Source organism: Syngnathus acus, chromosome 10 (genome assembly GCF_901709675.1).
Source record: "Syngnathus acus chromosome 10, fSynAcu1.2, whole genome shotgun sequence".
NCBI lineage: Eukaryota > Metazoa > Chordata > Actinopteri > Syngnathiformes > Syngnathidae > Syngnathus > Syngnathus acus.
Window position 1 is genome coordinate 20014048 of NC_051095.1, and position 251641 is coordinate 20265688.

General features: G+C 40.8%; 16 protein-coding genes and 2 long non-coding RNA genes across 29 annotated transcripts; 7 read left to right on the forward strand and 11 right to left on the reverse strand.

The window, feature by feature from the left end:
- Positions 1–4639: 4639 nt before the first annotated feature.
- Positions 4640–12489, forward strand: mtnr1al (melatonin receptor type 1A like). Its single transcript, XM_037261058.1, has 3 exons — positions 4640–5181; positions 7789–7907; positions 8553–12489. Exons 1-3 carry the CDS (start codon positions 4878–4880, stop codon positions 9201–9203), a joined length of 1074 nt encoding a protein of 357 aa, XP_037116953.1. The 5' UTR covers positions 4640–4877; the 3' UTR covers positions 9204–12489.
- Positions 12490–17677: 5188 nt separating this feature from the next.
- Positions 17678–47500, reverse strand: slc36a1 (solute carrier family 36 member 1). 2 transcript variants are annotated; one of them, XM_037261049.1, is made up of 12 exons: positions 47319–47500; positions 44861–44968; positions 42244–42298; positions 42069–42159; positions 40963–41051; positions 39679–39768; positions 38774–38858; positions 36405–36632; positions 34065–34163; positions 33820–33986; positions 29986–30155; positions 17678–19283 (listed from the first exon to the last, which is right to left on the reverse strand). In XM_037261049.1, the coding sequence occupies exons 2-12, from the start codon at positions 44892–44894 to the stop codon at positions 19030–19032; spliced, it is 1362 nt and encodes a 453-aa protein (XP_037116944.1). In that variant the 5' UTR covers positions 44895–44968; positions 47319–47500; the 3' UTR covers positions 17678–19029. The 2 variants fall into 2 exon arrangements, with proteins under 2 accessions (XP_037116944.1, XP_037116943.1); XM_037261048.1 differs by having other exon boundaries at positions 42244–42358; positions 47319–47499.
- A 582-nt stretch (positions 47501–48082) lies between these two features.
- On the reverse strand, positions 48083–54113 carry tmem35 (transmembrane protein 35). The gene is made up of 3 exons (XM_037261069.1): positions 53891–54113; positions 51534–52183; positions 48083–50762 (listed from the first exon to the last, which is right to left on the reverse strand). The coding sequence occupies exons 1-2, from the start codon at positions 54008–54010 to the stop codon at positions 51800–51802; spliced, it is 504 nt and encodes a 167-aa protein (XP_037116964.1). The 5' UTR covers positions 54011–54113; the 3' UTR covers positions 48083–50762; positions 51534–51799.
- Positions 54114–54991: 878 nt separating this feature from the next.
- On the reverse strand, positions 54992–60519 carry arl13a (ADP-ribosylation factor-like 13A). Its single transcript, XM_037261051.1, has 10 exons — positions 60199–60519; positions 58998–59114; positions 58648–58718; positions 57955–58207; positions 56977–57082; positions 56697–56896; positions 56208–56316; positions 55844–56114; positions 55381–55497; positions 54992–55303 (listed from the first exon to the last, which is right to left on the reverse strand). The coding sequence occupies exons 1-10, from the start codon at positions 60216–60218 to the stop codon at positions 55248–55250; spliced, it is 1320 nt and encodes a 439-aa protein (XP_037116946.1). The 5' UTR covers positions 60219–60519; the 3' UTR covers positions 54992–55247.
- A 5441-nt stretch (positions 60520–65960) lies between these two features.
- On the forward strand, positions 65961–76989 carry xkrx (XK related X-linked). The gene is made up of 3 exons (XM_037261047.1): positions 65961–66759; positions 71282–71541; positions 73174–76989. The coding sequence occupies exons 1-3, from the start codon at positions 66431–66433 to the stop codon at positions 74022–74024; spliced, it is 1440 nt and encodes a 479-aa protein (XP_037116942.1). The 5' UTR covers positions 65961–66430; the 3' UTR covers positions 74025–76989.
- Positions 76990–77228: 239 nt separating this feature from the next.
- Positions 77229–84419, forward strand: nox1 (NADPH oxidase 1). Its single transcript, XM_037261038.1, has 13 exons — positions 77229–77350; positions 77430–77525; positions 77621–77731; positions 78009–78093; positions 78600–78745; positions 79423–79616; positions 79694–79817; positions 80695–80787; positions 80862–81103; positions 82029–82191; positions 82428–82574; positions 82673–82797; positions 82887–84419. Exons 1-13 carry the CDS (start codon positions 77306–77308, stop codon positions 83011–83013), a joined length of 1698 nt encoding a protein of 565 aa, XP_037116933.1. The 5' UTR covers positions 77229–77305; the 3' UTR covers positions 83014–84419.
- On the reverse strand, positions 84414–97874 carry cstf2 (cleavage stimulation factor, 3' pre-RNA, subunit 2). 3 transcript variants are annotated; one of them, XM_037261043.1, is made up of 14 exons: positions 97741–97874; positions 97472–97550; positions 96721–96890; positions 96098–96234; positions 95644–95763; positions 95448–95567; positions 94662–94767; positions 89840–89899; positions 87294–87393; positions 86918–87117; positions 86324–86448; positions 85472–85564; positions 85057–85207; positions 84414–84601 (listed from the first exon to the last, which is right to left on the reverse strand). In XM_037261043.1, the coding sequence occupies exons 1-13, from the start codon at positions 97829–97831 to the stop codon at positions 85085–85087; spliced, it is 1524 nt and encodes a 507-aa protein (XP_037116938.1). In that variant the 5' UTR covers positions 97832–97874; the 3' UTR covers positions 84414–84601; positions 85057–85084. The 3 variants fall into 3 exon arrangements, with proteins under 3 accessions (XP_037116938.1, XP_037116941.1, XP_037116940.1); XM_037261046.1 differs by lacking the exon at positions 89840–89899 and having other exon boundaries at positions 87294–87390; XM_037261045.1 differs by lacking the exon at positions 89840–89899.
- An 8123-nt stretch (positions 97875–105997) lies between these two features.
- bcorl1 (BCL6 corepressor-like 1) lies at positions 105998–127706 on the forward strand. Of its 3 annotated transcripts, none has more exons than XM_037261005.1 (12): positions 105998–106238; positions 113000–113078; positions 113160–115553; positions 116205–116304; positions 116478–116924; positions 119014–119195; positions 121444–121704; positions 121776–121942; positions 123236–123381; positions 125673–125750; positions 126248–126419; positions 126645–127706. In XM_037261005.1, the coding sequence occupies exons 2-12, from the start codon at positions 113073–113075 to the stop codon at positions 126994–126996; spliced, it is 4305 nt and encodes a 1434-aa protein (XP_037116900.1). In that variant the 5' UTR covers positions 105998–106238; positions 113000–113072; the 3' UTR covers positions 126997–127706. The 3 variants fall into 3 exon arrangements, with proteins under 3 accessions (XP_037116900.1, XP_037116899.1, XP_037116901.1); XM_037261004.1 differs by lacking the exon at positions 105998–106238 and adding an exon at positions 110438–110690; XM_037261006.1 differs by lacking the exon at positions 105998–106238 and adding an exon at positions 110438–110690 and having other exon boundaries at positions 116484–116924.
- LOC119128572 lies at positions 121364–121869 on the reverse strand. The gene is made up of 2 exons (XR_005099048.1): positions 121751–121869; positions 121364–121674 (listed from the first exon to the last, which is right to left on the reverse strand). It is a non-coding gene; the product is annotated as an uncharacterized LOC119128572 (long non-coding RNA).
- A 1272-nt stretch (positions 127707–128978) lies between the features above and the next one.
- On the forward strand, positions 128979–132151 carry LOC119128573. Its single transcript, XR_005099049.1, has 3 exons — positions 128979–129214; positions 129312–129359; positions 131942–132151. It is a non-coding gene; the product is annotated as an uncharacterized LOC119128573 (long non-coding RNA).
- Positions 132152–139728: 7577 nt separating this feature from the next.
- On the reverse strand, positions 139729–141137 carry mid1ip1l (MID1 interacting protein 1, like). The gene is made up of 2 exons (XM_037261068.1): positions 140988–141137; positions 139729–140856 (listed from the first exon to the last, which is right to left on the reverse strand). Exon 2 carries the CDS (start codon positions 140789–140791, stop codon positions 140273–140275), a length of 519 nt encoding a protein of 172 aa, XP_037116963.1. The 5' UTR covers positions 140792–140856; positions 140988–141137; the 3' UTR covers positions 139729–140272.
- Positions 141138–142376: 1239 nt separating this feature from the next.
- tspan7 (tetraspanin 7) lies at positions 142377–147839 on the reverse strand. The gene is given in 9 exon segments (XM_037261064.1): positions 142377–142435; positions 142536–142580; positions 142583–142625; positions 143100–143183; positions 143926–144081; positions 144582–144677; positions 144761–144835; positions 144920–145108; positions 147617–147839. Coding segments are annotated over 8 exon segments (753 nt in total). The 5' UTR covers positions 147704–147839; the 3' UTR covers positions 142377–142435; positions 142536–142557.
- A 673-nt stretch (positions 147840–148512) lies between these two features.
- srpx2 (sushi-repeat containing protein X-linked 2) lies at positions 148513–153789 on the forward strand. The gene is made up of 10 exons (XM_037261050.1): positions 148513–148901; positions 149338–149415; positions 149716–149907; positions 150313–150489; positions 151244–151367; positions 151444–151565; positions 151747–151926; positions 152508–152641; positions 152719–152840; positions 153420–153789. Exons 1-10 carry the CDS (start codon positions 148856–148858, stop codon positions 153601–153603), a joined length of 1359 nt encoding a protein of 452 aa, XP_037116945.1. The 5' UTR covers positions 148513–148855; the 3' UTR covers positions 153604–153789.
- Positions 153790–154212: 423 nt separating this feature from the next.
- sytl4 (synaptotagmin-like 4) lies at positions 154213–170466 on the reverse strand. Of its 6 annotated transcripts, XM_037261019.1 has the most exons (31): positions 170303–170466; positions 169045–169105; positions 168772–168940; positions 167618–167833; positions 167376–167485; positions 167097–167202; positions 165947–166186; positions 165775–165835; positions 165619–165711; positions 164229–164319; positions 164056–164153; positions 163394–163475; positions 163218–163315; positions 162878–162968; positions 162714–162811; positions 162399–162489; positions 162207–162298; positions 161876–161966; positions 161703–161800; positions 159830–159920; positions 159656–159753; positions 159314–159404; positions 159144–159238; positions 158956–159030; positions 158298–158464; positions 157968–158070; positions 157011–157172; positions 156272–156377; positions 156082–156190; positions 155796–156004; positions 154525–154730 (listed from the first exon to the last, which is right to left on the reverse strand). In XM_037261019.1, exons 3-31 carry the CDS (start codon positions 168888–168890, stop codon positions 154585–154587), a joined length of 3327 nt encoding a protein of 1108 aa, XP_037116914.1. In that variant the 5' UTR covers positions 168891–168940; positions 169045–169105; positions 170303–170466; the 3' UTR covers positions 154525–154584. The 6 variants fall into 6 exon arrangements, with proteins under 6 accessions (XP_037116913.1, XP_037116914.1, XP_037116915.1 ...); XM_037261018.1 differs by lacking the exon at positions 169045–169105 and having other exon boundaries at positions 154213–154730; positions 170303–170465; XM_037261020.1 differs by lacking the exon at positions 169045–169105 and having other exon boundaries at positions 159848–159920; positions 170303–170465.
- Positions 170467–171613: 1147 nt separating this feature from the next.
- Positions 171614–174831, reverse strand: trmt12 (tRNA methyltransferase 12 homolog). 2 transcript variants are annotated; one of them, XM_037261055.1, is made up of 7 exons: positions 174642–174831; positions 174465–174501; positions 174082–174280; positions 173846–173996; positions 173521–173630; positions 173186–173343; positions 171614–172788 (listed from the first exon to the last, which is right to left on the reverse strand). In XM_037261055.1, exons 1-7 carry the CDS (start codon positions 174707–174709, stop codon positions 172426–172428), a joined length of 1086 nt encoding a protein of 361 aa, XP_037116950.1. In that variant the 5' UTR covers positions 174710–174831; the 3' UTR covers positions 171614–172425. The 2 variants fall into 2 exon arrangements, with proteins under 2 accessions (XP_037116950.1, XP_037116949.1); XM_037261054.1 differs by having other exon boundaries at positions 174354–174501.
- A 2592-nt stretch (positions 174832–177423) lies between these two features.
- zdhhc9 (zinc finger DHHC-type palmitoyltransferase 9) lies at positions 177424–206269 on the forward strand. Its single transcript, XM_037261056.1, has 11 exons — positions 177424–177679; positions 177773–177872; positions 177953–178132; positions 188430–188590; positions 191714–191872; positions 194506–194643; positions 194951–194999; positions 195558–195660; positions 201164–201267; positions 202011–202131; positions 203137–206269. Exons 3-11 carry the CDS (start codon positions 177969–177971, stop codon positions 203317–203319), a joined length of 1182 nt encoding a protein of 393 aa, XP_037116951.1. The 5' UTR covers positions 177424–177679; positions 177773–177872; positions 177953–177968; the 3' UTR covers positions 203320–206269.
- A 408-nt stretch (positions 206270–206677) lies between these two features.
- sash3 (SAM and SH3 domain containing 3) lies at positions 206678–213421 on the reverse strand. Its single transcript, XM_037261057.1, has 8 exons — positions 213226–213421; positions 212060–212155; positions 210294–210422; positions 209632–209761; positions 209407–209564; positions 208582–208794; positions 208175–208319; positions 206678–207210 (listed from the first exon to the last, which is right to left on the reverse strand). The coding sequence occupies exons 1-8, from the start codon at positions 213280–213282 to the stop codon at positions 206966–206968; spliced, it is 1173 nt and encodes a 390-aa protein (XP_037116952.1). The 5' UTR covers positions 213283–213421; the 3' UTR covers positions 206678–206965.
- A 1856-nt stretch (positions 213422–215277) lies between these two features.
- xpnpep2 (X-prolyl aminopeptidase (aminopeptidase P) 2, membrane-bound) lies at positions 215278–226453 on the reverse strand. The gene is made up of 21 exons (XM_037261035.1): positions 226309–226453; positions 225855–225916; positions 224903–225013; positions 224760–224823; positions 224349–224453; positions 223259–223345; positions 222990–223133; positions 222121–222222; positions 221951–222032; positions 221653–221857; positions 221251–221340; positions 220516–220625; positions 220354–220431; positions 220078–220149; positions 219943–220003; positions 219739–219808; positions 219507–219611; positions 216806–216865; positions 216632–216708; positions 216469–216558; positions 215278–215835 (listed from the first exon to the last, which is right to left on the reverse strand). The coding sequence occupies exons 1-21, from the start codon at positions 226364–226366 to the stop codon at positions 215632–215634; spliced, it is 2037 nt and encodes a 678-aa protein (XP_037116930.1). The 5' UTR covers positions 226367–226453; the 3' UTR covers positions 215278–215631.
- Between the last annotated feature and the right edge of the window lie 25188 nt (positions 226454–251641).

Sequence of the window (251641 nt, forward strand, 5' to 3'; positions counted from 1 at the left end):
TTTGCGGTCTAACTATTTAATAAATGCTAGAAAGACCAAGACCTTCTCTGCCTCTGCTGCGCTAGCATTTGAGAAGTGGTAATGAGCCAAACAGCCAGCAGAAGGTAGTAATGCACCAATTTAGATTGTAAGGGGGGGGGGACATTCCTAACCAGAGATGGGAAATCCAGAAGGGGTATGGGAAATCAAGGTCCTGAAAATAAAAACTCTTGCCACAGTTTGCATTTAGTCACAGGTAAATGAGCTTGTTTTAGCTGTCCTGACAGACTTTTCTTTTAAAGGTGCCACGAGAAGTGTTTTTTAAAATAAATGTTTTTTAAAAAATAGTAACACTTGAAAAAAAAAAAATATTATTAAAAAAAATGTTTTTTTTCAAGAAAAAACTTTGCACAGACACATACACCTTGCTGGCATTCCTGTAAATAACGTTAGAAATGAGTGGACTGTTCTGGGTCGAGTCAGAACTGGTGAATTACATGTCTCACAAGCTTACATGTTATGAAAATGAGTTTGTTGAACGCTTGCATTTGGGAAACATCGGTATGGCGCTATCTATGGGTTACACACTAAACTGCATTTGACTTTTGCTTTCCGCCCACAGGGAGTTACGGTCCCCAATGGCCTGTAGCCTGGAAATCATGACTCGTTGCTCTATCAGCCATTCAGTCAGATGGGTAATCTCATCAAGAGCATTTTCAAGGTAAGGTGGGGCAAACCTGAGCAAATAATCAGCAAAAGGAACCCATCACCGAAAAGCGCCCGTGACGTCGAAAAAAAAACCCAAACGCTTTCAGAGCAATCGGCTTATAGGGTTTCAATGAGTCCGTGTTTCTGGTTATTTATTAAAAAACGATTTAATGCTGAATGATGTACGGAACTATCGTCTTTTGGTTCGTTTCGAACCAAGGCTCAGTTTGCCAGGCTAATGATTCAAATGATCCGAATTGTTATCAGGCTCCTGCAGAGCTTACTGATGTGCTGAAGATAACAAAGTCAAGATATAAGCAAAAAGTATGACGAAATTAAGGGCCTGTATCATCCTTAACATCTTGGTTGACATCTTGGTAGCAGTAGTTGCAATATCAACAGACTTATTTGACACACTTTGCACATGCTCAACTAGTGAAAACTAAAAAGGGGGGGGGGAATTATGGAACTGAATGTCAGAATAAAATATTAATAACAAAAAGCTCCTATTTTCAGTAAAATTGTTAACATCTTCATGACATTTCTTCATGTTACTTCTATAGGTTTTAATAGTTACCCGAAATCATTTAGAATTGAGGAGTATTTGGTCACCGTTATTGGTGTGTCTGACCTGATTTTATTATTGGCATGATGGGAAGCTTTTACAAAAATAATGAAAAAAACCACATAACATGACCTACTGATGTCTTATATGAGCTGTCTGAAATGGATTTAATGAAAGAAAAGTGTTTTAACCTAGAAATTTTGTAATGTGTTTTATTTAAAGTAGTACAGTCTTGGCATGAACAATCATAGTTATTAATCTAAACACTCATGATGTCATTATGACTGTGCTCTCTGTTTTATTCCTTGTTTTTATATTCGCCAATTAAAACATAAAAATCTGACATTTGGTTAACTGCTTTATATGACAATATGTGATTTACGTTGTTATAGGAGTTGGTAGCCCCCAAAATAACAACTGTCGGCATAACGGATTTTTTTTTCAACCTTTTATTCAAACACATTCGGTATAATAACACCGTGTGGCACTTTTCACTTTCAGTTAAGCTTTGACCATAATTTTTCCCGAATGAAGTGGCCTGTGATGAGGTACACCTGAAAATGACGGTGTACCTAATGGAGTGTCCGAATGACGTCACAGATCAAACAGCCAATCAGGAGGTGGGGGTGAGGGCGGGTGTGGCACTTTTCACTTTCACTTTTTCCCTAATGAAGTGGCCTGTGATTAGGTACACCTCATGGACACTTCAATAGGTACACTACACGATGTAAAACAACTAAATGAATAAATAAATAAGAAAGTGTAGTGAACGATTCGGTGAAAGATTCTTTTGAAGAAATCTTTTGAGTGAACCAATTCTAAAGATTCAGTTCACTTGAGAACTGGAATGCACATCACTAGTACAAAACAGTGCAGACGGCCAATTGATGCTAGTTCGAAATAGCTGACTGGTTAATGACACGCACTTTTGCTCGGTAAGAACTTGGTTCGAGCCTAGGTGTGAGCACATACCTAAATGTGCTTTTAGAATTGGAATCTCGCTTTGTATGGTGGTGCGAGGTTCCAAGTGGCCGTACACCGCCATTTTCAAGTGTACCTAATAACAGCCCACTTTATTAGGGAAATATCATGGTCAAAGGTCACAGGTGTCAAGCTCTAGTCCTGGGGCTGCATTCCAACATGTCTTCCAAGATTCCCTCGTTAAGTGCACCTGCGTGAAAAGTTTTAGCTCCTGCAGAACGTGAAAATGACCAAAATCTCCTATAACAACGTAAAACACATATTGTCATATAAATCACTTAACCAAATGTCTGATTTTTACGTTTTAATTGGCGAATATAAAAACAAGGAATAAAACACCAGACAAGCTTTAACATAAATGTTTATTTACAAAATAAATAAATAATAACAATAATATTAAAAGTAAATTTCAAACCAGCAATATAATGTGAAATTGCAGTAGATATATTGGATAACAATATTTAGGCGTATATATGCATACACGTTATTTAAAAACTACTATAAGTGTTATCAAATCAAGATTACCCAAAGAGAAGCATAATCTCCCCGTTGTTGCAATAACGGCGCATCCCTTCATTGATGTTAGCCGTTGGCTTGGAGAAAACGTGCATAAAAGAAGTGGTGTTTCAGTGAGTGGTTCTTTCTTTACATTCTGGCTTACATAGTTCACGCCAGGAGGGAGACGCAACACGTTCACTGACTGATCCGTTGATGCACGGGAAGGCAGTTCACCCATTAACTCGTTCGCGAACGGGAAAGTCAGGATTCGTTCCCTCACTGATCCGTTCTCGCGATGAACTGGAAATGCAAATCACTCACTCACTGACTCGTTCACTCACAGATCCGTTCAGTTGGTGAACGGGAAATGCAATTCACGACTCGTTCGTAAACAGGAAGGTACGTCATTTTCTTCGTCGTTTTGTTTTACGGCGAGGTGGCACCTAGCTTCAATGCGCATTACCGACACCTACTGGTTGAAGTCATATGAACTGAAAAAAGAACCAATCACTTTAGGAAGTGATTCGTTCACTCTCGTTCACTGAAGAAAATCTCGTTCTTTTGAACGAATCGTTCACTCACGAGCCAACACTATTTTGTACTTACCCACCGCGTGCGGAACGCAATACTGAACGGATAAGAATGACTCGAAGTGAAAGCGGGATGACCGCCAAGCTCGCCACTTTTGGCGAGTGGTTCCGTCGCTGTGCTCCATCACTTCAAATTTAGGGTTCGACTCCCCACCCCTGCGAAATATGCTAAGCATTAATGTACTAACGCTTGTCAAACTTCTCCCCGCAGCACTATCCGCATTGCATTGCGCGCTTCTCTCAACAGGGAAAAAAACAAGATAGTGACTTTTCAGAAGTTTAGCAAGTTGTTTTTTCTTTTTTATTTACTTGTCTAGGATGTTCTAAAACACCAGCTCGTATGCTCGATGCATATTAGATGAGGTAAAAAAATAAAATCCCGTCATTTACTTCATATGGTGTACCGACACAAAAGTTTGCAGTGCTGAAGACATGTGGAGCCATAGGTGGAAGTTATTTCGAAGCATCGATGGCCGAGCGGTTGGGCACATTGACGCCGTCAAGACACAGACTCTGTGTTACAATGAACACCATGATTGTTGAAATAATGAGAGTGTGAAGAAATGTCTGATTTTTCAACACCATCTAGTGGTATACTAACACTAATGCAACGACCTAACTTTGAAGCGTGTGCACTCTGAAGCACGCACACTACACGTTGCCTCACGTAGACCACACATTGCAAGCTTAACAGAAATTTCTTCAGAGGTGCAAGAAAAATGTCATGTTTTTTAGAAAATGTACGTTGATGTCATGCATAGAATAATTTTTTTCATATTGTGTAAGTTTCATATTTCAAATGAATGAAAAATCGACAAATAAAAAAATTCTACATTGTCTCTTTAACACCAGTATTACCATTATCATTGTCGTGCAGAAAATTAAGTGGTGACGTTGTTATAGTGCAGTGGTTCTTAACCTGGGTTCGGTCGAACATTAGGGGTTCGGTGAGTCGGTCTCAGGGGTTCGGCAGAGCCTCCACTGCGGAGGTACCTAACATACCTAATTTATCATGTAAATTCGTGATGACGCATATCTGAACTAGTCTCGCAAAGGCACACTGATTTGCACGTATGTAATTTGTTGTGAGTTCATGCATTGGGTTGGTTTTGTTCTTGAATTTGGAAAAAATATTTTTTTCACTAAAGAGGGGTTCGGTGAATGCGCATATGAAACTGGTGGGGTTCGGTACCTCCAACACAGTTAAGAACCACTGTTATAAGAGAGAGAGAGAGAGAGAGAGAGAGAGAGAGAGAGAGAGAGAGAGAGAGAGAGAGAGAGAGAGAGAGAGATGGGGGGGCTAAAAGGCACGCGCAAGACTCACCCAAACGCACGCATGCATCGGCGGGAGCCACTTGGCGGGAAACACCTGTGCGTGGGAAAGGAAAGCGCGCCAACATGGCACGAGTGGACTTGAGCGAGAGCGCCGAGCACATGTACCACCGCCGCCGCGCACAAAGTGACTCGAACGTGTGACTCCTCCAGGGCGAACCACTTCCGCCGCCGCTTCCACTCTCATGCCTCAAAACGCCGCGTAAAAGGGGTTTTCCTACGCCATGTCGCGCCTGCAACTAGACCCGGCGGCGAGATTGGTTGATCCTTTGCAGCTCCCGCAGCTGATGGCCGCCCAGCAGCAGCAGCGGCAGCAGCAGCCAGCCCCGGCGTGGCCCCCCGATCCATTGGGGGCCACGCCGGGGCCGCGCAACTCCACGCCGGCCGGTGCGCCGCAGCAGCAGCACGCCTTCCCCTGGACGATGACTGTCCTCGCCGTCGTGCTCATCACCACCATCGTGGTGGACGTTATTGGCAACCTGCTTGTCATCCTGTCCGTTTTCAGGAACAGGAAACTCAGGAAAACTGGTACACTACTTTCAGAACTTTCTCGACACTTGTGCGATAACTTTTACGCGTTGTTTTCATGTTCAATTTGACTAATTAGGCTACTTTTAAAACTACTTTTACACCCTTAAAATGGCTTGGTTTTTTTCAACATATCTTTTATAAAGGTGCATGCAGGGCTCCGAAATGCCTCTCAAGTAGCATTTTGCCCATAAACATTTGAGCCCGTGCAACTACTTTCCATTTACTCACACCAGTAAATGTTCAAGTTTTTTTGTTTATTTATTGATTTTTGTAATCACCTCTCCCCATTCATCAACAATTCAATGGAAATGAGGGATGATGAATATTTAATTTATAAGTGAATCTGTAAGTGGAAAGTGTGTCTTCTACTTAATTGCACCACTAAAATTTCGGGTTAGGGTGCACTATGCTCTTTGTAAAAAAAAAAAATCGTATTTCTACCAATGTAAGATGATGGATGGATAGATGGATATACGATTCATTCTTTTTTCTTTACCATTTTTGCTCGTGTTTTTAATTGACTTTATCGTTTGTCTAGTGTTGTTTGTAATTGTTCGTAATTTGTTAGTTTGTACCATTATTCTTTTGGTTTTCACTATTTTTCACCACTATTTTTTTCCAGCCATCATTGAGCTCTTTTACTAGTACTTTTTACATTTACTATTATTATTTTATTTACGTACTATATTCACATGCATTTTACCACTTTTAGTAATATTATTATTGTTTACTAGTATTCTTTTTATTTTGCCATTTTTACAAGTATCGATTTTTACTAGTATTACTGTATTTTATAATAGTATTACTGTGTTTTATCATACTTTTCTAAAAACTATTTTTACATGTAATTTGTCCTACTTTTAGTAGTATTGTCTTTATTTTTACCATTTACCATTATGTCGGTACAATATGTGCGTGGTGTTTTTGTCAGGATGTGTCCATCCTGTGATTGACCAATGAAGCGTGTCATAATAATCATGATATGAGGCTTGTATGCTGGTGCTCATTATGATCCATCTTCCCTTTGACACCAAACAAAATGAATGAGATGTTATCGAGTAGGAATGCATGACTCATTGATTGATTGACGTGTCACAGAGGAAGAGTAAAGATTACATTGCCACTTCACAAGTTAGTTTTTAATATCCGTGCCCAGCCGACATCTATCATGCAGCGTGGTCGTAGGCGGGCTACACAAAGTTGAGGTATTTCCGCAGTTGCACGTAGCTTGGTGCAGGTAGAATCAGGCGGTTTGCGCCATTGTGGGCGTGAACACAGTCGACTACTGTAGTCCATGCGGGAAGTCCAAGTGCGCAGTTTACATTTATAAGAAACTGAAAGCAGACATCTACTTGATAATAAGTTGGCCAGGGCGATCACAGATCACGACTGAGAACTGGGCACTTGAAGACTCAATCGTACATGCCTGCTCCTTTACGGCACTTCTGACTTTTTGTACTGCTCATGCTGCCATCCCCTCTGTCTTAGTCAAACTGAACGAGTTCTAAATCTCAATCCTTTTGGGGCTATCGTAACATTTTACTACAACAGATGGGATGGGGAGTTTCAACCAAAGACGCCCCACTGCACATCCTATTACCCACCTTCGCATTGCCATCTCTACATTCATCCTGTTCAAGGTTTTGGGGTGGGGATGTGCTGGAGCCTATCCCTATTGAAGTTTGCATTCTTGCTTTACGTACCTTCCCACCAACCCTACTCACGGCCACATAATTCTTTTCTTCTGTCTTCTTCACTCATCTCAATTTATTTCCTGACATTCCAATTTTTCCCTGTACTACTGCCATGATTCATCACCCCCTCACCCAGCCGCTTCCTCCACGCTCCTCTTGTCACCCATGGCAGCGCTCTACTTTTTCCAATTTTCCATCCCGACTAATCTCTTCCCGTCTCCATTATTCCGTATCCCGCCTCCTAGATCTGTCCGCCAGACCTCCTGCGGGGCTATTGTATGCAAATAACTGACTGCCATTGTTCAGAACTGAAAGTTTTCTCCTGGTCACGGTGCAGGGATCCTCACCCTTCCGACTCTGTAAAAGAGAAAAGAGAAACGAGTGACGGAGCATGAGCTGGACTGTGTGTGTGTGGGGGGGGGGGGGGGTGAATCCTACTTTTACTACTTTTACTTAGCCCCAGTTTGAAATGATTTGAAACCTTTACAGTCATGAAACCCTAATTTGAAAACATCATTTTGGAACCTAACCCTTCCTTGAAATCCTAACTCATTAACATTAATCTTGATTGGAATTTCCAGTTCCTAGCCTTGCTGTTTAATTTGAAACCCTAATCCTCGTGCGGAATCTTAATTCTGGCTTCAACCCATAATTGGAAACTTGAACCATTACCAAATCTTGAAACACTAATTGTGCTATGAACCTCTAATTATAAACTTTAACCATAGTTTGAAACCCTAATCAGACTTCCAACCCAAATTTGAAAGCTTGTTTGAAACACCAACCATGGCTTGAGACCCCAATTTGAAACACTCAAACTTTGTATGAACCTGAAACAGTGACTTTAACCCTAACTTGCTAAAGGTGTCATTCACAAGCCAAACTACCACAAGCCATGTCTTTCTTTCAGGAAACGCGTTCGTAGTGAGCCTGGCGCTGGCTGACCTTTTGGTGGCCGTGTACCCGTATCCGCTGGTGCTGACGGCAATCTTCCACGACGGCTGGATCGCAGGATACCTGCACTGCCAGGTGAGAGTCAAAAAATGAGGAGGACTATTGAGAATCTCTAAAAACCTAAACAATACTTGAAACAACAACCCTTAAGACCCTCATTTGAAACCCTAACACTTGCTACGAGCTTTAACTAAACCTGCAAAACCCTAATCTTTACTTGAAGCCCTAAGCCTGCAAATGAACCCTACCTGGTTCAAACCTAACTGTGGCTTGAAACTTACATTTGAAATCCCAACCCTGGTTTCAAATTGTAACTGGAAACCGAAGTACTAGCTTGAAAACCTAAACCTTGCTTGTAACCCTTAGTAACACTTGTTGAAGGCCTTAAAACTAACCTTGGAAAGTCTGATAATTCTGCCTTCAAACCATAAATTGAAACCCTAACCTTTGCTTGAAACTTCAGCGCCACCAACCAACCCTTAGGACCTTAACGCCTTCGTCTGAAAGCCTAACTTGTTTGAAGTCATAACCTTCTAGCCCTAATTAGCAAGCCTAACCTGAACCCCAAATCCTTGCTTGAAACTTTAATCCTTTTTTAAAATCCTACTTTGATTCCCTACTTTGAAACCGAGCCCTGGAATGAAACCCCGATCCTTGCAACATTATTTCAAGCTGGTTTTGAAAGGCTAATCTGAAAGCCTGCCTACCTACCCCCGGCAGGTGAGCGGCTTCCTGATGGGCCTGAGCGTGATCGGCTCCATCTTCAACATCACAGGCATCGCCATCAACCGCTACTGCTACATCTGCCACAGCCTGCGCTACGACCGGCTGTTCTCAGGTGCCAACACCATGTGCTACGTGGCGTTGGTGTGGGCGATGACCGTACTGGCCATCGTGCCCAACTGGTTCATGGAGTCACTGCAGTACGACCCACGCGTCTATTCATGCACCTTTGCCCAGTCGGTGAGCTCGGCGTACACCATCGCCGTGGTGGTGGTCCACTTTGTGCTCCCCATCGCCATTGTCAGCTACTGCTACCTGCGCATCTGGATGCTGGTCATTCGCGTGAGGCGCCGCGTCAAACCCGATTCGCGGCCCAAGCTCAAGCCGCATGACATGCGCAACTTCCTCACCATGTTTGTGGTGTTTGTGCTGTTCGCCGTGTGCTGGGCTCCACTCAACCTCATCGGCCTGGCGGTGGCGTTGGACTCACGGCTAGGCCTTGCCATCCCCGAGTGGCTCTTTACTGCCAGCTACTTTATGGCCTACTTCAACAGTTGCCTCAATGCCGTCGTCTACGGCGTACTCAACCACAACTTCAGGAAGGAGTACAAGCGCATCGTGCTCGTCATCTTCAAGTTCAACTGTTGAGGGCGGGTGGGCGCCGTTTGAGTTGAACGTTTGAGATGGACAATACTACTGGGAAGATGGAATCACTCTTGTTCTTAGAAATACCATCAAGCTGTGAGGATTTTTGAATGAGCCTTCCTGGCAAACCGAAAAAAAGAGATGTTTGAAAATGGCGGCAAAGTGTTGGCGCTTTTTTAGGAAATCATCAAGGTTCATTTTGAAACTGTCCGACCTTGCGAGTAAGGGAGAAAAAATTTGGCCTTTCTTTCAGCATGAGTTTTTCTTCAATATTAATATTAAAAGACAACCGGAACAAATGGGCTCATTGATTGATCAAAAGATTTACATTTAACAAATTATCAGTTTAACAATCACTACATTTCCCTCAAGCCTCACGTTCTGCATATCTGAATTCAAAGTCCCTTTCTGGAGTCTAATGCTACATTCAGGGGTACTGGGAAACAAAAATGTAAATACTATAGCAATGGGAAAACCACATAATCGCATTTCCCACAAGCATCAGTCGTCACATTCTGCATACTGAATGATTGCTGAAAAATTATCCAACAAGTCTCCTTACATCTCACTCTGCTGATTTAAGGAAACTGGGGAGGGCATTCCAAACATCTTGGTTTAAAAAATAAATCTAGTATTATAATAAAAAATCACTTTGTTCCGGGTTATGACAACATAGACTTCACATTCGCTTTCTGTAATTAGATGCTGGTTTGAAGGACACTGGGGAAACGGAAACTAAACTACTCGTGGTACTACAAGTAACACGTTATTTGTATCTTCACTACATTCCCCACAAGCTTCACTCGCTGCATCCTACCAAGAAACCTGGGAAAGCAGAAAATTCAGCTTGAGGTAATCAGACTTATATGAATGGACTATCAATAGGCCCGTTGCTGATTCCTGCTTAAACAATTCACGACAAGCATTTGCATAGTTGCTTTCTGATTTTGTCATTTTTTTAAGATTACAGTCAATTTTTGATTGTTTGATCCCATCAGCTTCTTCATGGGATTTCACATTTTTCCTTTGGCATCTGTTATAAAAGATATAACAGTGTATTCGTCATTGCGTAGTTTGCCTATGATCATTATCTCCACACTGACCCTGAACATGCACAGGACCCAGGTTGCACCACATCCTCCTCCCCCTCCTTCTTGTTTGTTAATTGGTTCCGACTACTATATTGTCAGTGTAATAAAAAGGGGGCAGAAATTACTGTGACTCATCAGACACACACACACACACACACACTTTACATGGTGACCACATCACTGTTACATAAAATGTGGAGGAGGCTTATGTATTTATCATATGCTTTTATTGTGTGTGAGTAACAAGTGTGTTTTCAAAAACAATTGTAAACTGTCAAGATGAGATACAGTCACAGTGCATCACCGCCGCGTGGAACTCTACCCAGGAACCAGGACCTCTTTGGGGACCATTTCTAAATGTAGTTTTGAAACCCTTCCGAGCAGGGTAGACAAGAATCGATATTTTTGGCACGGTCTGATCAAAGCTTGAAGATGGAAGGAACTACAAGTAGCAAGAACATAAGGTTACAATTTTTTTAGGTGTACCTATAACCAAATGATGTGGTTCATGGGCCAAAACGAGGTTGTATTTTTGAAAGGTGCAAAAACCTAACTAACAAGAACCTGGTTCTCTGAACTAAATCTGACTGGAACATTTTAGTTTCAGAAAGTTCAGTAACTGAGAACTAAAAGATAAAAAAAAAAGTGGAAATGCAGACTGTGAGCAGTCGCCATGGAAACAAGCGTCTGTGTGTTTACACGATTTTAATCAAACTTTTTTTCAGGAAAAAAAAAGCCTCAACTTTGGTCTAAAAAGTGAATATGGAATGTTCAAATAAATATAAAAGGTTTGTAAATAGGATTGTCGTAGGGACATTTTCAAATGTCAAGATTTTTGAAATGCTACTAGGTGATGATCCTCCCTCTGCCATACACACTGTGAAAAAGATGAACTTTTTTGTTGACAGCTGACGTAGTTTTTGTTAGCATGCTTAAATATGTTTTGTTGACTTTTATTTGCCATGCTTTCTTGCAATGCTGAAACAATGTCTTTGTTGGCATGTTTTTTTTAACATGCTTAAGTTGGCAATTTTTTTGACATGCTAAAACATGCGTGATGACATGCAAAAATGTTGAGCTGATATGAACGCTTTGTTGACATGCTGAAACACGCTATTTTTTATGTGATTAGTTGATGTTTTGTTTTTTTTTTTTACATTTTGGTTGATTACATTTTAATTGATATAAACAGGAGATTTTGGTTGATATAATTGAGTTGACATGCTGAAACAAAAACGTGTTTGTTTTTGTTGGCATGTTTCGTGGACATGTTTTTGTTGACATTCTAAAATATTTTTGTTGACATCCTGAATTGTGTTTTTGATGACACATTTCATTGGCACACTTTACTTTACAAAATGTTGTTGGTGCGCTGAAACATTTTTAGTTGACATGTTTTTCTTGACATGCTCAAACCTATTTTGTTGATTTCGTTGACATGCTGGAACATATTTTGTTGGCAAGTTTTCGTTGACACGCTGAAACGAGTTATTGATTTGTTGTTGGTTTCACGCCAAATGTGTACAAAATATTTATGATACAACTTCCATACAATACCTCACTTCTACCTTATAATTTTTACACTGCTTTACTTTGGCACTTTTCAGCTCGTAGCTGGCTGATAACTGGCTTCGCATTGTTCCTGCAGCCCAACAAGCGCACACTACCTATCACATAGTTAAATGACATACGACATACACACAATGCAGTACACGCACACAATACAACATACAACACAAAATGACAATGGAGGACAAATAGGTGTAAAATGAGTTGTAAACCATTGTGTTTTGTCTTCTTGTCACCTTGAAATGACCTCGCAACAGCAGTGTTGTCAAAAAGCCTCAAAAGATGGAAAATGTGAATTGCAATCAATGGTGCACTGAAGGGAGTGTGAGCAAGCTGACAGTGGGAAGCGTCACATGACCTTTTTGCACATCGCCATGTGGCACCCTTAAAACCTTTGCAAACAACCAAAGTTTGGGTCAATTTGACTCAACCTTTGGTTGTTTGCATAAATCAACCCAATTTTAGAGGGGGAGACAGGAAGTTAGGTCAAACTGACCCAAGTTCATGGCTCGTCCTAAATGTGGTTGTTTTTGACCCAACTTTTTTAAGTTCCCACTGAATGTTTTTGCCACACTGGTATGAAGATGCTAACGGAGCTGAGCTAATAAAACATTCACTGTGATAACAGGCCTGTTGTTCATTTACTACATATAGATACGCAGCATGTACTACTTGATTTGGTCCTGATAAGATTGAATAAATAAATTTAGTATCTCACAATGTAGTTAGTGTACAGCTTGTATAACTACATTTTATGTTCCCTCAAAACTACAACACCAACTTAAAGCAGTTCGGACAATGAATGAACTCTTAATCTATACATTGCCAGCAACAAAAGTGAATAAACATCATAAGTTTGTTTGTTTACGTTTTCAAGGTAAGTTCCCTTTAAAAAGAAAGATTAACCAAGGAACAAGGTGTGCACGCTCCAAAACTTTAGTACAGTGCACCATTAAAAACACATCCGTGTCCACAGAATTATCCCACTACTGTGCAAATGTGATTTTTACAGCTTAGGAAGGTGAACATGCTTGACTTCAATACATTTCACTCGTGTATATGTGTGTGTGATTTCTACATGTGCATTTCATGTAATGTGCCGTTAATGCCGCCTCTGCTTTATATTCAGCATACATCGCTTCTTTGATGTCCAACACAAAGTTAGCATACAAATGTAATTGCACGTGAACTACTTTCATGCATGCATTACATCAAAGCCATAACAGATGATTTGGCATTTATCAGCCTGTGCGTTACACACACAGCCAAGCGAGGCGAGATATGACGTCAACTGTGTGCGTTCACTCAGGAAATCAGCATCCCGCATTTTTTATATTTCAATGACATGAAAACAGAAATTATGTGTTTTGCTTTTAGTGGCCCTTCTACATCCCACCCTGGGGTCTTAAGCCAACAGCCTCGAACTCGGGTTTTATATTGGACAGTGATTTTAAGTTCAACTGGCAAATCAGTGGTGTTGTTAAATCCAGCGACTTCCATTTTAGGCAGCTGGCTTTGCTACAAAGACTATCACTATTTTACAAAAACCATCACAGATTCTACATTTGGCCACAAGGCTGAGATTCTACTTAAGGTAAAATGTTTGGAACAGAAAAATATAAACAAAAACAACAACACAATAATGCCATTGTTAGAAAAAAGGCAGCAATGTGTCTGCTTAATATGTCTTCAAATAAACTTTTTAAAAGGTGTGAGCAATGTATGATGTCGATAAAATCTGCAATTGTTTCCCGTTTCCCTCGCCGCCCCTCTGGAAATAATTCATCCACTCGGAAACCATGAGTGACATATGGGGATTACAGTATAGGAGCGATCCATTGTTTGTGCGTGTGTGCATGCGTTAAATACCAATTATGGCAAAGCACAACACTCATGCATTGTAAATGAGAAACTGTTGCCTTAACTTGTTAAACAAAGAATAAAATATTCTCGAGTTGCTCATTGAGTTAAAATCTTGCTGACGTCAGACATGATAAAACAGGCGTGCCCAATACGTCGATCACAATCTACTGGTCGATCGCGAAGGAAGTGTGGGTTGATCGCATGATATTAAAAAGTAGGGGATCTATCGCCACTATGACATTTGTCTTTTGATTGACATACACTGAAACCAATCTAACGTCTGAACTTTAGACACCTTCCGCATGCGCGTTAATCCACGTTACCTTGTTCGTTTACCTTGCTGCGTATTTAGCTTCCAATTTATTTAAACTAAATACAACAAAGGTTCAAGGCTCATGCCATTGTGAATTGTATTGTGCAAAGTGGGTTCATGCAATTATGCAAGACACATCAATATGTATTGCTGATGAATTTCAAATTCAATTTAAAATAATACTTTACTTATCTTAAAAGGGGGGAAAAGAACAAGAATACAAAATATTAAATAGTAATAATAACGTAAATAATGATAATATAGAATAAATAAATTCATATTTTCCATTTTTATCGTAGGTAGATCATTTTGACTTGGTCATGAGTAGCTCGCAAGCTGAAAAAGTGTGGGCACCACTGTGATAGAAGATAACAAAAAAGAACACAACAAAGAATTAATGATCACATCATTGATTTTCTTTCATTTGGTTTTGAGGCCTTTTCCCACGGAACCGTTTGTGTGAACCCTAAACTTTTTCTAAATTCTAAAAAAAAATACAGTTCTGTCTTCAATATCCTTTATTTGTTGGCAGGGAATTAGTAGAGGAAATGGAAATGCACAAACACTGCATTTGTCAACCAAAACAAATGACGTGCACTTCAACAGTTAAGAGTTATTACACTTTTACATGATTTGAAATGTTTCCCTCTGTCACAGTGCAGCGAAGGCTGAGTACACACAAAGACAATCAGTCTGTTTTTGTCCCGATTTTTCCCTTTCCCGAGTAGAGACGTCAAAAGCCTGCTAATTTTATATCTTAAGAATGTCCTGTAAGATTAGCTTTTGGTTGGAGATGTGTCGAGAGTAGATCCGTCTCAATAATAGGGTCTGTCTCAATTATTTGGGTCCAATGGGGTAGCAGATTCCTGTTGCCAATCCTACAGGAGTATGCAATTAATTATTGAATGATTAATTTCATTACGTATAATAAAACAGCTGCACACAGGACAAAAGAAGAGTGCTTCAAGTAACATTTAGTAATAGTTACAATTTAAGCAGTTTCTCTATCTGAACACTGTGTAACACTCACACAAAGATGTACATGACAAGACGAAGAACTCTGACGTGACATCAAGTCATATTGTGTAAACGTGAGTAAATAAAGAAATTGAAGACTGATTGTTGAGAATACTAAAGAAATCAAACTTGAATGTCTGGTACAAGTCCTGACAGCCATGCCATCTTAATGTGAAACTCTTTGCGGCCAATTGAATTTCCAATTCTGAGTAAAGTGCAACATAACTAGATGCTAATGCTAGTTTGTCACGTTCCCATAGAAGGCAAAGAAAATCCATGTGCATTTAAAGTACACCATACCTTAATTAATTCTCTAATGACTTTCATGAGTCTGAGTTTTTTTGTCAATGCCTGTTCAACAAATAGAGAACATAAACATTTGGGGTTTTTTGGAGGGGTTGACACCAATAACAATAAAAAGCGGCAATACTTTGCCGGTACATTGCTGTTAGCACATAGCATACGTATGTCATATCTAGCCACTCGGTTCCCAGAGCGCATTGCGTAGCGCAATGCACTTATTTAACGAAATGATAAGGATATTAATTATTGTCACGGAAGCATGATTGTGTTTTTATGTTACCAGTTGTTGAATCATTTAACGCTCACATTTGTCATTGGGAACAAACTGTCGATGTAACAAGCTGTTGTTGTCTCTGTAATACAACGTGACATTTGTTAATTGTTTGCATTTGTTGCCAAATGGCTTGACGACATAATCATTAAAAGAAATTGGCCACTTAGGGTGATCGATCAGCCATTAAAGGATGGGTTACTGCACGAAAATGGAAAAATCGAGATCGGTGGCTGATCGACTGGAGTTAGTTCTACCTCATTTTGTTTGAGAGGGTGGTAGTATAAAAGTAGGTGCCCCAGACGACAAACACTTGGTAAACGTCTTTGGGTTTTTGAAAAGCGCTATACAAATTTAATGAATTATTAATTATTAAACATCGGCGCATACACAGAAATGTGTTCTCAGCTAACCTTTCGGAGAACTGGATTCTAGACAGGGACCTTTATGTGTGGTGTTATGTAGGGGACACCACACAAAAACCCAAACTGTTAAATCTATTTTTGTGTGGGATCGATCATAGATAATTCATCTTTTAAGATTTGGGCGTGTACCAGGCCTAAGATGCATGTATGAATCTTACGGTTCTCACTTTGTATGTTACACAAACATAATGAAAAGTAAAATGACAGTGCCTTGTAATTAATTACACTTTCAACAAACCATCTACAATGTGCTGCTATGCTTAAAAGTAAAATCTTTATTCCCTACACTTTCATTAGTTAAAAGATAAAAATGCAAAATCAGACAGTCAAAAAATAGAAATGTAATAACAAAAAGAACTGATAGAATTTGGTCGTTGAAGGGGTTGGCTTTGCTTGAATTTTCATTGGGTTTCTTAATCCAGTAATCCCCCAATGGTACTACAATCCTAACCCCAAACCCTACCTAACCTTAAAGCAGTGGTTCTTAACCTTGTTGGAGGTACCGAACCCCACTAGTTTCATATGCGCATTCACCGAACCCCTCGTTAGTGAATTTTCTTTTTTTTTTTTAAATTCAAGACATAGATATTTTTTACTATTGCACAAAATGAGCTGTGGATGAACATCACCTTGTTCAAAGAACAAAACAAACAATGCATGAACTCGCAACAAATTACATACTGGCAAGGTTTGTTCGGACCTCCTCACGACTCACCGAACCCCTGGGGTTCGATCGAACCCAGGTTAAGAACCACTGCCTTCAAGGGACAGTAAAGCGAGGCCAACATTGGCACTTATTGGTAGGACTATTAAAAAAGGATGTCAGTGCTCCAATTCCCCCCTGAAAACAAACTCAGAATTGATTTGATTGATACAATCCAAACTATTGAAATTCACTGACATAGTATATTATCAAACAGCAATCATCATGTATAGGGCAAAAGCAAAACAACTACCAGACAATATCCAAAACGTATTTAGGAATCGGGAGGGAGGTTATAAGTTAAGGGTGAATCACAACTTCAAAATCTTAAACATAAGAACAACCTTAAAAAGTTTCTGTATAACTATAACCGGGGTCAAACTATGGAACAATCTAAGTGAGGAACTCAAGCAAAGTCCAAAGATCCACAGTTTAAAAGAATGTACAAAAATATGTTGTTTAGCGGGTACAAAGGCTAAAAGTGCCAAAGGGCTACACACAAGTAAAAATGAAACAGAACAATAAGTGTGAAAGTGTGTCTACTTGTATTCTGTTGTAGAATTACAGTATATGTTGAATCGTTGGTTTAATGGATAAAGTGAGAAAGGGGTAGGAATCTAAAAAGCTATGCTTCCTCCTACTCCTTTTCGAGCATTCTTTATTGATTTATTTACTTATATGTATTATTATTATTATTTAATTCATTTAATTTATTTATTTCTGTTTGTTGGTTTATTTTTTGTTTGTTTGGACTTATATGTGGCACTTTAGAGTGTTATTTGTTTTGTTTTTGTTTTTTGTTTTGGATGTTCGAAATAAAGATATCAATCAATCAATCAATCAATCAATCAATTTAACGGTTGTTTGGAACAAAGTGGCAGTGGACATACTGACGGCCACTTTTTGGGCGGGGCCTGCTTGATTTGACACATCAGCCAGACCACGTTACAGAAGGAAACAATCTCAATTTCTCGATTGGAAACCCATCACATCATCAACCAAGACATGGAGGGAAGGGGTGTGTGGCCCTAATCCTCATTAAAAGTGGGCGTTTTTAAAGGCATTTGTTATTTCATTATTTCTCCAAAATGAATGGATAAAATAGAAAATGCTCATTTTTTTTCATTTTCCTTAAACTGGGCTCGTTAGTGAGAAATGAACAATCTTCACTTTACTGTCCCTTTAAAACCTATCTATGCACCTGCCCTCAACGTTTGCTAAATGCCCTATAGTCCTAAAACTACTGAACCCAATTTCAACTATGAACCTCACCACTGATGAATTCCCCAAATCTTCAACATTCAACCGCTCATCTTAACCCTAACCTCTAAACCTCTCAAGTTTAACTCGTAACCTAAACCTCCAGATCCTAATGCTAAATTTTAACCTCAATGCAGACTGCTAAATTGAACCCTAATTCCTCAATCCACCCCTTAATCACTTAACCCTAACCTCAACCCAAACCTTCACCCAACAGTGTAGTTAAGTGTGGGGAAGCTAGAGAGACAACATTACAGGTGTATTGGCAAAAAACGTTACATTTGGTCGAACGGCAATGAGATCAACATTCTGTTTGAATTTCCAATATGTGGAAGTTGCAACGGTTTTCTAAAGTGCATTTTTAGACATTGTGGAAATTAAATTTCTGGAGATGCTCGCTTCATATGTGTACAATTAAGGGGAAAAAAAAGGTGCTGTTAACAAAATGGCCATTGGTTGAAACTACAGTACTTCAAACTCGCCCATGTTAATGAATTCAAAGCACAACATGTTTAATGTTAAAATACACACTAAAATGACGGCCTCTGCGTTCTTTATGTCCATTGTCCATTGTTTGTATTATTGCCAATGTTGTACGTGACTGGTTCGAGTCAATTGTTATTTTATGTTCTATACAGCACTATGTTAGGGCAACACATTTTGTGAAAGCCCTAAATAAATAAAGATATATTGTAATGGATAGTATTGTTTCCATGCTTTTTTACTGCATAAGGCAAAAAAAATCAAAGATCAACTTCAATTTTGTTGATTGGGTCTTGGTAAAAACTGTAAATAAAAATGAAATGTATTAGCAATCATGTCAGCAGATTTCAAAATAAAACATGCTGAGGTAGCTTGACCAAATGTCAACAAACTCAAAATGTATTTAAAAAAAAAAAAATAGCAAGCACCTACCTGACGGACTGAGTATCATACACCATGGTGGACACACGCACGACACAGCGATAATGAATAAAAACACCTCGTCCAAAATAAAAAGTCTCAACGCCGTGGCTACTGGAGCTCATGTTTGAGCGCATTGCGGGCAACGATCTGCTCGATGGCCACGTACGTGCCCGCCAGGAAGCCCACCAAGCCAACAAGGCTGATGACCAGGTTTTTGGCGACTGACGCTGGCGCCAAACCCTCGCTGTGGAAGGTGAGCATTTGCAGGATGGGTGGGAAGATAAGCGCCAGAAAGCTGCTGCTGACTGAGCCCACCAGCGAGATGACCAGGTCCAGCTCCGGGATCAAGATGGCGAGGGCGCCTGGTGATGACAAAAACGCAAGGATAATGTTCAAATGTTCATTTTGTTGAAAAAAAAATGCTCTGACCTAGTCACAACACATTATTAAGCGTGTGCAAAGCAAAAAGTATAGAATAGAATAGATCTTTATTGTCATTGTCACATGTACAACGAAATTTAAAAAGTGCCAACCGATCCGCGCATGCGATAAAAAATATATAGAATAAATAGAATCAAAAGATTACGATTACGACACTTGCTCATGCACACACACGCGGCCATTTCGTGGGTCTGGTCTGACAAAGGTGCTTTTGAACGCAATCAATGGCAGTCTGCTGCCAAATTAACCCGAGGGCCAACGCCAAGGTCGACTTTCATGTGACAGTAAGCAAAGGCGTCACTCAGCTGTGAAAGGACGCTCTTCAAAAAACATTTAAGACTTTCTCGCCAGTCAATCCAGGCGAGAGAGGAGGGGGCTGGGGAATTGGGAGACGGGCCTACCTCTGGAGACGAATCCCAACTTTCAAGTCAAAGCGCTAAAGTGCATGACTGCGGCTAAAAGACACAATTCATCCATACAAATGGCTTTCATGTTAGAAACAAAAGAAGAAAGATCAACGTCCTTTCCCCCTGTCCTCCAGCTAGCACCTCATGGAAGAAGACCACTTAATGCTAATGGATAATGATGCAGTCCTAATGGATGCATGACGTTATGAAAAGTCATTTAACCTTGTCTACGGCACAGGCCCTCCCTGATTGTAATAGCTGGCTAAAGCAGATGCTAAAGAAAGATGAAAAAAAAAAAGTGTACAATGGAGGTACGCTGTGGCTAAAGCTTACAGTTTATGTAAAAAAAAAAAAAACTGTCTCTTATAGGTACTGTGTAGTTCTGCTAGCTGGTTAAAGCTAACTTTGTATGTAAAATAACGGTGTTTGTAAATCAAAGTTCATATAAGGCTTGTTTGTAACTCAAGATTCCAGTTCCACCGAATCTTATTTGCCACCTAGGAAGCAAGGATTTGCTTCTTAGGGGGGGAAGTTATCTGCACCACAGAGGATAATGGTTTGCCAGATAATGTTCAGTTAGTGTGTTCAGTGTAGCTCGTGGTTTGTGCTTCGGTACACCAAATGTTAAGTATTACCTACAGTTTACGGGCAGCAGCCTGGACCTGTCCATCCATCCACCCACCCATCCCTGATGGTAGGAGAATAGGGATACTGCATTTATATGTAAAACAGTTGATACAACAGATTCTGGGTTAGTCGATTACGTGATTACGTTCTCTATGTATTGCTTCTGTTTTGATAAAAAAACAATAATAATTTGTTCAGCCCCAATAAATTCATAGATTGGTTTTATTCTAAAAGAAGGATTGAGCTTGGATCCTGAACCTGAGCTTTCAATGGCAAGCACAACTAAAGAAAAAGACAGTTGATAAGACGGGAACGTGGTGTTTCCAGACATGACATCTTCAGATTCAAATAACAACACAAAATAACACAATCAGTCCCAGGATGAGAGTGTATACTGAAGGAATGGGGTCGAAATACAAAAAGTCCTGCCTAGCTACAAAAACAGATATGCTCAAACCTCATTGAATAAAGTACATGAGCAGACAAGTATATTCACATATTAAAGCAATAAAAGAAATATTTTAAGCACATAATTATACCTACACACCAAATCAATAACGAAGACATAACTAGACATTTTTGATAGGTGGTAATGACAAAGGTTTTTATAACTTTATGATCTGATATATTTCTGAGCACTTTGAAATAACAAATGTTTTTTGATATATTGCCTGAATAGCTTAATGACCCTTAAGGAACTGTTTAATGCATGCCTGATGATTTTCTAAATCACGGACACTGCCAAAGTCGTCTAAAAATGTTCAGTACTTGCTTGTATCTTATGTTTTGACTAATGCTAGACGCCAGTTTTAGATTACTACTGAACGTTCTGGACAGAGGGAAATATTTTGCCTAACAAAGAAAAGATATGGTTGGAAGCATGATTAAACTAAGAATATGATGACGTAAGCAAGTACATGTAGTATCAAAAGAACAAACAAACAAAAACATGGTAAGTGGTGAGTACAAACTTTGCATAGTCAGGGAACATTAATAAATTGATGATGTCACAGCCAAAAGCTCACATAATTCCGTACAAAATGACAAAATTGAAAGAATGACAAATGGATGAGGTGCGACAGTGTATGTGCAAGAATGGAGCAGAATGTTTACAGGAAGGTCACTTGGAGATAAAACCAGCAGGTGCCAGAGGGAGACAGCCAAGAACCCGGTCAAAGATGATCGCCAAGGCCGAAAGACGGGATGGAAGACAACAGCCCCCACACACACCGAATCGCCCATAATCAGCACCCCCCCCCCCCACGGAACCAGCTCTCACTGAACCAGCACCCACTCCCATGGAATCAAAATCTCCTGCGAACTTGCCACACCCCCTGACTCATCACGCATCAAACTCGGCCCACACCGGCATGTGCAACTGAATATAAGCTGACCAAAGAACCTTGAACGTTGCCTTTTCGGAATGGAGACTTTCTGCTCTTGAGCATGGTCGCAGGAAAGGCCCAGCGCTGTATTGTACTTTCCTGAAAACAGAGCTTTCTTAACAAGAATTGTGATTGAACTCAACCAACCTGTGTAAGTCTAATTTCTGCTTCAGTGTCTTAGCATTTTCCTAAATCTGAAGAAATTGTGGACAAAATCCAACAATACAAGTCAGAAAAGACTCTGACACTATTTCAATTCAAAAATGTCTGTTGAAGTTTTATTTATTAAATTTTATTATTTATTTTCATACATTGTATTCTTATCCAAGTTGTGTTGTCAGGCAATGAAGGTCTTCTTTTCAACTCATCTTGTGAGTCATTAAGACAAATAAGAGTTATAAACTCGAGTTAACAAATAAGCTCTCCAAACCCAACATGAATGCAAGCTTTGTGGTTACTGAGTAACACAAAGGGCACTACATTTATTTTTATGCTTTTGAGAACACATTTCTTCTTGAGAAAAGCAAGAAAAATCCTGTCCAAACATAAAGGTTTGATTGCTCTGGAACACTGAAACAGATGACACTGCGTCCAGCATATTAAAACCAATGAGATGGCGTCCTTGCTCAGTACTAACAAATCACAAGCATATGTTAGCATCGGCATAAATAAGGCCAATTGGATCGTGCAAGTGTCGGTCCCAGAGGGCGATAAAACAACGTGTATAAGAACAGCAAGCCCATATGGTGCATTTAGTGGGAAGCTCTTACTGCAGATTGTAAATAACAGACATTGTCAGACTTTTTGGCCAGTGTTTTATGGTATAATGCACGAGAAAAAGAAAAAGCAGTGAAATGGAGGTTTGCGTTGGACGATTTACTTTGCCATGTAAACAGCTCACTCATATGCCATGATTGCCATAAATTGTAGGGCTGTGAGTGTGAAGTATGACAAATAAAGATGTTTTGCTGCTTGTTTAGCCCGCCTTTCATGAATAAATCCATATAAATATGGCGTGAAATGCCGATTTTTGTGTGCAGCTGCCCTGGATAGGAAAATGGATACATTGAAAGACGGGACACACGCTCAACCACCCAAATGTACCACATTCACTAAAGTGGATCTGGCAAAGTGCACGTTGCTTGCAAAGATTTTTACTATGAGCTTTAAGTATTTTTTTTCCACATGTGGATATGAAATTGTAAATTTATAGTATTGTTGTAAAACAAAATGTATTGTGTATACTGTAGTATTTATTCATTATACTGTATTTTATGGCTGCAACAATGAATTGATTTAGACAAAAATCGATTTTTATAAGAGTTGTGGCTCACGATTATTACATCAGTTATCTACTGTGTCCCCCGATTATGACCCTAGTCATCCGCTCTGCAAATGTGTAATTCAGCGCACAGCGCTATGGGAGCCAGAGCTCGCTTTCAAGCTACATCGCTAAATAGCTGAATATGTTCAATTTGAATAAAGCACTGCTGGTTAATGATCGGATTATGATCAACGCAATCAAATCCTGAATCTTCAAAGCGCAGAAGTGAGTACAGCGATTTCCTACCTTTGATTGAGATTGATTTGAGAATGAATAATGCGAATGTCCAACGGTCACTGTTGAAGCCCCTTTAGTAACAGAAAACCATACGTACCAAAATGAAAACACATCCAACACACTTGTATCGTTAACGACTCAGGAGCAGCGATAGAACTTAAAAAGCCAACCGGCAGCAGGAGGTGAAGAAGCTGGTTGTAACATTAAAGGTGAACAAAGGTCTGCAGAGCAAAAGGCTAGGAACATGACAGCCCCATTGAGCGGCGGCACAGGGATCCCCCGCGGCACCCCACCTTTGCACTGGAAGATCGCAAAGCAGTCTCCCGTCCTTTCTGGTTGCCGTCAACAACTCAACAGTGCATGCGAGCCTCCCTGGACAGGAAAACACCACTAAAACGAGCTGAAATCAGAGCGCACTCACGTCAAAACTGCGACAATCACGAAGCCACCTTATAATTCAACTTCCACTCTCATCACTCAAGACACAGTTGACAATCATTTCCCATTTCAAGTCAAAGTCAAAGTCTGCTTTATTGTCAATTTCTTCACATGCCAAGACACTCAAAGAAATCGAAATTACATTCCCACTATCCCACGGTGACGAGACATAGTACACAATATACATACAAGTAAACAACACAAAAAATAAAAACAAGAAGGCACAAGCAATGAATAAATAAGAGTGATGAATAAATAATAAATAAACAAATAACAGAATAAATAAGAGGAGCAAAAATAGAGCAAGTGTGCATACAGCAGACAGTCAGAATAGAGCGCAAAAGTACAGGACGCTACGCAGAAGGGGGGAGAGAGTTCAGGATCCTAACAGCCTGGAGTATGAAGCTGTTGGTGAGTCTGGTGGTGCGGGAGCGCAGGCTCCTGTACCTCTTCCCAGAGGGGGGAAGATCAAACAAAGAGTGAGCGGGGTGACTCACATCACTCACAATCGCGGTCGCCTTGCAGGTGAGACGGGAGGTGTAAATGTCCTTCAGGGAGGGGAGTGAAGCACCAATAATCTTACCAGCCGTCTTCACTACGCGCTGCAGGGCCTTCATGTTGTATTCAGTGCAGCTACTACCCCAAATAGCGATACAACTGGAGAGGACGCTCTCAATGGTGCCACGGTAGAATGTAGTCATGACGGCCGGAGGAGCACTTGCTCGCCTGAGTTTCCGCAGGAAGTACAGGCGGCGCTGAGCTTTCTTCGCCAGTGATGCGGTGTTGGTGGACCAGGAGAGATCCTCACTGATGTGCACCCCCAGGAATCTGGTGCTGCTCACTCTCTCCACCACAGCACCGTCGATGGTCAGCGGCAGGTGTTGGGTGTGACCCTTCCGGAAGTCAACAACAATCTCATTGGTCTTGTTGACGTTCAGCAGGAGGTTGTTGTCCCTGCACCACGTGGTCAGAAGGTCGACCTCCAACCTGTATTGAGTCTCGTCGCCCTTGGTGATGAGACCCACCAGAGTCGTGTCGTCAGCAAATTTCACTATGCGGTTGTTGCTGTAGGTTGCAGTGCAGTCATGCGTCAGCAGGGTGAAGAGCAGCGGACTGAGCACGCAGCCTTGGGGGGGGCCCGTGCTCAGCGTGATGCTGGCGGAGATTTTGTCGCCAACACGTACCACCTGAGGCCTCTGACAGAGGAAGTCCAGTAGCCAGTTGCAGAGGTAGGTACTGAGGCCCAGCTTGTCAAGTTTGCAGATAAGTCGCTGTGGTACAATGGTGTTGACTGCAGAACTGAAGTCCACAAACAGCAATCTCACATACGAGTCCCTTCTCTCCAGGTGGGTAAGGGCTGAGTGGAGGGCAGAGCAGATGGCATCCTCAGAGGACCGTTTGGCTCGGTACGCAAACTGGAAGGGGTCTATGGTGGGGGGGGAGAATGGATCTGATGTGTTCCATGACAAGCCGCTCAAAGCACTTCATGATGATGGGCGTCAGTGCCACGGGGCGGTAGTCATTGAAGCAAGACGGAGCAGGTTTCTTCGGCACAGGTACGATGGTGGCAGCCTTGAAACACGAAGGGACGATGGCCTGCTGCAGGGAAATGTTAAAGATGTCCGTGAAGACACCCGTCAGCTCCCCAGCGCAGTCCTTCAGCGCTCGACCTGGGATGTTGTCAGGGCCCGCCACCTTACGGGTGTTGATAGCGGCAAGCGCCCTCCTCGCGCTATCAGCAGAGAGGCACAGGGGCCGCTCGTGTGGAGGGGGAGAGGTCTTCAGCGGGCAAGTGCTGTTCTGAGCGTCGAAGCGAGCAAAGAAGCGGTTAAGATCGTTGAGCAGATGGATGTCGCCCTCACAGCTCTGAGGTGCGGGCTTGTAGTCCGTGATGGTCTGAATGCCCTGCCAAAGGCTCCGTGCGTCCCTGCTGTCCTTGAAGTGGGTGGTAATCTTGCAAGAGAATGCCCTTTTCGCTTCCCTGATGCCCCGGGACAGGTCGGCCCTCGCTGTCCTCAAGCCAGCCTCATCCCCCGCTCTGAAGGCTTTGTCCCTGGCCCTCAGCAGCCTGAGGACAGCCCCTGTCAGCCATGGCTTCCAGATAGCCCGAGTGACGATGATTATGTACTCAACCTTATTCACTCAAATTACATCTGCATATAGATATACGCTTTTTCCCATCAGGAACTGCACAGACGCTATTGTTTACATTCAGATAAAGTTAACTACACTGTTACTGGCCAAGAAAGACCCCAAGTACACTTTAGGTCATGTGAGTTTTCTGAATGCCCAGTGGCACCGTACTGCCTCTCACAGGTCAGTCTTGGTAATAAGGCAGACGCTGATGTGCATGCACTGTTGGTTATTTCAAGTATACAGTACACTATATTCTATTAGCAAAGTACGTAATCTGGCCCAGTCTTAGTCTTTGACCAGCCCAAAGTCTAAGTAAAGTCAAACGAAAAGCTAAAAATGCTTTCATGTGCATGTGTGAGGGCCATACAAGCAAGCAAGAGCTAAGAGCTCATGTTGCCAGCCAAGGAACTTTGTTGCTGTAGAGAATTAAACGACTCTTGCAACTATTTGTTTAAAATGGCAAATCACAACAATGCAAAAAGAGTTCATCATGAGTCATCATGTTAACATTTCTATTTCCTGCATGGTGAAGGGAAGAGAGGAATAGAAGAAAAAAAGCATCAACTGATTGATCGTCATGAATTTTATAACCTCTAAATCATTGATGATCAATGACTTTCAGTGAAAAGAGCACATACTTCCTAAAAGCTGCAGACATTATGGAAAGGCCGAATGTGGCCTACTTTCCTCAGGTATGTTGTAATAAGGTTGGTGTCTCGAGAGAGAGAAAAAAAAAAGAAAGTTTTAAAAATAAAAAAATAAAAATTAAAAATTAAACATGCTTGTTGAAATTTGCCCTGTTTTTCACTGTTTTGGTCAAGCACTTGCACCTTTTCTGTTTTGAAGAGTAGCGTGTACGGGGGGTGGAAAAAACAAATCCTTTGGATTTACTTACGTCAGCTTGGTTCGTTAAAATGTGATCAGAAATGGCAACTATCAGGCTGTCACGTTCAAAGCATGGAGAGTCATCTAATGAACTGCCTTTACAAAGTAAGCCAATATTTCAATATTAGTTTTGGATGGCGTTCTGTGTGTGATATGTTTTCATTCCAAATTAGAAAGGCAGGCAAGTAGTGCTCCAGTCTGACAACAGCTGCAGCAAAAAGACCAAAGCGTCTCCCTGGAGAATATCAGGGAACCAGCAAGCGCTACCTCATCCCCTCAAAGAACAAAGTCCTTTGAGGCATTTGCTAAGCCTGCGTTCAAAAAACGCCTCTCCGCTTCAGTCTTTCGATGTACTCTTGCAAAAGCATCTCGATATATCCTTCCGTTCTCGTTCCCCGGTTGCCTTCATCCCAACCCGAAGCCTGTCTTCGGAATTCCCCATTCAACACACGGCAGTGCTAATTAAATTATGGGATGCCTGCGGAATGACCTGCGGACGTGAAGTGGTGGATGTATGCATTTATTCCCTTTTATTGGCTTATCAACATGCAAGTGCGTAACGCTGTCCGCGTGAGTCGCTATAGGGTAGACTCAGGGGCTTAATGAAAGAAAGTCCTAAGGCGAACAGCGCCGGGACACGAGGATTCTGCTGGGACCTTCATTCAAGCCACAGGTTTGCCCTTGACTCGCTTGCAATGAATCCCATAATGCTGTGGTTTACAAACGGGGGGCACGCCCCCATAGTGGGGTCTTTGTGACGGGGGGGGGGGGGGGGAGGATGGTCACAGGGCTACCATGAACACTTTTCATTATTAAGTTATGCAACGTGCAGATCGAAGTCCTGTTCGCTGTTCCCGGCAGCACGTTTCCATATATAGTTAATGCAGTTCGCAACCCCGCCTGATCACCGACATGTTTGACCAGCGGCGTGTTTGAAGTGTTTGAAGCGGAAATTTTGCTCCTTCTCCCATTCCGCCCGCATCGGATGAAGTGAACTTTTGGCCGCGTCGTGTCGGCACCAGACGATTGGGGTTGACAATGTACTTGCTACGTCACATGCACTCTCATGAACGAGCAGACGCACAGCCAAATAAAGTTTTCATTTTGTTTGTTGTTTTTCTGAACACAATGAAATGAAAACAATGTGTGACAACAATTTCACTGCGGCGTTTAGGACCGAGGGGCATACAACAATGCCAGCTTCTTTTAACAGCCGGGACCGAGACAAAAAAGGAGCAGCAGGCTTGGAGAACTGGGAGAAAAGAAGTTGGCAAATTTTATGAGGCAGCTAAATTTTTTACAACTGTTTCGCCGTCAACCAAGACAGCATTATCTGGCTGTAGGTGTCTGGGGCATGCGAGTTGGCGGTCTCTTCTGATCAGATGTAGAATCTATTAGGGCAAACAACGACCTAACACGAGAACGCGTACGATGTCGTATCTGCAAAAAATGCGCCGGAAATTCCAATCTGATTTCAGTCTGAAAATTATTTTCCAGAGCCTTGCAAGAAGACCAGTTGTGAACAGCTAAAGTATTAATCTGCTATTTAGAACACGTGTGAGTCATAAAAGGTCAAATGAAAAGGCTATTGTTAACATATTTTAGGGCAAAATTTGCAGAGTGCAGCTTTAACTATACAAACGTTATCTGGATGCTGTCACCCCCTCTTTTTGTTTTACATAATCACATTTATTTAAATATTCATAGTTGTGATTTGTTGTGGGGTGATTCGGTGTTGATTCCCTTTCAATTTGTTTTGCCGGAAAAAGTTATAACCTGACACTATAAAATGTATTAATAAAATAGTTATTGACATTTAGCTTTGTTTCTAAACAAGCAAACTTTGTTACTATTCACCAAGGTGAATTTAAGAAACCTGTTGATACTATACGAATAGAACCAATTGTCCATTGGTTATATTGCATTAACCAGAAAAAAAAGTGGCACAGCGTAGAGAGCTACTCCTCAAATGAAGTCACTGATGCCTGCTTTGCAAAAAAAAAAAGACCTCGAGCTTTGAACAGTCCGAATTAATGGTTCATTTTCTTTTTTCCTCTGGCTTGCATGGTTACAGTGGCGTCCATGGTTACGGCGGTGTGTCACAACCTGCGTGATATCCGTCCAGCAATGCAGCAACCAATATATAGCAGTGGGGCGGATCTGGCCTCGGAAGCTGCTTTTTTTTAATCCTGGCAGAGAAGAAACCAAGAACCAAACAGACACAGGCACGCTGCCGTTTTGGTTTGAAGCAAGCTTCAAAGACAAGATTTGGGCAAATTTGTCTTGAGTACTACTGAATTCTCAAACCATATTCTGGACAGAATGGTGACACTAAATTGTGAAAATGCTTAACTTTTCCTAATTGTGTGTATGGAGCAAGGCAGCAACGTTTGGTGAGCCACTATTAAATATGAAACTAATAACGCAGAGCTCAGAGTTTGACCAAAACATCTCACGTGTGATTCATAGCCACCCCCTATTATCATAAGTGGGTAAATGCAATAATGCCACTCAAAACACTCGGATTTCATCTGCCCACATAAGGGGGTGCGAATTCCTATTCAACGCTCGTAGCTTTAATTAGGTTTCTACTCTGAGTCATACTGCATTGAAAGGAGAGAATTTTCTTTGAACTCCGATCAGACGCACAAATTAGCACAGGCGTCAAAACCAGACACCCCTTTTAAAGAGGATCGACACGACGTTTGTATAAAAGACAAGAAAAATGTGAGATTTTGACACGGCCATCTGGAGTGCATACGTGTCAACTCAACCAGAGGGAATGCAGATGTAAGAGTTATTGATTCATAATAAATATAGGAGCAATAACATGTCATCTTAAAAGTGGGGGGAAAGGTGCTCCAGTACTGATGCACTCACTGAATTAGGGAATGTTACTTACTACCTGAGTGGTCTGAATGGTGGGTGTTTACGGGCAAAACAACCAAGTCCAAGGCATAACGATCAATCAACGGTAACAAGAGGACTTCTATCTACTATCAGGAATACAAAGTTGCGGGGCTTGTTGGCAGAAAAGGGTTAGAAACTGTGTGTTTTGCTGTTTCTTTGGCTTTTGTGTGTGCCACTTGGGGGATGACCATAGAAAGGGAAGTTATGGCGATGACATGTGACACGTTGACAGCATGTTGTAAAAGTTGACTAACAGTGACATAATTTAACTCACATGTGAAGACGACAAGGATGGCGCGGAGCAGCAGGTCGACGGCCATCTCCCATTGCTCTGGCACGCGGGCTACGACCGATGGGATAAGAATCTCAGCAGGGACGTAAAACTGCAGAGCGAAGGTGATAAAGATGCCGAAGCAGTAGAGCAGCTTGACAGCCTGGTAGGTCCTGGATGAAAATGAGAGAGAAGAAAAAAAGCCAGAGCATGTATTGTGTCGTATAACAAAGCATCAGTGCCTTCTATTTTTTCCTTCTTGTGTGATGCCAACACAAAAGGGAGAAAGAAAAACACTGCATCCATCCATGCAGAAGAATATATATGGATGGATTATTATGATATTATTAGGAATGAGATAGAGGAAAATAGCTCTACTGTTTTAAACTTGCAGTTCTATGCCAGAGGAAACAAGCATTCAGTCTTTTCCAAAGTCAATCACTTAACCCTTTAACGTTTGAGCGTACCGAATGTTGGAGAGTTGCTATGTAGAGAACAGACTGGATGATTTGCATCACCAACTTGCACTTATGTCAAACACACAAAAAGATAATGCTGAAGGGTTTTAAAAGCAGGATGATTTTGAGGTGCTGGCTTCACACACCGGAGAACGCCATTTTTTTTAAACAAATGTTTCTGCTGGTAATACATCCACATTTCTTTATACAGTTGCTTCTTAAATCAAGAGCCTTTTTCTGAATAGTGCATAGAATAGAATAGATCTTTATTGTCATTGTCACACATGTACAACGAAATTTAAAAAGTGCCAACCGATCAGTGCATAAAATAAATAGAATAAAAAGATAAAAAAATACAAGATAAAAACCCACAGAAGAACATACACAGACATAATCTTTTTTTTAGCGGCATTTAATGTGACTACCGCTGTAGGGTAAAAACTGTTGGCGAATCTGTTAATCCTTGACCTAATTGATCTGTAGCGTCTGCCTGATGGCAACAGTTCGAAAAGGGAGTGGCCAGGGTGGGAAGTGTCCTTCAGAATGTTCTGTGTTTTTTTGAGACAGCGGGTTCTGTGTAGGTCTTCCAGTGTGGGGAGAGGGCAGCCAACGATCTTCTGTGCTGTGTTGATGACCCCTTGGAGCTTTTTCCTCTGAGCTGCAGTGCAGCTGAAGTACCAAACACATATACAGTACGTTAAAGTGCTTTCTATGGAGCAGCGATAGAAGGACACCAGCAGTCTTTGTGTAATGCTGTACCTCCGAAGCACCCTTAGGAAGTAGAGTCTCTGCTGGGCCTTTTTTAGCAGCTCGGAGGTGTTCACGCTCCAGGTGAAGTCCTCCTCGATGTGGACTCCCAGGTAGCGGAAGGAGGACACCCTCTTCACACAGACCCCGTCGATGATGAGTGGTGGAATGTGCGTTTTATTTTTCCTCCTAAAATCAATGACCAGTTCTTGGGTTTTAGCCGTGTTTAGGAGCAGATTGTTCTGTCCGCACCACTCCGATAGCTGGACCACCTCGTCCCTGTAGGCAGACTCATCCCCCTTTGAGATGAGCCCCACCACGGTGGTGTCATCCGCAAACTTCACAATGGTGTTGCTGCGGTGGGCGGGGGTGCATGTATGTGTGTAGAGCGTGTAAAGCAGTGGGCTCAGTACGCAGCCCTGTGGGGAGCCGGTACCAAGACTGGGAGGTGTGGATGTATGACGGCCCACTCTCACCCTCTGGCTGCGACCCGTCAAGAAGCTCTTAATCCACCTGCAGGTATTGTGTGGAAGTCCCAGGCCCCCCAGTATGTCCACCAGTCTGTGGGGGAGGATGGTGTTAAAAGCAGAGCTAAAGTCCACGAAGAGCATCCGCACATAGCTTCCCGGCTGCTCCAGGTGGGACAGTGCAGCATGGAGGGCTGTAGCTACTGCGTCCTCTGTGGATCTATTTGCCCTGTAGGCAAATTGGTGGGGGTCAAAACCTCTGAGCAGGAGTGATGTGATGTGACCCCGTACCAACTTTTCAAAGCACTTCATCACCACCGGGGTGAGTGCGACTGGCCGGTAGTCATTAAGGCTGGTGATGTGGTGCTTCTTGGGCAGGGGGACTATAGTGGAGGATTTTAAACAGGATGGGACGGTGGACTCGGTAAGGGACTTGTTGAAGATCTTTGTGAAGACTCCAGCCAGCTGATCTGCGCAGTCCTTCAGGACACGCCCAGTGACGCCGTCAGGACCCGCAGCCTTCCTCGAGTTGATGGTCCGCAGCGTGCGCCTCACCTCGTCCTCCTTCACTGTGAGGGTGAAGCTGCTGCGGACTGTGGGATGTGATGTGGCCGCTTCAGGTGGCTCGGACTCGAACCGGGCAAAGAAGGTATTAAGGTCCTCTGCCAGTGAGGCGTCCCCTTCAGCAGCTCCGATGGTGGTTCTGTAGTTGGTGAGATGCTGGACTCCCTGCCACACCTGCTTGCTGTTGTTGCTGTCCAGGTGATCCTCAATCCTCTTCTTATAGGCAAGCTGGGCCTCTCTGATGCCTCTCCTCAGGTTGGCTCTGGCTGTGCTGTAGAGAGTCCCGTCCTCAGACCTGAGGGACAGGGCGGTGTCCCTCTCCTCCAGCAGCCGAAGGACCTCCCGGGTCATCCAGGGCTTCTGGTTGGGGTATATCCGTATAGGTTTGTCCACTGTGACAGTGTCTGTGCAGTGCTTGATATAACACAGAACACTGTCTGTGAACACGTTCAGGTCCCGGTGTTCGAAGATGTCCCAGTTAGTCCTGTCGAAGCAGTCCTGCAACTGCTGAGAGGCGTCATCAGGCCAGGTTTTAACAGTTTTAGTGATGACAGGAGCTGATTTCCTGATGGTGGTATATGCAGGGATTAATAGCAGTGACATGTGGTCAGACTGGCCCAGGTGAGGAAGCTGTTTTGCCCTGTAGCCTAGCTTGATGTTGGAGTAGACCTTATCCAGAGTGTTAACTCCTCGAGTGGCACAATTAACATGCTGGTGGAAACTAGGGAGTGCTGCTTTCAAGTCTACATGATTAAAGTCCCCTGCTATGATGTGGACTGCGTCAGGATATCTGCTCAGCTGGCTGCTAATACTGCCATGTAATAGTCCAATAGCTAGCTTAGCATTAGCCTCCGGAGGTATGTAAACAACAGTCGTCATGACTACGGTAAATTCTCGAGGGAGGTAAAAGGGTCTGCATTTAATAGTCACATACTCCAGGTCCGGGCAGCAGTGACTGTCTACAGTCACCATATTAGTACACCAGTTGTTATTGACGTACATACAGAGCCCCCCCCTTGCTCTTGCCGGAGTTCTCAGTCCTGTCATGGCGCTGTGTGGTGTAGCCTGCTAGCTCGATAGCAGAGTCCGGTATGAGTGGATGAAGCCAGGTTTCGGTGATCAGCACCATGCAGCAGTCCTTTACGGTCTGGTTCGCAGACATCTGTAGCCTTAGTTCATCCATCTTGTTAGCAAGAGACCTGGCGTTGGTAAGAAACAGGCTAGGTGGTTTGAACGGCCGCTTCCGTAGCCTGGTTAGCGCGCCGGCCCTGCAGCCTCGTTTTTGCCTCCTCTCTATGCGCTGCCTTCGCTTCCTCCTAGCGGGGATGGTGATCCAAGGGGAGCCGGGGCGCCTGATGATATCCTCCGGTATGTTTTGCGAGCGGTGAAACTCCGCTGTGACACTCAACTCGCAGCAAACCCCTATCCTGAGGAGCTCCTGCCGGTTGTAGGTGGTGTATGATCGACATACAGTGGGTACAAACACTAACAAAAAACAAACAATGCGTAGATCGGGAGAGCACTGAGCCGCTGCAACTGCGTGCGCCGTCATCATGCACAGCGCTGCTCACAAAATGTGCCAAGACCTCTCAAATTCTTACCAGCAGTTAGGCAGGTTGAGGGTGATGCTGCCGCCGATGTCAGCGCCAAAGCACATATACCCGATGGTGCCCAGGCTGATGTAGAGGAAGGTGACGATGCCCATTCCCAGGTAGAGGACCAGGGAGAAACTCTGTGGCCTGTGCATCTTGTTCTCAAGTGGGAGGACCTAGAGAAAAAACAAGTGCGCATCTAAGTATTTGCTGTGTGTGCGTGTAAGGGCCTTCTTTGTTGTTCCTACACGTACCACTCCGATCCCTTCAAAGGCGAAGATGGCCGTACCGAAGAAGAGCGGATAGTTTTTGGCTCGGCCCACCATCGGAAGGTCGATGGGGAATTTTATGTGCTGGAAGGGGGAAAAAATGCAAGAGAAAACTATTTATTTGTACTGTTTTTTTTTTTTAATTATTATCTAACTAGAAAAGCCTCATTGAGATTAAAAGGTCCTTTACAATAGAATAACCACACTCAGGACTTGCATACCATGCATACCTAACCAGGTCTTAGAACCCAGTCAAAAAGTGCATCACAAAGAAGACAAAAACATTTATGTCACTCTGGAGTACAAGTCGCATTTGTGTAATTTATTTTACAAAAAAACAGAGTGACAAAGAATAGTACAGCTTGGAATCGCTTCCCAAAATTCCTCTTCTCTAATCGTTTCAGCCCCACAAGTTTTGTTTTTGCGGAGTGTCATTGAACTTCCCTGCCATGCTCTGTATACACGCAATAATGACGATTAATGCATCATCCATCTGTCTAGTATACAAGGTTCAAATATGGTGGCAAGCAAATGAAATCTCCAAGACGATGCCATCTTTGTGAAACCCCTGGAAATTGCCACTACACTCCAAAGCAAAATGGCAGCTCTGCTGTGTCTTTTCAAACATAGCTCCAACAAATAGCATCCGCGATAAGATTATAACTGGCCATTTTTAAACTGAGGAGCTGCCTGATGCATTTACGGCACAGCAATCCCTTCAGACCCAGTCTTCCAGATACTTGATCCAGGGCAGGATCACAGACCTGGTGTGATGTCATGTGGATATACCGTATTTTCCGGACTATAAGCCGCTATTTTTTGCTCAGGTTTTGAACGCTGCAGCTTGTCGTTTGGTGCGGCCTATTTATGGCTTTTTCGTGATGATTAATACACTTGTACGCTCGTAAAAAGGCTGTGGACCGCTGTTGTGCGGCACCGCTTTGCTGGGCGGAGGGATATGTGACACGGTCACTGGGGAGAATAGTGGTGTGTCGCTCGCATGTCCATCCGCCAGGCAAATAGTGCCGTACAATTGACACGAACAAGAGACAGAACGAGATCAAGACGGACGGACATTACTGGAGAAAGGAAGCTTTTATACACAAACCCTCATTATGGGAGTCAAAAGAGAAATGCATATGATGCCGCTTTTAAGTTAAAAGCAGTGAATGTGGCTCTTAACGAAGCAAATAGAGCTGCTCATGTACTGTGAAGGCCGGCCATTAGAGGGTACTGGGCTATTGTTGATATCTTGTTGCGTCACCCTTTTTCTTTATTTCCCGGTCACGTCTACTCTAGAGCTATACACGTAGCTCGTCTTGCATTGCCAACTTTGCCCCTGTAAGTGGTCCCATTTTATCTATTATTAGTTGTGTGTTGCTAGTGTTCCCCTGCACATTAAGTGTATGGTCGTCGCTGAGATTTATACGTTTGTATGTTTGCAGAGCTCCTTCATCTCTGTCAATGAAGGTAATGTTAATAAAAGGTATGCGTCCCCAAAGGAGCATCTCTTTCCTAACAATATTCTTTGTGTATATTCTCTAACAAATGGTAATTAAACATTTTAAAAAAAACTGCGTTTTATATGCAGTGCGGCTTACATATGAACAAAACAAGATTTTCCCCTAAATTTAGCTGCTGCGGTTTATAATCAGGTGCTGCTTATAGTCCGGAAAATACGCACAACTCACAATTGAAAACCTTAACACTAGATTGAAACCATAGCCCAAGTTTTTCTGTTATACTTACTGTTAAATTATTCTTCAGGTTTGGTCTTGAAACTCATATGTCTAAGACCAATAGTCCACAGATAAGACAGCTCTTTTTTTAAATAATTCAAATAGATTTGACAAGCAAGGGGGGGAAAAAAAAAATCAATCTAAAGTTTTTGTTGGACTTGTTGGAAAAATTCCCTTCACCATTCAAATGTTCAATCAAAGTTGTGATTCGCTGTCTGTGCCCAACCACTTTACTTTAAGTGCCGAAGTGGACGAATAGCTATTTATGCAAATTTACAGCAGGCATATCTCACAGGCATTCATAAAATTTAGACTCATCTGACCAACTCACACGTAGTGAGTGAGCATTGAACCCCCCACCCCAAAAAAATATATTATACTGTGTGTGTGTGTGTGTGTGTGTGTGTGTGTGTGTGTGTGTGTGTGTGTGTGTGTGTGTGTGTGCGCGCGCGTGCGTATAAACATCCACACACACAATATATATATTAAATTGTGTGTATACATGCGTGCGTATGTACGTCAGTATGTTTGTATGTATGCATGCATGCATGTCTGTATGTACCCCTAAACACTCGGTGCTGCTTACCGTGATGGAGTAAAAGTAGATGAGGACCAGGCTGGCGGCCATGACCAAGTTGGCGATGAGCGAGAGTGGCGCCAGGTACTTAAGGTTGGGCGTAAAGACCAGCAGGATGAAGGCAGGCAGGAAGCAAAGCATGTAGAGGCGTGAGTCAAAGCTGGGCACCAGCACCTGCGTCTGGTTGCCGCCGTCCACCTGGCAGTTGAAGGTTGTGGCGTTGGCCGCTTCCACCACCTGCCGGAAAGGAAAAACAAGGCAAATGCACTTACTACTTTTCTAACGATACAATACACCTACATTTCAATTTTAAGCAGATTTTGGGGTTCAGAATTTGGGAAGTGCGTCTTTTTTTATAAAGGCATGTTTTTAGGCAGCCGAAGGGGTCCTTTGTTACGTTAATTTAGGTCAATCAAGTTGTTGGACGGCCAAAGGGGTCCGTTTGCTCCGCACACATTGAAGTCTGTTGACATTTTATTAAAAGAGAAGCAATACGTAGATGACGGTATCAGACGGATTGAATAAGTCATTTTGATGCTATGTGAATTGGATGAGATTAAAGCAGCCACGTATTCCACTATACTGTGTCCAGCCACGCTCTTTGACTTGTGAGTGAGTGTGTGGATGAGGTGCTTCGTACGGTCATATCATCCATTTAAAGTTGAAAATGTATTTGACAAAAAAAAATTGGGGTCCATGACCAGACCGCGTTGGAAAGTCGCATAGGATTGAAGTGAATGTATAAATAATGAACGGTTCAAAAACCATGTCCAAAAAAAAGTTTTAAAAAAGCTTTATTGAGATTGAGTTGCGATGATGAATCGACATTTTACCCACAGTGCAGATAATGGATGGATGGATGCCAGTTCAACCGCAATTGTAACCAAAATGTGTTTTATTTTAATCAATATGCTTCATAATACACAAATATTTATTGAACATGCCATAAGGTCAATGTAAAACATTTTAGATTAACAACTAGTCAAACGGCATGTTTTTCCTAAGAGTCTTTACACGATCAGAATTTGTGGGGCAGATAACTGCTCAATGATCCCATCAGAAGATGGAGCAACAAGTCTTAAATAAGTTATTTTATTTATTCATTCATCCATGCATTCATTTTCAAAACGGACAGTGCATATTAATAAATATTTACACACAAATATGCCAGATTATAACCATTGGCTGTAGTCCCTTGTCGCGTTGATGTAAAATTTTAAGTCAGGCTGTGAAATTATTTTTAGAACTGATTATTCTAACAATCCCCTCCCTGAGCCATCACCTTATCGTGGTGGACAGGTTTGAGTGACCAATGATCGTAGGAGCTAATTTGCCTGGGGCAGTCGAAAGCACAACTCAAAAGACCCCTATGGTGAATAGGATACGTGTGCTTTGTGGACTTGGCGAACGCCTCGGTGGGGGGTGGTTCAGGAGTACGGGGTACCGCAATCCCCGATACAAGCGGTTGGATCCAATGTATAAACCAATGTATCATTGAGTGCAGATAGTCTGACTCATTGAGGGGGGTAACGAGTCACGGAGTATATACATATATGTATATATATATATATATATATATATATATAAATAAACATATATATGAATTTATATGCGTATAGCGGTCAACAAGTGGTTACCGCATCCACCTCACAGTTCAGCGGTCTTGGGTTCAAATATGGGCTCAGACCTTCCTGTGAGGAGTTAGCACGTTCTTCCCGTGTATACTATATATGTGTCCCCGTGTTTTCGCCGGGTTCTTAGGGTGCACATTCCAAAAACATGCATGGTGGGTTAATTGTCTGTAGGTGTTTGTCTACATGTGCACTGCAATTGTCTTGCGACTGGTTCAGGGTCTAACCCGCCTCCTCTTCAAAGACTGCTGGGATAGCCTCCAGTACACCTGCGACCTTTGTGAGAATAAGTATGGATGAATAAATGAACAAATTAATAATTTATTAATTATTAAATCGACAATTATAATCTTATACTGAAAAAAATAAAAAACTTTTGTTCCATTGAAATCTTAACCCTAGTTTGAAACCTCAACAGGCTTTTAATCTTTATTTGAGAGTATAAATTAAGACTTTTGTAAATTGTCGGTCAGACTTTGGAGATTTTGGTTCCACTTCACATTTGGCAACGTCTGAACCACCAACAACAGAGAGGCACTGCTACCTAGTGGCCTTCCAAGATACTTACATAAATCCTGTTTTGTATGAGGTTCAAGTGTAGCACTAAGCGTAGGTGTCAAAAGTGTTTTGCAGCACGGGTTTGAACAGACCATAGCATTGATTTGAGGCCAATGGTTAAAAGACACAGTGATCACAGATAAAATGGAGGTAGCTGTAGTGAGTACATATGTTGTGTGTTTATGTTACCTGCTTGACATTGTCACTTAGGAAGACAAAGTAAACGCAGCAGAAGCCAAGCTGGGTTATGATAAGAAACAAGTTGACTATCCGTCTGGAAAAAAAAAAGGCACACGGATTGATCATGACAAGCTTACACAAGTGTAGAATTGACTGCAATACAACAACAGTTATTATACAATACAACACAACACAACTTATTACCGTATTTTCCACACCATAAGGTGCACTTAAAAGCCTTTAATTTTCTCAAAAAACAAAGGTGCGCCTTTTAACAAGGTGCGCCTTTTGTGTGGACCGAATTCCAAAATCTATAAATGATGTTGTGTGGCTGCCGCCACATGCAGGGCCGTAATATGTACCGTCATTTCCGGACTATAAACCGCACCGGACTATAAATCGCACCGGCTAAAATTAGGGGAAATTAAGTTTGTGCAACGCAAACAGCATTAGGACCCTCTAAAATGGCAACGACAAAGAGACATATGCTTCCAAGGAATAATTCAAGCTTTCTGGAAAGCCGGGATCATTGCCAAAGTGCAACGTGACAATCACAAGACAATGACGAGATGGAATTTGGCATGTTTAATGGCGAACTTACCCAACTGTTTAATTTGGATACAGAAGATGAGGGCTTGGATGGATTTGCGTATGAATATCGATCAACAATGTGAGTACAGTACAGTACAGTACATGGTTAAATAGAATAAAGTACAACCAAACTCACTGCCTTGCTCCTGTGACGTTTTTCGTTTATTGTAAGTGATGCCATGCATGCGCCCTATAATGCGGTGCACCCTGTGTGTGAATTCAGTGCAGAACAACCACCGCAATTGAGTTTGCGCCTTTTAACCAGAAGCGTCGTATGGTGTGGAAAATACGGTACTCATACTGTAGAGACATTTTTAACTTACTTTCCCCAGTGCGAGTGTCTCCTGAGCCACGACACATTCTCCATGCCATACTGGACCGCCTCGCCATAGGTCAGAGACTGCCTGTTCATCCTAAAAAGGCAAAACAATTTTTACAAGGACATTTATGAAAGTCTAGACTAAGATTATTATAGCTATTGAAAAATAACTACAACTACAATTGGGGGGAAAAAACATTTTGTTAACAAAACAAAATAAAAACACTTTTTGAACAGGAAAGGGACAGCTCCTTTCATGCGGAATTGGTTCAGAGGTTAAATGATCTTCGCTTTTGTTGTTGTTTTTAATCTACAAAAGAAGCCACTTGGCAAAATTGGTGCCAGCAGTTAAAGGTTATAACAGTTTTTGATTTTTTTTATTTCAACTTGCTTGATTTTTTAACTTTGACTTCCATCCATCCATCCATTTTCTGAACCGCTTAGTCCCCATGGGGGTCGCGGGTGTGCTGGAGCCTATCCCAGCCGTCAACGGGCAGTAGGCGGGGGACACCCTGAACCGGTCGCCAGCCAATCGCAGGGCACACAGAGACAAACAACGATTCGCACTCGCACTCACACCTAGGGGCAATTTGGAGTGCTCAATCGGCCTACTGTTATTGGGATGTGGGAGGAAACCGGAGTGCCTGGAGGAAACCCACGCGGGCACGGGGAGAACATGCAAACTCCACACAGGGAGGGCCGGAGGTGGAATCGAACCCGCACCCTCCTAACTGTGAGGCGGACGTGCTACCCAGTGCACCACCGAACCGCCCCTAACTTTGACTTTTGTTTTTAAAATACAAATAATTTTAATTGAGATTGTGTGTTTTTATTAGTTTCTCAAATATGGTTTTATTAATTATTTTATGCCTGGTTTTAGTTTTCTTGGTTTTAATATTAGTATTAATTTTATCCTTTGTTTTTCAAGGTATTTGTTGGGTATGTGAATAAAAAAAAAAAGAGTTTTTAAAAAAAAGAAGTTTTAAAACAATTATTAACTTAAAATTCCATTGACCATGAAAAATTGGTTAATAAATAGAAAAAAAGAAAAACCTGAAAACTCATTTTTCGTGCGAAGTAGTAACGGTATATGCATTATTTAGAAATTTAAATACCAATGTTCGTATTGAAATATCAAACACAGTACTTCTTGTTGGCCGCTAGAGGGCACAGGTGTATTGAAAAACAATTAGGAGAGGTTTACTTTGCCAAGCAATGCAGTCAGTGTTCAACCTCAGAATTACCACACTACACTAACCCAAAAAAAAAAAAAAAATGTGCCACTTACTTGGCACTGAGGTGGTGGGAACAGTCGACCAGCACCCTCATACAGTGCACCGCAATGAGGCCTATGCACAGCAGGCTGAGTGGACCCAACTGGACATACACACCACAAGAAAACACACACAAAGACATTTAAAATGATAAATTTCAATACCCTGCAAAGACAACATTCTCTGGAGTCAGGTAGAAACGTCTTAAATCACAATTTGGTAAAATGCGTATTTAAAATAAAAAAAATAAAAAAAATCCACATCATTGGTCAGTCCACACGTGAAGGTGTTGTTTTTACTAAGTATTCATCAATCTCACGGTTTAAAAATGGCTTGCTCTTTGAAAGGTTTCCTGAAAAGTGACTATTTTGGAGTTATAACGCTTTCACCAGCAACTAACCAAAGGCATTAGTTTATCAAGAGAGGTCCAGCCCGTGAATAGTGAAATTCGGTGTATAACAGACGCCTATTCATATAAAGGGGGTGCTTCCAACCTCAATGGGAGACTGACTTCCTGTAAATTTTAGAGAATAGTTTCTTGATACTTTAGTGCAGGGGTCACCAACTATACAAGTCAGAGGGGCAGAATTTTACCAGAAAGTCCTCTAGGGAGCCGGACCCACAAATAAAAATTAAATAAAATTAAGTTTTGGCATAATAATTATTTGATGTTTATTGTCTATATATTCTTTTCCATTTAATTACAAAACTGAAGGCATTTTTAGCTTTTATAATCTCAGTTGTAGTTTTGAGTTGCTTTTGTGTTAACCACGTGATATTTCCTCTTTGAGCCTCAAAATGTTGGGTAGGCTTGCTGTCGGGCGATGATCACTGCTTTCCTGGGTCTGCTCACGACACGTCTATAGAATTTCATGTTGTTAAGTGAAACTAGGTAGGACAAATTTGTCTTTAAAGTAGAACAGGAAATGGCCATTTATAACTATGACTAAAAATGGACGCTTCTAACCAAAGTTTGAGTGCAATGGAGCCCAAATTGACAAGCTTCCAGTCAAAATGTGAGACTGTGTGTGTTCTCTGGCATGGTTTTGTCTACTCATGATAGACATGCCAAGTGAATTTCATGTAAAAAGCTTTGCGGGTTAATTTAAAGGGTGCTCACCACCAGGCCTGCATTCTTGACCGCCAAGGGCAGACCCAACAGCCCGGTGCCAATGTTGCCCTTCAGCAGGTGGATCAGAGTCTGACAGAAACTACACAAAAAAAGGGGGGGGGGGGGTCATTTGCCCATCACACAACGAGGCTATATGCGGACGCATTTCTATTGGGCTACATACGAGGTTCCCGTTTGCGTGCCGATCCTCTCGTAGTGACGCTGTGTTCTTGAGGGTCCTGGAGGGGAAGGACACAGAGCATCCAATTCGGATGGGTTTTGATCAGAGAACAAAGGCCCTGTAAAAGGGTGAGAAGACAGACCTCAGCAACACATCCTGCCGCCACTCATTATCTTGTAGACAAGAAATACAAATGCTTAAGAGTTACAAATTCTAGAAACTAAACATCATCTGACTGCTAGCAACACTGACTGTGCTTTTGTAAACTAGCTTCAGACTCTGTTTGCAACTATTATATGTTCTTAGAAGTGCTAGTGTACATCAATGGGAAAAACTTCAAACTACAGAAACTGCTTAATATGTATTACTGTATAATTAAATATACATGTACATACTGATTAAAAAATATCTTCCAAATAAACACAATTAATCACCCAGCCCTAACCTACAGACCATTGCTTCTGTCAATTTCCTTAAGTCAATTGTGGCATATAGACATGTGCTGATCAACGCATTTGCCACATAGAAATGTGCTGGTCAACACATTTGCCAAAATGCCGCCGTCTGATGCTCAAGGGGAAGTGAGCACTGACTGGTGTGAACGTGATAAGAGATGACTGCATATTTTCGCAACGGCAGGAGGAATATGCGCTCGTGATGTTAGACTTCAACGAGTCAAGTGAACACGAGGCCAAGAACATGTATGGTCACATGACATGGTGGTCACCTGTGGTCTCACTTAAAAGTGCTTCAATGAAAAACGTAGAACGATAATAAATGCACTATGAAACTCCGTACATGACAAGTAGTAAAGTTGTAGCGCCAGTACCTAAAGAAAAAACATGTAACTTATCAAACTCAGATAATTATAGGCCAATTACTTGAGCAAGTATATTATCAAAACCTTCAGAGCAATTTTTTTTCTCTCAAGATTCTGTTCTTGCTGTTCTGTTTCTATCTGTTTTGACACGACAAAATTAATTCTGAGAACAAAAGAAGTCGTGTTTGGCCTCAAACTAAAGACAGCACTCAGCAAATGTCACACTTGGTAGGAGAGTGGTAAATGTAGCCTGCCGCTGTGGTGTTATCATGCATATGTCGAGCTTTAACATCCTCATTTTAACAGTGCAGTGTCAGGCTTTTAACGACACCAACAAAATACCTCAATGGACTGTATGCACGCATCAATTCCACATTTGGGGAACTGAACACATGCTAATGTTGTGGCTATAGCGATAGCATCAAACTCTGTGAAACACACTCCCAATTTGCAGAAATTACATCAAATTACCATAAATTACGTTTTACTTCATTATTTGCTCGAGTTATCCAAGTGTCGACGATGTGATCTCTTTTCTGTTTGATGGTGCATGCAGGCTTATTTTGACACGCTCAACCCAGCTTTGTTTAGAGGGCACAAAAACAACAACAAAATAGAATAGAAAGCTTTAAACGTCACATTCGATGGTGCACTGCAGATGCAAATAAATTGTGCTCATGCAATAATAAGCGACCATCAATAATAACATAGTAATGACAAGAATATACTCCTAACCGCAGGATGAAGATACCTGTTTCCAGAGAAGGTGAGAAAGAGAAAGAGGGTGAGAAAGAGCGCAGCTTCGTGACAGACTACCTTCGTCTAGTTGATTACTAAATAGTTTGTTAAATAGTTCATTCAGAGTGTATAAACGTTATATTTATTCTACCTAGTTGTTGTGATTGTAGTATAACTCAACGTCCAAAATCCGTACGAAGTTCAACGTTATCGTCCATTCCCGGAATCATGTTATCTCAAGATGTCAAAGCTTAGGGCATCTATCTACAACGATTACATAATGTCCAGCATCCAACGTGTCCCATGGACCTGGTCCACATGACATAGATAGGCAGCTTGCTCACTGGTAGCACCCTTCAGTCTTTTTGAAAAAAAACACTTGTGTACTATTGTAAGTCATACAATATTATAAGTCAAGCGATAGCAATATGGCAGTGGAGTTGAAGTGAATACAAGTTCACTGTACCTGCATCCGGCATGTACGCAGAAAAGTCTATTTACTAATGGAGGCGCCAATAGCATGCTTGCAGTCCCCATATGGCCAGTCTTATCTGTTCAGCATTTGGCGCCTATGACTAGGGATGTCGCAATAATCAATAAAACAACGAATTACACGATAATTAAACATGAGCTCGATAAGTTTGTCAGGCTGGATAATTCTGTACCAAAGACAATTGGTGATGAGTTAACTTGTATCTGTCACAAGTTGCTACTGACCCCCTAGGCGCCTGTTTAGCGTAATGAATAAACATTCCTTTACAGTCACTTTGAGAGGCAGGGCACTTGGCGCATCAGAGTTCAGCGTGAAAACCCATGAGTAATGGAGACAGCGATTTGAAAAAAATAAAAATAGCATTGGTGTCTGCAGCATGGTTCACGCGGCAGGATATTCGGCACGAATTTAGCCCCGGATCTCCCCTCTCGACATTCGTAGTTCCGCCCTGATTCTCGTAATGGCTCCAAAGATAAACTTAACAGATAATATCAAGTAAACATCAAATAAGATTTCCTCTTCGATGAAATAATCTTATATCGTTTGTAAACATCCAAGACACTTCATACCTTCCCCTCGAACGTCATCGCTGGAGGACATCATGTTGGCAGTGTGTCTCCCAACCTCTCGGGTTCTAAAAACTTTCCGTCAGCGAGTTCAGCATGGGTGTCGCTTATCTGTGGGGAAGAATTCAAATGTATTTAACGTCAACAAACAAAGCTTGTTAATGACCACCTTTGCAATAAAGACCGACTAAGGCACAATTACATTCAAAGACTTGGAGCCAAACAGTGACAGCTTCAAAAGAACCTGCTTCATAGCCAACCAAATAAAATGAAACATCTATATTTTGCTGGTGTCTTGCCTAAGGCCTGGATCTGCACGCTACACACGTGGTGGCTGGGGAGTAGCGGTTGCGCGTGCACGTCTCCGAACGGAAACACCAAATAAACATTTTGCCCCAATTATATGAATTTTGAGATCGTCTGGAGCCAAAATTGTAATCATGATTAAAATTCCCAATGGAAAAACACATTTTCCCTGCCAGTAGGACTTTAGTCACAGTGTACCACCAGAGGGCAAAGTGTCTTTATGAGGATCAAATCAGCTCTTCGGTTTTATTCCACAATGAAACTCCGTCACAAGACTCTCAGCTTGTATCGAATCAATGGCAGTGTACTCCGTGAGATATATTAAAAGCAGTCCAGCAGTAAACGGGAGCAAATATGACTTTTAATAGGCTATATGAGCAAATACGTTGAATGTTTCCTATTATGATCACAGACACGAAAATAAAGACAGTATCAGTATTAGCACAATTTGGGACGAAAGGAAAAAAACTAAACATTAAATGTTTAACCTTGGTCTAAAGTCTAACCCAAAATTATATCTTAAAAGCTCTTGAATTATTTTAAAATCAAGTACTCCACCGAGTCTCTCATTTCAGTTTTCATACTTTTTTTAAACGATTTGTTTTTGTCCATTAATCATCAACGTACAAACATTCGTGGTAACCTCCGTTATTTTACCCTTTCTCCGTGACATGTCACGTAGAAGTTCTTGTAAACAAGTGAAGCTTAGCCTGGCAGGGGTGCAAGGAAAGCCTAGTGGCCCACCAGGATTGTAAAACGCTGAAGGAAACCCTTGTATGAAAATAAAAAAAATAAAAAATAAAAATAATAATAAATAAAAATAAAAAAACAACGAAAGGGTTGTGTGTTTAGTTTTATGTTAAATGTTTTATGTCAACTGGGATGTCATGAAACAGTCTTTAAAGCATGCGCAGGAGGAGTAGAATTAGTCACGCGCTTGCAGCAAGCAACACTGGTGTTGAACCAATGGTGTTCACACACCGCAATGCATGGCCTGTTGTGTTCTTGGGGGGCTGGAACAAACTAATGGCATTTCAGTTCATTTCAGTGCAATTTAGCTCGGAAATTAAGGCCCAACTTTAATGAAAATGTCTACCAATAATGTACATTTCTTTCTTCTATTCATTTTTTAAAATCACACGTTTATGGATGCACCTTTTCATCCTGAACAGTAGCTGTAATGCTACTTGCCAAGAGGAGTCTGTTTGCAGCCCAGGGTCATGTACTCATGACAAACAACTCATTAGTCATGTTTCATTCCAACACTGTTTGTTGTAAGTGAATTTTTAAAACTAGCCCAACCCAACTCAAAATCACAAAACAGACATGGTAATAACTGAGATTATAGCACTATTTATACAAGGGCTGAACGATTAAGTTTAATTGCCTCCCGCCGTCAATATAGTGATTGCAATTTAAAATGCTTTTTTTTTTTTTTATTCAAAGTCACCTTTTCGCATATTACACTAACAATACACTAACAATAAACAAATCTGTATGACAATAAATAACAGATTGATTAAACAAAACTGTTTCTAGGTTCTTCTATATTTGGTTGACGCCAAAATAAAGGCAAATGAACCACGAATTAATATTTTAATATTAATATTTATTTATCTACTTGAATTACAGTTTGAGTCAGACTTTCAACGCACCTCACGAAATTCTACACAAAAGTGTGGCAGCTACAATAATAAAACCAAATGTCTGGCATTATCACTACAATTTTACATGTTTCATGAAACTGCATAAACATGACTTGTTCAACATAAGTAAACCCAATCCGGTAACAGGCAGCCAGTCTTCTCCCATTGCCAAATCACCGGATGGGCACAGGCCAGGAATATTCCCCCGACGAGAAGGCTTCACCTTGGAGGTGGCTACGCGGACCAGAAACATTGAAACAGCACCAGGGCTACGACTAGCCAGTATTACGCAAAGATAACACGACTCGGGTGATCTAAAAATAGGATTCGTGACGACAGGTTACATGAAAGCGACAAGTTAATCGCGCCAATTTAAACCTGTTACGACCGTGCTAGCCATCAAATAGTAAAACAACAAAATTCAACGAAGCTAGTCGATGTTAGCCATCCTTGAGACAGTTAACGCGGATTGCCAGTGCGCCATACACAATATATTTTTGTTCTATTACCTCAGTAAAAGGAGTCGTCCACTCTGTCGACCGTCGATGCGGTGCTTAAGGGTCCCCGCTAATGTCTCCAAAAAGCTTTTGTGCTCATCTTGCCATTGTGGATTTGACAAATCGCAGAGAGCGTCTGCCTTCGCTCGGATGCCACGAAAAGTCGGCCAGAAGCCAGCCGCGAAGTCACGTGACACGAATCCGGAAGTAGACTCCCGTGTGCGAAATCGTACTGTTGCTATGGAAACAAAAATGTTTCTTTTTTTTACGGCCACACGGCCGCAGGACCATGTAACAAATACAAACACATTTTTGAATTCGCCAAAACTTTTTTTTTATGTGGCATTTGTTGTTTTTTTGTTTTTGTTTTTTCTTCATGAGCAATGTTTTGACTTCAGTTGCAGTTGCAATAATGAATCTGCGGAAGGCAGCAAAGCTCCATCAAACACCATTATGGACGCAACCCATAGGTTAGCATGAAGCTGTTAAGCTATGAATGAATAATAAAAATAGTATTACCATGAATTTCATTATTTTATTTGGACCACTTTGCAGTTACACAGTGGATTTGTGTTTCCTATGTTATGAAAGCAATTTAGTGACTTTTTGTCCGAAAAGCTGTTTTTCTTATTTGGGTTGTTTTCTCCTTCTTGAAATGGACATGCAGCTTTTGTATCTAGATCTACATTGTTTTTAGGCAACTGTAGCAGGGGTATTCCCCTTTCAGCAAGTGCACTATAAAATCACTGCATTCTTGTGGCGAATGAAGAAAAAAATGGAATCAGGGTTTTTATTTCAACATTTAAGACACATTTCAAAAACAAAAAATCCCGATGCAATACTCCTATTATAAAGAACAAGTTCACACATTTCCATTTGCAACCTATAATAAATAAAAGATAGGGTTGTAACAGGATTAATGGGTTATTCTGGGGCATTTACATTTAGTAACATGCACGGGTCTGTGAATACTAAAAAGGTGGCGAGAATAATAAGCCTAAAGTTTATGTTTAATGCTGAAGATATTTCTTGGATATTGGATTGGTGGTTGTGGATGTGTCATGAATGATTTGATGTTCATTTAGGAAAATCCTTTCATGACCTGAAAAGCCCATTGAGAGAAACATGCTCTTATTCAGTGATTCCCAACCACTGTTGGCAAACAAACAACGGAATAGTACCTTTGAGTTCAACTAAAGAGGCACACATTTCACTCTGAAAAAGTACAATTCTAAGTAAATCAAAGTTCCCAGCTACATCACGTTGTTGTTTTTTTGCAAGGGTGGGGTGACATCAGGAGTTGAGGTCCATCCTTGTGAGTGTTCTCATTATGGATTCATGTGTTTGACAGTTATGTCTCATTCAATAAATGGATGAAAGTGCGCCAACAACTATGTCTCTCCTTGGCCACATACCACGTGCTTAACACCTTCACAGCTGTGGATTTTTATATTACTACAGTTGTACTTGTATTTGAATGTTTTTTCAACTTGAAGATTTGTTAGAGGGTCCAACGCAGCTTGTCTGTTAAATTCACATTTGAAATCACTGTAATGACAAACAGTAGATCTGTGTAGACGGCGGTGTAGCATCACTTTGGATTTTAGGTGGGCACAGCTTTTGAGCAAAGGATAAAGATTAGATTGTGAATCTCTTCTTGTCACATCGATTATGGGGAAAGAAATGGCAACATTTTGGAAAATCAAAAAAGATGATGCAGTTCATGAAGTAAATTGCAAATGGCATTTAAAAAGCCACTGATGTTTGACTCGAGCCATGCAGTAAGTCAGCGTTTCTCACAGCACATTTCATAGTTGTATGATTTTTTTTTTCTTTTTAAAGCAAAATGTTTCAAAAACAAATAATGACACTAACACATGTAGTAGACGCAGGAAGCAATAAAGCAATGTCAGTCAGATGTTGGGTCAAAAGCCAAAGAATAAAAAAAAAAAGTAAGTTGTATTAAGTATTGTATTGTATTGTATTGTATTAGCAATGTGACTGACAAGTCAACATGGAATGAGCACGTCAAATGCCTCTACAATACTTCAAAACAAATATACCCCCGCCCCCCTCCACCCACACACAATATGGATTACTCAAAGGAGGAGTTTGCAGTTAAAAAAAATGTCACATAGTATGTTAAAACTGTACACAAGACCTCGCAGTAGATTATTTTCAAAATAATCTTTGGAGAAATCATCCCTCTCTGACCCCATCTAATGCCTCCACGTACATTTTATTTTCTGTTATTGTTTTACTGCGCCTGGAGAGACTGAAGGAGTGACCAAAGGGTGCTGTCAATCATTTGCTAAGCATGTACCCTCCCAGCAACACGCTAAAGACATCTCTTTTGGATTTTTAATTGACTATTAACAAATAAATAAATGAAAACAAAAATAAAATCACAGTGCATTGAAACAGAATCATTTGGATTTACTTAATTCAGAAATGTTCATCGGTTGCACGTGATTTAAAATGAGATGAACAGATGTAATTTTCCCGCGTTTTTGTCAAAAATGAACAAATGTCAGTTTAACACATTTTAATCTTGTGCAACCAAAAATCAAGCCAATGAGTTTTAACACACTCCATTACGAATAAGTGGGAATGAGACTTCTTCTACTGACCACACTGCTCTTCTCAAAAAGAAGGCTTCATTTGCTCCTTACACGCTGAGTTTTTAAATGACGTCATTTAAAATGTTACCGTTACTTTGAATCATCAACCTCTCAGAATTTCGGCCCATATGCACTTATTGGATATCAGAGAAGAAGTTCTCCAAGGAACTGACAAAACAAAATGGTCCAGGCGATATGATGATAAATTGTCAAGATATACAGTTTTACTCTAATTTGAAGGCATTTTTTGATCAGATTTTGCAAAGATGAAATCACAAATGTTCCACAAAAAGGGTATTTTGCCCAACAACAGAGAGACTTAATTTTCAACAGCCGATTTTGGTATTTTGTGCTCAGGTGTAAGTAGCCAGGCCTATCAGTCTCAGCATTTTTATGAAATATTGCCACAATGATGGCTTTTGTTTTTTTTTAGATATTTTAGAAGCTTTTTATGGCTGTAAAAAAAAACATTTTGCCATGATCTAAATGTTCCCACTTCATGTTTTAAGTCGTCACAAAAGCAAAAAATGTTAGCATCAAAGTCACTATCTGTTTGACAAGATTAGTTTTACAAAATCAAATTTCCTCCAGTTTTTAGTCGGAAATCAGTGCTTTTGGTGAAACTGTTATTTTTACTGATTTCTAAAGCCTCTGTAAAAAGATAGAAACTAACCGTGGTCTTTAGGTAGGTTGGTCACTTGTATTGTCACGTAAAACAGTTTTGTGGTCATGAAAGATCAGTCAAAATGCTCTAAAATTCTGTAAATAGCCTCGAGAAGTCTAAATTGAAAATGGCTGCCATTGAACCAGTTGATTGATTTTTTTTGTGTCACAACTAGGGGTGTAACGATTCATCGATACACATCGATTAATCGATATAATGCTCTACGATTTATTGGCATCGATGCTAAACATAAACATCGATTTATATCGCCGTGTTTGACCTCGGACATTAGACGCGACTTTATTTTGAAATCCAGTTCATTGTTGCTTGCTTCCTCTTTCCGGGAGCAGTACGCGGCGTGTTGTGTTGTGAGCAGAGCAGGCACGTGAAAGGGGAGCCGACAACTACGCGGCTCCTGGGCTGGTGCTATGGCTAGTGTCCACGAAGACGAGGAAATTCGCTCCCCTTTGGGCTTCAAGTCATTCGTTTGGAAGCACTTTGGATTCCAAAGAAAAGATGGCTCAACGGACAATTACAATTATTGTAAATAAATAGTTCAGTACTGCACTTTAAAGTTAATGGTATTACAAAAAAAGAAAGAATATTCATTTTTCTTTACTTATGAGAAAAAATATAGGAATTTGATAAAGTTCAGTGTTAAAATAAGCACTTTGTATACTACAATACTCTTGTAATTTCCTAAATAAAGAGTTTGCAGTACCTTGTTGATTTTGCGTATGAATTGTTATAAATCAGGATATTGTTCTATATTTTTTATTTAAAAAAAATATATATATATCGATCGTGGAGCACTATATCGTGATGTATCGTGAATGAATCACAGCAGGCTTTAAGATATTGGCAAATATCGTATCGTGGTTCTTTGTATCGATATGATATCGTATCGTGACAAAACCCGCGATTTACACCCCTAGTCACAACCAAACAAAAGCTTGGAAAACCTGCAAGTTGGGGTGCTCTCAAGTCCAGGTACCACTGTAAAAACTTGATCCCTTAAAAAAGCTACAATGTAACGGGGGAGCACTGAGACTGAATGTTAATTTTGGAATGGGACAAAACAAAAGTTCCACACTGATGACTGTCCACAGTCAAGTCAAGGAGATGAGTAACCACCAGTTCCAAGTATGTGTGTTAAAGATATCAAGGACTCGCTTCACTGTAGCTGGGAGGGGGATTAAAAAATGCTTTTAAGACTGCTTGACCTTGTTCTTTTCCTGGTCATTGACATGCTGCTGATGTTGCGGCTGCTGCTCCTCCCTGCTCTCCTCCCTCTCCGGTCGCTCGTCGCTCTGCCGGGCTATGAGCAGCCGGCAGGTGAGCAGGATGCCGAAGACCAGCGCGTGGGCGTAGCGCTTGAGGGGGTCGCCGACCAGCTGGTGGAAGAACAGCACGGCCAGCATGACCAGCAGCAAAATAAAGTTGGCTACATCCTTGGGCCTGCCCGGCACCAGGGTCAGGACCACGCCGCAGGCCACCTCCAGGGAGCCGATGATCTTGCGGAGCAACACGGAGGTCACACCAATCTTTTTCAGGCCAGGCAGAGCTTTGGCATAGCTCTTGTACGCCCGTTTCTACAGGAAAGCACATGGAACAAATTAAAGTATACTGACTTTTTTCTTCAAACACTACTTCGACATGATTATTGCTAAAAAGATCCACCAATAAGCTCATATAGGCCAACATTCCAAAGTGTTAACTCCAAGTTGACACATCCAAGTTACCGTCACCGTCGGAAGTGCTTATGTTATGTTTTTCAGATGGAGCAGCACACTGTGCATTTAATTACCGTAATGTGCAAACTAATTGGCATTTTACATTCTATTTCAGTAGGCTATGTGGTTACACGTCGCATTTATAAAGCTCTAAACAGGTTTGTAACATAATTTGCTTGTACAGTGAACTCCTGCACATTTGTGGTTCAGCACTGGCACATTTTGGGGTCGACCTATCTTCAAGATTTCACCGACTTGCTCGTTTTGTGCTCAGGCCACAAATAAAAGTTTGCTCTGGCGCCCTCTTGTGGTATCTTGATGCCAAACTACCATGTTAAAATAGGTTGAAGTGCTTATTTACGACAAAATATGTGCTTTTCTGCCATATTGTGGCATCCCAAAGTCAAAGAACTAGGTTGAAGTGAGTTTAGGAGCATTATTTAAACAAAAGGGGTGCTTTGCCATCGTCTTGTGGCTTCCTGGTGTCATAGAACTATATTGAAATGAGTTGATGAGCTTCAATATGACAAAAAGAAGTTCTTTACCACATTCCTGTGGGCTCTAAATATGATTGGAAACCTCTCTGGTGTGTCATTCACGTGAGGACTCCTCTGGTAGGGCTCAGTCCCTATTCCCTGCGAATGTGGGGGTTTTCTTATTCTGCTACATCCCCCAAAACAACCAAATTTTTGCACTGTACAGTTAATATGACAACATATAAAGAAAATGGTTTGTGTTTTTAACTCGCAACACAACACAAATTAAATCTTAATCAAAAACCGTTGGGGCACTCTTAAGTCAATGTACCACCACTGTACTTGTTTTATAGTAACACTTTTTTGAGGTAACAATATAATTTTGTTGTCACGTTTTATATACACGGCGGCACGGTGACGCACTGGTTAGCACGTCCGCCTCACAGTTCAGAGGGTGCGGCCCTCCCTGTGTGGAGTTTGCATGTTCTCCCCGTGCCTGTGTGGGTTTTCTCCGGGCAATCCGGTTTCCTCCCACATCCCCAAAACATGCATGGTAGGCTGATTGAGCACTCTAAATTGCCAGTGAGTGTGAGTGCGAATGATTGTTCGTCTCTGTGTGCCCCCGTTCATGGTGTTCCCAGCCTACTGCCCGATGACTGCTGGGATAGGCACGCCCGCGACCCCCGTTGGCACAAAGGGTACAGAAAATGGATGGATATGATGGATGGAGATATATATATATATATATATATATATATATATATATATATATATATATATATATATATATATATATATATACACACACACACACAATTATGTATGCTGCAGTTATTTGGTCAATTGATTAATATTAGTGAGGCTATTTTAATCTATCTTCGGCCTACTTTGTGCGCTGATGTGTTGGCAGCAGCCATACAACACGTTTATGCCATTTTACAGCGAGGATGTTTCAGAAAGGATCTAAGTGGAGGATATTACGAGATAATGGTGAAATAAAAGAGAACGTTGAGAGCTTATTTTGCGGTTAGTTTAATATTGGGTCAGCATTCACAGAACAATGGCCTCCCCCCACCTCTCATTCACTCACCATCTCGCTGTACGCGTCTTTGCTGAGCCTCGGCGTCAGCTTAATGGTCCCCATGAAGACGAAGAACAAGCCGAGGGCGAAGGAGAGGGCCACGATGGTGATAGTCCTCGGTGAGGGCATTTTGGATCCCGCTGGAGTTTGCGACGAATGGGAATCGGTTGACCGGATGCTGCTGCCCGAATGCCTTGCCAAATAGTGATCCAGCACCTGCAACCTGCTCGTCTTCCGCGGGAGGGCGCGCAGCCTCTTAAAGGGACAGTTGCCGATTTACGATATAACCCGCGGGTGTCCTCGTTTTACGACGCGGTTGCGAATATTAGTAATACACACAAAAAAGTCTTTATTACAGTAGTAATTGCGTAAATACACTTTGAAAAACATTAAAAAAAAAACGGTAATTGAGCGTGCCTTCCTGCTACTTAAAAGTTAAAAGTTAAAGTCCCAATGATCGTCACACACACACCTGGGTGTGGTGAAATTTGTCCTCTGCATTTAACCCATCCCCGTGTGATTTTAATCCATCCCCTGAGGGAGAGGGGAGCAGTGAGCAGCAGCGGTGCCGCGCTCGGGAATCAGTTGGTGATCTAACCCCCCAATTCCAACCCTTAATGCTGAGTGCCAAGCAGGGAGGCAATGGGTCCCATTTTTATAGTCTTTGGTATGACCCGGCCGGGGTTTGAACCCACAACCTTCCAGTCTCAGGGCGGACACTCTACCACTAGGCCACTGAGCTGAGCTTGATGATGTATGTAGCTACACTTGCGTCTTTCTAAGCCTTGGGATGTCGAGACCTTCGCATTGTGTCCCTGATGACCTACTGTACCAACAGACCTACCAATTTTTCACTCATCCATCCATCCATCCATCCATTCATCCATTCATCCACCTACCCAGCTAAACAGCCACCCATCCTTCCATTCATACAGCCATCCACCCTTCTTCCATCATCCTTCTGTCCATGAAAACCAAACAAGCCACCAACCATTTATACATACATTCATACATACATCTATCCACTCACTACTCAAGAAATTCATACCAGTAGCTATTTCTTCTTGTCTGTGCCTTCGAAAAACAAAATAATACTGTTACTGTACGTAATGCATTACAGGGAAATGATTTTATTAGAAATGGAACAATAAAAAATTACACATTTGGCCATACATACATTTGGATCATTATTATTGTTATTAAATAAACAATGTGTCTCCACTACATGATGGAATGTCAAGAAAAACCTATGAAAGACTCATGCATCCGATGGGAAATCGTCATTTGTGCATTGATATACATATGTTCTGTCCATTTTTGTGAGGAGAGGGATGACGTGATAACAAGCAGGGCTCTTTTTTTTCTCTCATTGTCCCTGATCTTGACGCTCCTTAAGCGCCAGTATGGCTTTTCGGTAAAGATCTAGGAGGAGACAAGGCCTTTATTATGAAATCCAACATGTTTAATCTGCGTATGGTGAGGGAGTGGTTAATTCTCACCAAATGTAGTAGAGAGGTCAACAGATTGAGCAGATGCTCCAAATGTTCCTTCAGTGTTGATTTTGTTCCTTCTTTTAACTTTCACACCCTTCTTCCTTTTCCTCTTTTTTCCCGTGGCTTCACAGATAGATTATTACATGGAAAACAAGGTTATAAATGCTAAAATCAATATGCTGCAGGGCGACATTGTATTGTAAGCACTAATCAATTTAATATAGTCTACTGACAAAAGTGAAAAGAAAAAAGATATTAATATAAAGTATGATATCAAAAGTTTTTGAAGCATAATGCCTGGTTTCTTGTCATATTTAACTCGTTTTTGTCCATTTAATTTAAAAAACATTTAATTAAAAAAACATTCAAAAATATATAAAAATAATGAACAATATCTTGTCAAATTCAACTGAATATTAATTCAATAAATTGTTCCATATTAATTAAATAAAAACTATACTGGCCATACCTCTGAGGGGCTTCTCGTCATCGTGTGGTGATTCAGGCACATCCCATGTCTTCTCTTTCACCTTGCCCTTTTGTGTGTGTTTCCCTTTATTAGGGGGGATGAGCGGACTGCTAGTTCGCTCTTGGTGGCCAGCGTTTTCTGTCTCATCTTTACTGGCCTCCTCTTCTTCCTTCTCACTCGCCGCTTGTTCATCTTGTTTGTCTTTGCTGGCTTTGGCTGGCTTTTTCCTCCTTCTGGTGGTTTTCTTCAGCTTCTTTTTTAGAGTGTTCTCCTGCCAATTACAGTTCATCTTGTCTATAATTCATGTATACGACCTAGCAACAATAAAACGGAATTGAAGTGGCCTAGTCCAAAATCTATTCACCTTCTGCATTATGTTCTGAATGGGCTGCAACTTTCTTTCCCCATTGCTTATGTTTTCCATGTCCTTTGGCCTGTGAACCTGGCGGAGGCCTGACTTGCTGGTTCTCACGCTAGGGTTACATGGAAGGATGGATAACATCAGGTCGTATTAAGGTTTCAGTTCATTCAAGCATTATCATTACAAGTTGATGTTTACTGACAAAATCAACATAAAACAAAGAGAATTACACCTTGCGTATTTAAAACAACCTTGTCTTTGGATAGCCAGTGTCATGCTAGCAATCACAATTTCAAAGCCAACGAAAAAGTTAAAAAGTCTAAATACTGAAATGGATAGACAATGCCCCAGGGAATCCTTGAGCTTTATTTCTTAAATTGTGCACTTCCACAACCGCATTTACTGTTACAACAATACCTTCTTCAGGCATCAATAAAAACTTCATCAGAATGAGGAGGTATTCATAACGTAGCAGCACAAAATGTGACTCACCGTTCACTCTTGTTTCTTCCTCTTGTCTTCTCTGCTTTACCGTTCCTCTCTCTGGGCTCCAGAGGCGTCTTGCTGTCCTGGGCCACGCGGATGCACAGCCCCGGGTAATCCAGAGAGACGGCTCGCAGCAGCCAGCGAAGGCCTCGTAACGCTTTCCTATCCGACCAGCGCCGCAGGTCCATTAAGGCTGAACAAGGCTCCTTGTGAGGAGAGGGGATCATATAATGGTAGTTTAATGTGAAACTGTAGTAGTCAGAAATCATGTTATTGTTGCACTCACGATATGGCACACAGAGCGGCTCTGGTTGACTAGCTTCTCCAAGGAGAGCATCTCGATCAGTTCACTTCCCAGCAGGGCATTCATTTTGTCTTGTTTGTTTGCCAAGCTGTAAAGACAAACACCGATGCATGCTTTGAGTCTCAGAAGTCAGTTGTTTTCAAGTCACACGTGGCCTCCTGGTGTCATTGAACTGGAGTCGGGGAGTTTTTACATCAGAACAATGGAATCACACGGTTCGGGTGGCCAGGAAATACGTCGGCCGTTGGGGAAAATCCAGACATTATATAGAAATTCCCCATGGCAACCACGCCATTGGTTATTGTGAAAGTGCTATATAAATAAAGTTATATAATCCATGAATGAATGAATGAATGGATGGATGGATGAATGAATGAATGAATGAATGAATGAATGAATGAATGAATGGATTCATTCATTCATTCATTCATTCATTCATTCTACTAGTACTAGTACTAGTACTAGTACATTTATTGTACTGTCAGTCAGTTAGTTAGTTAGATACTTTCTGAAATATAAGAATTAAGATAATTAAGTTATATTTTTTGTATTCATTTGTTAAAATGACTTTCTTCCTTTGTGAGACTTTAAATTTGATGTTATAATCCAAAATTTACAAAAATAAACCCTCATAAGATAACTTTTTAGCCTGACAAAATGTATTGTTCCTGTAAATCTACTTTTTGTGTTGTATACGACAAGTTTATTCTCATAAGATTACAAATATGTTTTATCTGTAAAAATATGTTGTTAAAATAACATGACCTTTTTTCCTCAAAATGTGGGCTATCTTTTAATTCAGGTACACACGCTAGTCATGTTTAATAGTCTGTTATTATGAGGTATTCCTCAAGAAGTGATAGGCTGACAAAATGGACTCTGAGTAGCCATGTAGGTATAGTGGTGTCCCCCTAGAGGGCAGTGTTTGTAAAGTTGTGCTCTACTAATGAATATACTTACACTAGGATGGGTTTTCCTGCCACTCTGGGCTGCTTGAGTAGGTCAGCCAGGACCTCCTTGACCTCCTTGATCCTTGGCCGGTCGCTGGAGTCCACCACGAAGATGACACCGTGTGCTTCCCCATAATACTCCCTCCAGGCCCCCTGTGACTCCACCGAGCCCCCCACATCCAGCAGGGTGACCAGGTAGTTCTCCACCCTCAGCTCACTCCTCATGCACCCTTGGGTGGAGCCTCCTTCCACGGAGTGGGACACTGGAGGACATAGAACAACCACACAAGAATTCGGCAGCTCCAAAACAAGACGATAGAAACTGAAACTTTTTCGATGGGATTAAATGAAAATTGTGGTTTCCAGTTCAAATCTGTTCAGTTCACTTAGAAAATAGCACTGCAAACAATCATAAAAAAAAATGAATCATGGGAATCACTGAGGGAAAGCAATAAAGACAGCAGGATGGACAAGTTCTCGGTACGAATCCTAACTGGGTAAGAAAGAAATAAACTGATAAAAGAAAAAAGGTAGGGACAAGTAGATACAGTACATGTAAAAACTAACCCTAACCCTTGTACAAATGCTTCTAGTGCAAGAAAAAGAAAACATTATGTAAGTCACTCACACATCCATGGGAGATTTTGAAAACCGACATTTGCCCATAAATCATTAAGATATGTTTTGCATCAAAATTGGATACCTCTTGACATGCTGCGGATGGAGGACGTCTTTCCTGCTTTGTCAAGACCCACCACAAGAACAGTCACTCGCCTGTGAGATGAATATGTTTTTTAGTATATTTAATAAACCTAGTTTTTTAAGGATTGTTCACTATTTGCCAGAATTCTGAAGTAAGTTACATTCACTGCCAGCATTCAGCACCAGCAAATTGAAGCAAAAAATAAAATAAAGACTTGGTTCTCATTTAAAAAAAACTTGCAACTTGACTCGCTTATATCTTAAGCGTAATCTCACTGTATTACAAACACTGCTCAGTATCATGCCATTTACGTCAAAAACAAGCAATTTTAGACATGCAATTAAGATGACCTGATTGGCTCCTGGATTTTGGAGAACCAAGTGCAGAAGTTGCTCATCAGGTTGAACATGTTGTCTTGAGGTGAGCAAGGTGTGCACAGCGGCCACCATTTTCTCTGCGCGTGGTGTCTGGCAACCCAAGGGGACATAATTATTACTACTACTACTACATAACAACTCATTAAATGGTCTCATATTGTATGATCAGGTGAAAATGTGTTTCATCACCCAAAATGAATGACTTCCTGTTCAATTTGGGGCATGTGTTTTTGAGGGTCTTTCATGTCTCCTGTTAGCATTCACGTGTTCATGCAAGTTTGTGTCGATTGGTCAAACTGATGTTGGGGTTTAATTTTGTCTCACTTTCCAGGGGGTTTTGGCAGGAAGAGGTACTGCTATAAAACCCATAAATTTTCCCCAGGATAGACATGCCTAGCAAAAGAACTCCTAATGAATATGTATATTTCCTGACATATACTTGCGCTTTATTTTGCCATGTGGTCATGTAGTGTGTGTACTAAACAGCAGGTGTCAGAGGTCAGCAGACAACAACAAGAACAAAAAACACACATACACAATCTGGCTGGTCTTTCACTCCAGTGCATCTGTTCTGTCTTTTTATAATCTGCTAAAGCCAGTTCAGTATGGCCTGCTTTTCCCGTGTTAACAAGTCGACCCATATTTGCTTTGATGCTAGGTCACCGTACAAGTGACAATGAACAAGTTCTGTGTCGCAGCATAATAAATCCTGGTTTTTGTGTCACCTGGATAAAAAAAGTTTCTTATTCCTTTGAACAAGATGTAAATACTTAAGCACATACATGCAAATGATTATGTATAAATCTCTGTTGTTTCCGACATCAATTGGTTATGTCATGTTGACATAGCTTGACTTTTTCAATCGAAGGGAAATGTGTGAAGCATTAGCTCAAACAATGATCATTCACTTTTCTGAAATAGCTGATAGCAATTGAAGATAATTGTGTTGTGGATGAGCCTAACCTATCTATTTAATTTAATCAGAGCTATTCTATCTATCTATCTATCTATCTATCTATCTATCTATCTATCTATCTATCTATCTATCTATCTATCTATCTATCTATCTATCTATCTATCTATCTATCTATCTATCTATCTATCTATGATTGTGGACCCCAATGTAACATCAGCAAATGATTGTCACATATACGATAATAATATTAATACTTACAGAAGTAGGTCTATATCCATGCAATTGTTTGCTTACAACTGTGCACTAACATATTGCACCTACCTGCAACAACACTTAATCAGGCTCACCCTAAGCCTCTGCTCACCCCATGTGGGAGGTGCGACCTTTGTTTTGGTCTCGCAGCCAATCACAGGGACATCGCATGAGGCATTAGATCCGCCTATTGGATTAAATGGTTTCTCTGCTTAACCGGACTAAAGTATCTGATTGGGGATCCTCATTAGTTTAGTTATGTACACAGTAGGCTAAATGGGTCCCATGGTGTGATCAGTGATGTCTGAAAGTGGCACCATGTTGGGTTTGGGCACATCCTGGCTGGAAGGACGACGAAGATGTCTGTGTGGCACCTTACAGTGCACATGTGAGGCTCTCTAAATATATGGAAAAGTAAGATATAGTGTTTGAATTTATTATGCATATTCATCCTAAATAGAATTGGGAAAATAGTCGGACCCGAGACTAAACTGCTACTTTGAAGTCTCAGTGACTCAATTAAAAGCTTCAATAATACGGGTTGCAGTGTTGGCATAGTTCACTTTCTACATGAAGTCGTTCAAAGTTCAGTTCACAACTTTTAAAATGAACTTGTTCGTTTCATAGTTCATAATTGAAAATGTATTAACTAGATTTGAAGAAAAAAAAGTTAATCTTTCCCCCAATCAAAAAAAAAGGTTGCTGTGAGCTGTTACCCTCCGGCAGATTGGCATTTTCACCCATTCTATTCACATTAGTATCCAGGTATCACATGCTATCACCTTACAAGAGAAAATTGCTTGAATTGTTTTTTTTCTTTAATGAATTGAAACAAAACCATAACTGTGGCCAGAATGTGCAAACACAAACAATCTGCTGTAGGTGCCATGCTGAGATAGGACACAAAAGATGTACCAATGAAATGCAAAATATTTAAAGTAACATTATATTGCTTTAACTTTTAGTTCACAGTCAATCTATTATTTCTTAACTTGTTTGCTCAAAGAACCAGAAAACGTTTATAATTTGGGACATAAAAGTGCAAAGGGTGCAAAGCCCGAATAAATTACTAAAACAAAAAACAATCTCATCAAGAGAAATTTGTGGTTCAATGCCATTGAGAGCACTACTTCTAAAATTCCTGAACGCTCTCACATGATGATTGCCATTTGACAAGAAAGGGCGTGTGGGGATGCTCGTCGCGCGACACTTGTTTACATAGACTGGACGAGCTTTCGTCGCATTTTGATGACCCGTGCAACTTTGTTTGTTGCCAGGGTTACCAAATCCCCCGTCTATTTTAGCCTCGTTTGCAGTGTGTTTAGCAGGGGTTTATTTTGAAGTCTAAGAAGAGAAAACCTGGCAAACTTGAACGCAAGTTTTTTGTTGTTGTTTTTTTAGGCCATTAAAATACACATGCAATTATATTCGTTTTATGTTTGCTTTGACAGTAAGCAGTAAACAGCTTGTTCACTTATTGTTGAATTGCTGCTTGTGAAGTGAGTTGTGCTGAGTTTGTAACAAATGACACCTAAGATGAGCCCACAAGTGAATGAGATCGAATAATAAACATTTGTTCAATTTTTGCGATACAAAATTATATTTAGACTTTATTAGGTTGTATAAAAAGATAACATACCCCTTGCTGACCCTTTGCTGAAAACGATTAAAAAAGCAAATTATTCATCTATTTTCTTTACGTCATGATTTTATTAAAATAGTTTAACAATCTTCTTTAAAACACTGCAGTGTATTTATGGAAAGCAGCATTGCAAATCACAGAGAGGATAAACTGGTTTTCTAATTCCTTTAGCATACTGGAATGCAGAAGACTACCGCTAGATGGTGGCACAATCACAATGGTTTTTTTTTTTCTTTCTTCAATGGACAAAATGAAAGCAACCTACATTTTCCACCAACTTTTTTTCCACACGTAGAGCAAGTAAGTCGCTGATGGTGTAGAGGTATGTACACTCGTCTGATGTGTGTGCAGAATGCGTGGAATCGATTCCTGCTCAGTGACAGTGTGCATGTGGGTGTGATTGGTTGTTTCTGTTTGCCCGGGGCCGTGACTGGCTGGCGACCAGTTCAGGGTGTAGCCTGCCTTTTGCCTGATGTCGTCAGTAACACTAATGTCCAGTCAGCTCCCACCCTTCTCTTCTGCAAAGCACTCACGCCAAAAAGAGCTGAGGTCAAGCAGAGTCACCCGCCCCTCCTTCGATTGCTACACATGACAAATATGCCTCAAAGACCCCTGACAGTTGATTTTGCACTCTAGGCTTACCGTCTGATTCAGAGGCGGATCTGAAACAAAAGTTGCACCCTGCAAGCCTCATGTCTGCTACGTAATGATATTTCCATCTTCCGCTTTCTGCCAGGCCCCACAGGCGCACACCAACTCTGCCGTCTGGAGTCAGTGACCCACAGCAAAGCATCCATTAGTAATGATGAGCCTAGATTTGTGCTGTCTGCCGCTTCCACCTCCCTCTCTTTAGTAGGTACCAGTCGCAACTCATTTACTGAGATTAAATCTGACAGGAAGTAGATAGCGTGTTCGGAGTGAGCTCTGAGCTTTCAGAGAAAACAATGGAAAATTGAATAATATGTTGGATATGTTGAATGTGTATGGATCAACATGTCACAACCAGCATTTCTTACTGTACAGGTAACCTGTTAATATACCTGTAAAGTGAATATAAATAAATTTGAATATTGTTAACAACCCTGCAAAATTTGAATTTAAAACAATGCTATAATTCCGTAATTGCGTTCTACCGTAGCCTCAGTCTTTGCATACGTTTTCAACAATTATCTTCAAACATGCATAAAGACAAAGACAAATCTTTGAAGACACTTTCAGGATCTTTAACTGTCATACAAGTGTGAGACGTTTAGTATTGTATCACAAAAAAAATTAAACCCAAAATATTGTGCTTAAAACGTCTTTGAAATTCCAAATGTGAGACTTGTAAAATGTAAAATGATGACATATAGTATAATGAGAATAATTTAAATTGGTTGAGGAATGTTGAAGGGGGTAAAAATGAAAAAAAATCTGCATTGATTTGGTAATCTTGTTTTGGAAAATGTAGAACAAGGGTTGGAATCATTTGAGAAATATGTCGTGATATGAAAATGAAGCTTCAAATTCTCTTTATGAAGCAGTTGTTGACTCCTCATGATGGCACTGTTGGTTTGAATAAAATGGGCTTAAGAAATAGCAGGTCAGTGTACTTTCAGCCTAATATTGAACAGAGAATTCCCATGACTAGAAATATGTCAGGATGAGTTAATTTTGGAAAACATCATTCATTACGGTTTCTTTTTTTTTTTTTTTAAATTGGCCGCAATATGCTGTCAACGCTACAAGACCATTTTCTTAGTTTTGAAAATGTCTGGCCTTTACAATGTTTGACAATGTGCATTTGACTACAGAACAATAGAATTATCTCAGCAAACAGCAGCTCATTTGCTTTCCATGCTAAAACCAAACTGTCAGACTGATTCTCTTAACAGCAATTTTAACATGTGTCCCATAAAGCCAGTGTGACCCGAACAAGCAATGTGACAAATGAGGACACGTCCGTGTAAAAAGTCAATGAGTTACAGAATGAGTCACTCTTTGTTATTGTTTCTCTCTAGTGTACAGTTCCCAGCGCAACAAGTCCTGGGACAACCAGTGGGTGAACTCTAAAAATGGAAGTGCAAAGCAACTGAACTCTCAGTGCTAAATGTGTCCCACTGCTAAGCGGCAGTGTGTTCCTGTTCTGTGCTTGTGGTAAAAAATAAATAAATAAATAAATAAAAAAATCATTAAGGAGACAAGGATTGAAATGAAAACATCATGATAACATTTGAAGGAGTCATCTGTATGGAACTGACAGAATGCAGCTGCTAGTTGTTCCCTGGAGAGCCTGCTGCCAAAAAGCACATTTTTCTGTTAAAGTGAAAGTCAACCCCCAAATTTTCTTTGTAGTAATCTAGTCAGTGTTCTAATTAATGTTTCGTTTGTGGAATATGAATGAAACAGGCAAAATCCACATCTTGGGGGCAGTCATTTTGTCAACTGAAAATGATATCACATTTGCCAGGTCTCAGGTCACAACGAATTTTCTGAAGCTGAACAACCATATCATTTTCTTTGTGAGAGAATACATTTATAAATTCACCAGAAGAACAAATAATAAGTTCGCCCTCTTTATACACTTCACACCAATGCTGAAAAACCCAATAGACACGAAATTACCAAACAAAACTGGACTTGTTTCCCAAGAAAATGTGTTCCTGTCTGAATGAAACAATTCAACAATAAGCAACTTAACAAGAATAACCGACTTGGAAAAGGCTGCTCTCCAGGAATGTGCCTGAAGGGCTTTGTTATCGGACACCCATCTAACTACTGTATTTACCTTTTCCAGCTACGTCCAAAAAGAAAAGGAAAATAAAAAGGAAAGTGTCAAGTGACACACCAATTGTTACTGTAAACGTTGACTGTATAATTTGGTGTGAAGAAGTATAAAAAAACAGCATTTAAGTTTTATACACATTCATCCACAATTATTTCTCATCACACAAAAGGCCATTGTACACCATCGCAGTAATTTTAGACTTTAGCATGAAATTGCTGTTTTGTCGCGATTTATTTATACAAAACAAAGTCAATTTTAGGCAAAGTTTTAATGTATCTGGCCCGGTAGCTAAGTGGATGCAAAGTTAACCAAAATCTAACAGCAAGCAATCGTGTTTTAAAATGTGAGTACTGGTGAACTGTACTTCTATTATGCCTCATAATAAGAAAACTATAGTCCTGCCCATCAACATATATTCATACATGCCCGTGGAATACTAAAAGATCTGCCTTATTGCTTTATGATACCATTGGTTTGGGCTGTGGTTTGATTTTTATTTATCTATTGTTTTTTTACAGCACCAACATTACAACACATATAGCACAACTTTGGTGTCCACAAAATAATTTGCAATAAATTATTATGTCATATATTTTTTGAAGTGCATACCAAGACCCTTGTGTCTCATCATCATATAAATACGACATCCCTGCATGAATAAATTTGTTTTTTCGTTTTTTTATTTATTTTTTTACTTTTTTTTAATAATAGGTACAGTACCAGTAAAAACACTTAATGCACAGATGTGAATTGAAAGACAGTCAGGTCATAAAGAATCAGCCACATCATAAAGCTGACTGACAAAATACTAAGATGTGCAAAGCTGTTATCTGGGTAAAAGGTGAGCGCGATGAAGACTAAATTAAAAAACGTATTCTGTTTTGATTCTGTAAAAAAGCAAATAAATAAGTAAATAAAAAAATAAAAAAATAAATGAATAAATAAATAAATAAATAAATAAATAAATGGGAAAAACACTTAATTGGGGAGTGTTTCCGAACTTTTTAGTGGTACTGTTGTATATTATTATAGGAAATCAAAATGTGATGACAAGATTCCCTATCCCCGAGAATATAGGCTTTTTTCTTTTGTCTTTTTGTTTCATTTTCTTTTTCTTTTTTTTAAGAATAAATGGGATAGGCTCCAGCACCCCGCAACTCTGACCAGGATAAGTGGTGTTGAGAATGGATGTTGGTTCATGAAAAAATAAAAATAAAAAAAACCTCAAAGGTAATAGAGGCGTATAAAAATATGCAATTAGTACGGAAGGACCCAAACCGGATATCCACGATTGGTTTAATGCTCTTGTTTTAAATGTCACACATTTTCACTTCCGGTGTCGTGTTTATTTTGTACGCCAGCTTGCGTGTTCTTTTTTGCACAGCCACCGAGGAGGGTGCATGCCATGAAACAGCTGAAGAAAACACATGCAGCCGCCACAATCACGCCAACCGCCGCCACCACTAAGTTAGTGTCATGAGTCCCAAATTTTAGACGAGGCAGGAAAGAAGACATTTGAAGCTTTTAACAATGATTGAGCTGACGACGTGACGAGGCGGAACTTCCACGCCGACAGTCGGACTGAGCGAGCGCACCCACAACACCGGCTCAGGAACGAAGACAGCTGCTTACCAGGCGTTTCCTCCGGTTATCAGTGTTTCAAAACTGGACTATTTTGATCGGTGGAAGGAACAATGGTGGCAGGTTGGAGAGATGGAGCCGAATTAAGCATTGAATTAATGGACGCTAAGATTTTTCCATTTAAATACGCGCGTTCCATTGGTGGTTAAAGCGTGAAGAAAAAAAGTTGGATTTTTACTGTTGTCTCCATGGAGGAGCGGGAGAGGGAGATTTCCTACGCGGATCCCCCGGCGTCGGACAGCGAAGTTGTAGTCGTGGTGAATCCGAGTCGAGTGCGCCCTCCGCTGGGCGTGGTGCTCGCCACGGTGCTGTACTGCGCGGAGCTGCTCAACGCCGCCGTGCTGTGCAGCAGCTACTACCGCACGGACGACGAGCACTGGCTGGCTTTCACCATCACCTTCATTCTCTTGCCGGCCGTGCTCATCCAGATGACCCTCATCTTCATCCACCGGGACGTAGGCCGAGACCGGCCGCTGGTCCTTTTGCTGCACCTGCTGCTCTTGGGGCCCATCATCAGGTAGGTTTCCAATACTTGGAAACAAGACCAAAACAAAATATACAGTGATCAACGAATTTACAGGTTGCAACTTAGCCGCTTACGTACATCATGTGGAGCAATTCAAATGATCAAAAATCTCATTTAAAAAATAAATGAAATATAACATTTACTCAACAAAGATGCTGATTAGAAAATGTATTATGTGTGCAGATAGGTACAGGTATGTTTGTAACAAGTTTTGCTCCGACCAACCAGTCACAGATGGGAAATATCTTGCCTCTCTGAATTTGTTGCATCATTGTTATCATTGCTCCCTGGTTCATGGTGAGCTGTCCCTGTTTTTTCCTCTCCCCAAGATCTTGGTCAATAGATCAATCAAGATCATTGCGTCATCATCCATAGAGGTTGAAAAGAGTAATAAGCCTATTTGGCAAATTATGGAGTAGAATACAGATACAAGTGACCCAACTTACGAGTTTCCAAGATACGAGCTGTCATTTTGCCAATTGTTAACATACATTTTTGCAAACTTGACATACAAGCACTTCTCACAAATTAGACTCAAGTGTTGTACATGGCTTAAATGCACTCACGTTTATACAGTTAACACAAGATAAATTACCAAATCAAGCCCCTAGTCTCCTTTGTCTCCCATTTCCTCTCTTTTTGACAATCTACTTCTCCCGTCTCCCTCGCACCATGTTTTCACTGTTCAATAAAACACTAAATTGTACACGATACTTTATGTGCAGCCTTACAACAGCATCTTTGTTTATATAGCGCTTTCGCAATAGCTTTTACAATTATAATGTGCTTTAAGTCAAGTCCAGTTTATTTATATAGCTCTTATAATGTGTTCAAAATTGACATTTTTAATCGTGAAGAGATGCAGTGGTACGATCAAATTATTACTGCACAACAAGAGTTGTATCTAAAACTCTGCACTTATAAAGATAATAATCCCAATATAATGTAAGTATGTGTTTGGACTCTGTCATATTCTCCCATTGCAAATAGACTCACAGTCCAGATGGAATTAACAGAAGGCCTCACACTGGATAAAAGGTTCTCCCACACAATGATATATTGGAACCGTCGAAGCTGAACACAATCTGTTGCGTTATACATACTGTTCAACCACCAACCAATGAAACAGTGACAAATAAGTGAAATTGAATTAATCAAACTGTCCCCATCACTATGTGAAACATTTGGATAGCCTTAACAAATGTAAAGCTAATGTAAACATTGTAATATTATTACCTCTTTCACTGCCATGGACGTTGAAAATCATCAACTGGAATCCAAACGTTGACTGCTCCAATTGAATTTACTTTTTACAGTGACCAATTAATATTTTTAATGATCATGTCCAGGCTCTGTCAAGCGAATATGAGACCGGCTGCCAATATACGTCACTACTTTTATACAATACAACACAATACTTTTTTTTTTTTTTTATCTTTCAGCTTCAGTGTGTTGCCATGTCCACTTATTCGCTTACAGAATCGGTAGTGCTGGCAGATACTGTATAACTTAAACTATACTAAACAATAGGACTATTGATTTTACTAATCAGCTTCCAGAGCAAATCAACTAGCAAAACATGTCTATAGTAATCTGCACACAGTACTACTCTATAATCAACTCTGCTGACTGTGATGTATTTAACTGAAAGGTTTTGTATTTTTGTCATTATTGTTGTCTGAATTGTGAAATTACATTTTGTATAGTATTAATGTTTCTATCACATGTGATAGGGATGAATGTACAGCCCACCACTGGGTTCCATGCGATTGATTTTCTTTCTTTTTTTTTTATATCCCCTCTCCTTGCAGTAGCTTTTCATGCCTTGCAAGCACACCGTTCTTCAGATTTATTACAGCTTGATCTTGGCCAATCCTTTCACAGTGTCCTGTTCATGCAGCTGATCTTAAAGTTAAGGAGCGATCAGAGAAGTGTCTAGAACTAGCCCTGTGCACTTTTATTCTAGCGGTATTAGGAAGAAAGATAACCTGTTTAGCAGCCATGGGGCGAGGGAGAGACTGTGGCACTCTCAAATTCACACCCCCTGCAAGAAACCCGTTCGACATTGTGTGCTTTGATTCACCAACCTCGACATTTACATGTGTGGAAGCAGTTGCGTCCTTTTGGAATTTGCACCAAAGGGTGGTGATCGGTTTTTGAGTGCGATAAAACCAAGCGCGACAGAAACAGAGAAAACTCAAGGGATGGCACTTGTCAAGACATGAAGCAAACATACTCCAACCCATTTTTCGGAACACCCATCAATTTCAGTTGCAGAGCACATAACCAGAAGCAGCTGTTATCTCTTATCTGCTCTAGGCTCCCACTGCTCACACCGAGGAGTGCGCTCCCCGCGTCAATGACTTAAATAGACAATGAGCATGTGACCACCTTTGAATATCACACTGAGGAGAATGTAAATGAAACAAAGGCCAGAAAGAGCACACACACACACACACACACACACTGAAGCACAGTAGCATTAGTCCTGCGTTGCGCTTCCTCTGTGTTATCTCAAGTCGATGTAAACACATTGCCTCTGCTGCCTGTTGGCTTCCTGTGCAACACTCAGGGAGGCTTTAATGGCTGAGCTCATGACCACGCAGTAAAACATCTTCTTTCGCAAACAACTGGAACGTTATGCCAGAAAAAAATAAAACCAACCTCACAACCTACGACATAGTGATATGTCGATTTGTCCACTGGTTTGGGCAAAGTCTTGGTTCTTTACTGAGTTCAATAGCATCAAGCAGCATATCATGCACTGTCTGCATGGTCACTCAAAGCCAATATAGTGCCCCGGTTGGCTGAGCTCAATGAAGCAGTATGCAGCGTATCAGGACTGTCTGCGTGGTCACTTGAAGCCAACATACCGGCACCTATGTGTGAATTCCAGGTATTCCGTCTCATTTCTGTGGTTCAGTGAGGAGCACGGCGTCATCGTATCAATTCTGAATGTTTTTTTTTTTCCAACAGTCAGTAAAGTTGTCGATCTTGTCTCAACTTGTCTTTTCAAGTGCATTCAAGTCACTCGTCCCAACATGCGCGGCTTCTTGTGGTTGCTGCACACCTGAATGTATACATGGTCTTGCCAGAGGCATGGCCGCTTGATTGTGGGCAGTCCCAAACAGGATGATCTCGCTGTCGAAAGAATTTCCTGAGGGAGATCGGTGTCACAGTTGCTCTGTGTTCCCGGCTTGAACCCCAGCAGACACGGCCGTAAAAGCAAGTCACCATATTGATTCCCTTGCCTAATTTATTCATCAATATTTCCAAGCTGGCTCCCAAGAGCTTTGGCTGGAGCACACAAATGCTCATATCACTATGTGAGGGGGGATGGTGGTGATAAGAGTTTGCTTGCTGCCAGCTGACAACATTTGGGTCAAGGACCAGCGTGTCACGTTTACGCGGTCAAATTAGCAGCCGGTCAGCACCCTTGCGAAACATTCCAGCACAGTGACGTGAAACGCCAAGATGCACTGAATCCTCTTTTTAGAATTGTGTGCTTGTGAATACCTTCCTTCTACCCAGGAGACTCGTGGAGGCTGCAAAACGAACAGTGCGCTGTTTGTCCTGCAACTTAACACAGACAGCATTCACCTTGGAAAAGTTTACAGGACCACACCCTTGAAAGGTTCTGTTAAGCCTTTCAGCCCTCAGGGAAGGAAGCATGTTTTCTTTCCTCAGGCTGCCCTCTGGTGGGGCCTCAGCTTTCCTTTTGTATTTGTTCAATATTCATGAACTGACCCGTGTTTAGTTACTATAGAGTAAACACTCTTAGGATCTTTTAACCCTCAAGTCCATTTAATTGATAAAAAAAATGTTTTAAATACATGTAGGGATTATCATCCATCAAGGGGAAATCCTCATTACACTGCAGCGTAGAATTTATGGACAAGATTAGGAATAGGGGATCATATTACGTCCTCTTTTATTTTTTATTTTATTTTTTACAAATGACTAGCCATTAGTATTAAGTAAATCAAGTGTAGGTGTTCATACTGATGGTTGTACAAATTTGAAAGCCAAATATACATGCAGTGATGTGGTTAACCTGAAGACGGCGCCACACAGTCTTGTTTTCCCAAATTCAAGTAACAAACATGCACTATAATTTCATTTATGCAGTTTATCAGCAAAAAAAAGATATATATTTGTGGGTAAGAATTCCTTTAAGTTGGAGTTTATATCAGAACATCAGTCCAGACTACGCTGTTATATTGCCAACATGACTAAGCAATTTTATTCACACACAATGTCGGGGTTGCTGGGGAAATGTGATGTTTTGCTATTTTACAAGATGGTTTTGAGAAATGCATGTTTGAAAAGTTAAGTTCTTATCCGAGAGATGTACCAAAGCGACTGAAAAATATATATAATTAAAAAACATTTTCTCAATCCTTTCAAAGTTCCCATTGACTTCTAAATCAGGTGTGTCCAAACCCTCTGTAGCGTTATCAGGCTTCTTCTTGAAAGTAAAGTTGTAAAGGAGTACTCCGTGTTTGTCTTGTAGGTGTTTTGATGCCCTGATGGTGTACTTCCAAGCCGGCAGGAAGGAAGAGCCTTACGTGACCATCACCAGGAAGATTTACTTGAAGAAGGGCGAGGGCACGCGCACAGAGTGCGAAGTCAGCCGCTCCGAGCGCATGCTGGCCACGCACAGAAACGCCTTCAAGCGCACCACCGTTATCCAGGCCTTCCTGGGCTCCACTCCGCAGCTCACACTTCAGTTGTATGCCACTATCCAGGAGAAATGCATCCTCCCCATCCGACGTAAGATCATTAAGGTTATTCAAGTTGGAATTCAAGTCATTAACTATCATATTGGAATTTGGGTAGGCTTTCTCGTCACCTGTCCTTCCAGCTACAGGTAAACGTCTATACAGATCATTGTGACAAGTGACCACTTTTTTCTGAGAACATCGTATTTGAAGTCTTGCAACACAGTTTTAATGCATTTGCGGTTCCCCTGATATTTCATCCCAAAATTCAATATTAGGCCTATCTTGATAATTACTACCGTAAATGGACTTATGATACAAAATGGATACCATAGTTTTAGCTGACTCTCTCAGTGGTCATTTACACGTGTGTTGTTAATGTTTATCGTCATCAACATTCAGTCAGCTAACAGCTATTGTCAAACTACGGCGATATCTTTTTGTACAATTTCATTGCTTGTTTATGCACTAGTGTCTGAGTTTTTGCGTGAATGTTGGCAGAAGCCACATTCTGCTTAGCCAGCTCTTACCCATCAGCTGCTCCCAGAGTCCCGCAGGCCCAAAAGGTCCTGGACTCAGCTTGACGGCACCCCTTACTGCCCGTGTCCACCAGCGGGTTTGGGGATTGCCGCCACGACAGGCACCACCATCTGTGACGAGCAAACGTGTCCAATATCAGAACACTACTCGGGAGTCCCCCCCAATCACAGAAATAACAGGACGAATAGTACAGTTTCTGCGGAAGACCGTGTTTGCCCACATGCATGAAAGAGGAAGTGTGTGCCAATTAAATGATGTCATGACTCGGTTCACCAAGTTGTTGTGAAAGCTTAGTGTTTTCTTGTTGAGTCTCTTTTAGTTGTTGCGAATTCTCGGTTAGATGTGACGCACTGTAACTTGTAACACTTTGTCAGCATATTTTGTTGTGAAAGCCTGACTTGTCAAGTGACTTGTTACTCGTTCAACTTGAAGGTTGACAGATGTTGTTTACATACGACATCTCTCCCGCCACAGAGACGTCGCTAATTGACGGCTAGCTTAGCGTGCTGGAGTTTTTTGTCCCACCTTGGCTCGAGATCTGAGGAGCTGCTGAGTATGTCAAACTTTTAAGCAGCACAACAATCTCAATTTGAGCTGCTAAATTATCTTCTTGGCATGTCGTATTTTTAAATCAGGCTCAGAGTGATTGCAAGGAATGATTCTAACGCTCATTCAATTTAACGGGGGCACGGCAGAATGGAGGCGTCATTTTGACAAAGTGTGCTAACTTAAGGTCTGAACATATGATAAAAATGTTCTGAGTGAAGGAAGTAAAGATGAGTACAATCGGCTGCATGCCTCGCTGTTCTGAGGTGCAGGGTTCAAATCTCAATTGTCTCGAATTTGTCTGTCCCGTATTCCTTAAAATGTCATGATTGGGTTCATTGAACTCCAAAATGCTACATCCTTACTTATTTTAGCCCCTTTTCTCTAAAATTGGTGAAAAAAATATATCCAATCCTATTTTTATTAATTCGTCAAATAAAGTTGTTGAGTTGACTAAATAATGATAAAATGGAAAGAGGTTAGTACAATAAAAGAATTGGCATGGTTTGGCTTAATGGGGCTTGATAAGGCTTTTGACCGAGACATACTGTATGAGGAAGATGTGCTCTGCGATTAACACAATCTTTTCTTTTTGTAGTGACTTTGATGATCATTACCAAGATCTCCATCATATACGGGGCCCTGGTGTGCAGTGTCCTGGCCGTCCAGATCCGTTATGACGACTACAAGGTGCGCTTCCGCCCGTCCGCCTACCTGTGCATGATCCTGTGGCGGGGCCTGGAGATCACCACACGCATCGCCGCCCTGGTTCTCATGAGCACGGCACTCACCGACTGGGTGATCCTAGTGGGCATGGCCAACCTGATCTTCTTCTTCTTCCTGCCCTGGGCCGAGTTCTGGGCCAAGAAGGGCTCACTGGCCAAGGACGTGGAGAAGAACTTCTCCAAGCTGGGCACAGTGATAGTGCTGTGCTTGTTCACGCTCCTCTACGCATGCATCAACGTCTTCTGCTGGTCGGCCGTGCAGCTGGACCTCAGCCACGGAGAGCTCATTGACCGCAAGCAGCACTGGGACCGGCTAGCCATTTATTACAGTGTCCGCTTTGTCGAGAACCTGCTCCTCATCACGCTGTGGTACTTCTTCAAGTCGGACTTCTACGAATATGTGTGTGCGCCGCTGCTCGCCGTCCAGCTGCTCATCTGCTACAGCCTGGCCGTGCTCTTCATGCTGCTCTTCTATGAGTTCTTCCACCCGTGCCGCAGCCTCTTCCGGCACAACATCCACGACTTCCTGCGTTGCATCTGCTGCCGTCGAGGAGCAGGCCAGGGCGCAGGCCAGACGAGGAAGATGGCCCCGTCCTACTCCACGGCCCCCACCATGGTGCTGATGCCCGACGAGCCCCGTGAGCTGCTGGACCCGCGGAACCTCAACAGCGACACGGAGCAGCAGGAGACGGCCATCCTGGATGACATCACGGAATATGCCTGAGATCACAATCGTAGGAGCACCCGCTAGTGGCAATGATTTCCAACCCGGTGCCGCGCTACATTGGAGAGCCGTGATAGCTCATCAGGCGCGCTGCAACAAATTATTCCATTTCACTCAAATGCTCTGAAAATGACCACAAATCATGTCTATGACAGTGACATAGAGTGAGGGTGGTGCAACAAATAATACAGTAATCTTTCATACAGTGGTGCCTTGAGGTACGCATGTAATTTATTATGACCAGGCTCATAACTCAACTGTAACGTAAATATTTTTTCCCCATTGAAATGAATGAAATTGCCATTAATTTGTTCCAGCTTCCCCAAAATAAACTCAGATGTTGTAATCTAACTTTTAAGGAGAAGAATGCTATTACAATACTTTATATATTAATTAGATACAATGAAACCAGCAGACAGACAGACAGATGTCCCGTACATGGACGACTAGGTTCTGTGAATGTCTACATGTGTTGCTGTACGGTTTGTGTTCAAATATCAGTTTCTTGCTTTTGTTTCCCATTGAGATTAGCCTAATCTGAGAGTGGCATTAGCTTGAAAACTTTTTTTTTTTGAAGAATTGTGGACCATTAGCCAAAGTGCTACTAATCGTGCAGTGAGCTACGACTCATGCTATGTATCAAGTTGCTGCTCACAAGTCAGTCAAAAATTCAATTGAGTCACTTGTAAATCAAGGCAACACGGTACTGTTGTTTTAGTCACAATTAGACTAACATTTAAGCAATATTAAGAGCCAATTTTCAATTACTGTAGTGGTTTATTCCAATAAATTCCCAGTAAATCCCGTGAAAGGTACATACAGCGTAAACTCTTAACATCTTCCGCTAATGACCCATGTTTAGCTCCTCCCCATCATACAAAGCTTGTTCTCTGTTATTATCTATCACTTAAAATTATGTCCTAAAAATAATTTGGCTGGATTGGATTTGATAATTTAACAGCGCTTTGGCGCCATCTTGTGGCACCTCATGTCATACATGCAAATGTTAAAATCATGATCTCAATCTGTATTGATTTAGCACAGGTAAAACCAGTCCGCTTAGTTCAACACCAGCTATTTTTGAATGGCAACCAGTGGATATAAAGCTTACTCGCAGAAAAGTATTTGATTATTTTGTCACTTAACGTTGCTGGCATAGATAGATGGTGATATTATATGAATGCGAATAATGGAAAATATATTTGTAGTAAATTAATGATATGAATTAAAATGTTCGGACCATTTGAGTGAAACTTCTCCCAACACACTTATGTGCCTTGGCACAGTGGTTGGGAATCACTGAATCAAACCTAGGGAAAAATGCTCAGTGGCAAGTATGTAGTACTAATGTAATAATGTGGTCATTACTGTCATAGCATACTGAGAGCTGTTTCTAATATTTTAAATGACATCATTAACTCCCATTTTGTTCAAGTCATATTTAGATGTATGTTTTTTAAAGGACTCATTATACACTACTGCACTCGGGCCAATTTGTTTACCTTAAATGTTGTGTTATAGTCACAAATGAAATGTTTAATAGACTGATACCACTGTGTTGCACTGGATAGGTATTTCTCGTACATCAATAAATTAGCATATTGTAGAAAGGTATCATAGTAGATTCAATAAAAAAGTGAAGGTTTTTTTGTATGGAGTCATAAAATGTATAAAAAAAAATACAATTATGAAGGCAAATTTCTACCTAATTTGTACATTAGTGATAACGCTAATGGTTACTTATTTCATATTGTATTTGGGGTTTTGATGAGCTCTCATCTGTAATCATCCAAATTCTAAATGATAAAAAGTTGGTGTAATGTGGGTGGGAATTGTAGTATTTTGACCCTCTTTGTGTAGCTGCCAAAATACTCGGAACAGCTCTGTGTGATGCAGTGCAAGATGCCACAACCACAATAATGTTACTTTACATCTTGTTACTTGACGTCAAAAGTGAGCATTTTTATCTGTGTAACTCTTTTTATTATACAGATGTACCTATCCAAAAACACAAATCAGTGAACTATTTCTGTTGCCTTTCCCACCGAAGTCGATTTTGCAAGAATGTACACTACACGGGACAAAGAATGCTTTCACAGTGGACCGCGTCCAAAGCAGGTGTGCGGGGGATTGTGCGCCAAAAAGTGCAGCTCAGTCGTATTGCACAAACTCTGTAAGAGGTCAGATTCTAAGAAATTAACCTTTCTTGCCTGCTTGTCGAACTGCTTGGACCGGCTGCGACGCATTCCTCGCCTTGTTAAAAACTGGTTTATTGTTCGGGCAAAAGTGACAGCAAGATCTGTGGGAAACAAAAGTTGTTCTGAGTTAAAGAAGCGAACACCATGAAAACAAACATGATTGATGAGCAGAACAGCAAGAAAATACACTACTTGCAAAAGGTTTGGGATGTTTGGGTTCAAGGTGAACGTTTCAGAGGCACAACAACCCGCAAAGGTTTCCTCAGAAAGTTACAAAAGAGATACCGGAAGACAAGTGAACGTCGATGAAAATTCTCATCAATTAAACACCATTTGTGAAAATTTGACTGCTTGTTAGAAAAAGAAAAAAAAAGTCTGAAAAAAGACCTGAAGCATAAAATTGTTAGACTTCCAAAGACTTAGAAAAGGTGACCTCTTAACGGTTAGATTGAGTTTTAAGTCCATTGTAAATCTTCACTCCAGAAAGTCAAGTATCATTAACATTTTGTGAGTAGTGTAGACTGAATGTCAATCAGGTCGAAAAAGATAACCATCTTAAAAGGTTATTATTATGGTTTTGTAATGACAAGTCCACTTGTCACAATGTAGAACAAAGTTAATGTGACCTTTCTGCCACTGAATGAGCTTCTATTTTGATTTCTCACCATTTTACCGATAAATGTTTATGGAGTTTTTTTGCATCCAGTGCCTTGACTACTTTATTGTTGACTTGAAACCTTAATAAAATAAACCCTCTATATTTAAAACAAGTTGCTTCGAGTATAAAATCCTGTTGATGTGACGTTTCAGCAGCTATTTTTAAACATCTTCCATTCATTAAGGTTTCTCACACTTCCTCATTTCTCCACTGTCGGACTCCCTGTCTTATCGGAATGCAGTCCTGCACCTTTTAAGTTTCCTCAATTCCACTCTGCCTTTTTTGTGTAAGTGTGTGTGTGTGTGTGTGTGTGTGTGTGTTTTACTTCCTTGTATGTCAGATCACTGACACTTGGGGGAGGAGCCTGCAACCTTTAAAAGTGGAGTGGTGTCACGTCTGATGTGATCCCACTGCAGGTGTTCAACATGGCCAACTGGATTATTAACAATGGCGTTACTTGTGTCACACTGGTGAGCTGCATCATATTTGCACTACAAATGACATAAATGAGCATGTTTGACCAGTTTTCTTTTGTTGTTGTTGTTGCAGGTGGTGTGGATGGGCATCAACATCTTCCTCTTTGTCTGGTTTTATCTTTTCTATGACCTGGGAGATCAGTTCTTTTACACGCGCCATCTCTTAGGGGTGAGAACTTCCCAAAGAAATTGTAATTCCCCATATTCTCCCAAGTGCCTGAGAGTCTGTCTCATGACATTTTATTTTTTTGTGGGTCACCGCAGTCAGCTTTGGCCTGGGCCAGGGCCCCCGCTGCCGTGCTCAACTTCAACTGCCTGCTGATCCTCCTTCCTGTGTGTCGTAACCTGCTGTCCCTCATACGTGGCTCACTCGTGGTAAGATGCACATCTTATATACCAGTTGTTTTGTTTGTTGAGCCCTATAGATGGCAGTGCCACCTAGAGGAATAAAAAAAAATACAACTGGTTCATGAAGCAAATTTGAAGCTTCATTTTCCAATCGCAAATTTTTAATGTGCGTCATCACTCATACTTGCACTAAAATTAGGGTTGGACATTCAATATATGATTGACGTTTTGTGATTATGTCACTGCTGTACATTATTCATTTTAAAGCTAAAATGAAATATTTGGGTTCTTTTTTCTCATTCAGTGTTGCAGTCGGAGCTTGAGGAAGCAGCTGGACAAAAATATCGACTTCCACAAGTTGGTGGCTTACACAATTGCTCTGATGACAGGTGAGATTGTCGGGCAGGAAAAATAACAAGATGTACTGATAACAGATGATTAGGTTATGGGAAACAGGACATTCAATTGCTTACTGTGTCATCAGGTCATCAGGCGTGTCCATTATCTCTTTTGCTTTATCAAGGAAGTGCACAACTGATGGACTGATATTTTAGGAAATACAAATCATAAAAAGCTGTATGCAAATGAGTTTATAACAGATTTTTTTTTTTTAGGTTTAAAAATGATGAAATCTTATAATATGTCAGAGTCTTATTACACAGTGATGGTCAGACAGAAAAGAGGTGAATGACCATTTAAATATTGACCCAAGGTGATTCTACTCATCAAGCGTAACTGCTCAAATGCTTTTAACCTGATGATGTACGTACTGCATAATCAAACTTGTGGTCATACACTGCAAAAACTGGCTTTAATATTTGGTACCTCAAAACAAGTGTGTGCTGTTGTTTGTCATAATCGAACCATATGGCTTCTCTGTGTGGTGTCCCGACAGCCGTTCACGTCATCGCCCATCTTCTGAACGTCGAGTGGTACAACAACAGCAGACAAGGCGTTTACGATGAGCTCAGCACGGCGCTGTCCAATCTGGAAGACACCAAAAACACCACCTACCTCAACCCCATTCGCATAACAAGCCTCGTGAGTCACACTCTACATTGCTTTTTGCATTAGTTTCTTCTCATAATGATTCGATTCTTTTCTTGCTGAGTGGTTTAAGGGTCTAAATATGGTTTCGTGCCCGGTACAGCAAATGAATGAAAATGAGATTCAGAAAAGTGTGAAATTAAAATTAGGTGTGTGCATGTGTAAAATCGAATTTAAAATAATGACATGTAAAATATTTTTAAATTCAATGTTTTTAAATAAAGAAATAAAATAAAAAAATACTATTTGGTATTTTCTTCAATTTGTACTAAATATTATTTAAACTAAACAATAAAAATCCAGATAAATACTCGATTATATATTGCTGAATTTATTTTATTGTTTATGTATTCAGTTTAAATCTTCAAGATTAAAACGTCATATTTTAAATATAAACACCCATGCTTAAAATAAATAAATATTGACATAAAATGCATTTTTAATTATCCTGTACTGTGTGTAATTGTATAATTATTTATTTGTATTTATTTATACATTATTCATTTATATATTTTTTCAAAATACGTTGTGAACAATTTATTTGTTTGGGAGCCAAATAAGAAATATGTATTTATGTGTGTATATATATATGTATATATATATATATAGATATATATTTAGCTGTTGGCTCTTTTACGGGCGTTCCTAATGAAGTTGTGTTTGTGTGTCAGGATCTGCAGCAAATTCCCACTTATTTTGTGTTCACCACCATTGCCGGCATCACGGGGGTCATCATCACCCTGGCCCTCATCCTCATCATCACCTCTTCCATGGAGGTCATCCGCCGCAGCTACTTTGAGGTCTTCTGGTACACGCACCACCTCTTCATCATCTTCTTCGCCGGCCTTGTCATTCATGGTGCCGGGTAGGTGAACGCCCGCCGTGCCCTCCCTTCTTCTCTTCTGTCTCGTTTGCCAATAACTCTTTGCGTGTCCTCTTCAGGCGCATTGTCAGGAGTCAGCAAGACAGCCCATCGCACAACTTTACCATCTGCAAAGACCGCAGCGCTGAGTGGGGGCGAATTCCCGAGTGCCCAGTACCACAGTTTGCAGGGGGCTTTCCACAGGTTGGTCTCTTGATTTGGAGAACTTTGTGAGAACAGTGTGAGGGGTGACTGTCTAACGAACTATACTCACAACATGTTAGGGATGAAGCAGCTGAACTTTACAGGGTCAGTCAGAGACACTTTAAATTCTGCTCAGCAGACTCCCATTTGTCAAGATGTTGAATGGCTTCACTTATTTGTAGCCAATGCTACGGTGACGCGTCGATGATTAATCACTGACATTGGTGGTATGTTTTTCAGTTGTCAAATCGCTCCAAATACAAGCTTGTTCACTGACTGTATTTTTTTGCTTTGACTTACAAGCATAAACTTCAGACGTGATGTGGCAGTGACAATAAGCAGCAATTGGGCAAATTGTGAACAATCTATCAAAAAAGACGTTTCAAGCTGTAATGCTACTCCCAGTTTTTTCAAACTCAATCGAAAAATAGGATTGCACGTTGTGTATAAAACAACCACTGGTTATTTGCCTTAGGAAAGGCCGCTTAGCTTACTGCTAACTAAAATGCAAAACACCATTGGCATGCTAATAGTTAGCATCGATAGTCGTAGAACCAATATATCGATGAACACGAACGGTGGTGCGACTCCGATTGACAGAAAATATAAGCAGGGGTGCACAGCAACAACATTTTGCGGAGGTGGTTGTGAAGTGCTCATTTTTTTTCCCCAAGCCACCAACCTCATGGATGAATTTAGACTAGCTCATCATTCATAAAAGTAGAAATGACATTTTCATATACTGAATAATATTTTGATTTTCTTACCCAATTATTTTTTATTTCCTAATTACATTGGCATAGCAGGGCTATACAATGGCAGCTTATCAAAGCCGTATAAAACAATATAATAACAATGCTCCTCTTATTTCCCCCAGACATGGATGTGGGTGATCGGGCCAATGATCCTGTACCTGTGTGAGAGGCTGTTGCGTTTAGTCCGATACTTGCAGACAGTCCGATACCGAAAGGTAATGCTTGAAGTTTCCACCGAGCGATCTTGTTCCAGCTCACCTTTCATTGTTCTTGTTTTTTTTTTACCTAGATCGTAATGCATCCGTCTAAGGTGCTGGAGTTGCAGCTAGTCAAGAGCGGCTTCAAAATGGCCGTGGGCCAGTACGTGTTCCTCAACTGCCCGGCCATCTCTCAGCTGGAGTGGCATCCGTTCACCATGACCTCGGCCCCCGAGGAGGACTTCTTCAGCGTACACATCCGTTCGGCCGGAGACTGGACCGAAAAACTCATCAGCATCATGCAGCAGCTGCCCGAGGGCGGGCAAGGGCCCAAGTCAGTTCATTTAAAATGTTTTGCTACCATTATGTGAGAGGTGCTAACTGAGCCGCCAACTAGTTACTAATGTGGAGAAATGTAATTGGTGCTAATGCTGCATTGCATTAGCCGCATTTATGTTACTACCAAGAGAAAGAGTTGTTCACATTAATTGCTATTTTGTCCAATCCAATTTTATTCGAACAGTAGTCTCGAATATTGTGCCTGATTGCCGAAATGAGCAAATTCCGGCTCAAAATATTTACCAATGCCGAGACAATTAATTGTGTTAGTGCTGAGAGACAAGCGTTATTGCAAATCAAAAATGATTATGTGAATGCGAGGCAAGAATTTAGCATTCGACTGTATTACTATTGTGTGTCTAAAATCTTTGGTTTGTAAATACTGAAAGATAATTATTCACAAGGTAAGATAATACTGACAAATGAGATTGCTTTTGTGTTTACTTAGCACTGGTGTGGAACTTTCACTGCATCATACAAGGAGCTGTCTAAAATGAAGCATCAGGGTCAAAATTCAGTGCTGCCCTGAGATATGAGTTGAATATGTTCTGTGACCGTGTCACAAAATGTGTCACAAATCATTTTTCCTTCTTGAAATAAATGTGACTACAAATTATTTGTTCCACCCTGCTACCAAAAACAACTTATTTTTTAACAAAGAGAATAGCACTTGATTGTATCGTACTTTAGAATTAGAATGTGTTGGCCAGTTGTGGACAGAGTAATTCAGACAGTGTTGTACGATCAATTGAATTGCAGCATTAAATTTGTTTAATTCTTCATATTTTAGTGTTATCACAACTTGAAAAGTGTGGTCACGAGTATCTCAAGGCACCATTTAGTAGTAGCGGCATTTATTGGCTTTGTAGGACGAAATAGGATCTTGACATTGGTGCGTGTTTTTTTGTTGCCCCTATCAGAATGGGTGTGGACGGGCCCTTCGGTACGGCCAGTGAGGACGTGTTCGACTACGAGGTGGCCATGCTGGTGGGCGCGGGAATCGGCGTCACTCCCTTCGCTTCCATCCTCAAGTCCATCTGGTACAAATTCAAGGAGTCTAACCCAGTTCTGCGCACGCGAAAGGTAACTCACAACCGCAACACAATGTTGCTCGTTTTTGCTGACCATATATGTCACACAAATCTATCATTGCCTGTTGATCCTTTTTTGTTCGGGCTGAGTTACTTGGTCCCACGCTGACATTTTCAGTTGTCTAAATGAAGCAAAGTGCCCACATGGGCACACCTTGATCCTCATTAAGTCATTAAAACAAGTGCCTCATTGTTGTTATTCATTCCTCCCTTACTTCCTGGTTACAGATCTACTTTTATTGGCTGTGCCGAGAGACAAATGCCTTCGAGTGGTTTGCCGACCTGCTACAGCACCAAGAGAGGGAGATGGAGGAGAGGGGCATTGGAGATTTTCTCACCTACAAGCTCTTTCTGACCGGATGGGATCAGAGTCATGTATGTGCTTGTCAAAGTGAAAACTGTTTGTGCCCGTGGATGATTGTTATCTTACTGTTATCTTGCGTGCTCATGTAATCTCTTTCTGTTTCCACAAGGCCAATCACGCCATGGTGCACTTTGACGAGGAGACCGACGTGGTCACTGGACTCCGACAGAAAACTCACTATGGAAGACCCAACTGGGATAAGGAGTTTGAACAAGTCCGCAAAGAGAACCCCTCGTAAGACATTCATTTATCTTCGCCCTCTGAATCAGCAAACAAAATCATGCATTGCCTACAATGTTCCATCTTTTACATTTCATCTTCAGGGCCGTGGTGGGAACATTTTTGTGTGGCCCGTTGGCTTTGGCCAAGGTCTTGGAAAAGAAATGCGCCAAATACTCAGACGTGGACCCGCGCAAGACAAAGTTCTATTTCAACAAGGAGAACTTTTAAGATGTGGAAAAACAGAAGCAGCGATTTCCTTGAAGCAAGACCTGTTGGGGAATGTTGCTCATTGCTAATTAAGGCAGACTCACCCCCGTGTCGAAAGCACACACGCAAAAAACAAAAAACAACCTTTCATGACAATGCTGGGTGTGTTGCTCCACTGGTCTATTCTCTCTTTACCACTTGGTTTTGATTGTTTATGCAAACATATTTAAGAACAGGGTTTTCTTTATAAAATGAGCGCGCGGTTATTACAAAAGCCAGAAAATTGTGTGTGAAGTCAAAGCCAGAAGTTGCAGTTTTAGTTGTAATAGTAACAGGATAAAGTCACGCTATTGCAAGCAATAAAAATAGTCAACATTTTAAAACATAACCATGTCATCAGGGAAAGGTTTTCATTTTTAAAGTAATAAAATTGCACTTGAGAAAAACAATCAGAATTTTAAGATGAGAATGTTTTAAATGATAAATTCCTTACTATTATGAAAAAAGTAGTATTTCTAAAATATAATGAGGCAGGTGTCACATTATTGGGAAAATCTAAATTTAAAAGATTGAGGGGAAAAAAAGTTGGATATTTAAAACAATAGTCACAATATTCCGTAAAAGATAATTAGTATAGTCCCAATATTACAAGAAAGGTCGATTTAAAAAGTATAACGACTTAAGATACATTGGGAAAGTGGTCATTTAAAGAGTCAGAATATTACCTAACAGTGGTAATTTAAAAAAATAGTGACATTTAAAATAAAAAAGTATTGAAAATGATATACAATCAGAAAAAAGTAAAATATAACAGTCGCAATATTACTAGGGGGGGAAAAAGCAATTTTAAAGAGTAGTTCCCAAAATCTGTTACGAAAAGTAAAATTATTGCAATTTTAAACAAACGTAACGCTAACACAAAAAATATTTTTTGGCTGTGCCGCTTAATTGAACAATAAAATAAAAACTTCTAAAGAATTGCCCCAAGAGCCGTTTGGGGCCATGAGCTTTGTTCCCTTTCACACCAGAATTTGAAGTAGTTACTTTTTTATTGTGTCATGAATGTTGCATCAAAGTACAATACCTCTGTATCTTTTGCCAAATTTTCTACTTTAGCATTTTGACATATGTTCAATGACATGTGAAGGTAAACTTAGGCACTTTGTTTTTGTAAATAAGAGCACTGATTTCTAATAAGTTTTTAATTCATGATTGGACACTGGCGGTTCCTGACAGATAAAACCAATGATTCACTGTGCGTGCTGTCAAAATAGTTTTGTACAGTTCTGAGACAGAAGTAGTGCACCGGGAAAAAGGAGGCATCATATGGCGTGCGCGTGCGGTTAATGATCTACTGAAGTCAAGAACTCAAGTTCTATTATTGTGTCTTTATGCTTCTGTTAAATAAAGAAGTGCTCATGTTTTAAGTAGCTTTGTTTTATTGATGAGAAGTTGGGGGGGAAAAAAAAGGATGATGTGGTAATATTTGTGGTCACACATTTTGGGTTGGATGTCATCAAAAAAAAAAAAAAAAAAAAGACATGAGAAAAATGTTTAACTATACAACCATCTAAACTAATGAGACAAATTCAGGTGGAGGTCAGAAGTTCTAAAAGAAGAAGAAAGTCAAAACATAATAGATCATTAAACTGAAAAATACAGAAGTGTGAAGACGCCAATGTGGAGTAAATATTTTTCTTAGACTGGCAAATTTATACCTTGTACAATCCTTGTACATCATGAGCTTTTGTTTTAAGCACTTGGCCTACATGAAACCAATATGTTCAAAAATAAAGTAAAATGATTTATTCGTATGGATTTATTATGGCTGCAGCACATGATTTTTGTTCAGCATTTCCCCTCATAATGCATTATGGAAAAAAAATCATGCTGAATGAAAATTATGCAATGCAGTCACAATAAAACCATCAAATTATGAATAAACAATTTTACTTGAGTTACTTTTTGAACATATTGGTATATTGTGGGCCAAATGTTGAAAACACAATAAAATTTTGTCAGTGAATATGGCACGCATGTCAAGGTGCCAGCTGCAGCACTTACCTGCCCCCTTACGCACCGCAGGTGGCAATCAAGGTGCGCCGGTGGTTTTCTGGATCTGTTCTTTGAGGATGAGGATGCTCTGCCTCTGCTCGGGGGGCAGCATGGCGATCTGTTCTGGCGTCAGCTGGAGAACTTGCATGATCAGGGCAGCCTGAAAAAGGGGGCGCAAAGCAGATGTATAATAATATGGCAGCACAATGCACTCGATAGGCAAGTGCTTTTAAAACTTGGAAAAGCTCCACGCCAGCTTTCCAGTTTCTATATTAGTATGACCTAAGAAAAAGAAGATGGAAGAATAATACACATGAATGTAAATTACAGGGAACAATTGTTTCTTTGAGCCAGTGGCGGACTAGCAACACTACCACCTGTGACTCATTTTGCGCCCGCAAGATCATCCCTATGCAACGCCCACCTTCTCCTGGTCTTGTGTGGAAACTTGGTTTTGAGCCGGACTGAAGCCGCCACCTCCTGCTCCCGAAGGAGGAACTCCCGAAATTACGGGACCCTGTGGAGACAACCAAGGTGGACATTTGCAGTGTTGATCAGCCGTGTAATGATTCGCCAGGCTGGACAGACGTCTCATTGGGGAGGTCAACTATCCACATTAAACACGAGTTACTTTGTTCGTGGCACTATCAACCACAGTACAAACCAAGCATGTGCAATGCAACAACCCGCATACATATACTGCGTATGATTTAGATGGAGAGAATGTTCGTGCTATTTGACCGTTGCCGCTTGACCGCCACAAGGCATTGATGATTTCTTGTGCCTGTGATGAGCAACATTTTTCACAGCCCTGTTGGTTCAGCCATGTTGGACAGTCGGATTTGGTACGGACGGACGGAGGAGCTGAAGATGAGGAGAGAGGAGCATCGTGTACCTACAACTTGAGTTGGTGTTTGGAACTGAAGCGGATATAAATGTGGCCTTAATCTCTGTATTCGTCAATGGACGCTACAGCCGATTGTTTATTTTTCAAATCTTGCTTACAATCCTCACAATGGTTTTGGGATGTGCTGGAGCCTATCCCAGCTGTCCAATTGGTACAATTGATGAATAACTATTTTTCTAATATTATAAAACAAAATAGGACATTGTCATTATGATTGTTGGCTGGCTGGACATGTTCAGTGTTCATGTCATATTGTCTTAATGAGCTAACAATCGAGACTGAGCCTTAAAGCTGATCACAATACAAGATGACTTTAGTAGGGAACCACACAAAAAAGAAGCAAAATGACAGAGAGGAACAGACGTTTACCGGCCGGGTGGGCAGGGGTGCGTTGGGGCCCATGTTGTGGGGGATGGGGCCTTGCATTGCTCCCGCCATGGGAACTCTCTGGCCTGCCACGGGGCCGCGGGCGTCCATCGCTCTGGGATCGCGGCCTGTCCGAATTTGCCGAAACACAAAAACACAATTAATGCAAATAATGCTGTGCGACCAAACAAGCCATTATTGGCAGGCTTTTCTAACAGACTTTCTTTGAATGCTACTACTTAGGTGTGAACACATAAGATACGAGCAATAAATGGGTTTCCTGATATGTAGTGTGAAAAGTTTTATTTAGCCAAAAGCAATGCCATCCTCATGCAGCATTTAGATGTCAAATAACTATGTTGAAGTAAGTTTTATTAAAAGGTATCGCTATCTATGCCAAGTATTGTGCTAAAGTGGAGGTTCCTTTTTTTCTTATTAATTCTCAATATATGTGTGGGGCTGGAAAAGGTATTTGTCCTAATGGATTATTATGTGCGGATTTTTGAGGGAATAAATCCCTTCGATCCATTTAGCAGTAAGGCTTTTGCGAGTAATGAGCAGTGAATACTCTCGAATGCAAAAGACACTTCGGCTGACCTCTGGCTTCCATCGGCAGTCCCCGCTGCTCCATCATCGGAGGCCCTCTGGGGTCACCCATCATACTGCGTGGTTCGCCCATTGGCGGCCCTCTCATGTCTATTGGTGGCCCTCGCATATCCGGCGGCGGTCCGCCTCCCATTGGGCCCATGTGCACCGGAGGTGGGGCGTGGGGCGGAGGCGCTCCCATGTAGCCTCGGCTAAATGCAAAGTTTTGATAATGATGAAAAAAAAACTGGAAGTCTTATCAGTGAAAGACTCAGAATGGGCAACTCATACAAACTACAGTAGAACCTCAGATCTCAACGCAAATTAGTTCCAGAAGGAGTGTTGAGGAGCTCACTGTGCTGCTTGCCTAACGCGCCTGCATACTCACTTGGGGTCAATGGTGTCGCCTGTGACCGACAGCAGGCTGCCTCCTCGTGGATCATTGGGTCCGTCACCCAGAAGGCCTCTGGGAGGGATGCCGCCTCCTCCTCGGGGAGGAAAAAACGACATGAAAAATATGCATAAAAGACATGACGACACTGGCTGGACAACAGAAGTCACCACCATGTTAAAAAAATAAAATAAAAAAATGTATGGATAAGCAATGTTATATTGAGTTCATACAGCGCTCGTAAGACAAGCTGGCGCTGGCAAGCCTAAATGAATATAGAAATAGATAAATAAAATAAATACATTTTGAAAGGCTCAGTACTTGAAAAACCCCTAAGTCTTGTCATTTGTATTTAAAAGGACCATTTACTTGATGTGGAAAAGCAGACTTTCCAGACTTGCATACACAAAGATGTGTATTTCTTCAACTTTAATTTGCTCCGTAGTTGAAACGAGAACTAAAGATCCAGGTAAATCACATGTAACAATGTAGGGCTGTTTGATTAGTCGTTTTGATCGATCAATTCATGCTTGTTGGGTTTTGAGAAGATGGTTTCTTTTATAGCTAATTTTTGGTGACTTTTGTAATTGAAAGCACACCTCGGCTGACGTGTGCTACTTGCACTAACAAACATAGCTGTGAACAGAGTGGAGAGAGTTGACCAAAAGCAGTCAGCCTTGCCAAATTAGCGACTTTGGCGTTTGTTTTATTTACCAACTTATAGGAACACTTTTTTAAGTGACTAACGACCGGTTCTTACTAAGAAAGACAAGATGAACGGAATCATTTTTTAATTTTTTTCTGTATAACAAGAAAGGAGCCTGGTGGAAGGCAATCATTGAGTCAAGCGCGTCGAAGACGCCCAAAAACAAAGCAAAGGCAGTCATGTTGCAAAGATTAGACTTGAGGTGTGTTTCCAAGCCGCAAATATTTTGTCCAGGTCGTCTTGCCTCACCTGTTTGACTCCAGATGAGAAAAGAGCTCGCAAGAGTAGGAATGGGTGCAAAAACATGCTAACCTGTGTTTTCAAGCAAGGCCGTCACATGGTTTAAAAACTCTAATGGGGTCGATTGCACAGAAATTGTGTGCATTCATGAGGCCGATTTTGACCCACCGATATGTCAATAGAGACTTTAGTGGTCATTCCAACTCACTGGAAGTCAAAGCAAAATAGAGCATAAAAAAACAAGTTTGGCTTTTTTGTTTTCAGCAAAGCAGTGCATTTTCCAACTTATTCAGAAACCAGGCATCAGTCACCATGACGGATAGGTTAAAACCAAAGAGAGTGGAGGAACAATTGGGCTTGGAAAAAGCACAGCAAGCAACCTGATGTCACAACACACACAAATGAAGAAAGAGCTCAATTATGGTTGAAACACCTCTTCCGAAGACAGGTACTGCATTATTGGGTGATGGAACATTGCTGCTAGAGGTATGCATGCAAATGTGAAACGACGGGTGTGTCGTGTGTTGTTTGCTTTGTAAGATTACACCTTTACTGGCATGAATGCAATAACCAGAAGCAAGCTGTCAAGAATGTGGTCGCACATTGAGATGGCTTTCAACAATAAAGGTTTAAGGGGTACGTTTGCAGCCTTGATAAAGCCCCAAAATACTGCCAAATTCAAAAACGCACACCTGGATTTTATGAATCCAGCAATGGAAGGAAGTAATTGTATTTTGGCACAAAAATTTGAGGAAACGTGCAGATTTGGAAATGATGTTAATTTCTCAAAACAATAATGTCAGACAGTGGTTGATTCCTAGCAGAGTGTTTCACGTAATATGTGTAGGTGAAATGGAGCTTGGTCTGTAAATTTATTCGACTGTTGATACAAGTTTGGAGAAGAGCTGAAGGTTGCCATGAGCAATTTTGCACTCTGATCCTGTAGGTGCTGCTAACAAGTAATACGAAGTACAATACTTGAGGGATATTCACATAAAAACAAAAATCTCTTCATTGATCTATATAAAACCAATTAACACAGTAATCGGATGAATGTTATGTTTACGGAATATAAACTAAGCAGCAAAATCCACCCATTTATCCATCACAGGGGGCCATTTTGTCACGAGATATCAACTGAAAATGGCATTACAGTAACTCCGGGATCATCTTACATTCATCACACAACCAAACCTAGAAAATAGGTGAACCATGACAATTACAACCTACCAGATTAATGTAACAATTTCACATATACAGTATATTTAACTTATTTAAGTCAATAATTGAATTAATTTATTTATAAATAAAAAGTAGTAGTCATATTGGTGAATTATTGGTACAATCAGTTTGCTTTCAGAGTACTACGGAAATTGGATAATATTTACTGTTGAGAGGCTGAAATTCTTTTCATTTGTAAAATCTCTCTGGTTCCATTCTCAGAAATAATTACTGTTGAATTTGATAATCAGTTGATTGTCAATTAATCAATTAATTGTCACACCTCAAAATAAATACACAAAAAAAGTTTGCACTGTTGAGCATTTTCCACTCCAAACCTGACTGCTGTACTGACTGAGGGAAGGGATGGTGATACCTTGAGGCCGCTCGATAGCAGCTTGTGCAGATGATCCTGTGGGGGAATGCTGGAGGTTTCCTGAGCCAGCGTTAAAGATGGAAAAGAACAGGAGACAAGACTCAAGAGAGCAAAGCGGCACTTTAAAAGCAGTGAGGAAGCGTGCAAAGGATGTGATGAATTCCATGTGGTGATAGAGGATAGGTTAAGTGACAAGATGTGGCGCTATTATTAAAGGCTGTGGCACCCCCTGGGGATCTCAGTGAAGAATGACATGTGCAAAGCATGGACTAGATGAGTCACGGCAGAGCGCCATACTTTCCCAAAACAGTTTTAAAAAGACAAAATAAACAAACAAATAAATAAATACTCGACCCCAAATTTCCCCCAATGTATTTTAATATTGGACATTATGGTGAGACTTAGAGAGCGGAATAATTTTTTAGGCAGTATTTGGTTTAAAAAAGATGGCGAAGCACTGATGCATGGAATATTCTACGGAATAGTCATTCCATGTTTTTCCTAAATAACAAGGGCTGGGTAAGCACCGAATCACAATTATCCGTCCGATACCAGCCTTACATCAAGGTAAGCGGGAGGACTGAACGATTATAGAAAAAAATCACGGAAATTTTGATCATGATTTAAACCATGATTATTTAAACGATCATTCATTGATTTAACTTTTTTTTTCTTTTAGTCAGGTACAAAATGACATGTGAAATTCAAAGACTCTTTCCATTCCGCTACATTCATACCCTTGATGCCTTGCATCTTGGCACACCTTCAAACGGTGACTTAACATCTCCCTCACTTCTTTATCTAATTTATATTATATTTTCACAAGTCTTAGGACTTACTGGCCTAAAGGGGGATCTCAGGGATTGTATTTTATGGTAGGTCATGTGGGAATGTGTGTTGGTATGAGAAAAGAAATTGAATCTTTGCATTCTTGAATTTGAAATACGGAAAATTCCTTGAATCTTGTAAAACTCAATTTTGTGACTATAAATATAACTACAATACATCCATCCATCCATCTATCTATTTTCGATACTGCTTGTCCCCACGGGGGTCGCAGACGTGCTGGAGCCTATCCCAGCGGTCATCAGGCAGTAGGCAGGGGACACCCTGAACCGGTTGCCAGCCAATCGCAGGGCACACAGACAAACAACCATCCGCACTCACACCTACGGGGAATTTGGAGTGCTCAATCGTCCTACCAAGCATGTTTTGGGGATGTGGGAGGAAACTGGAGTGCCCAGAGAAAAGCCACACGGGTACGGGAAGAACATGCAAACTCCACACAAGGAGGGCCGGAGGTGGAATCGAACCTGCACCCTCCTAACTGTGAGGCAGACGTGCTAACCAGTGCCCACCCTGCCGCTCTATAGTGTAATAACTATAAATAAAATAAATTTGTAAGAAAGTAGAGTCAGAACATACAAAAAAAAAATAGCAATTGAAAAAATGCCAGCTGTTTACAAATATCGGCTGGTATCCAACTTCAGTGTCATGCTTAACAGTTGACAGTCGAACCGATATTATTTTGCAATTCATTTTGTTTTGATCAAACATTAAAACTCAAGGAGTTGTAAATTTAATTTTGCACTTTTGTTACTTTATTAAAAATGAATCCTAAAATAGAGTAAGCTGTTTGCGTTTTATTTTTAGCTTAAATTATCGATTGCAAAGAGATTGTCCTGCCTTTTGTCAGAAATAAACAAATTGGTATTTCTTTATAATTATCTATTATTGGTTTAACAGAAGGTTTATGTATCAAAATCACTAGTAGTATCTCAAGATGTGTACTCGTATGGTGATTGGTGTAAAGAAAAAAAAAAAGTGGCAGTATACATCGCTATAAATAACTATAGTGACACTAAAGTCTTTTTTTTTTTAAATCTCTGATTTTTGGTTGATTTTAAAATGAACTTACCGTATTTTCCGCCCTAAAAGGCGCACCGGGTTATAAGGCGCACCTTCAATGAACGGCCCATTTTAAAACTTTGTCAATATATAAGGCGCACCGGCTTATAAGGCGCATAAAATAGAAGCTATACTGCATCAAACTGAGGTTGACTAGGGTTGCGGTATGCATCTACTAGCCAATAACCAACGAGCCCTCTGTAAACAATCGCGTTTCTCAAACGATCTCCTATAAAATGATCAGAACTGACTAAAGTTCGATCTAACGCATTGGTACTACTTACCTATGTTTCCCTTCCATATCGATCCGTAGATTTACTCGAAACATTAACAGAGCAGCCTATTTTGACATGAAATAGCCTGGTACGTATAGCAGCTATCGCAATAGCATTAGCCATCCGCAAAGTCTCACGAGCCTCAGCGAAGTGTAAACAATCGCGTTTCTCAAACGATCTCCTATAAAATGATCGGAACTGACTAAAGTTCGATCCAACGCATTGGTACTACTTACCTATGTTTCCCTTCCATATCGATCCGTAGATTTACTCGAAACATTAACAGAGCAGCCTATTTTGACATGAAATAGCCTGGTACGTATAGCAGCTATCGCAATAGCATTAGCCATCCGCAAAGTCTCACGAGCCTCACCTCGCAATCTCCCATGAGCCTCAGCAAAGTGTAAACAATCGCGTTTCTCAAACGATCTCCTATAAAATGATCGGAACTGACTAAAGTTCGATCCAACGCATTGGTACTACTTACCTATGTTTCCCTTCCATATCGATCCGTAGATTTACTCGAAACATTAACAGAGCAGCCTATTTTGACATGAAATAGCCTGGTACGTATAGCAGCTATCGCAATAGCATTAGCCATCCGCAAAGTCTCACGAGCCTCACCTCGCAATCTCCCATGAGCCTCAGCAAAGTGTAAACAATCGCGTTTCTCAAACGATCTCCTATAAAATGATCGGAACTGACTAAAGTTCGATCCAACGCATTGGTACTACTTACCTATGTTTCCCTTCCATATCGATCCGTAGATTTACTCGAAACATTAACAGAGCAGCCTATTTTGACATGAAATAGCCTGGTACGTATAGCAGCTATCGCAATAGCATTAGCCATCCGCAAAGTCTCACGAGCCTCACCTCGCAATCTCCCATGAGCCTCAGCAAAGTGTAAACAATCGCGTTTCTCAAACGATCTCCTATAAAATGATCGGAACTGACTAAAGTTCGATCTAACGCATTGGTACTACTTACCTATGTTTCCCTTCCTTATCGATCCGTAGATTTACTCGAAACATTAACAGAGCAGCCTATTTTGACATGAAATAGCCTGGTACGTATAGCAGCTATCGCAATAGCATTAGCCATCCGCAAAGTCTCACGAGCCTCACCTCGCAATCTCCCATGAGCCTCAGCAAAGTGTAAACAATCGCGTTTCTCAAACGATCTCCTATAAAATGATCGGAACTGACTAAAGTTCGATCCAACGCATTGGTACTACTTACCTATGTTTCCCTTCCATATCGATCCGTAGATTTACTCGAAACATTAACAGAGCAGCCTATTTTGACATGAAATAGCCTGGTACGTATAGCAGCTATCGCAATAGCATTAGCCATCCGCAAAGTCTCACGAGCCTCACCTCGCAATCTCCCATGAGCCTCAGCAAAGTGTAAACAATCGCGTTTCTCAAACGATCTCCTATAAAATGATCGGAACTGACTAAAGTTCGATCTAACGCATTGGTACTACTTACCTATGTTTCCCTTCCATATCGATCCGTAGATTTACTCGAAACATTAACAGAGCAGCCTATTTTGACAGGAAATAGCCTCGCGGGTACAACAGCTATTCGGTGACGCCCCCTGACTACAGTTGCCGTAATGCTGGGAAGCGATGCGACCTTGTAATTTATTAGTCGTACTAAAACGTACTGAAACATTTTGGCAGAGCACTGTGTACAACCAGTATGGATCAACAAATTCATCAGTTGATCCATATATAAGGCGCACTGGCCTATAAGGCGCACTGTCGGCTTTTGAGAAAATTTTAGGTTTTTAGGTGCGCCTTTTAGGGCGGAAAATACGGTAATCACAGTTATATGGACATTCTCTCTGTATGCAATGGAGGTGTCACGTCACTTAAGATGATATGACATTAAGTGAGCGACGGCTGGAAAGCATGTGGCCCAAATTAAGGGAACAAGCTTAACTATAAATAAAATAAATTTGTAAGAAAGTAGAGTCAGAACATACAAAAAAAAAATAGCAATTGAAAAAATGCCAGCTGTTTACAAATATCGGCTGGTATCCAACTTCAGTGTCATGCTTAACAGTTGACAGTCGAACCGATATTATTTTGCAATTCATTTTGTTTTGATCAAACATTAAAACTCAAGGAGTTGTAAATTTAATTTTGCACTTTTGTTACTTTATTAAAAATGAATCCTAAAATAGAGTAAGCTGTTTGCGTTTTATTTTTAGCTTAAATTATCGATTGCAAAGAGATTGTCCTGCCTTTTGTCAGAAATAAACAAATTGGTATTTCTTTATAATTATCTATTATTGGTTTAACAGAAGGTTTATGTATCAAAATCACTAGTAGTATCTCAAGATGTGTACTCGTATGGTAATTGGTGTAAAGAAAAAAAAAAAGTGGCAGTATACATCCCTATAAATAACTATAGTGACACTAAAGTCTTTTTTTTTTTTTTTTTAAATCTCTGATTTTTGGTTGATTTTAAAATGAACTTAATCACAGTTATATGGACATTCTCTCTGTATGCAATGGAGGTGTCACGTCACTTAAGATGATATGACATTAAGTGAGCGACGGCTGGAAAGCATGTGGCCCAAATTAAGGGAACAAGCTCAGTGTGAAATACGCGATTCTTCGGCTCAGTACCTGGAGGGGCACTGGGACCCGGGGCTGGCACTGGTCCAGGTCCAGGCACAACACCCATGTTGGGAGGCTGCATCATCGGAGGTGCTCCATTGACGTGCATCCCTGCCTGATCACGTGATAGGGAGAAATGTAAAATAAAATGAATTACCAAATAGGGGTGATAAGTGGCCACAATGTGGAGTTGGTGAGTAATAAGAGGTAGTTAACTTAAATTTAATATAATAATAATAATAGCAATTTCCATACAGTATAAATTCAACTAGCTATAATGTATAGAATCAGTCTCAGGAGGCCATCAAAAAAGTAACTTAATATCGTTCAAATAAATAAAGATTTGCTTCAGTGCATCAATAAGATTACAATGGATAGGGGGTAGGGTTTAGGGACAGGGCTATCCCACAAGTAGCAAAAATCCACAAATAATTTGCATTATAAAAAAACATTTCTAGCCCCCCAAATTATTGGATAAGCTCGGATATATTGATAATAAGCACCGCTCAGCTCGCCGAGAAATGTCGCTCGTTGTGTCATCTAGTTAGTTATTCCTACTCTTTACCTGTGCAGTGATGTATTGATGATTACTCTAGTCTTTCGCATATGGGTAGTACTGGAATTTACTAACTCACTTAACATTCGATTGAACGATTTAGCATTCATTTAACTCCGTTGTAACCATTTCAAGTTTTCAAGACTAAGTGTAAATGAAGACAAAACGAGCATTGGGGGACACAGATATTGAACATTTCAATAGAATAGAGTGCAGGTGTTCACATTGGTTTTGCTTACCACAGGCTGCTGCTGTGGGGCGGCCATGTTGGGCAGGGCAGGTGGATTGACCGGAGCGGCTCCTCCCCCTTGTGCACTTGAGATGAGCGGCTGGGGTGTGTTTTGGCGGTGAAGCATTTTCTGTCAAAGTGGCACATTTATTAATACCTCCACAGACGAGTAACTTGGGAAGACTTGCGGCTGGTTGGACAATCACCAAGGCAATCTCCGGATCCACGATGCGCATGACCACTTGTGCCTGTAACAGGGCATAGGCCAGCTGAGGGTTCTGCAGCAGCATGTTCCTCGCCTCCTGGGGACTGTTTTGGACACATAGCTACACAGAGAGAAAACACATTTTTATGACACCATATGGACTACAGGTTATAAAAGTTGCGATTCCCAACCTTCATCGAGCTTCAAATGTTTTCAAACTGATGTCGGTGACTAGTGAAAACGCCCTCAATGACTATTTTTTCAAAACTTTTTAGAAGGTACCACTGAGTGCCTTTTTCAGGGGGTTGTGTTCAGGACCAATAAAATACAAAACTTGCTTGCAAAACTGTTATGTTTTTACATATCGAGGTTCCCAAAAAAGGAAAATCGGAGAGCAGAGGTTAGGAATTTTCATTCAAGCTTAAAAACAGCAAAGCAGACAAAAAGAAACACACCTTCATCTGTTTCATAAGTTCAAACATCTGTTCTGGTGGCAGACTGGCCACAGCTCGGCTAATGGACTCAGGAGCCTCCTCTGTTGCCACGCTGTCCCCAAATGGCGATTCAATGACGGGGGCTCCTGTTCCCAAACCTGCACCCATACATATTGACACTATCACCTCACAGCATAACGTTATAGAACTACCTAACGTGGGTGGAAATTTTAACAGAGGTGGGCATTCCGTCAGTCAAAGTGACGAAAGGTCCATCAATCGGTCACTGACGAACGCACATTTTGCAGACGAAAATGGGCAAAACAACAATTGATACCAAAGTTTATAAAACAAAAACAAAAAAAAATGGAAAAAAAGAAAAAAGACGGACAACGTACTGACAGAAGTAGATTTTTGTCCGTTAGCGTAATCATCACTAAACGAGTCAAGGAGTCTCTGGCACTCACTGTTGGGAAAGTTGACGATTGATGAACCGAATAGTAATGGTGGACTGATGATTATCATTTGGCTTGGAATAAATGACAAACTGACGACAATGGACGGGTGCCCAGGCAGTTGTTGAATGTTACTGACGGACCGGCAAACTTAAGTAAAATGCCTCCTCAGAATTTTTAAATACATACTTTTAAGCTCTTCCTTGTTTTTCTCACTGGCTGCGTTGTCAACACGTAAGGCGCGTCCGTTGAACTCTCTGCCATTGAGATTGCGCATGGCACTGAGCGCAGTCTCCTGGTCCTGGTACTCACAAAAGCCATAACCCTTTGGTTTTCCCGTCTCCCTGTCATACACCAACCTGAAAGCAAAAGCAGTGTTGACAATCAGCACTAACACGCTCATATTAAAGCACATATATTTTGGAATATTATCTTTTTAAAGTTTTTATACAAATACACTGGTATGTTCCCATTTGAGTTTAATTCACACTGATAACACATTCATAACTCAAAACACTCCTATCTTTTCGCAGGGAATCTTTTGTCTTAAAAGAAATGGATGGAATTTGTATTTTAACAAGGAAAAATAGCATACTATTATACTGCACACCAAAGCAATAATTAATTGGAATCAATGTAGTTGTGTTTGTTTCGAACTTGACTTTTGGCTTACAACTATAAAGCAGCATAAAAAAACTTAAAAAACAGGTAAAAGTTTTCTGAATGGGGAGAAAACTAAATAAAACCAGAATAAATATTGGGTTCTGATGGTGTTAGGTATAAACATGGGAGCTGTTATTAATATTGGGGGGAAAGCATATAACATCTCCTTTATTCACTGTTGTGCTTTATTTATGAAAAGGCCATATAAACAGTGTATATACAAAAAAAGATTAGATAAACAAAGCCTAAAAGAAACGAATGAATGAACGATACTCACCTGAAGCTAACAACAAGTCCGACTTCAGAGAAGATGTCTTTTAACTGTTCTTCGGTTGCTTCATAAGGAATGTTTCCCACTAAAACATATACATATGTATATGTTATTACTTTGGCAACGTAAGCGACTGTTTTTTTCCGCGTAAAAAAGGACACGAGCCTACTGCTTGTGTTAGCTACCTAGTTAAGCCAGACCTTTACGAACGTAAAATTATGTAGGAAAAAAGCTTTTTCAAAACAGCAAAATTCAGGAGAGGAAAAAAGACTTACCAAACACCGAGCGTAATGAACGGTCGACCGCGGGGTCTCTGTTAGCAGCCGCGGCAGCAGCGGCGGCTGCAGCGGCGGCAAGACTCGCCATTTTTGAAGGGGACAAAGATGATTGCAACACCCGGAAGTTTCAAGGGGATGGTTTCCGATTTCTGGTCCGTTGAAAGTTCGTAATCCCTCGTTTTTCGCTGGGGTTACGTTCCCGAAAATAACGCGTGATAGGTGAAATGCGTGAAGTAGAAACCTTAATTTTTTTTACCATTATTATACAGGTATAGCATTGAAACCAAAGGACGAAACATGTTTTCAGGTCCAAGCATTTGTTTAACAAAGAGAAGGAGACACTTTCTTCCAGATAACTACAGTAAAATAATCATTTTAATCATCAATACATGCTATATAGTGCGCTTCTGCAGCCTGACTCCGCTCTGTAGTGTCTTTTTCATCTGAAGCCATAACACAATCCATGAAGCAGCGAGACCGTGAAATGTGAACCGTGATATAGCAAGGGAAGACTGTGGATAAGTGAGCTACAGAAGAGGATTAGGGCCAGTGAAGAAGACAAAAAATGGGGGGGGGGGGGGGTTAGGGGTGAATGGATTCTGATTTTTTTTTTCTCAGAATTCTGACTTTAAAGTGAGAATTCCCACTTTCTGACTTTAAAGTCAGAATTCTGACTTTATTCTCAGAAGAAGAAGATAAGCGGCTCAGAAGATGAATGAATGAATGAATGAATGAATGAATGAATGAATGAATGAATGAATGAATGATACAAAACGTTTTTTTTTCCAAAAGGTAAATTACCCTTCAGTGTGATCAAGGGCTTCCCGTGATGGAAGCTGCATTAGGGGGGGGGGGGGGAAACTGCCACCGTTTTATCTTGTGGAATGCAATAACACACCGCCTGACCTTGTACATTAATGCAGGCTCCAACACAGCAGACTGGCGTTATTAAACAAGACAGATTCATATTCAAGATTCAAGAGATTCAAGAGTTTTTTATTCGCCATGTTTGAACGTGCCAAACAAGGAATTTGACTTCGGTAAATCACAGCCTCTGTTCAACATTTAGGTGACTAACAACACTCAGGACATGTGAAAAATGGCAAATATTCTCAAACATCCCCTGATCTTAAACTCCCAAGAGGGCAAGGAAAAACTCAAAACTCCAGCTAGGGGAAATGAGAAACCTTGAGAAGAGACCACAGATGGGAGGGTCCCTCTTCCAGGATGACCAGGCTGCAATGGATGCAGAGAGGACACATAGTACAAACAGTGTAGACAATTCAAAAAAGGTGTGCAGAGCAGGATGTTATTGCACAGTAATGACTCTGAGACTCTAAGAGTGGTGTGAGTTCATCAGAGCAACAGCCTGGGCGAAGAAGCTGTCTCTGTGTCTGTTGGTTTTGGCGTACAGAGCTCTATAACGCCGTCCGGAGGGCAGTAGTTCAAACAGACTGCAACCTGGGTGAGAAGGGTCTGTAGAGATGTTCCTTGCACGTTTCCTGGTCCTGGACAGGTACAAGTCTTGGATAGATGGGAGGTTGATTCCAATTATCTTTTCTGCAGTCCTGATTGTCCGTTGCAGTCTGTGCTTGTCTTGTTTGGAGGCCGATCCAAACCAGACAGTGATGGAGGTGCAGAGGACAGACTGGATGATGGCAGTGTAGAAGGTCTTCAGCAGCTCTCGCGGCAGGTTGAACTTCTTGAGCTGTCTCAGGAAGTACAGCCTCTGCTGGGCCTTCTTCCGGACAGAGTCTATGTGGCCGGTCCATTTCAGGTCCCGAGATATTGTGGTTCCCAGGAACTTGAAGGTGTCTGTGGAGAGAATAGTATTACTGCGGATAGTGAGGGGTAAAAGTGAATATATGAGCTGAATCAAAATTCAAGGCAAGCTAAAGTTTTTCCTTGGGCACGCAATTTGATTGACAGTATGAGCAAGTAATGCCGTGGTGCCATATATAATAGTGTTTTCCATGAACATTTGGCCACTTATTTATATGGTGGGTACTACAAAGTTGACGGTAATTGATATGAATGAGGTAGAGTGAGAGAGATGTGATGTATTAAAGACAAACCTCAATGTTACCTGGATTTTGGGGGATTGAAACACCACTTTTAAATATACAAGGACAAGAACACAATCGTCAATACTTTCTTAATAAACTATATTACTCTCTTGTGTCATCATGCTACGGTTTTGTCCCGAGCCATGAATTGTACATTATAAACCAGAACCTGTAGAGTCGAGTCCCCCTTGAATTTTCAACAGAAAAAAACCCACACCTCAGTAGTCTCTCAAAACAGATGGACTTGGATATCAGTGTACCTCACGGGACCTCACTCCGACAAGCATCAAAGGTTTGACTGTGCACGTGTGTTTTGCTTTTTCTTTGGCTTTATTGCAAGAAAAGTTGCAGCCTCCACAAAGGGTTACAAAGAAAAACATAAGAATAAAAGAAAACATGCCAAACGCCGACCGATGTGTAAAGTGAGCTCTCGTTGAGCTCCGCATTTCTCTGTGCACCGAATGGCTTGGACCTTTTCCTCACCTTATTCGGACGAATAACTACGTTTCCCATCATTCCTAAAGAATGACCCCCATACATACATACACCCGCCATCTCTTCTATTCTACTTATGGAAGACAACGCCACAAGAGGGCACAAATTCCCCATACAAACGTCACAATGCCACAAGTAACCCGTTTCACACTTTCATGAAAATGCTGAACTGTGCAGCAGCTCATATTGCACCCACCAAAAACACCCACTGCTCCATAGTATCAGCCAGGTTGTTACTTTTTTGACAGTTGACTTGAGGTTCAGTTGTATTTACACTACTGTGAAAATGAAGTATGTTAAAAAAAAAGAGGTGTGAACCAACTAGAACCACCTGAAGCAAACTTGATGTACCTTAAGGTCTCCAGAGCGTGCCTTTGGTGTCCTCATCAGAATCACTTGAGAAAATGTAGCGTCATCATGAAAACTCTGAGCACTATGTTGACAAACTTACACTCTAAATTGCCCATAGGACTGACTGAATGTTCGTGTGTATAGTTGTTTGTCTGTTTGTGCCCTATGATTGACTGGAAACCACTTCAGGGTGCACTAAGATCGGGTCCAGCTCATCCATGGCCTGACTGAGGACAAAAGCCATAGTAAATGGAAGTAGTTCATTTCTTATATCCACACCAAACTCCAGCTCCCAAACCTAATTAAAGTCTCAAATGTGAAGGCTGTGTAGAACAGTGAAAAGTATAATAGGAAGAGATTCAAGTTTGCATGCATCCTTCATAGAATTTTTTTTATTTTTTTATTAATAAAACCTATGATATTGCCAATTATATTAATTGTTACTTTACAAAATAAAGGTTTATATCTTTAGTCAGGTTTACAGTTAATACTGCGTCTAATAATATTGTCCAGTTTTTTAGTCATCTGCCATAAAAACAGTACAAGAATTGGAAAATGTTCAAAATAAGGCCCCAAGATCGGCTCTAACTGAAAATAAAAATCTAACATTAATAATCATAACATTATTATTTGGTTTTATAGTTTAGACATTTTTTGCATTTACCGTAATTTTCGGACTATAAGTCGCGTTTTTTTTTCATAGTTTGGGTGGGGGGGCGACTTATACTCAGGAGCGATTTATATACATATATATATGGTTTTTTTTCACTTTTTTGGGCATTTTATGGCTGGTGCGACTTATACTCCGGTGCGACTTATAGTCCGAACATTACGGTAATTACAAAACTGAAGGCATTTTCTTTAAGCAGATATTTTCTCTTTGACCGTCATGATTAAGGAATCCAGTCGCAGGCCAGATTGAACGGTTCAGCGGGCCGGTCTCATGGGCCGCCAGTTGAAACTGTACTGACTGCTGTACAGTGTGTAAGGCGAAAGGATTGGACGCTAAATATGTAACATTTACTGGATGGGGGTTTTGTTTTTTTGTTTGGTTGTTTTTTTACTGCATGTATTATCTGGTTTCTTTTTATTAGTATTTATTCGTATTATTGTTTTATTTGTCTTATTCTTTATATATTTTGTAATCTTTTATTTTTCACTTTTATGGACCTCGCAGGTTGTTTAGCTTTTGTATAATGCAAGCTAGGAGCTAATGAAGATTTGCTTTTGTATAATGCAAGCTAGGAGCTAATGAGATCCATCAAACGATAAGAAATGAACAACTAAAACTAGTTTGAAATGGATGGCAGAAATGGATTTCATTTGAGGCTAAAACTGCTGCCTTCATGAAACATTCAAACATACACGACCAAATCAAAATCTAGTGGAAAGAATCAGTAGTCTTTAGTCCTTGAGCCGATACCACATTCTGCCTCCAAAGCAGCACGCTTTCTTACCATTCTCTGCCATGTGTGCGTGTGAAACAGTGAGTGGCATTCTGTTTACCTGCACCACATTGTGCAGCCATGTGTGTGTCACACATACTGCTAATTATTACAAAGGAAATTGATCTGTACACTGTATTACAACATACTCACTGTTCACTGTGCACTCTCACTCGCCACTATAGATAAGTCTCCAATCCATGTGATGTAAATCTGAGCCTGCGCTGAACACCAGCCCTGATTTGCTCAGTCGGGTTAAGCCACTTTAACAGATTGCCAAGATGTCCTGACCTTCTGTGCCATGTGCTGGCATCCAAGAAACGCGGCTGGGAACAATAAAGACATCTGTAAAGTCATTTGTAAATATTGAACCCTGGTAAATGCATAGCTTCCCCAGTGCGCACACACACACACAAACACACATTTGAGGGCAAAATCTACAAATCACAAGGCAGCTGTCACCAAATCACATGACCTTATTCAAATCATTGGGATTGTCATCAGGCATTTGCAACGCTTGCTGATGAACTGATCATTTGAATTGGGTGTGTTGTAGTTGGGTTACACCTGGATGGCGTCTCTGTTATTAACATTTCTGGTAGTGGAGCGTGAGTTTACTCACATATTCACTCAAATGACCGTCCAGTCCTACGTAAACCCTCTTAAAAAATGCTAACCTGCTTATGCAGTGAGCGAGTTGGATCTTTTTGCCCCCAGCTAAGCCCCGCCCCAAAAATAACACCACATTGTTTACAAACCCTAAAGAGGTCTCCAAAAGGAGCTTCCCTGAATTGCTCAGTCATTCACGAGCAAAGATGGGAAAGAAAGACACTGCGAACAATTGCGTGAGAAGATAGTTGAACAGTTTAAGGACCTCAACGTACGTACAACGGCAAGGAATTTAGGATTCATCTACGGTCCATAAGACCATCAAAAGGTTCAGAGAATTTGGAGAAATCATTGCACATAAGTGGAAAGACCGAAAACTGAAAACTGCCCGAGCATGACTTTTCATCCCTCAGGCGGCATTTCATCAAAAACCGATCAGTGTGTATAGCATACCATCACATGGGCTCAGGAGCACTTCAGAGAACCAAATAAATACAGTTTGTGCAACTTAAAACTCTACTCTGCAAAGCAAAAGCTGATTATTGACAAGACTGCTAAAAAAGGCCCAGCAGAGACTCTACTTCCTAAGGGTGCTTAGGAGGTACAGCATTACACAAAGACTGCTGGTGTCCTTCTATCGCTGCTCCATAGAAAGCACTTTAACGTACTGTATATGTGTTTGGTACTCCAGCTGCACTGCAGCTCAGAGGAAAAAGCTCCAAGGGGTCATCAACACAGCACAGAAGATCGTTGGCTGCCCTCTCCCCACACTGGAAGACCTACACAGAACCCGCTGTCTCAAAAAAACACAGAACATTCTGAAGGACACTTCCCACCCTGGCCACTCCCTTTTCGAACTGTTGTCATCAGGCAGACGCTACAGATCAATTAGGTCAAGGACTAGCAGATTCGCCAACAGTTTTTACCCTACAGCGGTAGTCGCATTAAATGCCGCTAAAAAAAAGAGATTATGTCTGTGTATGTTCTTCTGTGGATTTTTAGCTTGTATTTTTTATCTTTTTATTCTATTTACTTTTTATTTTATGCACTGATCGGTTGGCACTTTTTAAATTTCATTGTACATGTGTGACAATGACAATAAAGATCTATTCTATTCTATACCCACAAACGCCGCCGGCTTCTCTGAGCTTGAGCTCATCTATAATGGACTGATGCAAAGTGGAAAAGTGTTCTGAGGTTTGACGAGTCCACACTTCAAATTGTTTTTGGGAAATTGTGGAGGTCATGCCGTATGGTCCAAAGAGGAAAAGGAGCATCTGGATTGTTATCAGCACAGTTCAAAAGCCAGCCTCCGTGATGGTATGGTGGCATGGGTATTGGGTAACTTGTATATCTGTGAAGGTGCTATTAATGCTGAAAGGTTGGTACAGGTTTTAGAGAAACATGCTGCCATCCAACGTCTTTTTCATGGACCTCCTCACTATTTCAGCGAGGCAATGCCAAACCAACATTCTGCACATGTTACAACAGCATGGCTTTGACGGCTGGACGGATGGATGGAGGGAGGGAGGGGGGGCAGACAGACAGGCAGACAGGTAGGTACTAGGTAGGTGGATGGATGGATGATGGGTGGGTAGTTAGATAGACAGACAAACAGTAGACGGACAGACGAACGGATAGACAGACAGACAGACAGACAGATAGATAGATAGATAGATAGATAGATAGATAGATAGATAGATAGATAGATAGATAGATAGATAGATAGATAGATAGATAGATAGATAGATAGATTGATAGAGAGTGAAGAAACGTGACTCGTTGAATTCTATTTGGATATTTTAAGAGGCCATGACCTCTGAACTGTAACATGGACTTGCTAACCAGTTGACTAATGCCATGCCTTTTGCGATTTAAAGGGGAAGTCATGTCAAAAATGTACTTTACAGGACTATTTTCCATGTGCCACCACAATCAGGGCTCACACGTTTTCTGGGTTCATGTGACGTTCGTAAGCTGAGCCCTTCGGCACTGTGATGTCATTTGCAGTCGACAGGAAGTGGCAAAATGCTTAATCCATCATGATTGTTTCGAGTGTCCCCCTCCCTACTCGTGCAATGGATTATTCCATCATTTTACCGCACAATTGCAGACTTGAATCAGAAAGAGGTAAGAAAAAAAAATGTTTTAACCTTTTTTGCAGTGATGCTGAATATGCATAACAGACTACAAATAAAGGCCAGATGTTCTTGCCAGTTGCAGTAGCATTGCTGTCAGTGTCAGGTGAGGAGGATGCAGTAGGGATAAAGAGGAGACTCAGACGAGTGACAGTTTTTATCAAGAAGATTTGAGTATTAAACTGGCCGAAATGCTCTGAATCACCCCTGTCGATGTAATGTCCTTACGCCATCACATTCCTTCGTGTTTCAGCCATCAAAAAAAACAAAAAAACATATATGTGTGTGTATATATATATATATATATATATATATATATTTTTTTTTTTTGAGCACCTATTTGTGCTTAAAGCTTGAGCTTTACTGGAATATATCACACTGGGTCATCCCGGGACTTTCCATGCCATGACAACAGGCACCAGCCTCCACCTAGCTCTCAAGTTAACAAGCTTCCGGGGCATTTCTTGGCCCGGCGGACGGGCTCATGTGCAGCGTCACCTTCTCTCACTTGGGATTTTAAATGATGTCACCCAGCTGTTGTGTAAATTTTTGCATCCAGTGAAAATGCATTGTTAAAGTGTGAGCATAGCTTGCTAGCTAACTGCATGCCGTGGTTGTAGGAATGGGCCTAGTAAATAATTATAAAGTAACTCACAGTTGCACCACTAAAGCGGACAAAGGCGCTCAAGTGAGTCACTTGGATTGGCACCCCCTGAAAAATGAGGGAAACTGAAATGGTGAAAAACAGTTTCATGTTATATCTTTACAATTTGTAACCTCATATTTCTCAGTCTGCACAATAATTACCTTTACATGTGTAATGTATCCTAAAATAAATCTCTGAATTCACATTATTGTACTTATAAATGACAGTGAAAGTGTTGAGAGCATTCACGTTAGCCAGATAACAATCATCAATGCTTGCTGTTGATGAGAAATATTCAAAATCTTTGCAATGCCTACATATGCGCTTCCAAACGACAAAATAATGAACTTCTCATCGGGTAAGCACTGCATGCAATTCTGTGCGGTCCACTGTGACGGGATTCCCCCTCCCACGAACATAAGCACAGAAACCCACTGAGCTCTGTTCAATTCACCTGTAGGGCTCGTGTCCGGCGCTAGGACCCAGGGTGCGCGATTCTCATCTCCAGCTGCTGCAGACCCAAAGCTCGGGCAATAAGCGAAGATCGCGAGGACAAGCAACAACAATAACAACAAAAACATTTTCGGAGGAAATACCACCTCGTTTTATCCTTAGCAGAGAAGCAACCTCAGCGGGACCCCCGGCTCATAACCCCCACCCTCCCCTCGCTCTACACGGACGAAGGCTCGCTTGTTGCGCCGTGCACACGCAGGCTTTGCGGCTGCACACAGCTCGGAGCGCCAAGGTAAGAAGACGGCGCAATAGCGTGCGATTACTAATAACAAAGGCGTTACGGGTAGAGGAGGTGGGCGCACGCTGCACAAGGAGTACGAGGACGAGCCCAAACTCTGCCAAACTTTGACCTGGATGTCTTTTTATTGTCGTCGTCACCCCGGTTTTTATCTTCTCCCCGGCGACGTCTCGCTGCTATCCCGCGGCATTGTGTGGAGGGCTCTCACACACGAGCAAGTTGGGATGACACGGCGTGTGTCTGCAAAAGCAAATGCATTTGGAGGTACGCGGTTAGGTTAGGGGGCGGGGAGGGGATACCCAAACTAAACGAGAAGTGATGCATTCAGGTGCCGAATGCATGTCGACGAGCAATGCATTATTAACCCCGGCGAACATCAACATCAAGATCCCTTTCTGATGTATTTAATGACTTGAGCCAAAATGGATACCCACATGCCCAGCTCCAGGTGAACTTGGACGGGACATCCTCGTTTGGTGAAGCCATGGCGGCCTAAAATAGTCTCCCAAGAAGGGGGGGGGGGGGGGGGCGTACTTTGAAGGCGAGTGTCTTGTCCCTTAAACACAAACAGGCCTTAGCAATAAACACAATTAACGCGGAATGCGTTATTTTTATTTATTTATTTTCGCACTTCCGACGTCGTTATCCGATGCCAAGTCACAGGTTCGCCCAAGCCCCGGAGTGGGCGCGCACTACCGGGAAGAGTGCTGCCGCTTGCCCCGGTCCGTGGCAGCGAAGCTCTCGATCCGTGGTGTGTGCGCGCGCGCGCTTGTGTTTGCGTGAGTGCGTGTGTGCGCGCGCTTGTGTTTGCGTGAGTGTGTGTGCGTTTGCGCGTGTGTCAGTGTGTCACTCGCGAGGCTTCCACCGTGCTCCGTTTTTCTGTCCCCGTCGCCCTCTCCCCTTTTCTTTCGTTTCGTTTCCAAATGCCCCTTCTTGTTTAGTTTTATCATCAAAGCGATGGTTGCCATGTTCACATTGAGCAATCTGTTAGCGATGTGGCCGCCTGTGCGCAGCCATTACTAGGCGAATGGCGAAGGGCATGTCGAAAAGGCTCCCACATGCCGATGATCCACGCAGCCAAATAGTTTCAGGCCGGACCGCTGGCTTGAGCATTGCCTCCCTCCCGCCACCAACTGCACCGCCTGACACCAGGCTGGATGGGAAAAGGAAGCAAGCCCCCGAGCATTTACACCGTGTGTATATTTTTCTAGTTCCTCACTAGCACAAGTGTTGAGAAAAGTAGCAAATGCCTTGAAGAAACCGATCCAGCCAGGCCTTTGGTATAATAAGACAAGTGGCCTAATTACAGCGAGGGCTGCTTAACTACCGAGACAAAATGTGATTATGGAGAAAGATGAATGCATGGGCATACATAGTGCTAATGCCTGTGTTCCTTATGATTACAGTATTATTATTATTATTGTTATTAGTGGGTGTGCAGGGGGAAGGGACACAACCTGATAGTGCAACTTTTCTCTCCAGGTGTGTGTTGAAGACTTGCTGTCACAAACAATCGAAAGTTATGCCTTTTCAAAGATGATACTTCCCACTTTAGACTCTTTATATAAGGGTAGCACATCTGACAGCGTTTTAAGGTTTGAGGTTTGAATCACTCATTTGGTTTCAAGATCTGGTGTGAATCTGAATTTCAGAAAGAAAACAATTGCAATGATGTTAACAGACGCAGATCGATCAACCCCATTTTGCAATCCCCCACCTTTTAGTGATTCGTAAAACAAAACATGACTAATTGATGCATTCCCTGAAATTTTTTATCTTCAGCTGTCTAACTATTGGCTAACACAAGCGATTACCCCAAAACATTTTGATGTAATTTGAAACTCATCTTACAACACAAACGGATTAAAGGTGGGTTGCTTTTGAAAAAATAAAAATGCACTTCATGTGGTGAAGACTCTCCATAAATCCCAGGAACAACCCGGACTAAACTTAATTTCTCTCTAATGTGCAAAGCTCATTTTTAAGTTGAAAATGGGTGTGTAAATGAAATATCTTATAATAAATCACACTTTGCCCAAGCGTTACCATTACCACATTTTACCCAACAAATGTCGATCGAAAAAAAAGGCCTTAGTTTGTGAGCTGATTAAAATAGAGCTTGTTCAATCACAGCCAGATCACTTCTGAAATACGCAACATTTCCATAGTTCCTTTTCAGATGTTTCAATGCGGCATTTTCCCTACATTAGCCCAAAAACATGACACGCGATGCACAACATAAGGTAAAATTGTAAAGTAATGTTCATGCATATTCATAATATTAACACTTTCAATGATTATTTCATATTTAGTGTCTTTACACTGCATTATTTAAGCATTCCAAAAAACAGTTCTTCTGTCATTCATTGATCTATTTAACTGGTTAAACAGAAAACCTAAGACGCAACAATGTGTTGATTGTATTGTATTTATTCGTGACAGTTGGCTGTCTGGTAGAATTGGGCTGCATCATACTGAAGAGATGCTTCTAATGCACAGATACTCACTCAAAAAGGGCCACAAATGATTTTTTGTATGAGTCCATGTATTGAAGTCGGTCAGGCCATACAAAGTCGCACTTTAACCTTAAAAAAAACAATATCCTTTTTATGTCAAACAGCAAAACTACAAACTAAAATAACAGCCCATCTCTTATTTTGCCATGCCAAACTCCTCATAATACCTCACAAATACAATTAGCTGTGTCAGTGGACTCATTTGCAGCAAATCCAAAGCTTTTACCCAGCGAATCACCGAAATATCACTCGTGCATATCGTGCATTTACTTTTAGTCATCACCCCTTGATAGTAGCCCAAATGCGTGATGCTAATCGTTCCCGTTGTTTTGAGGCTTGTGCTCCAACGTCTTCTTTGCGCAAAAGGGTGTAAATTAATGAGAAACTGAATTTGTGACTTTGTTTCCAAAAGCCCTTGGACAACCAAGACATTATAAATAATATATGTTGGAATTTGGGGCTCTGGCCTTCCTATGTGGAGTTTGCATGTTCTCCCCGTGCCTGCATGGGTTTTCTCCGGGTACTCCGGTTTCTTCCCATATTCCAGAAACATGCATGGTAGGCGGATTGAGGACTCCAAATTGCCCCTAGGTGTGAGTGCGAGTGCAAATGGTTGTTTGTCTATGTGGGCCCTGCGATTGGCTGGCAACCAGTGCAGGGTGTCCCTCGCCTGAAAGTCAGCTGGGATAGGCTCCAGGGCGCCTGCGACCCTCGTGAGGAGAAGTGATTTAGACAATGGATGGATAGATGGAATTTGGGGTCTGTGGCGTTCCACAGCTGAGTTTGATGAACAAACACATCTGAAACACTAGTGGGATTTTTATCCAAACAAACATTTGGAGTAACTGCTTGAGGTTTGGCAGCGCCGTGTAAAAAGTAGATAGATGCTAGTTTTCTAAGTGTCTTCTTTAAATCCGTGTTTCTTGGACCTTGGGATCCACAACCAAAGCAGGTCCCAGTTGACATGTTTTAGTGTTAATTGTCAAGCTCGCACATGCGTTCCTAATCATCTTATTTCTGTTATTTATTGTAAGATGATGTGTTAATACATAAAATAACTTGACCTGCTTATTATGGGATGAAATATGGATGGTGAAAACCCAATACAAGGAGAGAGAATGATGCAAACTCCACACAGGAAGATTCAAACCCAGAACCTCAGAGCTGTGAGGCAGATGTACAAAACAAATCACCATGCTGCTGCATGTAACCAATTTTCTGATTTGAGTCCAGAGGTGGAAAAAGTATGACAAAAGTACACAATAACAGTCGCAGGTGAATCTGGTTGGATTTCAGTGAATTTAAAGCATCAAGTTACGATTTACGTTTGGAAAGCCTTCATAAAAAGCGCATGTGCTTTTTTTCTTCACCCCCCCCCAAACACACTTGCTTCCTTATCTTCACCAACGAACCTGTCCCACACTTTATTTCCTCGTTTTACTACATTTCCCTTTGGCTTCCTGTCAAAAGTCTTAGCTTTTAAATGACAGTTTGTGCCTTGGTGACCTGCTCACATAAAGACTTTTCCCCCTTCAGTTATTGACTCGCACCACCAACACCGCCGCCGTTACGCTGTGGTCGCGATCCCCCCTCGTGCCTCCTGAAGCGGCTGTGACGCCGCGGTGCATGCCGGTACCCGTAGTCCTCATCCCTCCCTGCTCCCCCAGCGTCTAATCCTGGGCGTGGATCGCCGAGCACTACATTTCCCATAGGCTTCCCCCCCACCTCACTCGCTTTCTCGCTCCCACCAGACTGGAGATACGGAACGGACAGTCTTGACGACCCCCCCTCCCCTTCTCCCTCCCTAAGCACCCCCCCTCCCCGGACTTTGAGAACCGAAAACCGTCGAGGTTAGTGAAGAGACGCGGACCGCCGGAGGCCCGGGAGGCAGCCGCGGAACGGAGCCGTGCAACGTTCACGCACCATCCGGGTGAGCGGGGCTGCTCGTGTCATTGGACATCTTTTATGTGGCGACTCAGAAGGGGAGAGAGGAAAAATAAGGTGGAGGGAGGGGGTGGTGCGTGTTGGAAGGGGGGGCAGTGGTGCTGGTAGCTGGCGGTTTCGTGGGGTCGGGGTCCACGTACGGAAGCCTCGCAAGTGGCGAGAGAGGACGGGACACCCGCCGCTGCTCCCGTCGCTCCGTGCTAGGTCGGCTGAGGATAAATAACAGCAGCCCGGCTCTGCGTGCGAGCCGGCGGGGGAGCCTCGGTCGCAGTCGCCACTGCCCGGCCGCGGAGTTGTCGGGCTCCGTCTTCTCCTCCTTCCTCCGTGACAGCGGTGACCGCTCCGGAACACAAGCTTGCGCATTAACTTGTGTCGCCCACCCCCCGTGTCTGACTTTATCCCCGCTTGGCTTTAATATTGATTCTGTGCAGACAGGCGTTTGGGGTATTGAATAGTTTTTTGTTGTTGCTTTCCTTCATGTGGCATCTAAATGAGCCGTTTTGGAGGAAGTGGAGGGGGGGGGGGCGGTGGAGCACGGAACCCCCTTTGCTTCCACCACCCCCGTGTCGTTGCGGTGCTTCTCATCAGACTTGTGACTGATGGTCGCAGCATTAAGACGTTCCGATTGCACTTGCCCGCGCTCACTCGTCCTTCGTGCTGGACAGTGAAAGCCGAAAGTAGGCTGCGAAGCTGCGCGCTGCATTCACAATAAACTGCACCGCTCAGTGTGTGCATCTGTTGGCCCACATAGAGCGAGGAGAACGAATGCACCGTCCAGTGGAGATGGTCTTTTGTGATTTTCTTACTTTATTGGCTCACTCCAATGTGTTGTATTTATCCCTCTCACCCCGAAAAAGATTTCCTGCCTCGTTCTAGAACAGCTCCCAGAACTCACCCCTACTTGCTGTTTGCTTACTTGTGCCGCTGTTTTCCCAAGTGTCTTTTTATGAATGTTTTCCGACCTTTATTGAAACAAGGCACACATTTTACGTTAGTCAAACCAATTGTCTTGGTTTGACTGAACCATTACATGTTGTGTGTTGTTTTTAACCAAGTCATTATTTTTAACTCAAGAAAAATGCCACAAAAAGTGAATCCTGGGGATAATGCATTTTGTGCTATCTAGTGTAAGAACATTCAGGGGGGTTCCTGGCTCAAATTGAGGCAGAGATTGCACCAGTTGTGGTCATTAGCATGGCTCCAACAAACATTCACACTGAAGTGTTGTTTGCCCGTGTACTTCATTGTTCATCGATATTTCGTTTTAATGAAAGAGCTAGTCGCTACCTCATCTTGAAAAATATTTGGCAATTTTATGATACTTCCATGTTCAGCCAAAAACATAAGGCATTTAATCCCCCGAGGAATCAGGTGAGCTTAGTTACACAACAAGATGTATCTGTTTGAAAATGAACAGAATTTTTCACAGTTTTAGCAGTGACTTCCATGTTTTTTCGGTACATCCGTCGGTGCGATACTATACTGCAAATGCAAGTTAAAAATAACACCAAACTAGCACAACTCTGATCGGATGATGTCAGACGTCATGTCAGACCTTCAAGAGCCACAGATAGCCCAAAATTATTCGGAGGTGACAACCTCCAAACTATGCAGAAAACATAATAATATTTCATTGTTCTGTTGCTATATGTTGCTAATGTAGACACATTATTTGTTGTAAATAATTAACACACCTGCACACTCTTCCAAGGCATACATTGTTTGCAGGACACCGGTTAGAAATCATATTCAAATGTGCTTGTTTGCAATTCTGCTTAACATTCTGACAATCTGCACAAATCTGTTCACTTTCCATGCAAGGCTTCATTCACGCAGGGAGCCTTGAGGCTATCTGTTTGTCAAAATTTAATAGGGGACAGAAACATACCCAAAAAAAGAGGCTAGTTTTTAAAGCAATTTTCCGCAGCCCTGCCCGGATTCTGAATAATTCTGTATGGCGATATCTCTGTTAGTAGTATGTGGACAAAAAATACGTTTCATTCTCCTTCACAAGTCTAGATGGCTTCAGTACATATGTAATGTCAACGAGTAGCGACACTTTGAAACTGGACTTTTAAACATTCAATTTTGATTTACACGAGGATGGAAGAGCACAGAAATTCCTGTTTTGTGTGTAACACTTAAAAGTGGACAAACGTACAGCGTGTTTTTGTCTATTTTGAAATACAAGGCTCTCCTTTCTTTTATGCTCAGAAGCATTTTGGTAGAAAGGAAGTTCTCTCATTCTGAATCAAACATGATATATGTGGTCCTGAATTGGTTTTCTCCTTGCAGCCTGTCATTGTATTTAAAGAAAATCAGACTGACACAGCGACCCTTTGAAGCATGTTGTGCTAAAGAAACACCTATGCAGGTACGCATTCTTTTTATTACGCTGCTATATGGGAGTATCTTATTAAAAATGGCTGCTGGAACTCTCTCCTCTATTACCTAGGTGGATTCTTCACTAATGAATGTAGGGGATGGAGGCACGGTGAGCAGAGAGATCAATGCTCCAAATAACGCGTCCATGAGCATGGTGGGAAATCCTCCCCAAACGCTGCCCCTCGAGTTTCGAGGCGACGTTACCCTCGGTCAGCAAAACAAGACCACTCCGACAACAGACTGTAAGACAGCGAGAGCCTGCGAGGACACCAGTAATTACAACCACAGCCCGGAGCTTTCTCCACCCCGGCAGCTCAACAATGAACCAATGTCGAGCTCAGCCCCCGCCGGCGCTGAGAAGAGGACAGACAAAAGAGCGGTAGAGGCCGCTAAAATCAAGGCCGACGGCGCGGGGGCCTACCCCGCTCCTCAGCGATCGAGTGGCATAAAAGTCAGCCGGGAGGACTCGGCCAATCCCTGTCACAGCAAGAAATCGCATACGCAAACACCATCTGCTCCACCTGGTTTCCAGTGCTCCTTGTTCAAACCAGCCCAGCCAGTTGCCTTCCTGCCTTCCACTGAATTCTCCTCCCCCCTTTGCAAAATCACTCTCCCACCAGCATTGGGCCAAATCGCGGCTCTGAGAGAAGCCACCGCCAGCCAGGTTCCAAAAGACATTCAACCTCAAACCTCAGGTGTAGCAGGGACGCCCCTCATGCGGCCCTATCACTATCCCTTCTCCGCGGGTCGGACTCCGGCTTCCGAGAAAAAAGCCTCTAAACTCAAGGCCAACCACTCGTCCAGCAAGAACGCCAAATCTGTCGGGGAGCATAAGTCCCTGGCCTCGGTGGTGGCCTCGCCGGCCATCGCCCTCCCGCTGCAGCACCCGTTGCTGAAATCCTCGCCACCGACCCACTACACGTTGTCGCCCACTGCTGCCATTTGCTGCGGCTCTGCACTGGCCAGCATTGCCTCGCAGAGTCGACTTCTTAACCACGTGGAAAAGAGCCTCAGCTTAGACAAGAGCGCCGTGGGCACTCTGCAAACAGAAGAGCATCGAGTAGCGGGCTCGCAGGAGCCGAGGGACCTACCCCTGGATTTGTCAGCCAAATCAAAACGTCCAAAATGCACAAATGAGCCTCCGGTTTCGACAAAGGAGCCTCAAAAGAGCGAGTCAAATAAAACGGACTTTGTGAACTCAAAGAGGACGCATAGCGCAGCTGGGAAACACCCCATTTTACCCAATACACACCGAAACGGATCCCATCAAAAGCAATCCATCCGGCCACAGAATCAACAGGTCTCTGATCTCAAGACGGCATGGAGCAAGGAACCTTCGCAAGAGCCCATTAAAAATGTCCCAGGAACATACGTAGGTGTAGCAAGTCCCATACTGGCCTCTACGCTTCGAGGCAAAGATGGAAAAAGGACTTTTGCGGATGAGTTCCAGAGTTTTGCTAAGCAGGAGTTTATATCCATTATCGACCAAGGAGAACAAGTGACCTCGGGAGGAAAGAAGCCCACCCCGCTGAAGCAGAGTATCAAGCACGCTAAAAACACGAGCCCAGCCATCACCAAGAACTGTCCGGCCAAAGGGGCCCTCATGACGGCCCTGTCAAGCGCCACCAACATGCATCTGAGGCCTGGCAAAGCAACGGGTCCTTACTCAGCGTGGCAACAGTCCTCTCATCCTCCCCACCAAGCATCCTCGGCTCAGAGAAAAATCTCACCAGGTTCACCAACACCCAAAGGGAATGTGGAAAGTTCCAAGTTTCCGAGTCCATCCGTTCCTGCAGAGAATTCCTGGGAGAAACTGTCTCCGCTCTCTAACCTCGCGTCCATCGTGAAGCAGCAAGACGTTGAAACAAGTGCACCGGCAAGTGATGCTCATGCTGTGTCAAGAAAAGACAATGTTCTGACTCTTCTCAAAGAGACCCCGCCTAAACCGTCCTCTCCATATGAACCCCCAGCATACTGGTCCACCGAAAAGTGGCCTGGAGCCTTGTCTCAAGGGGGCTTAACTCCATCCAGAAAGAGGCTGGAAAGGTTGAAGCCCTCTGAGATCTCGGAGAATAACGCAGAGCACCGCAGCCATCAGGGAGAACACAAACATGCTTTGTCCAAGCCCTTTGGACAGTCTCATAGCCTCAGAAGCAACGCATCAACAAATGGCAACAGGCTGGAGAGCAAACTAGCCCAGGTGTTAGAGGGGGAAGTCCTGAAAAAAGACAGCAAAGAGTCAGATGGTCCCCCGGATGAAAATCTGGGAGGTTTAGTTGCGTCCATTCTGTCGGGCCGAGGTGGCGAGAAAAAAACAAATGGAACCAAAGAGGAGTCGCCAACCAAAGCTGTTAAACAAAAGAAAGTTAGTCCCAAGAAGCTCTCAAAGGAGAAGTCGTTGGCAGAGTCGCCAAAGAAGACGGCAGGAGAGAAAGAAAAAGACGCGACATTCGTTTCCCGAAAGGTTAAGTATCTTTACATGTTTGCTTTTTATCATTGTATTACGCTACTCACAAAATGTTTTGCTTCGGGTGAACATGAACCTAAAATGCACCATAACCTTCAAAAGATTGGCTGATGCTGGTCTCATGAAACTCAATTCATTTTGGAAAATGGATCCACATAGCAACACTTTACAAATTTGGCCATTTTCAGAAAATGACCTAGCCAAGGATTTGTTTTAACATCATTTCTTTTGGTGTTTCTGTTTTGGGCCTTGGATTGTTTGTATTTCGTTTTTGGTTCCTGCTGAGAATTTTTGTTTCGGTGCATCTCCAAAGGTGAGGCTTCAAACAGGAATTTGTCAAAGGGAAGTGGTGACTGAATTCAAAGTGTCATCAGCAGGAAGAGTCACAAAAATGCGTAGAAGTGGATGTCCGTTGAATTTTGGATGGATCTGTGGTGAATTTTGCCTGTTGTGCAAAAATGTACTGAAACATTCAACACATTCAAAACCTACAGCGGGAAGAATAAGTGCATTCTAGGTTCATTCAGAAATTTAGCTTGAACTCCAAAATCTCTAATCATTAGTGGGTAGTGTGTGTCTGTGCTAGAATGTATGAAGTTGTCATTTGGATCCACAAATAACATTGATCACGTCCTCTGGGCCCTTCAGCAAACGAAACAAAAAACATCCGAATTGGAGCAACGACTTTGCCCACAGAGTAAAGAGCAGACAAAGACGAAGAAAGACGACGGACTCCACAACAAAACCGGTATGGTCTTTGCTCAGATTTAATTCCACTTAGGTTTGTGTTGGCTTTTATTGAGCTGCTTACTCTTACTCTTCAGGTCAATAAGCTGAGAATGCAAATGGTTCCGATGTGTCACCTGCACCTGTATGCACGGGCGCTGGTGGGAGAGTGACGTTCAAATGTGATTTAATCAGTTACAGATGGTGGCAGCAGGCCCGACGGTGAAGAGACCCGTGCCTTGAAATCCGCTGCGGCCACCAAGGAGGCCTCGGCTAAGGACGCCTCCTTCCCGAGGTTGAGGAGAGGACGGCGGCGTGCAGACGAGGCCAGACTGGACCTCTGGGGCTTCGCGACACCTTCCCCCCCTCCGCCGCCCCCGCCACCCCCTCAAAGGGCCCCTTCCCCCTCACCCCCACAGACGCCGGCCCGCCGTCCGAGAGGTAGGCCTCGCTCCAACCGACTGTCGGAGCGGGACGTCCGGGACAAGGGCAAGGCAGGCGACGCGGAAGACGATGCTCCAGCACATAAAAAGAGGAGGCACTGCCGTAACAGAAAGTACCAGACAGGGGACTACATCACAGAGAAGGACAAAGTGGAAGAAGAAGAGCACCTTGATGAGTCAGACGGTGGAGTTACAGCTGGTAGGTTTATCCTTTTCTTTTAAGAGGAGCATGTTTTGTTACCTGCCACCACATCAATCCATGAGGTTTAATTTAAGCGTCTATACCATGGGTGGGCAAACGTATGTGTTCACATTTGACTTTTTACGATGGAGCTAGATCATTCTTGGATGAGGTTTTTTTTTCAAGGTCAAAATATAGTAGATGTAAAATACTGCATTTAAACAGAATAATTTACGCTCATTTCAAAATTTCATGCAGAATCCACTTTTTTAGCTTTTATATACATTTTATTGTCTCCAGGATTGTAGAAATTTTTCATCTAATCCCTCCATGTGCTGCAGAGATACTTTTGGAATCTGTTTGGGGTCGTTTTTTTTAATCCACTTAATTTCATCCATTCCCTATTACGTATTTTGAACAATTGAGTCACAGTCTTGGCAGCGGGACTGCCAAACAAGGTAATGGGTGTGGCCAAACTGTTTCACAAATCTGCCACTGTATCTCTGCTAACAAACTACAAATATGTCCAACCGCTAACATTGCGGGCTGCAGGGGACGGGGTTTGAAATTTTCATTTGCATTTAAAGTGACCTCACCAAAATGACTCGCGCTCTGCTGCTTCTCAGAACGGGTTAAAGAGGGGCCCGTGATACTTTAATAACAAGGAATTCAGAGAAAAGCGTTGCTGTTCCACTTTATATAGACCACCACTGAATGATTAAAATAAAAAAAGGAATGATTTATAAACCTATGTTCACTTAAAGAACTGTAAGCTAATTATTGGTTACTGATTATTGTGATGGATACCAGTTTGATACACGCATGCACGTATGCACGCTCACACACTCACACGCACGCACGCACGCACGCACGCACGCACGCACGCACGCACGCACGCACACACTCACACGCACCCCCCCCCACACACACACACACCTTTAGCTCAAGATGCCCACATAGTTATTTGTCAATGTTTCATCGTCCTTGTCCTGCGTGGGTGACTAAGCGCACCCCTCCCTCCCCCTGAACGCAACTGTTTACAATTTGGCTTCTATGGCTCAATTTACTGACTCAACGGCACATTTGAATAATGGTCTGAGTTCCCGAATAGAACGCTGTTCTAAAGTGCCGTTCGGTTATTCAGCGTGCACCAAAACCAGAGTGCCAGTGCGTGCTGTAGATGCTCCTCCAAACGACGACACGCTGCGTCAGTGTGTCAGGCAGGCCAGATGAAAGTAATTCAAGCATGAGCTGCTGCTGGTATGAATGGGTGAATATGAGACTTTGTAAAGCTCTTTGAGCACCATGCTGTCAATAAAAGTACAATATAAGTGCGCTCCATTTGCTGTTTACGACTCGTACGCTATAAATAAATAAATAAAACCGTTCCACCTTTTCTTCTTAGTTTTGTGGTTACGGTTTTCTGTTCGATACACTTGGAGTTTTGTTCGGTAAAAAGTGAAAGAATGACCACATGCAGGATTTTCAAAGAATTATTAATAAACATTACTTGTTGATACTGTAACATTATATATTTTCACGAATCAGAAATGTATCTTTTGTTGTCCATCCATGCCAGCTGCATCTAGAGTCTAGAGCAGTGGTTCTTAACCTTGTTGGAGGTACCGAACCCCACTAGTTTCATATGTGCATTCACCCGAACCCCTCTTTAGGGAAAAATACAAATTTTTTTTTTCTCAAATACAAGACATAAATGGTACTGGTGGTGTACTGGTGCACAAAATGAGCTGTACATGAACATCACCTTGTTCAAAGAACAAAATCAACACAATGCAGGAACTCACAACAAATAACATACCTGCAAATCAGTGTGACTTCTGCGAGACCAGTTCCGATATGCATCATCACAAATTTACACGATAAATCAGGTGCTCGGACCTCCACAGTGAAGGCTCTGCCGAACCCCTGAGACCGACTCACCGAACCCCTAGGGTTCGATTGAACCCAGGTTAAGAACCACTGGTCTAGAGTCTAGATAGACTCTCGACTGACAAATTGGGGCACCTTGGAAAAAATTCTCCACTGTAAAGAGTCCCTGGAACTAAAATGTTTTAAATGGTAACAAAATACAACCTGATCATTGCAGATTCGCAGAAGACTCAAAGTCCTGCCGCTTCCAGTCCAGAGCCGCCATCACGAAGACCCTCCTTCACACGTTCGGGCTCGCTCCGCTATCAGGCTCGGGACACATCGCCCGAGTCCAATGACAAGCCTTCTGGGAAGAGGAAGTTCAAAAGCAAACACTTGTGTGACAGCGATGAGCAAAAGGTGAGCTGCTTTGCTTCTAATTTCAACGAGACCTCGACTCGGAAGTTGAGTGGTACTGAAGTTACACTTAGATACCTTTAAAAAAAAACACACACACAGCAGCTCAGTACACCAGTGGTTAACACGTGTGCCGTTTGCGGTTTTGAGTCTCGGCTCACGTCATCTTTTAGGACAGGGGTCTCAAACTCAATGTAACTGGGGGGCACTGGAGGTATAGTCAGGGATAAGGTATTGGGGTTTTTTTAGACTCGGATAAATATTTTCAATGTCATCAAATGTAAGAAAAATAATTATCAAACAGTAATAAATAAATACAATGATAATAGTGAAAACAATAATAATACAGCAGATGTAGAAAACTGAAGAAACCACATATAGTAGTTGCTGACCTGAGAAATTTATTATTATTATTCCCATGTCTGTATTAACAGTTTTTTAACCTTGGAAGGAACATTGTTCTGAACATGGCTTCTGCCTGCTTCTTGCTGCTAGAGACCTGGCAGCGCTTCCTCTCGCATAGCTGAGCCACATTTGGCGTGAGGGAGGAAGCAGTTGAGACCCTCAGTAGGGCTTGAAGATGCTCATCAATAAGTCTGGACCTGTACTTGGACTTATTGAAGTTCAAGATAGAAAAAAGCTTTTCACACAAGTATGTGCTCCCAAAAAGACGCATTCGAATCAGCACCGCACACAAGCATTCATATCAAAATCGCGGGCCACACTAACTTTAAACTTTCATATTAAGGCGAGGGCCGCGAGTTTTGAGACCCCTGCTTTAGGAAGTTTTCATGTTCTCACAGTACTTGCCTGTGTTTTCTCCGACTTTCTCCCACATTCAAAAAAAGGCATGTTAAGTTCATTGAGTCTTCAAAATTGCCCATGGGGGTAAATGGTATGAGTGTGAATGATTGTTCACCATATCAAGCCAAATTTTGCTGTGGTTACCGTGTCACACCTCTGCAAGTCTACCTGAGGGAAAAAGGTGTGCGAGAGTTGGGGTGGAGGTGGGGGCACTCATGTACTGTTAATCAGACGATCTATGCAGTTTAATGGTTAATTCTTTTGTTAAAACTGTTGAATGTTTAAAATAGCTTCATGCTAACAGCGTACAATGTGGGACTCCATCGATGGGCTAACAAATCGGCATATATGTTACAGTAATTATAAAAACTTCAAGCAAATACTACTGTAACGAACATGGTCACGTCCAAATATACCATACATCAAAGTTCATATTCTCTATGCTCTGTAATGCTAACTAGCATGAGATATGCTTCTTCTTGCTGTTAATTATGCTGCATCTCTTCCAGTAAATTGTTGTTTGTTTCAGCACAGCATGGTACTACATTGAAAACGCACTTTTCTAAATTCTGAATTGTCAAACTAATGCAAAAAAAATAAATTGATTGCTTAAAAATCTGCAATATAGCAGCGGTGCAAATGATGAACTTCACTCTAGCGTGGGTTTACTCTATCTGTAAAGAGAAAAATTTATTTTTTCCTTTGGAAACTGAGGAAAGTTAACGTGGGAAAATAAAGCTGGTTTTCAAGGTTGTTTGGTATCAGAAGAAATAAAAGGTGAAAAAAAAATCAAGAACAAGGAAAAATCAATTCAAGTGAATTGGATTATATTATTAATTAGAAAATTACAATTCAAAATTGGTGAAAACAATTAAGAATAGTCAAATCAAAATGGCGCAAGTCAAATCTCCATGTATTACCATTACCATCTGATGAATACCAAATCATAACGAGGGCAAATTTCTCCATTCGCTCCACTGTGCAGCAAATAAAATGAAATAACATATAAAACAACAAATAAAATAACAAGATTGTTCTTAACATGAGGACCACAGTTGGTGTTGGAATTGTTATTATTATTGTTATTATTAAAGTAATTGCCAGGATGGTCCTTGATTACACCAACAATATATTTAAATTGAAGCCAAGTCGCTGCTCTTGCTTGCTTGCATTGCTGACACACACATGTACTTAAAAATAAAAGCAGCACATCCTTGATATTGTAGTTTGACTTCCCAAAGGCTGCAGGGACGCAGGTCAACTTAGGTTGCATTCCAAGTCCCGTTTACGTTTGTATTTCTCAATGCAGCTGTTTGATGAATACGATATATAATCCAACAGTGCCCCCAGGTGGCTCAATGTCTGTCTTTTTTTAATCCGTCTATTTCTTTGTTACAACGAAATCACAATGCATTCCATTTGACTTGAGTCATCACTCTCCTTTTAGACGAAGACCAAGCGTGGCAGCTTGGGCAAACGCGGCGTCCCCGCAGCTCTGGATGAGGACGCAATCACAGAGAACAGCAGCCCCCCGCCCCTCTCCAAGAGTGTGCCCTCGTCTCCGTCTGGCAAAAGGAGCTCGTCAGGGAAAAACAGCAGCCCGGAGACTCCTGCCAAACGTCCAATTCCTCCGGAGGTGCGACGGCTGATCGTCAATAAAAACGCTGGGGAAACGTTGCTGCAACGCGCCGCCCGTTTAGGCTATCAGGTAAAAAGCTCATTCAATTAAATGTTAAGTCAACCAGTAATTTTACCTTCTTTGGGGGGTTGTTTTATCAGGAAGTGGTGCAGTACTGTCTAGACAAAGACATCAGGGAGGTGAATCGGCGAGACAATGCGGGCTACACGGCCCTCCACGAGGCGTCCTCTCGTGGCTGGACTCAGATTGTACAGATGTTGCTCAAACATGGTGCTGATGTTAACTGCAGTGCTCAGGATGGAACAAGGTAAATAAAAGGAAATGGACAGTATTCTCCGCATTTAATGGTTCATACCCCATTACTATAAACATTTTTTTTTTTAAAAACACACACCCTCACATGTTAACATGTCAATTGTATTACGCAGCATTCAAGCCTAAATATAAGGCCAGCACAAACTGAGGTGACATCACATGTGGGTGAACAAATATGCTCGCGAGCATTTTGCACAAATTTACACCCAAAAAGAAATGTAATGGAATACAGACTTACTGTAACGGCAAAATATTACATTTAATGGTGCAGAAGGACCACGATGCACTGACAAAGGGAAACTGAAAGTGAAAGTGAGTTTTTGCTCTTGTCTTCATATCGTTTGTGTAAAGTGCTCCTGGGCGCAAATGTGAACGCAACTTCTTTGTGTTGAATCATTTTATTATTGAAGAATTGTCTATGTAATATGGGTTCATGATTGTGGATATGCTGAATGCATGGTGTTAATGCTTTATGGTCTTTTTTGTTTTAATGATATGCCACCATCCTTTGGTATCAAATGTGCAATTACAAAGACTTATTGGGATTCTCTTTAAGGCAAAGGCGTGTGCACAGACTACATGCAGTATTTTTTTCTCCACTTTTTATTCTATAGTTAGATAATTGTGGATTCAAATATGCGTGTAATGTGTTGAAAAGTGCATGTTTTTAGTTTTTTTTTTATTTAAAGAGTGTGTGAGGGGTAAACCTATATACCGTAATTTTCGGACTATAAGTCGCGTTTTTTTTTTCATAGTTTGGGTGGGGGGGCGACTTATACTCAGGAGCGACTTATATACATATATATGGGTTTTTTTCACTTTTTTGGGCATTTTATGGCTGGTGCGACTTATACTCCGGTGCGACTTATAGTCCGAAAATTACGGTATATAAAAAAAATATATATATATTTTCATATCTTTTTGCTGTATCACAGATTTTTACCCAATGTGGTTGAGTCTGGAAGGCATTGAACACAATAAACGTGTTCACGGCACATCACAACAGGACAGTGTTGAAACACTACAGTATTACTAATTGAACATTTGAAATTTGATGACATTTATCAGTTCACGAAACGGTTTCATCTGTAGGAAGATCTCTGCCAATTCTGAGGTTTGAGGTCACTTGAGTCAACGTGTTACTGCATATTAACGGGCAGATGAAATTACATTTGTTGTCCTTCTCCAACTTAATGCTCACATTTTGGTGTTAATGTGAGACTGATTATTTTTGCATAATATTTTTTACATCATATCCATTTTTGATTGTTTTCATCCCCGACAGGCCACTTCATGACGCGGTGGCTAGCGACAACCTTCCCATCGTCTGGCTGCTCCTGAACCACGGCGCAGACCCGACTCTGGCCACCTACTCGGGACACACGCCGGTCAAACTGGCACACAGCACCACCATGAAGACCTTCCTCACGGGTGAGCGCCACCAGCCTTCTGCTTCACTCTGATGACATTTCAGGTTTATTAAAGGAATGCACATTTCACCACCACATGAAACAGAAGCTAATTGAATTGTTAAAATGTTGGTCAATCGCATATGAAAAATCTGACATTAGCGGCACTGCATCCCACATGAACCTTTTTTAGCCATCTTCTCACAGAAGTATTTTCTGCTGCATCTTGTCATTATTTGCAAAATAATTACTCCTTCCAGATGAACTTCAATTACTTTTCATTTGGAAATTTGCTCGTTTGTGATTGGCAGTCAATGCAGAGTTCTATCAGGCAGTATTTACCAATTTATTGAGCCAAACATAGAATTTACGTGTGAAATATCTCATGTTGCACCACCCAAGAAAATTTGAACAAGGAGCATATCTACTGAAATAATAATGATCTCATCTCTATTTTCATACTCTCAATTTCCAAAAGCACTTGCGCCGTAAGAAATCTGACCTTATTTAGTTGAACACAAAACTACTTTAATATTCTGCTGTACAACTGACAACAGCTGCATACATGAATTTGTTGTGCTGTTTGTCATCTTGAGTACCGTTTTTTTCCGTGTATAATACGCCCCCATGTATAATACGCACCCTAACAATGGCATGTTGATGCTGGAAAAAAGCCTGTACCCATGTATAATACGCACCCAATTTTTTTTTTTTTCTTTTTTTTTTTTCTTTTTTTTTTTTTAAGTCCCAATGATCGTCACACACGCAGGGAGGCAATGGGTCCCATTTTTATAGTCTTTGGTATGGTCTTAACTAGGCTGGATGTATTTTTTTTGTTGGCGTTGATTTCTCCGACTGCCCGTAAAGGCACCACCGCGATCAGATGAAAAGAGAGGAAAGTGACGTGCGGACATGTGAAAAAGGCGGCTCTGTATGGGAGAGACGTTGAAGAGGAATAATAACACCCTTGGAAACCAAAACTTGCCCCTCGTCGTGACTCGGAGCCGCAACAAATGTTTCGGATTTGTGTAGGGTACATTGTGACAGCAAACGAGCAGGTGATCGAGCAAGCGTCTGATACGAGAGCATTGCGTTCGTATGGAGCGTGTTTGAAGTGAACAGCAGAGACGAAAGGAACAAGGCAAAGTGTTGTGAAATAAAATATTACCTGTAATACGCATTTTGTTATTTGCTGATTGTATTAAACTATCACATTCATTGTCAGTCAAGAAGAGAAGAGGACTATTATCCCTTCTTTGACGAAATGACCAGAGCACAGTACAAACACACTATTGTTCTTTCGGTATTTATTCAACCCACATTCTTTCACAACATGACAAGAAGAGAACAATACATAAATCAATACTCGTACCAGTACCATGATTTTCTTAAAAAAAAAAAAAAAAAAAAAAAAATTAAAAAAAAATTTTTTTAAAAAAATTTAAAAAAAAATTGTACCCATGTATAATGCGCACCCCAGATTTTAGGACAATAAATTAGTTAAATTTTGCGTATTATACACGGAAAAAAACGGTATATTGGATATAAGCTGCAAACTATTTTTAGCTAGTTGTTAGCGTCGGGATCTCAACAAGCTGTGTTAGCAAGCGTTAACAACAGCTAATGGGCGGATATCGTATTCAAATGATGGATAGATACTGCTGGATGGACATTGAAAGGGAAAGTGCTGACATTTTTTATCTAGCAAATTAGTTTAGTGCTGTGTTGAAGCTGGCTGTTCACATTGCACAGTGTGCCAACTCTAGCCCAATCATCACATGAAGTTACACTATACCGAACAAAACGGCTCATTTTAAGCACCGTGACCCGAATGAATTGCATGATTAAATCATGCTTCACAAACCTCTCGTCAGTCATGTGGCTGCTGTTAGGGTTCACCATGGACTGGTTTCCAACTAATTGCAGAGTATAGATAGTATAGACAAACAACCATTCACACTCACATTGAGGGCGATGCACAATTTGGTCATCAGTGAACAAAACGTCCAAATTTAGGGATAGTAGTTGTTTAGTGTACAGTATACTAACCGTATGTATGTGAGGTAATAGCCATGGTCAAATTAATTTCAAATAACAATTAGTGAGGCTCCACATTGTCCCATAGTGCTTAGCACGTCTGACTCAGTCTTGAGGTTCAGCGGTTAGAATCTCTGCTCCGACTGTAGTACATTTTGCACTTCATCTCATTTGTCAGTGCCCCCCCCCCCCCCCCCACACACACTCGTATCCATACTTGTCTGCTTGCAGAATTCAGTTGGCATGACATCACTGTTGCCTCCGTTGTTTTCACAGAGTATTTCACCGACCTGGAAGGGCGCGGTGAGCAGGATCCCACCTTGTACTGGGAGTTCTACAGCAGCTCCTTGTTCGGTAAGTTCTGTACCAATGTTGAAAAACAGGAAAACGCTCCTGTTTGGCGGTTTGACGCACCTTCATCCTCGGAGAGGAAAACAAGTTGGGGCATGCAGGAGTAGGGATCGTGTGCGGGGAATGTTGAGACAATTAAAATGTTTAATTTTAACAAAAGTAGAGGGAAAGAAATTTTGTCTGTTTTTTGTTTCTATCATTTCACAAGTTAGTAAGTACCACTGCACTAACCACTTTTAATATTTAAAAGGAAAAAATCTGAGCCCCAATGGCAAAGGTACAACACGATTGCGGGTTGTGTTGCAGATGTGCTTCCTACTTTTTCTGATTCATCAGTGCAACACGACGCAAACAACCCTTTTTGCAATGTATTTTTCCACACATTTGATTGAATCGAATTCAGGGTGTTCCATCATGTTTTGGGGGAATTGCGACTCGAGGCCTCCACCCCACTCCCTTTTTTTTTTTTAATCATCATCCAACACTTGTCTCCCACGCAGAGACAGGTGAAGAGCCCTGCTGGGATTTTTTGCTGTCGGAGAAGAGCCAGGAGTCTGCGGAGGGCGAGAGCGTGAATGCCGACGAGGAAACTAACAAAGACAGCCTGGTGTTCGAGTTCTCCTCAGAGCCCCTTTTGCCCTGCTACCATGTGCAAGTGTCTGTAACACAGGGGTGAGTTAACACAGCATGCCAAGGTGTTCTTCTAAAGTGGTTTAGGGAAATAAAAGTGAAATAAATATTTTGTTCCTGTGTGTGAATTGAAAAAAAATGCAAAAACCTTCAAGTTGAACATATAAGTATAGCCATTTTTTGCAAGGAGAGAAATATTTTTACTGTGGAAAAAAAAGAGCATTTTTTTTCAAACTTTTCTTGCTGTCTTGGTTGTCGTCAATGCAGCTTTTGCAACTGGTTCCTGCTGTCAGACGTGCTGAAGCGTCTGAAGATGTCTGCGCGGATCTTCTGTTCCCGCCACCCTCACTTGGAAGTGGCCAGCCTGCCTCGCACCGAGCTCAGCCGGCAAGTTCTCGTCAGTCAGGTGGGCTTGCCTCCAGATTCCCCCAGCAAGGACAAAGAGGAGGAGGATGAGGAGGACGTGGATGAGGAGGGGGGAAACGAGGAGGAGGATGGGCTGGTGGATTTGGTGCGGTGCGTTCCAGACCTTCAGAGACTGCTGGGCTCCTCCATTCACATCCTACAAGATGATGGCGAGGAGGAGGAGGAGGAAGAGGAGAAGCCGCAAGGTCGGTAGCCCCCCGCAAACGACGAACTCGAATACCTCCGTCCAAGCACTCACTTTTCAGGTTCCTAACTTGCCTCGACTCGAGGCTTTTCAAGAGAAGTTGGTGGTCCGCGGAGACAAGACCGCCGCACAATAGTCAGACATTGTTCCCCCGCCCCCCTTTCCCAAATGCCTTTACTCCCCTCTCCTCTTCCTCATTCTCTCTGTGGTGGATGGACCTCAAAGCTGCAATGACACAGCCCCCCCAACTTTCCCTCGAGGAATCACTTTTTTTTGGGGACTTTTCAGGGGCGGACACGTGCGGCCGTGTTCTTTGCATCCGTTGACACCTCGTTTTGTCGTGCTTTATTTAATATTCCTTAATATATTTGACCTCTTGTGTATGTATGAAAAGTTGCTTTGTATGGTCGGTGCTTCACGTACTTATTAGGATCCCTTTATTCCACCTGACCTTGGTTTGAGAACAGTATTTGAGCAAGCGAAAGTACAGTTTTATTGTACTGGTGCTATAATAGATTTTTTTTTGTGTGTGTATTGACAATCAAGGAAGTTTTGGTTTGGAGTCACAAACTTAATAAAAAAACTAAAAGAAAAAAGATATTTAAGAGGCGTAAAGGTGGAGTGGTGTCGAATGGGGGGAAAACAAAGAGTGTGTTATGAGAGACTTTAATTTGATTCTTTTATAAGGAATTAAAAATAAAGCATGGTTATAAATCATATTTTTATTTTTTTATGTTTTGTTTAGCGGGTTGGCTCACCAAACTTTTAAACTGCTAAAAAATACTAAATAGAAATACTGAATAAAAAAAACTGTCCAACAAATATTCACTAAATCTTTTAATAAGAAATGGAACTAAGCTTTTCTCAATATTTTTTTTTTGTGCTGATTCAGAATCTGCTCTCCTTTTTTTCCTCAAATGAGCTCATCACATTGTGATAATAATAACAAATTCACAATAATAATAACAACAATAATAATAATAATAATTAGACCTTTATAGATACGCAAAGCAACCTCTGATTACAATTTACTGTTGACAAGTGTAATTTGGAAGTGCAGCACGGTGCCCTAGTGGTTAGCACGACCTCCGCACAGTTCCAATCTCACACATGTTCTCCCCATGCTTATGAGGGCTTTTTCTGCGTACTCTGGGTTTCTCCCACATTCCCTAAATATGCATGTCGTTTGAAATCATCCATCGCCTTGAATGTGAGTGTGAATGCCTGTTTGTTTATATGTACCTGGCGACCGTTTACACCACCTCTCATCAAAAGTCAGCTCGGCTCAGCACACCCACGACCCTGAAAATGAGCGCAATTAAAAAAAGAGAAAGTAGAAATAATTAGAAGGGGAAACTTACGAAATTATTTATATGTTGTGACAAACAAAAATAAAATAAACTGCAATATATTATGTTTTGATTTAAAATGTTGAAAATGTTAGTTTATTTTTAAATCTGTTAAAACAATCAAGCTAAATGGTATTAATAGTTTTGATTACATCCAACAGAAATGATGTCAACTGGAACATTTTAAAATGTCTAACTTTATTTTTGAGCACTGATCAATACTCATATTTTTTAATTCCTTAATTGAAAAGAGAACAATTATTATTCTAGTCTTCGTCATGTAGTCTTATGGTGAGAAAAATAGATTAAATAAAAGACAAACAGAAACAAGGAAAAGCAGGTTGAAACTACATTACTTGAGCTCCTTCTAATAAAATACTGTAATCCTAAATGATTTGACTATCATAGGTGGATAACTGCAACAAATTGTGTTTTGCTTTATTTTGTCCACTAGAGTGAGCCAATATCAAAGCTTTTTCCACCACCTTCCCTTCTCGTGGCTAAAATGCATTTTGAGCCTCTAAATTCTTCACAGTGGTTACAATTACCACTACATAATTAAATGTATACACATAGGCAATCAAAAGGTAGTGTGACGAGTTCTAAGGAATGAAGGGATTTTTCTGTGCATTCGTACAATCTTGGCTATGCTTAAAAAAAAGGGGGGATGGTTGCATGCAGGCTGGATGTTGCATCATGTGAGATGTTGCAAATGAACTTTTTCTTGCCTGATGAGCAGCTGAGCCAGAAGAGGTTGAGCCACACTGATGAAATACACCACATGGATTGCCCGCTCTTCAACTTTTCTAAAGTGGTAAAGAGATTTTCAGTTTGACTGCACAACATGACATGCCAAGGTATTTTCATGTACTACTCAGGTGAGACATTGTTAAAAACGACATTTAAAGACTTATTGATCAATTCTGGAATGGGCAAGTACCGACACAAGGTATCATTATCGGCTTTATTTTAAAGGTATCGGGTACTCGTGGAGGCTGCCGATTCAAGCTACTAATACCCAAGGTAAATAAGAAAATCTGATTAAGTCATCCGAAGAAGTACTTGGTGCTGTCGCAGTTTAACACATCTGTGAGTTATCGGTATCAGATAGAAAAGTATTTTCTCACAATCTTTTGTCCTCATGTCAGATACGTACTCAAAAGAGTGAATACTGTGGTATGGAATATCCCTAGTATACAAGTGTGATTCACCTGCTGAGGCCATCAACTTGTCTTTTAATGCTTCAAGAAAAGGTTAGGAAGGTGATGACTTTGTAAGCACACTTTGACCTTTTGGTGTGAAACTGTGATGTTGAGATATTTAAGTGCACTGTACAGATGAGCCATGCCTATCTTGGCTCCATGAAACTCTTGAAACTGAACAAAGATGACATGGGAAAGGTATTTAATGTATGATTTGATACAAGGCTCAACATTTTAATCGATTTCTCTAAACAGAATTTGATGATTTCGGCATATTGAGAAAATGTTGCTAGTGAAAGGAAATTCAAAGCTTTCAAACACATACTTTTGGCAGCACTACTTATTTAGCCTCTCGGTGACAAAGTATGATGTTGAGATATTTCCGTGCATGGCACAGACGTGACATACCCACCCGTCTAGCCCCTTCACCGGGCCCCAATGTACAGTTGCATTTGAGCACACTGTAACAGCATGGACTTCCTCCCACACCCCTCCCCTCACACAAAAGGTTACAGGAGTTCAGACACATCTTTATCTTCTCGCATTGATAACACGCTGCCCGATTTGAAGTTTTTTTCTGTGTTTGTGTACACGGATGCTAGCTCTCATTTACTTTCCTAAGTTCGGTTCAAAAGATCAACTGTGTATGTGATTTTAACGGAGGTGTTTCGGTAGGGATCTACTCTACTTCTTTGAGCGATAAAGCGTCTCAGGGCGATTTGGATTGTGTCCTCGCGTCCATCCTGTAAGTTAAGACCCGATTACATCATACGAGGTCTGCGCCTCCTCCTTGCCGAGCCCCCGCCGGGCCTAGCTGCTCATTGGAGGCCTGCCTCGAGCCGGCAGCCACGTGATTGGCTTAATGTCTGCTCAAGACCTACTAACAGACTGACATAAAGAGGAGAGAGAGGCTGCTCTGTTGTTATGGCTTCCTCGTCCTTCTAGGTGCACACCAAGTGGAGGACAAAAGGTTGAGCATAGTGGACATACGTTGGAGGTCAAATGTCAAAGTTGACACTCGGGCTGGACCGACATGAATTTTTTCAGACCGATGCCAATATTTGAAAAAATAAAAAACTTATTACCAATTAAACGGACGATTGATTCTACGAATACATATTTCCAGTTTTTCTTTTATTCTCATTGGTGACTCACAGTCACCAACAAGCAAACTAGAACCTCTCTAGCAAACTTGGGATATGAGCGCCGTATGGTAGCGGTGTCATAAAAAAAGTGGCATAAAGCTGTTTCTTGCCAGTCAAACTGAACTTAAAATGAAGAAAATCACACATGTATTTTAAAAACCACATTGCTTAGCCTGCTAGCCTAGACTGCTAGTTTAAGGCTGATGCAGACACAAAACGTGCAGTAACATGTAGAAAAATAAGAACACCACTCAGTGATAGACTGTGTCCTTTATCCTATGCAAAAAAAAAGACATTAAAAATGTTTTTGGGTGGCTGAACTTGTAACAAAAGGTCAATTCAATTCACTTCGAACGGGAAAGATGATATGAGATAAGAGTGATTTGAGTTATACGTGCGGTCTAGCTACTCATATCTCAAGGCACCACAATATAGTGATGCAATCAATGCTCTCTGCTTGTGTGTGTGTGTGCGCGCGTGCGTGCGTGCGTGTGCGTGTTCCTGTGCGCGGAGTTCACAAGGGACATCTGTTCACGGCAATGAGATTGCCTTATGTAACAGCCTGCTCTGGGGAAAAAAAAAAAGAAAACGAAAAAAGAAACAGGGGTGGTTTAGTTCCCTTGGCCAGATACATTCTATTTTCCCTTCTTAAGCTGAGCCTCTGAGCGGAATGTTAAGTTAGTGTTAACAAAACCTTGAATGTAAAAAAAAACAAAAAAAAAAAAAACGTGGGTTTTATTGAAAGCATTCTTAACTTGCTTTGCAAAGAGCTCTCTTGAGTCCTTCCATTCACGTTTGCTCTTTGGCAACGTCAGCACGCACTAACGAATCAAACATGTCAGCCTCACGATTAATGCCTTGAGTTTGTGCAATGTCAGCGCATCAAATGGTGTGGAATCTCTCACCATTTTTGACGCCTGATGTTCACGCCTTTAAATAAATCCCCTGGCACACACAAGACACCCAGTGAGGTGGTGTCATGTCTTGTTGTGCTCCCTGTTACAAGAAGGCGCCTTGACCTTGTACAAACAACACAATTAACACAGTTGGTGCACAGTTGGAATCAAGCCTGAATGGACTATAATGGAAATACGAAGGATTTGTTCCAGGGTCAAATTGTCATCATCATAAAACATTCATTGACAACTAGTTACATCTTAATGTTAATAATAGATCCTGGTCAATATATCGTTTTTTAGGCTGTTATTCATTCATTCGTTCATTCATTCATTCATTCATTTAATCGTTTCCTGTTGAGGAGCTGAGCCAGAAGAAGTTGAGACACACTGATGAAACACACCACATGGATCGCCCGCTCTTCAATTTTTCAGATGTGGAAAACGTATTGATCAGTTTGATTGCAAAATTTTACATGCCAAGGTATGTTTGTGTACTCGGTACATCTTGGACTGGTCACCAGCCAATGGCAGATTACATAACAAAATATTGTTTCATGATTTCATCTGTGAGTTACGAATGCTGGTTTCCTCATATTGGAAAAATGACAGCAGCTATCAGCCTGTCAGCTTCCTGTCCTTTTTTGTCTTTGTGTTACTGATTGGATTGAGTCTACACAATGTGCAGCTGGTTTATACTCAGTCAATTACGCAATGTGTTTTTTTCTGGAAGATTGAAAGCAGAGTTTTGATTTTCCTATTATTTCCACACAATGTCTGGAGGAAATTGTGTGCTGCTGAAATGTTACACCAGGGGAGGACGGGCAGCTCTGCTGGACTATCCACGATCGAAGCACTGGCAGCAATTTGCAACCTAAATTGTTATATCTGTTTCATGAAATAGTGTTCAATTATTCCCACTATTTCATGTACTTGGTGCATCCTGACTGGTCACCAGCCAATGGCAGATTACATAACAAAATACGTATTGTTTATTGATTGTTGTTTTAACTCATATGTTGAGTTTTGATTAAATACGAGGTAAATCAATGAATAATCTGATTGTCATTCCAATTTCACTTAAGAAATAATATTTCTTACATGATTGCTCAGCTCACCCAATTTTTGCACATTTTGTTTTCCACTCAATGTGAACTTCTCAGTTTAAAGCCAACATTTGGCTACAAGCAGAAAAGTCAAAATGGGTGGGGTTTGTTCAACAAGTCCTTGGACAAAACAGGCCTTGCCATTCATCCACATGCCCACACGCATACACGCTCGTACACACACACACACACACACACACACAAAGCCGTGCTATTGTTTCCTTGTTGTTGCTGCAGATTAGATTAAAGTGTGCAGCTGCCATGGAGAGGAGACCATTGTCCTGTGGTAAACTTTGTGATGTTGCTCATAAATGTCTGACAACACGTGATCACTGTGAAAGAAGCGCACGCTGGAACAGAATCCAAACTGAACGTGTTCATGCGTGCTTTCCAAAGCCTCCTCACCCGTCTAGCATGTACGCCACACCCAACATTACATAACCATGTACAATTTTTACTTCCGATGTCCTGAATGCAATTTACAGAACCCAGGAATATGAACCTCGGAGAATGAGATGATACTCTTGTTTTTTTTTTCCTCGAATGCTAAACTGATGGTAACAACCAATGCATACAGGCTAAAAGGCTGCCTTGTCTTCCCACCGCAATGCTGGATAGTAGACCGTTAATAGCCCACACAGATCCATCCAAACAAAAACACATACCAGCCACACCAACATTATGTCAAAATAGGAGCGAGAGAGATGGTGCAGTTGGGATTCGCCGGGATGGAGGAGAACACAGTGTTCCAGCATTCTCCAGCTGCTGTGAGACTCATATGTATGTCATTCTCAGCACAGTAAAGACTAATAGAAACCAGCCAGTTTAGCAGCGGCAAGAAAAAGTACTTGGACCCTTTTATTTTTTGCAATTTAATGTTTGGGATTATCAAACAAATGTGAATATCGGTTATTAAATGATTTGAATTATGTGAGAAAAAAAAAAGTACTTGCCCCCTTGGTAAATCGTGAATTCTCCATGCCTAATCACATTTTTTTAATCACAATTTTCCATGCCTAATCACATTTTCTGTGACCGCACCCAAGCCTGAGAACCCGCCTGTGAAGTTGGATCTTCAAAAGCTGCAACAAAATGTCATGATCCAAGGAAATTCAAGAACAGATGACAAAGTAAGTGTCACGTATTGTCACGGAACGGATGGAGCAGGGCGACCAAGTGCAGCTTGGACCAGGGTTCATTGGAGAAGACAAACCAACAGACTTCGCAAACAGACATGACTCAAGAAAACAACAAGAGGACTAACCGACAAGGACGTGAAACAAAGGTGTGACGACATGACGACAACGACACAACAATGATCCGACGGGGCGTGAGGGGCAGACAGGACTTATATACACGACAGGTAACAAGAGGCAGGTGAGAATAATCAAACTATATATATATATATATATATATGAAATATCATGGGCACACAGGAGGGGAGGGGCGAGCACATAGCACATAGGCACACGGACAGAAACCAAGACAATATGCACATAAAACAAATGGGGACGAGATGTGACACGTATCAATCGGGAAAGGTTTACAAAGCAAATGGAGAAAGTATGGAACAGTATATCCAGCCTCAATCACAACAACAACTCATCGAGGAGGTCACAAAAACTGCTGACCTATTTTGCCTCGGTTAAGGGTCATGACTCAATAATAAGGATGAACAAATGTGGCAGATGTCCAAATTCTACATGAATAACTCCATAAATGTAAACACTGGAAAGTGGCGACACAGAGCTCAGTTTATGTTAAAAAAAAAAAAACATCGCAGCAAAATCCTAAAATACAGAAAACAAGATTTTCTGATACTGTTTATGGATGTCATTAGATTGTACTTCTAATAAAGTCAAGCGATTCATTCGTCGTTTGGCGCATTGGAATCGAACCTCTCATATTTGAGTGTCAGATAAATTGTTTGAGAAGTGTCTGGAGTGACAAACAGCAACGTTAACGACATCAGTGCCGGTCTTCGTTATGTCTGCAGCACAAGGCGGCGTATTGTGAGGCCCGGCCGGGCGTGCACAATGACGCGTTCTTCCTCCATGCTATGAGACCATTTGGGTTGAACCATGCTACTGGCATGCACTGTACTTATTACTTAACACTGGACTGCGAGCTACCTTTGGAATAACTGCTGCACATGCTTTTATATTAAAACACACAGTCGGGTATTGTTTACTCAAGGAGCTGGTTACCAGAGTAACTGGCCAGGGCTGATAAATACAACGAGATAGTGTGCCCGCAATGTAAACCTGACTGCTCCAAAGGTATTGATTACTAGTCACACCTGCAGCAGGTTGACCTGACTTGACTCATAAAGTCATCATGTCTGCCTCATTCCAGGCCAGTCCAAAGCCCATCACGTGGACACAGTAAGGTTTGACAGTGGCTGTTTTGCTTTTGGGGTTAAACAAGTACATCAGTGACACAGAAATCAATGGACCAGCATATTTCACTGCCCTGATTCCTAACTGTCAGTTCCATGGGCCTACTGGAATTTTTTAAGACTAGTGGCAACTGGTGAGGCTCAGCGTTTTTCTCACCCACCACTCACATATTTTGGACCAAGCCGTCTTGAAGTCTATGAAGACTGTGTTGCTCTGTTTGACGGACCTCCCATTGCTCCACAAAGAGTATGGACTTCTCAAAAAATCCTCTGTAAATTGACCAATTAGAGAACAAGATGCGAAAACAACCTCCACTAAAGGGGCAAGAGGTGGAGTGCCCCACCAGAGCCAGCTCTTTCTGATACAGGAGGTGTTTAGATTACAATGAAGTGCTGTTTCTTGAGCAACGATACAACCCCAAGTTACAACGCGCTGTAGTCTATCACTAGCTAGCTAGCTAGCTAGAACCGTGGTAAGTACATAATACTGTATTGGCCCGAATATAAGACGACCCCGATTATAAGACGACCCCCTCTTTTTCAAGACTCAAGTTTGAAAAAAGCCTTTGTCTAGACCCGAATGTAAGACACCCCCCCTTTTTCAGTTTTATTTCAATGAAAAAAACCTCGTCTTATATTCGGGCCAATACGGTATATTCATATTGTCGCTGTCAGGCATAAAAACATAATCACACCCTATAGATTGAAAGGATGGGTGTTTTTTAGGCAATAACAACTGAAAATAAATAGATTAGATACGCTTGAGTAAGCTTGTTTTGTGGAAAATGAATGTCTGTCCATTTTCTATGCAGTCTTTGGAGAAAGGGCAGGGAAGACATTGGACCAGTTTGGTGTCTATTGCTCGACTCTCCCAGTCCTTTCTCTGCTTAGAGTGGCAAGCAACTTGAGTGTGACTGGTGTGTGCTAATTTTTTACTGGGCCACGCATTTAACCCAAAGACATTGCGACAGAGCCATTGCAATATCCACAGAGAGCGAGCTGCAGATGTGAGGAAACATGTCTCAGTTTCCGGCGACTTCACACTGCTGCTGCTGCCGTGGTGCCGACTGACTGCTAATGTTTGCCCTCTGGTTTCTCAAGACATGAGCTTGGGAGCCTCGTGCACAGACAATTGGTGTCACGCTACTTGGAGGGCTGTTTTGTCTGGGCATGCAAGGGGGTTTATGAGGCATGTTGTTTTTATTCACCAAAGATTTGGTGTGGCTGCAACAACAGGAAAAGAACCTCAAACACGATTTACCAAACTTAGCGACTCAAACGGGCCTCCGATATTTTAATGACTGAATGTTATGTCACTGATCATCAAGCAAGCACACAACTTCTTAGCAAAGGAGTTTTTAATCGATGTTTATCGTAATAAATTTATGTCTCAATGCTTTATGTAATTGTGAGAATCAGTACGGTCAACATCATTACGTTATTATTTTTGTATCTGGTTCAATGATTACTAAATTATCCAGCGTTTTTCTAAAGTTAGGATTGACGCCAGCCCACCTTTGACCTTAAGGAGAACAAGTGCGATGGACAAATGGCCAGATTGAGCCTCTTGTTCATAAGGAAACTGCCCTTACACCTGTCTATGGACCCCGTGGAGGCTATTTTGTGTGTTTTGGGGTGTTCTCCTGTATTGAGGGGTGCTGGTTGGCCGCTGTTACTTTTTTTCCTTTGTCTTTTAGCTTTGTTTTGCTTGGATGGCCTTTATCTTGTGCACTTTCTGGCTTTCTTTGTGGCGCCGTTGTGTGGCAGCCTTATGAGAGCCAATTGAGTTGCGCTCATGCCATCTGTGTGTCTTTGTATACCCACTCTGTGGTATGGGTACTGCTGGGGCCTGAATTTCCCCACCCCTGGGGATCAATAATCAATCAATCAATCAATCAATCAATCAATCAATCAATCAATCAAAAGGTATTTTGTAACTTTGGCGCCAGGGTTTGATGAATGTAAATGCTTAATTTAATAAAGTAGGAAATAGCCAAATTTGTGTTTTGGTTGTTTATTTTAGTTGAGGATACTGCTTTAAAATATAACTGAAACTCAAATAGTAAATGTACCAGAATTGTTCAGATGCTTGTTGCTATTGCTCTGCACCAAAAGAAATATTAGTAGCTACATATTCAACTTAGGTCTTCGAAAGACAAATTTGAGGTTATTGACTGACTTTTTAATGAATTCATCCTTTTTACAACTGCTTCCCTGTATTAAATATAAACCGCATCCACGAATGCTGCCTTCCACTCATAATGCAAAATTTGCTTTGATGAATAACTGTTGTGGCGTTTGTTCAACAGCTTTGTAGCTTTGACATCAAAGATTTGGTGGATTTACTATAGTTGTAGCTGTTGAACGGAAAATTGGGGGAAAGGCTGCTTTACAAAAAAATGTAAATCAGAATTGCTCAGGTTCTGCATTTTGTTTTGAGGCTCAATTCTTACAGATCAAACGGGAATCAATCCACCCCGACTTTTTGAATAACAAACTCATTGTAATTGCTTCGCTGTATTCAAATTATAATATGAACTAGAAAAACAGCACTGTGTGGTGGGATGTTGCCTCCCTGTCTTGAATGCAAAGTTGTCTTGTTATTTTCTTATGTCTGTCATACAGTAACTCTATTTTGTACATTTGCTGTGAAATGTTGGTGGATTTAATGTTAACCTAGATTACAATTGTGAAAGAATACAAAAGCCCATCTCTATTCTGGTGCAGTTGGGCCAGCTGTCCCGAGTCTGGTTGACCCAGTTAACTTGAACAAGGTGGCTTGAGTGGCGCCGCCATTTTGCCTGGCTGTGCACACCAGAAAGACGAAGTGCTAAGAGGACTGCAATAATGCTAGGCCGCTCCAAAAGGCCGCAGATGTGTTCGTCCTGACTTCCTGCATGCCCTTCATCAGACGGCCGTCATTGTCGCCCTTTCGGAGGGGAAAAGCAGCCCCGTGTGAGCCGATTGGCCGGCTGTGGCAAAGCTGTTGCTAAGGCACTTTGAGCACCATACTTTCTATTTTACCAATCAAACCTGTCATGTTTCATTGTTGAATTTGTATCGATGGTGACAAAGGGCTAGACATTTGTTATTCAAAAAACAATGTCAGGCTGCCTTCAAGACCTATTAAAGGTCATGTTTATCCCTCCACATGCACAGCATTTATAAACCAATTTATTGCAGCTCCAAAATAAAGCCTTATCAGCGCTGATGTGTGGAGGCATTTCGTCTTTATGACAGTGCAGATTATTTGATCAAGGCGGGGAAAGATCTCAAAGATACATATTTGACCTGAAGCTTTGAAAGTTCTATTTGATTAAAAGAATAACCCTAGGACACAGTACAAACAAGAATACATCAAAGTCATACAAGGAAATATGCTCACTCAGCATAACATTGGTTACAACTGTAAACATTAATCTTGTTAAATTTGTCAGAAACAACAGTAATGTGGCAAAAATGCCGGTTATCGCTGCCCGAAATATTTAGTGTTATGTCTGAAAAAAATCTGACAATTCATTCGTATTTTTAAAAACTAATTCAGGTTATAACTTTTTGGGTCGTATTTTAATAACAGAGTTGTACGTTTTGTATGTAGTATAGTGAAAAGCACTGCTTTGTTCTTTCGACTTGGATGACTCATTGTGGTTAGAACCATGAATTTGGCTTTTTTTCAACAATCCAGAGGAAGAATGTTTGGCCATCAGTTTGTGTTGCCCAAGCTCAAGTTTACCTTAGGTTATGCAGCAGCGCAATGATCCATAACACACTAGCAAGTCAACATTTGAATTGCTTAAAAAGGCCGCTCATGCTTGAAAACCTGTTACCTTAATTAAATTCTGCAAATAGTGGGCCAACATATTTCAACCGAGATGTGACCCATTGCGTCATTCCCTATAGAAGATATTTCAGTGCTGCTTAGAGTAGAGATTATTTGATTAAAGGGCGTTGTAGTTTTTCCATTCATTTTTTTAGGTAAAAGATCAGTTTGTATTGTCTGATCTTTAAGCATTAAATTGGGGAATAAATGCAAATCAAATAAAAGGTAAAGTGACTGGCTTTGAATTTGAGTCAGGTGTACCTAATGTAGAGTCCAAGATGCTTCTTCACTTCTAAGACAAGCCAAGTCGTGTTAAGTCAGTATGCTAAATTAAGAGGCATCTTTCCTGTCCTGTAATCCTCTAATTTCCCCAATGAGCGCCACACAAAGCTGCTATACCTACCCCACATACAGTTTGAAAGCACTTTACATAACTTAATAGTCAAATGCAGTTAGAGGCGCAAACTTTTACACCAGCACTACTTTGCAAAAGAAAATACTTTACAGTCTCTTATGGCTAACATGAAATTCAGTACTATTGAGCCTTATATCTTATCTAAACATTTGGTACTTTTAAAGTGCTTTCGTTTATTTAAAAAAATTGTAAGCCATTAACATTATGCAGTTCGAACATTAACTGTGAAAAAATAGTTTAAAACATTTGATTGAAAGATACAGTACATAAAAAAATATGAATGTTATAAAATAAGTTCCAAGTTCAATTACTACGACTGAATTAAAACAAGTGTACTGAATAAAAAAAAAGCCACTTTTGTAGCTATAAACACATTTTGTGAACCACCACTACAAAGAAGAAAAGAAGTCAAGGGTTCCAATTTATTTATTAGCACAATATAAAAATAATTTCAGGACAATAAGATGAGCCGCTAAGACCTTGAAACCACTGAGCAGTTACACTACGGGCAAATGACGGGGTCAAAATAGTCAAGGCACGCAGTTACAATCACACCGAAGTGAAGAGAGCCCTTAAAGCTCGGCCTTTAAATTAAAAAAAAAAAAAAAAAAAAAAGGAGGGACGAATAACCAGCATTCAACTTCTCCTACAGTCAAACATTTTATTCATACACGCACGCACGCACACAAAGAAAATGGTGAAATGTGCAGTAGAAATTAAGCAGAACTGCTGTGCTTCATCAGGACAATTAAACCTCCACCAAGCACTGAACATTGGGAGTCCTGCTCAGGCAGGACGGCAACGTGCAGCAGGCCTCACCGGTTTATGTCGGGAGGGGAGGAAACGGGGAGGACGTAGAGTGCTGACAGCCCCGCTCAGTTGCCAAGAGAATTCCCGTGACACATCCCATCACGTCAAGCAGTCCCGAGGGAGAGGAGGAAGAATAAAGGCTTTCTATCTCATGAAGTTTCCGCCTCCGATCTCTCGCTTGTATCTGTTGGTGAGGTGATCTGCCTGCATGGTGAGCTTGGACAAAACCCCAAAGAGTCCACGCAGATGAAAGTGAAACTGGCGCTCCAAGTCGGCATTGTCGTCCACGGGCAGCGCCCCTTTGATGGGTTTCTGCTGCTGCTCCTGCTTGACGGCCATCTCCAGGAAACTGGAGCCGCTGCTCAACTCCCGCTTGAGCGGACCCCACTCCATGTCGTTCTTGATGGACTTGAGGAGCAGGTAGTGCTCGTACATGTCCCTCTGCTGTTTGCTGGGACACTGCACCTCCTCGTCGTCTTGGTGGTTATTGTAATTATTGTTGGCTTCCGTCTGGCTCACAGCCTGCTCCTCCAGGGGCATGTCACGCAGCAGGCTCGGCACCATGATGGTCTCGTCCATGTTGTTGGCCGCCGCGATGAAGCGGTGCATGACGTTAATGAGGGAGTGCTTGTTGGTGGCTGAATCGCTGCTGAGCTGCATCATGGCTGAAGGCTTGGTTAGGTTACAGTGATGTGGTGTGGCTGGCAGGTGGCGTTTTAAGGCGCGAGCTGCAATCAGACATTCGATGTACGTATTACTTTCAAACGATCATGCTTTTAATCCCGTTCAATGTGCAGCATGACCTTGACTTCCTGTATCGAACTAGTATGAATGATTCAACCCGGAAAATATGACTTACCTGAATTTGGAGCCTGCGTGATGAAGTGCTTGTGTGTGGGGGTAAGAAAATAATCTTGTCTGATTTTTCGGATGAGCTCCGGTGTCCACCTGCCTTGAAGGAAACGTAAGTATTTCCTCGTCTGACTAACGCTGAATTCCGTTTATATACCTCACAGCCGACGGGTTGCAGTGCGGAAAGCCAAATCCTGCCCATCCGTCTGTTTCCGGCAAGCCCATTGGCTGGGGAGCCGGATAAGGGCGGGCCAGGAGAGCGTATGATCCAGTTTGAGCCAATCGTGAGTCAGCAGATGCGGGTCAATCAAAATGTCTTTGTTGCGCGCAATTAATCGTCAGCACCTTTGAACATCGAACGCTTTGACACCGGCACATATGCATTTTTCCTCCCCAGTTGTTATTTTGATTATTCAGACTATGGAACAAAACGCCTCTTTGTCACACAGGATGATTGTTGCCCATAATCGCTTCAAATGTTACGTCTCACGGCTTTGTAGGCCTCTAGCGCCACCTGGTGTTTTGCTGATCGTTTTCAAAGCTAAGTCCCGTTTAAATTCAATTGACATTTTTGAAATTACTCGATCTTAATCACAAAATACGAGGCGTGTCGTGGTGTCTGTTCTCAGACAGAACAGTGCAGTACAGTTGAATGTATTTAGGGATTTTTAAACGTGGCGTCATTAAAAGCTAAACTCTTTCAAAGTGACTGATGCTACTAACTACTACCAATACATTAGATTAGATTGAGCTCCATAGTAAATTATGTATTTAAAACAAACAGACACTTTCGTCTCTACATAGATAATATTGCTCGCATTTGAATTGGAACCCTTTGGAACCTCATGTTTTGGACCGCGAGTTGAGTTATATATATATACGTATATTTTCTCCATGTATTTATTTGCAGATTAATTAAAGATGCTGAAGACATGTGACTTCACCTTTTATTAGTTTTTTCCGTCTACATTTTTCATGCATCCACAGGAGAAAAGCATTTAAACTGATGACTGATATGAAAATGTGGGTTATTGTAGCTGGCCTTTTATGTATGCCATTCCCCTCACAAGTAACCTCACGCACAATCCTTTGTCAGTTTGTCTTCTTACCTACGCACATTTGATCAAAATTATAAAATAAGGCAATGGCATTATTTAAAAGCAAAAAAAACAGACATCAAACGAGTACTGAAGCACAAATAAAGTGATAATATTGACACAATGACGTCTACTCTTCATCATCGTTTTTTTCTATGAAAACAGAAAACAACTTAATGTTTGGATCAAACTACACTTTCCTTTTGAGGTTCATTTGGAATTTTCCCTTTTGCTCCTCTGCTGTGTCCTGTGAGTGGATAATAATAATACAAAAAAAGTGGCGAGGTTGGTTTTTCTAAAAAGTTTAAAAATCACAGGAGCGTCAGTCGTTTAGGTTGGGAGATGCACACTGAGTCACCTGGTAAAACAAAAGAGAAAGAAAGAAACAAACAAAATCCCCAAAATGCTGCTGAAATATTTTTTTGCTTAAACTGGATGTAATATAGGTAGCTTTTTACCTGCATGAGGCAGTGGCTGTCTTTACACCATCTCGTACTGGTTGTGGTTATGTATCGAGACAAGCAGCAGGCCAGGAATATCCCAATGAGCTGAGCACAATTGAAAACACGCAAAATACAGGTGTGTTCTATTGTTTAATAATAAACATGTACTTCCGACAATTTGTACCTTGACTTACAAGTTGTTATGTCAATCCATTTCCTCATTGAAATGCATTACAATGCCATTTATCGGTACAGCTCTCACCCAAACCCAAATTTCATTTTGTGTGTTTGACCGTTTGTCCTTTTCAATGAAGCGCTGCAAGTACATCAGCGACTGTAGCTCTCCTTCCCCACGTCCCAGGGCATTTCAGTACCTTAATTACTCCATGTTATTCTCTAAATTTCCCTGAAGTGTTTGAAATTGGTCTGCAACTCAAATTTTAGCTGATGACAAATAATAAATTCCATCATACAACGGCTCATAACTTGACAAAAAATCATGTAGGCCAGGGCACTCGTGAGTATAAATACCACTGTACTCATTTTGTGGGGAGTGTCTACCAACTCATTATCACATACCTGGAAAAAGGCAATTCCAAAGGAGATCCCAGCAATGATGCCCAGGTTGGATTCCATCACATTAGTCACCAGTAAGAAGCAACCCTGCACACAAGACAAATAATAAATTTATTCCTTATCCAACACTACCAAGAACGTGACGATTGCTTGGTAAAGCATCCATCGTCCATTATCTATCACTATTGTTTTAAAGGGAGATTAGGTCCTAAAAATACCTATATCTTAAATCTGTGTTGTTAAAAGTGAAGAAAATTTGCAAGAAACATGAACCCAACCGACATGACTTGCCTTCGCAGATCACATAAATAAAATGCTGTTGAGAGCTAGATAAAGTCCCCTGGCCTTTACTTTTGAAAGCTGTGATTTAGACAATGTTTTCAAGACACACAGAGCACCTAGTGGAAGCCCATACATACAAGGATGTGGAGAAAATACAAAGTTTGACACAGGAAGGCCGGCGTGGACAAGTAGAAGAATTATGTGGTGGACATACTAATTTGCTACTCTACCATGCAACCACCAGAGGGCACAAGTGATTCAGGCCTGAATACTGCACAAATCCTTACGTAAAAAAAAAAAAAAAAATCTTTAAACTAACACATCTTTTTAAGGTATCTCTAACATAGAAATGAAAGTAAACAACAAAAAAATCTCTAAAAGGGGGCGCTGCCCAATAAAGGTTTGGGAGCCTGACTACTGTGCAAACTGACAGAAAGTGAATGGCGTGAGGTTCTGCTTGGCAGTCAATAGTCAGTGTTCCAACGCTGTCCGTTGTTCGCTTGTTGGATTAAAACAATGACACAATTTAGTCGAAGTAGAAACTCACAGTGTTGTACACTTCGTTGCCAGCCTTGTCCAGGTCCTTGAGGGTCTCCGGAGAGCAGTTGGTGTCAACTTTGCAGCAACTGGCAGGAATGCCCTGGTCTTTGAAATAGTCGGTTTCTGCCCAGTCCGTGTAGTTTTTCACGCCACAGCATTGCAACTGTATTTACCCAAAACAACAAAGCAAACAAGTTACGGTCATTCCAAACTATCATATTTCTGTTATTTTACATCACTGATTGTGTTCAAACAGGCTCAGTCGTGAAGTCAATAATATCTATGTAGGAGCCATAGGATCAGTCAAATCGTGTGTTTATATATTTACTACCCGATTTTTTTTCTCTAAAGAGATTTATTTCGATGGGGAGGAAAATTTTCACGGCACACCGCTTAACAAAACGATACAAAAAAAAGAGGATACACAGGTTATTTATGTACCTTCTGTAATCTAGTGGAAGATTTGTTTGGTCTACATTTTACTAAATGTGGTTGGCACATAGCAATTAATCCCTCCTCACTTTTTTTTAATAGAAAATAATTGTTCATCCAAATAAGTGATATTGGCTGATTTCCTGTGGCACACTGTCGTGCCATGTCCCAATCTATGTGACTCACTCAAGATGCTTGGTGGGCCAGATTAAAAACTCGACGACTACTTACAGTCCTTTGGATGGCATCCACAGCGGTTCTGCTTGTCTCAGTGCTGTTGTAGGACTTCACAGCATTTTTGTATGCAGTGCCTAATTTTTCCTTTATCTGTAAAATCCAAACACAAAAAAGTAATTCCATAATTGTCTTCTGCTTTGTTCTATGTAGTGGTTTTGCCACCAATAACTCACCTCATGCCTGAAGATGAAGCCTGATATTCCGGCTACCAGCTCGGCCAGGAAGACCACAGTTAAGAACATGGCATACTGTACAAAGAGAGCGATTATGTGGAACATTAAAAGCAATGTGTTGGTTGGGTTAGGAGTTGAGGAGGGGGGTTCGCCACTGACCAGTTTGAGCATCCACGGGCTGCCCCGGCATGTGGCAAAGCAGCCAAAAAGGCCGAATATGATGATGGCGGCGCCGGTGCCGATGAGCACGTACGGCGCGTTTGTGGTCTCATCGGAGGCTAGTGTGATGTACGCCTCTAGGTTGACCTTCCCCCACACGCCCACCGCCAGCAGGATCATGCCTGTGAACTGAGGAAGAGCAGCAGCAGCCAATCAGCATCACCAAATTTGGATGCACCACTTTTTCCAGCTCGAGTACATGTACTTAATTACCGATACCAAGACACAAAATTCCGTTACCTCCGTCACCGTGGGATGGAGGAAACGGAATTTCGGTTTCTTTGTGTGTCTTGACATATGAAGGGATTGACAATAAAGCTGACTTTGACTTTGACAATACTTGACTGCCATTACATCTGGCAATTTATAAACGATTTTATCTCTTACATATCGATAGTCCACTAAGTAAGTACCGTACTTTCTATGTGGGGAAAAAACGTTTGATTCTAATTAACGTTAGGTTTTAAAAGTCGGTTTTAAGAATTATAAGCGTTTTAATCAATATAAATGTTTAAAGTTGTTGGAGATTCTATCTTGAAAATTTTAACCATATGCTGGTGGGTCTGGAACATGTGATAAAAGAGAATCCACTACATTGAGAAATACTTCCAAAGTGATTCATTCCAACGCTTCCAACTCGGGCTGAAATGTCATCATTGTTATTGTCTATACGTCACGTGTGTGTGGATGTGTGTGTGTGTGTGGGGGGGGGGGGATACTGACTCCCATAAACAGCGAGGACAGATAAAAGCATTTTAGCGTGAACTTTGTGTTGGCTACAAATGGCTGACACAAAGATAAAAATCAGCAGCAACAGCACTTAATCATTATCTTTAGTGTAAGTATGAGGGCAAAATATTCGAGTAGAGCTCTGAAATTTGTGATTGATAGGTCCTGTTTTGTTTTTTTATATTCAAGTGTCTGTAAAATTATTTTCTTTAAATTGTTTTTAACTTGTCTTCTACTAATGTTAACTGGACTAATCGGGGTAGAAGGGTAGAGCTATACCATCCATCCATTATCTAATGTAATTTAACAGCTTAAAGCACCCTCATACTGAATTCGCTTTATTTAAAGTTGCTTTATTTAAATGTTCTGTATTCATAGCCCAGGCGATGGCACTGACAAAAGAAAAAAAACAAAAGAATGAAAATTGTTTTGAGACATGAGCAAGTTATCATCAAAACCATCCATTTTCTGTACCGCTTGTCCCCACGGGGGTCGCGGGTGTGCTGGAGCCTATCCCAGCAGTTTGATTGATTGATTGAACATTTATGAGTCATCAGGCAGTAGGCAGGGGACACCCTGAACCGGTTGCCAGCCAATCGCAGGGCACACAGAGACGAACAGCCACTTGCACTCACACCAATGGGCAATTTGGATGTGGGAGGAAACCGGAGTAACCCACGCAGGCACGGGAGGAACATGCAAATTCCACACAGGGAGGGCCGGTGGTGGAATCTTACCCACACCCTCTGAACTATGAGTCGGACGTGTTAACCAGTGTTCCACCGTGCTGCCTGCAAGTTAGCATTTGTTTACAATATACTTGTATTGCATTTGATGGAACGCCACCCCCACCAATATGGTCTATGCATGTCACATATCGCGTGCTGGCTCTTCTATTCATATCCATGGTTGTCCCTGATAAGGTCCCTGCGTCCTGCACCAAGGTGAACACCAAGTGTGGAAACTAAAAGGCCTTAACACTTGAGAACAACAACATTTTCAACTTTTTGGTGTCGCCAATTCATAGGGCTAAACAATTTTGAAAAATATTCTAATTGTGCTAAGCTTCCGCTCCCTCCAGATTGCAATTTAAAATATGATTATTTCTTCAAGGTCCTCTTTTCAAGTGTTTGAAATAAACCCGAGAAACAAATTAAAATGTAATAAAATAAATTGTATTTTTAAAAAAAAAATACGATTATTTCTTTAAGGTCCTCTTTTCAAGTATTTGAAACAAAATTCTACCATACAATTATACGTGTATAATTTGTTACCAGGTGATTTTCAGATATGCTTTATGAAAGAAAGGGAGGTTATAATTTTCAGGGTAAATTAGATTTAAGATACTTCAGAACAACCATGGGCACATTTTTAAGTTTGTAAAAAAAACAACTTTGTTGCTAAGAACTCCCAAGGTGAAAGATCATGACATTCATTTGCAGTACATTTGTGATTCTAAGTGCAATTGATACATACCTGTTTTGGTTTTGGAAAAAATATTTTTGTAACTACGAAGGGTTCGGTGAATGTCGGTCTCTTTGATCAATCACTATGGGTAGTATCCTTTTTTTATTTGCCTTACACGTTCTACTTGTAATGCCAGCATAAACATTAATATCATTGAGTTTGAACAAAATAAAAACAGTAGGACTTCGAACGTGTGAGTAGGCAGTGACGTCATTTCAAGTCTTATCTTTGATTAATCACCGGAGGCTGTGCTCGCAAATAACGGCAACAACGGAGTTTGTGGACGGGCATTATATAAAGGTTTATCTTCTTAACTTAACAACAACAAAAACGACCTTGTTTTATTTAATTAGTGCGTGTTACCCTCTTTTTTTTCCCATCCCATTGTTGGTATTAGCTTCTCGCCCCCCCTTTCTCCACATCGACATGGTCGCAGCTCACCCAGAAAATGAGACTGTAGGAGATGAGGAAAGTCTTCAGGCAGGTAATGACCGGCTTCGTCTGAAGCCGACGTGAAGGCGGCGACATGTTCGACTTCTTTCGTTTCTCTGTGAAGTAAAAAGAGAAAAAGCTCACTTCAAAGGACGGCCCAGAGAAGAAAAAGTTGATGGGGGGGACGCGGGTTACGCACGTCCTAGGAGAACTCAAGAGGGAAGTGACGTCATTGTCCAGATTTACTTTTCCCGTGGGAATCAGCGACAATAATATAAAGTTAACTATGTTCAAACTTGTTGATCACCGGCCCCGCGTTCAGAACAAGATACTCGATCTGAATCATGGCAAACTAGATACATGTAATTTGAATTATAATCACGAAGAAAGTCTGGTGGGAATAACCAAAGAAAAGCGTAGTAAGAAATTCAGCCGAATTTTATTGAGATAATACTGCATTAACTACAACAAGAACAACAGCATGAACAACAAAAACAAAAAAAAAAGATTAGCTAAGTGGAAAAGAAATCTTTTTACTTCAAAGAAGTGTCAATTTTTTTCCTCCTTGAAAAAGTCTCAATGAGTCGTCATCGTTCATCCTTTCTCTCCGACGATGCTTTCAAAATAAAGTGATAGGCAAGCTCATACTATTTAGTACAGTTTTATTCATGCGTTGTATTGAGGGATTCCTTAGAAAATGATAAATTCTGAAATCAATTCAGTTGTATTATCAATGAAAATATCGCAACAAACATACTGAAAATGAGCAATCTTTCTGTTTTTTATTATGAAAGTTCTCAAACTTTTTGTTGAATCTTCGCTATAGTTTCGCGCGACTGTCATATAATCACTCAACTGAAACACAGTAATTCCGTAAATTATTGAGAGAAAATGTACATTTGACTATTAACGCACATAGGAGTATTAATTATTTTAAGAATCACTTTTTGTCTTATCGACACGCTGGAACGTCATTGAGTGACACGAGACAACAGCCCCCCCTAGTGGGTTTGTACTCGTCACTGAAGTAACAAGGAGCTTTTCGGCTGAGCACTCCCGAGAAGACAGAAAAGCTTATTTTTCACCGGAAACAAACCAGTGGGGCTTTTTAAAATTCGTTTGAGTGTCACTTGTCAAGGTTTTGCAAAGTTTGACATTGTTGGGAGTTAGACTCCAGCCAACGGGAAGCTGCGCACAACGTTTTTCCTCCCAGCAGTGTCATCCTTTTTCCCGTCCAAAGGTTTGACTATGACTCGACCACTGGTGTTCTTTTTGTTCTCTTTACTTCTCGCAGGTGAGTCCGTGAAGCTCTCATGATGATAATAATGGATAGTTTACTTTTGTGCCTGTGAATAAGGTCTAGCATTGTCTCCCCGTGATAAGCCAGTCAGCTATTTTTTTTTTTTTTGCGGTATTCAGTAATAAGATGTGCATTAGATACAGATGTGGTTCACATTTAGACCTCACTCACACTTCAGGAAAACAACATTTGGGATTCCCCAGCATGTCATAATTAATTATAACTTAACCAGTGAAAATGATGACCCAAAAAAGTTTTTTTCCCCCAAGTATATGCAATGTGTGAATGCTGGAATGTTATTAAGCTCCTGCTAAAGAAAGCTTGTGTTGCTGAGATTCCTCAGTATCATCTTAACTGTTTCTACACCTCTTCCCAGTTTAAAGGAGTTTTGTTAGTTTTTTTTATGCGTTTCTTTTTTTCCTTGTTCCAGCTGTGTGTGCGACCATAGAGGATGGTGGCTATGATGATGTTGCCGAGGAAGATGATGAGCATCATCTCGACTACACCAGTACGTATAATAATAATGCACAGATGGGCCAGACTTATCTCTAAAGATCAAAATCACAGTATACCAGTGTTATAATACACTAACAAAATACAAGTAGATGTGTTTATTACAAATGTGGGGCTCTTAGTCATTCCTAGAGTTTGGACACATACCCACGGCGAGGTGTCTTTTCGGCAGGGCCACAGAGAACGGTAATGTTTTTAAGAGCAGGCTCAAGACCGACCTTTTTAGTTTAGCTTTTAGTGTCCCTGGCCTTTATTACACATACCGTACATACGTTACAAATGTCCTTTCCACCAGAACTTCACTGGTGTCACTCTCCACGTCTCGTCAACGGGGAGCTGTCCTGCCATTCCCCACGAGGTCGAGCATACCGGACCACCCAGGGCACCCGCTGCACCATGAGCTGCGATCGAGGCTACCGCCTGATTGGTCGGACGTCCATCCAGTGCCTCGCCAACCGTCGCTGGTCAGGGGTCGCCGTCTGCCGCAGTGAGTGGAAGTTGCCGTTAACAAACGTCACAGTTCGTCTTGGGGGATGACAAGTTAATTGGAGATTGTAGCTCTGCTTTCCCACAGGCGAAGATATTACAGTAATTAAGTATAAAGCAAATGCTCGTCATGCATGATGGAGCCGACAAATAATAATAATTGATGCCCCGCCATAAAAGGTTTGGGGTTGTAATTGCATGGTGTTATGTCTAGAGGTGTTTTACCCATCTAGATATACTGTAAATGCCTTTTCTTACTGTAAAACATGTTTGATCTGAAACTGTCTTCTGTATACAGCAGAAACAAAAGAATTGACCTTCCCTTTCCAATATTATTGGAGGGAACCGTAGAATGGACACAATCATTCCATCAGAGTATCAAGTTGATCTTAATTTTGTCCTGCAGAGATGCGATGCGGTGTGTTGCCTCTCATTCCGCACGGCAGATACACGTGCACTCAGGGCTTTGTGGTGGACTCCAGATGCGACTTCACCTGCACCCCCGGCTATCACATTGAGGGGGAGTACACACGCACGTGTCAGCACGGGGGGACCTGGAGCGGGGCACAGCCCATTTGCTTAGGTACGCTTCAGAGGTGCTCGCACTCTGTGCTTAAGTAGAGGTACAGATACAGTACTTAAGTACTGATAACTGAAAATTATGCTTAAGTACAGTCACCAGAAGTCACACATTGAAAAAAACGCAGTGATGAAGAATTTTCTTACATTTGATAGCTTCAATCTGCAGCCGTAAAATGGAGCTAAACTTGGTACATCTGCTTTGCTGACTTGCGATTTTTTTTTTTTTTTTTCCACCCACAAGCACAGCTCTCTTGGGGTTCACTTTCACCAAAGTAAACATATTTTCTCTCATCCTGCTAATGGAATCCAAAGCTGTGGTCTCTTCAGCTTCATGTTTCCTTAAAGTAGTGGTTCTGAAGCCAGGGAGCCTAGACTATTGTTCTAACTAAATAAAGAATAAATACAGTTACTCATCACTTGCCCTGTTAAATGTAAAAAAAATATGTCCTTGCGTATATAACCCCCCCACCCCACACACACACAATCATAACCTCATCCACTATTTGTTTTTAAATGCTAGGACTGGGATGGGCAACTGGCGGTCCACACAAAACTAATGCTTGGACCTCACATGTGTATATATAGGTTTGGTTTTATGAAAAAAATATACAAATCATGTGGTCACTATTTAGCAAACTTGCTCACGGCGGTGGTGTAGACTGTAACCCTCGCAAAAAACGAGGGATTGCTGTATTTGTCTACAATGAAAGATCAGTTTTCCATAAAATGTGTTGTGGGTCTCCAACTGATTTCAGACACAGAACCTCCAAAAATCAGATGTCCGCGATCCAGAATCAGTGTGGCAGAACCTGGTAAACTGACTGCCAGAGTAACTTGGGATGCACCGGTTGCCACAGACACAGCTGATAAAACACTTGAGTATGTCTCTGCTTAACTTTAGGACCTTTTTCTCGTTTCAAATGGAAGGACGAGTTCGACTTTCTTGTCTTTGTAGTGTGATTCTAGTTGGCCAGCAGCCCGGCACGGACTTTAACGAGGGAGCCAATATAATTCGCTACAAAGTGTACGATCAAGCCAGAAACAGAGCTGCCTGCAAATTTATCGTCCGTGTTGAAGGTGAGCAGATGTATCACTTGGAGCATGTTCTGCCTATACTGAATGTGTCATTGAGATAACTCACTACATTATTTGTAGTGAGTTAATAATTTTTGACAAATTAAGCGTAATTGGATCATTTTGGTGACTCAGTGGTTGTGAATCATTGAATAACACCACACTACTCTTTTTTTCCTCCCAGTGAGGAGGTGCTCTGCCTTGTCTCCGCCTTTGCACGGTTCCCTCACCTGCTCCTCCGATGCCACCAACTACGGCGCCGTCTGCGAGTACCACTGCGATGGCGGGTACGAGCGCAATGGCGTGTCCAGTCGGGTTTGCCAGCAAGACCGCAGCTGGAGTGACGACCCTGTGGAGTGCGTTCGTGAGTACGAAATACAAACTAGTGGGAATTATTACATTCAGAAATAGCATCCAAGTGGTTCCACAAAATCAAGTCATCTGGATCAAGATTATATATTTTTTGGGGTAGATTTATAGTCTTCTTAAAAAACTGTTGCTGGAGTCATATGATTTTATTTCCTGCAACAGCTTGACAAAATAAAATAAAATAAAATTCAATACACCATTTTATTTATTGTCAATATTAGCCCTGGGTTATGAAACCTCTTAGCCGATGTGGCTAAACATTATAAAAATCTCATAGCCACGCCTGAGTGTAGTTAGCCACAACCTGCCTGTAATTATCTTTGGTGTAAGTGTTGAATAAAAAAATACATTTTATTCATTAAATAGGTTTTGAATCAACAGGCCTATTATGTTAAATAATTTTTGTCTGCCGAATATTAGAATCAGGATTGACCCTAATCAATAACAAAGTGACCCCATTTAAATATAGGTCGCAGCTCAATTGTCTTGGGTTATTTGAATAAAGAAATACCCACTGGTAGAATGCAGACAAAATACGTATGTCTATCTTGCTGACAGTGATATTGTGTGTTGTAGCCATGGCGATCGAGACAAATGTGAAAACGGTGTCGGCTCTACTACGTCAATTTTTCCAGACGAGGCGACTTCTCATCCTGTCTGCGCCCGACATAGCCGACCCAGACTACCAGCTGCAGAACATCATGATACAAGTGAGGAGAACTTTGAACAACTTGAAAGCCCCCCACAAAGGTGGTCAACAATCTCTCTGCTTTCGTCCCACCCCCAGAAAGCAGACTGCGGATTACAACTGCGCCACGTGACGCTCATCGAGCTGCTGGACTCGCCCCCGCGTGAGATAGGACGCATCAAGGATCACAACTTGACCTCGCTAGTTGTTGAGGAACTGAGGTGATGTTGAGAGAAATTTCAAGTGATTTCCACCAACTTTTGATTCGGGAAGTGCATTCACACTCAAACGCTGAGATTCAATACAAATAGGTTGTAAATCGTCGAGGCGTCCCAGTCTTGACATTCACCAACTGAACAAAACGCATCGTCAGTGCCCCGCCCGTCCAGTTCAGACATCAGCAAATCACAAATCAACCTTACCTCTTGCTAATAATACACCATTAGTTATTGCACTGAACTTGTTTTATCAACATATACATATATATACACAAAGACAGACTTACTATTCAAGTTACATCATTCTGTAACAGAGCAACAACTATGAACAGAATCACACCAGACAGACACTCAGTCATCTAAGTAGAGGCAAATATATATATATATATATATATATATATATATAGTGGATTTTCCAACGGAGAGTCCAATTTGTGTAAAGCCTCGGTTTTCCAGACTGGAAAATGCTTTCATTGAGTTCCCTCACAAGTCACACTCACACACATGAATCAGACATCTGACTCAGTGCATATTACCACCTAATAAGGGACCGCAACTGGATTTCAACGATTTCCCAAACAGGCTCACATTCCGAATCTCCAGGCAATACTTCAGCATGGTGCTGGTGGACAAGCTCGGGCAGGATCGGGAGCGCTTCATCACCCCCATGGCGTCCGAGGAGCTCTTCTCCTACATTGACGGCTTCTTGCTGGACGAAGAGGAAAGGGAGAAGCTGGATCGCCACAGGGACTTTTGCGAGTCATAAAATAAATAATAAACAGAGTGGGAGAGAGGGACAAGGTGACATAAGGGCCAAGAAAGCCCAGATGGACGCAGGAGGAAAGGTGCACAAACCTCCTACGCTTGAGTGTTTCTGCTGATCATCAGTAAAGCCTACATGAAAAAACAATGGAGCACAAAACACATTGTCGCATGCGCACACACACACACGACAACGTGTTTGTGTTACACTGCATTTAGTTACATTCATCAGTAATTTTTGGCACAAATTGTACTTGTAAAAGTAGTTTCAATGCAACATTTTTTTTAAAATTTAGAGCATTTTGTTAAGAAACAGTTTAACATTGAGTTACATTCCTATTAATCTACAATTGCTCACATTATAGTTGGCCAGAGACTTCAGTGTTGGGCACTGCCACATAGGGTCATCAATCCACTAGAACTAACAGGTATTTACAATCACATGCAAAGGCTCTGAGGCTGCGCACAAAAGCAAAATTTTCAAAGAGAAAATTCCATTAAATGTCATATAACTTCGTTAAAAACAAAGAATTGCGATTTAATTGCTGCTTTAAATAGATGTTCTTAATGCATCGTGGTTGGGTGTGATACGATGGTGTAAAATGAAACAATCTAATTTTAAATCAATATTTATTGTCAGAAGAGCATAGTCGAGGCAACTTTGAGGTAACTATGGAAGTAAAAAATGTCATCTGCAACAAAGACTTCATAAACCCTCTACAAATACATTTGCTAAGACAGTGACAAAGCTATAAAACATTTCAAAAACAACAATTTGTTGTACATGGATGTATATCAATATAATTTGCGTTGACACCATCATGACTGACACTATTTCTGTGCTGTGTAGCTGTGGTTAAAAACAAGTGAGTGTTTCTAACTTAACTCCATCATTTGAGCATTCTTTTGCACATTATTCATCAAAAAACATGTCAAAACCTGAGCCATCCCCCTCCCCGGCCCTCCAAAAAAGAGCCAGGCGTCCTCATTTGCCCTTCTTTTTCATGGTGGTGCGCAATGGAAGGGTGCCCTCTGCCCAAGAGTCTGGGTACTGCATCATTTTCTGCCACAGACTGACCTCTTCTCCAACTGAATCCATCCCCACTTCTTCATTTCCAATTTTGACAGAGCCTAAAATGGAGCACATTTTAAGACCATATTGAAATGTCACCAGTACCCCAAACTTTTTTTTAAGTACTGTAGTGTATATACAGGTGCTTCTCAATAAAGTGAATAATGTAGAAAAGTTTTTGCATGGTGTCAATTCCCATGATACAACAGGGAAATTAAATTGAAATGCTGCCACAGGATGGGAGCAAAGCACCACAAGAAGTGCAACTCACCTGAGCATAGTTACTTGGCACAGAGATGTCAAACACTTAGATCCTCAGTCTTCTTTTCAGATTGAAATGAATGGTAATGCCTTAATCCCTTCCAGCCCCCCCGACACACAAACTGTCCTTTTGTTTAAAAAGGTAAAATGGCAATATTTATAAATTCTAAAATATTGAGCATTATAAATATTTGAAAATCAGATATTGTAAGTGAATTGAGCACTCTAAATTGTCCTTTGGTGTGATCGTGTGAATTGTTATTTGTCTATGTGCCCTGCGCTTGGTTGGCAACCGGGTATACCCCGCCTACTGCCCAAAGACTGCTGGGATAGGCTCCAACACGCTCACAACCCTCGTGAGAAGTTCAAAAATTGGATGGATGGATGGATTCAAAACAAGAGCGATTAAAAAAATCTCAGAAATTAAACTGTTTATCATTGTGCATAATGATTTAAGGCTGTAAATTTCAACTAGCTCCTAAAATGTCAACTACGTTAACCGAGTATGTCAACTGCGTTCTGCACTGTTTGCTAGCATTTCCTAAGGCAAAGGTATGTAGTTGTTTGAAATACACAAAGTGTTTGTTTTATGTTAAGTTTGACAGTAAACATTAACTGGGAGTACCATTAAACAGCCGGAAGCCTCTTTTTGGAAGAACTGTTTGCCAAAGTGCTACATATTGTGGAGTTAGTGGTCGCATCTCAAGTCTGCTGCTTAGAAAATAAAGTCAATAAATAGATATATCTAAAGAAAAACTTGAATGTGCAGTTATTCATATCTCAAGGTATCACTGTACAGACCTAAATGAAGTTATCCACAATATTCCGATTGAGATGCACGTGCACAAAAGTCAGTGTTTTACCTTCACCGGAGCTGAGGCGCACTCCTCCAAGGAATTCATTGCTCAACATGGGTTCTCTGTCCCACACGGTAAGTTCCAGACACATGGTACTCAGTTGCTCCAGCGTTAGCTCCTTGTACACAAATGTGTGGCCATAGTGAGGATTCAAGTTCTTCTTCACGACGGGCGTCTTTCTCTTGTTTGTCTTGGACTTGGATGGAAACAAGTAGCTGTGAAATCACAGTGAAAAGGATCTTCAAAAAGAGTTTTAACCATAGAACGCCTTGGAGCTTTGTTTCAGTCTTACCCTTTCACAAAGCTATCAGACATGCCTCCTCCCTTCATGGCCATCAAATTCTTTGCCTCCTTAATCAGGATGTGGAGCTCCCCACCTTTCACCTCAACTACCTTTTTGCCTGGAGGAGAGAGACAGATTTTTTTATTTCACATCAGCAAAGTGTGGCTATAAATCAGATCTCCTCGTACTGTAGCTTTACCTTTGAATTTCTGTAGTGGAGGGCCTTTTGGTGTGACATATTTCAAGGAGATTACCAGCTCTCCTTTTAATTGGGTGAACGCCGACGTTGGTACGCAGCACGGAGCCTTGAATGGAGAATGTTACATGTATTATGTTCATGATGTGTAGATTTTATTACTATTTACAGACACACTGCAGATGTTTTCAAACTAATACAGTTTGATGAGAATTTTTTAATACGGTTGTGATTTGAGGAACGACTCCCATTCCATAACCACGCTCGTAATTGAAATAAATGGAAATGGCATTGTATTTAAATTTGTGTTTGCATTTGAGAAAAAAAAACACTAGCATGACAATTAAATAGCAAGTACTGTAATAAAAGTTGAAGGGAGAGTCAAATTAAAATTTTCTTTAAAATATGTTCTATGCTGCTCCCAATCAGAACCCAACATTCTGATTAATATTGCATTTGTGGAATAAGAATTAATCAGCAAAATCTACTGATTTTTTGGTGACATCCCCTTTAAAAAGGATTAAACAGTTTGTCACACAGAATCAATTGAATGGCCAATGTCTTGCTAGTTCTGGTGTGCCTGCCCGGGCCACCTGAGACGGATATACAGGTACTGTTAATCGTGATGTCAAATCCTTTTATCACTGCACTTTTGGACACAACATCAAATTTGATGGTGATGGAAATGACATGACATGAATTTTTACAAGGTGATAAAATGCTGTTTACTGAAATAATTTACTTTAGTCATGAGGGCCATGCATTCTTCCTGTGGGGAGTCCAGGTCAAAGCAGTCCAGAGCGATCTCCACCTCTCCTAAGAAAGGGTTGCTGGTGAGGTGGCCGTGATGCCACACCGATATCAGCATGCTACGAGTTAACAGCTGATTGCGGCGAATGGAGTACTAAACATGAAGGAGACAATAGAACAAATGAGTACACATCCCCAAAAAACATGCTTGGTAGGCTGATTGGCACTCCAAATTGCCCCTAGGTGTGAGTGCGAGTGCGGATGGTTGTTCGTCTCTGTGTGCCCTGCTATTGGCTGGCAACCAGTTCAGGGTGTCCCCCGCCTACTGCCCGATGACGGCTGGGATAGGCTCCAGCACGCCCGCGACCCCCGTGGGGACAAAAGCGGTACCAAAAATGGATGGATGGATGTTTACCTCGGAGTGGACATGCGGTTGTGTAACTTAAACCAGTTGTGGTTTGCAAAAGGCAAACTGCACACTTTGGCTTCTTTAATATGATCCAAAAGTTTGGATGTTTTATGTCTTTTATACACTCTTTTCTCCTGGCTCGTGGTTGTTCCTCTGCAGGTGTGGAAAAATGATCAATACAAAAGCCTACTTTTTAGAAAAAAAATGCACGATACAAGTACGATTAAAAAAAAAAAATCTGACAGACAAGAACATATTTCACCAAAGATGGCTGCATTACAGTGTGGGCGCATTATTTATTCCATGATAATGTGGTGCGAGGAGGTAGCACTTGGATTGTACGTATGGCGCAATTGAAACAGATGCCCCCCCCCTCCCCCCACCACTGCAAATCAGGAACAGAGTCAACATTGACAAGCGCTACCACAAATCAATAGACATCCTAAAGGCCTCAGTGGGTGTGTTGATGTCGAGTCGCATGCAAGCCAGACCAAGTGTCAATGAAAGCTAAGGAACAGGACGTGTTTGTCTCAAGAGTACCTTGAATGTTTCTTCGTAGACCGGGTTACAGGTGTGCCTCTTGATTGTTGTCTTCCTTTTACTCTGACGAGATTTGTCCGGGAGGAGGTAACATTTGACGTAACTGGAAAAAAAAAAAAAATGAAGCAATAACTCTGTTTTCTCCTTGCAAATCTCTCACATGACTCGACTAGTGGACGTGTTTGTTGACATTAAATTTCCCATGCAGCACACTTGAACACAAAGTAGCAAAATGTGTACATAAAAGGGAAGGTGCATACATTTGCAAATACTGAACACAAACAGTACAATGATCACGCTCGTGGAGTGAAATGAAAAAGTGATATTTACGGGTTGGAAAACTGCCGTAGGCTATCGCCGCAGGCCAGCTTGCGGCACTCCTTGATTAAAACCTGCAGACTCTGGCTGGACTCATCGTAGAACATGGAGAAGACCACCTCCCCTCTCACATCCATGCTGTAACCGTCTCCAGAGTCACTGTAAATACTAGTCATGCTCTGTGAAGAAAAAGATTTTATTGGGCGATTTCTGATCAAAACTTTCATGTCTTCAGGCACCAACTACTCATTAATAGTGCAAACTTCAAATATACCACAACATATGATCATGAAACATTGGCATTTGAAACTCATCTTACAACATTACCATTAAAAATAAAAGGGTAATGGAAGAAAAATGCCCCCAAAATAAAACCCTAAAAGTAATTTCCACCAACAACTCAGACCAAAATTAGTTTCTCCTCAACATCCAAAGATGTTAGTTTCTGAGTTCAGATGCATCCCTTCAACATACAGTTGCGCCTAGAAATGCGAGTTTGGGTGAGGTGGGGGTGCTTGACAGCCCAAATGGCACTTTACTTCCTGGCAACGATGACTACTCGCAGGACTTTGGCACCATCCTACCAAAAGCACCCAAAAACTTCACAGTTCCTAGCAGAACAGTTCAAAAGCTTACTTTAAATTATGAAGAAAGAAAAAAAAAAAATTACCATTGAACTTGCAGAGCTGACCATCGAATTTCTATGAAAGTTAACCAAGCTGTCAATGTCCTCTTCTTCATCATCCTGTAAGTATAAACAACAACATTACTATGCAGATTGAGGTTCACTTGATAAAGGTACTTGACCACACTTTCTCATTTTACATTTAAACATTAGCGTTTAATGAAAATACTCACTTGCATGTCTAACTCTGGCACAGATTGGCTCCTTTTTCCCATCGGTACAGTCAACATGTCCTGATTCTCACGCAAATCTAGTGTTGATAGGTGTTCTGTCATCAACGCAAAGAGAATTACTCATGAACTAATTGACTACAAACGAGGAAAACTTACAAGAAGATGCTTACCAGGAGGATTTTGAGTACGACTGACGCTCTTCTTGAAAAGTGTCTGAACATCCAACTCTGGGCTGGGAGACACTGGCTTTTTTTCTGGGGCCTATTGCAGCATACACAGGCAAAAAAGGCAGCGTGAATTGCTGTGCTGGTTAACATGAACCACAAGTTGCCAATTACACAAACAGCATGGCAGAGGTGATGGAGACCTTAAAAACTGGATGAAGTGCACCAATTTTTCAAAGCCTTGCGGTAGTTTGTTCAAAGAATAGAACTAACGTGTTATTAAAACGCCTGGGAACTGTTTCATATTGTGGAAACACGCATTAAAATGTCACCTAGTGTCCGACTTACTTGCGTGTCCAAACTTTGGACAGATTGGCTCTCTACATCTCTTAGGATTTCAAACGCGTCAGGTTGATCACAAATATCCAGCCCGCATTTGACACTTTCTGAAATAAACATGAGTTATGACCAAATTCGCTCTGCAGTGTGGGTAAACAAATTCCAGGACAACAGGAGGCATACGAGGAGGATTCTCATTATTTGTGACGCTCTTCTTGAAGAGTTTGTCACCATCAAGCTCTGGGCTTGAACTGGCACGCTTCATTTCTGGGACCTAAAACAACATACACGGCTAGTCACGTTCAAGAAAAAGTGAATGGAGAAAGCAGAGACAAAAACGGACCAACGTCTACTTGACAGCTCCATGACAGTTTTATCTCCTTATTCCCAAAAGAGTGAGGGCCAAACGTGCACACACACATTCTTTTCCACTGCATAGTACCAAATCGGCTCTACTTGACTCACACTGGCGAAGTATTTTCTACGTCAAACTACAAAACCATACTCCAATCAAAATAAAACAATGGTTTCCTGCATTCACTTCATTCAGTCAAGAGGACAAAGAGGACACCAAGAAATTGGACAACGCCAACAGCGCCACGTAGCACCTGCTTTTACCGATTGGAAAACCATCAATGGGGCGTCTCAAGCCGCTTTGACAACAGGTAACCATGCAGTGGAAAACGTCACCAACTATGTCACCTAGGCTTGTGTTAAATAATTGAGGATTTTTAATTTAACAGCCAATCTAAGAACCCACATTACTGATCTACTTACTTGTACAAGTTGTCTCGGGGCAGGCACGGGGGTTGCATCAGGTTGATCACAAACATCCGGCCCATATTTGACACATTCTGTCATGAGCATGAACTACAATCAAATTATTTTTGCTTTGTGGGGAAAGGCTATGTCAGAACAGTATGGGGCTTACCAGGAGGATTCTCAGTGTTTGTAACGTGCTTCTCCAAAAGGTTCTCAACATCAAACTCTTGGCTTGGACTGACCTGCCTTATTTCTGTGACCTATAAGGACACACACAACTAATCATGTTCAAAGAGGAGTAGATGGAATAGTGCTTGAAGTTCTGCCTCTTTTTGGAAAACACAATTACTCACTTGCATTAAAAAAAAAGAACCTTCCCCTAAAAACAAAGCTGACTTACTTTTATGGTCAAACCTTGAACAAACTTGCTCTGAGTGTCCGCCAGGTTTTGATATAATTGCGATTGATCATCCAGCTCACAATTGACATGCTCTGTAATTAATACAATATGTTATAACCAAATACACTCCGCTTTGTGGGAAAACAACAGCAGGACATAAGTGACTAACCAGGAGGATTCTCAGCATTCCTGACGCTCTTCCTGAAGAGCTTGTCAACATCAAAATCTGAGCTTGAACTGTCCCGGTTTATTTCTGGGACCTTCAGTACAAGGACAAAAGGCTAGTCAGGCTCGAAGCGAGGTGGATGGAGAAAGCTGAGGCAGAAACAAACAAGTCTATTTGACAGCCATAGCTTCGATAAGAGTCACAGAAAAACACCATTCTCAGAATTATCACCAAAACACAAACACCACAACATTGCGTAAACCTGGCTTTTCCATTGAAGAGCACTGCCTCAGTTCAGCAGTCCTTGTCTTGCTTTGGGAGCAGCTGGTTTTTTACTTCAAAATAAACCCAGGAAAAAGTGCAAAAACAATGCAGCTTTCAATGGATCGGTCAGAAGAAGATCAGGCTTTCTTGGCCTTTACTTCTTAAGAGGAGACAGAGGGCAGCAAGCAAATTAATATCAGCAGCAAAATGGACACTGCTCAGAGGCCCCTGCGAATGATATCAGCTCAGGATCCCTAGAAGCACCACTAACCAGGTAGGAGAGACACCACCTCCTCCGTACCTGCTTTTACTAATGGAATAGCATTAAGAGTGATTAGTCACTTTAAGCAGAATGGCTGGCTACTCAAGTAATGGGAAAGATCTCACCAAAGATAGGTTGAATAAAAAAAGCAAAGTTGAAGCTCCCACCAGTCAATTAAGAATTAACTTACAGATCTACTTACTTGCATGTCCAAACCATGCACAAATTGTCTTTTGGCAGCAACTGGGACCTCATACGAGTCAGGCTGTTCACAAATATCCAGCCCATATTTGACACATTCTGTCATGAACATAAGTTACAACCAAACTCTCCCTGCATTGGGGGAAAATACAATGAGGACAATGCGGGGCTTACCAGGAGGACTCTCAATGTGTTTTAGGCTCATCCTGTAGATGTTCTCAACACCAAACCCCAGGTTTAAACAGGCCTGCTTTATTTCTGGGACCTAAGGACAAATGGCTAATGATTTTCAAAGAGGAGCAGACGGGATAATAGAAGGAGTGCTGGTTTTGAGGAAAAAGATTTAATGGTCTTTATGGGAACTAGCTTTCCCCCAACATTCCACAATCTTCATGGTCGCGAAAGCAGAACTCGCCATTGGCACGGGAGTATTTGTGGCAGCCGATAGAGATAATTGAGCACTTACATGAGTAAGAGCCGGTCCCTAAAAGCAGGGCTTACTTACTTGCATTTCAAAATCTTGTATAAATTGTCTGTCAACTGGGACTTCATACGAGTCAGGTTGATCACTCACATCCATCCCATATTTGTCACATTCTGTAACGAATATGAGTTATCACCAAATTCTCTCTACTTTGTGTGGGGAGAATAACTTGCAGGACCAAAGGCATACCAGGAGGCTTCTCCAAAGGCATACCAGGAGGCTTCTCAATGTGTTTCACACTCATCCTGGAGAAGTTCTCAACATCAAGCCCTGGGTTTAGACTTGCCAGCTTTATTTCTGGGACCTATAAAGGACAAACGACTAATCGTTTTCAAAAAGGAGAACATGGAGAAGTGCATGAAGTGCTGCCTTCAAGGACATTTTTTTAAAAGGGCTTCATGGGCACCAGTTTCCCCCAACATTCTGTGACTGACATGGTAATGGAAGCATAACTCGCCATTGACATGGGAGTTTTTATGTTGGCTTACAGAAGAACGAGCCACCGCTCCCCAAAAAGGGCTTACTTACTTCTGCTTCCAAACCTCGGGAACGTTGTCTCTTGATGCCCATTGGGACCTCATGCAAATCAGCTTGTTCACTAACATCCAGCGGATATTTGTCAAATTCTGTAACGAACATGAGTTACAACTAAATTCTATATGCATTGTGGGGGGTAAAAAATGGCAGCATACCAGGAGGATTCTCAATAGGTTTTACGCTCTTCTTGAAGAGTTCATCAACATCAAACTCTGGGCTTGGACTGGCTTGCTTTTTTTCTGGGACCTAAAAGGACAAAGGGCTAAGCGTGTTCAAAGAGGTGTAGATGGCGTAGTGCTCGAAGTTCAGCTTCTCAAGCTAAAATACTTTAATGTCCTTGAGGGATGGACACTTGCTTTTTTCCCCTGACATTCTGGGCTCTTTATGGAAATGCAAGCAGGACTCGCCATTGACCCAAAGGTATATGGGGGGGACAATGTTTGCTCACTTGGATGAGAACGAGCCAGTATCTGAAGGTGGGGCTTGCTTACTTACTTGTGTGTCCAAACCTTGGACAGATTGTCTTTCGATGTCCAACAGGGTCTCATATAAGTGATATTCATCACAAACATCCATCTCATTATTGACACATTCTGTAATTAACATGATGAGTTATGACCAAATTCTCTCTGCAGTGAGGGAAAACAACAGCACAACAATAACAGACTAACCAGGAGGATTGTCAATGTTTTTCTTGAAGAGCTCATCAACATCAAACTCTGGGCTTGGACTGGCCTGCTTTATTTCCGGTAACTTCAGTTCAAGGAAAAAAAGGCTTATCATGTTCAAAAAGTAGATGGGAAAAGCTGAGGTAGAAATAAACCCTATAAAGTTTCTGTGACAACATCGTAACTGTGTTAGCTCCTTATTAGCAGTAGCGTGAGAAGGAAAACATTATTCCCAGTTCTATTGTCAGCACACTGGTTTTCTACTTCAAAACAGTACAAGTAAAATCTTAAAAAATGTCGCAGTGAAGGCATCTGTCAAAATAAGACAAGGATTTCCTGCATTCTCTACTCAAGGAGGCACCTTTAGTTATGAGTCGAAAATGGACAACACCAGCAAAGCAATCACTGCACGGATCACCCAAATGACATCAGTTGCGCACACCCAGAAGTCCCCCTGACTATGTATACAAAATGGTATACCATATTTTGCCAATGGAAAAGCATCAATAGCAAGGTTATCTGCTTTGAGCAGAATTGTACTCATGCAGTGGAACAGATGTCACCAAGATGTTCCCTTGAGTTCCAAAGTTAAACATTTGAAGCTTTTATTAGACAATCTATGTGATAATGTTAACGCTAATGAAGTACATCACTGTTCTACTTACATGCGTGTCCAAATCTTGGACAAATTGGCTCTTGAAGTCATCCAGGCTCTCATATAAGTGAAATTGATCATAAACACCCAGCTCATCTTTGACACATTCTGTCATAAACATGAGTTACAACCAAATTCTTACTGCATTGTGGTATAACAATATCAGGGCAATATTGGGCTTACCAGGAGTATTCTCAATGTGTTTTATACTCTTCTCCAAGTGTTTCTCAACATCAAACTCAAGGTTTGGACTAGCCTGCTTTATTTCTGGGACCTATAAGCACAAACGGCTAATCATGTTTAAAAGAGGACTAGCTGGAGTAGTGTATGAAGTGCTGCCCCCTTGTATTTATGGGAGCTTTCTTTTGTTCCCCTCCATGTGCTGGTCTTGTCATGGTTACTAAAGTACAACATTGGCCCAGCATTAAATGTGATGAAAAGTGTGACAAAGTGTTGGCCCCTAAAAACAGGTTGATTCAGTACAACAAGAACTAGGGCATGAAAACGGCACTATAACTCGAGTTATTTTGATGAAAGCATGTTGTACACAGTTCCCAAGTGTTTTAATGATATGTTTTAAATTATGGAAGTAAAAAAGAAGATAATAAAATGTCTCCTTAAGCCAGTGCTTCTCAAATGTCTTTTACGCCAACCCCCAAGAAGAAGAAAAAATCCTGCACCCCACTACTCTCCTATACATACCATTTGTCTACACAATTGTATAAGTACACCTAACATTGTAATTTAAATATCCGAACTAATCCGAATAAATATGAATTACTCAAATAATCGATATGGATTTATAAAACTTGTTCAACCTCTATGGCATGATTGGATATGTTAGAAGAAATAACTAGTGCAATTGATAAGATGTTTGCAGTATTTATTTTTATAGATTCAAAGAAAGCCTTTGATACGATAGACCAAAATATTTTGTTAACCAAATTAGAGCCTATTGTAATCATAGGGTTAGGGTTTCAGTGGTTGAAAAGTTTAATGGAGAGGAGACAGCAGTTTGTGGGGATAGGGGAACACAGGTTATCGCTTTTAGATATCACGTGGTGTACCACAAGGTTCGATATTAAGACCAAAATTATTTAAACTGTATTTAAATTACATATCTAAAGCATGTTATTTTCACAGATGACACAAATGTTTTCTGCTCTGGAGAGAATCTCCACCAGCTAATAAAAGTAATTTCAACTGAGTTGGCCAAATTGAAATTGTGGTTTGATATACTATATAAATTATCTTTGAATCTTAAACAAACTAAATTTATAATTTTTGGAAATCGGGAAATCCCGGCAACTATAGAATTGAAAATAGACACCACAACCCTGGAAAGGGTATATGAGAATAAATTCTTAGGAATCCTTATTGACTAAGCCTTGCTGGAAACCACAAGTAAATTACATTAAATGGGCAAATGGGTTTTTCGAATAAAGAAATCAAATCTAATTACCATGTTCCCTGGAGTCACACACTCAGTGGAGTCACACACACTCAGTGTCCGCCCCACTATTTGAGAAGCACTGCCTTAAGCGCTAATGAAACACATAACTACTGCACTTACTTGAGAGTCCAAACCTTGTACAAACTGGCTCTTAACTTCCCCTGGGACCTCATCCGAGTCAGGCTGCTCGCAAACATCCAGCCCATCGTTGACTGTAATAAACATGATGACTTATAACTAAATTCACTCTGGTTGTGGGAAAACAAAAAGAGGCTTACCAGGTGGAGTCACACTGGAACCATGGGATTGGTTGAAATGAGGTGGGAGAATCGCTCTTCTGGATGACACAATAAATCCATCACATTAAAGTGTTTCCAAATACACACAACTTAATATAGTCCGAGTTTATCTGACATTCCAACATCAGCACCACCAGCAGTGACTTTACCTGGGCAGGTCTGGGGTTACACGACCAGACTCGGTGCCTGTTTTGCCGCTCGTGAGGCTGGCTACTTCTGCCGACTCAGTGTCACTCTGCAATGACTTAAACAGGGAATCAATTCCTTTTCTTTCGTAGGACACCGTTGAAGCAACAGAGCCAGAGTCCTCGCTGGAAGGACCATGATGGAAAAATTCATCCCCTTTGGTTTCAGAAGACGCCGTCGAAATGATTGAGCCCGAGTTCTCACTGGAGACAAGACAAAAAATTGAAATAATCTTTTGCAATTGTATCACTTTGTTTGTACAATTGTATTATACACCACTCAAAAAGTTAGGGATATTTTGCTTTTTGCATTTGGGTGAATATTTACAGGGTTTATACACATTTTAATTGTAAAATGTTCTTACTTTATTCCCCACACCCCAATTTTAAACTTTTCTGATTAAAAAAAAAAAAAAAAAAAAAAAAAAAAAAACATTGATTAACTAGGTGCACTATATCATTCAGATTCTTTGTATACCTTGTGGCCAAATGATTGTGATTTGGTGAAATGCATTAATCCTGAGTGTCCACAAATAGATTTGCTAGTTTGACGTTAAATAACCACTGCTTGTATTAGTATTTTCACATATGTTCGATATATTTCCAGTATGTGACGGGTGATGCAAGCTCTCAGGCTGGCACCACTGTACTTAGTCGGTCTTTGTTGACTCGAAGGCAAGCATACAGCTTCTGCAGAGCCTTTTTCTCCTCACGTCATATTCAGCATCCCAGTCATCAAAAGGTGTTGTAACTACCCCAATTGGACGACATTTTCTTTTAATTAATACTGTTTTTTATTAACACGATTAATACTGCTTGTGAAACATGAGTGTAGTGGCACTAAAATGGCCACTACCTGAGATGGATAACTATGGGTGAACTTCGCTAATTCATATTGTATAAACGCAATATTAATAGGAAAGCAGTGCTTACATTAATGAGGTTGTATACAACATATTGTAAAGAACATTTTGGGGTTGACCTCCCCTTTAAGTTCACCTGTATAGCTTACTATATTGCAATTAGGTTTATACTAAAATATCACTGGAAAGGTTGATATCCTTAACTATTTGTGTATAGTATACTGTATGTACAGGAGGAAATAGTTTTGCACCTTATGTTGGTGGTGTTGACTTTCTGCCGGGGGACAGGAACGGGAGGACCTCGGGTCGATTCCGAATGTTTTAGTAGAACATCTCCCATTGTCACATACTTTTTTGCTTAAAAAAAAAAGAAAAAAAAGAAAAAGAGTGAGTGAATCACACGCAGAGCCATTTCCTCTTTTACTGTTTGATTAGGACAGTATTCCAGTTACTTTAGGCATGCTGGGCTTGGCGCGCTGTTTACATTCCTTGTCAAACAGTCAGAACTCACTTCCTCTTCCTGTACTCACCCGTAGGCCTCTTTCTGAGGCTGCTTCTCACCAGCTCATGGCCAGGCATGGTGGAGAATCGGTTGACCCTCAGATTGTAGAACCAGTCACCTGTGGTCTTCCTTAGGTCGCTAAAAAGACATTGAAGTCACACTTTTGTAAATAGTTTATCAGCCTAACAGATCTCCTGTCAGCTTTTAATGATGCCTACTCTTATTAGAAAGAAATGTTTTAAATGATGGTAATTAAAAACATTCCCTTACGACTCTTTGATGCACACTCTGCACAGCCAGGAGCCATCGGGGAGGCTGGCTCTGCATTTGCTGCACACAAGGTGATGGCAGCGTTGACAGTGGTCAGAATTGAACACCAGCAAACTCATAGAGCCATGGCATCGGGCGCAACTCCGCTGACTGTATCTCCTGCTGCCCCGTTTGGCCCCTTTCCTCTTAATTTCTAGCAACTCTGCCTTCAGCTTCCTGCAACACAACATGGCAAACAAAATGCAATCTAGTTGAAAGTATGATGGGGCAGAAAAAAACAAAAGCAATGTACAATCATCATCATCATCAACAGTACAGCATGTTACTTTCTACTGCCCCCAAGTGGCCAAGGTGCACACTAGCATAAGTAGCCCAATGTGCATCGAATTGAATGAGGGTGTGACAAAAACTGCTTAATTTTTTTTTTCCATTCAATTTAATTATGTACTTACTTTATTTTTCTATGGCGCATAATGTTAGAGTGCTATTCTTTCGAATGAGTAATAAATACAAAACGCTTTAGCCGCTTTATGGGGGGCTGGAACAGACAAATGGCATTCCCATCCATTTCAATAGGCAAACATTATCGTGCTAAGAACTTTTAGAGCTATAAGCATAAGATAAGAGATAAGATAAGATAATCCTTTATTATTCCCTCAATGGGGAAAGCATGGTCGAGGAACAAATTATACTCGTACCGCAAGGCACTACTGTGTTTGTATAGTGTCTAGTCGCAGTTTGTGAGTAGCAATTATAATAATAATTATTAATATTAAAGCTGAGTTTGGACATCCAAAAAATAATTTCAAAAAAATCAGAGCATAATTATACATAGACGTTTGCCATTCAAAGCAGGGTCCAGGCCCTATCCCTACTCCACAGTCTCCACTTTACTGAAGGGTTCCATTTTTATTACCACCCTTTGTCCGCTCTGAAATAAAATCAGTGCTCCAACTGTATTCAACAGTAAACACAGCAAATTCTCATTCTCCTCAATTGCTTGGTGTTCCTCCCTCAGACTTGATGCATTCGTTGTGCCATTGTCGTCATAGTTTCCGCTGTGCTGATTTTAGTGGAAAACAGGCTGCCCTAAAGTGACAGGAGCAGGGCCAGTACTTGCCGGTGTGGGAAAACATGATAAGGAAACTTCTCACCGAATGCGCTGCTCCTCGGTCTGCCGGAGCTCCTCATCCCGCCGCAGCACCTCCAGGATCAAATCCCGCTCGGTGTCGGAGAGGAAGTCCAGGTCAATATTGTCAATTGAGTGGGGCATGGTGGCTGTTGCTGGGTCAACAAGATCAGTCACATCCAGTTAGCTCGATACTGGGAAAAAAAAAAATACAGGGAACTAGTATATGCCTTTGTACAATGGCACAATGGCAATCGAATTATGAAATACGAGTCATTTTGGTAGTTATTTTGCTAACCTGGAAGTAAGACGTGGCTCATTGAAACCCTGCCTCCAGTACTCACACATTCGTCAGTAGACTCGAAGTGTGTTCAATGTCCACACAAAATAGAAAAATTAAATTGGAAAAAAATAAGAGGTATGAGCGAAAATGCTCTGGAATGAGTGAATGAAGGAAAACATCATTTTGGGGTGTTTTGACAAGGAAATATAATAACATGGCTAAAAACACAAAAACATTGTTTTGGCGTGATAAAAGTCCTCGAAGGGATGGATTAAAACAGGTAATCGAAGCCTCAGGTACCAAACGCAGGGTCTGTCACTGACAAAAAAAATAAACAGGTTCTTTAGTATTTAAGTATTGATATTTGATTAATTCTGACAATCTAAACCACAACACCTCTAACAAGGAGAGGCTTTTTCAGTGTCATGTGACCAGGATTCAGGATGCAGCAGTCCAACATTCTGGTTTAACTAGCATTACTTAAAATGACAAATGATTTAAAAAGGAAGTAAACCAGGATGTGATATTTTGCACTGCCATGATGAAAGGTTGTTTGGCACAGGGCAGGCAAAAATAACATCAACTTGGCTTTCAGTCTGGGTTCCCACCCTCTCAAGACACTGGGATCAGCAGCCATTTAAAACAAACATCAAGCTTTCAGCCTGAAATGGAAGGGCCCATTTAAATTGCCTCAAAATGAGCTACTTTTACAAGGCACGTGTAAAATTGTTTGAAAGCCTAGGGAAAGGCAGAGAGGACATCAGGTAGAAGTAGAACAATACCTGCAGGGCAACTTGTCTACCCAGGAAGGAACGAAGCTGCGCATACACAGTTCCCTACCTTCCAAAAAACTACAAATTCCTTTTCCATCCTTCCAAAGTGGATTATCGTTGTTTCAAGGTGCGAGAGACATATTACGTTTGGTAGATGATTAAAAATGAGAAAAGCAACCACTGTTTAACTTAAATAAATAAATAAATAAATAAATAAATAGCCACAATAAATAAATAAATAAATAGCCACTGATGCAGACTCCGACATGGTCACGTTACTTCCAACCAGTTAGTCATTAAACTGGAATTTACACAGACAAAGACGTGGTTGCTTAATGTTTAAAACACCGCAGGAGAACTGGTTTCTCTCGGATTAATTATACGTAATTGTGCACGCACCTGTTGCCGAAAAGTCAAGTTTACGTCATCACAGTTTAGTTTCCAGTCAAAATTTTTATCCTCCTCGAAATAAAATTGAGAATAATAATTTAAAAAAGTACCTTGGAATAGTTTTTATAGCTCGGCTCCACCGACTAGTGCAGTTCCACAGCCTTCGCTTTCCTCCACCTCAAGTGAGAAGAACCGCAGTGCAGAGTGCTGCTTAGGAAGTGAACAAACAGGAAGATTGGACACTTGACGCCTCTGTCCGCCTTTCCATTGCGCGTTCATTCCACTGTCAACCGGAAGCACTGTAGTGACTTATTAACACACTTAAGTGATTCGCACACTTTCAAAACGAAATCTCGTACCATTTCAATTAAAACCAAAAAACAAACAAAAAAGGAATAGCCCAAGTGTTCAACAACAACGAGAGAAATCTTTCACCCTAAAAAGTAAACTGTACAAATATATTTAATACTGCAGCCCTAATCCACTATAATTTAATGCAGGATTCGAACATTAACACTGGGCTTATGTAAAAGAAAATGAAGAACTAAATGTGTCAATCAGACTTTAGTGCACATAAAAGTAAAAAAAAAAAAAAAAAGCTAAATTACAATTTACTATTGTTACATATTATAGTATTAAAAAGTTACATACAGCAACCACTCACTTATCACAGGCTTACCTTTCAGACCACCCTGTAACGGACGAATATTTAGTTTAAAACATGCAAATAAATATGTGCATGTGAGGTGCACTATTGTTTTATCCACTTGGGGTCGCCATTCTCATGCTCTCTGTAATATCTGTGTCCATCCCTCTCCCAGGGGTGTGAGTTTATGTTAAATGCGAGGTCATCAGTCATAAATAATAAATAGGTCATAAATCACATCTTACCCAATTGACCTTCCCCATTTGCCATCTCTGTTCAACAATATTATTTCTGTTCATTACAAAACTGCACCATTATGACTTTTTTTTTTTTTTACATGCATTGGCTCACAGAAAAAAGTCACCCCTATATTTTCACTCATGCAACATGGGAAATGTTGCAAAGGCCATACAAGGCCAGAGCCTAGATTTTAAACATGAACTGCAGAATTGTAAGGCAGACAGACAAAATAACACGAGTCCATCCTGCTGTCATCCAACACCATCATGAAAAAACAGAAAAGTGAGAAATGTTTAGTCAAGGACCTGTAGCCCCAGGGAATTAGAGAAAAGAAACTTTTAGGCTGTTCTGAATCACTCACTAGCCACTATTTACGATGGTGCCTTGAGTTTAGAGGTCTGAAAATGAATCGACTGACAACTAATGAATTATCAAACTCATTTAAAACTATTTTAAGAGTGGATTAATTGCCTTTGTTTTCCTATTTAAATAATAGAATGCCCGAGAATCTGAAAAACACCTAAAAACAACCAACAAAATAGTGTGATGTTTATTTATGATAAAAAAATAGCAGTGCATATTGGACTTACAGTATAAAACCACACAACATTTACACAAAAATAACTAAGCAGTTGCCCACATTGGCCACCTAGAAACAGTCCGATAGACTGAAATAAGCAGTCCGATAGACTGAAATAACATATATGGACGGCAGTGCTGTAATGGAACATCAGAATGCATTGCTGCATCGTTTCTGTTCATACATCAGTTGGCAAAATGTACGCATTTCCTATTTTGTGTTTGGTTTAGCTTTAAGGTCGCAGACTAGTGGCTAAAGCTATGGGCTTGTTTTCAATACAGTGTGAAATTCTGCAAATTTTATTTAGGTTGATGATCAACTTCGACTGGGAGCGGCATTCAAGAGCGTGAAGCCCACTTTTTGGAAGAATTGCTTCCTATTTGCTTAAGTGCTGCTTAATGTGAGATTAGTTGAGTTCACTGACACCAGACAACACTCATATTTCAAGTTTGCACTCAAAGCAAAAAATAGGACCAATGACAGCTGGTATCTAAAAAAACGTAGGGCAACTCAATTTTATCTTGAAGCACCATACAACATAGTGCCCTGAATTGTGAGTATGCCAAATTGTAGTGCCATTAAAATGTGTATAAGTAGAAGCTATGCCCTATATACACCAAACCAATCTGTTTCCAATGATGAAGTCAACTCAAATGAAACTGCTCATTGTCTCTTGAATGACACTAAACCCAAGTGGCAGGATTCAGTGTGTCTGTACATATCTATAATATGTAGGTCGTGCTGTCTATAATGATTATGGTCATCATTCAGACTGGTCTGCACTCCAAGTCCAGCACAACATGATGCACATGAGGTGCGTATGACTTTACGTGTTTAATGTGTTGGATGTTTGCTCTCCATGTAGTAGTTGTGAGTTTCTTCAAAAGACACACGATGCGGTTTGCGGTGGCAGAAGCCCAGGCCTGCCACACCTCTCTGTCCGCTCTCTTCCCGGACACGGCATCATTCTCTTCATGCGAGGCCATGGCATTTGCTGATGTAACGTTTTGATGAATGTGTAGGATACCACCAGTTGTTTTCTTCAGCAGGCGACAGGCGACTGGCCATCCGTCCTCAGAGCTCGGAATGAGGCCCAGATTTATCCGGTCTGCAATGTCACACAGCTGGACCTGAACAAAACAAAAAGGATCCCAGTACTTTGAACCAAAATATACAGTTCCTTGAATATGCTAGACCCATCTGTTGCCTGTAGCATTTATTACTGTTAGGTTCCAACCCTTCCTAATGTCAAACTTTCCTATGTTGCCTTTTGGATAATAAGTCTCCATCCTGACAAAGTTGGAAAGGCTTTTCACTAAAGTGCTTGTAGTTTCTACATAATATCAAGACTTTTTTGTCTATCATTCTGTCCCCCATAGGTTAGATAGCATTACCTATTAACACCTCGGAATAACACCGTGTACCTCCACAACTGTGGTACACTGTTAGACTGTTGGTGAAGTTAATGCTGTGTCAGGTGCGTGTTCAGGTATATTGAGGCTGAAGAGCACATACAAAATACATTACTTTTCGATTATCCCCTGGGTGAACCGTGCAGCGGTCATGTACTCGGTTGATGACTAGGTTTTTACGCAGTGCCTCAACCGCATGTGGGTTCCACTCGCAGGCGTGGACACGTGCCGCACCCGCATGGACCAGATACGGAAGCGTGAAGTATCCTATACCTAATAGCATAAAAATGAACAAAAGTAATTTAAATGATGCATGTTGTTATCTTGCTGTGGGCTGCATACTATTACTAAAAACTACGCTGCACATAAACAAAAAAGTCAGGAAAGATATTAACAATGACTTGCTGTTTAATGGAAACCCAAAGTATACAGACCATACATTTTGCTTACCTGCATATAAATCAACCACGGTCTCGCCCCTGCAGTCAAATCCAGCAACCCGCAGCTTCTCTGTTATATTTCCAGCAGAAAACATGCATTTGGTGACATCAAACTCATACCTGCAATTAGACAGACAGACATTTAGAGCGATAATCTCCCCCAAAAAGTCAGAAAAGGTACACAGCTGCATTTCTTTTCTGGCTTCATTCATTTATTATGAAAAAATGCATAATAATGTGGTGTGCCTAATGTTCTGTGTGCCGAGCGTATGTATTGCTTACTAGTAAACAATGGGAGTGAATGAAATGATCCACACACAGTGCGAAGGACTCACGTAATGCCGTTGTCCACATGTTTGACCCAGCTTTGCTCTCCCAGCAGAACAGTCACTTGCGGCGATCGGAAACCATCGCTGGATATTCGATTCATCGTTGCCAGACGTTTGGCTCCAAGGCCTTTGGCTACGGTGTGCCATAGCTGTTGATCTAAAATAAACAGAAAGAAAAAACGTTTGTAAACCAACTGATGTTTGCTTAAACCAATAAGCACACTGGAATCTGGCAATATTACCAAATTTCTCCCATACAGGTAGGGAGAAACAGTTGTGCCCCAGCAGGATTAAATCTCCATGCCGCTGGAAGCTGCGAGGCAGATCGTCCCTCACCTCCTTTGTCCAACTTTCCCCATGAGATTCCAGCAACTCCTGGAGGAGATCTTCAAGCTTATCACCCCTCCTCCTGCATCTCTGCTTCTTGGACAGCGCAGAAGCCTGTGGATGATGTGAAGCCAAGTTGGAGCGGCATTTTAGAGTGAATTTCCTTATTTAAATACGTGTTCGTCACCTGGCACCAAACAACTGTCACATCTTTGAGAAAAGTTTGGTCAAGTTGTTGTAAACATGGAGGTAAAATGGGTACAAGGACAGTCCCAGTAGGCTCTTTCACAATACATACATTTCGGTCCAAGAACTCTTGAGACCGCAAGTGTTCCCTGTGTATTACAGACACAAAAATGACTTTTACATTACGACAAGCCAAGTAGACAAACAACACTAGACACAAACAATCGCTCATGTCCTCACTAGCCATGCTAACCACTAATAATCTCAAGATTATTTAGCTGGCGATTACCTTAATTTCTGTGCATGGCAATGAGGCACACGGAGACAAGGCAGACGGAGACAAGGCACCCCTTCCATTAAGAATAAATAATAAACAACATATACCTTGAGAACATAAAACAAATGTCAACACAGAAAAATGCAAACGCGTAACGCGGACCACCGGCACCAAGGATTTGTTTCCAGCGGACGGTTAAGAACAACGGACTAGCTGTACAGTGAACTCTAAGGGCGATATTGATTGAAAATATTACATGTGTAAGGTTAATATGTGTATGTCTGTTTAATCACTATCAAGCAACTTCCGATAAATTAATTAGCTAAAAAAAAACAACAACCCCAAAACATTGAAAAAACATTGAACTAGGTGCGCATGATTGCCGATAGAGGCCGTAAAATTGCTCAGTGATGCTGGGTAACTTCGACACAATGGGCTTTCTACTCGTTGCGGAATATGAATCAATAAATAAAAAAAGAAAAGAAAAATCCACCATATTTTATTTATCTTATAGATATAATTATTAAGCAGAACATAACAGTACTACTACTACTACTACTACTGCTACTACTACTACTACTACTAATATAGTAATGATGATAATAATAGTTAAATTGACTACATTTGTTATTTCAAAGATGTGTATCAAACTGGTAGGCCTTTGTGAAAATTACACATTAGTCCAGTATCTTAATGCCTTTAGTCCACTAGGTTATAGTGCTATAGCTCACACATACTGGGAAACACACAAAAAGCATTCTGGTAACTGATATAATATTTAAACATTGAATTCAACCGTATTCATAGTCATATTTTCTTTTTATATTCTTAGTTTATCCTCTGCAAGGAGTTGAGGGGAGTTGAGACATCTATACTATACAGATATCCTCGTACAGCATATGTATCTACATATGTCTCTTACACATGGGGGTCAAGGCGGGCAGCATCACCACAATTGTCTTTCAATTGATGCAAACTGAGACAAAAAATGCTTTTAATTCTATTTAATTGGCTGGGTGGATAGATGGATGGACGGATGGATGTATTGTTGTCTTTGCTTTCTATTTGCTTATATAGTTGATGTTGAGGGGCTTATAGTGTAATATTTTTCACAATATGTCTGCATTCAAGTCAAGGTCTGCATTCAAGTCAAGGCCTGCGTTCTACTATATTGTTAACATTAGAAAACAAAAGCTGTGTTAAACTGTCTGCAGTTTGAGCTTTCATTAGCAAAATAACACTTGACAGAAAAATATTCAGTGTTGTTTTGCAAGAGAATGATTTGTCACATCCACCCTGCGTCGTTTAATGTATCCACACTCTCTCATGCATTTAGTGAGAAAGCATTTATGGCTATGTGACTGAGCTAAACAAATATTGAACTTTCATTGGATCACTATTAAAGTCACTCTGTAGCTGTAACAGTAAATAATGCAGGCTCTGCAGCCACTACAAATGACACATCACACTGCTGTTAAACACTTTTCAGTCGTTCCTAATTTTTCAAGTATATGTACGTATCTGCTTTGTGTTATGCTGACCACGCCTAATGCCAACACTGCATAAGTAAATTTGGGGGCAAATTGAGACAAAATCAGCCTTATTTCAGTATATGAAAAAAATCTGACAACTGTTTTTTCAATTTTTGTTCATATCAGACACCTGGTAAAGTTAAGGGCACATTTGTTTGAACAAATATAACGATGACATCAAAATATGGCTCGTGATTTAAATGCTAATATACCCATTTTCAATAGTTTTGTTGATAATAACCAAAATCACTTTAGTTCTTCATCTTCACTAAGTTCATTGGTATGGCCAAAACGGTAGTTTCAGGCATCAATGTTTTACTTTCAATCTGTTTGTCCCCTGCGACACCTTTAGTGGTATCAGGAATTAAAATGAACAAGAAATTGAACAAGAAATTGAAGAAAACACGATGCTGCTATAATCATTTGAAAAGAACAAACTATCTATTTTTTTTTCACAATACGAGTAGCAGGGTTGCATTGGTTTGAGTGAGACCCCATACTGGCCGAAAACATTGAAAAATAATGAAAAGAAGAAGTCCTCACTTAACCTCAGCTGTGATTTCTGCTGAGTTGCGTAACTCACTTTTTTCTTCTTCCTATAGATTCACAAAGTGTGGTGCATGTACCACATGTAGTCTGATGGTATGTGAAATGAAAAAACAAAGAAAAAAAACCTGTGCATCGATTTTGATGAACATGACATAACTGTATTTTAGTATTGGTCATTATGGTAAATCTTTTAGAACCACTCCTGGTGGCTAAAAAGGTTTTATAGGAACAGCATTGCCATTTCCAGACACACAAATGACTATCATTCAAAATATGCCTGGACTGTGATATAATTAATAAGGTAAACAGATCATCAAAATAACACACCAAAAAGCTGATCTAAAAACACATTCAATATGTGAATTGTGCAACAAGAGAAACAAGAGAAAAATCATTCAATAATATTTAGGAATTACTGCAGCTACAATTACATTTTGTCTCAGGGAAACAGTTATTAGACAACATGTGCATGTTCATTTTGTGCACGGATTATATGAAATGTCCTCCAATTCTGGAATGACCCGCCTTTGGGGCATTTTTCATTTTGTTTGACAAGAGTAAAACACTGCATGAAATGAATGCCATGTTAGATTAGCTGATGCAGGTGTACCTAATAATACGGGCCGCTTGTGGTCTTTGTTCCTTGTTGCTGTATATTACCTGTGCTGCCCCTTTAAGGAGAGACACTTCAATCTAGGCGTGTTTCCTGCTGCCATTGACTCAAACAGTGAATCTGGCATCCTGCGGGTGGAGGAGCAGCACACTAAAGCAGCTATTTTCCGCTTCCCCATCGGTCCAGTTGAAGTATTTAATCTTAGATTTTTTTTTTATTCGAAGATATCGAGCGTTGACTGCTGATTGAAGCGCATTTATTTTTCTTTTTTGAATTTTTCTTTTTTGTTGTTGTTCTCATTAAATCAATGGGAAGCTGCTTGCCCGATCAAGCGTTGACGAGTCAGCCCGGTCAAGGTTCGCTCCTGCACGGGTGGATTTATTATTTGTGGAGAGGCGGGGGAAACATCTGCAGCGAGCGCCCGTGGATGATTGTCTAATTTCTTCCAGCAAGGGCGTGAAGGAGCCGAGGTTGTTCTTCGCGTCGTCGTGGGAATGAGTTGCCGCAGAAAAAGACCGCAAAGTGGAAATCAACACTGCTGATGACAATGTGGGTGCAAGCCTCTTGTGTCTCTGTGTCACGTTATCCACTGAGTAACATCTGCATTTTTTATTTTATTTTATATATAGCTAAAGTGTAATCGTCATGTCGGCGGTGATGATAAGCAGGAAGGTGCGGAAATGGGAGAAGCTGCCGGGCAAGAACACTTTCTGCTGCGATGGACGGGTGATGATGGCCCGGCAGAAGGGAGTCTTCTACCTGACCCTATTCCTCATCATAGGGACCTGCGCTCTTTTCTTCGGCTTCGAGTGAGTCGGATGTCATTTTTAATATTATACAATATTATATATAATATTATACAATATTCCAGTCAATGCTGAATTGAGAGGAATTCAAAGTTTAATGTTCTAAAAAACAATTTTTACACATTTTAATTTAAGCCAGGCACCTAATTAACCACTTTGGTGACTACTTTTTGGATTTTCTCTGACAAATCTCTACAACACCCAAGCAATTACCCTCCTACACAAACAAGCAATGATAGGCTTCGTTTAGATAAGCAAATGTTTCCTATATTACACCCAAAATAGACCATTATTTTACTAACAAATTCCTTCAGCTCGTCACACAAGTACACACAGTCTACTGACACTTGGTTCTAAATTTAGCATTTTACCTGCCTTCTGATGAAAGTTAGTCAATTGTCTCCCCCTACCCCATCTGCTTGGAAAATATTCTGGGTCGAAACTCATAAATGTTAAATCTGTTCAAGATTGTTCGAATAGGTCACTGAAAGATTATCCTGAAGCAGTATTCTGTGATGTGGGGTGTGTCAACAGTATTTTTCCCCTCACTGAACTGCTTGGCCAACAATTGTCCATGAGTGATTGAAACTGTTAAAAATGATTAGAATCTATCTCTCAAACAATATCCTGAGCAATTCATCCTATGCTGTGAGGTGTGTTAAGAGTGACGCTGAATAGCTGCCAGCAAGGTTCTGTTTGATATTGATGCAAAGTACTACATCCAAAATCTAATATGACCATTGTTATGTTAAATGGGCACACCCAGATCAATATCAGCGCTGTATTTTAGCCTCCTAGCAGGCCAGCAAAGGCTCAATTCTTGGATATATCTGAATGATTAACTTGATTAATTACTACATTGTGGTGTGGGTTGTTTTAAGATTTTCTTCCTCGACGATCTGCTCAAACTGTTGAGGGTGACAATCGTAAGTGATGAACCTGTTCAATAGTTGAAATACCCATAACTAAAAAAAATATTCTGAGCAATTATTTAGTGGAATCGGGTGTGTTTAGTGTGATTTTATTATTATTATGTTAGTCCCTGGTCTGCTTGGAGAGCAGTTCTATATGTTAAACTGATTGCAAATCTTGGTTGTTTTTGTCATAATCACTCTAGGTTGGACTTTTTAGCTCATTGCAGTTATGTTACATTTTTTTTAATCTACAATATTTCTCGTGATTTTGAAGTGATGAGCTAGTAGTGGATTTGTTGTGCATGTCCACCAAATTCAGCCTCTCTGAAGGTTTATGCCTGACCACTCACTTAGTGTTAAATATTTAATCGCTTCCCAGTGAGACAGAAAGTCTGGCTTTTATTTGAATGTTCTATCTTCAGTCCAAGACAGTGAACTGATATTCCTCAAGCATAGCAGAATGCAAACTCTACCATGTTGTCTTTAAAAAGATGAAGGAATCGAGTTATTAGATTTCACCCATCCCTTCCCCAAGAAAAAAAAAGAATGAGCCAAAATATGTATCCAAGTTGTTTAAACCAGAGACTTGTCAAATTATTTTTGAAAAAAAGACTAATGCTCCAACTGGACTGTTAATTCCACAAACAAATCATTACCTTGTCAGGAGATTTTGGAAAACAATAGCAGTGTCTAATATGGCTTCTTAAATTCCACAAACATCAGTTCAGACGTGATGGGGTTGTTTATTGAACAGAAGATCAAAATCTTCACTGCATTCTTGGATTTCACTCACATGGCCAATTGTTCCAGATGCAGTATGTGAACCCAAAACCTATGAAGCGATGTAAATGTAATGCAAATATGGCTAATTGGTTCGAACGCAGTAGAAGGAAGCTAAACGGTGTTAGCATTGATTTTAAAAAGGAGGAAATTGTTGATTGGATTTGTAAATTCAACAAAGGTGGTCAATGGGGTCATATTCCACTCGTAAACTTGAGCCCCCTCAGGCAGCAAAGTCACAACTGGATTCTTCTGTACCACAAAAATGGCCTCCCGAGTCTTTAATGAATGCATGCTTTGCGAGCTTGGGATCTGCCCTGCTCATTCCGCTCTGCTCTGTAGTGGCCCCATGCTTTTTTATTTATTTTTTAAAATTTTTTTTTATTGTAGACATCTGGATTTGTTGTGTGACAAGGAGCAAGATGGTAAGGATGATATTGCTCGCTCAGACTGGGCAAGGCTCTGCAAAGACTGATAGCTGCAGAGTTGTTTGCGTGCTGCGTTCATGTGCCCAGTACAATTATCTTTGATGGAGGCATAGAGACTTGGGTGGGTGTCATTTTACAAAGTCATCAGTTTACTGTGTGCACAGACATTGGTGTGAAAACACCTCAAGGCAACTTACAGTGGCGCTTCGAGGATTTGTTGGTTCCACACACTCAAATCCTAAATCGTCTTTCCCATAAGAAATGAGTGAAAATGCTATTAATCTGTTCCTCCCTAAAAAAACAACACGCCTTCTTGTGAAGTGTTATTTTGATGAAGAATAAATAAAGTGGTTCAAGTTATGGATGGATAACTCAGCCATCCGTCCGTCCGTCCGTCCGTCCGTCCGTCATCCAATTAAATAGAATTAAAAGCATTTTTTGTGACATTTTGCATCAATTGAAAGGCAATTGTGCTGCTCCTGCCTGCCTCTGCACTCTTGTGGCAGTATAAGATAGACAGATATACTGTACAAGGATATTTGTACAGTATAAACGTGTCAACTCCCCCTGAACTCCTTGCAGGGGATAAACAATATATGACTATAAGTAAAGGTAAATTGAATGTTCAAATATCAATTGTGAAAAGGCTTATTTATGCGGTTTATAACCCAGTGGACTAAAGGCATTAAGATACTGGACTAATGTGTAATTCTCATCGTGCTGCGTTTAGTTTGACAGTTGAATCAAAGCCACTTTTTTTTTGAAGAATTGTTCACTATATGCTCATTGTGAAGTGAGTTGAGTTCACTTCTGTTCTTTGGTACTGATATCTCAAGTTTACGCTCGCACATCAAAGTAAAAATATCAGCCGAATTATGCGTCATAGTTGTTTTTCTTGACCAATACAAGTGTCATAGAGTTCATAGATGTCTTGCAATTCAAAATGACCATATCGAGCCAGGAGCCCCACTGGGTCAAGGACAGTAGAACAGAGCAGACAGTGTCCTCCTGACTGGCTTTGATCCAACTGCAGGCGAGCCGACATCAATCAGCAGCTGGGCCCTGTTTGTAGGGAACCTCCTTTTAGTTAGTGTTAAATTGTGGAAACAAAAGGCTGGTTACACAAGCTGGTTTCAGCTATTTGTAACAAATAAACACAAGAAGATGCGTCCAGGTTGTTTGCTTTCTGGGATGAATCGATTTCTTTGCAGAACTTGTGAGCTTAAACTGTTAGTTTTATATCCTCTGGCATCATGTTCTCTTTGGAAGATTAGTGATGCTGTGTTCCAAGCAACTGGGATAGTCTCAAATTTCTGATCTCCGATTTAGAAAAATGCAGTTCGTGCTTGCACAATGGATTGACCTCAAATTTGCTATTCAAATGACACCGCTGGACTTTGCTGAAAACACCTCTATTTTTATTTACACTCACGCCTTTTCGCAAAAACTTCAGCACAACGTGTGGCCGGAACAGACTAATGGTATTTCCATTCATTTCAATGGGGAAAGGCAAGACAAGAATTTCTACCATGTTCATGGAACGATTAAAACTCGTAATTCAAGGCACTACTGTATATGCTCGCCATAAGTCTCAGATCTTTCAAGCAATTCCCAAACTTCTCTGGCAAAGACTAGACAAGTCAAGTCGAGCCTCAGCTAATACATTTCAAGCAATTTGAATCAAGTAATTGAAAAACTTGTGTTAAGCAAGTCATGAATCAGGTCACATAATCTTGCTCAGTATTCACACATTAATCACGGCACTTGTCTATCTGCACTGAATTTTTTGTTATCTCGAAGAGGGACACTCTTTCCTTACAAATGCGCTTGCTTTGGCAGCTGACGCATTGTGACGTGAGACTTTAATGTTATTCATGAGCATGTGTGTGTTGTGTGTGTGTGTGTGTGTGTGTGTGTGTGTGTGTGTGTGTGTGTGTGTGTGTGTGTGTGTGTTTGTGCGTGCGTGCAAATCATGTTGATGATCACATACAGCTCATGGCAGAAGGGTCAAGCAACGGGTGCATGAGGACCGCGTCATATGTCTGTCCACCCCAGCACGTTAGAGCATATGCGAGGGTACTCATTCAGTGCGCATGTCACTGGGCGGAAGCTCTCGCTGTGTCCGGCTGTCCACTCAGGGCGTGTTGCATGAGGAAGAGTGAAGAAGAGGAGGAAGAGGAGGAGGATGCATTCATAGCTGAGCCCGCAGAGAGGCTGCAGATCTTGTAACAGACACCAAAGCTTCCCTCAGCATCCAGCCCCACCCTGTCTCCTGGTCGGCCAATCGGAAAGTGGCGGTTGGGCTCGGCTAATTTAGCAATACTGTAACTTGATTTATCCCCCCCATCAGAGTCCATGCTCCATTTATCTGACACACATCTACAGGCTTTGTCAGTGGTTTCCTTTGGAGGTTTCATTTGTATTTTTAGTCAGGATGGTCAGATTTTTCAGTGAACCTGTATTGCTCGGTTGATTGGTTGATTTATTTATTTATTTTTTTTGGTGGATGCCAGACAAATCGAGCGCATCTTTCCTCACTGAAAAGAACACATTCTTTTTTTCCATTGTGGATTATATTATCTGATCATTATTCTTATGATGCAACCACTCTAATCCTATATTTAATGCTAGTAAAATGCCAATGACCCTGCCTTGCGACGTATTATCACTCTCGTATGGTATTTAAATGTTGCATAACCAGCTAGATGGATTTAAACTGGGAGAACAGATTGTATCCTCTCTATCTACAGACTACCCACTTTCATATACCGTGGATTAGGTTTTCAAAGAGTTTTGAAGGGCACCTTCGGACGAAGATAATTACTTGATGGATGAAGTTTCAAGTTCAGGTTATTATTTTGTTCATCGCTTGTGGTATTTTAACACTTGAGCTCACAAGAAGCATGACTAGAAATCTAATGAAAACAGTGTTATCATTTCATAAGCCTGACTGCTTTTATGGAGGTATTTCCGCAGTCTTTGAATAGTTCCAAAGAGTCATGAATACAGATGGCCCTACTTTGAAATAGAAGCGATGCATGCTCCAAGACAATGCTCTGTTTTGAGCCGGTGCATCTCTACGCTAGGGATGGGTACAGTAATCGATTGATAAAGTTCCGATTAATTGGAGGGACTGACTGTTAATTCAATATCTTAAATCATTTAAGGCAAACTGGAGTGCACTATTTTAAATCAGTGGTCCCCAACGGCCGGTTAAAAAAAAAAGAGACAATTAAATACTAACTAGGATCAATCAAGGAACTGTATAGTTGACTGTCAATTCTAATCCTATATTTTTGTTTCTATAAGGCAGTGAAACAGTGTCTGTTTGCAGTTGCGTTTCTGTGGAACCTATTCTCAACCATTTCCTGAAAACTCTCACAAATGCCACCAAAGCCCCAACTAATAGGAAAGTGGTGTCATGGAAGTATTGTATTTTAAAGCGAGATTTCGGAAGAAGTTAAATTTAACCTGCCTTGTTATATGACGTTAGTCTTTGCTGCATGTTTTTGCTCAGCTGAGTGATTATTAGTGTTCAAGCTAACAAACGGCGAATGTCTCATTATTGCTTCATAATTGGTATTTGTACAGGTTTTCAAGGTGACGTTCAAATGAATGAGCAAACATTGAGAGGTTTTAACTGCTGTTGTCTGCTCTCATGCCACTATCGTAAAAATGATGGTTGAGCTCTGCCCTAGAAACAAGAGGCCGTAAGAGTTTACAGATGTTGTGTCTAACAAACTGGGCATGTTCCATCAAAGCTAGTTGCTTGCAATGGTGAAGTAATAATGAAGGTTGATGAGCCACTGACAATATGATTTAAACCTTGGTTCAGTGAGTGGTCATAATTTCTTCTTTTGTGGGTTTATGTTTTGTTTGCAGGAAGAATAGTGTGATCAAAGTCCTTGGTAGACACACCCTAAAACACAAACAAACAAAGGAAGGAGCATAGATGTGTCCATTATGGCTTTAATGGCTGCAATATAAACAGCAGGATTTTCAGCTGAGTGGTGTCCATTACCTAACAGTAAATTATGTCATACGCAATGTTAGATAGCTAGACACGTGGACAAAAAGTCCTCTACTATGCTTTCAAGTAAGCAGTATTAGCTTCACGTTAGCATGTGAGTATTAAGTAGCAAGTGAAAGCAATAAAATACCCAAAGATTTTAATTTTACATAATAAGAGTGCCTTTGTTCGAATCATTGGTTATCCGGCGCAATTGCAGCGTGCGGTTGAGCAGGGGCTTCCAGCAGGTGTGGCTGCTCTAGAGCGCCTCATTGTTATATTTCGGCAAGTAGGCATTAGAATGGTGCTGGACAAAAGTAGCATCAATTTTTCCAGGCCTTAGAAGTGGTATTTCATCGACAGTTGAGTGGGGTGTGGTTTCAGCGTATTCAGCGGATACGCCTACAGTATTTGAGACTAGAGGCAATGACATGTCATGAGTTTGAAGCCTCGTGATATGGGCTTGCATTTTTTTTTAAAATATTCAAATTTGGCAGGATTTTTAAGAGTACTCATCTCCGCGGTGTGTCAAATTTCAAGACATTTATTTTCACTTGACAGTGACTCTAATGTTAAAATGACAGGTGAGGCACACTTGTGATGTGAATCGGCTTACAAATTTCATCGTGACGCTTAACTTGTGTTTGACCTTATATGTCAAAATGACTCATCTATAGTCATTTTCAGTATTGATCTGCCACTAAAGACATAGAATATGCTCTGAGCACCCACTTTAATAAATTGATGGTATGTATCTGGCTTTGCGCAGGAGGCACAAACAAAGCCTTAGTAAGCTGAGTGAGGAAGACGCTTCACTGGTGATCAGATCAATAAGCCTTGCAGATGAAATCATTCCCCCTCGGGTATCGAGCGAGTGATTAAGTTCAGTTTTTTTCCTCTCCCTCAGTGAGTGATGATGACCTCGCAGTGTCACTGTCTGTAGCATCATCAGCCTGCTCCTCCGCTGCCCAGGAAGCGCTTGCGTCTGTCTACGTCAGTGGTTCTTAACCGGGGGTGCGAGAATGCTTCCTAGGGGGTGCGAAGATACCCTGGGGGAAATTTACAATTTTTCGGGAATAATGGTCGGGTAACCGAAAAAAGTGAAAAATTCTGGAAATCAAGAAGTCATTGTGTTAATTGGGATTAGGGATAATGCTAATTAAGCCTTATAGCTGTAAAGTAAACCAATTATTATTATAATAATTATTTAGGGTTAGGGGTGCGAGAACTGGTTGGTGAATTGAATGGGGTGCGAACAAGGAAAAAGGTTAAGAACCACTGGTCTACGCAGAAAAAGCTGGCCCGATTGGAATCGATGATAGCGTGTGACTCGAATGGCCGCCAGTCAACCACTGGCTTTATGCTTCATCAATGGGCTGCTCTGACAAATGGTCCATGGGCCATCTAGACGCTCGGTCCATTGGAAATGACTTGCAATTAGTTTGAACTCTGCTTCTTGTTTCCTATTATGGCAAAATAGAGACAGATCAGACCTGTTCTGCAGGTGTGTGTACTGTATGCGAGACTTACTTGTTAGTCAGCACAAACAGGTGGCATTTTTTTTGCTTGTGGTTTGCTGACTTAAGAGGGACATTGCTGTGTTCCTTTTAAAGTGCCGTTGATTAACCCCAATAAAGCGAGTGGGCTTTTCCTCACTTTATTTATTTTTTTGCCGGCAGTCTGAAGCCTAAAATCTTTTGTGCGAATACAGATTGTATTTTGCAAATGTTCACTTTGTCGAAGACCCCAGCTCCAGTTGAAGCCAAATTAATTGGAACATAAAACAAATAACTGGAACACTGGCATCAAGACTGCTTATGTCCACAGAAGAGAGACTGTATAATTTATTACCCCTCCCGCACGCTCTAAACACATGGTTCCTGTATTTAAACACACACACACACACACATACACACACACACAATTGCAAGCATAAAATGCTCAGTGTGCTTGTGTTTTACTGTTCTCTCAGTGAAGGGCTAAAAGGTGCGGCTGTAGTTAACTTAGCGCCCAAACCATTCGGTATACCAACTCAATACATTTTTATCAAAATATCTTAACAAAAATGTAATCCTGTATTCGACCAGCGATATGTTAGTATGGTTCTAGCTTGCAGTGGCTGAACAAACTACACTGAACCATAAATGTAGTATTAGAAACACTTTTAATTATGGCACAGTGTAATAAACATGGTTACAAATATTTACACAACCCGATGTGATAAGATAGCATTATTACACACAAATGCACCCTGTTTAATTAATCTCATGATAGTGGTCAAGAGTGGATAATGATGGTACAGCAAAGTACAATGGTTTTATAGTTTGCCATGAAAACGTTAACTGTAACATGAGAACATGTTTTTAAGAACATGAGAATGAGCAGTCAGTAAAAAGGAGAGTGTTTACATAGACTACATTTTTAATAGGTATACAAATACCATAAATGAATAAAGCGTTTATTTTGAATATGATAGTATACAGTGAAACAAACAAATCAATGTTGATAAGCAAAAAAAAAAAAAGATGTAACTTATTTTACTGTATCTATCAAAAATGTTGAATACATTTCACAGAATTTATGTAATGTAACTTTCAAGTTTTTTTAAAGTCCCACATTGATGCTGTTGGTAGTGGAGCATCTTTTTGTGCTGCACATATATTTTTTTTAACTCATTAATCTAGCCAGATATTCACTTGTGTGATCGTTAAATTTTCTCATATTCTTCTCCCCAGGTTGTCACTAGCATCCTTAGCTCCTTGATGATTCTGCACAAAGCAACCTGTGCAGGATGTGGCACAATAGCTTGAAATGCAATAATAATTTGATAAATGATTCCATGATACTTGGGAGGTAGCCGCTGTTCTTTGCATAGTAGCTGCTACCACAAGTGCAGATCTTTGTGTAACAAGACTGGCGAAAAGTAGAAGTACTGATTCAACTCCACTTGCTATCAAAACAATTTATTCCCAGTACGTGTACTTTCCACCACTTCGAAGATCCACTTTGTCAATTTTTTGCTATTGATTTTTTTGTGATGCTATTTGTGAACTTATTTTCAAAGTATTGCAGCTCCAAACACATTTGCATTACGCCATCATTATTCATAAGAGACATATTCTTTTCATAATTTAAGAGTTCCCATGTGTTTTAATTAACCTGTCTGTGCAATCATTACATTTCTCAAAGGATCCCCATCTCATGCTTACCAGAAGTTAACACTAATTTGACATAATAGCACATAATAGCAGTTTTGTCACACGAGGATTTCTCTGTTATATGTGACTGCAAAGATTATTTTAGGTTTTGAGTATTATTGTTTGTGTGGTTACAGTCCAAGCATTCATGATATGTACTGTACACTCAAGGCTATTTGTAGAAAAAAAAAAGTAGAAAACTATTACCGCTTTTCTTGGCAATCCTGTGAATCACTAAACTAATATTGAGTTGTATAACCACAGAGGAATGGAGTCAAACAATTTGTGGCTCCTTTCCGCTGCATATCATGAATACTTGGTCTTGTTGGATTTGGGAGAATCTACAGAATCTTTTGTTAACTTGTTCTCTGTGTAACAAGAAAAAAAAAAAAAAATTGAAAACCTAGGTTAATCTCTTTAGTCATTCTATCTACTATCATTCGGAATACTACTGTATATTAGCCCGATCACATTATGGAAATGTTTCCAATGGCTTGCTCACAGATTTTTTCAAAACTAAGCAGATGAAGGAATAATACTTGCTTGTTTACTTTCACACTTGGTGTGTGTGTGGGCAGGTACACCTCTATTTCTACAGAAATTTTTAAATAGTCAATTCTCCATAATAAGAGCCCTTTTTGCTTTTTGTCTTTTCTTTGTATTTACAGTAGTTACACAATTAAGAGCGTTAAAACTGGTGACCGGCATCCTGGAACAGTTTGTGTTTATTCATAGAGGTTCCATTGCCTGGTGAATTATGCCAATATGTCTTCAGTCCTCCAGATTGTGAGGGCAGTGTGGCATGATGTTTTTTATTAGCATTTCTGACTTTACATTGACAGTTCATGACCCCATGTCCAGAACAGCAGTTGACAATATGCATTATGTTGTGGTGTTCTGCCTTTTTACGGTTCATATTCATGGATGGGAAGAAAAGGTCTAATGCACCTCTGTTGCTCTTTCCTCCTGTAGGTGTCCGTACCTGGCGGTTCACCTGTCTGCCGCCATCCCAGTCTTTGCCGCTGTGCTTTTCCTCTTTGTTATGGCCATGCTACTGAGGACCAGCTTCAGTGACCCGGGGGTCCTTCCTCGCGCTCTGCCAGAGGAGGCCACATTCATCGAAATGGAGATTGGTGAGTTTATCTGGATTTAAAACACTACTATACGTTGGCTGTTTTTGCAATTTATTTTCCATTATTACAGCAAACTGACTACAAAATCAAATCTCATTTTTCCCATTCAAATGAATGGAAATGTCATTAATCCGTTCCAGCCATCCCTTCAAAACCAACAAAAAATGTAATGGTAATTTTGATGAGGAAAAATATAACACCATACTGTACTTCATAAAAGCATTGAGTAATTACATAGTTAAATATAAATTAACTGTCTTTTCCCACACTACATCAATTAAATGGCCATTGTGCTGCTCTTTCTGATGTGCACACCTTGGATGGATTGGCCCGTCACGATAATTACTATATTGACTTATCATCCTTTAAATAAAATAGACATGATAGTTCTTTTCTGGACTTGATAAATTATTTACATTTGTTTACATGCGTCAAGATTCAGTCCCACTGAATGCATACAAAATCACATACGGCATGAACATTGTTGAAGCAGATAGTTAGCATACTCAAAGTCCGTTTCCTGACAGACTTTTACCATTGAGTGTGCAATTAAAGCTGCCTTTGCCTAACAATATGAAGATGTACTGTCACAGGAGGCATTAGTGTCTTTAGCAGCTTCATAGTGAAAGAGACACAGCCAAGAAATGCTGCATCCATAATAGGCAGTACAAATTGGCTAAAAAAATGCAGATATCCTTAACAGTCAATCCGGCCTTGTACGCAGTCGGACGTTCCGTTGGCGATAAGACATTTCTTTGTACTCTGCCACTACTGGTATGCATTTTTTTTTTCCCAAATGTATCTAAGATATTGTAATCATCGTTCTACATTTCCAGACAATGTTTAATATTTTTGAAAACTAAAAGATGGATAGTCATTTTGCTTAAATAGAATTTCTAATGGGATTAAAAACTACATCAATGATACTATCATTTATCGTGATAGTTTCAGGGAAAATATATCATCTTAAAAAATGGGTTGTTGCAACAGGCCTAGTAATATAAACAAATGCTCGACAAATAACTCTAAGCCCCATGTCTCCCAGCAATTCTATTGCCCACTCCCTCGACTGCTCTTTATGATCAAGGAAGTAAACTACAGCGCCGTATTTCTGCAGCAGTCCTTATTAGTTTCCCCCACCCTTGCATGTGAGGTAGCCCAGCCTTTGTCTGTGTTAAAGATTCACAGCGTCGCCCTTCAACAGCCATCTCGCTTCACAAAAGCGGTCGTGGATGGAGACTCGTGTTAGGGGATGTCTGTTCAAGGCAAGGCTGAGCCACTTTGCTCCTCTGAGAGGGGGCAGCTGCCAACTGACACTCCCCTCTCTCATCAGCACAGTGACTCATTCAACTCTTTGCATGGCAAGATAAAACAGTGAGCTCCTGTTTGGCCATTTTAAGAAATTGAGTCGAACATGAAGTGAGTGTCAATTTATTTCAGTGAAGTTTCCTTTTTCTGTATTTTGGTTTGGTTTGTACTAATTTCTACTATAGAAATAACATGCGGTATTCAATAATGTGAACTAGAAAGAAATGGCTACCATTATTCTTTGGACATTTTCCCAAATTTAAAATAAGGTGATTTCACTAATAGAAGCTGAAGGGATAATGGCAAATATTTTGTTTGCTCTCCCTTTATATGGCACTATCATTTGTCATACAGAGGTAGTATGTAAAAGAATGCACTGAAATGTGTCTCGGATCCAGGACAGTGGATTACAAATGTGGGAAAAAAAGAAAATATTAAGGAGGACTAATTAAGAGCAGGAATGTGTGCTTATTTGTATGAAACCTAAATAGAATAGATCTGTATGTATCAGTCCTGTTTTTTTTAAGGTTTTCCTATGTCTAATTGGCTGTTTTGAATAGTATCATTAAAATGGTTACGAACCATGGGAAGAGGGTTCTTCAGTCACCACACCCTTTTCAGTAATACAGTACTCCGTCTAATGGGAACATATTCAAATCATTACAATTTGACTTTGCAAAGACCCTGCAATTCAGAAATGCCAAGCCGCAAGCAGCCACATCATCAGAACTAAAGGTAAATCTGCAGACTTGGTGCTTTGTCAGTGTGATAGCACTTGGGCTCCAGGGCGATGGCTAATATGGAGGATTGGAGTAGCATCCTCTTGGAATATGTGAGGCCACTCGCAGACTGAGCTGTGCTGCCTCAAGGGAGTGGCGCACTTCCTGTGACTGAATCGCTTAATGTATTCTCAACTGGTTTGTCCTCACTGCTACTGTACACTGTAACATACTCAAGATGGATAATTGCCTGAGCTCTGGGAGTGGAGAATGCCCGTTATGAATAGATAGGGCAAAACCACACAGAATGTCCACAATGTCACTTTTCAAAGTATGCTATAAGCACACAATTTTTGCCTGTTACCTTGAAAAAGTAACTTTGCTGATTACTTGATTTGATTACTTCCTTGAGCAAGACACTGAACCCTAATTTGCTCCCAGTAGGGCCTGGCATGGCCTTGCAGCTTCCCACTGGTAGGTTAATTTTGTTGTACACCAGTTGTACAATGACAATAGAGGCATTCTTCTTCATTTTACAAGTAACTAAAATTAAAAATTACTTTCTCAATTGGTGCAGCAAATGCTGACAACACTACTTTACATAAAAACGGCAACCGTTTTATTCCAATTCTTAATAGAAAGCAATGTTCCCTCTAATTTTCCATGCTGCTGAGCATTCACACAAACTCCCTGAGCATTCCTTGGACCACGGTGGGCCACATTAGACATGTATCATACCTGTCCAAAACCTGACATCATAATAAGTTGCACCATGTTGGGAAAATAAATCAAAACAGAAACTAGCAAAAGTAGCATGCTAGTAATTACTGCAACAAGGGCGTTACTGGCATCACTGGTTATGAGCACCACCAATTGAATACAAACAAACATATAAGAGCAAAGCTTATTAGTGTGATGTTTTTTGGGGCAGTAGGACGAATTAATGGAATTTCAATTCGTTTTAATGGGGAAAATTGATTTGATATACTGTACAACTAAAGTGAGTGACAAGCTTCACAGAACAAATTAATCTTGCAAGTCAATTCCATATGCAAGTGGAACAGCAGTCTCAATTGTAGATATTTTTGTTCCCCAGAGGCTGCCAACGGCAATGTCCCCAGTGGGCAGCGACCGCCTCCTCGAATCCGCAACGTTGAGATCAACAATCAAATCGTCAAGCTCAAGTACTGCTACACGTGCAAGATCTTCAGGCCGCCGCGAGCGTCCCACTGCAGCATCTGCGACAACTGCGTTGGTAAGCGTCAGCTGAGCCGCTTCATTGAAGTGGTTTATTTTTGCTGTTGAAGAATTTGATGCTTTTGATTAACGTGGCAAGACAAAAATAGCCAGCGGTGATCTCTGTGTTTTTTTCGCTTTCCCGGTCGTGACTTCAAATGACAGATTTATAAAAAGATTTACAAAAACTCAAACAGGCTCTAACTTTCATGCAAATACTACAAAATTGTGCTTTTGTTCATTTCTTGAATCATGAGTGCCTTTTGTAAATCCGCAAACACAGATTGCTTTTGTATCCAAGCGTAACCAATCTCAATTTTCATACCCTGTCAATTATATTGTGCATTCAGTGTGTGTTTGCATGAGACAAATTCTATTTCTTGCTCTATATTCTCAGCAAGCTAACTCGGTCATCTTCAGAAATCTGTTTGCAAAGTGTCTATTTGCTATATTTTTGTAAATGTTCTCTTGAGGAAATATTTGCCAACATACAACTCAAGTTAACTTATTCTAAAGAGGAAGGCCAAGCAGTTTATTGTAAAATTAAAAGGATGCATACAATTATTGACCTTTTTAGGAAATAGTGAAAATAGAATTGCTATGTTCCAGGGTCAAACCTTCACCATCATAAAACTACAGGCAGAATAAAGAGGTAACAGCGGATGACCCACAGACCTTAATGTGGACATCTCTGATTTAATTCATGTATACATTTTTTACCGTGCCACGAAATAAAATGAGGATTGACAATAAGTTGGAACCAGAATTGAAAAGAGGGACAACAAATTTAAACAATGGTTGAGAAGACTCTACCGTCATTGACAGGAAGTTACTAAACTCACATTAAGTGACATCATCACTTGTTATCAAAATGAAGTAGTTTATTTTTAATTTTTTTTCTCTCACTTTAATGACAGTAATGTTAAACATTGGACTTGCCTGCACGGTTAATAAGGAAGGCTAAAAGAAACATTTGACGCATCTTTTGTCATTCGCCTGCCTTGTTCTACACGCTTACTTTCTACACTGGGTGGCAAGCCACGAGAAAAGAAAACGTCATCACACAGAATTCAGTATTAGGTGACGCCAAGCTCAGTTTATCCCCTGGTTTAAATAAGGACCTAACCAGGAACCCCTCTATGAATTTTACTTTTTATTAACTTCGCTATAATTTCTCACAGAGAATTTTCTACTAATATCACACCCCTGAAATTGAATTCAAATTTTGTAAATGCCTGGTGCTACGGGTGTTCAAAATAAAACAAATTAAAATTACCTTCATAAGTACCCTTCCACATTATTAAGTTAGTAATGACAGTTGGTAATACTAACGCCATAAATTGGCCTGACCTATGAGTCAAAATGTCAACATTAATAATAAGCGTAATAATCAGAACAAGTGTTCTCTTCATTATCAACTTCTCTGCATACAGTCAAGCCCTCCATGGAGTTTCATTTCAGTCAGCCTCATAGCTTTGATGCAATAAAAGCCTTCTTGGCAGAGGAATCAAAGGCCATCATCCTCTGCTCTAAAGTCATCATGGGTGTCAACACCCTCTGAAACCCGAGCGTCTTTAAATGAAGCTTATCTCCAACAAGCTGCAGTGACTGGTACCTTCTCCTCGCTACACTAACCTTGTCTCATACCTCGGGTGCACTATTTGACTTTGTGTTTGCCATCAATTGTTTTGAGAGCCTAGCAGAAATGTTTGGGCAATGAGCAATGCTGGTTTTATGATTTTGACCCAGACAATAGATTTGAAACCAAACAAAGATACGATTGAAATGTAGACTTTCCGTAAAAAGGACTTAAGATTTTTTGAGGTCTGAGCCTTCGCTCCGACAATTTTATTTGCTATTTGAGATGCAAGCACTGTAAGGTGGCAGCAAAATCAAATGAGGCGCTTCAAATTAATTTGTACTGTATTAAAATGTCAGATTTATTATACGGTAAATGTTGGTCTTAGAGTTTAGGTTTTTGCAAAAGAAAACAAGGGAACCATGAAATAATATGAAAGCGCTCATCTTTTGAAACAATCTTTTGCAAGGTGTGACGTAACGTAATTCAGTAGTCACGTTACAACAATAGTGCGAATAAACGTGACTTATCACTTCAACTTTTGTGTTTCCTGAAACAATTTTATGAAAACATGATGACTGCACTTCCAAGCATTGAATTTATGGACACATTGTAAATATATAAACAAAATATACATATACTGTATAAAAAATAAATACGCCTACCGACTGACTGAATTAAAGCAGAGCTCCCCATAAATTGCTTTTGCAATTCAGAAATTGGATTCTACCTTATTGCGATGTTGATTTAGATTCAAGTAATTGTTCAGCCCTAATTTCAATGAGAAAAAGTAGTACTCTGTAATATTGTACTTTATAAAAGCATGCAGTGCATTTTCATCTCTAGTCCATTTCGCCTTGTATCTCTCTTCCTAATCATACAAGAGTAGAGGAAAAAGGAAATGAACGCTAAACATAGCCCGCCGGTTTACAGAAAGCTCTGCACAAGCACAAGGCAATCTTTGAAGGAGCGGCTGATTTGGATGTCCGGTATTTTTAAAATATTGTGTCCTTTGATTGCCCCAAAACTGGCTGATGCGCATTTCACCATTGTTTTGATCTGTGTCCCTTCAGACCGTTTTGATCACCACTGTCCGTGGGTGGGCAACTGCGTGGGCAAGAGGAACTACCGCTACTTCTACTTGTTCACACTCTCTCTCTCGCTGCTCACCATTTACATCTTCACCTTTGACATCGTCCATGTAGTCATGCGTGAGTATCCCACTGCGAAGGAGGAGGAGAAGGAGGAGGAGGAAGCGGCATATTAAAGTAGGAAGGAATGTGACAAAACTAGATGGGCAAGGTTTACCGACAAACACATGCGCTATGACCTAAATAAGATCTACTAAGGCAGGGCCCGGGGCATAGCATGATGTGCATGTGACAGATTTCCACACATCCCATGGCGATGAGGACATATTTGTTTTTCTCCTCATTATAGTAGTTTGAGTCGACCTAAGAAAATCAGCACTGTTTAGTGCCTACAAAGTTTCACTTCTGTGTGTTGCTCTCTTCACAGGTTCAGTGGACGATGGCTTTTTGAGTGCTTTGAAGGAAACCCCCGGAACATATCCTTTTGTCACTATTGCGGAGAAAATACCGCAGAGCCAAAGACATGAGGCCATTTTTTAAAATTATTTTTTAAATTGTGTCTATACAATACAGTGGTGACTTGAAATATGAGTGACTCAACTTGAGATTTTTTTTTTCCGATTTAAATTGATCTTTATTTGCTTTGATTTGCGACACCAGACGTGAAATATTAATGCAGTGAACATTCTTCAGCATAAATGAGGCTTCAAGCTGTTTGTTAGCACTCCTAATTGAAGAGCTAAACATATAAAGAAAATGACAAAAACAATACTTGTAATAATAAATACTATATTTTCATTTAATGCCATACCATCTGGATATGTCCAGATTAATAGCTATTTGTCAGTTGGAGCTTCCGCAAGCTTGTTCCCAATTATCTTGGCTATGACCCTACCTAGATGTGCTTTTTTGTTGCCCGTTGCTGCTTTTAATCATGTTACGCAACTATCGGCCATTTTGTTGTCCCTGGCCGTGCATGATGTTTGAGCAGGTTCAAATCATTTGTTAGCATTTCCTTAACTCAAAGTCCTCACGGTGCTGGAGGTGCTGGTGTGTTTCTTCACGCTGTGGTCAGTGGTCGGCCTTACCGGCTTCCACACCTACCTGATCTCGCTAAACCAGACCACCAATGAGGATGTAAGTCTCAAAAACTCACTACACAACTCAACTGTTGCTCTGTTGCTCTTCACCAGTCCATTCCAGTCAAACCACCTTTGACTACACATTCACAGTGTGAGAATGAACTTTACACCTTTATTTACATTTCACAGAAAGCATGCATCTTTGCACTCTGTGTGCTTCTTGGATCATTTGCCTTACATACCGTGGTCATGTATTAGCTCAAATAGTTCATCCTGCTCATAAACTCCATGTCTGTGAGTTACAGTATGCATGATCCAACTATGACAAAACAGGCCTCTATTTCCAAATGACTATTTTCTTTTTTCTGGACTTAACCATTAATTGCCTAATTCATATAATGTTAGCTACATTATTAACTTTATCCTGGAACCAAAAACCTCCTTTTAATTATTTTGCAAAAAATATATCCCATACCAAAAATGCAATTACTGTATAAAATGTTTCTTTTTTTTCTTTATCTCTTCAAATTTTAACTATCAGCTTATTGTTCAGTTAATATCTATTTGTTTGACCTTATTGGAACCTGACTGACATATGTTCAGGTTGTGCAATTGAACAATGCCCGATGAACATTCTGGTCCACCACCAGAATTACTAGTTTTTGGGCATATCATAAATTTTTTATGTGCGTTTGATCTTTCAGTGTTTCTACATTTAAAATGAAATTTATAAAGTAGCCTCACATGCCTGGAAGGACTGATGAGGCATAAATGCAGCCATTGCGCTTGTTACCATGACGACGGCACTGCCTCGCTCAGAAGAGAAGGACAAAGGATTGGCAAAGTGTAGCTTGTTAAACATCAATCAATAATACAAAATAAAAAAAGAAGTGTAGAAATAAGAACTTAAATCTAAAGTGAGCATGGTTAATACTTTGAAACAAATTGTTTGGATTTGAATCCTTTGTCTTCCACTATCTTTGTGACCTCTAATGAAGCAATAATGTGCACTTTAATAGTTCCTTTTGTAAACCCCTTTAATTTGTCCCACCCTGTGCACTTAATTCGCACAGAGACCATGAATGTCTTCACGAGAGAGCTTGCCAGTGGAGCAGCTGAGTCATGTGACAAATTGGCTGCAAAGCACTTTGAAAGCTAAAAACAGCCCGAAACAGAGACCAGACACGACCTGGCAATAGAAACTTCAGCAGGAGAAGCATCTTCTCCTCTTGTTGAAGTACAACCGAGCTGACGAGACAAATAAACGCACACCCATCTGACTAACGACACTTAGAAGAAGCCTGTTTGAAGAAAATGTGATTTATTGATCGATAGAGTTGGGGTGGGACGAATGATCAATACAGCTAAGTGTGTCTTATCTGCTGTTATACATTATTGATAGACTGCAGTTAAATACGCAACAAATATTTTTCTATGTGGCGGTCAAAACATCACGGATCCTTGAGGTGATCTTCCACTAAAGAATGGTAAATGTGTAGTACATTCTTATTTTTGGGTTGTATGCAGCATTATTTTTCCAAGTGATTCATTTTACATTGGTAGAATTTGTTTATAGTTAGAAAATAACTTCTGGGAATGAAGGTCTACATACTCATGTTAAAATATGAAAATAAAAGGTTTTGTTGTTATAAAAAATGAGACAAGATTAATCATTCTGAAACTTCTTTCCGCATTTAATGAGACGTTTAAACTGAAATGATAGTTTTATTTGCTCACTTTTTGAAAGGTGCACACTCTTATATTTCAATTTAACTAATCCCGTTCAAATTAATGTTAAATGGGAGTGCACACACCCGCCACAATTTAAGATGCCTTTGATTGCTCTCAAATTAAGTTCAGTTGTTCTAGAAAGCCAATCTTTTTTTAATTTCTAGCTGACCGTGGAAGGTTTTTGTATTAATACTGACTGCTACTTCAAACTGTAATTCTCTCGACCTTGACTAATGCCCTGCTCCAAAAACGTGGGAAGTTGGATTAGTCCCACTCTGATTGTACCATTTGCGTTCCCGGTGAATGTAAAGATTGCTGAACGTGATACATTCTTTTTTGTTTTTTTTCCTCTGATACACATTTTGACCTCCAGCAAACGTACAGTACCTTCATAAAAGAATATTTTAGAATCTAACCTTGTCTCTGATGCGTTTCCATTCACAATCTGTCTCCATGATGGTCGCTATTTCAAGTGATGACAGATTGAAGCAGCTCGGTAAAATCAGGGTAGATATTTTCAATCGCAGACTTTGCTCCAAGTTTTGATGGTACTCCAGTGCACTTTTCCTGATCAAATGTCAGAAAACTCTCACTTTTCACTTTTCCTGGAATGTAGCAGAATGCCCCATTTCCAGCTGAGGAAAAACAGCTCTGAAGCATGACGCTACCACTATCATGCTTCACTATATAGTTTTTTTTTTTGCCCGTCGGGTAATAGCATATAAAGTTGCATATTGTATTTACAGTAAATAAAATTATATAGTTTTATTGTCAACCCAAATCGCTAATTACTCCCTCTTTGGGTCCCATCCTAATGACCGAGTCACCGTTGACACTTGACACATAAAGATGCTACAAAGCAGTGGTGGATGTTGCGGGTTCTTGAATTGAATCTACATTAATTCAACTTTGTGTGAATACAATTCAAGCAAAAGCAACATTGCATTTGTGGGCTGCATCGATGTTGGGCGAGGCTGAAAAGCAAGAGAGTGCACTCATAGTTTTTATCCTTCGGCTTTAATGTTTAATTCATACTTCCACCCTACACTGTAATGCCTGGCCTCATTTTTTCACTATTTAATGAGGAATGAAGCTGCGTAATTTGCACCTACGGTGTGCATGTGGTGTTGCTCCAAGAATTATAACAATGGCTGTCAGCCCAGCTGTGTATCCTTTTCCAATTTCCATAGCTGAAATTAGCCCAATAATAGATTCATTGATACCTGCAGGGTAAGGGATGAAAAAATATTCACTCTGGTGGGGGGATGGGTGTGTGTCTTCACTGATAGATAGGCATGACAGATGAAACGAAAGTAGAAAGCTCAATTCAGATTTTATTTCTTGCCGCATTTGAATGTTTTTTTTCTTTTTTTTGTATGACCGTATAAAGGAGACCTGTGACGCAGCGATGCTGACAGCCATCTTGGCTCTTCAATATAATGCAGCATTTTCTTGGTCAGGTTTTGACAAGTCCGATTACAATGTTACATTTTTATGGTCGGATTATGTTGAATCTCAGTCTCGTAATTTTACAGCGTCAATACTGAGGGAAGATAAATAAGCAGGCAGACCTCTTGGCTTGCCTTCTTTTTTAGGGCACCTAATTAGGGCCACCTCACGATTAGAAAAAATTTAGAAAAGAGATTTCCAGCTATAGCTAAGAAATCTGTCGTATCACTAAATAGCAAGTGGTGGGTGCAAGGGATGGCCTACTCAACGACTTGACGTCAGATGTGTTCCCAACATGGCGCCGTGCTTTAAAATAAATCGGTGTCATTATTTTGGCAAATACAAGACTAGACACAAAAATAGTAAAATCTAACGTCATAATGTTTCTCCCTTTCTTTATCAAGGCCTCAATATAGGAGTTGTGGAGGTACACTTTAAACAACACTAAGGATGAGAAGTTGATGTATTGATGATCAATTTACAATTCACTATCGAATTCTCTTAGACAAGGCTATGGATGGCTATTAGCCCCCAAATGGTACAAGATGGCCCAAGAAATGATCAATTTGATGTGCCTTGGGTCTGAGCACAACAGCAAATGTCAAACCGAAATATGTGGTGGTTCACTCCACACCATTTCGGACTACTATACTGCCAGATGTGTAATTGAAACGATACAACTGTCTGGAAAAAGTTATAATTAATCACTGTTCATCCATTCATCAATTTTCCAAACCACTTATCCTTACTATGCTCGATTGAATACTGTATAAAATTTATTTTGTAAAAATAAAGTAAAGCAGCGCCATCTAGTGGACACTGTAACTTTATCGCTGGATAAATGCTCAATATGATTTTATTATACCTGTACATGTTGGAAAATTACGATTGCGTCACATTACTCCATATCAAATATGAGATACATTGAATAAAAAGTAAATTAAAATACAATCTGATAGGACACTGCAGATTACTTCGATCCACTTCAAAAATATCAATGAAATTTAAACAATTCATTCTTAAGGGAAGTTTGGGGATCACAATCGGGTCACAATTCTGTATAAAGTATTAGAAAGAAAAATAACGCATACAAACCGTGTGCATCTCAGTCAATTGTATAGGTGTATATACGTATCGTTGTGACTTCTCCTGAGTTTGTACTGTAAAATAATTGCGAGAATAGTGTTTACTGATCCACAAAAAAGACAAAAGCCTTTCGTAGTACTGGACAACGTCGTCTCAAATTTCCAAATGAATTAGTGAATTGGTATGTGCTTTTTGCAAATGTTGTAGCTTTAAAGCAACAGTCATTAAATCCTTGACGAAATCCTTTTTAGTAGGTCAAAGCCCGGCCTCTGGGAACAACATCTAAAAATAGAGCTCTGCTTTTGAATAAGGTATAAGCTCGGGGAAAATGTTTTGAAACTTGCAGCTGTGCTCTGCTTTATCGAGGAGTCGCCAGTAAATGTTCTAGGTTGATTGATAGACTTTGTGTTCACAGTCACCACCCGTGTGTTTACTCATTCATCAATAAGCTGCAATGATATTAGTCTTTCCCATGTAGATTTCACAGAGAATAAAGAATACTATGCATGTGAGTCATACGATATTGTTCGTGTTGCTCCATTATTTTACGTCAAATATCCATTCCTTAAAGGGTTCCAAAACTGTAAATCACAGGTGTCAAACTCAAGGCCCGGGGGCCAGATGCGGCCCGCCACATCATTTTATGTGGCCCGCGAAGACAAATCGTGCATCAAATTCGTGTCATTCCTAGAATTGCAAATTGTCTTCACTTTTAATATCTTTTTTTTTTTTAAATATTTGACCAGTTTTTACTCATTTGATTTGAAAACAAGTTATTTGTCAGTTTGTTTTGTAGCTTTTACTGTATATAATATGAGGCGCTTATACATTTATTTGGGTTGACAGTCATAATGGCCCTCCGAAAGAAGCTATGACTACAATGCGGCCCGCGAAAAAAATTAGTTTGACACCCCTGCTGTAAATGAACACATGACACTTTGCAATACCATGTGAATTTGGCAGTGTATAATAGTGTAAATTTACTGTTCCGTCAAAAAAACTTAACGCACAGCCATTAATGCCTAAATCACTGGCAACAAAAGTGAGCGTACCTCAAAGTGGAAATATCCACATTAGGCCCAAGTTGCCCATTTTCCCTTCCCGGTGTCATAATCATTAGGCCTTTACAATGTGAATGCGGAGTAGTAGGTAATTGAAACAATACAACTCTGGCAATTTTTTTTTCCCCCCAGTAGACCTCAGTGCCACCCAGTGGGGCCATAAACAATAAGTCACAATACAGAGTGGAGGAGCTAATGCACAATTGTTATTTTGTTAATATGTTCTGACAGATTAAAGGATCCTGGTCGGGGAAGAATCGAGTGCAGAACCCCTACAGTCATAAGAACATCTTTAAAAACTGCTGCGAGGTGCTGTGTGGGCCCACGTACCCAAGGTATCGCCGAGACAATACATGCTGCCTCACACGTCATCTTCATGTTATGGCATATTAAATGACTTTGTTTTATTCCTGTGGCCATGCCAGTGATATTCAGACTCAAATGAGTGACTCATGAGGACTGACTCTCTTGACATTTATTTTATGGCTCAACATGTGTCTTCAGCTTTAATAAAAAAAAAAAAAAAGTAAAAATAAAGTAGGAGTATTTTTAAAGTAATTTTTAATTTACTGCCACAATCTAATATTACAATATATTGCATTTTGGAAAAATATTCACAATGATATAATATTCTGCTAGTTCTACTTTTACAGGAATAAAACCAGTGTTATGAGAATTTCTTCTGTTTTGGTAAAACTGCAACTTCACTCGTTATCTCATTATAGTTTTTTTTTTTCTCTTAGAAGTACACAATTTTCTCTTATTACTTTTGTTTTGTTGAAAAATCTCTTGTATTGTAGGTGTACATTTGTTGCTCCACCAATTGTGTTCAAATATCCTCTGCTGCAACTATCGATGCTTATTGTCATTATGTCAACAGCTTTTTGTGCGTTTGTTTACAGTGAACTAAAAGGCTAACCGCTAACCTACGACTATATTTTGAATGAAGACATTTTTCAATGCGTTTATCTATTCTACACTGGCGTGCAGGTCTGACAAGTAATTAGGCATGTAGCATCAGTCTCGGTTCTACACCCAGTTTCCGTCTACTGACTGAATGCTCTGTGATGCTCTTTAGCGTCTTGGACAGGAGGGGCTTGACGCACGAAGATTCACTCGTTTCTGCATCGCCTGCTGCACCATCCTCCTCCTCCTCTTTATCCTTTTCCAACAACAGCAAGCCAGTGCCGCCAACCACTGTGAGCATAACACACACACTTACCCTCCCCCACTCACACATCTCCCCGAGTAACCTGCCTGAATAGAGAATGCAACATAAAGCAGATTCCAAAGCAATGACGGGAATATTTCAAGGGGAGACAGAGAGAGGGAAGAAAAACCTACAATGTGTGGCCATCACTTTTCCAACCGTATTGATGTGACCTGCTAATGCATTTTGGAGCATGTAAATTTGCAGCCATTTTGTGCCTTCTGTCATTCCCATGCTTCTTTTTGTAACTGAACAATGCAATTCTGTTTGGAATCGCTGTTTGCTCTCGCGTCATGCGAGGATGAAGCCTCCTGTGAGAATTTATTAGCTCTTTGTGCAAAATGTTCAATGAATTGAAATTTGGCGTGTTTCCCACCTTTACTCGAACTTAATACTTTTTGAAAAATAATTAGTGAAATCAGTCAAAATGTTTATGGGGTGTAACAAAAACTGTATTAAATTGCAAAAGCGTTTTTGATTTAAAAAATGTGAGCGTCTACCACCAAGCAGTGCATGCTGACACATACAGTTGTGCTCATAAATTTACATACCCATATCCCTGCTCTCCCCCAAAAAACTAAATTATGCAAAAAGTTTTGAAAAAAAAAAGACTGTATATGTTGAGAAACCTTGCATTATTAATGATGGTAGCACAGAACGTCCCATGAGTGAAGGAGATTGTGTATGCTGTCATGTATTGTTTTTGCGGATCCGATCAATGATGTTATTGATCGTTCTGCAAATTGTGACATGACAACCAATGATCAATTTTGTGTGCGTGCGCGCGTGTGTGTGTATCAGTATCAGTGTGTATCTGTGTGTAAAACTCGTTAATTTGTCTAAACTTTAGATGTATAGGAGGAGCTGATTTTAATTTGAGTTATTAGTAGAAGTTATGGAAAGTCTTTGCTGCATGCGGTTGAGCAACTACACTTGACATTTATTTTTAAGGGTAATGTTGTATCTTTGATGACTTGATGTCCTTTGCTTCCAGAAAACTACGGCGCCGCTCATTCCAAATGAGCACACGCCCGACGAGGCCAAGCCGAGCATCGGCGTCTCGGCGGAGCAGTGCTGCTCCCCCGAAGATGATCTTCCCCCTTCTTCCTTCATCCCGCCTTTGGCTTCCCCTGAGACTGACGCTGAGGCCTCCGTCCCCAAGGACAAGAACCACTAACTGCGTTCCTTTGAGTCCTGACCGACCAGGAACTCTCATAATACCCCAAACCCGACTGTGCGCTGGTGACTCAGTTCCTCTGCTTCCCCACGTGAGTGACGCATCTGATCTAATGGAAGGTCAGCGTCTTTCCCGTCTCCTGAACACTTGGCTTTGCAAGTCTCACCGAGGGAGGAAAAAAAAAACGTGTGCATGACGACTGATGAGCTCCACTCGGATGACTTTTTTTCCAAAACTTGTATTGACTTTAAATGTGAGCGGCCGATATAGTCCAAGCAAGTGGCCGGCCGGCACCGACATTGTTGCTTCTCTCCGCGTGTAAATTGTCATTCATTCCTTTTTCTGTTGTGCATATGTTACATGCTCTATGCAAAGGCAAGGCTGGACAAGCGGTGTTTGTGTGTAGCTGACATTGTATTGGCTCTGTACAGGCAAGTTAAACATCTACCTTGTATTCTGTGATCTGCTGCATTCAGTACTGTTACTATAGCAATGGAAACGCCTGGAAACGCTTCCTTCTTTTCCCTCTCTTTTAATACATAATCGTTCAAGGCGTGTATATAATTGTGTGACACTCGAAATATCTTCATCGGGAGGAATCCCACCATTTGTGTGTGGCTTTTGATGTTCTTAGATCCTGGTAGCAATCGTGCCTTATAATGGACGCAACAGACGTCTGTCAACAAAGACACCCCCAGTTAAATACAAAATGCCAACATTCAAACGTTAGATGGCATACATGCGCTACTCGCAAAAAGTTAGGGATATGGCGGTTCTTTGAGAGTTGGATGTTTTTGTTTTTTGTTTTTTTTGAGACGAGCGCTGTATGGTCACTTCAACTCAATTAACAATAACCGGGGCAGTGTGAACAATTAATCAAAAAGATAGGCTGCAAGCTAAACATCAAACTAAGAGTATTACACATCTTGTATTTAAGACAACCAAGCAGTGTCGCTTTAAGTACAGCCCTCTAGCTTAATGCTAACATATAATTGAAATGCCATTGACATGATTGTCGCCGTTTTAGACTCCTCAAAGACACCGACATTTGAACACAAATGGTGGAGTAACAGTTGTCGGCAAATAATACAATATTCACAGGCATATATTCTTTATCTTCTATGAAAAATAAAAAAACTATTACAGAATCTTCCTGTGTTGCTTACAGTAGCAGTAGAAAAGGAAGTACTATTCTTCCTTATTCATGACGGTATGACTACAATACTGCCTGCCGGTGGCTAAGGCGGGTACAACAGAAAGAGCAGCACAATGAAATTAAACGTAGCATTAAATCATGATGCACATGATGCTTGACATTTTCTTTAACGATGATATTACTGTTTTTTGAGTCGAATTTTATAGACAATGCTTTCCTTTTCATAAAATGTTTGTAGGAGGGAGGCTGGAACAGGTTAAGGGCATTTTCATTCATCTCAATGGGGAAAGATGATTTGAGAGATGAGTGTTTTGAGTTATGAGAGGATGAATTAAATTAACATCCCAAAGCATCACAGTATTCAGCTGTTTAAATCTCAATTGAACCGGAAAGTTTATTGGTACAGAGAGAATAACAAAAAAACTGAACATGTATACATTTCCCCCAAAAGCAGAATACCCCTAACTTTTTGTGAGTGGATATATATTAGGATTAATATTTATTTTCTTGCTGAGTGTACATCAGGATTAAGACTCACATCTTCTCATTGGTAACCACAGTTAGCTTAGCATACATTTGTGATAAAGTGATTAGTCAACTTTAAACATTGATGCGGGGATATAAAGTTGGCTCGTCGACTAATCAATTCAACCCCGAGTTTTAAAACGACTTGGCCAAGATGAACAGAATCAATCCTCCTCAACCCCTTAGGAAGAGAACTGCACTATATTATGCATTTTCTTGTTCTAGTTTTGCTTGTCCTTTCAGGGAAAAAGCTCAATCTTCCAAATTGTAATGAGGAGTGAAAACTGTTGATTTGGACACAAGTTAGTAAAAAGCAAAGAAACGACAACAACAAGCCAAGCCATTGTCGAATTGTACATATATTTGAAAATGTGGATGTAGTGAAATAGGCAGTACGGTTGACTTATTTCAAGTGTTCCCGAGCGAGCCAATCATCTCCCAGTCGTCAACTCTTTCTCCAGCCACTCTCTAAGAAAAAAAAAGGCAGCTCAGTAACATCTTTTCATTGACATCATTCAAGCGGAGGTTGGCTGTCTTTAATGCAGGAAATATAAACTGAAGTAGGCGAGTGAGCGCAAGAGATGAGGTGAGAGTCACAAGAGGAAAAATGTGATGAAAAGTCAAGCAAATTTTTTGGGTGTTTATATTGATGTTAGCGAGTTTGTGATTGTGTGCTATTGTGTCAAATGCGAGAGAGAACAAGTGTTTGTGAACTATACGTGTCTAAAAGTGATGAGTATCGGAGACTGCCAGCAGATGTGGCCAAAACAGTCCATTTCTAGCGAATTAGTCATGTCAGTTGATTTTTATTATAGCCAAAGTGGAGAATGAATTGCTATTGCAGAAGATTTGGTCATTCCTGGCAGCTCTTTTTCTTTGTGATGTGAACACGTTAAGGAATGAGGACAGATATTGGAGGCTTTTCATGAACCCAAAATGATGTTTCTTTTTACTGCATAAGGGAGATGGAAGTGATTTGGAAAAGGGTGACTGTATGCAACTTATATTTATCAGTATCCAAGCAGATTACTTCTTTTCAATTTTTTTTTCTTTTTTTCTTTAAGTGATACATTTGCCAAGATCAGATCTGAATGCTCTGATAATAGACAATATATATATCTATGACATCATGTGTACGGATACAGTATTACAGCATTTATGTTCACTTTGTTTGGTCTTAACACTGTGATTCTATGTATTTGGTTTCAATTACTTCACTTCTTTTTACATGAACAATATGTCTGGTAAATAAACCATATTGTATTATTATTTTGTCTTTTGCAGTGGATATTTTGAAAGTCAACTTTATTTTGTGAAGCACTAAACCACACATGGAACACAGTGTTGTCCACGTATAAATATTGAACGTAATCTATTAAACAATTTGAATATAAAACAATTGCAACAATATTATGAGTGAAAAACGATAAATAGTCCCTTTACACGCGCAGGTCAAGAAATCACCAATATAAATCAGTAGTGACCCTCGTGACCCCCTCAGAACCTTCTCACGTGAACAAAATGCGAGCTTGGGAACAAAAGTGGCGTTAGGCGACAGTGCGGTAAAAGACTCATCCAGGTGTCATATCAGACAGAAAGGACTGACTGACCACCATTTTTAAAATGTTATTAAGAATTAGACTGGCTGTCATTAGGATACAAAAATGAGACATTGTGTAACATTCTCAGGCTTTATTCATAAACTATTTACAGCGTGGACTGAATACATTACAGAGAACATGTATTATGACAAAACAACAAATGCAATTCTCACAAAACAAGATAATGCCAATTTGAAAAGGCCACTTTCTAGGAAACAGTTTGTGTTTACAAAAGTACAGCAGATTTACATTGTGAGTCGAATGTTTTTTGTTTTTTTTTCTTCACAACAGAAAGCTCCCACTGCTTCTGGCCCAAAACTCCTGGATGACCAAAAGAACATTTGCATGACACTGAAGGCTTCCTTCAACATTCTTCTTGCACACTCAGCTCTTGCATGTGTCGTTGGACATCTTTAATGGTCTTCTGCTCCGTCTCCTTGCTTGTTTTTGACTGCTCATCCTTTTCATCCATTTTAGCTTCCTTAGGTCTCACATCCAGCTGCTCTAAGCTCTCAAAGCAACCAGAGTCCCTCGGCTCCTTGATGTCCTCCTTGGGTCCTTCCTCCACCTGCTCTTCTTCCTTCTCCTGCAGACTGGATTCATCCTCAGCTGCAAATTATTTTCATGGTTAGTATAGGATGTCGAAACATGTTTTTAAGTTTTGTTTTGGTAATCTTAAAAAGAAAGGTGACAAATAATTAATTAGCCACACACACACACACACACACACAAAGCTTTTATTTTACTACTGTTTAATTTTAATGTTAAAACATTTTTCTATGAATATTATGACATTATTGTTGGAACCTTTTTGTAATATCAGGGCATAATGATTTTTTATAGTAACTTTCCAAGTTTATTGTGATAATATTATGATATTTTACCTTATGTATTCTTCCAACCGTAAAACACTATTATCATTTAACCGTAACAGAGTTTTAATATCACGATTAATTTTTCCGAAATTACAACTTTATTCTTATAATATTACATTAATCTCATTACATTACGGCATTAATTTAACATTACGACTTTAATACTTTCCGGGTGGATGTTGCTTTAGTCGCCATTTTCGTCATAATTAATTCACACATTTAAGATGTATAAAACAAAGAGGGTTATTATTTAGGGGATATAATTTAGTTATCATAAAGGACACTATTTAACATTAAACACTTCACACAGATTTGGCCACTCCCCACCACAGGCTGGATTTGATCCATGTTTTCAAGTGTTTTTTTGTATGAGTTGCTGCAGTTCATTTAATTTCACAGTCACCTCGGGGTTTGTGTGGAGAAAATGAAAAAGTGTGTGGAGATGAGATCAGCTCAAATATCAAGATGTCTTACAAGACTGACCACAAGAGTGCGTTTAAGGCTGCGTATACAGCGCAGTAAAACATTTTTAACTATGTCGCTGAGGCACAGAAGCGGGATGGTGGCATAAGAGCCCATACAGGCACACGTCCTGTGTCAGAGGGAATAAAAGATGACTTTCTGACTGACAGGGCGGACTTTCTCAAAGATATGGTGGAACATAAACGAGAGACGTAACAGAGGGTCACTAAACCTACAGTCGTGTAACAGGTCAGCGGCGCTCAGGATCTTGTCGCGTTGATCCGGGTCGGTGATGTTCAGCTCATTGAGGTGACACTCCCTCAGACCCCTGAAGTCTTCCAGGTTCTGAAATCCATGCATGGACAGCAAGGAAGACAACTCCTGGAACAGGATGAATGTCATACATCAAATGTGCGGTACTTGTTAAACTCTTATATCAGGCAACAAATCATTCACTGACACTGTTTCAGAAATAAAATCAGATCATTTGAATCAGGTCTGGTGGAACAGGGTAACATTAAAAAGTCTGGACTATTGTTTTGGTTAGCTTGTGGCTAATGATTATAATCTATGAGTAGGCCTATAGATTGTACCATGAGGGATAGGAATGGACAAAAGCAAAACAAAATAGTAGGCATCGCACCATCAGACCGATGCGGTCCAGTACTTCTTCCAGAGTGGATGGTTTGGACTTATTTGTCTTGGTCTTGCTGTCACAACGTCTTCGCCTTGCAGGGGGGCTCTCGTCGGGCAGGAGATTAACGTAGATGAACTTAAAGGATCCCACCTTATGGTTGAGTTTTCCCGTCCAGGTGCCCACGGGAGGCTTCTCGATGATGTGGATGATGTCTCCTTTCTGAGGGAGGCGGGAAACACAATCATATGTCTTCTAACCTAACCTAACCTAACCTAACCTAACCCAACCCAACCCAACCCAACCCAACCAAACGTAACCTAACAACAAACCCCGATAAATCTGAGTTATTGTTCATATCGTGCCATTGCTGATTTAATCATCTTTTGTGACACATCGATATGAAAAGGAACCACCATTCCCACCTTTCTAGTCAGTGGCTTCACCTAATTCCTGAATGAGGTAATGGACCTCTACAGAAACCAACACTCCAAATAACATGCATTTGCATTTCACTCATTTGCATGTATACTATCTGTTGATTGTCTGTTCCTTCCCCCCCATCCCTTTGTTTTCTCGTCGTATAAGAAGATTTTGTGGTTCACCATCAGCTCATCCATGTGCATTCAGCCCATGTGGATCAGACCATCAACTTGCCGGCTTGCATAATTTTAATTTATCACTGTCACATTACTGACTGTATATGTGAATTTCTTTATCAAGGTGTGAATTTCTTTATCAAGGTGTGCCTCAATACTAAAGGTACGTATCACTATTTTGGGATACAAAACAACATAAGGCGGATGATTTCAGAATGATGTCATGTCGACTCACCTGAAGCTTCAGAGACTCCACATCGTAAGGACTGGGAGTGAAGTCAGTGTGCACCACGGCGCGGCCACAAAAGGGTCCATTGAATGGGACCACATTCTCCTCCAGTCTTATGCTGTCCCTCTGACCGTAACCGCTGTCCAGGCTCTGTCTGTCGCTGTCTAAAGAAGGACACATTTGGACCAGGATGCTTGGCAGCAAAGAGGATCAATGGACAGGAAGTCTTACTGCCAGAAAATGGGCAGGAGACAGGACTGGAAGCCGTGTCTTCTGAGCCCGTGGAGCACGTTGATATCCTCTGGTCGCCCCAGTCGGGGGAGACGGGATACTGTTCCTCACAGCCCTCCCCCTGAAGAGACTAAGTCCGACATTGTGTCAGAGTTATTATTGTTATTTACACTTTTCTATTTTGAACCTTTAACAACATATCTTAATTCAAAACCCTCGTATGTGAAATCATTCCTCATTGAAATGAATAAAATGTGTGTTTTTTTATAATGTAAAATAGGGCTCTATAATTTTGTACTTAAAATCGTAGCGTACTAAAACAAATTTGTACCAATCAGAATTTTTATATTTCTAATATTCGATTATAATTAAAGTAGTCATAGTACGTATATATTTTTAAACATTTATATTTTCACACATTCATTTACTTATTACATTTGTTTTTGTAATTATAATGCAATCAGAATATACATATTGTTCATTTCTAAATGTTATAAATGTAATTTGTTTTGAAAGTGGAATTCATTTATGCATGCCATACATATATTTGACCAGTGGACGCTACATTGCTCAAGTCGCGCGAGTAACTCCTTTCACCTCTGATACATTGTAGTGAGACACGGTGTATTATTAAGTGTACAGTGTTTAAAATGAATATATACCCCTTCCTCAGCCAGAACCTTCTGCACCATCTTGGAAGTCTTGCGTGTCATTGTGCGGGAGATGACATTCCGCCACTTTTTGCCAAGTTTGCCTGCGCTTTTCCCTCCATCCGTGACACTCCCTTCCACCTGAGGACACATCCGTTTAATTTAACTTTCTCCCCACACTGCAACTTCATATACACAGCAGATCAACATGATGATAACATTTGTGCATTGTGTAAGCTTTGAGTTTCTTGCTGAAACTGAATTCTTGAAGTTGATTGCAAGAGAGTGAGATAAAATCTGGAGGATTTGCACTTATACATTTGAATTGCCTTAAAGAAAAACAAACCAGAATTGAAAAACACATTTTTTGTGCAATTGCGGTCTATGTCCAAACATCAGTCAGCTCTATCAATATCTTATGAAAGATGATAAATTATGTTCATTTATATGAATATGAGGCGAGGGTCGGGGGGCATAGGTGACCCCAGGGGAATGCTTAATTAAGATAGTTATGCATACTCAATTTTACAGATAAATATTTATAGTCTTTATAGTCACTGAGGAGAATTGGGGAGGCATGAGATATTTTCTTCTTCCTGGGGGGGCATGGATAATAATAATTGAGATAATAATTGAACAATTGAGATAATAATTGAGAAGCACATACTGAGTTAGATTAACATATTCAGTTGCACTGTCACACCAAGCTACTTTCCGAGTCTTCGATCCATTTCCGAACCTCATTATCTGGGATGTTTTTGTCAAGTTTCATGGGAGTGGTCATTATGGAAATTAAATTTAGCACAGTGTGGCTCTGATGAATCAGGATTAGTGCTGAGTCCAAATTTAGAACCGTCCAAAATTAGACCCAAATATTGATTTAGATCAGGACTAATTTTAAAGATACTATGCATCTTCTTCATTCCATTCTGTATTTGAAAAAACAAAAAAAACCAAATTGGTTTATTTGCACTGACAATATGCACAACAGGGAGTAAACATACATTGTATACTGTAAGTGCTTAACAGTAAAGTGAAACGACTGTTTGTAAGGCAGACATATGCGGCTCTCTGCCTGACTGCCTCTCACCATGCAAAGGATATCCTGTCTGCACTTTATGCTCAAAAGCACTCGATTGCAGTAAAGTCATTAATATGTACTTCCAATCAAGTGCAGGAAGTTTTGCACTTCTACAATACTTTATGACCTGAATGCACAGTTCCTCTTTCAAGCCAAATAAGTGCACCTGCAAAACCCACTGCAGGGCAAGGCAAAGACTCACTGAGCATTTCACTCCAAATTAAATGTTAATAAAATAAATGTAGGTTGTGTCTGTCCTTGATGTTGTCAGTTTCTCTTTGTCATTATTAGTTTGTATTTATTGGGCATGCCTTGATGTCTCTCAGTATTTCTAATCAAGTGGCTCAGGGACACTTAACGTCAAGCTTTCCAAGCCTGCTCTCTGTTGTTTCTCGCTATTTTTGTATATAAAGACTCTTTGTTTGTCTTGTCGACTTCCGGGTCCAGATTTGGTTCCCCATGTGACAGTTTTACTATAGAAAACAAACAAAAAAGCCTTATAAATATCATGCTTGTTTTTTGATTATTCAAGTGTGGCCCTTAAGCACAAAAGCTTGCTCCTTTATCTTGATTTTATGGAATGCATGATATTCGCTGTACCATTAAACATTTCTGTGGAAACTCCTCAGGTCATAAAAAAACAACAAAAAGGAAACTCCCCGTCCTGGACTTCTGATTGTGTGCCATGCCGACTCACAGTCTCATCTAGGACGAACTCCTTGTCCGGTGTGACGGGTGAGGTGACTTTGGGCTTCATGAAGTCCTTGAAGCTGCTTGATCTTTGCAGTGTGAGCTGCAAACACACACATTTTTCTTTTTACCCACACAATCCATTACAGTAATACATTACTGAAATCAAGATTAAAGGCTTACAAATACACACACACACACACACACACACACACACACACACACACACACACACACACACACACACACACACACACACACACACACACACGCACACTCAACACACCCACACACACAAACACACACACTCATAATCTCCCCAAATGTGTGAAGACAAGGTTTCTCCAAAGTGATGCCTTGAATGTGACCCTTTCTGCTGTTTCCTGCTAAAGATGTTGAAAATATCCAAACAACTTATGCAACACTGCTGTATAAACAGACCATAAAATGCATTTTAAAAAGAACAACCTCTCCCACACGCTTTAAACACATTTGAACTGACACAAAATACTTTTAAACTGTGTACTGTTTTCCATGTAGGTAGTATATTTTCTTTGTTTGTTCGACTTGATGATAGAGTGGCGGCAAAGGCGGACACACCAAATGGCACAGCATAATGAGTTAGATGGCAGCATTAATCTTGAAGCACATCTACAATATGTTGTTAAAATATCAGAATAATAACTTGGGAGGGGCATAATGTGGAAAATATAGTGCTAAGAGTTTTAATTAAATGCCAAAATAAGAAAGATTAAATTGGATGTGTTGTTCCAAATCCAGTCTACTGGACATCTGCATTGATGACAAGGGCACAACATGAAGCATTGCTGAAATCTTTTGTTTTGTTTCTAAACTCAAAGTACTTCTGCCCTACAAGAATAGAGGAACTAGATCTTCCCTCACACGGTAACAACTTCAAGTGGTTATTTAAACTCTGCATACTGTGCGGGTATGTGTGCACGCATTGGTTAGCTCAGCCTAACCACAGGTTTGTTCTGTCATATGCAGACTTCCTTTGAAAAAAAAGTGTCTTGAAAATTCTCCAAGTGTTTAAACTTCAAATGTGATCGTACAGTTTATTGCAAGTATGTTTCTGTTCTTAGCTAAGAAAATACTTTTGCTTACGCCATCTCACATTTCAAAGCAATATTACAATAAAAAGGCTTTGCTCACCTTCTTCTTCTGCACCTGCTCTTTCTCTGAGACATTGGATGGCTTTCGCCTCAACATTTTGTCGTCGTTGGCGTGCAGGCAACTTGGATCAAATAAAGAAATGTTGGGTAATATTTTCTGCCCTTGTCTCTGGGTTGAGAGGACAGATATGAAAAGAGATGAGACAGAAGAGGTGCACTTCCCCGCTGCTGAAAAAAGAGCGCACGCAAAGGGGAAGTCACATGACCTCATGGTAACAAACACACTACTGCACACTTCAACCTTCTCTCAGCTGTTTAAAACAACATAAAACTGTTTTAGACAAGTGCAATGAGAAACAAGTTCAATTTGTTCATTGACTATGCTTTAAAACACAATATATTTTCCCTTTTCATTCCAGCCTCCCCAAAAAGCAAACCTCAAAATAAAGTTATAAAAACATATAGTTATGACTTGATTTAGATTTACAAAGAATTTAACAGCTTTTGTCGCTCTGTTTCCTTCAGTGCATGCTGTACTGCTCATTCGGGTTTGCACACCTTGGCCCCTGGGGGCAGTATTAAACAGACATACCGATATACTGTGTTGGAGCCTCAGCCCCTCGCCTGGCATCTCAATACGGCACAAATATTTGGCGGTCTTCATTGAGAATCAAGAATGCACACTAGTGAGTAGTTTTCTTTCTCCCTTTTCTGTCTACATGTGTTGCTGCACCATTTGAACAACACCACCACATCAATTTCACATTGTATGTTTGTATTAAGGTAACAGGATCTTTGCGGTTGCTTTAAATACACAATGTATAATTCTCTTTCAGATGCCACCACACAGCACTCTTGTCTTGAATTTGTGTTTGCATCTCAGGGTACCACTGTATAGTCATTTTTCTCAACCAACAACATATAAGTGTTGCGTTTTCTTCAGTAGAGTGCACTTCATGACATCTACTGTTGCCACATTTCTTCCTTCTTCAGCACATTGTGAATGAATCATGCCAGGTCTTTTTAAAACTGTTGCGCATGTCTCCACAGTGTGCTTTTTCAGCGTATTTTCATCAGCTGTGATTATTTGTCAGCACATCCAAAGGAGTGTCCCATACAAAGAAACAGTGGAGCACCAAACACAAACCAGGACATCTAGATTGTTCCAAAAATGTTATGCATGCATTTTGGGAGTAAACCACAACTTTTCTACCCCACAAAACTACACTATTTGTTCCGTACACAGAAATCAAAACTTGCAGTGAGAAAACAAAAACTGCAAAATTTTGTTTTTGCCCTTTGTGGCAGACGTAAGCCAAGTCGACCTTGTTATTTTAGTGTGCACGCAAACCACATGAAGAGAGGATGCGCTATCTCAGCTTCCTCTCATGGCACTTCAGCTCGCTGTAGAACCAAGTTCACATTTCGCTGGCACGTCATGGAAATAGCTGCCAGTTATATTCACTCAATACAATGTCAACAGTTGGCACACTATTATGTAGAGTACACCTGCACAATATGAGATCCAACACAAGAGCGAAATTATTGCAGGGATTAGGTTCTAGAGAAACCTGACATAGATAAAATCTGTGAAGTAGCAACCAAATTCATTTTACGTATCGTTTACAGAACTGTTTATGCGTGTTAGGCGTAGGTATCATTTTTGTAAGTATTATTTTTCTCCGCTTGGGGGCGCCATTCTTACACACTAATTCCTGTGACTGAATATGTGTGAAAGGTGAAGGTATGATTTTTGTCCACTTGGGGTCAACATTCAGTACTGCAGTATCAGTGCCTGTGATTCCATGAAATTTGGCTGGTTGTTAACAAACCAAATTGCAAGTCACTACTATGCTTAGTTTGACAGTACACTTTAACTGGGAGTGGCAATGAAAAGCGGAGAGCCTCTTTTTTTGAGGAATTGCTCACTATATTTGCCTCACTGCTGCTTGTTGTGAGGTTGGTTGATTTTTCTGCCACTATCTAGCGCTCATATCTTATTTTGTTCACAAGTCACAGCAAAAAAGTAGTCACTCGTATGTCAAGGCACCACTGTACTCCTGCTCAGTAGAATCATTAAGAATAAATTCAATTGCAACTGAAACACATTCTAATTTAATTGATGGATCTACAGTTTCAAATAACATAACATAGTGGGGTACAAATAATATATGTAAGGATATTGATGTAGATGTATAAAAAAATCTCATTGCTCAAATGCTGCATTTGAATGACTTAACACAAGTGGGCCAGTTTGCTTGCCAAATGTACAGTATATTTCAAACATGGCAACAAATCAAACAAATTATGCAGTTTGATTACATAAATAGTTTAAAGAGCATCAAATTTATACAAAAGATCATTTTCAAACTTGGAACAAAATTATGTTTGCACAAATTCAGTGTTTCTCTTGCCCAATATACTTAAGTATTAATGGCCATAATGTTTAGAGTGCAACGTTATACAACACAGCCACAACCAAAGTGACCAGGGTGGGCGAAGAGGATTGGGGAGATGAAGAAGATCCTGACCCCACAAAGGGTTCTGTGTGTCTTAGCATCCAGCTCTTCTCCTCATGGAGCCCCTGGCGGTCCAGCTCAGGACCCATCAGCCTCCGGATGGTCTCGTAATATTTGTTCAACCACTGCAGCTGGATCAAGAGTAGAAAAAGAAAAGCTAATTACTGCTTAAGTGGCATTTGGTGTTCCACAGGGATGTTTACTAGAACTAGAACTAGAACAAACAAACAAACAAACAAACAAACAAACAAACAAACAAACAAACAATTCCATTGCATTTTTCTTTTACTCAAAGTCCAAGTGGAATTGGAATTTGTATATCAAAAGTCATTGGATTCATGTATTTCGTCGTATTACATTACTTTGGCATTTTCTGTATTTTGCACATATGCTTGTTGTATATTTGTATATTTTGCTGCCCTCCATACTGTAGTTATTGCACAGTTGTTTTTGCACTTTACAAGACTTTATACAGTTTAGTTTAAAAATGACATAGGAGAAGCTTTGCTTTGTTTTGACGAAGAACACTTTCGTTTTTCAGTTGGAGAGGAAAAATTAGGGAGGGGTTCAAGAGGAAACCAGCACTCTTACTGCAAGGGAAAGGAAACATCTGAGACATAAGATAAGTTCTTTACACCTTTGAAACAGGAAACTGATGAGATATTGACAAAAAGCTCATTACATATTACTATAACATAATATCACCGTAAACTAATGGCCATTCTAGGATTTAGGACATTTTCTTTCATTATCATTTCAATTACCTGGACTGGGCTCAGAAGAGAGATGTCAATCAACTTCCTGTCATACGGTACCAAGGACACAGTGTCAAAGGTCAAGTAGTTATGACCATACTGTAAGTCAAAAACAGAGCCAATTACCATACACCGCTTATTAATAATAAATGACTAAATGATCGGTGAGTACCTTTGTATGGATGGGCACAACCACTACAACATCTTCAATGCGAATCCCAAAGTCATTATCTTTGTAATATCCAGGTTCTGTGAACAAAATCAGGCGCACCCCCCCCAAAATAGCATACTGTGAATTTTTCATTCAAATCTACAAATGATGTATTTTTAAAATGAAAAGTCTCACCTATCGACGTGAACATGCCTTCTCTAAAGGGAATGTTGTTACTCTGGAAACCAACAGGCCCTAAACAAAAACAGGAGTGTATATTAGTATTATTTACTGTATCAATTGTATTCTTTATAATGTAAAAAAATTTACAAATAAGAGTGAAAATAACTCAGTGGAATAAAACAATCAAACTCGAAATAATAATCATAATAATAATAATCAAACAACTTACAAAACAGAAAACTACATAAAGATAATCGGTTATAATAGTATTTGGAATTTATAATAGTATTTGTTAAGTGTATTATTCACAATAATAGTTATAATAGTATTTGGATGTTATAATAGTATTTGTTAAGTGTATTATTCACCAAACAATTAAGTAGAACAATACTAAAAATATTAAAAAATAAAATGATTACTTGCAAAGAATATAAAATATAAAACTAGTTAATAACAGTAAAGTATAATAGTATTAACTAGAATTTGCAATTCCTGAAGAAATTGCGTGTGAAGGTGAAGAAGTTGAATAAATATTTAAGGAATGTTGCAGAATGATGTTGAAACGAGTTGAATCGGTTGAAAAATGTAGAAATGAGAAGGGAAAAAGGAATTGGGTGTGAATTTCAAAATAAAAGATGTGAAGTTTTTGGGAAGTTGTGGAATAGGTAGAAAAATGATGAACAGTTGAAAGTTGGAATGGGTTGAATCGGTTGAAAAATGTAGAAATGAGAAGGGAAAAAGGAATTGGGTGTGAATTTCAAAATAAAAGATGTGAAGTTTTTGGTAAGTTGTGGAATAGGTAGAAAAATGATGAACAGTTGAAAGTTGGAATGGGTTGAATCGGTTGAAAAATGTAGAAATGAGAAGGGAAAAAGGAATTGGGTGTGAATTTCAAAATAAAAGATGTGAAGTTTTTGGGAAGTTGTGGAATAGGTAGAAAAATGATGAGTTGAAAGTTGGAATGGGTTGAATCGGTTGAAAAATGTAGAAATGAGAAGGGAAAAAGGAATTGGGTGTGAATTTCAAAATAAAAGATGTGAAGTTTTTGGGAAGTTGTGGAATAGGTAGAAAAATGATGAGTTGAAAGTTGGAATGGGTTGAATCGGTTGAAAAATGTAGAAATGAGAAGGGAAAAAGGAAATATTGGAGAATTGGGTGTGAATTTCAAAATAAAATATGTGAAGTTTTTGGTAAGTTGTGGAATAGGTAGAAAAATGATGAACAGTTGAAAGTTGGAATGGGTTGAATCGGTTGAAAAATGTAGAAATGAGAAGGGAAAAAAGAATTGGGTGTGAATTTCAAAATAAAAGATGTGAAGTTTTTGGGAAGTTGTGGAATAGGTAGAAAAATGATGAACAGTTGAAAGTTGGAATGGGTTGAATCGGTTGAAAAATGTAGAAATGAGAAGGGAAAAAGGAATTGGGTGTGAATTTCAAAATAAAAGATGTGAAGTTTTTGGGAAGTTGTGGAATAGGTAGAAAAATGATGAGTTGAAAGTTGGAATGGGTTGAATCGGTTGAAAAATGTAGAAATGAGAAGGGAAAAAGGAAATATTGGAGAATTGGGTGTGAATTTCAAAATAAAATATGTGAAGTTTTTGGTAAGTTGTGGAATAGGTAGAAAAATGATGAACAGTTGAAAGTTGGAATGGGTTGAATCGGTTGAAAAATGTAGAAATGAGAAGGGAAAAAGGAAATATTGGTGAATTAGGTGTGAATTTCAAAATAAAAGATGAAAACGTGAAAATTTTGAATTTGGCAAGTTTGGGAATGTCCCCAATGTGATTTGAATGTGTTGAATTATGTGAATTTCAAACTGGAACAACGTAAATGTGAAATGTTGAATCTGCCATTAAGAATGAATGGGGCAAAATTCGCCGTAAATTTGTGAATTTTGCGAAAACGGAAAATTTTTCGAACGAAAAAAATGTAAGCACCCATGCCATGAATATTTGGAATAAGTGAAAAGTGGAACGGAGTGAATCGGTTGAAGTATGTGGAACTAGTTAAGCGGCAAAGAAAGTTAGCGGAAAGCTAGCGCAAAATGCTGTAGCTTAACAATAGTGTGAAGGTCTTCACCTTCACACTAATTAAGTCTAGAATGTTATCTATGATCAAAACAATAACCATTAAACTAAAAAATGCTAAATAAAAAACTTGCAAATACAGTACATTACAAGTAAGGAATCCTACAAAAATAACAGAAATACAGAAATAATTTAATTTAGTTAGTGTATTATTCATTATAAAAATAAGTATTTAAAAATAATATGCACATAAGAATAAAAATGAAAATTGGAATAAAATACGAGTAAAAACCAATACAAGTAAAAATTTAATCAAATAATTTTTAAAATGTTAAGTATTTTAACAACAACAACAACAAAACAACACATTACTACAAATAGTATTTATAGTATTTGGGCCGAATGCAATTTTGGTTTGAGGTTCTTCTCAATTGATTTCCAAAGTATTATTTTATACAGCTGTATTTATTTTTTTGTACAATATATTTGCAGTTGATCTTTAAGAGATGTTTATTTTAAAATGTTTATTTGTAAACAATTTTCATTTAACTTTTGAATTATTTAAGTACAGTTAAAAATACATATAGCCCTACGTCAATGTCCAATGTTACTTAGAGTAAAAGGTTTAAGAAGTAGAGTTTAAACATATTCTGTGTGAGTAAATATGAGACAAAAGAGGCGGCGTACACTCGTGAACACCGAAATAATTGCCGACTCCGTGTCCTGTGCCGTGGCCATAGTTGAGGCCCACTTCCCACAGTGCTCTGCGGCCCAGCATCTCCAAGTTTACACCTGGCGGCAGACCACAAGCTTACACACTCAGACATCCTGCTGCAACCTCAGCAACAGTCCAATGTTACCATCTAGTGGTTACTTGATACACTAAGATTTTAGCTACTGATGAATGAAAATTCCCCACCTCTGGTCCCTGAAGGAAATATGGTTCTAGATATTTCAATATTTCCAATGAGCACTCTGGTGTAGGCCTCCTAGTTAACAACAATATAATTCAACTTTAGTTTATTTCAGACTACAAAAATGTCAACATAGAAGCACATTTCTTATAGTGTTGCCTTGAGATACTACAAATTAGTATGACTATGAATCAGATGCGTAGTGTTACCTTTTGCATAGCAGTGGGGGTCCCCCAGTGGACTGTCCTAGTGATGTCCGTGGTCCCGTCTCTGATGTGGTGGAGAGAAATCATGACACCAAAGTGACACACATACTTTATGTGTGTGTGTGTGTTGTTACTCACAGGTATTGACCACCAGAGTCCACCAGGTACATCTCCTCCACTGTCAGGTGCCTGTTGCTTTCGACTGTTGGGCTGCAGCATGAAAAGCGCAATTTAACAATGACCAGCTTATTTGCGGTGCGTTCTGGTCTATTTAGATTGATTAAATAAACAAACTATCCATCCATCCATCCATCCAAATTGTATTCATTCATTATTCAATGGGAAAAGAGGATTTTGAGTGTGATTATGAAATGAATGAAACCCGTATCTCAAGGCACCACTAAGGACGCTTACCTGTAATGTGCCAGTGCCGCATTAGGTCCACTTGCAGAAATGGTCTCAAAGCTCGGGCCCCTGTTATCCTTCTGTTTGCTGAAAATGATTTTTTTTTTGTTGCTCAATATATTCAAGTGCTCAGGTTGTCTTGTGATTTGTATGTGCAGTATTGAGACTGACCTGCGACAGTGATTGACATACGCTGAGGCGCTCAGCTCCGTCTCCTTTCCCGTCGGCACCACCTTCTCCAACCACATGAGAAGCTGCATGACAGCCACGGCATCTCTCACCTGGAAGGAAGCAACAATAATCCAGTGAGCAATAGTAGGATAATGAAAAAAATACTAAGAATACTAGTTGTACTATGTTCATTTTGTTTTAACTTGTCAATTATTTTACTGGTTGTTTTATCACAAACAAGATATATTAGGTTGAATTACCTGACATGTTTCGGCTTGTACTTCCGCCTTCATCAGTGTGACACTCAATAATAAATACTAAGAATACTAATAAAGTCTAATATAATAAACAAGAAATGACAAGAACATCTTATTCCTAATAATTACTGTTAAAAAAGGAAAATAATAATAGTTTTTTTGTGGAAAACACATTTTTTCCCTCAATTTGTTTCTTCAAAATTTAAAAAAAAAAAACAAATGTAAGCATTTACTTTTTCACTCAATTTTATTTAAAAAACAAATGTATGTATAAGCATTTACTGTATATGGGTGACAATTAAACACGCAATTAAACAGTTTGCTAATTGCAGGTCAGCCTGGGCCCTATCCCCCTGAGTATTGATAAAGATAAATAGTATATAATATACAATATAATAATACTAATAGTCCTCCTCCTACTAGCAGTATTAATATTAGTATTAATAATATCATGCATTGGTGTGCACGGATGACATACGTGAGCATCCCTCAAGATGCGCTGCTCAGTGTCATCTTTCACAGCTTTGGTGGTCAGTACAGGAGAATAGGAGGTGCTCATGACTTTGTCCTACAGGATGCAAGTCAGTAAAAATGCAGCAAGAAAAATCTAATCACACAGGGAAGTATATAAGACAAAAGCTTTGGGACATAAAAATTCATTAGTCAATGAGGAGTCAGATTAGTCTGCTTCCGGAATCTTAATTCTTCAGCCTAACAAAACGTTTTGGACAACGTGGGGATGGGTTGATATATGAGAGCATTTCACTTATTGAGAGCGCTTACCCAAATTCAAAAGAGTTGTCCAAATACTTTTCTTCATTTTGGATATTATGTATAATAGTCATCACAAATACGAATCAGTAGACTACGAGTATCATACCTCTGTTTTTATGATCTCATAAAGTGCGTAATTGGTGTACTCGGTGCCGATCCACACTTTGACCTCCGGCCGGCTGCTCACGTACTCCTTGAGGTGATCCAAGATGGTGTCGTAGCTTTTCAGCTGCACACAGAACGGCCCACTGCATGAGGCGTTCAGGTACGTCCTCAGCTCTTCTGTCACCCTTTCTCTGTGCAAAAAGAGCCTGATAGACATGTCGTGAGGAAATGATGAGACTATTAGGTAATCCTGAATGATGTCCTTGCTGGCCTCTCGACGGGATCAAATGAAAATGTACCAGATCTCATCCATGGTCAGCAGTGTGTATGAGTAGAAAAAAGGGTTGTAAGGGATGTCACTGCCACGCATATTGAACAGCCCTTGAAAATGAGAAATACAGTACACATCACGGATATAAAAAAGTTTGTTGTGTGTATGTAATGTAATGTTCGTTTTAAAGTGACTTACATGCTGTCTCATCGAGCGCTGACAGCAGGAGAGCGGTGGGCTCATAAGGATTCTCCTTCATGTGATTTCGGATTTGTTCCACTTTCATTTGCCAGGGCCTTTCTGTGGATGACATTAACTTATGTTTATCACTCATTACAATGTGCACGTATAACACTATTATCTTGTGCCCATCCTCTTGAGTTAGAGCTGATCTCAGCTAAATGAAACAAATACCGCAAGGCACATACAGTATAAACAAATACAAGCATTCATAATTATTAACAAAAAAGAGCTGATCTTTGGCGTAATCCCACCTCTACATTGAATGGATTGTCACACAATCCTTGTACATGTCCAGCTATTAATACGAATTAGGGTATTTCTTTTTCTCTACCACGACAGGGCTTGGTCCTGGTATGATACTTGAGCAGTGAAACCTCCATTAGGGAAACCATTAAGCAGGGCACTGCCCTTCCTGCCTTTACGTAGACAATCTTACACAAAGACCTGATGACAAAGAATATAAATTGGAAAGTTGGCCTTAACTGCATGATGCTTCTATGTGTAAATTTACACAGGCATTAAAATCCCAGCAACGACGTTTCACATCACGGATTGAGTGTCCTTATCCAGACATGCTGTCAAATGCATGCTCAAATATTAGATTTATGATGCTCTCCATTTGTTCCATTTGCCTACTGTGTGACCTTAAAGGCTAATGGACCTATGAGGCCAATGGATGCCAGAATAACTTCCTTCCTTGTCCATTCCCCCAAAGTTAGCATTCAATCTGTCAACCGTAAAAACATCACCAAGCTGTTAATGGTGAGGCCGCATCAATGCAGGTATTTATCAGCACACAGGAACAGGAAGGAAAAGGCACGCACGTATGACTCTGTCTGGCAGGCGTATGAGGCTATCAGGCGAGATGGGAGGTCTCTCTTTCCACACTTGGTCCACCAGGTTGCCAGGCATCGACTTGAGGCTCCGATTGCTCGACTCCAGACTGATTCCGTAGGCTTCCTGCGTTTCTGATGGAGGAAATGGCAGACTATTAAGCACTCTGGAGCCAATCAATCATGCGGGAGCTGTCTGTGGTGTCTGCGGCCTCCGGAGTTGTTAACGAAGACTGATGGGAGCGGTGATAAAGACTCACTGAGAGAGAAGAGGAATGGATCAAAGCCGATGTTGCCGCCATGCGGTACCTCTGAGATAAGCCACTCCGCTATGCTGCTTATGGACACTGTGAAATGACAGATGACATGGCACCGTTATTACTGATCCACAGCACTTTGCAATCAATTTCAAGGTCCAATTCCCCATTCATAATAGTTGGCGACTTACAACACGACAATAATTCTCAAAAGTATCAAGAAACTTTCTTGAAAGTGTTGTTCGTTTAGGATTTCTCAATTAGCTTCTCACAAATTCACCTTTTCATGCTCAGGTGTCAATGAACTGTGTTGAAGTGAGAGAAAGCACTTCATTTTGAAAGGCCATAGCCTTCTCGAATAGAAACGTAGCAACTTGCTAATGTCTTGTGGCATCTATAGTCAACTATGAAGAGGGGTGTCAATTATGTGAGTACTTTTGGGCATAGTTGGGACCGTCGAACACTAAATTGATTTAACACTGAAGCAACTTGGATTGGGGCCTTCATAATCAGCCATGGCTTGTTTTCATGACCACTAACAGTAAAACAACAAACACAATACTAGCATTATTCAATCGGAGGACCCACAACCTGCAGCTGATGGAAAGAACGACACATTTTGCTCCAAAATGCCTTCAAAGTCATGAGACACTGTGTCAGATGTAGCGAAGCAACCCTGGCTGACACTGAGCAGCTGCTTCAGGGTGTGTCCACATTTTACTGTCCTCTACAGCAGTCTTTTTCAACCAGCCAAGGAACATTGGAAAAAAAATCCTGATGATCTCTCACGACACACTAATGTGCCACAGCAGAATCACTGCCCTACAGGGACAAGACAACCTGTGCTGCATGAAGCTAAGCAGCCCCAGAATATAACTCAGCCACCTCCATTTTTTCCACCAATTTGCCAAACTGCATGATGACAAATGACGTTTCTCCTGCTGGGGCTGCTTTGCTGCATATTTTCAATGAATGCAGCTTGGTCTCAGTAATGGTTTGCTAAATCCGACACAGTGGAGCCAACATTTGGCTCCTGCAGCTTGATCTCAGTTGCAGGTCAAAGATCTTCCAGCGACATTGTGGTCAGGCCTACCGTCTTTTTGCAGCTCCCAATTGCAGTCCATCTGTCTCTCCGCTTGGACCCAGTAGCGGCTGTCCGTCCACAGCGCCGCTTTGCCCGGCGTGACCACGGCTGTGCCTGTAGCCAGGCGGGAGCATTAAATTACACATGGCTGTGAATGCACCACAGTCCTCGGCAAGAAAGGACACAGGAAAGTTAAAGTAATCTAATAAAGTGCGACTTCACCGTTGCCATCTTTTATCTGACTATTCCATATGGAAGGATAAAGTGAGTTTGCCGAAGCTGTGGGATAATTAACACTGAGTAAACTATCCTTTTTAATTTAATGAGGGGGAGGTTATTAAGAGGAGGATAAAAGCAGCTCAGATGTGGAATGTTGAGTCACTGGAAGGCGGAAGAAAAAGAAAAGTAGGAAAATGTTACCTGTGGAGCCCGTAAAGCCCGTCATGAACGCCAGCCTTGCATCACGTGGTGCGATGTATTCACTCTGACACACAGTATTACCGTTAATGATCACACACACGGGAACAGGAAATGCATTTTAAGATGAGTGACAGCTGCGGTACCAAGTGGGCATCCGTGCCTGGGATAATGTAGGCTGAGATGCTGGCGAGGAGCATTCGTTCTTGCAACTCCTGCAACTGGAGACTGCTGTTCACAGCTGTGCTGGGGAGGAACTGATGTGCACGCACGCACGCACACACACACGCACACACATACACACACACACACACACACACACGCAGTGAAAGACAGATTTGATAACATGAATAACTGCTGACTCATCCTTTCCTGTATCTTTCATTGTAATCATTAACTGTGAACAGCAACCATAGCTATGTGTCACAATAACAACAATAGTACATAAGCTTTCTGAGCATGTATTGACTTAAAGGTTATGATTAAAAAATTCTTTAGTTTATGAACATTTGAAATGGAAATAGTTTTGATATCTGGGAATATATCTTTAAAATGCTACACAGGAAGGATAGAGCTCAGATTTCGACCCACGACGAATTGTCAGGCAGATATGGTAAACACTCTTCCACTGTGCGGCCATTTCAAGACAACAAATAACAAACATTTTCATTTTTTTAAAGTTGTAAAATGTAATTAATCGATCTTTCTTGAGCTGTACTTTGAACAAATACCAAGTTATTGTAAAAAACAAGAGCAAAAATATTTCTTTAAAAATACTCATTCAAAAAGGACATGCAAAAAATATATATAAAAAAAAAAGATAAAATATTTCTTATAAATACTTGACAAAACATGCATATAAGATATTACAGATTTATTTATGAAATTAAATTGTCATTCGAAAATGTCCATCATGCATGTGTGGGCACAGCTCTCGCAACATACACTTTATTCAAAAAATATATTCGCTAAAAGTATTCTAAAATATAATTAAAATATATTTTATTTATTCATTAAAAACATCAGTAGTATTGAAAGAAATAGAATAAATGAGCTTTTGTAATATGAAAAAAGTAATTTGTGTCATGTAGAGCTCACCGGTGGGGACAGGGAACAGTTCCTCTCAGTGGCCTCAAACAATGCGGCACCGCTGACGTTTCCTGAAATGAGAAGAGACCTTGAAAAGTGACACAAAGGGTTCCGTCAGCAGTTTTTTTTTAGTACCAAATTGGCTTCTCCTTGAACACCAACACTGGCAGAACCTCTTATACAATCCAAGCAGTAGTGAGCCAATAAATCACAATGTGTAGTCTAATTCAATAAAGCACTTTTGTGACCGCATTTATATGCACTGAAATGGAATTGGAGAGCAGGTAATGAATTTTACTTTGCAAGATGAGCTTCCTTTACTGTAAACCGAGCATAATATAAAACAGGCGCATTGAACTTTCAGACTTCAACAACAGCCCTCATTGTGTCTTGAATGTGAGGGAACAAGCAGAATCACATTAATGAAGACAAAGAACTTTTAGATTTCGCAAATTTCAAATACCTTGCAGGACCAACAGAAGAAGAGCCAACATGGAGAGCATCTTGCCCCAAAAGCACATCCACACGCTACGTGGGCTGAGGTGGGTCGGGCCTGACTGGAGCAGGTGCACCGTTGAGCGCTCAGTCAATGTGGATTGGTGGTGAGAAATGTACCTACTTCCCCTGCTCTCTCTCTCTCTCTCTCTCTCTCTCTCTCTCTCTCTCTCTCTCTCTCTCTCTCTCTCTCTCTCTCTCTCTCCTTATCTATCCCTTATCTATTCCTTTCTACTCCTCTTCCTCCCGCTGGCTCAACTCAGCTGTCCCCTGACAGCTATTATGTGATCTTGGTGCATTCTTTTCTTTTTATTGCTTTCTGTTCTAAAAATATTGTAATAAAATATCTGATGCCACTTTCATGCCGTCTTAAATTCCTAAAGTTGCTTGACTTCAACCCAAGTTTTTTTTAAATGTCACAAATGATCATGAGTTACATTTTATACTCTCTATGAACATACAATATAGGATTGGTGAATTACTTTTATTATCCACATTTAAAATTGTAAAGTACATTAATATTCAGCCTCTGTTGTACATGCTCAGACTGAGCCACAGATTTGTCTTAACAGGATAAACTTAAATGTAAAATTTGCGGAGTTGTGTGAATACATTTCAAATCGACTTATTTTGAATATATATGTGAACGTGCATGTGTTCATGTCACATCATTGGGAATTCAGCAATGATGCTTGATGACATGTTTTTAACTGAATCATCAAAATAGATATTCAGGATTTGGGAAAAGAGTTCACATATGAACAAGTGTGTTTCGTGTCATCTCATTGCAGCTATGATGCTTTGAGACAGATGCCAAATCTAGACTTGAATAAGAACACATGTCCTGTTATGACCACGGCATACACTTGGTGCAGTTTGTGGATGGGGGCTTAAGTTGGCAAGCGAGGGTACACATACTGTAAATCATAACAGGAAGTAAAGGCAGCTGTGTCCGGTTTACCACTGGAACAAAAGGAGCTAGATGGCACATTTGTTGGAAGAAATCATTCCACGTTTTGGAGGCAAGAAGGGCCTTAGGCTGGTGCATAAAAAGTGAAGGAAAATCAGCAGTGTTACTCTGGAAAACTACCATCAATAACTGATGATGCATTTGTTCGTCATTACACAGAGAGAAAAATCATTACAAATTTAATCCCACAACACCAAATTTTAACACACGCTATAATTTACAGTAATATTACAAGGAAATTTGGGCTTTTGGGAAATAAAACTACTCCGCTGGGTCAATCGAGGCCAACCAATATGCTGTAGATGGCGGTACAAAAAAAGTTCCGAACGATTATTGTTAATACAATAATGAGACAGAGGCTATTTTATAATAATTTAATAAATTACACCAGTTTCTCTCATGAATTAATAAATTCTTCTGATTTGTTATAATACAGTTGGCCCATTATGAAGTATGGATAATGTTGTACAGTACTAAACTAAACATATCACCTGATATTCAAATGAGTTAATACGACTAAAGTATCAAATGATAAAAACCCAGAGTAAATCATCATTATCATCGGTATCTTTTGTTAATTTAGGTTTATTTAAAATAACATGTGCCTATCTACTTCTGTCACAAAACAGCAAAGTGCTATAAAACCATGATGATTATCATCAGAATTTAACTCAGACCCGCAAATATACAACTGTTATGTTTGTCCTCTGAACACAGCACTGGAGAACCCAATTGTGGTTGAGTTAGTTTGGATGGCTGTTTTTAACTGTTTAGTAATAAAAAAAAATAAAAAAAAATAAAACTTTGCAATTAAATAGTTTCAAGCTGTAAAAATCAAAACAACAAAAACACCATAACACAAAATTAAACTTGCAATGCTATGCCAATGGTTGCAAGGATAAGAAAAAAGCCATCACTAATGCTCTTGATTCCAAAAATGCTATCTTTCTGTTGGCAGTTATGAATAGTACTAACCTGTTGGGAGCTGCACACCCCTCTCACTGCACTGACTCATTTATGACTGCATAAACAATTTGCCATGTAGATGTAGCTGATCTGATCATAATAAGCTGGCAAGGTTCCCGACAGCTAGTCAGTGCAATTTTGCTTATCTGGTATGATGTAGAGAATTTAAATTGACACGCTAGAAAAAAAAACTGGCTGCAGTTTTGCAATCACCCTTCAGTTTTAATTATCATAAAAATCTAATTCATCTGCCCCCCCCTCCAAAATTGATACATTGCTAGACAGAAGCAATAATCCATTGATGAAACAAGCTAGTGTTAACTAGTTTGAGTGCATGTGTTCATCATAATTTTGTTATTAGCAGTGTGCATGATTTGGCAGCTGTACTGTAAGTGTTTTGGGGTCGCACAAAATCTCTTTTAAGGGCCAGCAAAATCCTAAAACCGACCCTGCTGGAATATTCCAATTTTATGACTGAGCACTATGAATTTTGAACAAATAAATACATGCTATAACCAGGATGATGATTAGCTCCAATAATAAAGACGGTACAATAAAATAAGCAATAAACCCACTACTGAGTAGGTTTCTTAGCATCAAGCTGGTATCAAGCCATTGCTTTTACTGGGGTTGCATCTCAGAAGAGATAATATGCTTTTATTCCATCCAATTTGTTTAGTGAGCATAATCCACTGATAACACAATGAAAGAGGATAGACGTTTAAACGCTTTTCATTGTTCCTGAGATAGAAACAATAAAGTTCTATTCTATTCATAACAATTAACACAATGCTGTGCATTCTTGTTTCATTTTGTGGTTTTATTTGAATTGGTGTACTCAAACTGATTACAGATTATTTTATGGACTGCATATTATTAGTACTACTTTATACTCTATATGCTCTTGTGTTCTCACCATATGCATACAATGTACAACAAATTAGTGCTATTATTAGTATCATAGAACCCTTCATTGTCTACGTCACAATGACGTTACGAGGTTGACTGGAGGCAAAACAAACAGATGCTGGAGATAACTGAATTGAAGCCAGGGTTAGACTTTTATGTAGAAAAATGTTGTTTTGTTGTGTTTTTGCTTACCAAAACCACCTCCCAAAAAATACAACTTGAATTTCTATTGCATCCCAGCCTCTGCCAGTCAGACAAATTGCCGACGGCTGTAGTTGAATGCGATTAGGAGAAAGTATATCTACGGTCGTGGAGAGTATATTTAATCTCATATTCACACAAATGACCTTTTTTTCCCCTACAATCACACTGTGTTGAAACAAGCGCACTGGATGTTTTTGTCTTCAGTTAAGCCGCGCCTCTTAGATGGTATCACATTGTTTACAAACTTTGAAAGGGCATCAGATTCTGAATATTTGAGGTTAAAATCCTTCAAATAATTCTATTAACTTATTACCATTTATTATAAAGATTTTTGTTATTGTAATGATGATTTTGATGACCTTGACTTGACGATTTTATTATTGCAAGCGTGATTTTATATCCTCCCCCTTCTCAGTAATGTAATGAATAGTGATTGTCCATAGGTGTGATTGTGTGTGCGTGTGAATGCTTGTTCATCTGTTTGTCTGCGTTTGCCCTACAATTGGCTTGCGACATGTTCAGGGTGTACGCCACCTACTGCCCAAAGACAGCTGTGATACGCTCCAGCACCCCAGCAATCTTTGTGAGGATAAGCGCCTCAGATAATGGATAGGTGCAATTTAGACACAACTATCACGATGACTATCACTCCTAACATTATAATAATAATTTGCAAATTTTCTCCGAATTGTTTGATTGCACTAAATATGCTAGTTGGTACTGAAGCTGCTTCTAAACTGTGTGTAAGTCTCTATGTCACCACAAGGGATCACTGTTGCCAAAGTAATTTCTACTCCAACAGCCACAAAAAATGGATTCAAAACCAAACCTCACTATAAGCTGGACCCTGAGCCTTATGTAAGTGCGCGTGCGTGTGATGATGGTGAGGGATTCTGTGTGCGTGTGTGAGAGGCAGTGTCACACGCACACTGTGTGATGAGGCACAAAGTTAAAGATCAATATTAATAAACGGTAGCCGTGGCAACGGGGTAGAAGAGTGCATGAGTCAGAGCTCAGTCAGAGGGGAAGGAAAGGCACCAAGGAACCAACATGGACACTGTCTGAAGAAAAAGGAGGTCGATTAGACTATTAGATTTAAAAAAAATGTGAGTGCTCAAGTCAAGAGCAAAGCTGACCCCCTTGAAAAAAAGGCAAAAGTTCATAAATGTGCACTAAGAGTTAATTTATAGCAGATGGGACACTGGTATCAAAGCTTTGGTGACCTTCCTAGATAGTGCACGGCTGAGTAAACAGTGAGGGGTCGCTCACTCGCAAACATCAGTTTGTGAAAAGCTGATACACATTGTGGAAGATCTGTAGTTTGTAGTGTTAACACCCCTTCTGGTAACGTGTTATATGAAACATAATGTGAAATAGTGTCACTGGGAATAGAGGAGTTTTTTTTTTTTTTTCATGGAATCGTGGAAAACTCAAGTCACATGACAGTTGGCAATTTTAGGACTTGCGATTTGCTTGACTCAAGTTTAGGAATGATGATGGTTTGATCCAGGGGTGACTCTAGGATCAGAGGTTGAAGGGTGAGCGCTTTTCAATTTTCATTGTTTTGCACATTTTAATGCAATTACAAGAAGGGGGCTAGAAACACCCATGGTCTGATCGTGCTTGAGTAAATTTAGACCAAACAAAGTGAGATTCTGGTATTTTTTTTCTCATTCCATCAGAGGAAGATAAATGAGGGCCAGTGTGATATTAGGCTGGGGGAGATACATAATCGACTTGAAAGTGGGAATGCGGCCAACATTGATTGCGGCCGGTAGCCGATGATGGAGTCTTGAGTGTGACTGCGAGGACGAATGAGTGTAAGAGCTTTGATGCGGGTGGCAGGTCACGCATGTGTGGGATGATGACAGCACAGATAGGGACATTGACTAAGATTATTGCAAGGTTGGGAGCTGTCGGTAGAGATTGATGCAAGACTTTTACCCTGGACGCGCACTTAGCCCACTTTGCAGTATGGTTTGGAATGCAGTTGGTTGGTGGGAGCTGCTTTTACCAGCACTCAATGCAGACACCTACAATCAGCGTTTTCAAGTACGTCTACTTACCTGTCATTGCCTTTCAATTTTATCATTATTCAAGTATTTGTGATCTTCCTATCTTATAAATTAGATAATTATATAGATTAATCAAAACAAAAAAGCTTGCTTAGACCATCACACCATCTATGCTGTCTCCATGGCAACTTGGGGAACAGGGATCACTGCGTCATGCAGCAGAGAAGGGACAGGGAGAAACAGGAGGAGCACAGACACTCTCTAGGAAATTCGGAAATTTATTATGAGAGAAATTCACCAAACCATAAAGCGTCCATATGCCTCTGTGCTACCCCTGAAACTTAGTGCAGAGAGCTGCAACGATGAATTACAACTCTGTATTAAATATAAAATACATGCAGATCCATTAAGTGGTTCCCCTAATTCAGCTTTGCCACTGTGTACGCCCCATGTAGACTGAAACAGATGTGTGCGCATACTGCATCAGCATGCGTTCACACACTCCGACACAAATTGCTTATTGGGCCAAGCTCCAATCAGCAGGATTAATGCACCCATATCCCATTTTACTGTAAAACACCGGCGTGGAGGCCTTTGGGGAACAAATGAGTCTGCAATCCCTCAAAGCCTGCATTCAATAACTGAATTAACTTTTGAGGCTATGGGAGGAATTGAAGAAATTCTCAAAATCTTGCAGTATTATTACGTGCCTATCGATGATCATTCCATGCTTTCCCTCTCCAAAACACACACACAAAAAAAAACTTTCAAGGGGAATAGCAAATTGATGGGCATGTGGATATCTTTGCTTTTGCTCACAAAGCAATTAGTGTAGAAATATGTGAAAAAGAAAATTAAGTGTTGGATTTGAACTTCTCAAACAGCCTTGAAACCGCAGAAACAACCTAAAAGGCCTCAATGATAAAATGGTGGATCAAGTCCAGAGAAAACATTTTAGGATAGTTCAGTGGTCCACTGCATCATCAGATGACTGTCTTGTGAAACAAGATTAGCTCTAATCAGAAGCAGACTGTACTTTTAAAGGATACATCCAAAAGTATAGCGCTTTAGTGGAAAACCTTTTTTCTTTAGCGGATTTGAAAGAATTTGTTTTGTGTCGTTCATCCCACTTAAGGCAGCAGATTTGATGAACCTTATATTTGCTTATATTTGGGTGCATCTTATAGTCCAGAAATTACGGTAGATTTTGTTCTCTTACCAGTACCAGTACTTCAATTGCAGAAGAACTTTGAGGGGTGACAACCAAATTTAAAACAACAATTCAACTGGGTTGAAGAACCTGTACACTGTGCCGCACAGACATCCCAAACTCTAAGGGTCTCTCATCTTGGGCTTGTTTCAAATGGCTAATCATTCTATTTCTAACAATGATCATCACAGAACTTTAAGGAGTAACAGCCTTGATTTGAACCAGATTCTACTGCGTTGAAAAAGCTGTCCACCATGTCACAAAGCTGCTTCATCTTTGCTGTCTATCACAGAGTTGTTACCCGTCCCAAGAGTCCCCAAGCATTCCACTTTTGACATCAGTTGTGAAACTTTAAGGAGTAACGACACAGATTTTGACCAGAGTCTATTGGGTTGGAAAAAACATTTACTCTCCCACACGGGTGAGGATGAAGTCTGGGTTGTAATGATGGGGTCTCTGAGATGTCCACATTTGGCCTATATCTGAATCTGAAATATCTGAAAAATATACTTGCCACCACTACCAAAGTAAGTAATTGTAAGGTCTTTCAGTCATTGCAATGGGCGGTGATGATCATGTTTGGCCCAAAGCCCAATAATGTGCACAATGTGACTCCTGGCTGTGAGGTAACACTCTTGTTCCAATGCTATGGTGCTCGGGACACTTACCGCGCCAGGGTGACTTGTCGCACTCCTTTGAATTCCAAAAGGCTGAGGGAATCTAGTGGCTTGAGGTATCAGCGGAGAACATGGTGGACAAAGGTGTCTGGAAGCTTGATAAATTCTGGAGTGGGTGTAAGTTAAAGTGAGCAGATCAGTTCTACGCAAGATAGAGTAATCTTCCGTTATCAAGTTATCAAAGTGTTCGTCTTGACGTAAAATGAAAGCAGCTTTGCTATTGTGTGAGTTAAAAACAGATGCAGAATGCGTATTTGTGTTGGATTTTGCATTCTGGGGCTTTACGGTGTTTTTGATAACATGCACATAGTATTAGCGCTGTGGAATACTTGCAGGCTGAAATTTTATGCAGGAAAAAGATAATGAAATGAAATGCAATCATCTCCTATACACTCCTTGCTCAGATTCAAGTTACAAAAAGCCAAACCGAATCTTGTATACCGTCATGCACAGCGACGGTCCCAAATGAATGTAAATGTAAAGGAAACCATTAGGCACTGGATTGTTTGTATACATATGGTACAAATTTCAGGGCTGTGGACTCGGACTCGGGGACTCGGGCTCGGTCATTTTTTGCCGGACTCGGACTCGGAGCTGATTTTGACCGAGTCCACCGAGTCCGACAATAAAAAAAATACGTTCAATTTTATTTTCATCATGCTGCTGAGAATGCGCGTAGGAATACTGTCCACAGCCCTGCTACGGTTATTTAATGTTTTGGTTGCCCTGGTTACAGAGGCGTTGCTACACTAAAGGGAGGGGAGATTGTGTCTGTAGCAACGCTGATTAGCTAAAGAATGTAGTGTGGTGTAAATTAGCACTCAACCAGCTGTTCGTCTCCCATTGTTGGCTGACTCGTCCGCGAGTGAGATCAGATAACTTGAATTGCCGCTTTCCTGTGGAACAATGCAACTAAACCTTTGCTAGACTTTATCTACTTAGTAAATTAACACACAATAACAATAAGTAACTTGTCCTAAACACTTAAACAAACATTGAGTAAATATGGGATAACTTGTACGCAACTACTTCAAACTGTATATAACGCTTGACAAAGAAAAACAGTTCTGACCAACAACAATCTATGAACCAAATCAGAACACTTCGCCTATGCAAATATGCTCTGCTCATTGTTGGTGAAGGCCTCTTACAGGAACAAAAACACACACACATAACAAAAGGACAGTAAGGACTCGGAGACATATGGCTGACAGGGAACAAAAGACATCTCTGTCACTAAAGAGGAAGAATTTAAATAACAGGAAAGTCATAACATGTAAATGACAAGGCTTTACTTAAATTATTCCAACAGGCAGGGAAAATGTTAGCGATCCGACGTCCAATTGGAACGTCGCCTCACTTTTACGTCCGCGCACTCAGCAAGGGATCCTATATAAGCCGAACCAGCCAGTGTGAAAGCAGTTGCGTTCGTTCTGCATATATAATTAGCTATTTTGTCCCTCGGATAATCATGGCATCCAGAAAGAGTCATGTGTGGACGTATTTTGATGTGCAAGGAGAGAAGGCCGTGTGCATCGTAAACGATACATGTAATGCTTGGTTATCGATGGGTTCTGCTGGCGCAAATCAGCAAGCCAACCTGAAGCGCCATCTCAAGAGGAAGCACCCAGAGGCATTCGCGAAGGTAAGCTTTTGATAAGTGGATTACAATTGATTTCCGGTATAAAACTGTGTTGAGATTACTATAGTCGAACATAACAAAAATTCATGAATTCAAACTCAAATCTGTCCAAAGGTGGAAGAGGAGAACAAAAAGCAGAAAACGACGGCGACGCCTGGTCCATCGCAGATGGCTCAGACATCGATGATGAAGTAAGTATAGTCTGAAATGTTTTTTTACATTTTTACAAATGATGAAAAATGTATCGATCAAAACTCAAAACGAAAATTGCAGATACATTATTACTTTGGCCATTTCACTAATGATTTGATTTTTTTCTCAGGTTTGAGACAGCGAAAGTGACGCGCAAGACGATCCAATACATGATGGACCGTGAGGAGTTTCAAAAGGCGGTCATTTCTCTGATTGTTCATGATGGCCTCTCGCTCGTCACATTCCAGCAGTCGGCTATGCGGACACTGCTAGGGCCTGCTGCTAATCAGCTCTCTGTCAGCCTAGACAGAGATCAGATCCGCCACATGGTGGTGGCTGAGGCCGACAGGTTGAAGGAGGAAATCAAGTCGGAGCTGAGCCAGGAATGCGTATTCATCAAGGCAGACGCCGCCACCAGGCTCATGCGGAACTACATGGGCATCAACGTCCAGTACTTCCGCGACGGGGAGATTAAAATCAAGACTCTTGCCATCAAGGACACCGACGGGGGGCATGACAGTGAGGCGGTCAAGAATGTCATCAACGCCGTCATCAAGGATTTTGACCTGCATGTCCTCTCCATCGTCGTCGATAACGCAGCGACCATGAGCAAAGCCGTGCGGCTCATCAATGAGGACGACGAAGATGCTGATGATACTGAAAACGAAATGGATGAGGACGAGGGGGGCGTCAATCTGGACGACGAGGTCCAGCTTGAGAAGTTCGCTGGGATTCAGGATGCCGATTTTCGAATGATTCATCACATGCGCTGTGCTATTCACACTCTGCAACTGGCAATTCGTGACGGATTGAAGGCGGAGCATGTCATGAAACTACTGGATAAAGTCCGACGGGTGGTGACGAGACTGCGGACCCCCAATGTGCTTGCTGTCCTCCGTCGTCGAGGAGGTCTTCTCCCTGTCGTCGATGTGCCCACCCGTTGGGGAAGCACCTACCTCATGACAAAACGGCTCCTTCATCTACGAGAGCATGTCCAGGACTTGGCGGCTGCTTCTCCGGAACTTCACCTTAACGAGTCAGAATGGAAGAAGCTTGAGACCTTGGCCACGATCCTCAAGATGCCATACGATGTCACGGTCAAGCTCCAGTCGGCCTCAATCACCCCCGGCAGCTTTCTCAAGGAGTGGTCGGCCTTGAAGGCAGCGTTGCGCAAGCAGCCCCCTCTGGCTTCACCAATCGCCAATTCAATGGAGCAACGAGAGGACAAGCTCTTCGACAATGATTTTTTTCTGGCAGCCATCTTCGTCGATGCGCGTTACCGCATTCTCCTCAGCGAAGAGCAGATGGAGCGCGCCAAGAATGGCCTCCGTGCCGTTGTGAGGCGAATCCGGTCTCGTACCCACCAGCACCTGGAGGGGCCGTCGATGGAGGCCGAGGTTGATGGCTCCACATCGACGGAGGAGGATGAGTTTGAAAAAGAACTTGACAGCATTGAGCGCCGCCAGCGTTTGTCGGCCGCCACCTCGCCAACCGACATAGATGAAGAAATTGGGGCAATGTTGGCACTTGGTCGAATGAAAGAGAGCCCATTTGTTACAGCTGATCGTTATCCGTCCGGCCTCAAGGCAGCGACTCGGACACTAACAGCAATGCCAATCAGCCAAGTCAGCGTAGAGCGCCTGTTTTCCGGGCTCAAGTTTATCATGTCTGATCAGCGCGGCGCGATGAAGGCTGACTTGGTTGAGGCGATTTTGTTCCTAAGAACAAACTCAAGTCGTTGAATTGAAACTTGAAAGTATCTGTTTATTGTATTTCGTTTATATGTTTAATAAAGACAAAGCCATCACAAAACTGTTGTAATTATTTAGATTTTGATCTAAATTAGCCTTGAATAAAGACTAAGCAGTCACATGAATTAACAGATAAAATGGACAGCCGGACTCGGACTCGGACTCGTGGTCAAGAGGCCGGACTCGGACTCGGTGCAAAAATCCGACCGAGTCCACAGCCCTGGGTACAATATACTTCAACTGAGTCCAGAAATAGGTAAAACCTGAAATGAGCTCAGCTCCTAAACAATGCTTTGTCTAGGGAGTTCGTCCGACTTCCTTTCATGACCAGAAAAGAGCGGTGTGGTACGCAGGAAGTTGTTGACTGGAGGGACCCAAAGAAAACACCCAAATAAGGAGGTCAGTAAACAGGAAAGGCACCTGGCTTAGGAGTGTGTCTTCAGGGACCTGGGACACACACCAAAAGCTCACGCTGTGTTGTTTCCTAAGTTTTCATAAGGTTTTCTCATTTGGTTTTCTTGCGTGCGTGTGTGTGTGTTTGGGTGTGTGTCTGAGTGAATCTGACATTGTCTCCGCTTGTTTGTACAATGATATATCGAAAACTGGTATCATTGATTGTACCGAGGAATTCACTACAATAGAATGAGGAAATGTGTATGTGTGTAGGAATGCTTTGTGTCCACTGACCTTCACCGTGGTTCCACTTATTGCACTTCACACACATACACACACACACACACACACACTCTCCTGGGCTTGAAAAGATACAACATGGCTTCAATCCCAATGCTTGATTAGTCAAAGAAATTGAATCATTTCTCAACTTGCAAAGAATAAATATTTTTTGGGTGAAATGGTGTGAGGGGGAAAAAAAGTGATGCAGAAATCCCCAGAAGCAACTGCTGTCTGCCAGATCATTTTCATCAGCTAGAAGCAGTTTCTTATGAGTTATGCCAATATATATTTATACATACAGTATATATACTAGAGGTGTGCATGAATGTGGGTGGTAATTCGTTCGCTCGTTCGAGTGGGCATAGGAAATTATCGGATCAGATGATGTATGTGAGGTCACCGGAACTGGCATTTTGGTAACAAGGTATCTGTTATTGCGAGTCCACTGCGAGCCCGTACACATAAAATCATACTTGATGTTGTTTTGAATTATTTCGGAAACCCAATAAGTAAGTGTTATCTTCCTCTTTACTTGAAATATGAGTAAATGCTGCAATCCTCTCAACTCTTTGGCACACTGTTTTGCATCAACAACATTTTTACATTGCTTAATCTACACAGAAGATTTATACAGCCAAATTTTAAAGCCATCCGTTCAACTTTCCCCTAGTGTAACTTCCGTTCCTAAGTGAACACAGGCCTCTTAAAAACCAAAGTTAAAGTCCTCCTTGAACAGCTTCGCACTCAGACGAAAAGTTGCAACTTGTGTTTGGTTGAATAGACAACTAAAGAAGTAAAATTCTAACACGGATTCCCAATTGGTGAAGATGCAAGGGACACTTTGTTTGGTTTTGGACTGCAAGTGTTATGCGCACATTCAGGAGAATGAGAGGAGGATTAGTGCCTAACTTGACCTTCTGGCCTTTCAAAACAACCCAGTGAAGAAAAAAGGGTAGTCACCTCTAGCTTGTAGAAGCAAATTCCTCTTTGCCTCTGACACTTATAAACCGTTCACCTCATGACAAGGGGAGCAGTACATGTCAAAGGCGACCAGTCAGCTTGGGCCATTAGAACACACCGGTCAGAGGGAGGTTAAGCCAAACGCCGGAAAACAGTGAAATTGAGTCCGAAGTCCTTGTCAGGCAGGACGTTAAATCCATGAGCTGCTTTGACGACTCAGATATGGTTCCAGGTTTAAAACATTGAGGGGGGATACTTATCAGTGCTGAGACTTCTGAAATTTTCTTTGTTGATGAACTGCTAAACATGAGACAGTAAAGCTTTCCCTACTAGTAATTGGGTGCAATTTCAGCATTTGTCATCTCTTCTGATCAAAGCATTAAGTGGCCTATGTCGCTAAAACAGTGGTTCCTCCGTATTTACATCAAGTACCTCAAAAAAGTAACTTGACTTTAAAAGTAAATTTGTTACTGTCCTTGATCGGCTTATTAGTTATACTTTCAGCAGTCCGATGATTCTGCTTAACATGTAAACGACTGTTTTTGCCACTATTTAAGTGTGTGTTTGAGGATAAGGGTTTTATTAAAAAATAAAACAATTGTTTTTACGGGATTTCACAAACCATAAATGGCCTACTATTTTTAAGTGTTTCTCAATTTCACTAACCATAAATAAATTTACTATATATTGTCACAGAGTTCGTTTACACGCAGTCAATAACCATTTTAAAATCCGAATATTGGCAGTATTCAGGTTTTTCAAGTCTATGTAAACGTATTCCACCGTATATTGCTATAGCACACTTACATCAACATTATACCACCTAATATGCGAAGAAAATGATAATGATATAGCATTGATTAGAATAGGACAAACATTGCTATGGATGTTATAACATTCTCAGTCAAACTTATCAAAAGTAAGCCCAATTTTCTAAGGTGACCGTGTAAGGTCACACTAATTTAAATTAACAGCAATCCTCCTTGATTTTACAAGAAAAAAACCACACGGATCTGGCAGATATTATATGCACTTAAAAAAAGCCACAATTGTATATAGAGCACATTAATGTGCTAAATCATGTCACTTCAATTTGTAGATAAAAAGGATTTATGGCAAATTCCGCTCATATAACATCTTCTGGGCTGGAATTTCAAGACGTTCCTGAGGAGAAAGAAGAGGAACAAAGCTTGAGACTCTTCCAAAGTCATGCTATGTCATCCAGTCTGGCTGTTAGCAACACTTTCTTTCGATTATTGCTATTTTTTGGGCATTATTTTATTATACTTGAGACACTGTATATCTTTCAGTGCGCCCTAATCTAATATTTAAAAACAATTTAAGCGGCCCGCATCTGTCAAGCGTTGACAGGCCAAACATACTATGATTGCATGTAATGCCAAAAAGAAACAAAGAAAGGAATGGCTTGTTTCAAGATATGTTGAAATGATGCTGGACCGGCATATAAATGTGTTTATAATTATACATGACAGATTTGTTGGCTGCATATAGAAAAGTTGCAGAGGTTATCCATATGCATTTCTAAATCTAAGTCATGGTAAAGCCATTACTATTCGCGTTCAAAATGTCTCACGTCTCAAGCATTCTTTTCTTTTTCTTTTTTTTTATTGCTAACATTTAATGCCGATTCTCTTGTGTGGATCATTGTGGGGTCTTTCCATGGGAAATTTAGTTTGTAACAAGAATTTATAGGAAATTAACGGACGTTTATGGTAACTTCTATAGAAGTATTAAGGTAGTGAAACTGTTCAAGTGTAAAAAAATCTCACAAAATATAGTGCTTGGTGCTCAGGTATGGAGTGTAATAATACGACACATTGGAGAAGACCATGAACAATAACAAAGGGGTGTGAACTAACTTTATTTATTCAGAGCACATTTATTTTTTATTTCAATTTTCAAATGTTGTATTTTATTTAACTTTATTTATATTTTATTCATCTTTATAGATTTGCGGGAGAGTTTAACTTTACAAGCCTATCCAGCCATTCATTATCATCCTCACAGGCGAGCAGAACAACCAAAATTCATGAATTCATCAGTGTTCCTTGGATGCAGGCTGGGGTACCTGCGGTTACCTTTTTGGATTGCAGTGAGAGACCACTGCGAAATAAAAGGGAAAAGCAGGACAAAGTGATGAAACAGCAAGAATTGGACGACATGCTGAGCTGCTGCACACCAGCATGGGAAATATTTGAGTTGTACACGTAACCTTTGCGCTACCTGCTCACGTTGAGAAATTATTAGCTTGAATATGACGGAAAGACACGTTCAAGCAAAGGACCTCTGAAATTACACTAAAGTAATGGTATCAGTACTTGCTATCAGTAACAACTCAAATGTTGAGACTCATACTGCTATCGGTCTGGAACAAGGTGGCATCCAACATCTAAAGATTTCTAAGTTGGGTCAATGTATCACTGTAATTGCCAATAGGGGCCACAAGATGACGGAAAAGCACACTTTTCTATTAGACAAAGCTAACCAAATGAAGCTCCTTCATTCAGTTAATATATATCTTGTTTACCAAAACAACATAGGTGCTAGTGCTTGCAAATAACAACATAACAACCGACTGGCCTTTTCCCCAACACTCAACAAAACAGTCTTTGAATATTAAAGATTAAAGATTAAAAGATTAAAGTCCCAATGATCGTCACACACACACCTGGGTGTGGTGAAATTTGTCCTCTGCATTTAACCCATCCCCGTGTGATTTTAATCCATCCCCTGGGGGAGAGGGGAGCAGTGAGCAGCAGCGGTGCCGCGCTCGGGAATCAGTTGGTGATCTAACCCCCCAATTCCAACCCTTAATGCTGAGTGCCAAGCAGGGAGGCAATGGGTCCCATTTTTATAGTCTTTGGTATGACCCGGCCGGGGTTTGAACCCACAACCTTCCAGTCTCAGGGCGGACACTCTACCACTAGGCCACTGAGCTGGTCACCAGCTATTAGGTCTGCAGGTGCGCAATATGAGCAAAGGGAGAATTGAAAAAGACAAACAATGGCCGCATTCTTGGCTGCCCTAATGGATGTGGATGCGCCGCTCAAGTTCTCGGCCGTTTCCTCGACGCACGCTGCGCAGCCTTCAAGGCCTCGAGCCACCCGCATTATTTCCAGGTGGCACATCCGACATCAACACTTCACCCACAGAGAATCCGACAGCAGCAGGTGTGAGGCGTGTGCGGCGACGGACTTTCCAAGGGTGTAAAGTCAGTGGAAGACACACAAATTTCCTTCCCCCTTACCGTTGCAAACAAAAGCATTGGAATGCAGGAAGATGACTGTCCACGTTTTAGATGAAGCAGATACACTCGTCTGAATGGAATCTGAGCAGCACTCAGAGAGAGAAGCTGAACAATGGTGTGCTCCACCAAGCTTTTTACAGAAGGGCTTCCATGATAAATCAATACAATTGCAAGCCACAGGATGAAAAAAACTCAAAAGAATTTGAGGCATTCAAGCGGACGATATCAAAGTCATCAGCTCGCAACGGTTTTCCCATTAGACAATGAAGTTAAGCAAAACCGCAATTAAATTGGGACTCTGGGAAGGACACATTTGTGCTCCAGAGAACATAGGGCTGTTATCACAAAAGGGAACATATTAGAGTCACACGCTGGACAGACAGGAAATGCGAAGCACCTTCAAAATATTGTCATGGTGATTGAGTGAAGATGGGCTGGAGTTCTGAAATTGGCACATAATTGCCTTGTCTGAGCCTCAGCGGCTCATGAAAGAAAAAAAGCAGAAGACATTTGAATGAACCAGCAAAACAGCAGGTGGTGGTCCAGCTACATTATTATGAATATACACCTTAATCTCGATTTTACTCTCTACGATCCTACGCGACTTTCTGTCCAACGCGGTTTGGTCATGGTCCCCAATTTCTTTTGTCAGAAATATATTTTCAAGTAGTATTAAAAATGGGATCTAAGGACCGTACGAAGCTAAATAACTAGCACGTAAACCTTCGCGCTAGTGATTTGATTTATTTCTGTGACCAATTTAAAGGCGTTAGTTAGATGATAAGAAAATGGGCTGTTTCAGCTTTATGACTGATTTATTACAGTGTTACAAATAACAAATGACCCCTTCCATTCGGCTGCCTAAAAACATGCCTTTCCAACTTTCATACAACGCGCTTTCGGGGTTAACACGATTCTCAAATTCTGAAACCGCAAACGTCGACCTGGTGTCTGGCTGCTGAGGCTACTGCAGCGGCCTCAGCTGGCTTGTCAAAGTGACCTAATAGGGCCAATTGATGGATGACTCCATTACTGTATAGCTCCGCATGCTGCGTCACCCTCGAGTCTGCACGTGACGCCGCCAAATTTAGCCAGGAAGCAGTGCTGTGAGGAAATGCGAACATGTAAACGCAAATTCACAAAAAATGTGGGATATCTCATGCAGAAGGATTTCCTGATGATGCTAAGTGCTTGATTCCAGTTAGCGAAACGGAGATCATTTGACAGCGAGAGTGACAAGTACACTTCCTGTAGGAGGCCTCGTTGTCATGCACCATGTTGGGGTGGGTTAACTTTTCTGCTCATGGCATACAGTGGATTTTTTTAAATGGACATATGAGCAGGTCATTCTCTCATGTTGTTGAAAATGAGAAAAGGTCATAGCTCATGCTTAAATGTAATTGTAAAATAATAAATGACCTTAAAAGAATGGGCAGTCATATTTTAACCCCCCCCTCAAATGTCCTAAACATTTTGCACAACAAGGATAAATTAGGCTCATTAATCCAGCAGGATTGTACCTTTGGCTACAATGCAATGCAGGATTCTAGGTTAAGGTGCTAGTGTATGTCAGTTGTCACTTGTTGAAAGATCTTGAAGCCCCCTATTGGCCTCGGGTCTCCTTGAACCATAATATCAAAGTGTGCGTGCACTAGTGTTTTTTTTTTTTTGTGCTTGCATATGCAAAATAATCCTCTCTGACGGATCAAGACACCTCCACTTTAGACAATGAAAATGTGTCAAATCCTTAACAAACAAAAACATGCCAGTGAGCAAAAAACACACTCATGTCAAATCTATCAACTTTTTACACTTACTTCTGATTAAAGGGGGAGGGGTATTTCTTCAATTTACTCTTCAGACAAAGAAAACAGCACATTAGTTGAACTTCCTGAACAGATTGGCAGTGAAGTGAAAAATGAAGCGTGAACCAACGAATGTGGGTCAGGAGACTCATGCATCACACCTTGCTACACTGCTCGCATGCCTAAAACAACACTTTTACTCCATTCCTTTACGCTAATTTAACAACATAAACATGTAAATTAAGATGAGATTATCGTGGAAGATATGCACTTCACATTTGCTGATAGAGGCTTTTGTACAAACTTTGTTAAAGCAACATTAAGTAATAATTGTTGGCTAAAGGGCTCACCATTAAGCTGGTATACTGAAACTATATAGCGAGCATGCTCGATCTTTTTGGCTCCAGCTAAGCCACGTCCCTTGAATGCCTTAAATTTTACCCCAGTGCACTACTCTTCATAACTTTTCTAATACATGTTTAAGTGGATTTTGTAGTATTTGATAAGACAATCTAGCATCACATTGATTTTAAAGTTGTTATTTAAGAGAAAAGTCACCAACCTCATTCACACACAAATGGCTCTGTGGGGGTGCAAGGAAAAGGAAATGCACATTTGCTACAATCCTCTTAAGTTTCACAAGCATGGAATGTGTCGCATTTACGCTCTGTTACACTCTGCTTGCGTGAGGATATTTCAGTCACAGACTAAAATATGTGAGAAACCTAACCTTGTTGCCAGGCACCTGTTTTCTGCTCTGCATCTAACCTGTGGTGGCCAGTCGTGCCCTATATAACCACGATACATGAAATCTCAAAGGATTGAGGCCCCTCTTGAGACAAATCCACAGAGAGGGGCTTATTCCCATCCTGCGTGGGGACTGGCGACACAGATGGGGGTCCACCCAGACCTGTGATGGCTTCCATATGTCACCGGGCCCTTGAGAGCTTGTGCACTTTTTTCAAACTGTTTTTCTTTCAATCTCTCATCTCGCGCTCTGTTTAGCTCTTTAAACAGCTTTGAGCTGGATGGGGAGGGGACCGGAGGAGTTGAATGCTGGCGAGGTTGGCGTGGGTCAAATGTGAAGGCGATTAATCGTAGCAAAAAAATTCAGCCTCAGCCGGACGCTCACACCTTTTCTCTGAATGTTGTTAGGAGGTTAAAGATGAGCCATGTTTTACAGGCAGAAAGATGACAGGAGATAATTTGTATACTTTGTAAGCGGAGAGAAGAAACCAGCAACAAACCTAGTGACTTTTCGTGGCGTTATTAGAGACTTGGAAACCTGGATCTGTTTTTCAGGCTGCAATTGGATGGTGCTCATGTATTTACATCTTCAGAAACAGCCAAAACACTGCTGTTGTGTAAAAACAATGGCCAAACAGAAACTGTGGGCCCCTATGACACGACTCGGTGTTCAACCAGCCAGTCGGAAGCAGGGAAAGCTCACTTTGAAATGACACGTTTGCCCTTGTCTTGAGTGACACACGAGAGCGCTAATATTCCCCGCCTGATTATAATCCCTGCGGTGGAGCTCATTAGCCAGGCATCCCCGTTGAACCCTGGCTGAGTCGGTCGGGTCTGGGAGCTGAGCTGTCACTCAACACCTTTTTCTTCAAACGAGTGGGCATCAGGGAGAAATAATCCTGCTCGCTCTCTTTTTCTGGAGTTTACGAGGCGCCATTTTTTTTAGGTTTGTGCAGAGATATATGCATGGAAACACATCCACGGCGTGTCTAATTGTTGTTTGTTTTATGTTTAGTTTGGAAATGAACCTTGTCTGAAAGAAGCACTGAACAGCTTGAATATAACCTTGAGTTTATTTTCATGCATTGTTCACATTTGCCAAACTGCTGCTCATGTAGCGTGAGTAGAGTTGAGTTCGCTATCACCAAGCACTTGAATTTGGAGACCACCATTTGGAGGTTAAGGTGCTTCTGATGAGGTAGGGAAGGCATACAGCCCTACCTGATTAGCCTAGAGTTTTATTTCATTTCGTCTTCTTCCACTAAAATGACTACTTCTTAGCTTCTTCCTCCTACTACTACTCAGTTGTGGGCATTCCGGAACAAGGACAAGGGACGAGAAAGTGTAAAAACAGTACAAACTGAGGACGGACGACAGAAGTGTTTTTTCGTCCGTCCATGTAATTCTCCTTACCCGGGTCAAGTGCTGACTAACCTCTCAGTGACAGATGTTCATTTGACTGACGACTGACGGAAACGGAAACATGCTCCTTTGTCTCGAGTGTGTAGTGAGCAAAAACACAGGAGTGAGAGTGACTTCACCAACTGCGGGTTGCTGATGGCTGTATGAGTGTTTTTTTTAAATACCTTTATCTGGCTGTGAACACAGCAGAAGAGAAGAAAAATTAGAAGAAGACAAAGAAAAAAGGAGAGGGAGCCAGCACACCGGAAGCATAGAATGAATGGACCAGAGCGAGGACACTGATGCCAGCATGTCGCTTGGTGAGTGTGACTGCAGCTGGAGGGGACTGATGCTAAGGACCAGAAAAATGCAGACACACCGCACTCCACCATTTCAAACAAGGTTTTACATTTGTTGGCCTGTCTTTTTTTTTTTGTGCAGAATGATCGATTAACAGAGTGACGGAAGCGATGATGATCATGGAAGCCTGTTTTAAAATAACGGTATATTATGAATAAAGACAGATTAACAATGATGGAAGGGTGCCCAGGTCAAGGACAAAGAATGAATTACAGACAAAAACAGACCAGTAAGAACACTTGCCAATGGATCCTCACAGAAACTCCAACATTGCATCCAAAACATTTCTTTCAAACTACAATGAGGTCTACAAAAAAAGCCATTCAAAAAATATTAGATGGATTTGGCAAGGTACAGCCACTGGAAAAAGGCTGAACAGATACCCCTCAATAACCACGGGCTGTGTTTTTGTCTCCCCATCGATCCCCTTCGCCAAGCTCAAGCCCCAACATTTAAAGTGCTATGATTTTCAGAAGCCTCATGGTTACGGAGCAGCGTGCACAAAAAAAGCCTATAAAATGACACTGGCTGCTTGTAAGCACAGAGCTGCCAAGGTGATTTACGGCATGCCGGCCTTTCCTGAGGGTGACAGCAGAGACAGCGAGGAAGAGTGATTCGCCCCCTTTGTGGGGTCCTCTCATAAAAAAGGTTGAGTGATGAGACCCCACTGATCTTATAACATTCCTTTGTTGTTTGCCTAACAAAGACAAATAGAAAACGATCCGCCGCTTGTGCTAACTCGCCAGTGTGACCAAAACACTCACCCTGCTCTTCGTCCCGTCTGTCTTTAGTAACTTTTTCATGGGAAAAGTTAAAAAGCAAACAAATAAAAGTCAATTACATTTTGTTTTGTAATTTAAAACAATATTCAGTCATTTGACCTTAAAATAACAGCTTCTGCTTGGAATAACAATAGCATCTAGGTTGTTGTCGGGGTGGACCCCCCCCCCCCCCCCACACACACACACACATTGACCCGAACTTGAGATGCAAACGCAAAGAACTGTGAGGCGGCTGTCCAGCTGGCCGTGCTGCCCCAAAACATGACATACAGTAGTCCCACACTATTCACGGAGGATGAGGACCTTCGCTCCCTCCCGTAACACAAAGCTTGTCCCTCCGTCAAGATCACGTCAATTCTTGAGGCATGCACCAAGCAGCCAGCCGAGGTTTTCATCACCGTCTTTAACCTCTCGCTACTTAAATCACCATTGTCCCGGCACATAAAGAACACAGTGAGCTGCCTGAACGGCTCCCTCAATGCTTTTTGTGGATTTCAGCACTGCAGTTAACACATCTGTAATCCATAAACCAGTTACAAAGGTGAGCAACCTGGGCATCGGCAGATCACAGTGCACCAGGATACTGGATTTCCTCTCCAAGAGACCCATGACGATTTCATGATAGGAAAGAACATCCCCTCCATTCTCATCGTGAACATGAGGACACCTCAGAGATGCGTCCTCAGTTTCCTTCTTACTCCCGCTTTACACATGACTGGTTCCTCTTTCACCCCATCAAACCCACCGTCAGATATTCTGGTGACACTACCCTTGTAGAACTCATCAGGGACAACAACGAGTCAACCTAAACGCAGGAAATCCGGAATCTCAAGCAATGGTGTAAATTAACGATCTTGACCTGAATCCAACCAAGAACAAGTAGATGACCATGGACTTCAAGAGTACTGAGCACACTACCCTAGAGTTCAAGTTCCAGCTCGTTCCTCAGAGTCCACATCATAGTAGACCTCACCTGGTCCACAGGTGGGGATCATACTTCCTCAGAAAAGCCTAGCCTCTCCAACACCAGCTTTTATTTCTCTCCAGATCCAGCATGCAAAACCTCCAGAGTGGAGAACACGCATGTTCAAGTTAATGAACAAGATCTCTATATTGTCTGGTCAAAAGAAATATATCCAATACCAGAATTGAAATAATTTCACTCTTGCCATACAAATAATATCAACGTTCTCCCAATTGTCCTTTGACGACAAATCTCATCCAACAACAGGTAAGTGAATTCAAACCCATCATAAACAAATCAGAGTACATGCAGCGTTCAAGTGTGTGCCGCCAGGGAAACAGATGGTAGCCACTAACACCGACACCCACCCTGAACACCGAGATCCCGGACCGGGCCTCGGCCAAGCACTGCTAACTCGCAGCACCTCTCAAATCCCCAACAATTGATCCTCTCCACAGCCATCAGCAGATTAGGGGACACACATGAGTGAAACTGGCAGGACAGCTGAGCCTCATTATCCGTCCTCTTTGACTACCAGTCCATTTACACTCAGTGGATGTTTTGGGTTCGGGACAATGGGACAGATGACGGGTGAGACGGCCCCCATGAGAGCCCTTCAGGAGCTAAAACTAAGGGAGGCCCACTTATTCACTGTCTGGATTCAAACAATTAGACAATTAACCGGTTAAGAGGGATCAATTAGCTGTTGGATTAAAGCCAATCGGAAATGCCGATTGGCTTCAGATTAGGTAAAGATTACAAAAGAATGAACATAATGTTCTCAAACAGATTGCATCCTTACATTTGGAAGCAAATTAACGGTGTGCAAAAATAACATTAAGGATATGGGTTAGGTTGTGTGAATTGTTTTTTTTCTTTTAACATTATTGCAAGTATTGCAACATTTTGCAAGTATTTTTAACACCGCTCGATGTTGGTCAGAAAACAGCAAAACACTGTCCTACTTTGGCAGGGCAAAATGTACAAAATAGTTTGTCCCATCTAAAGTTACCCTTCTCTCCCGATAGCAAACCCTAAAAGAGGCCGATGTCAAGAAGAATTGTGCCCAGGAGCCATTCCTTCAAGCAAAATCTAATTAAAAGAAAAAAAAAAGGTCATGTAAGGGCCAACAGTGCGAACTGAGGGCCATATCGATAAAAAATAGATAAACAATCCACCTGGTCCATGCTCTCATAGGAACCAGAGGCGACCGCCAGGTTTTTTCCATCTAAAACAGGTAAGAATTAATTATGGCCCGTCAAGTGTTAAGCTCAATTGGAGAAATTTATACTACAGAACAATGGAGTGATTCATTCACCCTTTTCCAGCCACAGATAAAATTCTGTGGGATCTGGACTTCATCAGAGGACTAAAAGACAATTGAGTGTGAAAAAGTACTTTTTCACCCCTAAAGAATAGTTTTGAACAATTACATAAAAGTTTACAAGATTATAAAACTTTCAATGGTTAATATATGCTAGTTAGTAATGTAAAATATTATAAAACTTTCAAAGGTTAATATATGCAAGTTAGTAATGTAAAAGTTAAACGGCCAAATGCCAAGATGAAATAATGCATCTTTAAAAACCTGCACCCGCTGATAAGACCCAGAAACAGTCCATGTGCTAACATGATCTTGAGGTCTGATAACACCAAAATCTCCTTTCCTCAGCCAAGAGCAGTTACAGATTGTTGAACAGTCAAAAATAAAACAACTTCAAATAGGTCTCAAAATATTGAAATAAGATTAAGTTAAAAATCGACACTACAGCTGCTTCTTCATTTAGAATAACTATTGCAAAAAATTTACAAAAAAACACAGGAAAATAATAATGCACGGGCTGAACTGAGGTGGTGTGACTTGTGAAGCACACAGATATCAATTCCCCCTCTCAAAAAATGCTACTTAAAATGGTTTCCTATTGGTATCATGACATGCACTGATGTTTCATGTTTTCACAAATGTGTGGTGTAGTCCTCGTCGAAGAAATGGAAAAAGACGTTTTAGTGGGTGTGGGGGTCATTGTTGGGAAATGATGGGAAGTTACCGTCACCCTGGAGAGGGAAAGGTTTACTCAAAACCATGAGGTGCAAATTTCAAAACACAATTTTATTTTTATTATTATGTATTTTTGTATTATTATCTACATATTTTTTATTGTTGTTATTTGATGGGGGGGAGTCAAATTCGAAATCCTCCATAACCTCTCATGTAACATTTATTAGCATAGCGCCATGTAATGTCTCTTTTATTAACCTCCCGCCGAGATGATTGATTCAGACACTTGTTTTTCTTTTATTTTGTGTGTGTGTGTGTGTGTGTGGGGGGGTGTTCAAGTAAACTGTAAAAAAAGACAGAAGCGTAATTGTATTGTAATTTTGGAGGAGAGATGATAAAAGTATTCGAGATGTTAGGCAGTTTCTCACTGGTGATAATAACGTCACCAATTTATTAACCTCTCGCTCAGACACTTATTCACAAAAACAAGCACTTGATCGCTCATTTTAGTGGGGCTAATAACGGAGTCAGAGTATTTGTCCCCCAAATCTTCATCCAGTTTTGCATCATACAACTTTACGGGTGTTGTACTGAAGCTGAGAGTGTATGAGACATGTGGGGGGGGGGTTATGTTATGGAGTGGGCTGGTGTCCTCTATGAGGCCCCATCTAGTTCAACAAGCACTTAAATGAGGCATGTCATGACACTTTTGTGACAGCACCAGACAGACGGTCTCTGCTGCTTCCCGTGCATGGATTTTAATATTTCCCATCTTTCACATCATCAGCACTTTTCATCCGACTGGCAGGAAGTCACGTGACACAGTTTAAAGCATCTGAAAATCGAATAGAGTTTTGGACCTGAGGAAACAACCTCTACCCCAACAATCCTCCAACAAAACCTCATGAGGAATATTAATCAATTTTCCTCACTCAAACTTGAATGCAGTTGTGAGGGGAAACAATCACTTTGATAATCAAACTAGTCAAACAGAAAAGCCTCTGTTAAGGCACATTCTGAAAAGCGCTTTATTATATTTAACTCTGTTAATCCTCTGTTCTACCGGAAATCCTGTTTAGTGAAAATGGCCCATTATGCTTTCTGGAAAATTGGTTGATTAATACTTTACATTTGATTGTCTAACCAGCTAATGCTACTAGTCCTTTTCTGGGTCAGTTAATCCAAATTTGCCTGAATTATCCTTTTAAAGAACTAACCAATGAGGTTGGTAATCCCAAAAATAAACAGGTAGTGATAAAAAGAATGATGCTCCAACCAGAAGGCCATTTGGAGAGCATATTGTTCTGTTGAGGCCAGTAAAATAAGAAATAGAAAGAAAGAAAACTACTTCAAAATGTACTTTTCCCTGGCTGCACGCCCATCCGGCTCTGCCAAAACAAGCATTTCTTTTTTTCCCCTGGAGTTAGACAGCCTAGTTGGTAAAACGAGCATGAAAATCCATCAGCTCTTTTTCATAAACTTGCATGTCAACCAACCAGACATCAGACCGTCCCTTCAAATTAATTGTGCTACTACATAACTTTCTGGATGTTTGACTGGTCTTTAATGGGTAAGTCTGATAAGATATGCACCAAATCATTCCCAAAGAAATTAGGAACATTTTTGAATATCTATGGTATCTATTGTTACTCCCCGAGATTTTTTTCCTTGTATTAAACGCAAGCTAAACATTTTTCAACCATTTTCACTTTTTGGGGGTTCCACTGGTAACAAAATCACAGGTCAAAAAAAGTGACCTCCAAATTTGGCCGAGGTAAACAGGAGCCCAACATACTCATCAGCA

What these genes read in the sequence shown, in the direction of transcription:
- nox1 (XM_037261038.1), top strand. Translation starts at nt 77,306, where the DNA reads ATGGCCAACTGGATTATTAACAATGGCGTTACTTGTGTCACACTG. An exon ending in GCGTTACTTGTGTCACACTG is followed by an intron (nt 77,351 to 77,429) that starts GTGAGCTGCATC and finishes TTGTTGTTGCAG; the next exon opens with GTGGTGTGGATGGGCATCAA. An exon ending in CTTGTCATTCATGGTGCCGG is followed by an intron (nt 79,617 to 79,693) that starts GTAGGTGAACGC and finishes TGTCCTCTTCAG; the next exon opens with GCGCATTGTCAGGAGTCAGC.
- bcorl1 (XM_037261005.1), top strand. An exon ending in GTGACAGCGATGAGCAAAAG is followed by an intron (nt 119,196 to 121,443) that starts GTGAGCTGCTTT and finishes CTCTCCTTTTAG; the next exon opens with ACGAAGACCAAGCGTGGCAG. An exon ending in CTACAGCAGCTCCTTGTTCG is followed by an intron (nt 125,751 to 126,247) that starts GTAAGTTCTGTA and finishes TCTCCCACGCAG; the next exon opens with AGACAGGTGAAGAGCCCTGC.
- zdhhc9 (XM_037261056.1), top strand. Translation starts at nt 177,969, where the DNA reads ATGTCGGCGGTGATGATAAGCAGGAAGGTGCGGAAATGGGAGAAGCTG. An exon ending in CATCTGCGACAACTGCGTTG is followed by an intron (nt 191,873 to 194,505) that starts GTAAGCGTCAGC and finishes GTGTCCCTTCAG; the next exon opens with ACCGTTTTGATCACCACTGT. An exon ending in CATCGTCCATGTAGTCATGC is followed by an intron (nt 194,644 to 194,950) that starts GTGAGTATCCCA and finishes CTCTCTTCACAG; the next exon opens with GTTCAGTGGACGATGGCTTT.
- sash3 (XM_037261057.1), bottom strand. Translation starts at nt 213,282, where the DNA reads ATGTTGAGGCGAAAGCCATCCAATGTCTCAGAGAAAGAGCAGGTGCAG. An exon ending in AGTTCGTCCTAGATGAGACT is followed by an intron (nt 210,423 to 212,059) that starts GTGAGTCGGCAT and finishes ATGTGTCCTCAG; the next exon opens with GTGGAAGGGAGTGTCACGGA. An exon ending in TGGAGTCTCTGAAGCTTCAG is followed by an intron (nt 208,795 to 209,406) that starts GTGAGTCGACAT and finishes CGCCTCCCTCAG; the next exon opens with AAAGGAGACATCATCCACAT.
- mid1ip1l (XM_037261068.1), bottom strand. Translation starts at nt 140,791, where the DNA reads ATGATGCAGCTCAGCAGCGATTCAGCCACCAACAAGCACTCCCTCATT.
- xpnpep2 (XM_037261035.1), bottom strand. Translation starts at nt 226,366, where the DNA reads ATGTGCTTTTGGGGCAAGATGCTCTCCATGTTGGCTCTTCTTCTGTTG. An exon ending in TTATTTCGGTGTTCACGAGT is followed by an intron (nt 216,866 to 219,506) that starts GTACGCCGCCTC and finishes GTTTTTGTTTAG; the next exon opens with GGCCTGTTGGTTTCCAGAGT. An exon ending in CTCTTCTGAGCCCAGTCCAG is followed by an intron (nt 215,836 to 216,468) that starts GTAATTGAAATG and finishes CTCTTGATCCAG; the next exon opens with CTGCAGTGGTTGAACAAATA.
- sytl4 (XM_037261018.1), bottom strand. Translation starts at nt 168,890, where the DNA reads ATGCCCCACTCAATTGACAATATTGACCTGGACTTCCTCTCCGACACC. An exon ending in CCCGAGGTTTGGAAGCAGAA is followed by an intron (nt 162,490 to 162,713) that starts GTAAGTAAGCCC and finishes TGTCCTTTATAG; the next exon opens with GTCCCAGAAATAAAGCTGGC. An exon ending in GCGCCTCAGCTCCGGTGAAG is followed by an intron (nt 154,731 to 155,795) that starts GTAAAACACTGA and finishes GCTCCATTTTAG; the next exon opens with GCTCTGTCAAAATTGGAAAT.
- xkrx (XM_037261047.1), top strand. Translation starts at nt 66,431, where the DNA reads ATGGAGGAGCGGGAGAGGGAGATTTCCTACGCGGATCCCCCGGCGTCG. An exon ending in CTCTTGGGGCCCATCATCAG is followed by an intron (nt 66,760 to 71,281) that starts GTAGGTTTCCAA and finishes TTTGTCTTGTAG; the next exon opens with GTGTTTTGATGCCCTGATGG. An exon ending in ATGCATCCTCCCCATCCGAC is followed by an intron (nt 71,542 to 73,173) that starts GTAAGATCATTA and finishes TTCTTTTTGTAG; the next exon opens with TGACTTTGATGATCATTACC.
- trmt12 (XM_037261054.1), bottom strand. Translation starts at nt 174,709, where the DNA reads ATGGAAGGGGTGCCTTGTCTCCGTCTGCCTTGTCTCCGTGTGCCTCAT. An exon ending in CATGTGGACAACGGCATTAC is followed by an intron (nt 173,631 to 173,845) that starts GTGAGTCCTTCG and finishes GTCTAATTGCAG; the next exon opens with GTATGAGTTTGATGTCACCA. An exon ending in ACCCAGGGGATAATCGAAAA is followed by an intron (nt 172,789 to 173,185) that starts GTAATGTATTTT and finishes TGTTTTGTTCAG; the next exon opens with GTCCAGCTGTGTGACATTGC.
- tmem35 (XM_037261069.1), bottom strand. Translation starts at nt 54,010, where the DNA reads ATGCCCTCACCGAGGACTATCACCATCGTGGCCCTCTCCTTCGCCCTC. An exon ending in AAGACGCGTACAGCGAGATG is followed by an intron (nt 52,184 to 53,890) that starts GTGAGTGAATGA and finishes GCTTTCCTGTAG; the next exon opens with AAACGGGCGTACAAGAGCTA.
- mtnr1al (XM_037261058.1), top strand. Translation starts at nt 4,878, where the DNA reads ATGTCGCGCCTGCAACTAGACCCGGCGGCGAGATTGGTTGATCCTTTG. An exon ending in CAGGAAACTCAGGAAAACTG is followed by an intron (nt 5,182 to 7,788) that starts GTACACTACTTT and finishes TCTTTCTTTCAG; the next exon opens with GAAACGCGTTCGTAGTGAGC. An exon ending in CAGGATACCTGCACTGCCAG is followed by an intron (nt 7,908 to 8,552) that starts GTGAGAGTCAAA and finishes TACCCCCGGCAG; the next exon opens with GTGAGCGGCTTCCTGATGGG.
- srpx2 (XM_037261050.1), top strand. Translation starts at nt 148,856, where the DNA reads ATGACTCGACCACTGGTGTTCTTTTTGTTCTCTTTACTTCTCGCAG. An exon ending in GTTCTCTTTACTTCTCGCAG is followed by an intron (nt 148,902 to 149,337) that starts GTGAGTCCGTGA and finishes TCCTTGTTCCAG; the next exon opens with CTGTGTGTGCGACCATAGAG. An exon ending in ACAGCTGATAAAACACTTGA is followed by an intron (nt 151,368 to 151,443) that starts GTATGTCTCTGC and finishes TTGTCTTTGTAG; the next exon opens with TGTGATTCTAGTTGGCCAGC.
- arl13a (XM_037261051.1), bottom strand. Translation starts at nt 60,218, where the DNA reads ATGGATATAGACCTACTTCT. An exon ending in GGAAGAAACAAGAGTGAACG is followed by an intron (nt 56,317 to 56,696) that starts GTGAGTCACATT and finishes ATGTAACCCTAG; the next exon opens with CGTGAGAACCAGCAAGTCAG. An exon ending in TGACGAGAAGCCCCTCAGAG is followed by an intron (nt 55,498 to 55,843) that starts GTATGGCCAGTA and finishes CTATCTGTGAAG; the next exon opens with CCACGGGAAAAAAGAGGAAA.
- cstf2 (XM_037261043.1), bottom strand. Translation starts at nt 97,831, where the DNA reads ATGGCGAGTCTTGCCGCCGCTGCAGCCGCCGCTGCTGCCGCGGCTGCT. An exon ending in TTCATTACGCTCGGTGTTTG is followed by an intron (nt 97,551 to 97,740) that starts GTAAGTCTTTTT and finishes TATATGTTTTAG; the next exon opens with TGGGAAACATTCCTTATGAA. An exon ending in ACTGCCGATGGAAGCCAGAG is followed by an intron (nt 86,449 to 86,917) that starts GTCAGCCGAAGT and finishes AAATTCGGACAG; the next exon opens with GCCGCGATCCCAGAGCGATG.
- slc36a1 (XM_037261048.1), bottom strand. Translation starts at nt 44,894, where the DNA reads ATGATGTCCTCCAGCGATGACGTTCGAGGGGAAG. An exon ending in TCCCACCACCTCAGTGCCAA is followed by an intron (nt 39,769 to 40,962) that starts GTAAGTGGCACA and finishes TTGCCTTTTTAG; the next exon opens with GATGAACAGGCAGTCTCTGA. An exon ending in AGACACTCGCACTGGGGAAA is followed by an intron (nt 38,859 to 39,678) that starts GTAAGTTAAAAA and finishes TTTTTTTTCCAG; the next exon opens with ACGGATAGTCAACTTGTTTC.